The sequence below is a fragment of the Narcine bancroftii genome, chromosome 6 (assembly GCF_036971445.1).
Source record: "Narcine bancroftii isolate sNarBan1 chromosome 6, sNarBan1.hap1, whole genome shotgun sequence".
Classification (NCBI taxonomy): Eukaryota; Metazoa; Chordata; class Chondrichthyes; order Torpediniformes; family Narcinidae; genus Narcine; species Narcine bancroftii.
In genome coordinates this window covers 63,346,370-63,601,042 of record NC_091474.1, presented here as the reverse complement: position 1 = coordinate 63,601,042, position 254,673 = coordinate 63,346,370, and the positions used below count along the sequence as shown (strand labels likewise).

The 254,673-nt window shown below is 41.7% G+C and overlaps 4 protein-coding genes across 7 annotated transcripts; 2 read left to right on the top strand and 2 right to left on the bottom strand.

The window, feature by feature from the left end:
- Positions 1 to 10,081: 10,081 nt before the first annotated feature.
- LOC138737517 (thiosulfate:glutathione sulfurtransferase-like) lies at positions 10,082 to 14,792 on the top strand. The gene is made up of 4 exons (XM_069888202.1): positions 10,082 to 10,338; positions 12,980 to 13,102; positions 13,198 to 13,357; positions 13,902 to 14,792. Exons 1-4 carry the CDS (start codon positions 10,326 to 10,328, stop codon positions 13,948 to 13,950), a joined length of 345 nt encoding a protein of 114 aa, XP_069744303.1. The 5' UTR covers positions 10,082 to 10,325; the 3' UTR covers positions 13,951 to 14,792.
- Positions 14,793 to 76,392: 61,600 nt separating this feature from the next.
- gpatch11 (G patch domain containing 11) lies at positions 76,393 to 114,860 on the bottom strand. Its single transcript, XM_069885128.1, has 8 exons — positions 114,622 to 114,860; positions 112,896 to 113,104; positions 101,880 to 101,921; positions 100,317 to 100,437; positions 88,554 to 88,644; positions 84,140 to 84,235; positions 82,843 to 82,924; positions 76,393 to 80,415 (listed from the first exon to the last, which is right to left on the bottom strand). The coding sequence occupies exons 1-8, from the start codon at positions 114,843 to 114,845 to the stop codon at positions 80,360 to 80,362; spliced, it is 921 nt and encodes a 306-aa protein (XP_069741229.1). The 5' UTR covers positions 114,846 to 114,860; the 3' UTR covers positions 76,393 to 80,359.
- heatr5b (HEAT repeat containing 5B) lies at positions 114,705 to 254,213 on the top strand. Of its 4 annotated transcripts, XM_069885124.1 has the most exons (37): positions 114,706 to 114,897; positions 119,324 to 119,496; positions 122,307 to 122,514; positions 125,324 to 125,535; positions 126,299 to 126,407; positions 131,533 to 131,682; positions 132,429 to 132,600; positions 136,228 to 136,385; positions 138,205 to 138,454; positions 140,257 to 140,424; positions 145,381 to 145,631; positions 147,107 to 147,218; positions 148,533 to 148,685; positions 149,609 to 149,708; positions 152,114 to 152,223; positions 160,428 to 160,591; positions 162,617 to 162,792; positions 179,309 to 179,414; positions 179,932 to 180,122; positions 185,689 to 185,848; positions 185,932 to 186,121; positions 187,200 to 187,369; positions 192,778 to 192,922; positions 205,641 to 205,820; positions 208,489 to 208,737; positions 213,321 to 213,502; positions 218,052 to 218,120; positions 223,223 to 223,402; positions 234,887 to 235,121; positions 241,822 to 242,061; positions 242,883 to 243,010; positions 245,381 to 245,528; positions 246,745 to 247,017; positions 248,964 to 249,188; positions 250,771 to 250,922; positions 251,416 to 251,629; positions 253,740 to 254,213. In XM_069885124.1, exons 3-37 carry the CDS (start codon positions 122,389 to 122,391, stop codon positions 254,045 to 254,047), a joined length of 6,156 nt encoding a protein of 2,051 aa, XP_069741225.1. In that variant the 5' UTR covers positions 114,706 to 114,897; positions 119,324 to 119,496; positions 122,307 to 122,388; the 3' UTR covers positions 254,048 to 254,213. The 4 variants fall into 4 exon arrangements, with proteins under 4 accessions (XP_069741227.1, XP_069741225.1, XP_069741226.1 ...); XM_069885125.1 differs by lacking the exon at positions 119,324 to 119,496 and having other exon boundaries at positions 140,257 to 140,412; XM_069885123.1 differs by lacking the exon at positions 119,324 to 119,496.
- Positions 114,847 to 117,051, bottom strand: LOC138737304 (golgin subfamily A member 6-like protein 2). Its single transcript, XM_069888057.1, has one exon. It carries the CDS (start codon positions 117,049 to 117,051, stop codon positions 114,847 to 114,849), a length of 2,205 nt encoding a protein of 734 aa, XP_069744158.1.
- Positions 254,214 to 254,673: the final 460 nt, after the last annotated feature.

Genomic DNA, 254,673 nt, shown 5'->3' with positions numbered 1-254,673 from the left:
TCTCTCTCTCTCTATACCCCTCTCTCTACTTCCTCTCTACCTCTTTCTATTCTCTCTACCTCTTACTCTACCCCTCTCTCTACCTCACCTTTCTCTACACCTTTCTTTTTATCTCTGCCTCTCTCCCTATCTCTATCTCTGCCCCCTACCTCTATCTACTTCTATCTCTCTCCATTTCTCTTATATATTTACACACACACATTATTTATGTATATTAATCTCTTACTTTATTCTCCCTTTCTTCCCATTCCTCTGTCTCCCCAATCCATTCCCTCTGCTCCTTCCTATCTCTACCTCCTTCCTCGCTCCCTCTCTCTGTGTCCCTCCATCCCTCTATCTCTCTCTCCCCTGCCTCTCCATCTCACGCTTACCTTGGAGACTGCAGTCATACACACAGATGATGCCGTCCCATTGTCCTGAACCCAGCATTGTTCTGAATGCATCTGTGAATCAGCCAGAGGACCTGACCCTCAACTCTCCACTCCTCTCTCTCTCTCTCTCCCATCTAACTTTAATTTAGAGAGATAGCACAGTAACAGGGCCTTTCGGCCCACGAGTCTGCACCACCCAAATGTGCCAATTGACCCACTAACCCCGTTCATTTTGGAGTGTGGGAGGAAACCAGAAAACCAGGAGGAAACCCATGCAGACATGGGGAAAACATACAAACTCCTTACACACAGCACTGGATTCTAATCTGGGTTGTTAGTGCTGTAATAGCATTGTGCTAACCTCTACGCAAGCCTTGTCACCTTGTTCTATCTCAGTGCCTGTGCACTATCTTTGTGTCCAGAAGCCTATCAAGCCTCCACAGCTGCCTGGGCTGAGAATTCCCAAGATACTGCATCAATTGACTGAAGAAATCACTCTTTGTCCAACTCCTAAATTACCTGACCTTGACCCAATGGCCCCTGACAGCAGTGTGCAATGTGAGCGGTGGAGATTAGGAAGATATTCCAGGCCACAGCTACAGTGTGAGATATTGAGCAAACCTCGCACCAGTGAAACAATATCACCCTCAGTCAATTCAAACTGATTTCTGACTGTAACCCTGGATTCTGTACTGTTTTCATCTGGTATGCTTATGTATGGATAGACATGCAGATGGTGATGTTATTGAGGTACGGGAAAGTGGCTCGCAACTCGTACTGATCCACTATGTGGTCCTTCTCCCGCTGGAAGACCGAGATACCGTTTGTGACACCGAAGGGAACCCGCAGGAAGTGGCAGAGGCAGCCATCTGCCTTGAACATGTACTGGTGGTCCTCTGGGATGATAAGGAGCTGGTGGTATGCCGACTTCAGGTTAATGGTCAAAAAGACCCGATACTGGGCAATTTGGTTGACCATGTCAGTGATGCATGGGAGGGGACATAAGTCCAACTGCATGTACCTGTTGATGGTCTGACTGCAGTCAATGACCATCCTATTCTTTTCCCCATTCTGTACTACCACTACCTGCGCTCTCCAAGGGGTGGTTCTGGCTTCAATGACCCCTCCTTGAGTAAGTGCTGTACCTTTGTCTGGATGAAGACCCTGTCCCTAGCACTGTACTGCCTACTTTAGTGGTGACAGGTTTGACAGTCAGGAGTGAGGTTGGTGAATAATGATGGGGGGGGGGTGGAATTTTAAGTGTGGAGAGCCCATAGGTCATGTGTGGTGAACGGTTGGGTTGTTAGCTGTGTTCGATGGAGGGTTGCAGAGGGTAGGTGACTTGTAGTGGTTGGTTCGAAAATTGCCAGTGTGGCGGCTCACCACAAGGCAGGTGAACCGGCCCCGCTCATAAGCCACGCGGCGGGGCAGCCGGCCAAAATGGCGCCGTCGAGGGTTTCCCTTTCTTCCAGCTCGGGGCTCAGAAACCTGCGCTTGGGGACCACATGACGTCAGCGCCCTCCAGCGCGGTTCTCAGCCAGGTCCGGGCTGGGAGTATAAGTGCAGCCCAGCAGCCTGCAATAAACTAGTCTGCTCACTGAGCTCAACCTGTCTGGTTGCGTGTGTTATTGCAGGAGCAGTGTAGCTGCCAGTTACATACAGTGAGGGGTGGAGAGGGCCCATCGAAGTCCATCATCATACTTAAGGTGATACTGAAAGTCCAGTCCCAATAGTACACCAGCGCAGAGCTGAGGCATTACCATCAGTGTAAAGACCTTATATTCAGTACCCTGCACCATAAGAGTCACTACGCAGAAGCCCCAGACGACCACTGTCTGTGACTTGGATGCCAAGGAGACCTTCTGGTTCACCGGCAATAAAGTGAAAGGTGCTGCACTGTGTCCGGGTGTATAAAGCTCTCAGTGCTCCCGTTATCCAATAAGCAACTCGTCTCATGGCCGTTTACCAGAATATCCATCATCGACCTGGTGAGTTGATGTGGGCTGTCCTGGTCGAGTGTGATGCAGGCCAGTGTCAGGTTGCTGAACATCTCCCTATCTCTGTAACACTCCATTGTCCCCTACATCCCTCCCTTACTCTGTAACGCCCCTCCTCCTGACACCCATCTACCTCCATAAACCCCTTCAGTCCCAACACCATTCTCCATCACTGTAATTCTCTATAGTCCCCTATGTCCCTCCCTATCTCAATAACATCCAATCTCAGGACACCCCTCTGGCCCTTTCCCTCGCCCCCACTTTCTATAACCCACTCCCACCCGTTAATCCCTCCCTATCTCTGTAACCCCCTTCTGGTTTCTGATACGCCTCCCTGCACCCCACCTTATCTCTGGATCCCCCTCCAGTTGCTGCACCCCTCACTGTCTCTGTAAACCCTCCATGCCTGTACACTTCTCCTTATCTCTGTAACCCTCTTCTTGACAACGATAACTCTCCCTATCCCTGTAAACTCCTGTGGCCCCTGACATGACATTCCTCCCAATCTCTGTAACTTCCCCCACCTCTCCAATCTCTACACTGTCTGTAAAGCCCTCTAGTCCCTGAACCCCTCCCTATCTTTCTAACCCTCTCCAGCCCCTACACATCTCCCTAACTGTAACCGCCTCCAGTCCCTTCAACACTCCCAACGTCTGCCCTTATCTCTGTAACCCCCTCCAGTTCTCTACACCCCTCCCCATCTCTGTAAACCCCTCCAGTCCCCTACATCCCTCCATATCTCTGAAACACTTTAAACCCCTCCCTATCTCTGTAACCGCCTCCAGTCCCAAATGTGTCTGGTTGCAAAACCAACAGGAACCCACATTGTTCCCAATCTTGTTAAACCCCTCTGTACCCCTTCCTGTTTTTATGTACATCTCTATCTATGTAACCAACTCTAGTCCCTGTGCCCCAACCTATCTCTGAAGACACCTCCTGATTCCAGCACTGTTCCACCCATTTATCCCCTACACCCCAACCTCTCTCTAACCCCATCTGGTTCCTGCATCACATCCTATTTCTGTAATCCCATCAGGTCGCAACACCCCTCCCAATCTCTGTAATACCCTATTGTGCCAATATCCAACTTTCCTCTGTAAATCCCTCTGGACCACAAAACACCTTCCTATCTCTGTAAGATGTCTCCTACATCCCACCCTATCTCAATAACATCCAATCTCGGGACACCCGAGACACCCCACCCTCTCAGTGGAGCCTGTAGTTCCTGCACCCCTTCATAGCTCCATAAATTCCTCTAATCTCTCCCTATCTCTACAATCCCCTCCAGTTCACGACATCCCTCCTATCTAGGTAAACCCCTTCTGTCCCTACACTCCTCCTCACCTCTGTAACCCCCTCCGGTTCCTGACACCCTTCCCTATCTTTGTAACCTCATCCAGTCCTCACACCGCTTCCTATCTCTGTAAGTCCCTCTGGTCCCCAAACCACTCCCAATCTCTGTAACCCCCTCCGATTCTCAATACCCCACCCTTTCTCAGTAAGTTCTGGTCCCCACACCTTGACACATATTTGTAATCCCCTCCAGTCCCCAACCACTCCCGATATCTATAATCCTCACAGATTCCCTGCACCCCTCATCTCTTTAACCCCCTCCGGTCCTTACACCCCTTCCTATCTGTAATCCCTTCCAGTCCCCAATACCACTCCCTATCTCTGTAACCCTCACCTCACCAGCCCCTACCACTCCATCCATGCAACCCCCTCCACTCACCTGTACCCCATTAGTGTCTCTGTAACCCCCTCCTGACCTGTACACCCCTTATCTCTGTAACCCCTTCTTGTCCCCATCATCTCTCCTTATAACTCCCTGTAGTCCCTACACCCCTGTGAGAGATGGGAAAATTGATCTAAAATTATGAACATGGAAGAAACTAAAGTTCATCAGTAAAATGGCTGAAACCAGTTCAAACAGGATAAGTTTGGGGCTTAGGATGCAGGAAAGCAGAGTCAGCACGATTAACATAAGAATCTTCTAGTCTTTGTGACAAGACCATAGGACTAAGATAAGGAATGGTAAGGTACAATAGAATGTAGGAAGTTGAGGTAGTCTGGATCAGATAAGGGTCTCCTAGCCCTGGACAGAAGTACCAAGTCATACATTTCTAATTAGCTAACCATACACAGATTTATACATATGAAATTAGCCAACCCTAGATAGAATGAGTCAACTCTGCATATCAAGAGACTGTAGCCCCGAGAATCAGGAAGGTGTGAATAAGGACAATGACATGAAGGGACACCGACAGGATACCCCCCCCTGGTTCTCCAAGTATACTGAAATTGCACGTAGGCAGGCAGGATTGCCTAATGCCAAACCTCTCCAGTAGGAGGCAGAAGAATGTAAGGGGGAGGGTATTCCTACACTGAAATCAACTGTATAAAAGTTGGGTGAGCCCCAGTGTATGTGTGTATTCCCAGGGTAAGGGGAAGCACCCAACTTTGCATTGTTGTAGTAATAAATGTTCTTTGTTCTCAATTTTTGTCTCGAGCAATTTCTTTAAAGGTACTTTAATTCCTAACAAATGGGGGCTCGTCCGGGATCACACTCCCTCCACTGACAGAGTACCCCGACGACGAGAGTAGGTGCACCCCGGCTGATTCAGCTGGACTCACGGGCGACGGGTGGCTGGTCAGTGGAAGAAGCGAGTGATATCCGAGAAGAGGCATTGAGAACAAACGGCGGAAGGACGCGCGCTAGAGCAGTACTGCCAGAACTCGGTAAGAGTATTTTACTTGTTCCTAAGTATGGGAATAGCGGGCAGTAGAGATGAGAGTCCTGACACAGGACGTGACCACCAGATAGCTACGTACAGCCCGCTTGGGATGATGTTATCTGAGTGGGGCACAGGAAAGACCCGCGGTAAAGACAAACTGACGACGGTCAGGTATTGTTGTAATGAATGGGTGGGATACCCGGTTAAAGGGAGCTCCGTGTACTGGCCAAAATTCGGATCCGAGGATGAATGGATGTGTGAAGTTTGAACTTATGGCTCTATCAAAACCAGCCAGACAATGTTGAGAGCAGGGAATATGCAGCCTGCTGGCTCAAGGGATCCATTGAACAGCTGGTTTTGAATGAGAAAGAATCCAGGGATAAGAGAGAGGAGGAACCTCTTGTCCCTGAATCACAGGGTTGGGATGTGTTACATTCCCTCCCTCCACCCTATGTTCCTCCTATGCCAGCTCCTATCTTTCCTTCCCCTCCTATGACCTACCCTTCTGCACCTTCCCCACCTCCCCCACCACTAGAGAAGAGAGCAGGAGTGGTATGATAACTTGCTCACAAAGCACTCGATTACCACCTCTGTTGGCAGGAGAGAGAGGTAACTTTAATTCAGAACAGCGTGAGACTCTTCAGGAAGAAAGGGCAGAACCCTTTGATTCATTTCCCAGGGAGCAGGAACCCAGACCTAATAAGCCAGAAACCAATTGGATGAGACCACTGCGGGAAGTTCCCATGAGAGAGGGTCTCGGTTTCGTAAATGTGCCCCTGACCAGTACTGAAGTGTGTAACTTTAAGAAAGAACTGACCTCCCTGATAGAAGATCCCCAGGGATGTGCCGAACAGTTAGACCAATTTTTGGGACCAAATATATATACAATATGGGGGTCTCGACATAGAATCCCCAGCAGGGGAACAATTGGTACTAACAGGTTTTGTTACCAACTCAGCCCCAGACATTAAGAGAAAATTACAAAAGACAGAAAATTGGCATGAGCAGGGAATAACCCAGCTTCTACAGATCACACAAAAAGCATTTGTCCAGACATCTGAGGATAAGCAGAAAGCAAAGGCTAACATTTTGATGCAAGCAGTTAAAGGAATAGTAGATGAGTAACATGAAAAAAAAAGGCAGGGACTGTGTGCCAGCTCCTGAATGTTGGGAGAAGTGCAGGGAGTGGGAGAGTAGAGACCAGAGATAATTTCATAAATCACGACTTCCCACTTCAGTCACTGACCAATATTGATTAAAATTCATGCTAAAAATTAAATGTCATAAAGGATCATTTTTCAATACTGAAGAATTAGCGAATTTAACTACCAGTTAATTCCAATTTATGAAATAAATTGTATTCAAATGTGATTTTGCACAGGGAGTACCTGAGAGTTGAGTGATGTTATAACATTTGCAGGGAGAAATGTTTGCGCAAATAGGGTGAGTTCTATACATCTTAACTTTAAGTGTATGTGAGATAAAGAAAGGATCTGATGTGTAAAGTGGCTGGATCAGCCAGTTGAAGGGGGAGTGTGCATGTCCCTTTAAGTGCACTGTGGCACTTGAAATTGAGGCTTCAGGCTCTTGTCTTGCAGTTAGAGGTATGGAGCCCTATCAACACATTTAATACATTTCTTCTACACATTCAGCAGTCAAGGTCCGTGAGTTTAAAGATCACCCACCTCTGGAGAATAAAGATACCTCTGGGGATTCCTATGGGGATTCCTATAAGTTTAATCATTCATTTCTCTGGTGCATTTTCCTCTGGAGTGAAATTAATGCCTCAGCACAATTTCTCTGTATTGCCGCTGTTATTTAATTCATGATAACTTTCCCCCATTCATCAGGTTTATATTTAAATCCGGTAGTGCGGAAGTTACATTGTAAATAATCTCGGAGGTAAACCCTGCGAGAAATAAACCTGCGAACTGGTCTATGGTGCTGTGTGAGTACTACAATAGGTGGAATATGATTTAAATTGGTGGCATAGTTCAGAACAATTGGGTGCATAAGAATAATAATATCATTAAGAACTCACAGATCTTGTACCAGATGCTATTCAGTACATCTTGACTTAAGGACTGGAGAAATTGGCATGTTAGAATGAGATTGGCATGGTACCAATATTTCTTGATTCAATAATGACTCCACAAGCTCCAGGATTCATGCAGCAGAACTTTTAAGTGGAATATAATAGAAACTAGCCTGTACTCAAATTATTGTGTGTGCAATCCTCATAAGAACATCTTTTAACTTTTTTTGGTGCCTGTTTTACAGACTGTTTTAAATAAGGCCAGCTCCTGTGAGCTGTGGCACAAGGCATTTTACTTAAGGCAGAACTAAAGGTTGAATATGTTTCAAGTTCTCTTGCAGGGGCTCTTGTGCTGCAATGTCTGTTATGTACTCACTCTAACAAATTGGAGGGTTGTGCCCCATACAGACAAGCAGCTCCAACTGCATTTTAATAAGGTCTAACATATTCAAAACCCATGCAAATATGGTTTGTGTTTCATTTTACAATTTTTACACTAACACAAGGGAAAGTCAGATTGTTACAAAGTGCCGTAATTTAACATTTTTTTTCGTTTCTTTAATGGTTTATTCAGTTATTGTTGTATTTTACTTGTCTTTTAATTATTCAGTTATTGTTGTATTTTATTGCAGTTTTCAATGAGCTTTACATTTATTGTGTTTTATTCAGTTCTTATTGTATTTTATTGCAGTTTTCAATGAGCTTTACATTTATTGTGCTTTATTCAGTTCTTATTGTATTTTAATGCTGTTTTTAATGAGCTTTACATGTATTGTTCATTGTTGTTTACTAATTTCTTTGGAATATTGTTCGTTAATGTTTTAAGCCCCCCTGGAATAGGGGCAGCAGAGGTTACAATTCAGCTCCTTTAGAATGTAGACAGGGCATAGATTTAATGTATAATCATAATGGGATATAAGGGATCCCAATACGGACCAGGGGAATTAAACAGCTTTAGTGGAGTACATCTAATTTGTATCATAGCCTACACAGGTATTAAAGACAGGAGTTTTGAAGCGATAGCACAAAGGACATGGTGGGACAAAGACAGACAGAATGGTAGTCAGCATTGTACATGTAACAGAGAGAGAGAGAGTTAATACATATGCTAATGTACACAGACAGGCTGCAACTCACAAGTTCAATGATATATATGCTAATGTTAGCAGACAAGCTGCAACACACAGTTAAATCACAAGAAACAATCCCCCCCCTGCTTGGTCACTTTTCATCACCCCATGAAAGGGAGCACCAGTTTCCAACAACGTGAGCTGCTTGACACTTTAATATCAGGCTCCAAACAGCCTTCGGAGATCAGTGGCCCTAGGGTTCGGGGCTGAAGAGGACATCAGATACGAGCCACAATCAAACGGAACCGCCTGACTACTGCTACTCGTTCGCTGCTGAAGGCAGCGCTTCTCATAGACTGCTACTCGTTCGCTGCTGAAGGCAGCGCCTCTCACAGACTTCGTCGGGACAACACTTACAAAGGTCGTGTGCTTCAAAGACACTGCTTCAATATTTCAACGTATGGGATGGACTAGACTCTTTACTGAGAACTGGAGCCTGATACTCCAAACCCTAATAAGCAGCTGGACTCACTCCCCTGACCTTCATGGTGCTCCCCTACCTAAAGACTTTACACAGACATTACAATTCGGTTATTGACCAGCTGGGTAAAACTACACCTTACACTTGAAAGATCAGTGTTACTGATCTAAAAGAAAAGTGAGGAGAGGGGGGGGGGGGATCAGTCACACTGACACTAGTAACCAAAGATCAGTAACACTGATCATGGTGAAAGATCAGTATTACTGATCTAAAAGAAAAGTGAGGATTGTGAGAGATGGGAAAATTGATCTAAAATTATGAACATGGAAGAAACTAAAGTTCATCAGTAAAATGGCTGAAACCAGTTCAAACAGGATAAGTTTGGGGCTTAGGATGCAGGAAAGCAGAGTCAGCACGATTAACATAAGAATCTTCTAGTCTTTGTGACAAGACCATAGGACTAAGATAAGGAATGGTAAGGTACAATAGAATGTAGGAAGTTGAGGTAGTCTGGATCAGATAAGGGTCTCCTAGCCCTGGACAGAAGTACCAAGTCATACATTTCTAATTAGCTAACCATACACAGATTTATACATATGAAATTAGCCAACCCTAGATAGAATGAGTCAACTCTGCATATCAAGAGACTGTAGCCCCGAGAATCAGGAAGGTGTGAATAAGGACAATGACATGAAGGGACACCGACAGGATACCCCCCCCTGGTTCTCCAAGTATACTGAAATTGCACGTAGGCAGGCAGGATTGCCTAATGCCAAACCTCTCCAGCAGGAGGCAGAAGAATGTAAGGGGGAGGGTATTCCTACACTGAAATCAACTGTATAAAAGTTGGGTGAGCCCCAGTGTATGTGTGTATTCCCAGGGTAAGGGGAAGCACCCAACTTTGCATTGTTGTAGTAATAAATGTTCTTTGTTCTCAATTTTTGTCTCGAGCAATTTCTTTAAAGGTACTTTAATTCCTAACACCCCTCTCTATCTCTGTAACCCCCTCCAGGTCCCTAAATCCCTCCCATTCATCATTACCTTCTCCCATCCCTATATATCTCCCTATCTCTGTGGACTGCAGCAGAGTGTTTTGTTGGATTAAGCAGTTCGAAAAAAAGTTCTTCACATGTTAAAATCACGTGAGGTTGTTTTTCAAGGAACAAACATAACAATCCCCTCGGATGCCCAATCACTGTCCCCCACATCCCTCCCTGTCTATGTAACCCTCTCCTGTCCCCACACCCCTCCCTGTGTCTGTAACCCCCTCCTGTCCCCACACCCCTCCCTGTGTCTGTAACCCCCTCCTGTCCCCACACCCCTCCCGATCTCTTTAACCCTCACCTGTCCCCACACCCCTCCTGATCTCTGTAACCCCCTCTTGTCCACACATGCCTCCCTGTCTCTGTAACCCTCATCTGACCCCACACCCCTCCCTGTCTATGTAACCCCTTCCGGTCCCCACACCCCTCCCTGTCTATGTAACCCTCTCCTGTCACCACTGCCCTGCCTATCACGATAATTGAAGCTCTATTTTCTTGCGCAACCGGATTTACGGGCTTTACTGGGTGTGTGTTGCCGTCAGTGTTGCTGTGATACCTGCGAGCTTGCATTCCTCTTTGGAACAGTGTCGAGGATGAGTGGAACAGGTGAGAGTGCGGAGGGGAGAGTGGATAGAAGGGGAGGGTGTTGAGCAGGGAGAGAGTGTGGGGCAGGAGCGGGTGTGGAGCAGGGGATGCAAGGGAGAGTGGGGCAGAGGAAAGTGTGGGGGAGGAGAGGGTGTGGAGCAGGGGAGAGAGCAGGGGAGAGTGTAGGGGAGGTGAGGGTGTGGAGCAAGGGAGAGTGTGGGGGAGGAGAGAGTGTAGGGGAGGTGAGGGTGTGGAGCGGGGAGAGTGTAGGGGAGGTGAGGGTGTGGAGCAGGGGAGAGTGGGGAAGGGAAGAGTGTGGGGCAGGGGAGAGCGTGGCAGGGAAAAGTGGGGAGGGGAAGAGTGTGGAGCAGGGTGTGGGGGAGGGGGGAGTGTGGGGGAGGGGAAAAGTGGAGCGGGGAGAGTGGGGGAGGAGAGGGTGTGGGGAGAGGAAGAGTGGGGGGGGAGGGGAGGGGAGGGGAGGGTGTGGAGCAAGGGAGAGTGTAGGGTAGGAGAGAGTGTGGAGAGGGAACCTTTTTTCCTCCCATGCCCCTTCAGACCACTACCTCCTCTCCTCAAGCACTCTTCCCTTCCACCTATGCTCCCCTTCTCCCCTCCCTTTCCCCCTCCTCCATTTCTTCCCCTCTCCTCTCCCATCCCAACCCTTCCCCATCCCTTCTTCCTCCCCCTCCCTTCTTCCTCCCCCTCCCTTCTTCCTCCCCCTCCCTTCTTCCTCCCCCTCCCTTCTTCCTCCCCCTCCCTTCTTCCTCCTCCTCCCCCTCCCTTCTTCCTCCTCCTCCCCCTCCCTTCTTCCTCCTCCTCCCCTTCCCCCTCCTCCTCCCCTTCCCCCCACATGCCCCCTCCCATCCCCACTGATTCCCCCTCCCATCCCCACTGATTCCCCCTCCCTGTCCCCACTGATTCCCCCTCCCCTGTCCCCACTGATTTCCCCCTCCCCTGTCCCCACTGATTTCCCCTTCCCCTGTCCCCACTGGTATCCCCTCCCTGCTCCCTCTGATACCCCCATCTCCTCTGATATCCCCTGCCCCCAAATACTCCCTGATACCCCCTGCCCCCGCTGATACCCCTGCCCCCGCTGATACCCCCTGCCCCCGCTGATACCCCCTGCCCCCGCTGATACCCCCTGCCCCCGCTGATACCCCTGCCCCCGCTGATACCCCTGCCCCCGCTGATACCCCTGCCCCCGCTGATACCCCTGCCCCCGCTGATACCCCTGCCCCCGCTGATACCCCTGCCCCCGCTGATGCCCCCTGCCCCCGCTGATGCCCCCTGCCCCCGCTGATGCCCCCTGCCCCCGCTGATGCCCCCTGCCCCCGCTGATGCCCCCTGCCCCCGCTGATGCCCCCTGCCCCCGCTGATGCCCCCTGCCCCCGCTGATGCCCCCTGCCCCCGCTGATGCCCCCTGCCCCCGCTGATGCCCCCTGCCCCCGCTGATGCCCCCTGCCCCCGCTGATGCCCCCTGCCCCCGCTGATGCCCCCTGCCCCCGCTGATGCCCCCTGCCCCCGCTGATGCCCCCTGCCCCCGCTGATGCCCCCTGCCCCCGCTGATGCCCCCTGCCCCCGCTGATGCCCCCTGCCCCCGCTGATGCCCCCTGCCCCCGCTGATGCCCCCTGCCCCCGCTGATGCCCCCTGCCCCCGCTGATGCCCCCTGCCCCCGCTGATGCCCCCTGCCCCCGCTGATGCCCCCTGCCCCCGCTGATGCCCCCTGCCCCCGCTGATGCCCCCTGCCCCCGCTGATGCCCCCTGCCCCCGCTGATGCCCCCTGCCCCCGCTGATGCCCCCTGCCCCCGCTGATGCCCCCTGCCCCCGCTGATGCCCCCTGCCCCCGCTGATGCCCCCTGCCCCCGCTGATGCCCCCTGCCCCCGCTGATGCCCCCTGCCCCCGCTGATGCCCCCTGCCCCCGCTGATGCCCCCTGCCCCCGCTGATGCCCCCTGCCCCCGCTGATGCCCCCTGCCCCCGCTGATGCCCCCTGCCCCCGCTGATGCCCCCTGCCCCCGCTGATGCCCCCTGCCCCCGCTGATGCCCCCTGCCCCCGCTGATGCCCCCTGCCCCCGCTGATGCCCCCTGCCCCCGCTGATGCCCCCTGCCCCCGCTGATGCCCCCTGCCCCCGCTGATGCCCCCTGCCCCCGCTGATGCCCCCTGCCCCCGCTGATGCCCCCTGCCCCCGCTGATGCCCCCTGCCCCCGCTGATGCCCCCTGCCCCCGCTGATGCCCCCTGCCCCCGCTGATGCCCCCTGCCCCCGCTGATGCCCCCTGCCCCCGCTGATGCCCCCTGCCCCCGCTGATGCCCCCTGCCCCCGCTGATGCCCCCTGCCCCCGCTGATGCCCTGCCCCCTGCCCCCGCTGATGCCCCCTGCCCCCGCTGATGCCCCCTGCCCCCGCTGATGCCCCCTGCCCCCGCTGATGCCCCCTGCCCCCGCTGATGCCCCCTGCCCCCGCTGATGCCCCCTGCCCCCGCTGATGCCCCCTGCCCCCGCTGATGCCCCCTGCCCCCGCTGATGCCCCCTGCCCCCGCTGATGCCCCCTGCCCCCGCTGATACCCCCTGCCTCCAATAGCCCCACCCCAATAACCTCCACTCCTTCTAATACCACTGATTCTTGATACCCCATCCCCCTCTGATACCTGCTTTCTCTGCCCAGTGCCTGAGATCACATGTGAGGAGCTGAAGAAGATGATGATGGACAACAAGGTGCTGATCATTGACGTCCGTTCTCCTGGGGAGCTAGAGAAAGGGACGATTGTCGGATCCATCAATATTCCAGGTGCACGCTCGCTCTGTTCTGATTCCACCTGCCTGGTCCCTGCTGTTGGTTACAGGGTTCACCCCCACTCTCCCCTCTCTCTTTCTCTCCCACAGTGAACTCGGTGGAGGAGAAACTCACCCTTGACCCTGACAAGTTCCAGGAACAGTTTGGCATCGAGAAGCCAAAGGAGACCTCGTCCCTTGTGTTTCACTGTCAAAAAGGCCTCAGAGGAGCTTGTGCCGTCAAAATTGCCCAGACGTTGGGCTACACCAGGTGGGTGGACTGAGGGTTGGGAACTCCCAGGGCATGGGTCAGACCCAGGGGGATTCTCCCTCTATACCGTCCTGTCATACACTCATGGGGCATGGATAAGAGCAGGGAGAAGCTCCCTCTACACCATCCAGTCCCTCATTCCCAGGGCATGGGTCAGACCCAGGAGGAAGCTCCTAGCCATCCTGTAACATAATCCCAGGGTCAGGTTCACAGTCAAATCTACCAAGAAATAGTGAGAGAGGTTGTTTAACGAGCAGACCAGCATACATCTTTTACATTGTATCACAAGCAAGGACCTGTGCAGAAGTGCAGAGATACAGAGAGATTGGTTGGTGCAGACAGAAGGCGGCATCATTTCACCAGGGTGAGGTTCATTCAGGAGACTGATCAGAGGGGAAAGGAACTTGGGGTGTGGGAAATCTCCCCCCCCCCCCCCCATGTATCTCCTTCCTGAGTAGGGGGTATGGACAGTGGTTGGGTGGGTTGGGACTCTGAACTCACTGGTCCCAGGGCAATTCTGTTCTCTGTATTTTTCTGTGTTTAGCGTCCAGAATTTAGCTGGAGGTTTCCAGCAATGGACAGGCAAAGAATGAACATCAAGGTGGAGGTACAGTGCAACACTGGGCTGGGCTGTGTGAAGCGGCCCACACTGCACCAGGAAACCCACCCATCCCACCGCCCAAGATCCACCCAGCCTGTGGCTCTCAGACCAGATCATACCCTCAAATTGGATCAAGAACTGGGGCCTGACACCCCGACCAGATCAGACCCATGAAAGGATTGGAGGATCGACTGGATCTTGACACCTGGTTTGGACCCTGACATCTGGACTGCAATTGACTCGCGTATGGACTAGACCATGGACCTCAACCACATATCAGATGCTGTGCTCCAGACCAGACCACACCCATGGACGGACCAGATCATGGACTGGATCCTGACCTCCAGAGTGAATTCTGATATATGGACCAGATCCTAACACCCAGACCAGACTCTGACATCTAGACCAGATTCCAAGCCATGGACCAGACCCCCAAACCCCGGATAAGACCATGGACTAGACCAGACCATTGACCTGATCCTGTGTTCTGAACTGGACCCACAGACCGGATACATGTACCTGACCTGACCCACAGACCAAACTAGATCTAAATCCACATTCCAGCCCCTGACCCACTGATTGGACTGGACCGGGCCCCAACTCATGGACTAGATTCCGATTCCTAGACAAAGCCCTGGGCTCTGACCCATGGACTGGACCAAACCCTGGACTACAGATTGGTTCCTGACCCAGACATTAACTCCATCTCTATAACTCTGGTCTCTAAAGTTCCTCAGAGGTGATCTTTGCTGGCTAGCATGCATTTGGAGGGTCGAAGGGACATTTTTTGTATGTATTAAAAAGCCACCCAAATATATCTGTGTGACAAATTGACCTATTTACTTGTATGTTTTTGGAGGTTGGGTGGAAACCAGAGCACCCGGAGGAAACCCACATGGTCACGGGGAGAACATAAAAACTTCTTACACACAGTGGCGAGTTTGAACCCAGATCACTGGTGCTGGGAGAGCCAAGATAAGAGGACACTGTGCTGAACAAGGCACTTCATCCATGGGATGCTGCCAATGGCATCCCAAGGGATCCGAGGGTCTGTCCAATCAGACAGCTTAGTGAGGCACCGTCCAATCAGATGGAACAATAAGGTACCATCCAATCAAGTAATGATGAAGCACATCCAGTCAGATTGCATAGTGAGGCAGCATTCCAATCAGACGAACTACTGACCAATCAGATGGCACATAAGGCACTGTCCAATCATACAGAACAGTGAGGCACATCCAGTCAGATTGCACAGTAAAGCACCGTCCAAACAGTCAGAATGGTGAACTATCATCCAAACAGATGCCACATAAGGGACTGTCCAATCAGAATAGAATGGTGACGCGTAGTGCAGTTGGATTGTTCAGTGATGCTGTCCAATCTGACAGAACAGTGAGCCACTGTCCAATCAGATGGCATGGTGAAGCAGGGTCTGCAGTGGTGGAGGTGGGGATTGAACCTGAGTCCCACTGAGAGGGACAGGCTCTGCCCATGGTGGGGACCATGGTCCATGGATGGAGAAGCAGAGTCATGGTTTCAAAAATGAGACCCTTGAAACAAAGTTCTTCAGTGGGAGAGGAGGCAGGGGATCTTGGAGAAGGGGAGAACAGAGTGGGAGAGGGAGGTGAGGAGAGGGTCTCGGGGAGGTGAAATTAGGGATATAGAGGGAGAGAGGGCAGGGGATGAGGGGAGGACTTGGAGAGGGCCTCAGGGCTATGGTTGTTCATGGGAGAGATGTTCACTCCAAAATGTGATGTGTTGTCAATGGCTGATCAGGAGACTTGGATGGAGAAAGAGGGATTACACTGCCAACCCCTTTTCCAGCATCAATGAGATGAAGGAGATGATCACTGACTTCAGGAGATGGGGCAGAGTCCACTCCCTGTCCACATTAATGCTGGGCGAAAGAGTAAACAGCTTCAAGTTCTCAGGATCAAACATCTCCCGTGACCTGACCTGGGACAAGCTCCTCTGCAAGATGGTCAGGAGAAGGCACTACTTTCTCAGAAGACCAAGGAAATTCAGCATGTCCCCACTTTCCTCAACAACTTCCACAGGGGCACCATCAGGAGCAGACCTGCTGGGTTCTCCCCAGTGTGGACAGGAAGGAGCTGCTTCTGGTTGGATGAAGCTGCAAGAGTTGGTGAGTGCAACTCAGAACATCTTGCAAACTTGCCACTGCTCCATGGACTCCATCTACATCTCATGATACATCTCAGGCAGCCAGTGTGAAAGGGGCTAGTGTGTTGGCTGCCTGAGATGTATCATGAGATGTAGATGGAGTCCATGGAGGGGTGACAAGTTTGCGTGATGTTTTGAGTTGCACTAAATAGGTGAGTAAATAACCCGTGTTGCATTACTGGGTGAGCCGTTCACATTAGACCATGTGGATATCATGGATCTAAAGGGGGGGGCCCAATCTCCAGTGGTGATGTCCCAAGTGACATATTATGTACCCACAGGGCAGTGAAATCGTAGTGGGAATAAAGCACATACGTGCTCAATCTATAAAACTCCACGGGGGAAAAAAACATACAATTGAATAAGACGTGCACAATGTATAAAGACCGCGGGAAAATCTGCCACAGTGGGCTTCAAGTTCAGGGTCACATTGACCACCCACCGCCAGTGGGCTGATATCGCCTCAAACCGTGCATCTTGGCGCCTCACAGTTCGGCGGGCAGCAACCTCCTTGGAAGAAGACCGCAGAGCCCACCTCACTGACAAAAGACAAAGGAGGAAAAACCCAACACCCAACCCCAACCAACCAATTTTCCCTTGCAACCGCTGCAACCGTGTCTGCCTGTCCTGCATCAGACTTGTCAGCCACAAACAAGCCTGCAGCTGACGTGGACATTACCCCTCCATAAATCTTCGTCCGCAAAGCCAAGCCAAAGTCAGTCAAAAAGTCTTAACAACTATTTACATCGCATTACATTGTATTAGGTATTACTGCATAAATAATCTTGAGATTATCTAAAGCACAGGTACGCACTGATAGCCCCACCAGCCGCCCTGTGACAGCTCCACTGGCCACACTGATAACTCCACCAGCCGTGCACTGACAGCTTCACTGGCCATGTGCTGATAGCCTTGCCGGCCACGCACTGACAGTTCCGCTGGCCGCCTTGTGACAGCTCCTCCGCACCCCCCCTCCCCGTAACAGCTCCTCTGGCCCCGCCTGTGACAGCCCCTCCGGCTGGCCTGTGACAGCTCCACCAGCCGCTCTGTGAAATATAACTGCACTAAAACTAACAGACTGACTCATGTACGCAGGCGCTAACATGACTAATGATACCTGGTTGAGTAGGCTGGGGTCTAATACAACCCTCTATCAAGTATCAGAGCCCTGATAATTTTAAGCCCCCCCCCCCTCCCCCTGCCCTGCCCAGTTCGGAGCATTAACACTGCCAGGTGACCCACTAAATTGCCCAGTTCAACTCATGTTATTTGGCAGTGTGAAATTGAAGGAGGCATCCTTCCCAGCGCACTCTCTTCACCCTCCTCCCATTGGGGAGAAAGTGCAAGAGTGGGAAACTGTGCACCAACCGGTTTAAACACAGTTTTAGCCCTGCAGCCGTCAGGCTCCGGAATGAACCACACATTAGTGCTCTCATGCTTGGTGCTCGTTGATCTTCCTTTTCATTGTAATCCCACACTTTCTAAATAGGGCTCTTTACCTGCCTTTATGAATGTTGGTGATGACCCACTTGATCGCAGAAGAACCTTGCTCACTACATGTGAAAGGTTGCTGGGGGAAGTCAGTGGGTCGGACAGCAAAATGGTCAGTTAATATTTCTGGTTGGCACCCGTCATTATCACTGAAATAGAATTGGGGAAATTAGCAAAACAAAAAGTGGAAAGGGTCTGGGGCAGGGACCCCAGAGGTGATAGAGGGTGGGAGAGGTGGAGAGGGAGGCAGAGGGAAAGACCATTGGGAGGAGGGGGAAGTGTGATAGAGAAGGCCAGGTGTAAGGAAGGGAGAGATGGGAACAGTGCCCACAGATGGGGCAGGGGTTGGGTACAATTAGAGAACTCATTCATGCTGTTGGGTTCAAGTTGAGTGGCGAACCCTTTAGAATTCGGTACCACAGGCCTTGCGTGTATTTCAGGCAGAGATTGATAGGTATCTGAATAGTCGGGGCATCAAAGGTTACGGGGAGAAGGCAGGGTTGAGGGGCCGAGTGGAAGAATGGATCAGCTCATGATGGAATGGTGCAGAGGACTCAATAGGCTGAAAGCCTTCTGCTCCTCTATCTCATGGCCTTAATACATCCACAGAGGAGCTAATAGTCCCTTTGCCTGGAAAACATGTGGAAAACTCTGATTCAATGCATTACAAAGAGACTTGACTCTGTGAATCGAACCAGAAACTTTATTCACTGGTTCCAAACAGAGAGGGTGCTGGTCTCCACCAACACTACATATGCAAAGCGAAAGAAGCATTTATATCCCTTCCAGCCATCGCTAAAGTGTTTTTTTCTATGCATCCACCTTTTTGCAGTAGTTGTTTCTTCCTTGTTAGTTCACGAGTTTTGATCCACCTGCCGTGCTCTTCAAGCAACTGCATAAAAACATCCATTGGCCTTCTCCCACCCAGCCACCTAACTCTTCCATGTTTCCCTTTTTGTCGATCTTCTGGAATCTAGAAAATGTACTTGTACCCACATTGACTTGTTATGTGCATGGTTTCATAACTCCAAAGGAAATGGGCCAATGACAATTTCTCTCAAGCAGAATATTTCAGTAACAATTGGGTCTGGAGAAGTGGTTCTCAACCTTCCCTTCCCACTCACACGCCACCTTAAGCAATCCCTTACTAATCACAGAGCACCGACGGCATAGGGATTAATTAAGGTGGTATATGAGTTGGGAAAAATGGTTGAGAACCACTACTCTGATCCAGTTTTACTGAAAAGGAAAAAGTTTGAAAACCACTGTTCAAGATCGACATTTTTAATAATCATCTTCCATGAAGGGTGGATCATAACCCACCAGGAAGGGTCTCATTCTCCCTCATCATAACTATCCTCATCATTCTCAGGGGTCTCAGACCCTTACATTGACAACCAATGCTGGATGGAAACATTCTCACAGGCTGGGGTTTATAGAGACAGTTGGAAAGGTTAGGTCCAAAAATCTGGACCAGGTGGAAGATCATTGATGTTATCAGTTCCAAAATTAGTCCTACTCATAGTTTCCCAAAAGGCCACCAACAAACCCCTTCCCTGTTTTCTGAAGCTGATTCTTCTGCTGCTTGGATGAGGTCTGCTCAGTGGGTAATGTTATTCAGATTCATCAAATCCCAGCTGAAAACTGACCATAGTCACCAGCTGGTGCTGACTCAAAGAGATGGTGTAGGGGTAGGGAATGAGAGTCTTTGGGGTCGCAGGGAGGGGCTTTGAGTTAAGAGGGGATGGGGAGGGAGGGCGAGAGGCATGGGAATTCCGGGTGAGGGAGGGGTGTGGGGACTACAGAGGGATGCAGAGATGGGGATGCAGGGACCATAGGGGGTTACAGAGAGGGGGAGAGGTGTAGGGACTGGAGATGATGACAGAGACTGGAAGGATTGTCGTGGATCACAGGGGGTTTACAGACAAAAGAAAAGTGTAGAGGACTGGAGGGGTTACAAAAATAGGGAGGAGTCAAGGGTACTGGAGAGGGTTACAAAGATAGGGAGAGTAGTGGTCCTGGGGGGGGGGGGGGGCGGGTAGGGGACCAGCAAGAGTTATAAAGATGGGGAGGGGTGTAGGGACCAGATAAGTGGTAATCTCACGGTTGTATGCGATGTCATGTATGTACTCTAAATCTGAAATCTAATCCCACACTCTGAAAATAAAGCTCTTTACACGTCTGTACGAATGTTTGAGATGACCTGTTAGTCCGCTCGCAGTAGAATCCTCCCTGCAGACCAAGAATGGCTAGACAAACTCAGAGGGTCAGGTAGCATCCATGGGTAGAAATGGTCAGTCAATGTTTTGGTTCGGGACCTGGCAAGACTGATACCCGGCTGTAAGAATGATAGAGGCAGCCTATCAGACAGCTCGTAAGAGAACCCTTCTCACAGTACTCACCACTCTGTGACAAGTAAACTTTGCCGTCCTCTCTTTATGATTCCTGGGCTGACAGGAGGAGTAGTAGAAGAAGATAAAATCATAGAATCAAGGTTACTACTAGTACAAAAGTGCTGGAGAAACTCAGCAGGTCCCGCAGCTTCCAAAGGAGTCAAAGGTATATAACCAACGTTTTGGGCTTGATTCCTCCATCAAGGAATGAGCACAAAGTTGTCAGTAAACTGAATAAAAAGGGTGGTGGGAGGAGGAGGAAAGAAGGGGCAGGGGAGGAGCACAGGCCAACAGACAAGAGGCGATAATTGGACATGGACACCATAGGTGTTGGCAGAATCACAAACGGCAATGAGGAAGTGTACAGGAGGGAGATAGATCAGCTCATTGAATGGTGTCACGACCACAAACTTGCACTCAACATCAGCAAAACCAAGGAGATGATTGTGGACTTCAGGAGGAAGTCAAGGGAGACCAGTCCTCATCGAGGGCTCAGTAGTGGAAAGGGTCAAGAACTTCAAATTTCTGGGTGTCAACATCTCCGAGGATCAGTCCTGGAGCCTCCACATTGATGTAATCACAAAGAAGGCATGCCAGCGGCTATACTTTGTGAGATGTCTGAGGAGGTTCGGTATGTCACCAAAGACTCACGTAAACTTCTACAGGTGTCCCATGGAGAGCATTCTGGTTGGTTGCATCACTGACAGGACAAGAATAAACTCCAGAGTGTTGTTAACTTGGCCGGTGACATCATAGGCACCAGTCTTCACTATATCGAGGACATCTACATGAGGCGGTGTCTTAAAAAAAAGCAGCCTCTCTCCTCAAAGACCCCCACCCCCTAGGTCATACCCTCTTCACTCTGCTACCATCAGGAAAAAAGGTACAGGAGCCTAAAGACAAGGACAGCTCCTTCCCCACTGCCATCAGATTCCTGAATGATCAGTGAACCAAAGACACTGCCTTCCTTTTCACACACTATTATTTTTATATTAATGTGATAAGATGGTTATAATATGAACGTTTGCACTATGAAGCTGCCACAAAACACTTGTTTATGTCAATAAATCCTGACTTTCTGGATAGGGAGGGCAGGAGAGGAAAGCTGTGAATTGATTGGGGGAGGAGGGAGGTACCTCTGTGAATGCAGAGCTGGGGGAAAGGAGACCATAGGATTGGGAAAGAGATGGGGTGGGTAGTGGGGAGGGGATGGGCATGGATCTAACAGAAATCAAAGTCAATGTTAATGGAGGGTGTCTGGATGGAAGATGAGGTGTTGTTCCTCCAATTTGCAGGTGGTCTCAGTTGGGCATTGTCTCAGACCATGGTCAGACATGTCTTTGTGTGATTGGGGTATGGAATTTAAGTGGATGGTGTTACGAGCCCAGAGGACCCATAAACCCAGCAGCAATAGATATTCACCAAGACAAATGGTTACTTAAACAAAAGTTACTTTTAATTATCTTTAAACATGAAAACAGAATCACACATTAACCTATCGCTATTGACTCAACTAACCTAACTTAAACCCCTTCTAATTCTAAGTGCATGTGTACGTAATATGTGTGTAACTTCAGAAAGGTTTTTTGGTTCACAGTCCAATCTCACTTCTCAATCATCCAAGTTCATTGGCTGCAGGCAATTCTTATAATGTGCACAGAATTTAATATTTATAAAGTTCACCAGGCTTTGGTGCTAGAAAGGTAAATGGTTACCACTCAGGAAGGTTCTTAATGGTTTTCAGAGAGAGATTTGTTATTCCAGGACACTCAAAACTGATTTCCTTCCATCAGCCACTTCAGGGCTCTCCAGATGATGACCTCTTTCTTTCAGGTCACCATAGAGTTCCTTTTTGTTTATTGTATTCCAAGTGAAACATTAGGCAGCCAGTCCTCCCCTCTTGCATGAACCACAAGGGCTTTGACCAGGCTGAACAAAACACTTAAAACCCATCTTCTAAACAGGGTTTTCCACAAGCTTGCCAGCTTGTCCTGTTCCAGTCCCAGATGGTGTTGCTGGCTGTAACCCTAAAGAGATCTGTGTGTGTGTGTGTGTGTCTCTCTCTCTCTCTGAGAGAAAAAGCCTGTTTGACTCTCTCTGCTTGCAAAACCACATGACCCTCTTAGAACAGCTACAGTCAATCTGTTGCTCCGACAATATCTTTTATCTGTAGCCTTTTTGTAAACAACAATCCATTTAGTGAAGTCTCTTGGGCACTCTCCAAAGCTCTTTCAAAGGCAGGAAGCTCCAGTGTGATTTGGATAAATTGAGGTATCTCATGGCAAATGCACTACAATGTGGATAAATGTGAGGTTATCCACTTTGGTAATACAAACCAGAGGGCAGATTACTATTTGAATGGCAATAGATTAAGAGATGGGGAAGTGCAGAGAGACCTAGGGGTACTTGTACACCAGTCTCTGAAGGTGAGCATGCAGGTACAGCAGGCGGTTAAAAAGGCAAATGGTATGTTGGCCTTCATATCAAGAGGGTTTGAGTATAGGAGCAAGGATACCTTACTGCAGCTCTACAGGGCCTTGGTGAGACCCCACCTGGAGTATTGTGTGCACTTTTGGTCACCTTATCTAAGGAAGGATGTTCTTGCAATGGAGGGAGTGCAGAGGCGATTCACCAGGCTGATACCTGGAATGGCAGGAATGACTTATGAGGAAAGATTGCGCAAATTGGGATTGTACTCGCTGGAGTTTGGAAGATTGAGAGGGGATCTCATAGAGACATAAAATTCTGGCAGGACTGGACAGAATGGATGCAGATGGGATGTTTCCAATGATGGGAAAATCCAGAACCCGGGGCCATGGTTTGAGGATGATAGGCAAACCATTTAGGACCGAGATGAGGAGGAATTTCTATACCCAGAGGGTGGTGAATCTATGGAATTCATTGACACAGAGGGGAGTAGAGGCAGGTTCATTAAATATATTTAAGAGGGATTTAGATATATTTCTTCAGTATAAGGGTATTAAAGGTTACGGAGAGAAGGCGGGGACGGGGTACTGAACTTTAAGATCAGCCATGATCTCGTTGAATGGCGGAGCAGGCTCGAAGGGTCGAATGACCTACTCCTGCTCCTATCTTCTATGTTTCTATGTTTCTATATGTCTAGCATTAGCAGAGCTCCAGTATTTCAAATTAGATCTCTTTTAAAGTGTTTGTATATAACCTTCTCTAACAAAGCTTTTTCAATTTATCTCCTCAAAACATATCTATATGCTCTGTCATAATGGCCACTGAGATATCCCCACTGTTATAGTGTACAGAGCCAAGGTGATCAATGAAGTGATCTCCCAGCCTACATCCACTCTCTCTCTGATGTAGAGGAGGCAACAAAGGGAGCACCAGATGCAGGGGATGACCCCTGAAGTTTTGTTTTATTTGGAAGGACTGGTTGGGGCCCCAAACAGTGGTGAGGGAGGAGATGTAGGCACAAATGTAACAGGGGTAAGTACCAAGTCACAGCAGATGCAATCTTCACTGATTTTCCACTCAGCCCTGGATCACCTAGACAATAGCCACATGTACATCAGGCTGTTTTTCATTGATTACACCTCACCTTTCAACACCATCTTCCTCTCAGCAAGCTTCAAACCCTGGGCCTCTGCACCTCCCTCTGCAACTGGATAATTGACTTCCTCATCAGAAATGGAAACAGTGCCTCCTCCTTACTGACAATCAACATAGGTGCACCTCAAGGATGCGTGCTTAGCCCACTCCTCTACTCACTCTACACCCATGATTGTGCAGCCAGGCACAATTCAAATGCCATATAAAAATTTGCCGACAACACCATGGTCGTTGCCAGAACCATAGACAGTAATGTGGAAGCATACAGGAGTGAGATAAATCAGCTGGTTGAGTGGTTTCACAACGACCTTGCCCTCAACGTCAGCAAAGCTAAGGAACTTCAGGAGAACACAAACCATTCCTCATCGAGCAGATCTATATCGGGGAGGAGTCACGCGATGGAGTAGTGGCCGGACGGTGAACTCCAGCCCTCTCCAGAAAAGTCGGGAAAAACAAGAGAAAACACAAAGGCACAGAAATAAAAGTTACAAAAAAGTGAGTATAAAGGTGGAAAGAAGATGGCGACAAAAAAAGAAAAGTCGAAAGCAACGGTAAGAAGAGAGGAAGAGAAGACAAAGGAGGAAAAAGGTGAAGGCCTTACCTGTCCGAAGAGGCCCGCTGCGGAGAGAGAAACCCGCTCCCTCAGGTCGGTAAATAATGGACTACAAAAATGGCTCGCAGAGCCGAACAAAAGTGCGCAACCGCGCATGCGCGAAGTTTCGCGCATGCGCAATGCGAATGAAAAAAAACACACCGACGGGAGGGGGGACCAGCTGGGGAGTCGATCTCCACAGCCGGCAACGACAGCTGCAGAACACCTGCAGCAAGAAGAGACCACAGAAGACAATAGAAACAAGATAGAAGAGGAGGAAAGGGCAACAAAGAAACAACAGATGGTCAACCCAGAGGAAGAAGAAGAGGAAGAGTATGGTGAAATAGAAGAAGAAAAGAGAGGCAAGGTAAAGGATATACTTGCTCTTATTAGAGGATACATGGAATCATTTAAAGAATGGCAAACACAGGAATTTAAGGATTTAAGAAAAAGAATAAACAACACAGAGGAGAAAATAATTAAAATGGAGATGACCTTAACAGAAATGGGAAAAAAAATGGACAAGATGGAAGAGCGGGCAGTAGCAGCAGAAATGGAGGTAGAAGACTTAAAAAAGAAATTGGAGAAATCTAATAAAAAAACTAAAGAGACACAAGAACTACTAGCTCAAAAAATAGATACAATGGAAAACCATAACAGAAGAAATAACATAAAGATAGTGGGCCTTAAGGAAGATGAAGAAGGCAAGAATATGAGGGAGTTTATAAAAGAGTGGATCCCTAAGACCCTAGGATGTCCAGAACTACAGCATGAAATGGAAATAGAAAGGGCACATAGAGTATTGGCCTCTAAACCACAACCACAACAAAAACCAAGATCTATTGTAGTAAAATTCCTAAGATATACTACAAGAGAAAAGGTACTGGAGAAGACAATGGAAAAAGTAAGAGAGGGCAACAAACCACTGGAGTATAAAGGGCAAAAAATCTTCATTTATCCAGATATAAGTTTTGAACTCCTAAAGAAGAGAAAAGAGTTCAATACAGCAAAGGCGATTTTATGGAAGAAAGGGTATAAATTTATACTAAAGCATCCAGCGGTATTGAAAATATTTATTCCAGGACAGCAAAACAGACTATTCTCGGATCCAGAAGAAGCACGAAAATTTGCAGAACAATTACAAAAATAGACTGAGGGAGGAAGACGGGTAATGAGAGTTAAAATGATCACGACTGATATGTATGTGGGTAAAGACAAAAATAGACTGAGGGATGAAGACGGGTAATGAGAGTAAAAATGATCACGATTGATATGTATGCAGGTAAAGAGGTATAAGAGTGAATAGAGACAATGAGCATACATGAATGTATCTGTACTTAGAAGAAAATATAGATAGTATAGACAAGAATTAATAAGGGAAGGTAATGGAATAGAGAGAATAAGGAGGGAATTAAAAGAGGGACCTTTGTGACATATGAAAAGTGAAATCTTTTCTGGGGGAGGCGGGGTGGGGGGAAATAGCGGTCACTGCACAATCAGTTGACGCTTGCGAGTGGATTCGCAAATCCAAATGGAGAGGGGAGATGTGGTTGTCCGACAAGGGATAAAGGACAACTCAGGAGGTGAAGGGGAGATTGGGGATAAATAAGATAGAAATAGGAGAATAAGGAAAATGTTAGATGTTGTAGGAATGTTGTCTTATAAAGAGTTGAAAATAAGAAAACAGAAATGGAAAAGGAGGAAAGGTAATGATGGAAAAACGGAAAGAGAAGATAAACAAAATATAAAAGGGCTACGCTGAACTATATGTCTTTAAATATTAATGGAATACATAACCAAATTAAAAGGAAGAAACTACCAAATTTAAATGAATAAATGTATTCCATTAGAAAAAAATAACATATTGGTTAAGAAATAATATTGAAATATTCGAACAAGTATAGGAGCCTTACATTAAATACAATAGCGAAAACCTACCGGGGACAAACATTACCTAAGTTGATGGAAGGAGAAGGAAAGAAAAGAATGGACTCAGTAGAATTTCTGGTGTAATTTTGTTGAATGACAACATTGTCTGACTGGATTAATGCAACCTAGATTGTATACCTAAAATGGATGAGAGGGGGGGGTGGGGGGTGGTTTGGGAGGAAAGCGGGGGGGGAGAAAAAGTCACTGTATATGTGTGAAAAGAAATAGTGTATATCATGGCTAATGTGATTTATGGTGTGAAAAATAAAAAAATTAAAAAAAAAAAAAAGAGCAGATCTATATCGTAAGATCTAGATTAGTTCAGTATAATTTTTTACATCAGTTATATCTTATACCACAAAAGTTGAACAGATCAAAATCAGATTTATCAGATCAATGCTTTAGGTATGGTGAAGATGTAGGAATTTTCTTGCATTTAGCTTGGTCTAATGAGGGCCCTTTTGAGCAGATCTATGGAATTTTTTGGAACAGGAGATGCTTTCCTGCAAAATCCAGATTTATTTTTATTTGGAAATATTGAAGGAACGAGACTTCAATTAAAACTATCAATATACTAATTGGAATTTGTTAAATTAGAGTTAGTGGTGGTGAAGAAATGTATTGTAGTCATTTGGAAATCTGAAATATTTTTAGATACACCAAGGTGGCTTGAGAAATTCCAAGTTGTATTCCTTTGGAAGAACATTACATATCGCTTGAGAAATAAATATGCTCTGTTTTTGCAAGTTTGGTACCCATACACCCAAATATTAGGATTGAATTTGTAATAGTGTCTCTTCGATGCCTCCAGACCTGCATGAGTCTCCTCTGAATTGTAATGAAAAACATTGGGTGTTAGACTCTGTGCAATCCTAAAAATTTACTTTCTTTTATTTCTGTGTTTATACACATATATCTTATATATTAACTCGGTAACAGATTTGTGTTAATCTTTATTTAATATTAAACTATATTTTTTTTAATAAAAATGTCTTAGTAAATTATAGAGTTAAAATATTGTATCTGTAAGTTAGCTGTACAGGATTACACACAGGTCACAGCACATTTATAGAGAACCATTGTTTTCTGAGAAGAGTATTCATTCTTGAAGTCAATGTGCCTTGGACAGACAGAGCTAATGGATGGCAAGTGGGTCTTAATTATTCAAGAACTGCTGAGGAAGCCATCTGCTTTTAATCAAAGCCACTTAAGCCTCTTGAACAGAGACAAGCTCAGAGGTTGTTATGGATATGGAATTGTTTTGAAAAAGGTGCAGAATTTTGGTAGAAACAAAACTGAAGGTCATGTGGTTTCCAAGAACTGGGACTCACCTCAGTGATGATGTAACGGTTGCATGATTTGGAGAAATATATTATCAAATTCAGACATTTTGAGTTCAGTGTTTGGAAGAGTTCAGTTTGGAGGGTACAGAAGTCAAAACCCTGTGATACAGGGGTTGAAACCCTTGTGAAAGATAGGGTTGAGTTACAGTAACCAGAATTGGTGCCATTTTGTGTTGCTCCTGGGAAAAGGGGAACACAGAAACAGTAGCTTTTGAAATAAGTAAAACCATTTCATGAGCTAGATTTCTACTGGGTCTATTTTTGTGTTTGGCCATTTTGTTTAACCCTTGTCTGGTTTGGGACTTCATCATGGAAGAAGATAACAACAATTGTTTAATCCTCGTCTGGGTTTGTGAATTTATTGTGGAAGAAAATTGCCTCTTTGTGAGTAAATAGGCCTGAAGATATGATGTTTAAAAGCACTTTATAATTATTTCTGAACTGAGAATTTAAGGCCTTCAAGCAAAACTAAAATGATGCTGAATTTTTAAAGATTGACTTTTCAGAAGACAGACACACACATTTACATTTGCACATAGTGGGGTTAAATTTAGAGTTAAGTTTAGAAATAAATAAGAAATGTTATGTTATTAATAGTTTAATAAAAACTATTATTTTGAATTTACCATTGTCTCGTGAATTTTCCATTGCTGTTCCTGAGTTAATGCTAACGAAGTCCCTTTAGTCCAGTGGTTCTCAACCTTTTTCTTTCCACTCACGTACCACTTTAAGTATTCCCTCTGCCATAGGTGCTCTGTGATTAGTAAGGGATTGCTTAAGGTGGGATGTGGGTGGAAAGAAAAAATTTGAAAACCACTGTTTTAATTGTACCTCATTGACTCGTTATGTGCACAGTTTCAGAACTCCAAAGGAAATGGGCCAATGACAATTTTTCTCAAGCAAAATATTTCAGTAACAATTGGGTCTGGAGCAGTGATTCTCAACCTTCCCTTCCCACTCACATCCCACCTTAAACATATGACACAACTATTATTGGCCTCATCAGCAACAATAGATGTAAGGGATACTGGAATGTGAGGAGTCAAGCAAGTGCTAATTAAGAATGAAGTATTATGGCTTAACTTAAGGTGAAGGGATACTGGAATGTGAGGAGTCAAGCAAGTGCTCATTAGAAATGAAGTATTATGGGTTAAATCAGGGTGAAGGGATGCTGGAATGGGAGGAAGGGTTATAAAAGTATAATAAAATAAGGATCTTCAAAACAGGATAGAAAGTAAATAGCTTTAGCAAGTCTTGGGGATTGATTAATGAGTAAAGAACAAAGACATGATATTTCCTGGCTAACAAGTTTGCAGGAAGGCACATAAACTGATAAGAAGTTAGAATCCACGTAGGCAGAATTACCTAATGCTAAACCAATCCAGGAGGCAGAAGAATATTAGGGGGAAGGTATCTCTGTACTGAAATGAAATGTATAAAAGTTGGGTCAGCCTCAGTATCTGTGTGTATTCCCAGGGTAAGGGGAAGCACCCAACTTTGCATTGTTGTAATAGTATAATAAAAGTTCTTTGTTCTCAATTTTTGTCTCGAGCAAATTCTGTGAAGGTACTTCTGTTTCTCACAAATGGGGGCTCGTCCGGGATCCCACTCCCTCCACTGACAGAGTGCCCGACGACGAGGGTAGGTGCACCCCGGCTGATTCAGCTGGACTCATGGACGGCGGGTGACTTGTCAGTGGACGAAGCGAGTGATATCCAAGAGGCATTGAGAACAAACGACAGGAGGATGTTAAGGAAGCACGCTAGGAATAGCTACTGGATCCCGGTAAGAGGAATTTTACTTACCTGTTAGTATGGGAGGTGTGAGTAGCAAGGGAAATAGTCCTAAGGAAGGACGGGACAATCAGATAATTAAGCAAAGTCCGTTAGGATTAATGCTATCTGATTGGGGTGCAGGGAGAACCCGCGGGAAAGACAAACAGACCATGGTCAGGTATCCCAGTGTGGAATGGGTTAAAAGTCCGATTAAAGGGAGTTCAGTATATTAGCCAAAGCTCGGATCCGAGGATGACTGGATGTGTCAAGCATTGAACATCTGGCTCTATCAAAATCAAAGAGATAATATTGAGAGCAGAGAATATACAGCCTGCTGGCTCAGTGGATCGGTTGATCAACTGGTTTTGAATGAAAAGGAATGTAAGGACAAGAAGGATGAGGAACCTTTTGTCCCTGAAACACAAGGATGGGATGTGTTACATTCCCTTCCTCCACCTTATGCTCCTCCTATGCCGGCTCCTATCTTCCCCCCCCTCCTATGCTCTACCCTGCTGCACCTTCCCCTCCTCCCTCACAGCTAAAGAAAGGAGAAGAAAGTAGGGGTGGTATGATGACCCTTCACAAAGTACTCGATTACCACCTCTATTGACAAGAGAGAGAGGCGACTTTAATTCAGAGCAGTGTGAGACTCTCCGGGAAGGAAGGGCAGAACCCTTTGATTCATTTCCCAGGGAGCAGGAATCTAGACATTATAAAGGAGAGGATAAGCCAGAAATTAACTGGATGAGACCTTTACGGGAAGTTCCCATGGGAGGGGGTCTCAGTTTCGTAAATGTGCCCCTGACTAGTACGGAGGTGCGTAATTTTAAGAGAGAATGCCCAATAAACAGAAAGGAAAGGCTAAGATTTTGATGCAGGCAGTCAAGGAAGTCATTGAGGGACAGAATGGAAAGGGTAGGGGCTGTGTACCAGCTCCTGGACATTGGGAGGAGCTCCAGGAGTGGGAGAGTAGAGACCAGAGCGGGGCAAGGGTCGAGGGGAATTCTGGGGATGACGACCATTCCCGGGACCTCGTGGTAGTCCCGGTAGGAATTGGGAAACAGGAGCATTAGATTCCTACCATTGTAAAAAGGAGGGACATTTTAAGAGAGAATGCCCAATGCAAGCCAGGGAGACGTGATCTTACGCACTGATGTGTTGGAATATAGGGGTTAATTAATCCAACTGCGCTGGGTGGGTCACGTCTCCAGAACGGAGGACCATTGCCTTCCCAAGATCGTGTTATATGGTGAGCTCTCCACTGGCCACCATGACAGAGGTGCACCAAAGAAAAGGTACAAGGACTGCCTGAAGAAATCTCTTGGTGCCTGCCACATTGACCACCGCCAGTGGGCTGATATCGCCTCAAACCGTGCATCTTGGCGCCTCACAGTTTGGCGGGCAGCAACCTCTTTTGAAGAAGACCGCAGAGCCCACCTCACTGACAAAAGGCAAAGGAGGAAAAACCCAACACCCAACCCCAACCAACCAATTTTCCCCTGCAACCGCTGCAACCGTATCTGCCTGTCCCGCATCGGACTTGTCAGCCACAAACGAGCCTGAAGCTGACGTGGACATTTACCCCCTCCATAAATCTTCATCCGCGAAGCCAAGCCAAAGAATCATGGGGAGTGTGTGGAGTGTGTGCTTATGTACTGTTCAGTTTGTGTGCATGGATCCAGTACTATGTGGTAGTTTAATGTTTACCTCATGGTGAAGGGAAAGAGTAATGTAAGTAAGGGGCAGCCACAGTATGTAGCAAAGTTAGCTGATTACAGTAGGTTTAGAATTGCCTGCTCCCAAAATGCAAAAGAGAGGATATGTATGAAACAATTTAGTAGGAATAAGGCAAAAGGAGGTGTTGATTAGCACAAACAAAAAGAATCCTGACAGAGACTGTCAGAAACAAAGAGAATGGAATCAGTAAGAAGCTAAGACAGAAGGAGGTGTTGAGTAGAACAGAAGAATATGAGAACAAAGAAATAATTAGAAATATCTGGGGTATGAATTGATTTCTGATCAAAACAACAGGATATTCTGACCTTGAGGATTAAAAAAGATGGGAGCTCTATACTCCAGATAACTGCAGAGCAGGAAACTACTTGTGATAAATCTTATACAAGAAATCTAGCAAAGGAAGCCAACTTTTGTTCTGTATGATAAGGTTGAGCTATATAAACTGTAGAGACTGGACAGTAGAGGTCAGTCTTGGGGAATAGCTCACTGTGCAGGTGACCTATGAACTAATGACTGAACCAGAGCTCTGTTAAGCTTTATTCTTATGCTGTGTAATAAACTGATTCTCCTATCACTTCATTTAACGAACACGCTGGACTCAGACGACACATAGACTAAATTAAGGGTAGGGTAAAGCCAGGGTCAGACAGATGGAAGCAGATTATGAATAGGGGGGGGGGGGGGTGTCACGGTTCTCAGTCAATGCACACCATGGGGCTGCACGGAGAACCATTGGTAAATTTAAGCATAGGACCCCACATTGACAAGATGGTATTTTTAGTAGATTCTGGGGCAGCCCGGTCTAGTATTTTACAACCACCCGAGCGTGTTAAGATAGAGGGGACAGTGATGATTTCGGGAGTAGGAGGGAGAGACTTTACAGACCCTGTATTAAGAGATGTAAGAATACAAATGGGAGAAAAGATAATAACAGAGGATATTTTACTAGTTCCCCAAGCTGGAGTTTGTTAGGACGAGATTTACAGGACCAATTGGCTATCGGCACCAGACCACAGGAATCAAGTATCAGGGTTCAATTGTATGTATTAAGCTAATAAATCCTGGAGTATGGGCAGAAAGAGGCAATAGAGAAGTGTTAGATATTCCTCCCCTGCAAGTTACTTTAAAAGATTCTGAACAAGTAATTAGACGAAAACAGTATCCAATTCCTATGGCTGGCCAAAAGGGGCTGCAGCCAGTAATTGACCAGTTGGTGAAAGATGGTATACTCGAACCTTGTATGTCACCTTTTAATACCCCAATTTTACCTGTCCAAAAACCAGACGGTACCTATTGATTAGTGCAGGACTTGAAGGAGCTGAACAAAATTATTCTCACCCATCACCCGGTTGTACCTAACCCTTATACGTTGATGGGTAAGATTGATCCCCATAGTAAGTGGTTCAGTGTAATTGATCTCAAAGATGCCTTCTGGACCTGCCCTTTGGCAATTGACAGTAGGGACATGTTTGCATTTGAGTGGGAAAATCCTTTTACAGGACGAAAAACTCAATACCGGTGGACGGTTCTTCCCCAGGGTTTTACTGAATCACCAAATTTGTTTGGCCAAGTTTTGGAACAAGTATTAGATGAGACCCCTCGGAGATAAGGTTGTCAATTACTACAATATGTTGATGATTTATTAATCACGGGTGAAATGTATGATTCAGTTAAACAATACACGGTTGATTTGTTGAATTTTCTAGGGAAGAAAAGTCTTAGAATGAGTGAATCGAAGTTGCAATTTGTTCAATCTGAGGTTAAATATTTAGGTCATTTGGTTAGTCAAGGAATTAGGAAGATAAGTCCAGAGAGAATATGTGGTATTTTGCATGTCCCGCTTCCAAAGAATGCCCAAGAACTTAGGAAATTCCTTGGTCTACTGGGATACTGTAGAATTTGGATTGAGAATTATTCTAGCCTAGTAAAATTTCTTTATGATAAACTTGCGGCTCCAGGGGGCGAAGCTGTTGTCTGGACAGAGGAGGAGATTAAAGATTTTACCTTGGTGAAACAGCGCCTTGTTAGTGCCCCGGTTTTGGCCTTACCTGACTTAAACAAACCATTTGACCTATATACCAATGTGAAAGACGGTGTGGCCATGGGAGTATTAACACAAGAGCGGGCAGGCTTTAGACAACCAGTTGCCTTTCTATCAAAGGTTTTAGATCCTGTTTGTCGTGGTTGGCCAGAATGTATGCAAGCAATTGCAGCCACTGCTATTCTAGTAGAGGAAGGATGAAAAATTACGTTTGGGGCCTCGATGGTAGTTCACACCCCTCACACAGTCCGCACCATTCTCTTACAACGTGCCGGAAGGTGGCTTACTGATTCCAGGATTTTGAAGTATGAAGCAATCCTAATGGATAGGGATGATTTGACATTGGTTACAAATAAGGATCAGAATCCAGCCGCCTTCTTGGTTTCTCCAGATTCTGATACTGTCCCCAATGATTTAGAGCATGTATGCTTAGAAGTGATAGATTTACAGACTAAAACTAGAGACGATTTAAGTGATGAACCTTTACAAGAGGGTGAAAGATGGTTTATTGATGGATCTTCCCGCTGCCTTGACAGCATTCGTCATAGTGGGTATAGTATAGTGGACGGGAATGAAGGAGTTGTGATTGAGGCCGGTCACCTTCTCGGTCATTGGTCTGCACAATCTTGTGAATTGTATGCCCTCTGTAGAGCTCTCCAGGGTCTAGAGAACAAGGTGGGCATGATCTACACAGACTCAGAGTATGCTTTTGGTGTAGTGCACACCTTTGGGGAGATCTGGAAAGAGCGGGGAATGATAACTGGAAAAGAACAAAAGTTGATCCATGAAAACTTAATTGTCCAATTTCTAGATGCTCTTACATTACCTGAGGAAATAGCTGTAGTTCATGTACGGAGTCATCAAAGTGGTGACAGTCCTGAAGCACAGGGGAACAGACAGGCAGATCCAGCTGCCAAACAGGCTGCGCTCACGGAGAAAATAGACATGCAGCTGTTACTGCCCACCCCTGGAGTATCCTATTCATTCTATTAAACCTGGTGATTGGGTATATGTAAAAGAATGGCAAGATCACCAACTAAAACCTGTCTGGGATGGCCCCTATTGTGTACTTTTGATTACAGACACTGCAGTGCGAATGAAAGAAAAGGGGTGGACTCAAATACAACGAATTAAACAAGCTGCTGATCCACGGACTAAAGACATTGATAATCTACCCTCCACCGGGCGTGCTGTCCTTCATCCTTCTGATCTGAAAGTTACACTACGCTGGGAAAAAGTGCTATAATGTTGTTTTTACCATTTACTGTATTGTTTACTTGTTGGTTCCCCGTTTTTGGGACATCCCTAAATCACTCACGATGTATTAAGTCCTCCTGGAATAGGGGCAGCAAAGGTGACAATTATTTACCTTTAGAATGTAGATAGGGCATAGATATAAAGTATAGTCATAGTCTCTTTGGCTTGGCTTCGCGGACGAAGATTTATGGAGGGGGTAAAAAGTCCACGTCAGCTGCAGGCTCGTTTGTGGCTGACAAGTCCGATGCGGGACAGGCAGACACGATTGCAGCGGTTGCAGGGGAAAATTGGTTGGTTGGGGTTGGGTGTTGGGTTTTTCCTCCTTTGCCTTTTGTCAGTGAGGTGGGCTCTGCGGTCTTCTTCAAAGGAGGTTGCTGCCTGCCAAACTGTGAGGCGCCAAGATGCACGGTTTGAGGCGTTAACAGCCCACTGGCGGTGGTCAATGTGGCAGGCACCAAGAGATTTCTTTAGGCAGTGGGGTATGGGTTAATATAGGATCCCAACATGGACCAGGGGAACAGAATGGCTCTAGAGGAGTAGATTAGATTTGATTTGTATTTTGGCCTCTACAGGTATTAAAGAGAGGAGTTTTAAAGGGATAGCACAAAGGAGATGGTGGGACAAAGACAGACAGAATGGTAGTCAGGATTGTACATGTGGCAGAGATAGAGTTAATACATATGCTAATGTTCACAGACAGGCTGCAACTCACAGGCTCAGTGATACTTATGCTAATGTTCGCAGACAAGCTGCAACTCACAGGTTAAGTGACAAGAAACACCCCTCCCCAACTTGGTCTCCTGTAAAGCATCCTTTGGGTCACACAGACATTTGGAATGTTAAAAAAAACCACCACTGTAAGGGGAGTTCCAGCTGTAAACTAAGTAAGCTGCTCCAGAATACTAAAGCTGCTTGGCATTTAAATCGTTTAATCAGACTCCAGGCAGCCTTGGAGATCATCACCGAACAGATAGCAATGGCCCTGAATTTAGGGGCTGAAGAAAAACGACAGATACGAGCCACAGTTCAACAAAACAGCCTGGCTCTCGATTACTCGTTGGCTGCTGAAGGCAGCGTTTGTGAAAGACTGGTTAAGGACAATGCTCACAACGGTCAGGCGGATAAAGACACTTCTTCAGGAGTTCGAAAATCTTCCCATGCCCAGGTTCAGACGGGGCAACCTTGGTCCGGTGTGGGATGAACTAGACTTTTTATTGGTAACTGGAGTCTGATACCCATAGCCTTATAGCAGCTGGACTCGCTATTCTGGCCATTATGGTGCTCCCCTGCCTAAAGACTTGTGTGCAGTGTTTAATTCAATGGGCCCTTTGGCAGGTCACTACAACCCAAATGATGTATGCTTCCCAAACTCTGTCTGATGATGCTGAGGCCGCAGTTCGTTTACTCACTCGCTGGGAAAGCGACCAAGCTTAACGGAACACTACCGAATGGGGATTTACTAAGCGTAGCTAAAGAAAAAGGGTGGATTGTAAGGGATACTGGAATGTGAGGAGTCAAGCAAGTGCTCATTAGAAATGAAGTATTATGGGTTAAATCAGGGTGAAGGGATGCTGGAATGGGAGGAAGGGTTATAAAAGTATAATAAAATAAGGATCTTCAAAACAGGATAGCAAGTAGATAGCTTTAGCAAGTCTTGGGGATTGATTAATGAGTAAAGAACAAAGACATGATATTTCCCAGCTAACAAGTTTGCAGGAAGGCACATAAACTGATAAGAAGTTAGAATCCACGTGGGCAGAATTACCTAATGCTAAACCAATCCAGGAGGCAGAAGAATGTTAGGGGGAAGGTATCTCTGTACTGAAATGAAATGTATAAAAGTTGGGTCAGCCTCAGTATTTGTGTGTATTCCCAGGGTAAGGGGAAGCACCCAACTTTGCATTGTTGTAATAAAAGTTCATTGTTCTCAATTTTTGTCTCGAGCAAATTCTGTGAAGGTACTTCTGTTTCTCACACCTGCAATGAGCCGTCCACAAACAAAACCTTCTTGTCTTCATCATCCAGCGGTTCCGACTGTAAATCTGCTCTTAATTTACCAAATGCCATTGTCTTTCCTAAACAATCATGGAGTTCTCCCTCATAACCAAATGGGACCTAATCAGTTATGTTACTTGTGGAGCGCCTCTGTGTGGTTGTGACTGGAAACGTCAATAACATTTGAAAGGCGATAGGAGTCACGCGATGGAGTAGTGGCCGGACGGTGAACTCCAGCCCTCTCCAGAAAAGTCGGGAAAAACAAGAGAAAACACAAAGGCACAGAAATAAAAGTTACAGAAAAGTGAGTATAAAGGTGGAAAGAAGATGGCGACAAAAAAAGAAAAGTCGAAAGCAACGGTAAGAAGAGAGGAAGAGAAGACAAAGGAGGGAAAAGGTGAAGGCCTTACCTGTCCGAAGAGGCCCGCTGCGGAGAGAGAAACCCGCTCCCTCAGGTCGGTAAATAATGGACTACAAAAATGGCTCGCAGAGCCGAACAAAAGTGCGCAACCGCGCATGCGCGAAGTTTCGCGCATGCGCGATGCGAATGAAAAAAAACACACCGACGGGAGGGGGGACCAGCTGGGGAGTCGATCTCCACAGCCGGCAACGACAGCTGCAGAACACCTGCAGCAAGAAGAGACCACAGAAGACAATAGAAACAAGATAGAAGAGGAGGAAAGGGCACCAAAGAAACAACAGATGGTCAACCCAGAGGAAGAAGAAGAGGAAGAGTATGGTGAAATAGAAGAAGAAAAGAGAGGCAAGGTAAAGGATATACTTGCTCTTATTAGAGGATACATGGAATCATTTAAAGAATGGCAAACACAGGAATTTAAGGATTTAAGAAAAAGAATAAACAACACAGAGGAGAAAATAATTAAAATGGAGATGACCTTAACAGAAATGGGAAAAAAAATGGACAAGATGGAAGAGCGGGCAGTAGCAGCAGAAATGGAGGTAGAAGACTTAAAAAAGAAATTGGAGAAATCTAATAAAAAAACTAAAGAGACACAAGAACTACTAGCTCAAAAAATAGATACAATGGAAAACCATAACAGAAGAAATAACATAAAGATAGTGGGCCTTAAGGAAGATGAAGAAGGCAAGAATATGAGGGAGTTTATAAAAGAGTGGATCCCTAAGACCCTAGGATGTCCAGAACTACAGCATGAAATGGAAATAGAAAGGGCACATAGAGTATTGGCCTCTAAACCACAACCACAACAAAAACCAAGATCTATTGTAGTAAAATTCCTAAGATATACTACAAGAGAAAAGGTACTGGAGAAGACAATGGAAAAAGTAAGAGAGGGCAACAAACCACTGGAGTATAAAGGGCAAAAAATCTTCATTTATCCAGATATAAGTTTTGAACTCCTAAAGAAGAGAAAAGAGTTCAATACAGCAAAGGCGATTTTATGGAAGAAAGGGTATAAATTTATACTAAAGCATCCAGCGGTATTGAAAATATTTATTCCAGGACAACAAAACAGACTATTCGCGGATCCAGAAGAAGCACGAAAATTTGCAGAACAATTACAAAAATAGACTGAGGGAGGAAGACGGGTAATGAGAGTTAAAATGATCACGACTGATATGTATGTGGGTAAAGACAAAAATAGACTGAGGGATGAAGACGGGTAATGAGAGTAAAAATGATCACGATTGATATGTATGCAGGTAAAGAGGTATAAGAGTGAATAGAGACAATGAGCATACATGAATGTATCTGTACTTAGAGGAAAATATGGATAGTATAGACAAGAATTAATAAGGGAAGGTAATGGAATAGAGAGAATAAGGAGGGAATTAAAAGAGGGACCTTTGTGACATATGAAAAGTGAAATCTTTTCTGGGGGAGGCGGGGTGGGGGGAAATAGCGGTCACTGCAAAATCAGTTGACGCTTGCGAGTGGATTCGCAAATCCAAATGGAGAGGGGAGATGTGGTTGTCCGACAAGGGATAAAGGACAACTCAGGAGGTGAAGGGGAGATTGGGGATAAATAAGATAGAAATAGGAGAATAAGGAAAATGTTAGATGTTGTAGGAATGTTGTCTTATAAAGAGTTGAAAATAAGAAAACAGAAATGGAAAAGGAGGAAAGGTAATGATGGAAAAACGGAAAGAGAAGATAAACAAAATATAAAAGGGCTACGCTGAACTATATGTCTTTAAATATTAATGGAATACATAACCAAATTAAAAGGAAGAAACTACCAAATTTAAATGAATAAATGTATTCCATTAGAAAAAATAACATATTGGTTAAGAAATAACATTGAAATATTCGAACAAGTATAGGAGCCTTACATTAAATACAATAGCGAAAACCTACCGGGGACAAACATTACCTAAGTTGATGGAAGGAGAAGGAAAGAAAAGAATGGACTCAGTAGAATTTCTGGTGTAATTTTGTTGAATGACAACATTGTCTGACTGGCTTAATGCAACCTAGATTGTATACCTAAAATGGATGAGAGGGGGGGGTGGGGGGGTGGTTTGGGAGGAAAGGGGGGGGGGGGAGAAAAAGTCACTGTATATGTGTGAAAAGAAATAGTGTATATCATGACTAATGTGATTTATGGTGTGGAAAAAAAAAAAAAAAAAAAAAAAAAACATTTGAAAGGCTGCAATCCTGGCTGGTGTCAGCACAAACTTTCCTTTTTCCAACAGCTCTGCTACCTTATGGTGTGTGTACAGGATCACAGGATGGCCCAAGGTCACAGACGATGCCTTCTCGTTTGGATAGTGTAATGCAGCCAGAGGCAGGGTGGGGATCCCTGAGCCACATCACCCAATCTTGTGCTGTAATATGCTGTTATGCTTTCCCTAGGCCCGTTTTGCGGCAGCATAGCTGTGGTGCACTGCGCTACAGAAAACAAACACAAGACTTAAAGACTGATCAACAGACTTTATTCCACCTAAAGTTTCTGCTGTACTTCGCTGCAACTCCATGTGACTGACCTCAAGGGGCCGGATGTGGCTTATATCCTGCCGGATGATTGGCAGCCGATCGGGTGGGGCTTGGTCCATCCAGGTTGGCTGATTGACAGCCGGCCAGGTGTGGTCTGTCCTCGGTGATCTTCCTGCAGGTACACAGGTCGCCCCCTGCAGTAGGCTAGTGGGGTATCACCACATTCACCCCCTTCTTTAAAATTGTCCCGGTGGGGGGAGGTTACATTCCATGTTCTACAAAGCCCCAAACATCTATACATTATTTACAAGTTTAGACACTCCGGTGGCAGTTGGAGTCTCTGCAACTGTTGCAGGGTTGGCTCCTGGTCAAAGGTCAGCGAGGGTAAGCGGGGCTCGCCGGGGGGCTGGGGCGGGCAAGCGTGGTGCAGCGCAGTGGGGTGGCCGGAGCTGGAGTATGTGTGAGGCGTTGGATGGGTGGGGGGACGGGGTTGTCCCCCACAGTTTGAGTGTGTCCAGGATGGGGAAGACACGGCAGGCTGACATGGTCCTGGGTGCCCCCAGCTGTCCGGGCCAGCGTGGTCCTGGGGTGATGGAGGCTGTTGTGCTGCAGTGGGTGCTCCTGCTGCTGCCAGGTCCCTGGTTGAGACGATGTCCTCCCTGCCGCTGGGGTACCTAATGTAGGCGTAGTTGGGGTTAGCGTGTAGGAGGAACACCTGGTCGACCAGGGGGTCGGCCTTGTGGGCTCACATGTGTCTATGGAGGAACATCGGACCCAGGGACGTGAGTCATGCTGGAGGTGAGATTCCAGTCCCCGATTTCCTGGGGAACGAAAACAGGTGTTCGTGCGGGGTCTAGTTGGTAGCTGTGCACAGGAGTGACTGAATGGCATGGAGTGCCTCAGGGAAGGCGTCCTGCCAGTATTCTAAGGACCAGCCATTGGACTTAAGAGCCAGGAGGACTGCTTCCAGATTACCCCGTTTTCACGCTCTACCTACCCATTACCTCTTGGGTTGTAACTAGTCATGCAACTAGTTGTGATGCCCCTTGGTGTCAAGTACTGACACAGTTCTTCACTCATCCTGGTCACTGTGGATGAACGCGGGGTAGCCGAACATGGTGAAGATCTGCATCAGTGCCCTGATGACGGTGGCCGTGGAGGTGTCTGGGCATAGCGGAAGCAGGAGTACTCGTTTATGACCGCGAGGAAATAGACATTCCGATTCGTGGAAGGCAGGGGGCCCTTGAAGACTATGCTGAGGCGTTTGAAGGGCCTGGGGCAGGCGGAAGAAGCGGGGCTTGCATTCCGTGCAGACCTGGCATGCCTCAGTCGTGCACCTGACGTCCATGCCTGATGCATGTGAAGGCTGCCTGCTCCTCGGGTGGGAGCGGGAAAGTTGTGGCTTGTGCCAGTGAGTGGACCTTGTCCGAGAAGCGAAGAACCCGGGGGCGTGGCAAGATGGCGTAGGGAACAGACGTGCCTTCCAGACCTCTCCTGACTCTGATTTATTGTTTTGTCTTTAAGTGCCCGTTAAAGTTCTTTTAAAAGTTTATAAATAATAAGAGGTGTTGGATTAGTGCCTAATGGTTTATATGCAAAAAATGAGGTAAAAGAAAATATCAACAGACTGTTAAAAAACTACATTTTCCGAAATTGTCTGAGCCTACTTGCTTACAAGAAGCCAGGACTCAACGTAGAATGGATCCAGAGGAGGACGTGCAGAGTTCGGCATTGAAGCTTCGTTTTAAGCCGGTGAGGCTCTCTGAAGGTGGCACTCAACAGCTTTCAGAACAAGGGGCTGGACGGGTGCCAGTGTTTCGCACGGTGGCCACTGCACGTGTTGTTGCTGAGGCTTTGACAGTTGAATCAGCTGGGGCGCCACCAGCTGGAGAGTTAAAGAGTTGTCATTCAACTGCTATAGTGGTGGCGCTGCAAAATGCATCTTCAATTACAACCGTTTTTCCAGACATCGATTCAGTGAAGATGATTAAAGAGATTTGGCTTAAAGATAACCCTGATCTTCAGTCTCCTGGCATTGCTGGGGGGACTTTGAGAGGGATTTTTATACGAAGTCAAACTGCTAGAAAAGATACTAAATTAAGGGAAGGGACAGAAGATTCCGTGGTCTCTAAGGAACAGCAAGACCCCATTATGCCTGAATCTACTTCTGTTGAAATGTCTGTTAAGGATCTTGAAGATAAGATGTATTCTGTATTGAGTCACTTAGCTAATTTTGTGAACCTGTTTATTTCCAAGATTAATGCGATGGCGGAAGTCATTAATGGAGCTTTTAAGCTTGAAACCATTGAAAGATTTGAAATGTGTGATCAAGGTTTAGTCGATGCACAGGATCAACTGCAAGATGAAAATAGAATAATTGAAACATTGCAGATCCAAAATAACAATTTAGCAAAAAAGGTTGATTATTTGGAGAATCAATCTAGACGGAACAACGTGAAAATTGTTGGTTTACTAGAAGGCATAGAAGGACCAGATCCAAGAAAATTTTTTACTGAATGGATTCCACGAGTGTTAGGACAGGATAAATTCCAGGAAGGTTTAATACTGGAACGTGCTTATAGAGTTTTAAGAAGAAAATCTTTTTCAGGACAGAATCCAAGATCTGTTTTGATCCATTGTTTAAACTATTGTGACAGAGAGACAATTTTACGTACGGCTATTAGAAATGCCCAGCAAAATAGATCTCTTTTGATGGTTCAGAATAATCCTGTTTTCTTCTATTAAGATTTGAGTCAAGAAATTATGTTTCAACGACGCGAATTTAATTCTGTGAAAGAACGGTTGTGGAAAAAAAGACATAAGGGAACATTCAGGTATTCTGCAGTACTGAAGATTTTTTAGGATGGAAATTAGCCAAAGTTCTTTGACAATCCTAAAGAGGTTATGGACTTTGCTCAGTCTCTACCAATCATGCAGTTTCAGGAACGATGTAGTCCTTCAAAGTCTCCAAAGAGAGTAGAGATGTAAGGTGGGATCCAGTTTTTTAAAAGAAATGGAAGCAATGGTGACCGAAGTGGTAACGTTGATTTAAAAAAATAAATCTTTTATCTTTTTTTTTGAGAAGAGTTTAAATAGTTTAAATAATGATGATAGTTTAATGAAATGGGAGTTGGGAGAGGGAACTGGGTGGGCACTAGTTTCCAGAAGTCATCAGCTACCTGTGAGTTATCTCACACCCAATATTTTGGGGGAATTACCGCTTTGGGCGGTTTAAACAGGAGGAGGTAGTTGTGACCTCCGACCTGTTTTTTTTCTTTTTTAATTTTTGGGTTAAGAAGTGAAGGTTTTTTTTTATTATTATTTTTAAAATAAATAATTTTTTTAAAAACTCTTTTTGTTTTCTGATTGTAATTGAGAGGGAATTAGGAGGTTTTTTTTCTATTTTTTTTGGGGGGGGGTTTTCTCTTTTTTCTTTCTTTTTTAAGAGGATGATGTCACAGAAGATAATAAGTCAAAAATTGAGGATGTTGAATTAGATGAAGAGGGGAAAGGTGATAAGAAGAAAAAAGAAAATTAAGTACAAATACATTGAGGGAGAAGAATTTAATAAAATTAAGTTAATTTCGATAGAGAATTTTGAAGATGTTATAAATGAAGAATATGGAGAATTTTATAAGAGTTTGAACTTTTTTCTTCTTTTTTCTTTTTTTATATAAGGGGAGGGGAAGGGAATAAAAAGTTTATCTGATTGTTTTTCTAAGGGATGTTTTTGTTCTCTTGATGAATTATAAAGGAAACTTGGTATTAATGGAAATTCTGTATTTATGTATTAATTATGATTTTTTTGAATAACAGATATGTGGTTGATATATGATTTTAATATTTGAACTTAGTTTTAAAGTGGATTTCATTTGTTAAATACATGTATTATGTTTGATTTAAATATATGTTTAAGGGTATTATTTTAGTATTGATTTTGTTTTGTTGTTAGTAATTTTTTTTGTTGTTAAGTTTTATCCTTTTTTTGTAAGTGGGGTTTTTTCTATTTTATTTACAATATTGTTAATTAATTCTTCACTCTTTATTTTGGGGGGAGGGTTGGACTAATTTTAAATTAGATGATTAATGTTGTGTTATAATTATTGGGGGGTTAATTTGTGTAGTTTAATGATGTAGTATTCTAATTTTTATTATCTTATTTTTTTATTATTTCTTTAAATGTAATTTTTATTTTATTCATGTTATAAAATTTTAAATAAAGTTTAAAAAAAAAGAAGCGAAGAACCCACTGTGAGTAGTAAGAGAATAAGCCAAGGCACCTGCGGAGGGGTTTGAGTGTGTTTGGGGGGAGGGGCAGCTCCATTAATGGATGCAGCCATTCTGGATCTGGGCCGATGACACCATGTGCCACTACGTACCCCAGGATGGCGAGGCGGGTGGTGTTGAACACACACTTCTCTTTATTGTAAGTGAGGTTCAGCTCCTCGTCCGTCTGGAGAAATCTCTCCAGGTTGGCATTGTGCTCCTGCTGGTTGTGGCCGCAGATGGTGACATTATCCAGGTACGGGAAGGTCGCTTTTAATTTGTGCCGGTCTAACATGCGATCCATCTCCCGCTGGAAGACGGAGACCCCATTTGTGACCCCAAACGGAACTCGGCTAAACTAGCAGAGGTTCCAGTCCACCTTGGAGGCAGTATAGCACTTGTCCCGCGGGTGGATGGGGAGTTAGTGATAGGCTGACTTCAGGTCAATCATGGAGAAGACCCGGTAGCAAGCTATCTCATTGACCACGTTGGCTATCCTCGGTAAAGGATAGGCATCCAGCTGGGTATACCGGTTGATGCTCTGGCTGAAATCCATGACCATCCTCAGCTTGCTGCCCCCTTGACCACAGGACTTGGGCTCTCCATGGGTTGTTGCAGGGCTCTATGACACCTTCCGCCAGAAGCCTCTACACCTCTGCCCTGATGAAGTCTCCATCTGCAGCGCAATAGCACTACTTAGCACGGTTATCGGCTTGCAGTCTGGTGTGAGGTGTGAGAAGAGGGCAGGAGGGGCGATGCGCAGTGTGGAGAAGCCGCAGGTTGGCCGGGGCTGGTTGGACGGTACGCTGTGGAGCGTGCGTGGGGGTAGGGGCCTCCCAAAAGCAAGGGTGACGCTCTGCAGGTGGCATTGAAAGTCTAAGCCCAGGAGGACTGGGGCCCAGAGTTTGGGCATGACCAGGAGCCTGAACTCCTCGGTGTATGTCTCTCCACCCCCACCCCCCCCCCCACAGCCAGATCAGCAGAGCAGCACCCAAGGGCGTTAATGGTTCGGTCCTGAGCGGCAAAGGTGATAGAGAAGGTGGTGGGGTGGTGTAATGGAGGATTAAAACCATGTGCCCAGATGCTTTTTGCTTATGTAGAACTGACGACACTGGGTCCACACGCAGGTCACCTTACTTTCAGAACTAGCAGATGTAATTAAACTCAGCTATGGGGATTTATCTGAAGATACACTTTGAAATGGAATTCCACTGTGAGGCCCAGGGAAAGCAGTTGTCAAATGCAACACTCTGAAATTGACGAATTGGTCACAACCTCTGCAGTTTTGGCCAGGGAATAAATATTGTCCTCCTGCAGCTTCTGCCTGACGGCTCTCGTGTGTAGACCTTGGACGCAGGTGTCTCTGATCAACCTTTCGGCTTCCTTTTTGGTCACCATGGGTTCGGCCATGCACAGTCGGGCCAATTTACGCAAGGCTCCAGGTAGGACTCAGCTGTCTCTCCGGGCTGCTTGGCACGAATGCTTAGGAGGTACCTGGCCAAGACCATGCTCGTTGGGGGTTTATACATGGTTTCCAGGGTGTTCATCACCCAGGGTACTCGGTGCAGTCCTTGAGGGCCTGGAAGGCTCGGGGACCCAGCTTCGAGCGGAGCAGGATAAGCTTTCTCCTGTCAGAGTCTCGGACGTTGGCGTGTGCCTGATGATTGCTTCGACTGTGTGCCTCCAGATTTCAAAGCGTGCTTGTGCTTCCGGGTGACGTGGGTCGACTTCAAGGCTTCCAACACTTAGGTGCTTCTCCATAGCAGCTTCAAATTTTAAGTGGAATAAATTGTGGTGCGCTGTCATAGAGAAAACAGACACAAGACTTAAAGACTGATCAACAGGCGTTATTCCACTTAAAGTCCCTGCTGCAGTTAGCTGTAGCTCCGTGTGACTGACCTCAAGGGGCCGGATGTGACTTATATCACGACGGATGATTGGCAGCTGACCGGGTGGGGTTTGGTCCATTCAGGTCAGCTGATTGACAGCCGGCCAGGTGCGGTCTTGTCCTCCGGTGATCTTCCTGCAGGTACGCAGGTTGCCCCCTACAGTAGGCTAGTGGTGTATCACCACAATACCTTCCCTGTCTGTTGGACACATGTTCGTAATTGGGCAATTGTTCGGCTGGAGCCGACTGTAATTCCTGTTTAATTGTGTTAAAAGCTTGTTCCTGCCTCCTCATTCCACTGCAAAAATTTCTCAGGCTGGTGTGTCCTGCTTCCTTCATTATTTTCATTAGTGGCATCACGATTTCAGTATATTCTCCAGTCCAGTCTGAACTCTATCCTGCCATCCCCAACAATGTCATTATCTGTCCTACTGTCTGAGGTTTAGGAGCTTTAGTTATTGTCTCCATTTGATCTGACACTATTGCGTTTGTCTCTTTCTATATTAGTCTGCCCAGGTACTCGTTGTGAACAGAATTGCAGCTTCTCTTTGGATAATTGGTGAGCTCCATAAGCCAGCTTTTCCAAAAGGGTCACGGGATCCTGTTCACACTGCTCCCTGCCTTAACTCTCTACCGGACTTGTTGGTTTCACTCTCCCCGCATCTGTGTCATGTTGTGGCCACAGGATGGATGGCAGCTCATCCAGCCTGTTGCCTTATTGCTGTTCCCCCCTATTCTTAATACTGGCATGTTTTGCTGGGGAGTTAATCTCAACAATTTTCAATCCCTCTATCATGTCCATGTTTACTATTACTCTAATGTAGTTGTTGTTCCCAGATTTCCAGACCTTGGGTGTAATCTGTTTCACCAGGGGCCCCAAATCTTTGGGCTGGTTTCCCTCATTTACAAGCAGCGTCACATGGGGTGCAGCTCCTGGTACCCTGAACCAACTTCCCAGAAAAGCATTCCACTTAATTTGTCAGGCTGCCCTGTTTCCCAATGATTATAGCTGCTCCTTTCAGGTAGTGCCAGCCTCATGCTCCTATATGCCACTTCCCCTCTATCAGCTTACTCCCAGTTTCACAAGGAACAGAAGCAGGCCATTTGGCCCATCGAGTCTGCTCCATGAAACCTCCCTAAGCTAAACTGTTCTCGCATCTAGTTCCAAGTTCCAGCCTTGTCCCCATATTCCTTGATAGCCTCAATTTCCCCTTTAAATCGCCCCCCCCCCAAAGATCCTGCCTCCACAACTTTATGTGGCAATGAATTCCACAAATCCACGATCCTCTGGCGAAAGAAATTTCTCCTCCTCTCTGTTGTAAATTGGAACTTTTTAATTCTAAGACTGTGCCCTCATGTCCTGGAATCACCCAACAGGGGAAACATCTTATTTACATTCACTCTGTCCAATCCATTCATTATTCAAAATGTTTCTATGAGATCCACTCTCATTCTTCTATATTCTAATGAATAGAGTCCAAGAGCTGCTAAGCGTTCCTCATACGTTATCATTCTGATTCCTGGAATCACTCTGGTATACCTCCTCTGTACCCTCTCCAACCTTGCTATATCCTAAGATTATGGGGCCCAAAACTGCACAGAGTATCCAAATGAGGTCTCACTCATAGAGTCTCATCAACATCTTTTTATTCTTGTACACAATCCCCTTTCAAAGGTCACTATGCAATGTAACTCGGACTTTGGCGGCGTGGCTCTGGGTAGTCTGGCCAACACACCCTCTATATCCCCTATCCAAAATACCTTGGCTTTTCTGACTTCCTCCATCATTAGCTGAGCACGCACTCTTTCTACGCTCAAACCATTTCTGGTACATTCTAATTTTAATTCTAGCTTTAACAGGGCATCCCTGCCCAGTAGATTGATTGGAGTCCCCTTTGACACTAATATCGGCAGCGCTATTTCATTATTACTTACCTCTAAACGTACTGGAGCTGTGCATTGTGTTAACTGTTCTTCCCTGAGAACCCTACAGTTTTGATCAATTTTCCTGATGGGGGGAGGTGGGAGACAGACTGTATGTGGCTCCAGTATCTATCAGCATTGGTGTTAATGGCCCTGCTAAGATTACCTGAACCGCCTGCCATGTTACCATTAGATATTCCGTATTTATCTTTTAAATGTTCAAATGTCAATAAATTATTTCCCAAAAAGCAATCTTTTATTCTTTTAATTCCTTTTCTAGCCCATTTGTTAAAAAATAAATTGTCTATCATAAAAGGAATTAATGGGTTTTGCATAATAGCATTTTGGTATTTGATAATTTATCATCTTTCACTCCAGATGTATTCTCTTCCATGTTTTTTGTATATGATATAGTATTGGTCATGTAGCTGACTGCTACAAAGAAACACACACACTCACAGGGTAGGAGGTTAAGCTCTGAGATTTATTGAATCTGGAAAGGCTCCTTTTATACAGTTCCTGCCGTTTGTTTGATTGGCTGACATCAGCCCATTGAATAACACTAACGGGCGGGAACTTTCTTGCATGTGAATATCCTTCTTCCCCAGCTTGTTATTAATCTGTTAATTTAAGGCTTCTGGTCTTGTACTTTTCCAGCTTTTATAGCCACCGGTTCGTTGTCCTGGGAGTCGCTTTAGCGATCTCTGTCCGTGTCTGCTGCCACACGATGTGCCAGCCCAATCTCCACAATTGCAGGCCACCACAGTTGATTATTATGTTGCACCAGTTTCTCATCCCATTTATAGAGTAAATATTCCAGGACCTTTCGTCCTAATTTATATAATTCTATTGAGTCAATCCGTTTTTTCTCCCGTCTGATAAAAATCTGATAGCTATCTTAACTGTGCTGCCCAGTAATAGTTTTTAAAATTTGGAAGCTACTATCCTTGTTTATACTCCCATGTTAATTTTTCCAAAGCCACTCTTGATTTTTTACCCTTCCATAAAATCTTTCCTATTAATTTGTTTAATTTCATAAAAAATTCCCATCAAGGGAATCGGTAGCATTTGGAACAAATATTGTAGCTGTGGAAATACATTAATCTTGGTGCAGTTTACTCTCCCTATTAAATCCATTTCTCTAAGTCTTCCTGCATTTTTTATTAACAGTTAGTCATTTAATTCATACAAATTATCTATCCTGATACCTAGGTAGCGTATGGCCAGTGATTGCCATTTAAAAGGGGATTCCTTTTTACATTTTGTATAATCAACTTTGTCCATTGACATAATTTCACTTTTATCAATATTAACCTTGTATATTTTTTTTTGTTTGTTTTTTTTGAGTTTTTTTAAATTTTTTTATTTTTCACACCATAAATCACATTAACCATGATACACACTTTTTCCTTTTCACACATATACAGTGCCATTTTCTCCACCCCCCCCTCCTCCCATCCCACCCTCCCTACCTCCCCCCTCCCGTCCATTTAAGGTATAAAATCTAGGATACATTAAACCAGTCAGACAATGTTGTCATTCAATAAAAATACACCAGAAATTCCACTGAGTCCATTTTTTTCATTTCCTTTTCCTTCCGTTAACTTAGGTAATGATTGTCCCCGGTAGGTTTTCGCTATTATGTTTAATATAAGGCTCCCATATTTGTTCAAATATTTCAATATTATTTCTTAAACTATATGTTATTTTTTCTAATGGAATAGATTTATTCATTTCTATATACCATTGTTGTATTTTCAAATTATCTTAATATTAACCTTGTATCTTGATATCACCCCATATTCTTTCAATTTTGTATATAACCATTTTATTGATTTATCTGGGTCCATTAAATATCATCCTCAAAGATGCTAATTTTAAATTCTTTCTTTTGTTTCCTTTATCCTAGGTTCCCTTCTTATCAGCTCTGCCGATGTTTCTATAGCCAAAGCAAAGTAAAATGTGTCCATGTGTATGCTATTTAAAAAAAAGTCTTGCATAAATTCCTTGTCATCTTAATTAGGTGCATAAATATTCAAGAAGTTCCAAGATTCTGAATAAATCTGGCAATCACGATTACGTATCCACCCGTTGGGTCTGTTATTACTTTATTTATCTTAATTGGCAGATTCTTATTAACTAATATAGCAACTCCCCTGGCTTTTGAATTGTACGATGATGCCACCACGTGACCTACCCAGTCTCTCTTCAGTTTGCGGTGTTCTAACTCAGTAAAATGTGTTTCTTGTATAAATGCTGTCTATTTCTTTCCTTTTTAAGTAGAGTAACTTTTTTCTCTTAATTTGATTGAACTATGACTATTTATATTAATGGAATTCACAATGTACTCATCTTACCCATCTATTTTCACCTCAATCCCACCTCTTCAACCCCTCCATCTCCCTTCTTCCAAAATCACTCTTTAGATTGTTCTTTATACACGACAATACAACTAGTAGGAAAATAACAAAAACCATAAGAAAACCACATTAAATCCCCCTTTACGGAGTTGTCCTTGCCACCTCGCAAGCAACCAAAACTCCCTTTTCTACGTGGGTTGCGGTATATACTACAAATGTCAACAGATATCACAGTGGGGAGATTTCCCCCCCAACCTTCCCAGCCCTCCCCCAGAGAAATCACTATATATTATTCTTTAAAATATAACAGCCTTTTTTTAAATAAAAACCACCTTTTTTCTTAAACGTTTGTACTCAAAATAGCGGTCACTGCAAAATCAGTTGACGCTTGCGAGTGGATTCGCAAATCCAAATGGAGAGGGGAGATGTGGTTGTCCGACAAGGGATAAAGGACAACTCAGGAGGGGAAGGGGAGATTGGGGATAAAGAAGATAGAAATAGGAGAATAAGGAAAATGTTGGATGTTGTACGAATGTTGTCTTGTAAAGAGTTGAAAATAAGAAAACAGAAATGGAAAAGGAGGAAAGGTAATGATGGAAAAACGGAAAGAGAAGATAAACAAAATATAAAATGGCTACGCTGAACTATATGACTTTAAATATTAATGGAATACATAACCAAATTAAAAGGAAGAAACTACTAAATTTACTGAAAAAGGAAAAAATAGATATAGCATTTGTCCAAGAAACACACTTAACTGAATTGGAGCACAAGAAATTAAAGAGAGATTGGGTAGGACATGTAACAGCAGCATTGTATAATTCAAAAGCAAGAGGAGTGGCTATATTAATTAGCAAAAATGTGCCATTTAAAATAGAAGAGGAAATAATAGATCCAGCAGGGAGATATGTTATAATAAAATGTCAGATATATTCGGAGCTTTGAAATCTACTTAATATATATTCACCTAACGAAGAAGATCAAAAGTTTATGCAAGATATCTTTTTGAAGGTAGCTAATACGCAAGGGAACATACTAATAGGAGGGGATTTCAATCTGAATTTGGATCCAAATATGGATAAAACGGGGAAAAAAATTAACAGGAAGAACAAAGTAACCAAATTTATAATTAAATCAATGCAAGAAATGAAACTTGTGGACATATGGAGGAAACAAAACCCAAAATAAAAGGAATACTCATACTACTCGACTAGACATAAAACATACTCAAGAATAGACCTATTTTTGTTATCAGCTAGTATGCAGGATAGAGTAAGAAAAACAGAATATAAAGCGAGAATGCTATCGGACCATTCACCCTTAATACTGACAGTAAAGCTAGAGGACATCCCTCCAAGAATGTATAGATGGAGATTAAACCCCATGCTACTTAAAAGACAGGATTTTAGAGAATTTATTGAAAAACAATTAAAAATGTATTTTGAAGTAAATACGGAATCAGTGGAAGATAAGTTTATACTATGGGACGCAATGAAAGCATTCATTAGAGGGCAAATAATAAGTTATGTAACCAAGATGAAGAAGGACTATAATCAGGAAACAGAGCAGTTGGAAAGGGAAATAGTAAACATAGAAAAAAAATTAGCAATGAAGGAAGATACAACCAAAAGAAGAGAATTGGCAGATAAAAAAATAAAATATGAAACATTACAAACATATAAGGTGGAGAAGAATATAATGAAGACAAAACATAAATATTATGAACTAGGTGAAAAAACACACAAAATCTTAGCATGGCAGCTTAAGACAGAGCAAACTAAGAAAATGGTATTGGCAACAAGGAAAAAAGACAAACAAATTACATATAATCCAAAAGAAATTAAGGAAAACTTCAGAGAATTCTATGAACAATTATACCGAACTGAAAACGAAGGGAAAGAAGGGAAAATAGATGAATTTTTGACTAAAATTGAACTACCAAAACTACAAATAGAGGAACAAAATAAATTAACAGAACCATTTGGAACAGTAGAAATACAAGAGATAATAAAAAAATTACCAAATAATAAGACACCAGGAGAGGATGGACTCCCAATAGAATTCTACAAAACATTTAAAGACCTATTAATACCGCCCCTCCTGGATGTAATCAACCAGATTGATGAGACACAAAACTTACCAGATTCATGTAAAACAGCAATAATTACAGTGATACTAAAACAAGGGAAAGATCCACTCTCACCAGTGTCATATAGACCAATATCTTTGCTAAACACAGATTATAAGATAATAGCTAAACTATTAGCAAAACAGGTACCGAAAATGGTAAATTTAGACCAAACTGGATTTATCAAAAAAAGACGTACAACAGACAATATTTGTAAATTTATTAACTTAATTCATGCAGTAGAAGGAAATAAAGCACCTGCAGTAGCAGTTGCTTTAGACGCAGAGAAGGCCTTCGACAGAGTAGAATGGAATTATTTGTTCAAAGTATTGCAAAAATTCAGTTTACCGGAGAAGTATATTAATTGGATTAAAGCATTATATAAGGGACCGTTAGCGAAAGTGACAGTAAATGGACATGTATCAAAGCAATTTAACTTAAGCAGGTCAACGCGGCAGGGATGCCCACTATCACCATTATTGTTTGCGCTAGCTATAGAACCACTAGCAGAATTGATAAGAATAGATAATAATATAAAAGGAATAAAAATAAAAGACAGGGAATATAAAATCAGTCTATTTGTGGATGATGTGATAGTGTACTTAACAGAACCAGAACTATCAATAAAAGAACTATATAAGAAATTGAAGGAATATGGAGAAGTGTCGGGATACAAGATAAACGTAAATAAAAGTGAAGCAATGCCTATGAATAACGCGGATTTCTCAAAATTTAAGAAGGAATCCCCATTCAGATGGCAAATGCAGGCAATAAGATACCTAGGTGTACAAATAAACAAAAATCTAGGCCAATTAAATAAACTCAATTACAATCCACTAATGAAAAAATTACAGGACAATTTAGAGCATTGGAAAGAGCTACCACTAACACTGATAGGAAGGATAAACTGTATTAAAATGAACATTTTTCCAAGGATACTATACTTATTTCAGGCATTGCCAATACAACTGACAGAAAAATTCTTCAAAGAGTTAAAGAAAATAATAAGGAAATTTTTATGGAGAGGGGGGAAACCGAGGATAGCACTAGATAAATTAACAGAATGGTATAAACAAGGAGGCTTACAATTGCCAAACTTCAAAAATTATTATAGAGCCGCACAATTAAGGTACCTATCAGATTTTTATCAAACAAGGGAAAAACCAGACTGGACGAGATTAGAATTAGATAAAATAGGGGAAAAGATACCTGAACACATATTATATAAATGGGACGAAAAATTGGTACAACATAGAACTTCTCCAGTATTACACCATCTCCTCAATATATGGAAGAAGATTCATGTAGAAAGAAATAAAACAAATTATCAATTACCAAAACTAATATTGACGCAAAATAAGCTACTTCCTTTTACAATAGACAACCTTTCCTTTAGAAAATGGGGAAAAAAAGGGATTAAAAGAATAGAAAATTGTTTTTCAGGAAGTAGATTCTTATCCTTTGAACAAATGAGAGATAAGTACAATATAACTGGAGATACAGCGCTGGCATATTACCAACTGAGATCCTACTTGAAAGATAAATTAGGAAGCAATTTGAGTTTACCAGAGGGAAGTAACCTTGAATATGTGATTACAGATACAATGTTAATCAAAAGATTTATAACAAATATGTATATTAAACTGCAAGAAAAGGAGAATGAGGAAACAAATGGTAAAACTAAACAAAAATGGGAACAAGATTTAAATATAAAGATAAAAAAGGAAACATGGGAGAAATTATGTTCTGGAACGATGAGAAATACAATAAATACGAGGCTGCGTATGATACAATATAATTGGTTACACAGACTATACATTACACCGCAAAAGTTAAATAAATGGGACCCAACAGTATCTGATAGATGTTTTCGATGTAAAAAAGAAAGGGGAACAACAATTCATGCAATCTGGACATGTGAGAGAGTAGAAAAATTTTGGGATGATCTCAATCAGATATTAAATAAAATAACAGAAAACAATATACCAAAGAATCCAGACATCTTTCTCCTAAGTAACATAAAAAATAAAGAATTTGGAATTGACTTGGAGGATGCACAAAAAAGATTTGTTAAGATAGCCCTAGCCGTAGCAAAAAAATGTATTATGTCAACCTGGAAATTGGAAGATAATTTGAAAATACAACAATGGTATATAGAAATGAATAAATGTATCCCATTAGAAAAAATAACATATAGTTTAAGAAATAATATTGAAATATTCGAACAAGTATGGGAGCCTTACATTAAATACAATAGCGAAAACCTACCGAGAACAAACATTACCTAAGTTGATGGAAGGAGAAGAAAAGAAAAGAATGGACTCAGTAGAATTTCTGGTGTATTTTTGTTGAATGACAACATTGTCTGACTGGCTTAATGCAAACTAGATTGTATACCTAAAATGGATGAGGGGGGGGGCGGGGGGGTGGCTTGGGAGGAGGGAGGGGTGGGGAGAAAAAGTCACTGTATATGTGTGAAAAAGAAAAAGTGTATATCATGGCTAACGTGATTTATGGTGTGAAAAATAAAAAAATTAAAAAAAAAACGTTTGTACTCAAACTATTAACATTCCAACTTATTTAAATACATTATCTAAACAGTACTTTTAGTATTTTCTTTATTCCTCTTCTTGTTCTTGTTTGGTAATCAGTCTCCAAAGCGACGAGCTTCTTCTGGATCTGAAAACAGTCTATTTTGCCCACCAGGGATGATTATCTTTAATACTGCTGGATGCCACAACACAGAGTCATAACCTTTTGTCCATAGTCCAGTTTTTGATAAATTAAACTCATTTTGCTTCTTTGAAGGTTCAAAGCTAATATCTGGATAAAAAACATTTTTTCCCCATTGTACTCGAATGGTTCCTTGTTTTCTTTCACTCTTTTCATTGCCAGTTTCTCTCGTGTATCGCAGTAGTTTTATTAGTTTGGATCGCGGTTTCTGCTGTGGCTGTGGCGCCAATGCCCTGTGGGCTCTCAATTTTCTTTAGAATATTTATTTGACTATCAAAATATTCCTTATCTACCATCTGCTTCTGTTATTTTTACCTTGTATTTTTTCTTGTATTTCTTTATCTTCCTCTATCTTCTTTCTCCATTTCTTGGCTTCGTGTTGATCATGCTTCTCTCGTCGCCTTCTCCAAGGCATCTCCAATTAGAAAGTCAGCGTCTTGCTGTCAGCGTCCGTTCCCTTCGGCATCTCACTGCGTGCTGGTATTTCTTTCTCTGGCTCCGCAAGCCAGCGTTCCAGACCACCGCTGAGCAGCCCACTCACCAGCTTTGCCGCTCGGGCCATCCTCTTGGGGGCGAGCTCCCTGTTCACGGACTCCGGTAAGGCCTTCCTCTTTTTATGTGCTGATGTGTCACTCATCTCATTTGTCACAGCCAAGCCTGTTGCTCCCAGCAGCATGTTCTTGCTCCCACGCTTTTTAAAAAATCTCTGAGCTGCATCTGTACCAGGTTCCTCTGCACCTCTTCCTGCTGCTCTGTCAGTTTCCTTTTATCTTTTTAATGTTCTTCAACTGCGTGTCGCAGATAATCTCTAAACTGTGGATGAGATGCAGGTGTTGGTTCCACCACCTCCTCCAGTCTGGACTTCACTTGAGGGAGCATTACATCCACAATAGCAAGTCAAAACATGGTGATCATTAACTGGTTACCCTCCACTTACTGCCCCATTTCAAGCCTTCACTTTTTTCAGCTGGTTTTCCAGATAGGCTGCAGGATTTTCAGTATCCCCCCAGTGTATCCCCTTTCAAAACACTGGGGTCTACTTCAGGTGGGTAGTGGTCTCTGAGGGCTCCCCATACCCTCTGTCTCACTGGGTCAAATGGAGCTCCATCATTCAGTGGATCCATCATGTTATTTATTCTGGTCAGCCCCATGAGTTCCACCAGCTTTGCAGGTCCTATCACCTTTACATCTCCCACAGCCAACAATCATCCCATGGTTTCGTCTTCAAATGCTCTGATCCATTTTCCTGCCCCTTCGTAAATGCTGGGCAATGTATTTTCCAGTCCTTCGAAATCTTGGGTTCCCTGGGGGTGGTCATGTGATGGAATAGTGGCTGCTTATAGAAAACCAGCCCTCCACTGAGAAAGTTGGTAAAAAAAGGTAGAAAAACAGTCATGTTAATCAGTATAAGAACTTGAGGATGGCTCCAAAGAAAAGACTACAATGGCAAGTAAAGAAGAGATAAAGAAATTGCCGAAGAAAAAAAAGGAAGGCCTTACAGGTGTCCATGAGCAGGGAGCTCTCCCCAAGAGGATGGACCTATCGGTGAAGCCGGTGAGTGGGCAGCTGGGCAGCAATGTCCCCCGGGGGCGGTCTGGAGTATTGGCTTGTGGAGCCTGAAAAAAATGCCAGCGCACATGAACGGTACGAATTGTAGAGAGGACGTCGGTGGAAGCGGACACTGACAGCAAGACGCTGTGAGAGATGGGAAAATTGATCTAAAATTATGAACATGGAAGAAACTAAAGTTCATCAGTAAAATGGCTGTAACCAGTTCAAACAGGATAAGCTTGGGGCTTAGGATGCAGGAAAGCAGAGTCAGCACGATTAACATAAGAATCTTCTAGTCTTTGTGACAAGACCATAGGACTAAGATAAGGAATGGTAAGGTACAATAGAATGTAGGAAGTTGAGGTAGTCTGGATCAGATAAGGGTCTCCTAGCCCTGGACAGAAGTACCAAGTCATACATTTCTGATTAGCTAACCATACACAGATTTATACATATGAAATTAGCCAACCCTAGATAGAATGAGTCAACTCTGCATATCAAGAGACTGTAGCCCCGAGAATCAGGAAGGTGTGAATAAGGACAATGACATGAAGGGACACCGACAGGATACCCCCCCTGGTTCTCCAAGTATACTGAAATTGCACGTAGGCAGGCAGGATTGCCTAATGCCAAACCTCTCCAGCAGGAGGCAGAAGAATGTAAGGGGGAGGGTATTCCTACACTGAAATCAACTGTATAAAAGTTGGGTGAGCCCCAGTGTGTGTGTGTATTCCCAGGGTAAGGGGAAGCACCCAACTTTGCATTGTTGTAGTAATAAATGTTCTTTGTTCTCAATTTTTGACTCGAGCAATTTCTTTAAAGGTACTTTAATTCCTAACAAATGGGGGCTCGTCCGGGATCACACTCCCTCCACTGACAGAGTACCCCGACGACGAGAGTAGGTGCACCCCGGCTGATTCAGCTGGACTCACGGGCGACGGGTGGCTGGTCAGTGGAAGAAGCGAGTGATATCCGAGAAGAGGCATTGAGAACAAACGGCGGAAGGACGCGCGCTAGAGCAGTACTGCCAGAACTCGGTAAGAGTATTTTACTTGTTCCTAAGCATGGGAATAGCGGGCAGTAGAGATGAGAGTCCTGACACAGGACGTGACCACCAGATAGCTACGTACAGCCCGCTTGGGTTGATGTTATCTGAGTGGGGCACAGGAAAGACCCGCGGTAAAGACAAACTGACGATGGTCAGGTATTGTTGTAATGAATGGGTTAAATACCCGGTTAAAGGGAGCTCCGTGTACTGGCCAAAATTCGGATCCGAGGATGAATGGATGTGTAAAGCTTTGAACCTTTGGCTCTATCAAAACCAGAAAGACAATGTTGAGAGCAGGGAATATGCAGCCTGCTGGCTCAAGGGATCCATTGAACAGCTGGTTTTGAATGAGAAAGAATCCAGGGATAAGAGAGAGGAGGAACCTCTTGTCCCTGAATCACAGGGTTGGGATGTGTTACATTCCCTCCCTCCACCCTATGTTCCTCCTATGCCAGCTCCTATCTTTCCTTCCCCTCCTATGACCTACCCTTCTGCACCTTCCCCACCTCCCCCACCACTAGAGAAGAGAGAAGAGAGCAGGAGTGGTATGATAACTTGCTCACAAAGCACTCGATTACCACCTCTGTTGGCAGGAGAGAGAGGTAACTTTAATTCAGAACAGCGTGAGACTCTTCAGGAAGAAAGGGCAGAACCCTTTGATTCATTTCCCAGGGAGCAGGAACCCAGACCTAATAAGCCAGAAACCAATTGGATGAGACCACTGCGGGAAGTTCCCATGGGAGAGGGTCTCGGTTTCGTAAATGTGCCCCTGACTAGTACTGAAGTGTGTAACCTTAAGAAAGAACTGACCTCCCTGATAGAAGATCCCCAGGGATGTGCTGAACAGTTAGACCAATTTTTGGGACCATATATATATACAATATGGGGGTCTCGACATAGAATCCCCAGCAGGGGAACAATTGGTACTAACAGGTTTTGTTACCAACTCAGCCCCAGACATTAAGAGAAAATTACAAAAGACAGAAAATTGGCATGAGCAGGGAATAACCCAGCTTCTACAGATCACACAAAAAGCATTTGTCCAGACATCTGAGGATAAGCAGAAAGCAAAGGCTAACATTTTGATGCAAGCAGTTAAAGGAATAGTAGATGAGTAACATGAAAAAAAGGCAGGGACTGTGTGCCAGCTCCTGAATGTTGGGAGAAGTGCAGGGAGTGGGAGAGTAGAGACCAGAGATAATTTCATAAATCACGACTTCCCACTTCAGTCACTGACCAATATTGATTAAAATTCATGCTAAAAATTAAATGTCATAAATGATCGTTTTTCAATACTGTAGAATTAGCGAATTTAACTACCAGTTAATTCCAATTTATGAAATAAATTGTATTTAAATGTGATTTTGCACAGGGAGTACCTGAGAGTTGAGTGATGTTATAACATTTGCAGGGAGAAATGTTTGCGCAAATAGGGTGAGTTCTATACATCTTAACTTTAAGTGTATGTGAGATAAAGAAAGGATCTGATGTGTAAAGTGGCTGGATCAGCCAGTTGAAGGGGGAGTGTGCATGTCCCTTTAAGTGCACTGTGGCACTTGAAATTGAGGCTTCAGGCTCTTGTCTTGCAGTTAGAGGTATGGAGCCCTATCAACACATTTAATACATTTCTTCTACACATTCAGCAGTCAAGGTCCGTGAGTTTAAAGATCACCCACCTCTGGAGAATAAAGATACCTCTGGGGATTCCTATGGGGATTCCTATAAGTTTAATCATTCATTTCTCTGGTGCATTTTCCTCTGGAGTGAAATTAATGCCTCAGCACAATTTCTCTGTATTGCCGCTGTTATTTAATTCATGATAACTTTCCCCATTCATCAGGTTTATATTTAAATCCGGTAGTGCAGAAGTTACATTGTAAATAATCACGGAGGTAAACCCTGCGCGACTGGATTCAGCTTAATGGAGAAATAAACCTGCGAACTGGTCTATGGTGCTGTGTGAGTATTGCAATAGGTGGAATATGATTTAAATTGGTGGCATAGTTCAGAACAATTGGGTGCATAAGAATAATAATATCATTAAGAACTCACAGATCTTGTACCGGATGCTATTCAGTACATCTTGACTTAAGGACTGGAGAAATTGGCATGTTAGAATGAGATTGGCATGGCACCAATATTTCTTGATTCAATAATGACTCCACAAGCTCCAGGATTCATGCAGCAGAACTTTTAAGTGGAATATAATAGAAACTAGCCTGTACTTAAATTATTGTGTGTGCAATCTTCATAAGAACATCTTTTAACTTTTTTTTGGTGCCTGTTTTACAGACTGTTTTAAATAAGGCCAGCTCCTGTGAGCTGTGGCACAAGGCATTTTACTTAAGGCAGAACTAAAGGTTGAATATGTTTCAAGTTCTCTTGCAGGGGCTCTTGTGCTGCAATGTCTGTTATGTACTCACTCTAACAAATTGGAGGGTTGTGCCCCATACAGACAAGCAGCTCCAACTGCATTTTAATAAGGTCTAACATATTCAAAACCCATGCAAATATGGTTTGTGTTTCATTTTACAATTTTTACACTAACACAAAGGAAAGTCAGATTGTTACAAAGTGCCGTAATTTAACATTTTTTTTCGTTTCTTTAATGGTTTATTCAGTTATTGTTGTATTTTATTGCTGTTTTCAATGAGCTTTACATTTATTGTGGTTTATTCAGTTATTGTTGTATTTTATTGCTGTTTTCAATGAACTTTACATTTATTGTGGTTTATTCAGTTATTGTTGTATTTTATTGCTGTTTTCAATGAGCTTTACATTTTTTGTGGTTTATTCAGTTATTGTTGTATTTTATTGCTGTTTTCAATGAGCTTTACATTTTTTGTGGTTTATTCAGTTATTGTTGTATTTTATTGCTGTTTTCAATGAGCTTTACATTTATTGTTGTTTATTCAGTTATTGTTATATTTTATTGCTGCTTTCAATGGGTTTTACTTTCATTGTTGTTTTACTCATTTTTTGGAATATTGTTCGTTAATGTTTTAAGTCCCCCTGGAATAGGGGCAGCAGAGGTTACAATTGTGCTCCTTTAGAATGTAGACAGGGCATAGATTTAATGTATAGTCATAGTGGGATATGGGTTAACAAGGGATTCCAATACGGACCAGGGGAACTGAACAGCTTTAGTGGAGTACATCTAATTTGTATCTTAGCCTACACAGGTATTAAAGACAGGAGTTTTGAAGCGATAGCACAAAGGACATGGTGGGACAAAGACAGACAGAATGGTAGTCAGGATTGTACATGTAACAGAGAGAGAGGGAGTTAATACATATGCTAATGTACACAGACAGGCTGCAACTCACAAGTTCAATGATACATATGCTAATGTTAGCAGACAAGCTGCAACACACAGTTAAATCACAAGAAACAATCCCCCCCCAGCTTGGTCTCTTTTCATCACCCCGTGAAGGGGAGCACCAGTTTCCAACAACGTGAGCTGCTTGACACTTTAATATCAGGCTCCAAACAGCCTTCGGAGATCGGTGGCCCTAGGGTTCGGGGCTGAAGAGGACATCAGATACTAGCCACAATTCAACGGAACCGCCTGACTACTCGTTCGCTGCTGAAGGCAGCGCTTCTCACAGACTTCGTCAGGACAATGCTTACAAAAGTCGGGTGGTTAAAAGACACTGCTTCAATGTTTCAACGTGAATCTGCCCATGCCCATGTTCAGACGTGGCAACTTCGGACTGATGTGGGATGGACTAGACTCTTTACTGAGAACTGGAGCCTGATACTCACAACCCTAATAAGCAGCTGGACTCGCTACTCTGACCTTCATGGTGCTCCCCTACCTAAAGACTTTACACAGGTGTTACAATTCGGTTATTGACCAGCTGGGTAAAACTACACCTTACAATTGAAAGATCAGTATTACTGATCTAAAAGAAAAGTGAGGATTGTGAGAGATGGGAAAATTGATCTAAAATTATGAACATGGAAGAAACTAAAGTTCATCAGTAAAATGGCTGTAACCAGTTCAAACAGGATAAGCTTGGGGCTTAGGATGCAGGAAAGCAGAGTCAGCACGATTAACATAAGAATCTTCTAGTCTTTGTGACAAGACCATAGGACTAAGATAAGGAATGGTAAGGTACAATAGAATGTAGGAAGTTGAGGTAGTCTGGATCAGATAAGGGTCTCCTAGCCCTGGACAGAAGTACCAAGTCATACATTTCTAATTAGCTAACCATACACAGATTTATACATATGAAATTAGCCAACCCTAGATAGAATGAGTCAACTCTGCATATCAAGAGACTGTAGCCCCGAGAATCAGGAAGGTGTGAATAAGGACAATGACATGAAGGGACACCGACAGGATACCCCCCCTGGTTCTCCAAGTATACTGAAATTGCACGTAGGCAGGCAGGATTGCCTAATGCCAAACCTCTCCAGCAGGAGGCAGAAGAATGTAAGGGGGAGGGTATTCCTACACTGAAATCAACTGTATAAAAGTTGGGTGAGCCCCAGTGTGTGTGTGTATTCCCAGGGTAAGGGGAAGCACCCAACTTTGCATTGTTGTAGTAATAAATGTTCTTTGTTCTCAATTTTTGTCTCGAGCAATTTCTTTAAAGGTACTTTAATTCCTAACAACGCTGACTCGGTAATGGGAGAGGCCACAGAGAAGGCACCGATAGAAGCAGGATCAACATGGAGCCAAGAAATGGAGCAAGAGAAAGAAGAACAAGAAGGTAAAGACATACAAGAAAAAATACAAGGTAAAAAACAAAAGCAGATGGTAGATAAGGAATATTTTGATAGTCAAATAAAGATTCTAATGGAAACAATAATGGCTGAGTTAAGAACTATTTAAAAAAAAACACCATGCAAGAGACAGATGTAAAAATACAAAGAATGGAGAATGCTATGGCAGACATGAGAAAACAAAGTGAAGTGGCAGAGGAAATGGATGTGAATGAGTTAAGATAAAAATTGGATGATAACGATAAAGAGATTAAGAAGACACGTGATTTATTGGCCCAAAAAATGGACATTTTATAGACTTTCAGCAGACGTAATAAATATAAAAATAGCAGGCCTGAAAGAAGGTGAAGAAAGGGCAGATATAAAAGGATTTATAAAAAGATGGATCCCACAGATCTTGGGAGTAGAAGAACTCCAAGAAGAAATAGAAATTGAGAGAGCCCACAGGCCATTGGCACCAAAGCCACAGCCACAGCAGAAACCGCGATCCATACTAATAAAACTACTATGATACACAAGGAGAGAAAATATTGGAACTGGCAATGAAAAGAGTGAAAGAAAACAAGGAACTATTGGAGTACAATATTATCCAGATATTAGCTTCAAACTTTTAAAGAGGCAAAAGGAGTTTAATTTAGCAGAAACTGGACTATAAATAAGTTGGAATGTTAATAGTTTGAGTACAGACGTTTAAGAAAAAAAGGTTTAAAAAAAGGCTTTGTTAAATTTTTAAGAATAATGCAGTGATTTCTCTGGGAGAGGGGTGGGTGGGGGAGATCTGCCCACTGCAAAATCTGTTGACATTTGCAGTATATACCACAACCCATGTAGAAAAGGGAGTTTTGGTTGTCTTGCGAGGTGGGAAGGGCATCTCAGTAAAGGGGGATTTAAAATGTGGTTTTCTTGAAAATTGTTCTTTGGTTTTCTTATGGTTTTTGTTATTTTCCTACTAGTTGTATTGTCGTGTATAAAGAACAATCTAAAGAGTGATCTTAGAAGAAGGGAGATGGAGGAGTTGAAGAGGTGGGATAGAGGTGATATATAGAGAAAACAGCACCCAAAAGAAAGATTATTCATATTATTTAAACAGACATAAAACCTGTTCTAGGATTGATATGGTCTTGTTGTTGGCTCAGATTCAGGGGAGAGTTCGAAAGACCGAATATAAGCCAAGACTTTTATCAGACCACTCACCCTTGTTATTGACAATTGCTTTAGAGGATATTCCGCTGAAAACATATAGATGGAGGCTAAACCCCATAATGTTATATGGTTATATGGTTTATATGTTAGAGGCAAGACTTTCAGGAATACATAGAACAACAAATCAAAATATATTTAGAGACAAATACAAATTTGGTAACAGACAAATTTATATTATTGGATCCAATGAAAGGCCTTTATTAGGGGACAAATAATTAGTGACACAACCAAGATTTAAAAAATGATTGGAAAATAGAACAGCTGGGAAAAGAGATAGTAACTATAGAGAAAGGTTTAATGAGAAGGGAAGATATGCAGAAAAAGAGAGAATTGATAGAGAAAAAATTAAAATATGAAACATTACAAACATACAAAGTGGAGAAAAACATTATGAAAACAAAACAGATATTATGAATTACAAGAAAAAACCCACAAAATTTTGGCTTGGCAACATTCCTTGTTGCTAGGATAAACAGATCTCATAAACCCATGAGAGATTAATGGAAATTTTTTAAAAAATCATAAGCTATTGTATCAAATCAAAACTCCAGGAAAGATGACAAAAATAGATGAATTTTTATCAAACATTGAATTACCCCAATTATAAATGGAAGATCAAAATAAATTACTAAAATCCCTGACAATTGCAGAAATACATGATACATTAATGACTATCAAATAATAAAGCACCAGGCGAAGATGGATTCCCTACAGAGTTTTATAAAGTATTCAATAATCTATTAATTCTGTCCCTCTTGGAGGTAATGAAACAGGTGGAAGACACCCAGAATTCATCTGACTCATGTAAAATGTCAATAATTACAGAAATTCAAAAAACAGGAAGAGCGGTAGATAATATCTGTAAATTTATTAATTTAATTCATACAGCACAAATAAACAAAACACCAACTGTAGCAGTAGCTCTTTTTTTTTTTTTTTTTTTTAATTTTTTTATTTTTCACACACTGTAGCAGTAGCTCTTGATGCAGAGAAAGCTTTTGATAGGGTGGAATGGAATTATCTGTTTAAAGTATGACAGAAATTCAAATTACTGGAAAAATTTATTAATTGGATTAGAACACTGTATAATGGTCCTTTGGCAAAAGTGGTAACAAATGGATAGGTTTCAGACCATTTTAAATTGAGTAGGTCAACAAGGCAAGGGTGCCCATTATCACCATCCCTGTTTGGTTTGGCTATAGAATTATTGGCAGACTGATAAGAAGGGAACCTATGATAAAGGGAATAAAAGTAAAAGAGGAAATTTAAAATTAGCTTATTTGCGGATGATATTATAGTATATTTAACAGACCCAGATAAATCAATAAAAAGTTTAAACACAAAATTGAAAGAATATGGGGCGATATCAGGATACAAGGTTAATATTGATAAAAAGTGATGCCAATGAACAAAGTTGATTATATAAAATGTCAAAAGGAATTCCCTTTTAAATGGCAATCACAGGCCATATGCTACCTTGATATCAGGATACATAATAATTTAAATCATTTGTATAAATTAAATTACCGACCGTTAATAAAAAAAAATGCAGGAAGACTTAGAGAAATGGAAAGATTTAATAGGGAGAGTAAACTGCACCAAGATGAATGCATTTCCACAGCTACAATATTTGTTCCAAAGGCTACCGATTCCCTTGACGGGAATTTTTAATGAAATTAAATAAATTAATAAGAAAGTTTTTATGGAAGGGTAAAAAAAAAAATCAAGAGTGGCTTTTGAAAAATTAACACAAGTGTATAAACAAGGAGAATTGCAGCTACCAAATTTTTAAAAAATTATTACCGGACAGCACAGCTATCAGATTTTTATCAGACGGGACAAAAACTGGATTGGCTTGATAGAATTATATAAATTAGGAGGAAAGGTCCCGGAATATTTACTCTATAAATGGGTGAGAAACTGGTGCAACATAATAATCTAGCAATATTACATCATACACTAAAAATATGGAAGACAATACATCTGGAGCAAAAGATGATAAATTATCAAATACTAAAAATGTTACTAATGCAAAACTCATTAATTCCTTTTACAATAGACAATTATTTTTTAAGGAATGTGGAAGGAATTAAAAGAATAAAAGATTGATTTTGGGAAATAATTTATTGACATTTGAACAGTTAAAAAATAAATAGAATATCACATGGTACAATATTTTCATACTATCAGTTGAAAACTTATTTAAAAGAAAAGTTGGGAACTAGCCCAAGATGACCTGAGAGTAGCTGCTATGAATACTTAATTACAGACACTGTGACAGTAAAAAAAATTATTACAAACATGTACAGAAAAATGCAATACCAGGAAAATATATAAACCCAAACAAGAATGGGAAAAAAATTTAAATGTATGAATAAAGAATGAAACATGGAAGGAACTATGTGCAGGGACCACAATTAATACAATAAATACTCATTTTTGTATGATACAATACAATTGGTTCCATAGATTATATGTTACACCTCAAAAGTTAAAAGAATGGAATCCAACAATATCGGACAAATGATTCCATTGTAAACAAGAAATTGGAACAACAAATCACATAATTTGGATGTGTACAAAAGTGAAAAACTTTTGGGAGGATTTAAAACTAATATTAAATAGAATTACAAAAAATAAGATACCAAAAGACCCAAAAATCTTCCTGTTAAGCAACATAATAGATAGAATTAGGTCTAAAATTAGACCGGGCTCAGAAACAATTTATTATGATGGCGCTTGCAGCAGCAAAAAAGTGCATAATGATAACTTGGAAAACGGAAGCAACCTTAAAAATTCAACAATGGTTCATAGAAACGAACAAGTGTTTCCATTAGAAAAAATTACCTACAATCTAAAAGACAAATATGCTTTATTTGAACTAATTTAGGAACCATACATAGAGTTTATTAGAAACCGTCAATTTCAGACCTCCATCTCTTAAAGTGACAAGATACAAGTACGAAAATAATTAAATATGAAATTTTGGATGACACTATTTCTTTTTCTTTTCTATTGTTTATTTTTTCTTCCTTCTGTCTTTCATTTCTTGCTTTAATTTATAGGGGATGGGGAGGGTGGGGGGAAGGAGTTAAAATGAAAATGTCACTGTATTATTTTAATGCTGAATATTTGTATATATTGTTACTAACATGGATCACGGTGAAGTAGTAAATAAAAAATTATTTTAAAAAACAATATTAACGTTATTTACATTTCATACCTGTTAATTCCATACAATCTTCTCATAGAGTTTAAGTTCTCCTTTTTATCCTCTTCTCCCTGCCAACACTGAAAATTTAACACCAGACTCATTACACTCACAATAACCAAAACCCTCACAACCAAGGTATGAAATTTACATTTGGAGGTTATGGATTTGTTGCGACGTAGTGGTTGCCTTCATTTTCCGTGGCTTTTCCTGGTTAGAATGATATGGACCCCCTCCGCTCCCCCACCAATGGAGGGGTGGATTAGGAGGGCAGGGCAGGGTGGTGCGGCACAGTGGTTCACACTACAACTGCGCCCTATGTAGTTTAAGAAAGTACCATATTATTTCCTTAGGTTGTAGGTAATTTTCTACAGGGGAACACAGCTCTGTATTTGTGTTCCAACATTCAATGGTCAGGTAAGAGTTGGACTTCCAGGTAACTGCTATGCACTTCCTAGCCACTGCCAATGCAATCATAACAAATTGAATTTGGAATTTGGATAGTTTTGTTGTAAGTCATACATCCATTCTGTTTTCCAACAGGAAGAGCTCTGGGTCATGTGGGAATTCTTTGCCTATGATTTTTTTTTCCAGGGCTTGGCCCGATTCCACCCAAAAGGGTCTCACCTTGGCACATGTCCGGGTTGCATGCACAAAAGTCCCTCTTGCAATGCCACATCTAAAACATTGGTCAGATAGTTTGGGTTTAGATTGGTTCAATTTTTGTGGTGGCAGGTATAGCTAGTGCAGAAAATTGTATTGCACCACCCTAATCTGACACAAATTGGACCAGCACCGCTCATTCTTCATTATTCCTAGGTCCAATTCCCTCCTCGACTTGTGAAGGCCTGGCTTCGGGCCTTCCATTTGGAGTAAGAAATACATTACCAAAATGAACTTCTGCATGCTCCTCCTTTGAATCACGGTCTCCATAACTGCAACTGGGCCATCGTTGCACCTAATTTGTCCTGTAGAAAAGATTTATCCGAAAGTACCAGTGAAACCTCTTATTTGATAAATTATACTTATTCCTAAATTGCTCAGATGACATTAGCCACCCTTGCTCGTAACAGTCCTCTACGCACCTGACGCTATTACGACGCTAGGTGTCCAGGATCTTGTTACCTACCGTCAATAGTATTAAAATAGTTGGAGTCAGGGTGTTTTTGGAGACAGCCCCACTTTGGTTCCTATATATTGGTTAATTTTGTTCCAATTGAGGATTATTTGTTTCAAGGTGCCTTTCCTGATAGCAATTTAGCATCCCATTTATAAATAAAGTTCTCTGCTACCTGCTTGCCTATCAGGCCAATTTGTGCCCAGGATGGTACACCTTCCCCCTTGAAGAGGGTTGCAATGCATCTTGACTGGGCTGCCCAATAGTATTTTTTAAGGTCAGACATTTGCAATCCACCCAGACTATAATGTCAGGTCAATTTTTCCATAGAGACCCTAGCTACCTTTCCATTCCATAGGAATCTCCTCATTCCCGTAAGCAAATTCTTGAAGAATCCCCAGGGCAATGGCACAGGCAGTGTCTGAAAGAGGTACTGGAGACTGGGAAACACATTCATCTTAATATAGTTAACCCTGCCCACTAATGTAAGGGGCTGGGACATCCATCTATTTAAATCCTATCAAATAAACACTTCATTTTACCCTGAGCCATTTCTAAATTCTCTTGTTCAGTTACTGCTTTGTCTGCTAATTCAGCAAGACTTGCATCTGCTTTCTGCTGTCAAATTAACTCTTTCCTTAAAGAAAAAGCCTTACTCCCACAATTACCCTTCTCTTTCAAAACCATTTCAGAATCACCTGGCAAATCTGTCAACTGGATCTTCATCTCTCAATAATTTCTTAGACATGGACCTTGTTACTGCACACGCAGGATATATCTCACAATTCTCTTCCACCTCATCTTTCCTAGGCCTGTTTGTTAATCTCAAAACTGACCCAATTTTATCTTCTGCCAAATCATTCCCTAATAGAATTGAGGCCCCCTGCATGGATAACTTTGAAATTACTCCTACCACAACAGTACCTTTAACTCTGAATTTAGCACTATTTAATCAACCTTTAATCAACGTTGTCTCCCCTGTGTCAGTTGTTTGATCGAGATAAAACTCCTTGTACTAACAATGATTGTGCTGAACCAGTATCCCTAAGAATTTTAACTGGAACCGGTGATTCTCCCTCCTTTACGGAAACAAAAGGTTTGAAAACATCCATGACACCCTTATTAGATTTAGAATCCTTGCTCTGCCTAAATTCAACTGTTTGAGAATACATGCTTCTGGTAAAACCTTCTTTTCCTTTTTGTTTTTCAATACTAGACAATTTGCAATAACATGACCAGTTTTTTTTTACAAAAATGACATACAAATCCAGAAGTTCTGTCCTTTCTAACCTTCTCTCCAGACTTAATTTCAGGCTTACTATCCTACTCCACATTAAACCCCTGAACAAGCTTATTACTTTGCTCTACATTAACTTTTTGAAAATGTCTACCATTTTGTGATGTATTTTTATGAATTAATGCAAATTGATCTGCAATTCTAGCTGCATCCTGCCATGTAGCCAATTCTTTCTCATCCAGGTATAATTTAATCTCCTTCAGAACACACCACCTTTTAATTTCTTCAAAATCAATTCTCTCAATCTTTTAAAATCATTATTTATTCCTTTGGAGGTGCACCAATGGTCAAATCATACCGATTTCTTCAAAGTAAAATCCATATAACATTGATTCCATGTTTTTAATCAAACTCCCAAATTTTTGACTATATGCTTCAGGAACCAACTCAAAAGTATGCTTCGGGAACCAAGTCAAAAGTTTTCAAAACAGCTTTTTTAACAGTATCGTAATTTGCCACTTGTTGGGCAATCAAGCGAGAGGATGCAATTTGTGCTTTTCCCTTCAATACACTTTGGAGCATCAAAGTCCATTTTTCTTTTGGCCATTTTGAGTTCTCAGCAACCTTTTCAATCAGCTGAAAATAGGTATCTATATCTCCCTCATCAATAGGAGGCTCTAGATTTACCTCTACTAGGCAAAAGCCTCTCCCCAGGAGTTACAGCCTCAGCTCTTTCTTTCCTCCCTATCAATTTTCATTCTTTCTAATGGATACCGTCTTTCAGCTCATAAATCCTGTGTTTTTCAGCTTCTTCCCTTTGCCTTTTAGCTGCCTCATACTGTCTGTTTCTCAGCCTCTTTTATCCTCAATTTCTCCAAATCCAATTGGAACTCACCAGATCTATCCTCTGGAAAATCTTCAGAGTCCTTCTGAATAAATTTACCCTTATCTATACATTTCACAATAATCCTCTGAATTTGTACTTTCCTCATCCAATATTCAACTTCAGACAGTTTTAATACCTTAGAAATAACCATCAGTTCCTCTTTTCTCTTGCTTTTCAGCTCTGCAAGTGACAATTCTAACAAAAACTTATCCACTGTAGTGGCAGCTACACTGCTACTGAAATAACACACAACCAGACGGGTTGAGCTCAGTGAGCAGAACTGACTTATTGCAGGCTGCTGGGCTAGACTTATACTCCCAGCCCGGACCTGGCTGAGAAATGCGCTGGGGGGGGGGGGGGGGGTGCTGACGTCACCCGGGTGTCACGTGGTTCCCCAGCACGGGCTTCTGAGCCCTGTGCTGAGAAGGGGAAAACCCTGACGGCGCCATTTTGGCCGGCTGCCCCGCCGCGTGGATTACAAGTGGGGCTGGTTCGCCTGTCTAGTGGTGTGCCACCACACAACATCCATTACTTCTGTTTTTCAGAAGGTTTAAATTAGCTTGAAAAAAACAACCAATTGAGTAATAACCCACAAAACCCATGTTCAATCGACTGGACGAGTCCCCATAAAATGTTACGAGTCCAAAGGACACCAAAACCCAGAAGCAATAGACATTCACCAAGACAAGTGGCTTTCAAAACAAAAGTTATTTTTAATCAACATCAAACATGAAAATAGAATCAAACTTTAACTTAACTCTATAATTATACTATACTCTTATACTAACCCAAATTACCCCCTTCTAATTCTAAGTGCACGTGTATGTAATGTGTGTGTGTGGATTTAAGAAAAGTTCTTTGGTTCACAGTTCAATCTCACTTCTTCCAAGTTCCCTGGTTACAGACAATTACCATTCTGTGCACAGAATTTAACATATATAACCAGCCTTGGTGCTTGAAAGATAAATGGTTACCGTTCAGTAAGGTTCTTTATCGATTTTCAGACACCCACAACTGATTCCTTTTAATCAGCTACTTCAGTGTCTTGCCAAAGAAACTTGCCCCATCAGAGTTTTCCAGATGATAGCCTCTTTCTTTCAGGTCACCATAGAGTTCCTTTTGTTTCCCTTATTTTAAGTGAAACATTAGGCATCCAGTTCTCTCCTCTTGAATGAACCACAAGGGCTTTGACCAGGCTGAACTAAGCACTGACGACCTGCCTTCCAAATGGGGTTTTTCCACAAGCTTTCCAGCTTGTCCTGTTCCAGTCCCAGCTGCTGCTGCTGACTGTAAAACTGTAGAACTGATCTCTCTCTCATTCTGAGAAAAGCTTGTTTGACTCCCTTTCTGCTTGCAAAAATCACATGACCCTCTTAGAACAGCAAGCAGCACTCCCAGACAGCCCGCAGCTCCGAACCTACTCCTCCCAGTTCTTTCATCTGTTGCTTTTCAAAACAACAATCCATTAGTGAAGTCTCTTGGGCACTCTCCAAACCTTTTGCAAAGGTACTCGCAGCCTGCCTGTCTATCTTGAGCAGAGCTCCAGTATTTTAAATCATCAAATCTGTTTTTGAAGTGTTGTATGTGACCTACACTAAAAAACCTGCCCCAATTTATCTCCTTCAAAACATACCTATAATCTGTCACACTTTCCCCTTACAAAGGAATTTTAACTCGAGTTAAATTCAGTTATAACTGACTTTAAAATCACTAAAGAGATAATACACAATATAACATGTTATAACAATGTAACCCAAGGTGAAAGTATACATTTCCATACATGATCAATTTTAACATTTTGACAAACTGCTATCACATTATTTGTACCTATGATATTATTAATTTGCAATATTCTTGCAATATTAAACTCCAGTTTAACAATCTTCTGTTTTCATTCTTAATTTTACTTCAAAACACCAGAGGATTGTGGTCAGTAAATATCACAATTGGTTCATGAGAGGTACCGAGATATACATAAAAATTCCGCAGAGCAAATATTATAGACATTCATTCTCAATAGTGGAATAGTTCCTTTGATGAACATTGAAATTTTTTTGAAAAGTAGGTAACTGGATGGTCAATTTCATTATGTTTTTACAATAAAACTGGACCTGTTGCCCCTCAATGGCATCCACTGCTAAAGAAAATGGTCTGTCAAAAATCAGGAGATTATAAACAGGGTAATGGCATAGCTCATTGCTGTATCTGACCCGACCTTGTTGGTTTTCGTGCAGTTGGATAATCATGTTGAGGAACTTTGGGGGACATCCGATGCGCTCTAGTATTTGCCAAAGCCCTTTCCTGCTCACGGTGTCGAAGGCTTTGGTGAGGTCAACAAAGGTGATGTAGAGTCCTTTGTTTTGTTCTCTGCACTTTTCTTGGAGCTGTCTGAGGGCAAAGACCATGTCAGTGGTTCCTCTGTTTGCGTGAAAGCCGCACTGTGATTCTGGGAGAATATTCTCGGCGACACTAGGTATTATTCTATTTAGTAGAATCCTAGCGAAGATTTTGCCTGCAATGGAGAGCAACCCTTCTCCATTAACAATGGCGTGAAGCAAGGCTGTGTTCTCGCACCAACCCTCTTTTCAATCTTCTTCAGCATGATGCTGAACCAAGCCATGAAAGACCCCAACAATGAAGACGCTGTTTACATCCGGTACCGCACGGATGGCAGTCTCTTCAATCTGAGGCGCCTGCAAGCTCACACCAAGACAAAAGAGAAACTTGTCCGTGAACTACTCTTTGCAGATGATGCCGCTTTAGTTGCCCATTCAGAGCCAGCTCTTCAGCGCTTGACGTCCTGCTTTGCGGAAACTGCCAAAATGTTTGGCCTGGAAGTCAGCCTGAAGAAAACTGAGGTCCTCCATCAGCCAGCTCCCCACCATGACTACCAGCCCCCCCACATCTCCATCGGGCACACAAAACTCAAAACGGTCAACCAGTTTACCTATCTCGGCTGCACCATTTCATCAGATGCAAGGATCGACAATGAGATAGACAACAGACTCGCCAAGGCAAATAGCGCCTTTGGAAGACTACACAAAAGAGTCTGGAAAAACAACCAACTGAAAAACCTCACAAAGATAAGCGTATACAGAGCCGTTGTCATACCCACACTCCTGTTCGGCTCCGAATCATGGGTCCTCTACCAGCACCACCTACGGCTCCTAGAACGCTTCCACCAGCGTTGTCTCCGCTCCATCCTCAACATCCATTGGAGCGCTTACACCCCTAACGTCGAAGTACTCGAGATGGCAGAGGTCGACAGCATCGAGTCCACGCTGCTGAAGATCCAGCTGCGCTGGATGGGTCACGTCTCCAGAATGGAGGACCATCGCCTTCCCAAGATCATATTATATGGCGAGCTCTCCACTGGCCACCGTGACAGAGGTGCACCAAAGAAAAGGTACAAGGACTGCCTAAAGAAATCTCTTGGTGCCTGCCACATTGACCACCGCCAGTGGGCTGATAACGCCTCAAACCGTGCATCTTGGCGCCTCACAGTTTGGCGGGCAGCAACCTCCTTTGAAGACCGCAGAGCCCACCTCACTGACAAAAGGCAAAGGAGGAAAAACCCAACACCCAACCCCAACCAACCAATTTTCCCTTGCAACCGCTGCAATCGTGTCTGCCTGTCCCGCATCGGACTTGTGAGCCACAAACGAGCCTGCAGCTGACATGGACTTTTTACCCCCTCCATAAATCTTCGTCCGCGAAGCCAAGCCAAAGAAAAAAATGGCATAGCATCTCCTTTAAATTTTCCAAAGCTGTTTGACAAACTTTGGTCCACACAAATTTCTTCCCTCTATTCAAAAGATTGGTTAAAGAGCAACCTCAGCAGAATTTCTACAAAATTTCCTATAATATGCTGCTATACCTAAAAACCTTCACTGCTTTCTTGTCATTGGATTTAGGAAATTCAGAAATTGCTTTCACCTTAGCTTGTATAGGTGCAACTTTGCCATGACCAACTATATTAACCCAAGTATATTACAGTAGCATTTGCAAATTCACTTTTTGCTAAATTAACAGTTACATTAGCTTTGGACAATCTTGCAAACAATTGTCCAATTCCCTCAGATGTTCTTCCCACTTTTTGTGACCAAGTCATCAATATAAACATATGTTTGTGTCAACCCTTGGATTACCAAATTAATCATCCTTTGGAATATTGCATGGGCATTTTTCATGCCAAAATGTTACACATTATACTCATACAAACCGGATGAAGTAACATAAGCTGAAATATTCCTTCCTCTCTCAGTTAGAGGCACACACCAGTAACCCTTTAACAAATCCAACTTAGTAAGAAATTTAGCTTTCCCAATTTTATCAAAACAGTCATCTATTCTCGGAATAGGATAAGCATCTGTTTTAGTTACTGAATTAACCTTCCTGTAATCTGTACAAAATCTAACAGTTCCATCTGGTTTCGGTACCAGAATACAAGAACTCCAATCGGAGTTCGAAGGTCTAATGATTTTTTTCAACATATATTCCACCTCCTGAACCAAGATTTTACTCTTCTGAATGTTTATTCTGTATAGATGCTATTTTATGGGACTTGCTTCTCCCACATTCACATCATGATAAATCACTGATGTCCTTTTTGGCATATCAGGAAACAAATTTGTATATTTCAAAATTAATTCTTTCAACTGCATCTTTTCTTGTGACTTAAGATGCCCTAACCTTTCCTCCAAATTTTCCAAAATTGCTGCATTAGACAGGTGCACAAGAACCATGGTTTCTTTAAGGTTATCCTTACAAGATTCTGTTTCCATAATCTTATGATCCATAACTTCCTCAACCCTATCAACAACTAACACCTCTGATACAGATTGTTCCCCACTACCCTTATCCTCATAATAAGGTTTCATTAACAATTCACCCTTCAAGTAATATCCACAAGCCATTTCTTTAATCTCCTGTTCACTTACTGCTTTGTCCTTAAGTCACTAAGATCTGTATCTGTCCTCTTTTGCTGAATTAACTCTTTCCTTGACAAAGAGAAATCCTCACTCTCACAATTAACCTGCTCTTTCAAGACTATTTCAGAAGCACTGAGCAAGTCTCTACCAACTGGATCTTCCTCTGCTCTCATCATTTTCTTAGCCAAAGACCTGGTTACAGCACATGCAGGATATATCTCACAATTCTCCTCAACATCATCCTTACAAGGCTGATTTGTTCACCTCAAAACTGACCCAACTTTATCCTCTGCCAAATCATTCCCTAATAAAAATGAGACTCCCTGCATGGGTAACTTTGAAATTACTCCACTATAACAGGCCCTTTAACTAATTCTGAATTCAGCACGATGTTGTGAAGAGATATTGACTCTACCTCACCTCCAACACCTTTAATCAAAGTTGTCTCCCCTGTGTCAGTCTTTTGATCAAGAGTTAAAACACTTTCCAACAACAGTGACTGAGCAGCCCCAGTATTTCTAAGAATTTTAACTGGAACCTGTGATTCTCCCTCCTTAACTGAAACCAGGCCCAATGACACAAAAGGTTTAAAAACATCCATAACACCCTTACCAGGTTTGGAACATCTGCTCTCCTTAAATTCAACTGTCTGAATACATGGTTCTGGTAAAACTCCTTTTCTCAACTCTTTTTTAACACTAGACAATTCGCAATAACATGACCAGGATCTAACAAAATTGACTTACAAATCCAGAAGTTCTGTCCTTTCCCATCTTTTCTCTTAACATTCTCACCAGGCTTAATTTCAGACTTACTAGTCTGCTCCACATTAACCCTCTGAACAGGCTTTCTATTCTGAAATGTATTTTTGTGGATTAGGGCAAATTCATCTGCTAATCTAGCTGTTTGCTACCATGTCCCCATATCTCTCTCATCCAGGTAAAATTTCATTTCATTTGGAACACACCTTATCATTTCCTGAATTAATGTCAATTCTCTCAATCTGTCAAAATCATTATTTATTCCTTTTGAGGTGCACCAATGGTCAAAACACAAATTTTCCCACAGCAAAATCCATACAAGATTGGTTCCATGTTTTCACCAAACTCCTAAATTTTTGTCCATATGCCTCTGGAACCAATTCATAAGCTTTCAATATTGTTTAACAGTATCATAATTTGCCACTTGCTCTGTAGTCAAGCTAGAGTATGCAATTTGTGCTTTTCCTTTCAATACACTTTAGAGCATTACAGACCATCAGCCACCTTTTCAAAAAGTTGAAAATATGTATCGATATCTCCCTCATCAAAAGGAGGAACTAGATTTACCTCTCTACTAGCCAAAAACAACTTCCCAGAGTTACAGCCTCAATTCTCTTATCTCCCTCCATCTCAATTTTTAACTTCTCTAATCAAAACCACCTTTCCCAAGTCATATTTTCTTTGTCTTTTATCATCCTCCCTCTGTTTTTCAGCTCCCTCTAACTCATATTTTCTCAAATTTTCACTTTCCTCAGACTCGTATCTTGTTTTTCAGCCTCCACTCCCTCCATTTCTCTCTTTCCTCTTCCACCCTCAGTTTCTCTAACTCCAATTGCAATTCAAAAGATCTATCCTCTGGAAAATTTTCTGTCTTTATCAACAAATTTTCCCTCACCTATATATTTCACTATAATCCTCTGTATTTGTATTTTCCTCGTCCAATGCTTGACTTCAGTCAACTTTAATGCCTTAGAAACAACTATCAATTCATCTTTTCTCCTGCTCTGCAGGTGATGCTTGTGACAAAAATGTATCAACGTCCATTGCAGCTGTTTTTCCACACACAAGCTTTAAATTAGCTTGGGGAAAAAAAAACTAATAAATTACAATAAAGTTTAAAATCCCAAAACTCCAATTTTCAATCTGAAAGGACGAGGACACAAACATATTACGAGCCCAAAGGACCCCAAAACCCAGAAGCAATAGACATTCACCAAGACAAGTGGCTTTCAAAACAAAAGTTATTTTTAATCAACTTTAAACATGAAAATAGAATCAAACTTTAACTTAACTCTATAATTATACTATACTCTATACTAACCCAAATTACCCCCTTCTAATTCTAAGTGCACGTGTATGTAATGTGTGTGTGTGGATTTAAGAAAAGTTCTTCGGTTCACAGTTCAATCTCACTTCTTCCAAATTCCCTGGTTACAGACAATCACCATTCTGTGCACAGAATTTAACATAAATAAAGTTCACCAGGCTTGGTGCTTGAAAGATAAATGGTTACCATTCAGTAAGGTTCTTTATCGGTTTTCAGACACCCACAACTGATTCCTTTTAATCAGCTACTTCAGTGTCTTGCCAAAGAAATTTGCCCCATCAGGGTTTTCCAGATGATAGCCTCTTTCTTTCAGGTCACCACAGAGTTCCTTTTGTTTCCCTTATTTCAAGTGAAACATTAGACATCCAGTTCTCTCCTCTTGTATGAACCACAAGGGCTTTGACCAGGCTCAACTAAGCACTCACAACCAGTCTTCCAAATGGGGTTTTTCTACAGGCTTTCCAGCTTGTCCTGTTCCAGTCCCAGCTGCTGCTGACTGTAAAACTGCAGAACTGATCTCTCTCCCTCACTCTGAGAAAAGCATTTGACTCCGTCTCTGCTTGCAAAACCACATGACCCTCTTAGAACAGCAAGCAGCACTTCCAGACAGCCTGCGGCTCCAAACCTACTCCTCAGAGTTCTTTCATCTGTTGCTTTTCAAAACAACAATCCATTAGTGAAGTCTCTTGGACGCTCTCCAAACCTTTTGCAAAGGTACTCGCAGCCTGCCTGTCTATCTTGAGCAGAGCTCCAGTATTTTAAATGAGTTCTCTTTTGAAATGTTTGTATGCAACCTGCATTAAAAAGCCTACCCCAATTTATCTATCACAGTATTATCTCCATTTCTCTTTGCTTAGATTTAGACCATAAGATATAGGAGCAGAAGTGGGCCATTCAGCCCATTGAATTTGCTCTACCATTCCATCATGAGCTGATCCATTCTTCCACTCATCCCCACTCCCCTGACTTCTCCCTATAACCTTTAATACCATGACAATTCAGATACTTATCAATCTCTGCCTTAAATACACCCGCACATGGTAGCAAATTACCACTCTCTGGCTAAAGAAATTAATCCACATCTCCGTTTAAAATTGACACCCTTCGATCCTGAAGGCATGTTCTCTTGACCTGGACTCCCTTACCATGGGAAACAACTTTGTCACAACTACTCTGTACAGACCTTTCAACATTCAGTGCTTCTATTAGGCCCCCCTTCATTCTTCTGAACTCCAAGGAATACAGTCCAAGAGCTGTCAAATGTTCCTCATATGCTAATCCTTTCATTCCAGGAATCATTCTGTAAATCTTCTCTGAACCCTCTCCAATGCCAGCATAGCTTTTCTTAAATAAAGACCCCAAAACTGTATCCCATTCTCCGAATGGTTAGTTCCTCCATTTAATGAGGCTGACATTGTTAAATATTTCCAGCATTTTGAGAAAGTTGCTGAGTTAAAATGGCCAAGAAACCATTGGTCCCTCATGTTCCATAATGTTAAAAAAAAGGGAAGGTTCAGCAGACCTGCTCTGCCCTTACCATCCAACAAGCCGCTAATTATGATACTGTAAAGGAAGCTGTGCTTAAGGCTTATGAATTGGTTCAGAGAAGCTTATAAACAAAAGTTCAAGAATTTTAGAAAATTGGTGACGCATTCTTATACAGATTTTGCATATGACAAAGCTGTGCACTTTGACCAATGCTACACATCAAAAGAAATAAATGGTGACCATAACAGACAAAAAGAGTCAATGTTAGTTGAGGAAATTAAAAGATGTGTTACTAATGACATTAAAACATATTTAGATGAAAAGGGAGTGGAGACTTGGTAGGATTCTGCTAAATTAACAGATGAGTATGCTTTAATTCACAAGGTTAGATTTGTACCCAATAGACCTTTCCAAAATAGTAATCTGGATTATCCAAATAAGTTAGAAAATAAATGGGGAAATATTGCCAGGAGTAAAGAAGGGAAGCAAGAAAAGGAAAACCTTTGGATCCATTATGTCACTACTATAAGAAACCTGGTCACGTGATAGCAAGTTGTTCTGCATTGAAGGAAAAGGAAAAAGAGGCAGCACCAGATGCCTGTATTCACAGAGATAAACCAGAAATAAAAAAGGATCCAGGGCTGCTGGTACAATTGGAAGGAATTTGAATATTTTATGTCAGAAGGTAAGGTGTTGCATTTTGGAAGGACCAACCAAGGTAGGACATACACAGTAAATGGTAGGGCACTGAGGAGTGCAAAGGAACAAAAGGGATCTGGGAATGCAGATATACAATTCCCTGAAAGTGGCATCACAGGTTGTTAGGGTTGTAAAGAAAGCTTTTGGCATCTTGGCCTTCATAAATCAAAGTATTGAGTATAGGAGCTGGGACATTATGGTGAGGTTGTATAAGACATTGGTGAGGTCAAATTTGGTGTATTTTGTGTAGTTCTGGTCACCAAACTACAGGAAGGATATCAATAAGATTGAAAGAGGGCAGAGAAGATTTACTAGGATATTGTCAGGTCTTTAGTTGAGTTACAGGGAAAGATTAAACAGGTTAGGACTTCATTCCTTGCAGCGTAAAAGAATGATAAAGGTTTATAAAATTATGAGGGGTATAGACAGAGTCAATGCGAGTAGGCTCTTTCCACTTAGATTAGGAGAGATAAATACAACATGGCTTTAGAGTGAGTGGTGAAAGGTTTAGGAAGAATATTAGGGGGAACATCTCCACTCAGAGTGGTAGGAGTATGGAATGAGCTGCCATCTAATCTGGTAAATGCAGGCTCACTCTTAAGAATAAATTGGATAGATACATGGATGGGAGAGTTCTAGAGGGTTATGGAATTGGTGAAGGTCAGTGGGACGTGGAATGATGTTTCAGCATAGACTAGAAGGGATGAACGGCCTGTTTTGTGTGTAGTGTTCTATTAGCCCATCAGACTCTCATGATTGATCTGACTTTAACCTCCACTTCACATTCTCATTCATCCACAGTGACCTTTCACCCTCGTTTATTGCAAAAGTTTTTGTTTAGTTCAGTATCGGTTGCAGAATGTGGTAATTACTCTTGGCAAGTTAATAAAGACAGTGGAATAATACCTTCTGCAACTTCAGGATATCTAAAAGTAGTTTACAGCCAGTTTTGTAATTTTGAGTAATTTATTGGAAAATAGGAAATTGAAATCAGCATTGTGGTCATATTACATGATTATCATTGTTATTATTCAACTTCAGTATCAGGATGCAAAAGGTGTAAGGACAAAAAGTTTTTCTTTATAATACAAATTAAATGGCTGTACAACAGTGGAAAATGTCCAGCCTAAAACCGCTGTGGAGTCGGGAAAAAAAAGAACATTATAATATTAATCTTGTGTCAAGATCATGTTTCACACTCACTTGAATGTTACATTTTAATAATGAAGATGAAAGAACGATTGTTGGGCAAGAATCTGAAATAAAATACTTACAATGAGTTTCTGAATGACCTTAATACAGGTCAACTTTGATGAAGGTTAATAATTACATTATTTCCAAACCTCTCACTATATCATAGTTCACAAGCAAATAAAGATCTTGCATGGATCAGTAAATACTATGAAATACTTAATCAGAGAAGCAAAATATTCTATGGGTACAGTTAGAAACTTGGGAAAAATTAGAGATAGCTGGATTGACACAGCTCATCTTTCTGCAACTGGTTTAAAAATGGAAGCTATAATAGACTCTGCTCCCACCAATCCTCAAAGTTGAGATGAACTGCATGCTTTGTAAGTGGGTTTATGCTGAATGCATCAGTTCATTCCAGCTTCACCAAGCTTGTTTTGGAGAGTATAGGAGGGCTGCCATTACTGTTCTCCGCTGCAGTCAGGTCAGTCAGCAGTGGTCAGCAGCACAATCTCCAGGACAGTTATTGGATAGGTCCATCTCATCTAAAATTCAAAAATCAAGAAAGATTTGCATTTTTGCAGGAACCTTCACAACCATGAAGATGTCTGAAATAACTTTGCAGTTAATAAAGTCCTTTTGAAGCATTGGTTTGCAGGAAACGTGCTATTTTTAATGTTGGTTTATCTATCAGAACATAGAGAAAATCACCCTTTTTGTCTGAAAATACAATCCCTTACGACCACAATCTAGGATTCTGCCACTAGACACTGAGGAGTTAAGACTGGTGGGGAAACTCCTCAAACAGTGGAAGGATGAATCACACCACATTTGAGTGAGAATGCTTCTGCATATGAACGTGAAATGCTAACCCTACTATGTACAGAACCTGAATGTATAAACCAAATGACAAACGGAATGTACAGGATAAACTCGAAGGCTGCAGTTGGGTAATCTGCTATGCACTGAGTACAACTGTTCAGGGCTGAATTTGGAGTCAAGTGGGTCCCAATGAACATGGTAAATTACTGCAACATTCAGAAGTTTGGAGATTCAGGTAGTGTTAGGCCAAGTGTTGCACTGTGTTAGCTGAGCAATGGCAGCTGAAAGCCATGTAGAAATGTCAAGTACACAAGCCAATTAGTACATTGTATATGCTCCACAAGTGTTTCCTTGTGTCCCTTTTTATATTTTTTAAATTTAGACATACAGTAGTCATAGGACCTTTTGGCCCACAGCCCGTGCTGCCCAATTACATCTAATGACCTAAAACCCTGGTACATTTTTTGAAGGGTGGGCAGAATCTGGAGCACCTTGGGGAAACCTGTATAGACATGGGGAGAATGTACAAACTCCTTACTGACAGCATGGGGTTTAAACCCTGATCCCAATAGCTGGCGCTGAAACAACGTTGAACTAACCGCGATGCTAACCTTGCCACCCCCATCATTATCTATCCTTAACCTTGTGCATTTAATAACCTTAGTGTTTATATCCTGTCCCTCCTTAAATAGATCCACGCTGTTCATCTTACTATTCTTCAAACATTCTACATTTCTCAGTAACTAACTTTCTTTTGACTTGTTCAATATGTTTATTAAAGAATACTTATCGACTTTAATCTGGAACCCCCCCCACAAACAAAAGTTCCTCCATCGCATCACCCAAGTTTTTAACCACAAAACAGTGATGCAGTCAGTTCCATCAGTATAACCACTTGCTGCCAATATCAATATTGGTATCATTTGGCACCTTTTGCAGTGCCTGTATATTTTTTATAATTCACCAACCTAACCGTGCATGACTACTCAATCCTTGATTGGCAAACCTTTCTGAATTTCAGTTCTCTCTCCTTAGAAATGAACTGCAGTGGTTTCTTGTTAAAAGTAATGGTGGATGCCAAAGGTGCAGCGATACCCTTGCAAAGGAGAGAATGCCATACATTAAGGATTATAAAATGAGTGAGTGACAAGATGAGTAGGGTGGAAGCTGAGGATCAGGATGGCCTGTAATGGCTGAGGGTGGGGTGAGGGCCATATAATAGAAAACACTTCAACTCACAAGTGGCACATATGGTGAGCTGGAAAGTCAGATCAAGTTCCAACTGAGATCAGATGTACCAAATCCACCTACCCCCTTTCTGTGAAGCTTCCAACCTTCTGTTAACAAATCCTGATCAACAAGGCTCTGCTGACAACTTCTGTCTCACAAAAATGTTGTGGGCTTCTTCACATCGAGAGACTGGACAGACTGGGAGGTTATTTCATTGAGCACTTTCGCTCTCTCCACAGCAATGGCAAGGATCTCCCAGTGGCCAACCATTTCAATTCCACACCAACAGGTCTGTCCATGGCCTCATCTACTGCCAAATGGAGGCCACCAGCAAATTGGAGCGCCTAATGTTCCAACTGGGCACTCTCCAACCAGATAGCAGATATCAACTTCTCTGGTTTCTGTTGGGCCACTCCCTGGTCTCCTTCACTTCCCCAGCCCTTCCTCTGGCTCTCTGCCCCCTTCCCTCTTCATTTGTGGAGCTGTCCCCTCTCCCTATCACCTCAGCTTTTTTCTCTTCTGCCTCTCACACATATCCATCTGTGACCTCCTGCCTGTGGGCCTGTGCTCTTTCCCCACCTTTTTATTCAAGCCCCTGCCTGCTTTTTGCTCAAACCTTGACAAAGGGCTCAAGGTGGAAACATTGGTAATGGATCTTTATCTTTGCTACATAAAGAACGCTGATTTTCTCCAGCATTTTTTGTGTCAAATGCTTTGGGGTATTTGTAAAATTATCTCGGGCACATTTTCGTTAATGTCTGAGATGGTACCAGGCCTTCAGTGGATGCAAGGCACTTCCTGTAACTAGATTTTATTATTGTTAAAGCATAAAAAAACAGACAAAGTGCTACTTCAGCACAGGAACAAAACAGACACTTATCTATAACCTTCTCAACAACAGCAAAGTATTTTTTTTTTACCTTCATAGGAAATTGCACACCAAATACAGTAGAAATAGTTCTTCCTGAGATAGTCAGTCACTGACTGCAGCTCTTCCTCCATCTGAAAACAAAAGAGCCTGGTTTTTAAATTCACCTGCTACATTCACTCATCAACAACTGGATAATCTGAATGAACCTGATGATGCATGTTCGTTAGTGAGGAGAGTAATTCCAGGCCCTATGATTAGATCACCTGGACCACAAGAACACCTACATCAAGCTGTTGTTCAACATTTAATGCTACCACACCAGCAAAACTTAGGTAACTGGGACTCTAACTTGATTTCCACATTGGCTGATCCCAGTCAGTCAGTGCGGATTGGCCACATCACGCCTTCGTCGCCGATCATCTGTACTGGGAGCACCTCAAGGCTGTGTGCTCTACTCTAACTGTCGTTGCACATAATTGCTTCGCCACATTGGGCTCCAACACCACCTACACATTTCTGATGACAACACAGCTGTTGGCCAGGTCGTGAGAAGTCACAATATAGGAGGGACACTGAAAATCTGGTTGGGTGGTGCCAGAACTACAATCTTCCTCTCAATATTAGCAAGACTAAGGAGCTTATTGTGAACTTTAAGGAGGGATGCCAAGGGACCATGCATTTGTCTTCATTGGTGGGACAGCAGTGAAGGTGTTTAGAAGATTAATATTCTGGGCATCCACATATCTGTGGAAAGTCTACTGACTGGTTGCATCATGGCCTGGTTTGGAAACTTGAATGCCCTTCAACGTAGAAGGCTACAATACCATCACAGGTATTGACTTCCCATCCAATGAAGACATCTACCTGAGCTGTTGCCTCTTGAAAGCAGCAAGCATCATAAAGGATCGCTCTAACCCTGGTCATAATCTTTTCTTGCTGCTAGCTTCATGCAGAAGGTACAAAAAGCTGAAGTTGGGTGTCTCTTGGTTCAAGAACAGCCATGAGGCCTTGAGACTCTTCATACTGTCCTAACCCTAATATTACACCAAAGATCTGTCTGAACTATTGTAATATTTCATTTTGTACTGACTACAACTTAATATTTATCTATCCATTTATATTTATCATCTTTTTTCTCTTGAGATCATTCAATACTTATTAGTTGTTAGAGTATTTTAAGCACCTGTGTGGCTGCAGCAGGCAAGAATGTCAGTACATCTGCACATCGCACTTGTGTGTAGGACAATAAACTCTCATTATCATCATCTTGTTGTCAAGAGTAAACATATTCTCCCAATAGTTTAGTACAAAGATGAAGAAAGAGATGGTAAAAAAAATTGCCATACTGTTTCAAGCTTCATAATATTCAGTTCATCCTGGTCGTCATGTTCCTCATGATCAGTGGGCAACCAGTACCAACTTTTCTCTGGGATATTTATACCCTGTACAAAACAGTGAGGGATAGCATTCAGAAAGGCCTCAAAGCTAAACAAAGGCATGTCCCTGTACAGATGTACATTTACCAAGTCATTTTACTCTTTGATTGTACATTGTCTAGCAATGTGTTTATGTATCTAGGATCTCAAATTGGATTCAATGGAAGAAAATTAAAGATTAAAATGATGAAAGAATTTGTTTCTTTTGGATCTGCAGAAACCTTTTGGATCTGGAAGTCAGGGTAGAATAGATGGGTATACTGGCAGAAGGTGCTGGGAAATCATTTGCAGCAAATGAAAAGGCAGATACAGGCACTTATCCCTTTATCCGCAATTCCAAAAACCAAACATGTCCCAACACGACCTAACCTTAACTCACGCTCAAAAATCCTGTGTCAGTAGTTAGTAAAACATTGGGGACTTTGGCCTGCCAGTAGCAGTGGAGACACCGTACAGGTATGGATACTGTTGCAACACCCCCTCACCCCTATCCAGAGCCTCCAATTTGGAAAACATGCACAGATGGCCGTTGCTGGGGAAAGAGAGAGAGCAACGGCAATCTGCGCGTGCATTCGTATCAGAAACACCTAGTGGCCTGACATCAGCTTCCTGCCAGATCAGAGGTTTAGGTGAATTTGGTGTAACTGGGTAGCACAGACTTGTGGACTAGAAGGGCCTGTTACCGTGCTGTATACCCAAATACTTTCTCCACTATTCAATGTTTGTGTTTGATCTTTTACCTCAGCCCTACTTTGCTAACTAACCACATTGATTCCCTTAGTATCCAAAAATCTAATGTTCTAGGTTGATATCATAGAACACTACAGCACAGTACAGGCCCTTCAGCCCTCGATGTTGTGCCAACCCATATATTCCAAAAGAAAAACTAAACCTTTCTTATTCTGTAACCCTCCACTTTACCTCCATCCATTTGCCTGTCTAAGAGTCTCTCTGTTTCAGCCTCCACCACCATCCCATGCAAGGCATTCCAGATCCCCACAACCCTATGTAAAAAACTTACTCCTGATGTCTCCCCTAAACTTCCCTCCTTTCAGTTTGTACAAATGTCCTCTGGTGTTTGGTATTCCTGCCCTGGAAGACAGGTGCTGGCTGCCCACCCTACCTATGCCTCTCATAATCTTGTCGACCTCCATCAAGTCTCCTCACATCCTTCTACACTCCAAAGTCCCCACTCTGCCAATCCAGGCAACATCCTGGTAAATCTCCTCTGCACCCTTTCCATAGCTTCATCATCCTTCCTATAATGAGGTGAATAGAACTGAACACAATACTCTAAGTGTGGTCATACCAGAGATTTGTAGAGTTGCAAAATTACCTCTATTTTTGAACTCAATCCTCTTTATTAATGAAGCCCAGCATCCCATAGGCCTTCTTAACTATCCTATCAACCTGCACGGCGACCTTAAGGGATGTATGGATTTGAACCCCAAGGTCCCTCTGTTCATTCACACTCTTAAGTAACCCACCATTAACCCTGCACTCAGCCTTCTGGTTTGTCCTTCCAAAATGCACCACCTCACACTTATCCGGATTGAACTCCATCTGCCACGTTTCCACCCATCTCTCATCCTCTCTATATCCTTCTGTAACCTTCAACTTCATCCACAGCTTCTCCAACCTTCATGTCATCTGCAAACTTACTGACCCATCCATCCACCTCTTTATCCAGGACAGTTATAAAATTCACAAAAAGCAAGGGTCCCAGAACAGATCCCTGCGGCACTCCACTACTCACCGACCTCGTTCTGTTCACGACTAGTCGGATTTCTTCCTGCAAGCCAATTTTTAAAAAAATCAACACAGCCAAGGTTCCACTGAACCCTTGTCTCATGACTTTCTGAACAATTCTCTCATGGGGGACCTTGTTAAATGCCTTAGTAAAATCCATGTAGACCACATCTACCAACCCTACCTTCATCAATTTCTTTTGTTACCTCTTCAAAAAACTTAAATTAGACTCTTGACATATGACCTTCCCTTCAAAATCCATGCTGACTATTCTGGAGTAGACGGGACTTCTCCAAATACTCATAAGATCCCATACTTAAGAATCCTCTTCATTAGTTTGCACACCACTAACGTTAAACTCACCGGATTATAAATTCCCAGGATTCTTCCTACTACCGTTCTCCAATCCTCCAGCACCTCCCTTGCAGCCAAAGAGGATTCGAAGATCATAGCTACTGCCCCAGCTCTCTTACACTTTCTACAGCATCCTGCGGGTATATTGCGTCTGGCCATGGGGATTTAGCAATCTTCTACTTTAATTTTCAATCAAAATGAAGTTACAAAACAAACTAAATCAAATAAACATTACAGATATATACAATAAAATACCAAACCAAACTACATATTGATATACAAAGAAATGAGAATCAACATTATTACAATTATCAAATTCTGAACTATTGTTTATAAATATAAAATTACACACCATCCCAATCCTTCATAGAAAAGTAGGAAACAGAAAAAAGAGAACCCCCCCCCCCCCACCCATTCCCTCACAGGAAGAGAAAAGAGGCAATTCTTTAATATAATGTACAAAAAAAATCATGTTTTCCAAAAGCATTAATTACATACAGTTGAAACATTACGTGATTCATCCAGAGCTTCCTTCCTCCCTTAAGGAATAAATGTCTTAACATAGGCATCGCCTGGAATACTGGAGATAGTGGTATTGGAGTCAAGAGAGGCGAATCATCCAAGGTTAACCCCCAAATATCTTAAATATGGGTTCCATATTTTTAAAAACATGTTTTTTATTGGGGGAATTAGCAGATACGAGACTGAAAATAAGGGTGGCAAAATATAAATCGAAATTTGTTAAACTTGCTTTAGCAGTGGCCAGGAAATACATAGCCATTACTTGGAAACTAATTCCCAACAGAGTCTGACCCTCTGAAAGTCAGAAATGCATAGCTGTGTTCCCTGGAGATTACTTAAAACCTAAAAAATTGTTACAACGTGCTTTTAAGAATATTGGACTTATCAATTTTAATGTTTTTAAGGAGATTCAACACTTCCTCTTCCTTAATCTTCACACTGTGCAACACACAAGCCTGTTCTATTCTGACCTCGCCCTGATCAAAATCCTTTTATCTTGTGAATACTGAAGCAAAGAATTCATTTGGAACCTCCTTCACCTCCAGGAACATGTTGACTTCTTTATCTTTTAGCAGCCCCACCTTTATTCTCGTTATCCCTCTGTTCTTCTCAAATGCACAGAATGCCTTGGGGTTCTCCTTAATCCTACATGCCAAGGCCTCCTCTTATCCCCTTCGAGCTTCTCAAGCTCTTTCCTGGCTACCATATACTTTTCATGAGCCCTTCCAGTTTCCTTCTTCCTCTTGTCTAGTTGATTCACCTGTTTCGTCAGTGACGGTTCCCTTTTCCAACCATCTTTTCCCTGTCCCAGTAGGACAAACTCATCCTGAACCCAGCACAGGTGGTCCCTAAATTTCCTCTACATTACTTTTGTGTTTTCACTCTTGAACATCTGCTTCCAATTTACTCCTAGTAGCTCCTGTCTTATCCATTCATAATTAGCCCTTCCCCAGTTTGTCTGTTTTTATCCTTTTCCATAGCTATGCTGAAGCTTAGGGAGTTGTGATCACTCTCACCAAAATGCTCCCCTACCAAGGGACCCACCACTTGACCAGGTTCATTCCCCAGAACCAGATCTATTATGGCCTTTTCTCTCATCAGCTGGTTCACATACTGTGTCAGGAATTTTTCTTGTAATGACCTGACAAATTCAGCCCCATCCATCCCTCTTGCAGTCAGGTGCCAGCCAATACTAGGGAAATAGAAATCACACATAACTACAACCCTGTATTTCTGCATCATTCCAAAATCTGCCTGCTTATCTGCTCCTTGGTGTCCCGAGGGCTACTTGGGGGCCTATAGACTACTCCCAGTACATCAGTAGCTCCCTTCCTATATCTGACTTCCATCCACACTGACTCAGTGGACACTCCCCTCTGCAACACCCTCCCTTTCTATAGCTATGATACTATCCCTGACCAGTAATGAATGAATGAGAGCACTAAACCGAAAATCAGAGCTGATAAGCACAAGGAAATTAAGAACCTGCAGGAAGCTGCAGAAGTCTAGAATTCCTTCCCAAAAACACTAGCAGTCAAAAGAATTAATCAACAATAGAAAGATTTTCATCATCTCAGGCCATCAATAGGTTTGGAGCCAAGACAAGGATTATATGTCAGCTATGAATAGAGGTGTGAACCTGGAGAATTGGGTAGGTTCCTCCATATCCAACATTCAATCATGCAGAAAATCTAGTTACCTTCTTTTCATCCAGTTGTTGACAGGCTAACCGACTCTTCCGTAAATCATCTTCCATCTGACTTTGGTCTTTTTTGAATCTGAAACGTACCCTGGAAGATCAGAATGGCAAAAATAACCAAATGAAATTAGATTTTTTCCCCTCTATATTTGCACCACTATCAGTGAAAAAGCGATTAATAACAACTGACATACAAAGCACCTTTAACTTGGTACGACAGCTACAGTACTTTTAAAAAAAATTACAAGAGCTTCAGCAAAAAAAATTGTGACTATTAAGGAGATATTAGGGCACATGACGAAATAGTCTTCAAGTAGCAGAGAGAAGAGAATCCAATATAATTATGGAGAGAATTCCACTGCTGAATGCATGACTACATGGATTTTAGTAAGGTCTTTGACAAGGTCCCACATGGAGGTTAGACAGGAAGATTTACAGGCTTGGTATTCACGGTGAGGTAATAAACTGGATTCAACAATGGCTGGATGGGATAAGCCAGAGAGTGATGGAGGATTGCTTCTCAGACTGGAGGCCTGTGACTAGTGGTGTGCCTCAGGGATTGGTACTCGGGACCATTGTTGTCTGTCACCTACATCAATGATCTGGATGATAACGTGGCAAATTGGATAAGCAAGTTTGCAGGTGACACTAAGGTTGGAGGTGTTGTGGACAATGAAGAAGGTTTTCAAAGCTTGCAGAGGGATCTGGACCAGCTGCAAAATGGGTTGAAAAATGGCAGGTGGAATTTAATGTAGACAAGTGAGAAGTGTTGCATTTTGGAAGGACAAACCAAGAAAGGACATGCATGGTGAATGGTAGGGCACTGAGGAGTGCAATAGAACAGAGGGATCTGGAAATAAGGAGACATAATTCCCTGAAAGTGGCATTACAAGTGGATAGGGTTGTAAAGAGAGCTTTTGGCATATTGGCCTTCATAAATCAAAGTATTGAGTATAGGAGCTGGGATGTTATGGTGAAGTTGTATAAGACATTGGTGAGGCCAAATTTGGAGTATTGGGTGTAATTTTGGTCACCTAACTACAGGAAAGATATTAATAAGAAAGAAAGAGTCCAGAAGGTTTACTGGGATGTTGCCTGGACTTCAGGAACAGAGTTAAAGGGAAAGGTTAAACAGGTTAGGATTTTATTCCCTGGAGCACAGAAGAATGAGGGGAGATTTGATAGAGGTATTTAAAATGATGAGTGGATAGACTGTAAATGTAGATAGGCTTTTTCCACTGAGGGTAGGTGAGGCAGAAACCAGAGGACATTGGTTAAGGGTGAAAGGGGAAAAGTTTAGGGGGAACTTCTTCACACAGAAAGTGGTGGGAGTGTGGAACGAGCTGCCAGCTGAGGGGCTCAATTTTAATATTTAAGAAAAATTTGGACAGGTACATGGATGGGAGAGGCATGGAGGGCTATGGACTGAGTGCAGATCAGTGGGACTAAGGCAAAAAAAGGTTTGGCATGGACTGGAAGGGAAGAAGAGGGTTGTTTCTGTGCTGTAAAGTTTACTGATTCTATGACTGTCAGTGGTGTACTGATTAAAATCATATTCTAGAATTGTAAGGCTAAAGATACAGAGTCATACATTGTGGGAACAGGTTCTTCAGCCCAACTTGCCCACACCATCCAATATGTCCCACCCCAACTTCCTCCCTTTGCCCCATATCTTTCTAAACCCATCTTATCCACATCTGTCCAAATGTTTCTTCTTGAATATTTTGATTTTTTCCCCCAAAAATTATATAGTGACTTTTTCTCACAATGAACAAAAACAGTCCCTCCCTCGCTCCTCCCCTTCCATACATACAGATCTGTTCACTGTCAGAGTTTACATATATTTTAAGTGTACAGAGTACAGTTGGGGAAACTACATTTTTATACATTAAATGGACAGTGTCCAACACCTGGTGGCGCTGCTGCGCTCCTGTTTGAAGGTCACACTACCTGCCAATCAAGGTCAGACTCACCCCAAGCCATCAAGGTGACCCTTGCGATTGGCCCACCTAAATCAACAGGTGCTGCAGTCCAGGGAGACTGCCTTGACCTTCACCCAATTGGCCCAGGTGGATCACCTCGGCTGACCCCTGCTGAGTCCCTGTAGTTGGCTTCGAGCCATTGGCCACAGTAGCCAACAGGGCCCAGACTGCCGTGAGTTATTGCCCCCCCCCAATACTACCTGTAGAACTATAAAGGACCATGTGCCCCTTTGTTCTGCCACTTTGGACTCCTTGTGGCATGCCAAGTAGCACCTTTCACACTGAGTTTGGGTGAGTCCTGAGGTTAGGTTGCAAGAGCCATGTCAGTACCGGTCAAGGGGTGGGGGCATGTCGTATTACCTTGATCCTGACTGTTGAATGTGTATGTTAATGTAATTTCCCCGTCTTCTGTCGGTTCCTCCCTCATTATCCAAAGTATGCCCATTGTGTATTGTGTGTGTATGGGTTTGCCCAACACATTGACCCTGCTGTCCCGTTTGAATCCCTGAAATAATCATATGCTTTGTACCTCAACTTTGGTCTAGTTCTTAAGCTGTGGGACCCACACGAACCCGAGCAACAATAGTTACTTTCATACCCTTCTTTTGTTTCTTTTTATAACTATAATCTGCATCTCTGCGTAGTCCAGGTATGGCTGCCAGAATTTACAAAAGGATCATATTTATTCTTCAAGTTATATGTGATTTTTTTTCCCCACAGCTGTTCATATTCACAGTCCATCGTGCTAGAAGTAGAGGGGAGTTGGACTTTCAAGTGATCGCGATACATTTTTTCCACTATCACCAGTGCTATATTTATAAATGAGATTTGATATTTGGTCAATTTGCCGTTTATTTCCATAAAATTACCTAATAGATATAGCTCCTGATCGCTTGTGAAGGCCACTCCTGTTATCCTGGTTAATTTTTCTGTGATTTCTTGCCAAAATGGCTTTACTTTTACGCACGACCACGTGGTATGTAGAAAAGTTCCTGTCTCAGTCCCACATCTGAAACATCTGAAATTTCGGCTTTTGATCTGTGTAACCCTTGTGGGGTAAGATATATTTGGTGTAAAACAAATTATTCCAAACCAGTCCATATCTTGCATGTATAATTGATGACACATTGTCCTTACACCAATCTGACCAGCTTCTTTCTGAAATCACCACACCCAAGTTCGACTCCCATCTTTCCCTTGACCTCTGCAACCCTGGTTTTGCACTTTTGCTCTGGAGAGCATAGTACATTTTTGTTATAAATTTGGATGTATTTCCTATCCAAACTATTCGTTCACTTTCACTAATTTCAAGAGGGGTCAACATTGGTTCCCATCTGTGTTTGGGCTTTAATTGATCAAAGGACATAAAAGTTCCTTCTTAATATATCTTATACCTTTGTCATACCACAAATTTAATATTCTATTGCCCATGTTCATAGGCAATAACACTGGTACTTTTATTGATACCCCTACTTTTTTTTCCCCATATACATTCATTAATTTCTTGCCACATTCTAATCATATATTAGAATGGGGTTATCCATCTTTTTCTTTCGTCATTTGAAACTCCATTTATAGATAAAGTCCTCTGCTTCCCCCTCTCCCATTCAGTACATTCCCATTTGAACCCAAGATGAGGGGTTGTCTTCAGTGAAGCTGTCCATGTTTCTTAAAAGTGGCAATACCTGCCTCAACCATTCCTCTGTCAGCCAGTTCCATCTACCCACCACCCTCTGTATAAAAAAAAAAGTTACCCCTCAAGTTCCTGTTAAATCCTTACCTCTTATCTATGACCACTTCCTCTCGATTCTCCGACTCTGGGCAAAAGACTGTGCATTCACCCAATCTATTCCTGTTATGATTTTGTTCACCTCAATATGATCACCCCCTCATCCTCCTGCGCTCCAGGGAATAAAGCCCCAGTCTGCTCATCCTCTTCATATAGCTCAGACTTCAAGTTCTGGCAACACCCTCATAAATCTCTGCACCTGCTCCAGCTTGACATCTCTCCTATTGCACGGTGACCAAAACTGAACACAATACTCCATACTTGGCCATACCAACTTGACCTCCCAACTTCTATGTCTGCAGACACTGTGATTGTAGTAAAAACACGCTCACCCAGTCTTTCAGTGTCCATAGGAGACAAAGATATATTGCCAATGTTTCGTGCCTGAACCCTTCTTCAAGGAAGAAGCAGAAAGAGCAAAAAGGAAATCTCAGAATACAAATAATCCTGCCCGGGGGAGGGGTCCAGACCAACAAAGGTGTTGATTGGATAAGGGGAGAGGTGAGAATTTATTATGTCTGTGTGAAAGGAGACAGGGAAAAGGGAGAGAGACAAAGTTGAGAGAAGGTGATGGGAAGAAGTTGGGGGCAGGTTTAATGAAAGCCAAAGAAGTCAATATTAATGCCACCTGGTTGGAGAATGCCCAGTCAGAAGATGAGGTGTTATTCTCCAATTTGCAGGTGGTCTCAGTTTGGCAGTGCATAAGTCCATGCATGGATAGACATGTCAGCAAGGGAATGGGATGAAGAATTGAAATGGGTGGCCACTTCTATAGTCTAGCCTTTAACTGATAAAGGCCAAAAGTCCTTTTATGGTACAACTATACTAATCATTAGTTAAGCCATACCTGGTACACTGCCTGAATTTCTCATCACCATACTACAGTAAGGATGTGATTGCACTGGATAGGGTGTAGAGGAGATTCACCAGGATGTTGCTGTCATTGAATGTTTCAATTATGAGGAAAGACAGAATAGGTTTATTTTATTTGGAGCAGAGGAGGCTGAGAAGGGATTGGTATGTGGGATACAAAATGGAAATAGAGCAAGATATTATTCCTCTTGGGAGCAATGGCTATAATCAAAGCGCAAAGGTTTAAGGCGAGGGTTAAGAGATTAGAAGGAGATACAAAGGTTAATTGAAATATGCAACGCACTGCGTCTTGACATTTAAGAAGTATTTTGATGAGTTCTTAAAATCTAACAGGTGAGTGCAGGGAAATGGGATTAATGATGTGTGATGCGAGTTTATTGTCATTTACAGAACATAAATACAATGCACAGATGCAGTGAAATTCTTACTTGCTATAGCCAAACACCAACTATGAAAGAATAATGGAAATTACCACAATGTGCAAGTTAGAAAATGAAATATATCCACCCATGGCCCATCCCTTCGCAAGCGAAGATGAACACGGTGCCTTGTAGCTTTTCAGCTTTAGGCGCCATGTGCCAGGGCAAGGACTTGGAGTCGAGTGCTCGAGTCCATGCATGGACAGACACATCAGCAAGGGAATATAAAAGGAAACATAAATAAATATTCACCGTTTCAGCAAGTGCAAGTACAACAGGTAGATCTTTTAGTGGTCCTGAACTAGTTTATGGTATGGGGAGCCTATAGCTGTTGGGAATAACTGCTTTGAATCCAGAGTTCTGTACCTTTTACCTGAAAGTAGTAGTGAAAAGAGATTGTGACCAGGGTGATAGGGGTCTTTTATGAAGCTGGCTGCCTTCTTAATGCAATATCTCAAACAGATGCTTTTAATGGACAGGATGTCAGAGTCCATGGACTTGGCTAGATTTGCCATTTTCTGGAGCCTTCTGCATGTCTGGGCACTTGAGTTTCCAAACCAGGCCACAATGTAGCTAGTATACAGATATGAGCCGCTTAACATCTGTTCGGGCAACGTTCGACTGCATATGCATCCATGGTCTCATAATTATTCAGTTATCGTGAGCAAGTCCGCAGCAATTTAGAAAAAGCAATCACTAGCTGTAGGAAATTGCGTACTGTGTACTCACATTGATCCCAATCCCCACTCTCTTCCCTCAGCCCCGTCAGTTCCCACACTGATCCCACTGCCCTGTCAGTCCTTATATTGATTCCACTGCCCCACTCTCTCCCCATAGCCATCAGTCCCTGCACTGATCGCATTGCACTGCTCTCCCCAAAGCCCCATGTCGGTCCCCACACTGATCCTTCCTTACAATAAAGTTTACAGGTGCACTACAGTATCCCATATAGCTTTGTTAAGTATATAATTATGGTGTTCGCATAACATCCACAACGCACATGGCCCAATTTCACAGAATGTATCGTGGATGTTAAGTGACACATACCGGTACTTTCCACACCATCCCTATAAAAGTTTAATAGAGTATATATACAATGACATTCCAAATCTTCTCAAGGTGGAGACATCGATGTGCTTTCTTCACAGTGGCTTTGATGTGCTAGTTCCCACCGCCATTCTGTTAAAGAAGATAGTCATGTGGTTCTCTCTGTCCCGACCTTCAAGTCCACAATGGTCTTGCGGATACTGAGAATAACATTTTGCCATCACACAACCAGATTCTTGATCTCCAACCTGTATCTGCTTCATCGTTTCCCATTATTCAGCCAGTAACAATGGCATTGTAATTGAATTCTTAGATTCCATGCGAGTCAAACTCGTGAGCCTGTTTCCATGCTAGTTGACCTAATGGCAAACCAAGCATTGAACACTACACGAGAATTGTTTAGCCAGATGAGACCATTGGGGTGGGATATAAATATCTCCAAGGTTAGGGATCCATGATGATTCAATGATCAGATTTAGACTTTGGATACACTAAAAGGTGGTTAGAGTGATCTTGCCTGATGGGAGTGGTGATGGTCAGCAATTACAGGAGTAAAACAAAGTTGCTGAATTAACTCTCAAGATCATAATGAATGAAATGGATTTTAAGAACTGGTAATATATGCAAAAGATTTAATGTTATAATTGTTGAACTAGATACAATGAATTTGCAAGTGTACTCTTGCAAATTTCTACAGGTATACTCTGGAGAGCATTCTGAATGGTTGCATCACTGTCTGGTATGGAGGTGCCAATACACAGGACAGGAAACGGCTGCAGAGGGTTGTGAACTCAGCCAGTGCCATCATGGGGATCAGTCTTCACTCCATTAAGAGGTGGTGACTCAAGAAGGCAGCATCATCAAGGACCTTCATTACCCAGGCCATGCCCTTTTCTCAATGCTGCCATCAGGAAGGAGGTATAGGAGAGAGAAGACGCACACCCGTTACCTCTTTGTTTGCACTAATGATTGTTTTTAAATATTGCATTGACGGAATTGTAATTTATTGCAATGTTGTACCTGTTGTGCACAACACTGGGACAGCAAAACAAAAATTTCATGAAGCACGTTCATGACAATAAACCTGATTCTGGACTGCAATCACTTAAACTGATTGGAATTGGTACAATAGATCCAATAGGTTATAATAGACAGAATAAGTACAGGCTAAGGCTAAGAATAAGGCTAGAGTCAAAGGACCAGGTTCTGGAATCTATAACATATAGACACACAAAAGACCGCAGATGCCAGAATCTGCAGAAAAATGCAGTCTGCTGGAAGAATTCAGTGGAGTGGGTCAAACTGCTTCTGTGGTGGAACCCCGAGAGTGCAGAAGGGAAATGTAAACAATGTAGGAGGGGTTGTACAGGGGCCAGTTGGGGATGACAGACAGAGGCTGTTGATTGGCAGGTGCCAGACAAAAGTAGAGAGGCAAAAGAAACAAAGGGCTCAGGTGGAAGAAGTCAGGCTATACATGGTGGAGGATGCGCCATTCATGGTGGAGTGAGGTGATCAATGTAGACAAAGGCTGCTAGTGCTTGAAGCTGGAAAGAGAAGGTGGAATAGTGGTATAATGAGAGACCAGATGGAACCAAATAGGGTGGGGTGGGGGAAGAAACTCACTGGGGAAAATGTGGGTGGAAGAAGATGGAATCAAAGATAGAGGGGGATCAGAATATGTGAGGGTCTGGGTGGGGATGGATGGGAAAGGCAAGAGCAAAAGTAGCAGGGAATTAAAGAGAGAATACTTATTACCTGGAATTGGAAAATCTTCATACCTTTGGGCTGTAGACTGTCTCGGTAAATATGAAATGTGGGTCTTCTAGTTTACATTGCAGCTCACTCTGGCATTAGAGAAAGCCAAGGATGGACCAATTGCTGTAGGAATGGGAAGGGGAGTTGAAATGGTAAACATCCGGGATGGCTATTACAGACAGAGTGCAGACACTCTACAAAAGTCCCCAAGTTTGTGCATGGTCTCTCCAATTTAGAGGAGGTCACACTGGGAACATTGAATGCAGTAGATGAGGATGGAGGTGGTGTAAGTGAATCCTTTGCCTCACAGGGAAGGATGGCGTAGGTTCCCAGATGGTGGTGGTTCCCAGATGGTGGTGAGGTAGGAGGTGTAACAGCAACTTTTGTACCTCCTGCATTTGCAGGCAAAAATATCAGGTCACAGAGGTGAGTAGGGAGGCATGAGTGGGAAGAGCATCAAAAAAAGAGCAAGCCCTATCAAAGGTGAAAAAGAGTGGGGAGGGATTGATGTAGCTGGCAGTGGGGTCTAGTGCAGCTGAATTGAATCTTTGAATTAGATTTTGTCGTGAACGTGTCATGAAATTTGTTGTTTTGCGGCAGTATTACAGGTGCAAACTTTGATATTAATTACACTTTTAAAATAAATAAATTAGTGCCAAAGAAGAGAATGTGAGGTAATGTCTGTGGTTCATTGTCTATTCAGAAATCTGATGGCAGAGGGGAGAAGCTGTTTTTGTACCGTTGGGTATTCATCTTCAGGCTCCTCTACCTCCTGGTAGCAGTAAAAAGAGAGCATGCCCAGGATGGCGAGGGTCCTCAGGTTAGAGGCTGCTTTCTTGAGACACCACTTCTTGTGGACGTTCTCAATGGCCAAGATCACAACCTTTTGTAATGCAAACTGTCAGAATGCTCTCCACTGTACACCTATAGCTGCTGGTGAGCTTTCTTTGTGATTGCATCAACATGGAGGCCCCAGGACAGATCATCAGAGATGTTGACACCCAAGAATTTTAAGTTCTTAGACACCCAAGAATTTTTAAGTTCTTAGACACCCAAGAATTTTAAGTTCTTAGACACCCAAGAATTTTAAGTTCTTAGACACCCAAGAATTTTAAGTTCTTAGACACCCAAGAATTTTAAGTTCTTAAGCCTTTCCACTTCTGACCCCTCAATGAAGACTGGTTTGTGTTCTCCTGATTTTCCCCTCCTGAAGTCCGCAATCAGTTCCTTAGATTTGCTAACGTTTGATTGCAAGGTTGTTGATGTGCATTTCCTCATTGACGTCTGTGTCTGAAGGCTAATCTACAGACCATCGGTGAGTCTGGTGGGTGGTGGTCTCTGACTGAATGTGTCTGGCTATGAGACTCTTAAGAGACTTAGGCAATTCCTGCTGATGGTGAATCTATCTGCCTTGCAGCAGGCAGAAAGAAATTTCATGTAATACTTGAATTTTGATTCTGCCATCGACCATGGTGTCATTGGCAAATTTGTAGATGGCTTTTGAATTGTGGCCAGCCATGCAGTCATGGTGTAGAGTGAGTAGAGCAGTGGGTTAAATACACATCCTTGAAGTGTGCCTGTGCTGATTGTTAGTGAGGGAGAGACAACGTTTCTGATTCACACTGACTATGGTCTTTCGACGAGGAAGTCAAGGATCTAGTTGCAGAGGCTCAGGTTTTGAAACTTCCTGACCAGTACCGAGATTTGATGGTGCTGAACGCTGGGCTGTAGTCAATGAAAAATAGCCTGATGTATGTGCTGTTCTCAAGGTGATCCAGGACTGAGTGGAGAGACAGGCAGAAATTACCAAGGATGATGAGCTGAATGTGGAGATTGGTGGACTGAAAGTTAGGACATGAGACACCCTGTGATCCCTCATTATGCCACTATGATCACCTTCTCATTAGATTCTAACACTAGCAGTGAAATGGCCAATGGCAGACTTAGAGAAGCAACACCTCACATGCTGTCTGGTCACCCACCAACCACATGTCATAAACATCTCAGCTGCAAATTGGAGGAACAACACCTCACATTCCATCTGGGCAACCTCCAACTGAATGGCATTAACATCGACTTCTCCTGTTTCCATTAGACTCTTCCCCCACCCCTACCTTTCCCTATGTCTCCTTTCCTCTTGCTCTGTCTCTCCCCCTTCCCGCTTTCTCCTTTACACAGAGCCACAAGCAACACCCCCTCACCCCCCCCCATCTATTCTCATCTTTCCTACCTTGTCCTCTTATTGTATTCAAGTAACACCTTTTGTCTGTTGGTCTGTACTCCTCCCCCTCCCATCCTTCCCTTTCCCTTTAACAAAGATATTTGTCTTTTTTTTAAATTCACACATTGAGGAAGGGCTCAGGCCTGAAATGTCAGCAATATATCCTTACCTCCTATGGATGCTGAATGACTGGCTGAGTTCCTCCAGCATTTCTATGTTTTTACAATCACAGCGTCTGCAGACTTACATATTTCACTTCAGGTACAAAATCAAAACCTGACCTTAACTCAATCAGATCATCCCCAGTGTAAGACATAATAGTCTTAATAATCTGGAACATTTTAATTCAATAGAAAGATGGGAACGAGATTTGGACACGATAATAGATCAACGTTTGGCAGAATTTGTGTAAAGATATGACAAATACTATTAATGTTCGATATAGATTACTTCATTATAATTTTTACATTATATATTTACTCCTCAGAAGTTGAATAGATGAAGATTGGATTTATCGGATGATTGTTTTAGATGTGGAACAGAAATTGGAACTTTTCACATTTTACGTGGTCTTGTCCAAAGGTTGACCCTTTTTAGGTTTCTATCAGTAAATTTCTACAACGGATAACGGGAGTGAATTTTCCTTTAAATCCTGATTTACTTCTGTTAGGAAATTTTGAAAGTGTTACTCCTAAACTATTGTTGTCAGATTCCCAATTAAAGTTTGTTAAGCTGGTCTTAGTATGAGCAAGGAAAAGGGTCACTTAACATGGAAATCTGATGTTTCATTAACAATAGGCAGATAGATGGCATGCTGATATTCAAAGCTGTATTCCATTAGAAAAAATTACATATCATTTAAGGGATAAATATTTTTTATTTTTGCAAATTTGAGGTCTGTATGGAAAAAAATATGAAATTAAAATTATGAATTTAATCGATTCCCCCCCCCCCCCTTGATCAGTGAAGTTTTCCCTAAAAATAGAATTACTTTGTTGTTTTTGAGACCTTTGAGTGACAACTGATGCAATCCAACTTAATTATTATTAACCATTTTGTAATGAAATATCTTATAGATTAGTTTTGGGATCAGATTAGCTGGGGGGGGGTTAACAGGGTTTTTTGTAGTTTGTTGCTTTTTTTAGTTATTAGATTTTAGTTTTTATAAGTAGATTTTCAACATAAATTTGTCAATATTCTATTATGTAACTATGTTATAATGTTTTTATTTTTGACACATGTTGAATAAATAAAATATTAAAGAAATGTAAACAAACTGCAATACAGAAATAAATATCCAATAATACATAATGTGCAAAGTAAAAGTCCTTAAAAAAATCTGGAACATGCCATTGATTATGGGCATTGTTAATTCTTTCCTTCCCTTTGAACAGCTATTAAAGTATTATAGAAGGGAAGGGTATGGAGTATTTTTTCTATTGTAGTTTCTTTCTATAGTACAATACAGAGCCCAGATACATTGTGCAGTCCTGAAATGAACAAAATAATTTGATCCAATCAGATTTGGTTGGGGTGGCCAGGGTCTTGTTCCCATAGGAATTTGTTGTAGTACAAGCTGACAATCTTGTTTATCCATCTAAAAACATTAGCGGTTACCTTGGATCAATATAATGCTTTGTATTAAATAAATATGAATCTTGTGGTCCTGTACTTTACCTATATTCACCAAAGGCAAGCTTCTCTGCTTGTCTTTTCACTTGTAACATTTGTTTTCGATGTTCCATTCTCTCCTCAGCTTTCCGTTTCTTGGCTTTCTCATGACCAATTCCACCACGTCCTTAAATGGTTTAAAAAAATTGTATTCCAGTCAGACATAAGCTCTGAAATGAAGGTTGCCAGCAACATTGCTGCTTTTGTGAACTAGCATGAAAGTAAATATTTCAAAGAACACTAAAACACAGTACAGACCCGTCGGCCCTCGATGTTGTGCCAATCCATATATTCCTTTAAAAAATACTAAACTCTCCCTTACAGGTAACCCTCTATTTCTTCCATCCACTCACCTGTCTAAGTCTCTCTTAAATACCTCTAATGCTTCAGCCTCCATTATGATCCCCTACAAGGCATCCACAACTCTCTCTGTAAAAAAAAACTCACTCCTGATGTCGCCCCTAAACTTCCCTCCCTTCACCTTGTACATATGTCCTCTGGTGTTTGGTATGATAATAAATTGAATCTTTAATTTTGATGCTGCTGACGACAGTGGGATAAAGGTGCTGGCTGTCCAACTTATCTATGCCTCTCTTAATCTTGTAGACCTCTCATCCTGCTTCACTCCAAAGTCTGAGCTCTGCTAATTCAACAAAAGTAAAAGGAAATGCAAGGCAATTGTGCAAAGCATAGATATATTTTTTGTGAGTCTATGCAGACTATTTACAGCAATGAACTGGTTGTTTTACAGACAAACAAGTTGAGTTTGTTTTTGTCAGATAATACATAAAAATTACTCAATTATGGTAACCACATCAATACAGTTTTGCAATAATTGCATCAAAAGCACAAAAGACTGACCAATTACTAAAATTGGATAGAATAAATTCATTTTGCCAGTCATAGGAGTGTACATCAAGACTTTTGAATTCAATATTATGGAAGTTTGTTTGTATGTAAGGGTGGGGGGGGGGGGGGGGGCGTCTATCAATCAGGTGTTTATAACCTGGGGATGGCCAGCAGTGATTATTCTTCCTGATCTTCAGTATCGGGAAAAATACTGAAAAATTGTATCGTTACCTTAAGCTTTAGTGTGGGTGGCAAATCTTTGACTACCTTGGACTTGATTTCTGTATGCCCACTACAGGTTTCCCTCCACTTTTAAATAACTGCTGAAAATCAGTCTTGATGACCATGTTTTTAATTGGGTTTCTTCTGCTTTCCTGGATCTGTATCTAGTTTCCTGCACATGACAAAGTACTTTTGGACACTTGCTTTAGTCAAATTCTGACATCACCTCACAAACCTGTTGTTCTCCAAGCCACAAGTTATTTTTGCTTAGAATTGTATCCTTTATCTTCAGTCTAAATCCTGGAACCTTTTACTCAACAAGACCACGAGAGAGGACAAGAATTGCAGCAGTTCAAGGTGGCTCACTGTCACCTTCTCAAGACCAATAAAAGTTGGGTAATAAATCAGACCCACTAACATTCCTCACATCCTTTTAAAAAAAATAAACAAAAATGGCAATCCATCCAAAACATTTACAAAAAACCGTTTTTAACTCACCTTTTTTGATGTGTAGTGGAATGGGTTCAATAATTCCTGTTCCTACAGAGACAAAGATAACAGACACTTTTGACTTTCTTTGTAAAATATTCTTTGAACTCTCTGCAACTGAGCTATTTTTTTCTTCCTAATTTTAAACCTAAACATGGATTGCATAATATGCAGAGTTCAAAATGTGCAGCCAAATAAATCGGGAACTTTATTCAGAGTGCCCAGAATATTGCATAAATACAAGCTAGGATTTAACATTAAGCTGCTGTCATAAATATTAACATAGTATACATTTGTGCATGTACTATTAGGTCTGTTTGTTTGTCTGTTCTCCATGCAAATCAATATGGAGCACTCTAGAAATGTCCAAAGAGGTTCAGTAGAGGTAACAATTGATGCTGAATGTCATGACCACATTGAATTTAACCTTTAATGTCATTTGAAGTTCAAGTGTTTTTTGACCAACTTGCACTGACTTACATGACTGTTTATTATAATTGTGGTAACATTTTATGCTGAATTTCATGACCACGTTGAATTTAACCTTTAACGTCATATGAAGTTCAAAAACAAATTAAATTTGCACCATGGACACCTCAATTAGTTACAGTAATGTGCATTAATATACATTCAGGAACCAAATCCAGTTCAATATGGGTCCAAAAAAGTGAAGGAACATTGGCAGAAGTTCTTCACAAGCCTGTAGATTTGGACAAAGGAGAAAGCAAGAGACAGAATCGGGATTTATTGTCAGGAACAAGCCATGAAATTCGGGTGATTTGCAGCAGCATCATTGTGCAAACATACATATTCTAACCACCTTACAACATTGTTATGTCAAATAAAATAATAATAATAATAGTGCATGAAAAGTAAGGCAGGGCCTTTGGTTCATTGATTATTGAGGAATCTGATGGCAGCGGGGAAGAAGCTGTCCTTGTGCCGCTGAGTGCTCGTCTTTCAGCTCCTGTACCTTTTCCCCAATGGTAGCAGAGTGAAGAGGGCATGGCCTGGGTGGTGGGGGTCTTTGAGGAGAGAGGCTGCTTTTTTACAATATCGTCTCATGTCGATGTCCTTCATGGAGTGAAGTCTGGTGCCTGTGATGTCACAGGCTGTTAACAACCCTCGAGTTTATTCTTGTCCTGAGAGTTGCTGTCTCCATATCAGACAGTGATGCAATCAGCCAGAATGCTCTCCACGGTAGACCTGTAAAAGTTTACTAGAGTCTTATGTGACATATTGGACTTCCCCAGACACCTCACAAAGTATAACCACTGGCGAGCTGCCTTGTGATTGCATCAATGTGGAGGCTCCAGGACAGATCCTTGGAGATGCTGACACCCAGGAATTTGAAGTTTTTGATTCCTGCCATGACTGAGCCCTTGATGAGGACTGGATCATGTTCTCCTGACTTCCTCCTGAAGTCCACAATCATCTCCTTGGTTTTGCTGACATTGAGTGCAAGGTTGTTGTCGTTACACCATTCAACGAGCTGATCTCTTCCTCCTGTACACTTCCTCATTGCCATTTGTGATCCTGCCGACAATTGTGGTGTCATCAGCAAACTTGTAGATGGCATTGGAATTGTGCCTGGCCGCACAGTCGTGGGTGTATAACAAGTAGAGCAGTGGGCAAAGCACGCATCCTTGGGGTGCACCCATGTTGATGATCAGTGAGGAGATGTTTCCAATTCATACTGATTGTATCTTCCAATGAGAAACTCAAGGGTTCAGTTGCAGAGTGGGGTACAGTAGCCTAGAGTTTGTAGCTTCTTGACCAGTAAATAATGGTATTGAAGGCCGAGCTGTAGTCGATGAAGAGCAGTCGCATGTATGAATTGCTGTTTGAGGTGATCCAGAGCTGAGTGGAGAACCAGCGATATTGCATTTGCTGTGGAGCAATTGTGACAATAGGTGAATTGCAGCAGGTCCATTATGTTTACTTAAGTACGTGTTGATTCTCCCTCTCGAAGCATTTCATCATAGTAGAAGTTAGTGCAACTGGGCGGTAGTCGTTGAGACAGCCCATGCTACTCTTCTTGGGAAGAGATGATTGATGCTCTTTTAAAGCTGGTGGGAACCTCTGACTGCCACAATGAGAAGTTGAAAATGACAACAGAGGAACATCAGTCTCGCCTCACTGTTGATGCTTCTAGACAGGCAAGGAGCAGGAAACAGAACAGCAGCAATACGTCCGTCTCAGTGATCAGGCCTCCAGACAGGCAAGGAGCAGGCAGCAGGAAACAGAACAGCAGCAATACGTCCGTCTCAGTGCTCAGGCCTCCAGACAGGCAAGGAGCAGGCAGCAGGAAACAGAACAGCAGCAATACGTCCGTCTTAGCGCTCAGTCCTCCAGACAGGCAAGGAGCAGGCAGCAGGAAACAGAACAGCAGCAATACGTCCGTCTCGGTGCTCAGGCCTCCAGACAGGCAAGCAGTGGCAAACCGAACAGCAACAGCAGGCCTGCTCAGCCTCCACATATGTACAAATAAAAATTAAATTACCATGAATTTTTTTGGGCATTTTGTTTCAGCCACGTAGTCAACAATTGAGTGTTATTTCCCAGGCAACGCTGGATATCCTGCTAGTAAACAATATGGAGCATAAATCCAAGCACGTATAATCTGATAATGAAAGGACTGATTGAGTCCTACAAAATTTTTTATATAGTGCCATGATTCAAGATTTCAAGGAATGAGATTCTGATAGGCATAGAAGCAGAAAATACTGAAGTATTGAAAGGACAGGACAGCACCCATTGAAAAAACAGATGTTAATGTTGTGGTGTGGAGTTTATGTTAAATTCATTCATGGAATTCTGCTGGTGAAGTCTGCTTTGATTCCCATCTCTTCATGCCCCCTGAACCAAGTAGCTTGTTAAATCATTCAGTGAAGGCAAACATTAATGACAAAATTCACTATTGTCTTTAATCAATTAACAAAAAATGAAGATCAAGATCTCAGAAGTGACATAAAACTCAGTCCACTGAAATGCTCCTACATGCTTCTAAGGCTTGGACTACTTGCACCAGACATCTCAAGACTATGGAAACATTCACTGTTACAATCTTGTCAAAATGCTGCAGACTCTTTGGAAATACAAGTTTAATAATATCAGTATCCTCTCCAAGGATCCAAGCATCGCTGTCCTCATTACTCTGAATCGCCCGGTTCAGTTGATTGTACGCTCAGAGATGGGGTCTAGTATTAAGTGCTTCAGTCTCAGTTTCATAATGACAAGATTACCAGGCAGAAAAGATTTAAGGTTGTGTTCAAAACTTTCTCAAACTGCAATATCCTTGCTGCCTCCGAGAACCTCTGACCCACAACAGCCAAAGAGGAGAAGGGGGGGTTTCAGGATGGTACCAAGAACCTCCAGTCCATGCATCAGGAGCACGCAGGAGCCCAGTGTGAATTGTGAAAGGAATCCACCACCTCAAAAGCTACCCACTTTCCCCCTTAGCCACTTTGCACCCCATCTGAGATTCCCACATTGGCTCGGCAGTCGCTTGACATCCCAGTAAACCACCGTGGAAGCAGGTCATCCTCAATTTTGAGGATCTGGCTCAGGCAAAAATAATCACTGCAGAGAGCAGTTCAGAATTATTTCTGAGGGTCTTATGGACAAAATATTAGGGTTAGGAAACTAGTGAAGCAGATGCATCTTTTTTTAAAAACTTTATTTATTCGTTCAAAAAACAAATAATATGACATATACAGCAATTAAACATGAACTTTTTTTTAATATATATAAAAAATCCCCCCCTTCAGCTGACTCTCCTAAGGAGAGCCATAAAAAAAAATTAAAAAAGTTAAATATACATATTAAAATCTAAGCAATATAAATTGAAATGTAAATTTCTGAGTACAACAGCCACTTATTATTTAAAAAATTATAATTATCATGCAAAATATGTAATTTTTCCATTATTAAACAATATTTCATCTCATTATGCTAACTATTAATATCAATCATATTTGTATCTTTCCATGTACTAGCAATACATTTTTTTCGCTATGGATAAAGCTAAATATACAAAAGCAACCTGAAACTTATCTAATCCCAAGCCTTTCAGAGGTTGCAAACTACCCAATAAAAATACTGTTGGATCTAAAACTATTTAAATCTTATACAGATATTCTAAAAACGATTGAATTTTCTTCCAAAAAGATTGTATATGTATACATGACCAAACAGCATGAAAAAAAGTTCCAACCATATCACCACATCTAAAACACAGATCTGATTCATTAAAATCATATTTTAAAAAAAAATTCAGGTGTCAAATATAATTGATGTAAAAAATTGTAATGAATCATTGCATAACGTGCATTTATCAATCTAGTTACACTATCATAACAAATATCTAACCAATCCTCTTCTGAAAAAGTAAAACCAATATCCGCTTCCCATTTAATTTTAGATCTATCCCAACCCTTTTTATACATACCACCCTGTCATATTTGATACATAAATGAAATATAACCCTTCTCTGGTACCTTCATAAGAGGAGTCTCACATTTAGTCATTTTAGGTAAAAATCATATCTCTACCAAACATACATTTTACCAAAGATCGAATTTGACAATAAAGAAATAGAATTCTTATCAATACCAAAATCTTCCCTCATCTGATTAAAAGATAAAAACTTACCCTCTTTAAAACAGTCTCCCAAATTTTTCACACCTTTAAATCTCCAATGCAATACTCTTTGATTATGTATTGAATAATAAATAAGTTGATTATTATTTAACGGAATCAAAGTCAATAATTTACCCCTAGAACCTATCATTTTATTCTTCTTTATCCATAACTTCATTAAATGTTTTAGTATAGGTACATTATATTGTTGTAACAAATTCATATTCTACCTAAACAAAAATTGATGCATTTCAAATTCAGAAATACTTGCCATCTCAATTTTAGTCCAACTAGGAGGCTGTACCAAATCCATCAATGAACTAATAAATTTAAGTTGGGCTGCCTCATAATAATTTTGAAAATGTGGTAAACTTAATCCCCCCAACTCATATTTCCAAGTTAATTTATTCAAAGCTACTCTCGAAAATTTACCCCTCCATAAAAACTCCCTAACCATTTTATTTAAATCTCGAAAAAAAATTATCAAGTAAATACGGAATAGATTGAAACAAATATTGTATACGCAGAAAGATATTCATCTTAATTGTATTTATCCTTCCCATTAAATTAATAGGTAAATCTTTCCATTTAATCAAATAAGTTTTAATTTTTTTCATTAATAGAGCATAATTTAATTTATATGAAGATTGATAATTAACATTCAAAATTATACCCAGATATTTAATTTGACCAGACCACTTCAAATTAATAATATTCTTATAAACTGAATAATCTCCTTCACTTACCGGTAATATTTCACTTTTTCCCCCAATTAATTTTATATCCAGAAAGACATCCATATTGTATTGTTCATTCCTTCAAATGCAAAAGTGACTGAGCTGGATTTGTTAAATACACCAATACGTCATCAGCAAATAAATTAATTTTATACTCCTCATCTAAAACTTTCATACCTTGTATCTGTGTATTTTGTCTTATCAACTATGCTAAAGGTTCAATCACTAACGCAAACAAAGCTGGTGATTAAAGGACAACCTTGACGAGTTGATCGAGTTAACTTAAAAGATTCCAAAATCAAACCATTTGTCAATACTCTAGCTACCGGTTTACTATATAGAGCCCTAATCCAACCAATAAAAGGACCAAACTTAAATTTCTCCAAAACTTTAAACAAAAAATTCCATTCAACTCTATCAAATGCTTTTTCTGCATCTAAGGATATCACCATCGGATGATCTAAAGATTGTTGAAATCTATTAATCAAACTAATCACTCACAAAATATTATCTGAAGCATATCTATTCTTTATAAAACCTGTTTGATCAATATGAATCAACTGGGGTAAAAATTTAGCCTATCTATTTGCTAATACTTTAGCTATTATTTTATAATCTACATTTAACAACGAAATTGGTCTATATGAAGATACCTTCAAAGGATCTCTATCTTTTTTAGGAATTACTGTAATTAAAGCACTAGACTCAGGTAAATCATAGTGTTCTCCAACTTGACGTAATACATCCCCAAACACTGTAACTAAATCATCATAAAAATGTTTTATAAAATTCAACCGAAAATCCAGAGATTTCTTCAGATTTATCTAATAAAGGTTCCAAAACAATTAAAATCACCACCAACTAAAATATTATCATTAGCTTGACCCAAACATAAAAATGCATCTGAAATAAATACTTCATCTGCATTTGGAGCATAAATATTAAGTCCAAAATTCACTAAAAATCTTACAATTCAATTTAAGAATACATCCTGCCTTTTCCTCCATTGATTGTAATTCAAAAGATACATTTTTATGTATCAAAATAGCTACACCTTTTTAGCTCTAGAATTAAATGAAGAAAAATATACATGTTCAACACAATCACTTTTTAATTTCACTTTCCTTCACATTCAAATGTGTTTCTTGTAAAAAGGCAATATCAATTTTCATTTCTTAATATACGCCAAGACTCATTTACGTTTAATCGTACTATTTAATCCTCGAACATTAAAAGTAGCAAACCTCAACTTCGACATATCTACTAGTATTACTAAATACCAATAATATATATAAAAACTCAAATCAACGCATCTAGGCCCTCCAATAAAAAAAAATCACAAATTAAAAACTAAGAAAAAAGTTAAAATAAAAAATAACAATTAAAAAAATCCCCCCCCATTAAAAAAATTACCAAAAGGTAGTAATCCCCTAAACAAAAATTGGGTGTGCATCACCCACCAGTGGCTGATGACTAGTAAAGAACTTGGTGCAAATCTCCCCCTCCCCAGCCAAACAATCAGGAACATCCAAGTATCATAATAACAAAAGAAAAAATAAAATTAGAAAATTCTTCTTTTCATCCAAAAGAGTCCAATCTTGAAGATCCCATTTCGGAAGGAGGTGGACTCTTTCCATTCCCATTTTTCCTATTTCTGCCAATTCTTCCGTTTCTAGAACTACTAAATTTTTCTTTAGGAGATAATGGTGGGCTACGTCTTTGTCCTCATATCTGGCAGCAAAAATCATTGCTTCACAATCAGTTTCAAAAAACCTTCAACACTGCAGGGTAACGAAAAGTAGACTTATAACCTTTGCGCCACAAAACTTCTTTAACTGGATTAAATAGACGTCGACGTTGAATAACAACTGGACTCAGAACAGGATAAAAAAAACTCTACTATTCTGAATCAATAATGGGGTTTGTCGTTGTCTTGCATTTTGTACTGCAAGTCGAAGTATTGCTTCTCTATCCAAATAACTCAAACATCGAATTATTACCGGTCTCGGGGGTTGACCAACTAAGGGTATTCTTCTTAAAGCTCTATGGGCTCTTTCCAGTGCCAATCCCCCAGAGAAAAATTCTGGCCCTAATATTTGCAGAATCCAGTCTTTAAAGAAACAAAGAGGATCTCGTCCTTCTATACCTTCTGGCAAACCAACAATTTTCACATTATTCCTTCTGCTTTGATTTTCCAAATAATCTATTTTTCTTTCTAGCTCCTTCTCACGATCTCCTAATTTTATGACTGATTTTTTCCACCTTTAACACTTTTTCTGTGTTAGAAGTCACTTGTTTACAGTCCAAAAAAGTCTGAATTTTTAAAAAATTCTTCATAAGATGGATCCATATTTAATTCTGAACTTATACCAGCATTCATTTGAACCATCTCATTCATTAGAGATGTCAACATAGGTTGAATAACTGCATTCAATTGCATACATTGTGAATCAGTAAATCTCAGCTCTGCTCTCTCTGACATGGTGGCAGAACAAGGCAACTGCAGCTCCTGCTGCAATTCAACAGAAGGCATTTTAAAAGTTTTATTGCGGTCTGGACTCCCAGCGACGGCATCCCGACTTCTTCAGGGAGTCACCGCTGGTCTCTCCCCGCATCTTGTTGTTTTCACATCCATTCGCGAAAACGATTTCTTCAGATTGTAATGCTGCCTGATGCATTTCCTTTTCAGTCTCCACAGGCAATCTTTGGGATTTAGGCAATGAAGAAATTGAGCCTGGGGCTGTTTCAAGTCATCAAGGCCCCAGATCTTCAGCACTTTGTAAATGTATCTTCTTTTGAACTTGAGATTTGGTCTTTTTACCATTAGTGGCCATAATAATTCCTTAATACGTTAAATTAAAAAAGTTTAAACTTGGAAACAAAGGGTTAAAAAGCGGGTATTTAAAAGTCTGGCCAGAGAGGTCGAGATTGCACGTCTAGACTCTACGCCATCTTGCCACGCCCCCCCAAGCAGATGCATCTTCAATGATGATTCATTGCCTCATCCACCATTTTTATTGTGTATTTCTTCAAGTACTTGAACTTAAATTTTCCTTGTTACAGTGGGATTTGAATACACATTCTGGATGATCAGAACAAGCCTCTGGATATCTGAACCAGTAATATTATCATTATCAGCTGTAATATGTCTGACCTAAGTGTCTCCATAGTTTCTCTCCCAGATTTCCAACATTTCCAGTATTTTTACCTTCATCTTCTGAAGCTGTTAACATCCTTTTGTTGGAATATAGATTTAGCTACCATCACAATTCCAGACAGAGAGATTCTCCCAATAAAACACCACCTTGCTCTGAGAGCTCTGGAAGGCAGCTGCACTTCCAAGAGGGCATTCTGAAAAAACAAATGGCAGCAAGGGCAATGGGGTGCATAAGGCTGCAGGCCTTGGGTCATGCAACTACTGGGATTATGGACAGAGGTATGCCAAAGGGGTAGCTTGTGAATGTGTGCTCAAGAGAACAAATGAAGATAGAGTGAGAGAGATCTGGGGGAATGATGGGGGTAAGTAAAAGGAGAATATAGGATGAAGGGATTGGAGAGGGGAATACAGGAAGGAGGTTGAAGGGGTTGTATAGGGAAATGTGGTAGAAGTTGAGGGACAGATTGAAGAGGGTTGCATGAGGGGAGATGTGGGAGAAGGGGTGATGAGTGTTAAGTAAGATGGTTGGAGGGGGAAATTGTGTTTTGGTGGGGTTTGAAGGACTGTGGGATGGCAATGGTTGACTGTAGTGGTATGCTAAGCAGGATATGGGATGAGGACAATCTGCAGAGGTTGCTGTCTGAATGTCAGTCCCCCCCAACAGATACTGCATGGTAACTGGCCCATGAGCCTGTCCCATGCAAATACTCCTATTGACTTACAAACCCCTGTGTGTTTTGGAGGGTGAGAGGAAACCAGAACATCCAAAGGAATCCTATGCACTGGAGGCAAGTAAAAACTCCTTACAGACAGTGGCATGTTCAAATGAGAGTGGCTGGTGCTATAAAAGCATTGCACTAAAAGCTATGCTAACACAATAAAAAAACAAATTAGTTGTAAATTTCTTACTCACTGCTGCACATATGATATGGAACTCTGTCAATAGTACCAATCCTCTAGACTGCTGAGTTAAAGTGAATTAAAACCACCCTGGGTCAGAAGTTCCCTGGATTACTTGATCTCTATTGCCCAATCAGCTTCCTTCTGATCTGAGCTTTTTAAAATCCACCTGACTCCAATCACCAGGTGCAGTTTTCAGATAAAATCCCTGTTGAAGTCTGCTACACTAATTATGCTGCACTCAATTTGAGTGACTTTGCATGTAGAAATGCCAACAATGTTGACCCTTTATCAGAGTTTGTTTGGTCTAAAACAGTAGTTCTCAACCTTTCTTTTCACTTGCATAGGGTTAGGGTTATCAGTGCTCTGTGATAAGTCAGGGATTGTTTAAAGTGGGATGTGGGTGGAAAGGTTGAAAACCTCTGCTCTAGATCCAATTGTTACTGAAATAGTTTGTTTGAGAAAAATTATCATTGGCCTATTTCCTTTGGAGTTATTAAGCTGTGCACACAAGTCAATTAAGTACAATTAAAACAGTGGTTTTCAAACTTTTTCTTTCCACCCACATCCCACCTTAAGCAATCCCTTACTAATTAGAGCACCGATGGCATAGGGAGTACTTAAAATGGAATGTGCGTGGAAAGAAAAAGGTTGAGAACCACTGATATAGAGGTACTCCATTGCATATAGAAAATTAAGAAGTAAACTATAAGGAATACAAGAGAATTAAAAGGGATTCAGTTAATAGCCCTAGTTTTACAGGACAGAGATGCCCTTCAGCCATGACAACCAGTTGTCTCTCCAAGCTTCTCCATTTGCCTGCATTTGGCTGATATCCCTTTAAATCTTTCTCTTCTATGCAACTGTCCAAATGTTTTTTTTCCCCAAAACGTGACAATTATCCCCACCTCTACCCCTTCTTCTGGCAGCTCATTTCACTATCCACCATCCTCTGGCCCCCTTTAAGTTCTTATCCTCTCATCTCAAATCCATGCCCCCGAGTTTTAGATTTCCCTATCCTTAAGGAAAAATATGATGATGTACCTTTGACCTATAGTAGTTTACATTTTCTATGGGAGGCAGAGACCATTTCTTCCATTGTAGGATACAGAACATGAGAATATAACCTCCAAATCACGATTAAGCTATGCAAGTGAATCCCATATGCCTGATTCTGTGTTCTTAAACAACTACACGTGCAGTAAGGCAAAAAGATGTGTGAGTTGAGGTTCATTTCTCTCCTTTGTGTTAGATTAGGGATAGAAGTATTATGGCCTTTGCATAGTCTAGATTAAAAGAGCTTTTATTTTGATTTTAACACTCATTGTATATTTCACCGAGTATCTTAATATCCAATCTTTGGAGATTCCAAAGATTAATTTTGGCCGATTATGCTGTTGTGATATTTGGGATGCTTTACCATTTATAAGAGACATTTCAAATATTACTGTTTACATTTACTATTACATTATTTTAAATTGTATTTTAAATTTCAATTGAGAAATATTATCAGTAGGTACTTAACTGCTGCACCTACAACTCCTCAAAGATAAATTCTAAGATAATAATGGAAAATTACTGAATACACACCGTTTCTGCCAAGTCCACAGCCTTCTTTGTACCCCATCTTCTGAAGCAACGAAAAGCCTCTATTTTCACTTCCCAATGAGCACTGTAGCATGGAATCACGCCTTTCCTCTTCACGATTCGTTTTTGTCAAGGGCTTTTCCTGCTCACGTTTTTTCTCGTGGTTTCTTTTTACTTTTTCCACTTTAACCAATCCTGGCTTGACATCTTGCCTAGGGGCATATTAAAGAGAGTTTGCTTTTATCACCTTCTCACAAATTTTCCCCATCCCAACTTCCTCAAAAACATAACCTCAGAAGGTCATGGATTATAAAACCTTGCCAAGAAGAAACTCATCTCCCCTACATTATCTTAAATTTATTCCTCTAATTATCAACATCTCCCTTTCCCTACCCCACCAAAGGAAATGGCTTCTCTTTACTTCACTTATCAAAGTTGTGTGCATATTTGAACAGATCTATTAAGTTTTGGCCTTACAAATATTGAGAAAACCTTGAGTACTTTACACCCCCCCCCCCCGGAGTCAAAAACAGTCAATCTCAGTGTTCTTCAAAGCCACATTATCCTGCTTTAGACCATTAATGGACATACATCTCCAGGCAAGACCTTGGCAGTTATAATACATCTTTCAGATAATTTCCTGGATTTTCAGGCTGAATATTCATGACACCATCAACAACCTTAATTTCAAGTCACAATGGGCAATAAATTACAGGCCTGGCAGTACCAACAGCAACCATGGTACAAAACCATACTATTGTACATAAAAAACTGATTACATTAATTCAAAATAAGAACACCTCCTGGTAAAAGTCAGCAATGAACTCTGAATCAACACTGTTTAAAAGGCTTGGATTAATACATCTTGTTGCTCTTTGTTGAAATTGGCAAACAGTTGACTATCTTAAATGTATTTTGTAATATAGTTTGAAAAACTTAATTATATAAACACATGATTACATGAACACATTAATTATACAAACACACAACTATCATTGCAGCTTTATCAGAACAATGACAAAACAGCGCTGCTTCCTCACAGATCGAGTGGCTGGAGTTTGAACTTGATCTAAATGCTGTCTGTGGAGGTTTTTGGGAGGTTACACGTTCACCCAGTCACTGTGCGAGTTTCCACACACACTCGGAGGTTAATTGGCCACTGTAAACCGCCCAAAGTGGTTAGAAAATCAGGTTTAGGTAAAACTGGGGTTGAAATTACTCCGAGAGCTAGGAGACTCGAAGAGCTTCATCTAGTCGTGGAATATGCAAGCGCAATCTTTGTCTAACTCCCGCTATTATTGCCCTCAGCAACGAACAGTATTCGCAGACCGTGGAGCCACAGGTACCCGATGAATTGAACCCCAAGAGAAAATGATTCACACTGCCTAGGCTGAGAAATGGAAGAGGCAAAATCAGTCAAAGGTGAAGATTACACAGGAACTGGCCAGCCTCTGAATACTGACAAAAGGACGGGCCTGCTCTTACAGTTGGGAATGAACAAACTGCAATAACCCAGTGGTGGCCAACCTTTTAATTTCAGTCGTGCAGCACGGGAACAGGTCATTTGGGCCCACGAGTCCGTGCCACCCAATTAACCTCCACCCCCAGTATGGACTCGTGGGCCCAAATGGCCTGTTCCCGTGCTGCACGACTGAAATTAAAAGGTTGGCCACCCCTGCAATAACCGCTCTGGTGAGGGCCAATTCCCGGATCCCGAAGGCTCTCTTACGCGAGGTTGATAAAGGCATCTGACATATAATCGTCCTCAGCCGCCATCTTCCTCCGACAGGGGAAACAACCGGTCAGCACTGCGCATGCGGGGCCATAGAGGGCGACGCGCGCGACGAGCCCATTGCACGTACCGGTCGTGGGGCTACGGCGAGGGTCGTTGGCTGGCGACGGGCAGCGGATTGACCGGCCCTCTTCCCCGTACACCCCGGGGCCTTCTTTCATTCTATCTCGCCTCGGCCTTGGAGGCAGGGTTGCCCCCCTCCCCGGGAGAATGGTGAGTAAGTTGGGCGGCACGAGAAGGAGGAGGAGAGGCGGCGTTGCGGCCCGGTCCGGCCCCCGACCTCTCCCGCTCGGCCCCCGACCTCTCCCGCTCGGCCCCCGACCTCTCCCGCTCGGCCCCCGACCTCTCCCGCTCGGCCCCCGACCTCTCCCGCTCGGCCCCCGACCTCTCCCGCTCGGCCCCCGACCTCTCCCGCTCGGCCCCCGACCTCTCCCGCTCGGCCCCCGACCTCTCCCGCTCGGCCCCCGACCTCTCCCGCTCGGCCCCCGACCTCTCCCGCTCGGCCCCCGACCTCTCCCGCTCGGCCCCCGACCTCTCCCGCTCGGCCCCCGACCTCTCCCGCTCGGCCCCCGACCTCTCCCGCTCGGCCCCCGACCTCTCCCGCTCGGCCCCCGACCTCTCCCGCTCGGCCCCCGACCTCTCCCGCTCGGCCCCCGACCTCTCCCGCTCGGCCCCCGACCTCTCCCGCTCGGCCCCCGACCTCTCCCGCTCGGCCCCCGACCTCTCCCGCTCGGCCCCCGACCTCTCCCGCTCGGCCCCCGACCTCTCCCGCTCGGCCCCCGACCTCTCCCGCTCGGCCCCCGACCTCTCCCGCTCGGCCCCCGACCTCTCCCGCTCGGCCCCCGACCTCTCCCGCTCGGCCCCCGACCTCTCCCGCTCGGCCCCCGACCTCTCCCGCTCGGCCCCCGACCTCTCCCGCTCGGCCCCCGACCTCTCCCGCTCGGCCCCCGACCTCTCCCGCTCGGCCCCCGACCTCTCCCGCTCGGCCCCCGACCTCTCCCGCTCGGCCCCCGACCTCTCCCGCTCGGCCCCCGACCTCTCCCGCTCGGCCCCCGACCTCTCCCGCTCGGCCCCCGACCTCTCCCGCTCGGCCCCCGACCTCTCCCGCTCGGCCCCCGACCTCTCCCGCTCGGCCCCCGACCTCTCCCGCTCGGCCCCCGACCTCTCCCGCTCGGCCCCCGACCTCTCCCGCTCGGCCCCCGACCTCTCCCGCTCGGCCCCCGACCTCTCCCGCTCGGCCCCCGACCTCTCCCGCTCGGCCCCCGACCTCTCCCGCTCGGCCCCCGACCTCTCCCGCTCGGCCCCCGACCTCTCCCGCTCGGCCCCCGACCTCTCCCGCTCGGCCCCCGACCTCTCCCGCTCGGCCCCCGACCTCTCCCGCTCGGCCCCCGACCTCTCCCGCTCGGCCCCCGACCTCTCCCGCTCGGCCCCCGACCTCTCCCGCTCGGCCCCCGACCTCTCCCGCTCGGCCCCCGACCTCTCCCGCTCGGCCCCCGACCTCTCCCGCTCGGCCCCCGACCTCTCCCGCTCGGCCCCCGACCTCTCCCGCTCGGCCCCCGACCTCTCCCGCTCGGCCCCCGACCTCTCCCGCTCGGCCCCCGACCTCTCCCGCTCGGCCCCCGACCTCTCCCGCTCGGCCCCCGACCTCTCCCGCTCGGCCCCCGACCTCTCCCGCTCGGCCCCCGACCTCTCCCGCTCGGCCCCCGACCTCTCCCGCTCGGCCCCCGACCTCTCCCGCTCGGCCCCCGACCTCTCCCGCTCGGCCCCCGACCTCTCCCGCTCGGCCCCCGACCTCTCCCGCTCGGCCCCCGACCTCTCCCGCTCGGCCCCCGACCTCTCCCGCTCGGCCCCCGACCTCTCCCGCTCGGCCCCCGACCTCTCCCGCTCGGCCCCCGACCTCTCCCGCTCGGCCCCCGACCTCTCCCGCTCGGCCCCCGACCTCTCCCGCTCGGCCCCCGACCTCTCCCGCTCGGCCCCCGACCTCTCCCGCTCGGCCCCCGACCTCTCCCGCTCGGCCCCCGACCTCTCCCGCTCGGCCCCCGACCTCTCCCGCTCGGCCCCCGACCTCTCCCGCTCGGCCCCCGACCTCTCCCGCTCGGCCCCCGACCTCTCCCGCTCGGCCCCCGACCTCTCCCGCTCGGCCCCCGACCTCTCCCGCTCGGCCCCCGACCTCTCCCGCTCGGCCCCCGACCTCTCCCGCTCGGCCCCCGACCTCTCCCGCTCGGCCCCCGACCTCTCCCGCTCGGCCCCCGACCTCTCCCGCTCGGCCCCCGACCTCTCCCGCTCGGCCCCCCCCCCCCCCCCCGCTCGACACAGCGTACCCTTCTTTGACACAAAACCCGGGCCCTTCCCAGCACCCCTGGCCATGGATTGGAGGACCTGTCCCTTCACAGCCTACCTCCTCCTCCATACCGACACCTTGCTCCTACTCCATAGCAACCACGAGCCTTGTCTTCCCTGGTAGGACACTAAACCTGCTTCCTTCTCACCCCTACTGACACAGCCATTCTTTGCCCAATCACTTAATCACAACCCTTTCTCGTTGTAAAACTCCTTTCGTCGTCCTCGCTCACCTCTGCCCTTCGCTGGCCACTTCTCCCCATGGATGCTGTATGACCGACTGATTTCCTTCAGCAATTCTTTGTCTGCTTTCACTTGTGTTTCACATCTCCACGTATAAGAATATCGGTTCTGTATTTTTACTTTTGCTGCATCAAGGACCTGCAGAGTATCTCTAACATTGTGTTTTCAACTTCAACCACAGTGTCTGCAGACTTTCGTGTTTTTCTTTATACTCCTCAAAACGACAGCTAACCCATAGCCTTTAACGTCTATCATGTTTTGAGCTGTTGAAATGAATGTTATTCATCTATGAACTCCTTTGTGTGGTGCAAGGCCAACTTGTAATTCACATGCACATGCATCATGCTGGTAACTTGAATATGCTTTTGACAGTATAGGCTTTACACTGACTCCTGCCTAACATACAATAATTTACTGGAATCTTGCAGAAATGTACAGTCCTCTTTCATCAATGTCACAAGGTTTCACTGTACCACTTTTTTGGGCTTCAATTAGAGTGCTGCCCTTATTAACAGATTACTAAAATCTTTTGGAACTCCTCATTCCAGCATACATTTAATATGACCAACCGAGTGTCGCTGAAGTTTGCTATTTTTAGTTACAAGTAAGATCAATGTTTGGAACTCAGATCTGTAATTGAATATAGATAAACATTAAAAGTTTAAAACCTTTTATATTAAAAAAAATAAAATTCACCCCTGTCCCAACCAACCCCATTCTGGTCCATGCCAACTGTCGCTGGTTCCCAAGCCAACCTCTGCCCCCGTGGGGCTGGTCCCCTGGGCACCTGCTGCTAGATCCCACTGCCTCATTTCTCCCCCCTTTGCCCTTTTCTGTTCTCATCCCCCTCAGTCTCTCACTCTCCCTTCCCACCCCTCAGACTCGCTCCTCCCCATCTCCTCTCTGACATCCCCAACCCTCCACTTCTCCTCTCTGTTTCCCACCCTGATCCCCCCACCTTCTCCAGATAAAGAGCTATCCCCTCCTTGTCACTTCTCATCTTTTTTTCTTGTGCCCTCCCACCCTATCTACTTGCTCAAAATATTACATTCAATTTTTCTATGCAGTATTTTCTAAACAGTCTCCATCAATATACAGATATTTGAGTATTTTTGCTAAAAGGAATAATCAAAACCTTTGGGTTTTTGCCTTCATCTTTGTCAGCTGCAGTACTAAATTTACAGTCCAGAATTTTGCCCCATGGAAATTAAACAGTAATGTGTTTTCGCATGATTAACTGCAAAATTAAGTATTGGACTGTGTTCAAGTTGCCTTGTGATATACCTCTGTTTCAAATGGGCCTTTCATAATGAAATACTACTCTGTAGGTATATAATACTTTGGTTGATTCTTGCCTTGTATGGTCCAAGTGATGCTGAAAGAGTAAAGAAACCATAACAAGATAGTAAAGGAGAAGTTTTGAGCATCACAATTTGTAATTAAATCTATCAACCACCCTTGATCCCTCCAATTCAGATAATACAAAAACAAGTTGACAGCAGATGTCATCTCCCTGGACATACATTCAGCCCAGGAACACCTGGTTAACACTTCCATCAGACTACTGTTTATCAGCTACAGCTCCACTTTCATTACATTTACACCAAACTAATCCCCAAGCTACATGAGCTTGATCTCAGTATCTTTCTCTGCAACTGGCTTTTCTTTCTTTCTCTCTCTCTTTCTGCTCTCGTCTTCTCCCTGACTACCCTCTGGGCTCCCCCTTTTTTCCTGTCCCCTGGCCTTTTGACCTCTGAACTCTCCACACCCCCCCCCCCCCCCCCCCAAACTCCTCTCTGACTTTCCCAATCCTCTATTTCCCATCCTGGCTTCCCCCCACCCCCCACAACCTTTTCCATTCAGAGAGCCATCCCCTCCCCCATCACTTCTCAGCTTTTTCTCATGTGATCCAAGTTCATCCTCAATACCAGGGCACCACAAGGCTGTATACTACCCCACTATGTTCCCTGTATACTCAAGATACATGGCAAACACTGCTCCAGTTTGATCTATGCATTTGTGGACGACACCACTGTCATAGCATCTTTAACAACAGTGAGATGGAATATAGAAGGAAGATAAAGGGACTTGTGGCATGATGCAAGGACAACTTTTATCTCAATGTCAGCAAGACTCAAGAACTGGTTATAGACTTCCTGAAGAGGAGTAGAGCTCAGTCTGCATCAATAGTGATGAGATGAAGACAGTAAAGAGCTTTACATTTCTTGGGTAAGCATCTCCAGTGACTTATTCTGGTCAACCCATGCCATTGCAAGGCCAAGAAAGTGCACCAGTGCCTCTACTCAGAAGCCTGAAGAAATTTAACATGTCACCTGCTTCCCTTAACAAGTTTTAGTGGTGCACTATTAAAAATGTCCTGCCAGAGTGCAACCCTGCATGGGATGGAACCTGCTCTCCCTAAGACTGCAAGAAACTGTAGAGGGTTGAAAATATGGCTCAAGCCATCACACATACCCCTCCATCACCTCTATAAACACCCACTGCCTTGGAAAAGCAGCTAACATATGAAAGGACTCATCCCACTCTGGCCACACACTCTTCATCCCTTCCTGTCAGGAAGAAGATTCTCAAGTATGAGTTCACATACCACTAAATTTGAGGACTGTCCCTTTCCTGCCATTATCAGACTCCTGAATGACCCCCAAAATAGTAAAATTGCATTGTCTTTGCTCCATAACAACTGATCTCTGTGTAACCCTGCACTATATCTTGTACTATATATGAGATGTCTGCCAGTCTGCTCACAAAACAATCTTTATCTTCATGCTACTTGTGACAATAAAGCTGAACTTTGAAGGTTTTTTCTTTCATTGGCTAAATGTATGCTTCATTTATGTGATCTGCCACAGATACTCTTCAGCATGTTCAAAGTTCAGCTTTATTGTCAGAGTACATGCAAGATATCGCAAACAACCCTGTGATTCTTTTTCCACCCTGTGATTCTTTTTCCTGTGGGCCAGGCAGAATTTCTACTTATCTGTAGTGCAGAGAAAATGTGCCCAAGAAAAGATACACATGCAAGAGAGAGAAAAGTTTATGGTGACATTGAGTGTTGATATTCAGCCATGTTTTCAATCACCCTACTGTATACTAGGAGTTGACGGTAATGCCCCAGCTGCACAAGAAACCAGGTACTAAATTTGGGCAGCCTTACTTTCAACAAAATAAGAGCATTGAAGGTAATGGTGAGATGGTAGATTGAGAGGGACTGTATTTCCAAGACTGAGGAGTCCATGAGTAGATGGCATAATGCAGAACACTTTCCTGGATGTGGAAGTTGAGGTTAAATCAATCATTCATTTTAAATTAGAGACTGACCATTTTTCTTAACCATGAAAATTGAAGCAAATTGCGGGTAGTAGAAATCTATGCCAAAAACAGAAAATACTCAGCAAGCCAGGTTGTATCTGTGGAGAGAGAAATAATCAACTGGGAAAAGTAATACTTGTTTCTATAAGTGGAGAAGGCATGACTGTCTTCCTTTCCCTTGAGTGATGCAGAGCTTTTTCAAGCCTTGTCTGTTTTCAACTCCTCCAGAGTCTCTATTTAAAAGCAAATGACTATGGCTGTTTCTAATGAGCCACAGACATTTGCTAAGAGCCTGGCTGGAGAGATCAGGTACATTAGTTAACCCAGCCTTAGTTTATGTTACTTTCTGCTCCTTCTGACGAAGAACAAATGGACAGTCTCGTTAGGTGGCATTTCTATTGGAATGGTGTAATGGAGGTCACTTCCACCCCGAAGACAAAATACTCTGAATGTGGGATATCTGAAATGAACAACAGTGTTTTGAAGTGTTTAACAGAAGCTGTGGGTAGAGGCAGAGTTAAATGGCTTCATCTTTGAATATCAAATTTTTAAAAATATCAAGCAGATTTTGTGTTCACTTGATTAACTTTTCTCTCAGTGGTAAGTTGTTTCTTGTTGGTCCACATTGCTGGCAGGAGAGCGAATCATAAGTATTGAAGAATAAGGTGAGAATTTAGGTTAAATTTCACTGCACAGAGGCCAATTCATTCTTGTGTACTTGCAGAAGTCACTGGATATTGTATAATCAGGAATCCTCAAAGGAATGATTTACTTTGGCAACCCAGCATATCAACTCATTATTAATCAGTGTTTATTAAGCGATACAGCATTGTGAGGAAAAGATAGTGAAAGCCACATTTTCAGCTATAGGAGTATAGGGACGAGAGGCAGTCTCCTGAACTTCTTTCATCCTCTGTTTGATCACACCCTTTTAATCTTCTTGCCTTGATCACACAACTCCTAATACTTTTTCTGCACAAGAAAAAAAATCCAGTTTTGAAATGTTTTCACAGCTTTGGGGGTGGGTGTGCAGTGGGGTGGAGAGAATGTCAAATGTGCACCAACCTGTGTGAGTTAACCCGACAAGTACTTCAGAATGTTTATTTGCATCTTTGATGCCTTCACATTCTTTTCATGATTTGGAAATTAGAGCAATGTACCAAGAATTTAACCAGGGTAAAGTAAGTTCAGGATAACTTTTCTGATTTTCAAACCCCAGTCTTTGTTTCCAAGAGCACAGTGGTGCCAAACATTAGGTGGCACAGTTAGTGTAGTGGTTAGCGCAACACTATTACAGCACCAGCGACCCGGGTTCAAATCTGGTGGTGTCTGTTTGTATGTTTTCCCATTGTCTGCATGGGTTTCCTCCAGGGACTCTGGTTTCTCCCACCGTTCAAAATGTATTGATTGGTTGGCATGGGCTCGTGAGTCTGAAGGGCTTGTTAATATGCTGTATGCCTAATTTAAAAAGAAATTAGTTTTGATTTTACTAACCTGAAACCACAGCCAGATAAGTAAAGCTCAGATGAAAGGATTTTTATACTAATAGGTGTATCTGTGTGGCTGCGGCAAGTATGAATTTCAGTGCATCTATACTTGTGTAAATGACAATGAACTCTTATCTCGTATCATTTTAATTTTCAACTTGTTTTTTCTTAATAGGCACTGTATAATTTGTATAGCGATAATCTAAATTTTATTTTGAACAGGATTGAAACATTCCTGGAGACCGAACACTCAGCCAGACAGTCTCTGGGAATTGTAGGCTGCTGGTAAAAATTCTTCAGGGAGATGGAGCTGGCCCACAGTTTATGGTTGAACGAGGAAGCCCTAGCACAAATAACTGAGGCAAAGCGGCCTGTGTTTATCTTTGAATGGCTACGTTTCTTGAACAAAGTACTGGTTGCTGCCAATAAGGTATGTGAAAACATGGGCCATTCCAGATTTGTGAGATTAGACTCAGAAATAGTGATGCAAAGTACCATTTGAAATTAGAAAGGCAGCAACTGAATAAATATGCAGCCCAACTAACTTTCATTGAGCAGCAGGTTTTTAAGCTCAACAGTAGTTTGCACCTTTTAATATGTTCATGTTTCCCTTCAACATAGAAAGTGATTATTCAACTGTGAAAGATTACATTGTGTTTATATTGTATATAGATATGATTTTGAGAGATAAAGTGTGGCAGGTTTTTGTGCAGGTCACATACATACCAGAACATATAGCATTTAAAATACTGGAACTCTGCTCAAGCCAGACAGGGCAGCTCTAGGGGCCTTTGCAAAAACTTTTGGCAGTGCCCAAGAGACTTCACGAATGGATTGTTGTTGTTTTTTGAAAAGGAACAGATGAAAGAGATTGGAGGAGTAATTCGGAGCTGCAGGCTGTCTGGAGTGCAGCTTGCTGTTCTAAGAGAGTCATGTGGTTTTGCAAGCAGAGAGAGTAAAACAGGCTTTTTCTCTGAGTGAGAGAATTCAGTTCTGCAGTTCCCAGCTGGGACAGAAACAGAACAAGCTGGCAAGCTTGTGGAAAAACCTATTTTGAAGATGGGTTGTGAGTGCTTTGTTTGTCCTGGTCAAAGCCAGTGTGATCCATACAAGAGGAGAGGACTGGCTGTCTAATGTTTCACTTGAAATAAGGGAAACAAAAAGGAACTCTGTGGTGACCTGAAAGAAAGAGGTTATCATCTGGAAAAGCCTGATGGGGCAGGTTTCTTCAGCAAGACACTGAAGTGGCTGATTAAAAGGAATCAGTTATGAGTGTCCAGCGAACAACAAATCTCTCTGAAAACCGACAAGAATCTTCCTGAGCGGTAACTTTCTGGTGAACTTCATAAATGTTAAATTCTGAGCACTGTATAAGAATTGCCTGCAACCAGTAAACTTGGAGGAATGAGAAGTGAGATTGGACTGTGAATCAAAGAACCTTTCTGAACTTACACACACGTTACATACACGTGCGCTTAGAATTAGAAGAGGGTTAAGTTAGGTTAGTTAATTGTGAGAAGTTAAAAATGTGATCTTGTTTTCATGTTTAAAGATGATTAAAAGCAACTTTTGTTTAAGTAACCATTTGTCCTGGTGAATATCTGTGGCTGTTGGATTTTGTGGTCCTCTTGGCTCATAACACAATCCATCAAGTCTATGCTAGGTCTCTTGAGAATCTGATTTAATCCATTTTCTCCCCCCCCCCTCCACTTTCCCATGCTCTCTCGCACCCATTAAACCCCTTCTAATTTCCCCACCACCCACCTGCATGAAGGTTACTGATACTAACTAATTAATTTACCACCCAGTACAACTTTGGAATGTTGAGGAAAACCTGTTAATCAGGAGAAAACCCACTTGGTCATAGGGCGACTCTACACTGACAACACTGGAGATCAAGATTAAATGTTTCTTTATTGTCACATGATGTAAACAAAATTGTAATGTGCATGATAAATGTCGACTTTTGCCTGCCCTAAAGGCAAACAAAGAGTCACTCATTGCCCGGCGCCCATAATAGGAGAAAGAGAAGCAAAAGAGAGTCCCCTGAATCGATGACTCCTCCTTGCACCTAACTCTGGCTCTGCACGAAAGTAAAATCCACTGTTTTTTTTTAAATCACCTTCCCTGAAAATATAGCACGAATCCCTCCATAAGCCTAACAGTTTGTTGAGTACTCTTCCAGAAATTAATATTCTTCTAATTCATTTCAGATATCAAGACATCAAATCGAGTCTTGATGTCTGGAATCTTCACTGTTTATTAGAAGGTAGGGAAGGGAGAGCAAAGGGTGAGGATTTGGTGGAAGGTGAGGATTTTCTACATTGGAGTTTGCAGAGCAATGTTGGTTCAAGGGCAATGATGGGTAACTCAGACCAGGCACAGATTTTTGAGCTTTAGGGTATTTCAGGTTGATGGAGGCTCTAACGATAGGATGCTATCCAGCTCTGGAGATGACACAGGTAGTGATTGCTGTTTGAACCACGAAGGAATGGGAATGGGCAGTGTTGCCCAGATGGATTAAAGCACTCACAAGCTGACAGAGGTGTTTGAAATTCTTCATCAAATAAGATGCTCTGGTTTTGTATGATAATCATTGTGTGGGTAGAGGAAGGGGAAACGGACACAAAATTGTTGGAGAAACTCAGCAGCTCTCATACCATTCATAGAATGCAAAAATATATAACCAACATTTTGGGCCAAAGCCCAAAAGATTGTTAATATATCTTTACATCCTATAGATGCTGAGAGACTTGTGGAGTTTCTCCTGCAATTTTGTTTATTTATTACAACCACACCATCTGCAGGCTTTCTTGTTTCACTCCAGCTGATTAACTGATCAGAGCAGTAAAAGAGGACGACCGTGTCCCCAATGATGGCCTTTTTGTCTGTGGCATCTGCCGACCATTAAGCACTCATTTGTACTGATCCCGTTTATTTTCTCAACATTCCTATCAATACTTTCTTCGTTCTAGCATTCACCTGCACATGAAGGGCAATTTCCAGTGGCCAATTGACCTAGTGACCTGAGAGTTTGCTGCCCCAGGCAGTCTGAGATAGTGCAGAGGTCTGAGGATGTGGAGTTGGCTTTGAGATGGATATACAATGGTCTTGGCTGATGCTATCATCTTGGAAAGAGAGGTGTTAAGAATTGTGAATGATGGGACTTGTATTAAGGAGGGTTATTGAAGTTTATTTTTAATTTTTACTTTTTTTAATATTATTGTCTGGAACTTAAGGTGGACGTGAAAGAAAAGCAAAAGAAGTTGGTAGAACAACTAACTGACCTGATAAGCAGCTCACCAGGCCCTCCCACACGCAAGCTGCTGGCTAAGAATCTTGCTACTCTCTACAGCATTGGTGACACCTTCACTGTCTTCCAGACATTGGATAAATGTAATGAGATTGTCAAGAGCAAGGATGACACATCAGCCTACCTGCCCACCAAACTGTAAGTACAAGTTCTGGAAGCTTTTAAGGAATCGATTAGCTTGGCTAATTAATTTAAATGATGCAGGTTGCAGTTAGCCATTCAGCACCATCCATCGTCACAGGCCCTTGCTATTTACCTGCAGTCCTGCAAATGTTTTCTTTCAAGGATGTTGCCAGTTGCTTTTTAAATGCCACATCCTGATACAGGATAAAAGAAAGGTTTCCTCCACCAGTGTCATGTGGTTAACTATTAGCAACTGTGCAAGTTGTGGAATTCATTGCTTAAACTTGTATTTACTTTGTAATCGAGAAATTTGTGGATTTTAAAAAAAAAAATAAAATGTGCAAACCTTGAACTAATGCTCCATAGACCATATATTATCCCGAGACTTGTGTGCTCTTTATACAACTACCTACACTTTCTGTTCATGTTGGTTCTCTGTCCAACACAAGGCCTCCTATGTTCCAGTGAGAATAAATCTAGTTTAACTAATCTCACCTCATTGTGACAACCCTCTATTCCAGGCCACGACCTTGGGTGAATCTCTCCTCTGTGACCAAAAGCATATCCTTAAAATTAATGCCAGGCTTCTCAGGGGTAGCACTTCTTCACACTCTTCTTCCCAATGTACTTTTTACTTGCAAATTTCCAAACTGTCCTTGGTGAATGTTTCCTGGGAATTGAATAGTGGATGTGCTGAATGGCTGGCCCTTGTTTATTTGTGTTTCACATTAGCTTGAGAAGAGAATATAACATCAATGTGCATTCTTGTTCTTGATAGGGCCGCTGTGGCTTGCATTGGTGCCTTTTATGAGAAGATGGGTAGAATGTTGGGCAGCTCCTTTCCTGAAACTGTTAGCAATCTTCTAAAGGCCCTGAAGAGTGCGGAGGTAAACATGTTGTTTAAAACAAAAGTACAGATTGAAGCTGTGCTAATTAAGTAAATTACTTCTGTTGTCCAGAAGTTGCATGCTAATGCAAAATCTGTCTCCCTGTGTTGCTCTGGGTATTGCAAAACAGTTATTACTATTGATGACCTGTCAGGTTCTAGGAAACTATTACAAGGTTAGGTAGCCTACAACTATTCTGAATTTGAGCATGTGTATGGTCTTGGGAAATATCAGGAAAGGTTGCACAGAACAGATTGTCAACTGCAGCAAGTTAGCTTTGCCCTTGTTTACTCGATCAGTAATCTCAGCTGACAGCTGCTGACCTGCTGCAGCAACTTAAACAAGACTACAACTTGTAGTCATGAAGTTATAGTGTGGAAATGGGTCCTTCAATCCAACTTGCCCACGCCGTCCAAAATGTCCCACTCACACTGGTCTCGCATCCCTGTGATTGACCCATATTCCCTTCAACCCATCCAATCTTTCTGTCCATTTTTTTTCTTGAAACATCGCATTACCTCCCACAACCAACAGCCCTTTCCAAACAACCACCATCCTTGGTGTTTAAAAAAAAAAGTTACCCTCAGATTTCTGTAAAATCTCTTCCCCCTTGACCTTAAACTTCTAGTTACTGTTTTTCTTCTATTGTGGGCAAAAGACGGTGCAGTCACCCAGTCATGATTTTGTGCACCTCTGAGATCACCTCTCATCCTCCTGCACTTTTTTGAAGGAATAAAGCCTGAGCCTGCTCAACCTCTCCCTATAATTCAGCCCCTGAGTTCTGACATTTATTATCATATACAACTCATTGAAACAGCACTTGTTCCAGACCACAGTGCACACACATACAGACACAATACACAGTACAACATAATCACCCATATACACAAGTTATAATTTAAAATAAATATTTATAAATATTTTGGGATGATTTGCTCAGCTCTGGGAAGAAGTTATTTCCCATCCTTACAGTTTTGATTTTGATGCTCCTGAACCGCCTTCTTGATAGTAGCGGATCTTGATGGCAGCAAGGTTGGTGTAGCAGTTAGTGCAAAGCTATTATGGCGCCAGCAGTTGGGACTGGAGTTTGAATCCCGCGCTGTCTGTACATTCTCCCCATGTCTGTGTGGGTGTACCCCGGGGGCCCTAGTTTCCTCCCATTGTTCGAAATGGACTGGGGTTTGTAGGTTAATTGGGTGGCATGGGCTCATGTGCCAAAATGGCCTGTTACCATTGCTGTATGCATGTCTTGACAAAAAAGATGCTGTGTCCTGCGTCTTTTATCATTCTGAGTGCTACTTAAGCAAAACTCTTGGTAAAATGTCATCAGTTTCTCAGCTGATTTGATAATTGCATTGACTTCTGGTATGATGCTTTGCAGTGACCATACCACACAATGATCAAGCAAGACAGGACACTCTCAATTGTGCTTCTGTGAAATGTCAAGATGGGGGCCGGTAGCCTTGCCCACCTCAACCTCCTGAGAAGGTGTTGTGGGTCCAGGATAGCTCATCCTTTGTATACACACCAAGAAATTTTGTTCTCTCCACAACTGAACCATTGATGCATAATAGAGAATAGTCGTCCTTCATCCTCCTGAAGTCTAAAATGATCTCCTTTGTCTTGTCCATATAAATGTCATTGTAAATTTTCTGTGTACTCTCTTCTATACAAGAGGATATTTTATGAAGCATGTCTTTCTCTACTACTGGCTGCTCTTTTCTACTGCTGCCAACATTTTGCACTAGTAGTCAGGCAGCTGAATCCCTGCCGAATGGTAGCAGAGGGTTTTAGTCTAAAGCAAATTGCTGGACTCAACAGGTCAGGTAACAATAAGAGATTGGCCATTCAGGACGGAGGTATTTCTTCATGTTGAGGGTGCTCTCCTCGAGAACTAAAGAGGCTGAGTGGAAGAGTATATTCAAGACAGGGATCGATATTTGGTTATTAACAAAATCAAAGGATTTATAGTTTCAGCCAGGAAATTAGCCTGGAGGTAAAGTTCATCCTTGCCATCTTTGAATTGCCATCCTTGTGCTTTTTCTTGTGTTCCTAATGTTTTTGTGGGATAGTTTTATTTTTCTACCCGAGTCATTTGCCTTCTCAACGAGGTAATGGTACCTGCGTGAATAGAGCATACCCTCAGTTTATGACGTGACCAAAAGAAGAAAAGGTTTTAATTCTGAAATAGTTTTCATGTGGAGTTTGCCCATGCTCCTGTGACTTTGTGGCTTCCTTCTACATTTCAAAGATGTGTGGGTTGGTGGTTTAATTGGCTGCTGTAAATTGCCCCTGATGTGGGTGAGTGGTAGAATCTGTGGGTGTTATCTAATGTGGTGAGAATAAAAATGGAAATAGTGGAAGTTCAATATAAACGGAGTTGATGATTTGTGGAGACTTGATGGCTCAAGGTTCTGTTTCTGTGCTATATCTTTCTACTTCTGTGACATTACACCCACTGGAAATGTAGTTGCATTTGTAAAGTAGGAAGTGTGAAGATGACTTACACAAGCAGGAATGATATGATCAGGGTAAACTCTTTAAATGTAATATTCGATTGAGGGATGAATTTTTCCCCAGGACTGTAGAGAGACCTTGCCTGACATTTAAATTTAGCACTGTAACAGGCCATTTTGATCCACGGGTCTGTGCTGCCTAATAACACCCAATTAACCTACACCCCAGTACGTTTTTATGAATGGTGGGAGGAAACAGGAGCCTCTAGGGAAAATCCATGCAGACACGGGGAGAACATGCAAACTCCTTGCAAACAGCATGGGATTCAAACCCCGCTCCCAATCGCTGGCACTGTATAGGGGTTGCACTAACCATGCTGCCCCAATGAAATATCAACTAAGATTACTTGTTTAAGTAGAATGGAGTTTAAATTCCTGTCTGTTGACAAAGGTATTTTTGCTATCAACTGAACCGTATAATTCTGACAGAAAAAGTCAGGAATATAGAAAAGGAAATGTTAACATTGTAAAAATGTAACCATTAAATACAAATGTGAAAATACTGCTTTTTGTTAGCTTGACTGTAGTGACAAGAAAACTGTTTTCACTATCCCTTGTCAAGATTAGCCTTTCATCCACAGAAGTGCTTAAATTAAAAATAAATATACACGACACATGGAAGCTGATTGACGTAATTGTCTGCCGAATTACACCCAATTAACCTTCCAACCCCATACGTTTTTGGAGGGTGAGAGGAAACTAGAGCACCCTGGAAAAACCTATGTGGGTCACAAGGAGAACGTACAAACTCTGCCGAAAGCGGCAGATTTGAACCTGGGTTGCTGGTGCTGTGATACTATTGCTCCATCCCGTGATTAAATAAAAATTGAAATGAATCTTCCCTGTCTTTCTTCCTTTTGGTTTCTGAAAACTCTGAACCACATTATGCCAATATTTCAACTGTCCAAGATCACAGCACCGATGTATTTCATGCTGAACATTCTTCTCACCATCTGAGCAGTTGAGAAGTTAGCTACCTAAGAGTAGCTGCTTTCTCTAATGTGCCTATCAAAATTCTAGCAAAGTCGAGATCATTGGCTGCTTGTTGTTCCACTTGAGGATCTGAAGTAAATGGGAATTTGGAGTGATGATGGTTTCAGTGTGGATTGTGAATTCTAGTGATGGTTGGACCAGTGGTTCATCTGGGAGTACATCATTTTATTTAGAAAAAAAAGACATTATTATGCAAATTGGAAAGCTCCTGTTAAAAGAATCAGTATTTTAAAACTGTGCTTTGCAAAGGGTTAATTATTGATGAATTCTTTTATAATTTGTGAAAGTGCCAAAACCCTCCTTAACAACTTGGAGGAAATGGCACCATTCCTGGAACAGGCTTCTTGAGTGAACCCCCAGAGGGCGCACCTGAGAGCTTGGTCTCTGCTGATGTTATACACTGCCTAATATAGATTCAGATCACCCAAGGCATTCTACAATTGATGAAGTGTCTTTAAAATTACTAATGTGGGAAATGTGCAGGTAATTGACAATGTGCAAAAAAAACTAACATAATAAATCCCAGAAGGGTAATGTGATGAGAATCAGATTATTTTATGTTTCTATATGTTTAAGTAATTCTTGGTTGAGAGATAAAGTTTGTCCTCGGCACCTAGGGAAGGGTTCTCCACACCTTTGAAGCAGTGCTGTGGGATCTTTTATATTTTTCTTACAAGGAAGATAGGGATCTTGGTTAAATTTAAACTGGACATCAGTGTGGCACACCCTCTGAGTGTTCAAATCGCTAGAGTGGGACTTGAAACCCACAGCCTTCCGACTTGGCAATGAGAGTGTTGGCTGCTACGCACAGGAGCCATAAATTCCTCAGAAAAGCAAGGCTTCAGTGTGTGAGTCACCGACTAGCTTGTGCTGGATGAGCTGGGAGTTGCGTGGTGCAGCTGATAGCACTGCTGTGCCAAAGTAAGCCAGGTTCAATCCTAACCTTGAGTGCTGTCCAGGTAGAGTTGGCTCATTCTCACTGACTCTGGGTTTTATCCTGGTGCACCGTTTCCTCCCACATTCCAAAGAGATGGTAGCTTAGCTGGACCTTGTGGCTAGATATTTAGTAGAACATAGAGAGGATAAAATGGAATAAGTGCACACTTGGCAGGCCAGAGGGCCTGTCTCCATGCTGTGTCATGGTCAAGGCTTATTTAGGCATACAGTACGGTAACGGGTCCTTCTGGCCCTGTCCATGCCCCCCACCTCCAAATACACCAATTAAACTACAATCCCCTTATGTTTTTGAAAGGTGGGAGGAAACTTGAGCACCCAGAGTCAGAGGGAGAATGTAGAAACTCTTTACAGAGAGCGGCCGGATATGAACCCAGGTTGCTGGTACTGGCAAGAATGTCACGCTTATCGCTATGGTAACATTGCTGTCACTTGTGTTTTGTCTTTCATGTATATTTTTAGTGAAAGTCTCTGTTGCAAATGAATGAATAGGGATTGATGTGGCCTCTGATAAATTAATTGGATAGAATCCGTGACTTTTTTAATGTAAGGTTGACTTATTTCTGAGTTCAGCCCTAATTCTCTGAAAGCTGCATGTGGTGTGGCACTCACAGGTCAAAAAAGGTCTGTGCTGCTTTCTGAAGTATCTGTCTTTTGAACAGTCTCAGGGCCGCAGCGAGGTTCTGCTGAGCCTTCAGAAGGTGTTAAATGGCTTGGGAGGTGCGGCCGCTTCCTGCCATCGAGACATCTACAAAAACACACGTTCTGGTCTGACTGACAGATCCATGGCTGTACGGTGTGCTGTAGCCAAGGTAAGGAGTCCATTTCTTTTGCACCTTCAGGCCATCTAATATTCTGACTATGCAGTGTTCTTGACATGAAGAATTGTGAGCAAGTTTACACCCTGGAGAGTCTTAAACTTTGAGACAAATAGCCAATTAATGGAGATGAATATTGGCCAGGTCACTAGAAGAATCTGATCTTTATTTGAATTGATTTATTAGGATCTATAATACTCATCTGAGCAGATCAACACAGGTTTGGTTTAGGGCCTCCATTAAAAATGAGCTGTTCTTATTCCTTGAGGAAGGGCTCAGGCCCAAAGCATCGTTAATGTATCTTTACCTCCTATGGATTCTGCGAGACCCACTGAGTTCCTCCAGCGTCAGAGAAAAGCAGTCAAAGTTGCAGCATTCTATCTGGGGGGAGGGAGGGAGGGAGGGGGAAGTTGGTCTTTTTTTTTTCTCCTCGGGGTCCCATTTTGGCAGACTTTGAAGCATTTGAATATAAGTAAACCTTGACAGTAAAGGTTTCTGTTCTGGTCTAAAGTTGTGAAAACAGCATTGAGGGAGGATACAGTAAGAGGATCAAGACTCTTGGTCTCTGAAATTGGATTTTAATCGACGACCCACCAACATGAGGCAAGACATTTCACTGAATTGAAGCTGATACCTATTCTCTCCACTTGTGGAAATATGGCTGTGGGACAATGAGATCTTTGCTGTAGTGGTCCTCACAACAATGTCCATTCATAAAAGTGCATCTGTTTGTGTCCCAGTGTCTCTTGGAATTGCAGAAGGAATCTGTCTTCATGTGGACCACAGAACTGGAAAACTTGGCCACTCTCTGCTTCAAAGGCCTAGAGGGATCTAATTATGCAGTCCGTGTTGCAGTAGCCAAGTTACTTGGAACTGTCATGGCAACGTCCTTGACACCTAAACAGGCTGCAGGTGCGTATCTCAGAAAATGTGCTGATGAATACCAAAAATAAAAAGATTTTATAGACTTGCAAAATTATGCAGTGTTTGAAGGGATGGAGGAGGTGTATTCAGAAGGAATGGAGGCAGGAAAATGTTGGAAGGGAAGAAAGTGCATGACTATGGAGAAAGAACAAGGAGCAGTGGGATTAATTGGGTAACTCATCAGCTAGCATTAGCATGGTGGGCTGCTTCCTGTACAGCAAGACTTAGTAATTGGAGAGGATTATTATAATAACTTTGCTTATTGGGTTTTGGGCAGGATTTTTAAACTGTATCTGTCATTGAAGGGGGACAAGAAGTCATTTTGAAAATCTGATAATCTTGGTGGCTTGTATTTTCAAATGAATGTTTCTGTCTGGATGTTGCAGGTTTCAGAAAAATAAAAGGAAGCAAACAGAAACATTTATTTAGAGAGAGATCATATGTTCAGTAAAACCAGAATTTTCTGCCCATCCTTCATTGCACTTGTGAGGGTGAGCTTCCACCTTGAATCACTGCAGTCCTTCTTGTGAAGATAATCTCACTGCTGTTGCAGGGTTTAGATCCCACAGCATGAAAGGATGTCCATGCTTTTTCTAAGCTAGATAGTGTGCAATCTGCAGGTGATGTGGTCCTTCTAATGGAAGTGGTAATGGTCATGAATTTAGAAGATTCTGTTGGATTAACCTGGATGCTGCTGGATTAAAATGCACTGCATTTTGTAACTGGTGCAATGTGCAACCACAGTGCTCTGAGGGAGGGAGCAAATATTTAGGGTGCTGATTGTAGTGCCAGTCATAAAATGCTTTGTCTGGATTGAGTGGGGCTTTCTGTGTCTGGTTAGAGCTGCAATTATCCAAAGCAAATGGAGAATATTCTCTTGTATTATTGCTTTGGTGCCAAGGCTTTGGCATGATAGGGTAAGTCACTATCAATAAGATGCCAACCTTGTTCATTAATGGTTGATGTTGTAGCTCTTTTCTGCATTCTTGTACTAGTTCTCTCCCACTACTTTCCCTTCCAAGTGGCTGGTTAGTCAGGCCTTCTCTGATACTGTGGCTCAGTCCCCATTCAGGCCCAACTGGTAAATGGAGAAAAGAACAGATGATGAAATGTGAGAATGTACAGTGCCCTTTATAATGTTTGGGACAAAGACTTTTTTTAAACTTTATTTACCCCTGAGCTCAGCAGTTTTAAATTTGTAATCTAACAATTCAAATGTGATTAAAGTTTACATTCCAGATTTTATTCAAAGTTATTTGTAATATTTTGGTTTGACCACGTAGAAATGACAGCACTTTTTCTACATAGTCTCCCATTTCAGGGCACAATAATTAAAAAAAAAAGTAAACATACAGCATGGTTCCAGGCCATTTCGGCCCACAAGTCTATGTCGCCCAATTTTACTCCCAATTAACCTACACCCCCAGTATGTTTTGAACGGTGGAAGAAACAGGAGCTCCCAGGCAAAACCCATGCAGACATAGAGAGAACGTACAAACTCCTTACAGATAGCGCGAGATTTGAACCCCGGTCCTGATTACTGGTGCTGTAAAGGCATTGCGCTAACCGCTATGCCAAATGTGCCACCTCATTTGGCTTCACAGGTGTTTTGAGTTCTCAGGTATGTTTAATTGCTTCATTGGTGCAGGTATAAGAGAGCTAGGCTTGCTTCTAAGCTTTTGATCACCTTTGGAGTCTCTAGTTGCCGTTTTTCAACATGATAATTGGAGCTGTGCCATTAAAAATCAAATAAGTTGTTCTGAGGCTGAAAAATAAGAATAAAAGAGACATCGCCCAAACCTTAGGATGACCAAAATCAACAATTTGGAATATCATTAAGAAGAAAGAGTGTACTGGTGAGCTCAGTAATTGCAAAGGGACTGGTATTCTAAGGAAGACCTCCACTGCCTACGGCAGAAGAATTCTCATCATAGTGAAGAAAAATCCCCAAACGTATGTCTTGACAGATCAGGAACACTCTTCAGGAGGCAGGTGTGGATGTGTCAGTGACTACTGTCTGCAGAAGACTTCATGAACAGAAATGCAGACGCGACACTGCAAGGTGCAAACCATGGTAGAGGTGATATTTTTTGGATCTTGGGCAGTTCCTTTACACCTCCACACTTGTGCCACCACTCTGATACAGGTAAATCTTGGTCTCTTATGTCCATACAACCTTTTCCAGAATTCTGCAGGCTCTTTTAATTACTTCTTGGCAAACTAATCTGGCCATCCACTTTCTGTGGCCAACTAGTGGTTTGCATCGTGTAGTGTTGCTTCTGTATTTCTGTTCATGAAGTCTTCTGCGGACAGTAGTCATTGGCGCAGCCACTCCTACCTCCTGAATAATGTTTCTGATCTGTCAGGCAGGCGTTTGGGGATTTTTCTTCATTATGATGAGAATTATTCTCTCATCAGCAGTGGAGGTTTTCCTTGGCCAACCAGTCCCTTTGCGATTACTGATCTTACCAGTACACTCTTTCTTCTTAATGATGTTCCAAACAGTTGATTTTGGTCATCCCAACGTTTGGTTGATGTCACTTTATTATTTTGTTTGCCAGCCTCATAATGGCTTCTTTTATTGGCACAACTCTGATCTTCATGTTGAAAAATGGCAACTGCAGACTCCAAAAGTGATCAAAAACCTAGCTCTCTTATACCTTCATCAATGAAGCAATTAAACATTCCTGAGTACTCACAAACACCTGTGAAGCCAAATGACCCAGACATTATGGTGCCCTGAAATGAGGCGACTGTATAAAAAGTTTTGTAACTTCCACTTGGTCAAACCAAAATATATACAAATAACCATGAATAAAATCTGGAATGTACATTTTAATTTTGTGAATTGCTTTATGCCAAATGTAAAACTGTGGAGCATAGAGGCAAATAAATGAAAAAATGTCTTTGTCCCAAACGTTATGGAGGGCATTGTATATGATGTTACTTCTGAAGTTGAATAAAATGGCATGTTCTGCACTTTTGAGTGAATGACTGCTTCTCAGCAATCTTGAATGCTCTTGAGCAACCTGCAATGCAGAGATCCCTGCAGTCTGTATTTCCTGTGATACAGCTGTTTTTATGCTATCTTAGTTAGACTGAACTGATTATTGATGTAGCATGTAATATTTCCATTGCATCTGTATGTCGGACTTGTGTGTATGACAAAAAATAACTTAAATCTCAAAAGTATGGTGGTGGTTTGTAAAGTTGCTGTGTACTCTATACAGATAGGGCATTTTTACATTGGGTTACAACATTTGGCACCAGCATTCAAAATTTGTGCAATCCACCTACCTTCATCCACTTCTTTCAAAAACAGCATTCTTAACTCTTTGATTGGCACAATTTCCCTTTTGCATTATTTTCATGTTCTGCTGCTCAGTATTGTATGTTCATGGATGTCTCTTGAATAAATCTGTACCGTTTACCTTGGATATTCCACATTCACAAAGTAACTTCTTGTTCTCTCGGTGATCAGCTCTGTTCTGGACTTGCCACATAGAAACATGATCTCAACTTCTACCCGATCAAATCCTTTCCTATTTTTGCAGATTTCTGTCAGATCACTCTTCAATCCCCCTGATAGCTTATCTTTATTTGAAATTGATTCAGTGATGCGGCAGAATGTGAAACGTGCCACGCTGGAAGAGGTGCTGGAGCTGATGGCGACGGGGTTCCTGCGTGGTGGTTCTGGATTCCTGCGGAGTGGCGGAGAGATGCTGAAAGGTGGGGGATCTGTCAGCCGAGAAGTTCGAGTTGGAGTCACACAGGTAAGTACCTGGTGTTCATCTTTGTGTCAAGGAAAGTTGGGAGCTATTGGAAGAGCATTCTAGAACTTAATCTTTTGACTCTTGTAGCTAGATTCAAATTCTGCAATAGTGATTTTATTTTGGTGTTCAATTAATTGCCTCTTCTATTCCAGAACTTCTCCACTTTAATGTTTCACTCCTTGGTCGCCTTATTGGGAACTGCTTTAATGGCCTTGCCATCATTACCTCTTTCCATTCAGGCAACATTACCCTGAGATGCTAGCTCTGTTTCCCACTCCACAGAACCAGGGTGGAAGGTGAAGGTGCCTGACTGAAGAAGGGCATTGAACTTGGGGCAACTGCTGACTGGTTCAGTCAGTTTGTGTTTCTATTTCAGAATGACTCCATCAAGATTTTACTGCTCCATCTCCCTTCTCAGCAAATCAGTTCCATGTTCTTGTTGGAATGCAGATACTTTTTCTTTTGTAGCCTGTAGCCTCTAATCATGTTTGAGATCATGTTTCAATAGAACAATGTTCTATTGTTCCACTTGTGCCCTCTGTTTATTGCACTGCCAACTCCTTCCCAGTCCCTCTCCTCAAAGCTCCTGGGTTTAGAAAATTATCGTCCAATATATTCCTGATCATTTCAACTCCTGAACAACCTCTGCCCAATTGACTGATATAATGTCAGTAGAAAGTGCTCCCCACCTGATGTCTTCTTTACTATCTCTGACCCCTAGTGGTTTTGGTCCTTTAAGATTAACCCCCTCCCTTTATCAGTGGGTTTCTCTTTCACCTGTCTTCTTGTGAGCACTGTTAGGACTGAAAGATGGGGCTGTCCTTGCTGCACATAAATCTAATTAAATTACTTTGTCCAACCTATGCAGGAAGAGTAATTTGAAGGTAGTTTGTTATAACCTCTGGGCTTTATTATTGCTGCCTTTTTTTAAACAGATATCTCATCTCTAATAGTGGGTGTCATGTTTTTCTCAGTAAATGGTAAATTAACTGTAAATGTTCATTCAGGAGCCAACCAATGCAATATTAAAAGTTTAGTTGTCACCTGATCCCTCGTATAGTGAGATGAGTTCTTCTGCAGACGGACTAACGGATTTTCTCTAACATTTAGATAGCCATGTAAAGAGTACAATTTATAGAGCATAGGATTAAAATGAAAGGAAAATCTATTTAGTACCAAGCAAGGACAGCATAATAGTGCTGTGTGGGTTCATTCAGGAGCCTGATGGCTGCAGGGAAGGAAGTCTTTAAAACCGTGGGTGTATGCCTATAAACTCAATGGCTGCCTTACCTAGACACCAGAAGATATAAATGGAGTCCATGGAAGGGCATGATGTTCCTTTTGATCTTGTTCTGAGCAGAGGTGCTCAGTGGCACATAGGTTACTGTTGGAAATTCCTTTTATTTTTCTTTCCATAACATCAGAATCATTTTACTAAAGCAAGTTAACTTTATTCTGTGTTATATAATTTTTTTAGTTTTATGATCGCCCATCTATGTCGAAACCGTATTGGTACAAATCTGATGTTTATAATATCTGCTCATGTTTCAATAGCTCCAACGAAGAATGTGAAAGAGAAGGGGACATAGAGGAAAATTAATGAGCTTTCATATCTTGTTTCTGGCAGCAAGGCCAAATAATTCTGATGGGGATAACTACCATTGGATGTGCTGCTGTACCTCACCTGTTGTGAGCAGTGCCTTTCCTTGGTAAAACCAGATGGTTAGTTCCAGTTCTTTCACGTTAGTGGAGGGAGTGTAGCCGAGGCAGTAAAGGTAAAATATTTTGAGTGTTCAATTTTGGCATTCTCTCTCTGCAGGCGTATGTGGTTTTTGTCACCACTCTCAGAGGGCAGTGGCTGGAACGTAATTTTGCTATCTTCCTTACCCACGTACTGGAGCTTGTCTCCCATCCCCGAGCCACCCAAAGCCACGTGGATGCGGTGTATTCTCGGCGTTGCGTCTCGTTCATCCTTCGGGCGACTGTGGGTAGCCTGCTGGGTGAGAAAGCACAGATTGCAGCTGCAAAGGAAATCTGCCAGGCCATTGCCAAACAGATGAAGACAGTGGGTAAGAGAAGTTGCTTTTACCGCCATCAATTATGTTCATCCTATTCATGCAATCTTGTGACATGGAAAACAACGAGATGACATTGTGATTCTGGCAGCTCTTGGCGTACATGTCCAATTAGTTCCACACCTCTGCTCTTTTCTTTTTACAATTTCACTGCTTTGTTTCTGAAGTACGGTAATGCTGAGGCTTATTTTAACATTTTGATGATCTTAAAGTGGTTTCTAGACTTTAAATAAAGTTAATGACTCCTGAAATCCAGCAATGCGGTTCCAAGCAGCAGTCTTTCAGTTGGCAGCAGCACTTGCTTTATTTCCTACTTCTGGCATTATCAACAAGTTTAACGTCAAGCTCAACACACTTTGATCCTAGGTGTTTATCTCCCTGGTATTTCCCAGATGTTTATGCCACTCTCGCTCTGTCTCCTGGTTAATTGTTGTGCCAGATCTTCATATTTGTCAGGGGTGGGGTTGGGGGGGGGGAGGGGCAGATCTGGTGATTCAGTTTTGGAAATCTTTTGGGGAGCAAATGCTTCTTCAAGCTGCAGTTGTCAGTGTGGTGACCCAATCAATTACCAGCCCTCGATGTTGTGTCTCCAGCGAGTTTAAAAATATCGAAGTAAGGCAAGTAAATAGAGTTAAAGTACAGATCAACCATGCTTGGCAGGCAGGCTGGAAGGACTCAATGGCCTCTTCTAGTCTGACGTTCCAAGTTATAGGATCCATCAGTAATGTTCAAAGTCTTGTAACACTTAGCACAGCTCTAAAAGAAGTATAAAGTGAGGGTTGAGGAAGAAATGTCCTCACACAGAATTTACATATCAGTGAAATAGACTTCTTGGATGAATAGACGAGCCAGAAGCTTGTGCGGGTGATTCCATGTTTGCTTCTCAAGCACACCCTGTGCCGAATGTATCATTTAATTGTCATGTCATTTCTTTGGCAGAATAGAGCTGTGGAGTAGTTTGTTTCAGTTCCAAGCTCCTGATCTGAATTGGATAAACCATCAAACTAGCCAGGGTGCCATAGTTTAGGAATCAGTTTGTTAAAAATCCCATCTAGTCCAATTGAGCCCTGATGTCCAGAAAACATAAAACCTATATTCTAGTCCTCATGTTTACTCATCTGTGTAGATGAATTTTCCCACTCAAGTGAACATCAAGTTTCAAGCATCAAATGCAGTTGCATCTCAACTTTGCTGTGGTGATTTTTTTTTCCCCCCACTGCAAAAACAAACCTTCAAACCATTAGTTCACTAGTTAGTTCATTAGTTCAAGCTTATTGTCACATGTACCAAGCTGCAGTGATAGTTTGTTTGGCCAGCAGTCCAGCCTGCAAAATAAAACATAGTACATATTGCTGACTTGCAGAGAGAAATCAGTTAGTACAGAGCAAAGGCAATGTTATATTACTGGTGTGAGGCTCATTTAGGAGTCTGATGATAATGAGAACTAAACAGTCCATTAATCTGGTGGCAAGTGAATGGTCTTCCATTGAGAGGAGTGAAGAAGGTGTAATCTTTTTAAAAAAAAAACCACATTTTTAATTTCGACATACAACGCGACAACAGGCCCCACTGGTTCATGTGCCCATGGTGGACAAAACTGATAAAACTCGGTACATTTATGCAGACATGGGGAGAACATATAAACCCTTTACAGACAGTGGTAGATTCAAACCTGGGTTGCTGGCACTGTATTAGCATTGGGTCTTTTAATATAATGGTTTCATTTCCATTTTGTTGTGAAGAGCAGTTCTTTGGAATATGCACTGGTGCTAACTATCCTGAGTCTGTCCCAACAGAGACTGTGATGAATGATGCCGGTAACGACAGTAAGTCGGGTGCAGCCGATGTGTCTGCGAGCCAGCATGTGATGGTGTGCGCCCTGCAGGAACTTGGCAGCTTGGTGCAGAGTCTGAGTGCAACTGCCTTTCCTCTTCTTCAGGAGTCTTCCATTGGTGTGTGGTCAGGTGCTTTGAACGGAAATGGGGATGGGGAGGAACAAGTTTATATTAATATGTATAGTATTTCTAATAGAACATTACAGGCTCTTCGGCCCACGATGTACCAACCAATATAAACCTACCCCCCCAAAAAAACCCTCCCCACCTCATAATGCTTTCTTTCATCCATGTGCCAGTTCAAGAGTCTCTTAAATTTCCCTACTTCAATCTCCACCACCACCCCTGGCTAGGCATTCCAGGGACCCACAACTCTGTTTATAAAAAACAAATTGCCCCTGATGACCCCCTAAACCTTCGTCCTTTCACTTTATTCAGATGCTCTCTGGTGTTCTGGGGAAAGCTGCTGGCTGTCTACTTATCTGTGCCTCTCAATCCTGTAGTTCTCTATTAAGTCATCCTAGCTCTGCTAACCTTTCAAGGCCTATTTTCTATTTCCAGCAGCATCCTGGTAAATCTCCTCTGCACCCTCTCCATAGCTTCAACATCCTTCCTGTAATGAGGTAACTAGAACAGAACACAATATTCTGTGGTCTCACCAGAGATTTATAGAGCTGCCACATTACCTCACAGCTCCTGAACGCAATGCGTCGACTAATGAGGCCCAGCATGCCATAGACCTTCTCAACTGTCCTGTCAACCTGCGCGGCAACCTCGAGAGATGTATGAACTTGGACCTCAAGATCCCTCTTCTTCCACACTGTTAAATATCCTACCATTAACCCTGTACTCAGCCTTCAGGTTTGACCTTCCAAAATGCATCACCCCACACTTATCCAGATTGAATTTCATCTACCACTTTTCTGCCCAACTCTGCATCCTGTCTGTATCGTGTTGTAACCTCAACAACTTTCAGCACCATCCACAACACCTCCAACCTTCGTATCATCCACAAACTTACTGACCCATCCCTTGCTTCTTCATCCAGGTCATTCATAAAAGAGTTGCAGAGCAGATCCCTGCAGAGCTCCACTTGTCATTGACTTCAAGGCAGAATACTTGCCATCCACCACTACTCTCCTATCTACAGACAAGCCAATTTTGAATCCACATAGCCAAGGCTCCATGGATCCTATGCCTCATGTCTTTCTACAAGTCTCCCATGCGAGACCTTGTCAAATGCCTTACTAAAATCCATATGCATCATATCTACTGCCCTACCTTCATCAGTTTCTTTTGTTATCCCCTGAAAAACTCATTTAGGCACATCTTTCCCCTCATAAAGCCATGCTGACTATCCTCGAAATGCTCGTAGATCCTGTCCTTAAGAATCCCCACCAGTAGTTTGCCGACTATTGATGTAAGACTCACTGGCCTATGATTCCCAGGATTCTCCCTATTATCTTTTTTTAAATAGGGGAACCCTATTTGCCAATCTCCAACCCTGGGGCACATCCCCTGTGGCCAAAGATCATTGTCCTGGCAATCTCTTCCCTCCCCACAGCAACCAGAGAAAAATCTCATCTGTATCTGGGGACTTGTAAGAAGATCCCACCCTTCTTTCTTAATCTCAACATTGACCAGCACATAAGCTTCTATTTTGACCTCACCTTGACCAAAGTCTATTTCTTTGGTGAATACTGAAGCAAAGTATTAATTTAGGATCTCCTCCACCTCCAGGTACATGTTGTCTCCTTTATGCTTAAGCTGCCCTTCCTTCACTTATCCTTCTGTTCTTCATATATACATAGAACACCTTGGGCTTTTCCTTAATCCTTTTTTACCAAGGCCTTCTCATGTCCCCTTCTAACTCTCTGGTCCTTCTTAAGTTCCTGGCTACCATATAATTCCCATGAGCCCCTCCTGTTTTTTCTTTTGCTTTCTTCTTCTTCCTCTTAGCTAACTGCCTCACTAGGTTCCCTTTTCTTCCCATTTTTCCTCCTGTCTCAGTGGGACAAACCTCTCCGGAACCCTGTGTGAGTGGTCCCTAAACATCCTCCACATTACTTCTGTACTTTCTCCTAAGAACATGTTCCCAATTTATTCTCCCTAGCTCCTGTCTTATCCTATCATAATTAGCCATTCCCCAATTAAACACTTTACCATTTTAACTGCTTTTATCCTTCTCCATAGCTATTGCTGAAGCTCAGGGAGTTGAGGTCATTATATTCGAAATATTCCCCTACCGAGAGGTCTGTCACTTGATCAGATTCATAATCCAGTACTAGATCCAGCAAGGCCTCTCCTCTTGTCTGTCTGGTCAGCATACTGTGTCAGGAATCCTTCTTGGACACACCTGATGTATTCTGCTCATCTTTTCCTCTTGCAGTCAGGAGGTGCCATCAATATTTAGGAAGTTGAAGACTCCCATCGCAACATCCCTGTAATTTCTGCATAATTCCCAAATCTGCTCCTTGGTGTCATGAGGGCTATTTGGGGGCCTCTAGACTACTCCCAATTGCAGTAATTGCTCCCTTCCTATTTTTGATTTCCACCCATACCAATTCAATAGACACTTACTTCACAGCATCCTCCCTTTCTGCAGCTGTGATACTATCCCTGACCAGTAATGTTATTCCCCTCCCCTGCCCCATTTTACCTCCCACCTAATCCCTTTTAAAATATTTAAACTCCGGTACCTGCATTAGCCAATCCTGTCCTTGTGTCAGCCAAGCCTCTGTAATGGCCACAATGTTGTAATTCCACGTACTGATCTATGCTCTAAGTTCATCTCCTTTATTCTTAATACTCCTTGCATTGAGATAGATTTATTTCAAACCCTCTAACTGACTACATTTATACTTCTTCCCCTGCCTGTCATTCCTCACAAACTCACAACACATTTCATTATCCTTTCTATTTTCTGCCTTATTCTCTGCACTCTCAGTCTGGCTCCCACCGCACCACCCCCCCCCCCCCACAAAAAAAAATTGTTTAAACCCTCCCCAGTTCAGATATAGCCCATCCTTTTAATACAGGTTAGACCTTTCCCCAGAAGAGATCTCAATCATCTACAAATCTGAACCCTGCCCTCTGCACCAGCCATACATTCATCTGCCGCAGCTTCCTATTCCTACCCTCACTGGCATGTGACACAGGCAGCAATCCCGATTACCAGCCTTGAGGTCCTGCTTTTCAGCTTCCTTCCTAACTCCCCATATTCCCTCTTCAGGACCTCATCCCTACTCCAATTTATGTCATTGGTACCAATGTGGACATGACATCCAGCTGCTCACCCTCCTGCTTCAGAATGCTGTGGACTCGATCTGAGACATTCCTGGCCCTGGCACTTGGGAAGCAGCATACCATCCAGGTGTCTTGTTCACAGAACCTCCTATCTATTCACTTAACTATCAAATCCCCATTTACTTTAGCGCTCCTCTTTTCCCTTCTTAGCTGAAGTGCCGGATTCTGTGCCAGAGAACTTTTCTCTGGTAGATTGTTTCTCTCTTCCACCCTCACCCACCTTGAAGAGTATCCAAAACATTACACTTATTGTAAAGGAGAACAGTCACAGGGTGCTCTGCACTATCTGCCTATTCCCCTTCCCTCTCCTAACATTCACCTGCCTCTTGCTTTTTGGGTGGGACTGTCTCCTAATAACTTCTATCACCCCCTCTGCCTCCTGAATGATCCAGAGTTTATCTTGCTCCGGTTCCCTAACACGGTCTGTAAGGAGCTGCACCTGGATGCACCTCTTGGTGGTGTTGTCATCAGGGACAATTGTGCCCTCCCAGGTTTCTGGCATCCACAGTCGGAGCATTCCACTACCCTAGTTGCCATCTCCACAATGAATTCTAAAACTTTTTGAGATTTCCTGCTTCTGGCTCATTCTGCTTGATCCTTGAAGAAGGGCGCAGGCCTAAAACATTGGCAATGTATCTTTGCTTTTTATGGATACTGAAAAGACCGGCGAAGTTCCTCCAGCATTCGGTGTGCTTTTACCACAATCACAGTGTCTGCAGACTTTCGTGTTTCACTCATCTCCAACACCAACTCTTTATTATGCAAAGATCTCACCTGGATTATTGTTTTACATCTTAGGCTCTTTGCTTGAGCCTCTAATCCCCACTCCCCCACTAGGCCACACACACACAGACACACACCTCGATCTGTAGCCCACACACCAACCAATTGTTGCTCCTGAGACAAAGCCCAGCTGCCGAGTCCTGGCTCTGCATACCTTTAAACACTTCTGAAACAATGCCCAGTTCCTGACATTTTAATGGTAAAGTCTGTAACTAAGCTTCACAGACATGTGTGTTTGCATTTGTGTAGTGCCTTTCACAGTCTTGGAAAGTCCACAATTGCTTCACTGTCAATGAAGTATTTTGAAACCTAGTTAAGATTGTAATATTAAAAAAAACAAGCCAACCAATATGTGGGCTGACTTCAGCTGCTCGAGAGACTTGGGAAGTTAAGACCACTCCTTTCCCCCTCCATAATTAAGATGGACAGAGGAAGTGATATAGTCCTGACAGTTTCAGTAACTTTGACAACAGATCCTAGGAAGTGTATGTGGGTCGTCTTTGGGTAGGTGGGAAGCGGGTGGTGTTGGTCATGGTGATTGTACAGAGGAAAACAGCTAATGCAAGCTATTGGAGGGGGATGTTAAAGGCTAGTCATTTTACTGATTAAAGAATTAACCTGATTCTGAAGGGATTTGTGTTTTAAATTTACATTAATTTAAAGTTACTATCCTAAAGGATAGCAAAGGCTGAAGTTCTAGAGCTTAAAGCTCTTTGGATTCTGCCAAAAGAGAGCTCTTGGTCCACAGACTGGAGTGTTTAAAAATGAACTCTTGCGTGCTTCAGCTGAAGTTGCAATTTCCAGCTGTAGTAGTTAAGCAGAAGTGTTTTATATTACCAAATAAACTGCAGATAGACTGTGAGCAAGGGATTTGTTCCAAACATTGTAACAGTCCAAATGACAATGTTACTGAAAAGGCTCAATGCTCTATTATTTTAAACCAATCCAGAGAACTTTTAAATGAATTCGTAATTGGAAACTTTTCTTTCTTGAAAGGTCTTCTGGAGACGGTGACTTCTGTTCTGCTTCATCCCAGTATGGCGGCCAGGCTGGGTGCAGCCTGGTGCCTGCGCTGTGTAGCTGTTGCATTGCCCTACCAGCTGACTCCGCTGTTGGATAGGTGCGCAGAATGCATAAATAATCTGAAGACATCACCAGAGGCTGTCACGGGATACAGCTTTGCAATGGCAGCATTGCTGGGCAGCGTGCATCAATGCCCTCTTGGAATTCCGCATTCCAAAGGAAAGGTAAAGGGGGAAACTGTCATGTTCTTCCTTTCAGCTTCTGAGCATGCTGGAGGTTTCTTTTTGAATGTAATGGCATTGTTGTAATATCAGAAAGTGACACTAATAAACAATATTTAACACAAGCGTGACACTCACCATAATCTGCTTGTAATGACTGTGGAATAAATTTTGGCTCAAACCCCTTGTTGGAACACTGCATGGTCCTTCACATCCAGCCATAGTTTTTATTTTGTGCTCCTTCTGGCAGATGGCACTTCCATCTCTGAGTCACAGCCACTGCTTCCTTGTTGCTTTCTCTGCAGTGCATTTGAAAAACATCATATTTAAGACAATCAGAATTTATTCCAATTGTGCTGACATTTTCCTTGTTTACTGCTTTCATGTTAAAAGGTTCAGAGTGGGATATGTTGATTAAAACATCAGATCAAGTATTTCATTGATATTGTCCATAAAATTGAAATGACTTCCACTAATCCCATCAGAAAACTGGCTTGCAAAACATGGGTATGACTGTTCAGTGTCATTGCTGCAGCACTTCCTGAGGCAACGGTAAACCTGGCAGTTCTGCATTTGGCTCATATGGGCCTTTATCGAAGCCTGAGGTGGCAAAGGTGACTGGAATTGTACCTTGCACTCTCGGAGATGTCCTGGCTGGTTAGTTAAAGACAGACTGAGTGTAATGTGTACATTTCCAAATAAATCTCATCCTGCCTTGGTGTCTGATTTTGGTTTTTTTGTTAGTATTGAAGATCATCCCAAAGTAGCATTTGGCATCACATGAGTTTCTTGAATTGTTTATAATAACTGGTTCTATTTGATTTAATGTCCTTTCCATTTTGAATTTTTGATTGCAGCAATATGCAATTACCCTCATCACCTCCTGAGAATACTCATCAAGGCTGTGCTGCTATCAACAGTTTTCCATGTTCGGAATTTTTTTGGTTTGCTTGCCCTATGTGTCATTTTGGTTCTTTGAATCTTCTGAGCGATGAGGGAGCTGCTTTAAGTGAGACCTTTTGTGAGAATACTGAGGAACGCAGTTTGAAAGAGATTAAGTAAAGGGAAGAAGGATTAATCCACCTGAAGCATCAGAATGACTTGCAAAGGTCTGGCCAAACTTCCTGTTTGCCACGGTTCCGGTACACCCATGATCAGTCTTGGCTTCATTCAAGTTTTTGCTGTTGTATCCTGTCTTGGTTAAAATACAACTCGGTACAGAGGAGTAGGGAGGATTGCCCTTTTTTTTTCAGTGATCAAATTGTTACGAGGATGCTGCTCGTTCCCCTGGAGTCTGTGTACCCTCTGTTTAGCCTCATTCCCTCTGCTCCGTCCCCATTCTCTGAAAATGATTGCCATTTCAAATATTTTTATAATGCATTTGCTTCCAATTCCATTTCATGCACTACATTCCAGATTATTTTTGGTGTGGTGGGTGTGTGAAGAAAGTTGATTCACTCTATTCTCTTCCTCTGCAGATGGTGGTGAGCATTGCAGAGGACCTCTTGCGCACGGCATCACAGAATAGTCGCCTGTCCCTGCAACGCACACAGGCTGGGTGGCTTCTCCTGGGAGCACTGATGAGCCTAGGTTTGTACATAGGGTGAACAGACTCTTGGCCCTTTTCTCAGATCTCTATGCTCTTCTCTTTAAAAAGATTTTTACGAGGAAGAACCAATTACCCAGCCTTTGTTTTCTGCTTGATATTGGCTTCAGTGCTAGCAACCTTGAGTCAAATGTAAAGACTGAGGCTTAGAATTCCAACATCCCTGTCCTTGGGATGCTTTCCCTTCTCCAGACCTGCACATAATGAGCACTGTACAACTGCCAACCTGTGAAAATTGAGCCTTATCAACATCCTCCCTGCAGCCAGGCAACCAGAACTGCATTTCATAAAGAACCCTTGTATCCAGCATATTGGGTCTAGAGATGATGTTTCATCAGTTCAAATTTATTGTCAGACTACGTACATGACATCACAGACAACCCCAAGATTCTTTTTCTGCGGGCTAGGCTCAGAATTTCTATACCACTAACTGTAAACTGTACTTGCCAGGAATTGTAAGCAAACTGATTGCAAATGCAGATGTATAAATATACAGTAATAAATAATGAGTATATGTGTCTCTAAATGAGTGTATTGTTCAAGAGCCTGATATTTGAGCAACTATTCCTGATCCTGGTGGTACAAGTCCTATGGTGGTACAATACCTCCTTCCTGATGGCAGCAGCGAGAACAGAGCATGTCCTGGATGGTGTGGATCCTTGATAATTGATGCTGCTCTCTTAAGGCAGATCTATTTAGATGATCTTAATGGTGGGGAGAGCTTTGCCTGTGATGTTCTGGGCTGAATCCACTACCTTTTTCAGAATTTTTTGCTCACGGGTACTGGTGTCCTCATACCAAGCCGTGATGCAGTAGGTCAGTACACTTTCCACCACACATCTGCAGAAGTTTGCCAAGGTTTCCAATGACATACCAAACTTCAGAAACTTCTGAGGAACTAGATGTGCTTTCTTTGCAATAACATTTATATAATGGGTCCAGGACATTCATTGCTTCTCTCCCCAGCTTCCCCATAAGAGGCATGTTGAATCCCAACTAATAATTGCAAGGGGATTGTGGTGGTAATTTAGACAATGTTTAACATTCCAAGTACAGGTTCATCCAGAGTAGTGGATTAATACACAAGTACCTTGAGATTGTTCTGGAGAACTTAGTTAATGCAATACTTCTCTTTCAGGCTGATTTATTATCTGGGAATTTTGCACAAAATGATTGGAAATCAGGTGCAACTTGACAGTATGAATCATTTGGGTTGTAGGCCTGAAGTTGTTAAGGCCTCCTCCAGGCACCTGAGTGGTTTCTATGTCGAACTGAATTGACACGTTTAACTTTTCCAGGTCCTTCTGTGGTTCGGTATCATCTCCCCAAGATGTTGCTGCTGTGGCGCAATGTGTTTCCACGTTCCCTGAAGGAACTCGAGGCAGAAAAAGCTCGTGGCGATTCCTTTACGTGGCAGGTGACCCTGGAGGGTCGAGCTGGAGCTTTGTGTGGTAAGGGCTGCCTTTAAATACCTGGCTCAACTTCAGTGCTTTGTGTGGTAAGGGCAACGGTTCAATGCCTGGCTCCACATTGGTTCTTTGTGTGGTAAGGATGACCATTTAAATACATTGGTCCACTCCAGTGCTTTGTGCAGTAAAGACTGCCTTTAAAAGCTAGAGTCAGCTTCCAAAAAGATGATTTTAATGGAAGAAAGCAGCATGACTTCCAATTAGTTTGCTATAAATTCCTTTAATGATTGTGTAAAGTATTATTAACGTTTACTTCACTTTATGTTCAACTAAGTACTTGATTTGATATATGCAACATAGAAAACTTGCCAAACTGAATGCAAATAGCAAAGTCCTGCAAAGAGTCGTGAGCTGAAAGGGCTTTTATTTTTGTGCTGTTTGCCAATATGAGTTGCTTAAACTTGTCATGTAGTATTATGTAGATCTAAGTCCTAAAACATGAAAGCAGGACACTTGGCCCAGTTGCCTTAACCCATAGTTTTTATTCTTACAAACCTCTTTGATTTAGCCCTCTATTCCCTTTCATGCTTGAATCAAACCCTCCCTTAAATGGATCTGTGCTTTCTGCTTCACCTTTCTTGTGGCAGTGGTTTCAGATTCTCACCATTCTCTGAGGGGAAAGATGACGGACAAGGTGATGACTTAAAAAGTCGGGTTTGAATTTGGTTTTTCATTTGTGGAATGGCTCTTTTCCAAGGCAGTTTCCCTGGGTCGTTTTACCTTCCCGAGTTCCTCCAGGTGAGGAATGACCACGAGAACACAATATCTGAAAGATAATTTCCAGTTGTTTAATAGAACTGAGTGGGAAGGTGTTGAATTTGGTGGGGGAGATGGGTAGGGATGTGTATGGGGGGGGTGGTAGTGAATACATCTTTTAAAACTTAAGCCTTGCTCTTTCCGTGCAGCCATGAGGAGTTTTGTTGCCCATTGTCCTGAGCTTCTCACCGATGATGTGATTCGTAGAATAATGACCCCGATTGAATGTGCCATGTTGATGTTGTCTCAGTGAGTACACCCTAACCTTTTCCAGCACCTCCGACAAATCTGAGCACAACTCTGCATTTAAATTAAACTGCAAATGACGTTTGTGTGATTTCCTTATTGTAGAAGATTTTTAGCAGCTACAGCTAATTCATGCAGTTAAAATTATTGGAGTAATTGGGATGTCAAGTTACAACTGTACAAGACATTGGTAAGACCACATTTGAGATATTGAATGCAGTTCTGGTTGCCTGGCTGCAGGGAGGATGTTGATAAACTGAAAAGGGTGCATAAAAGATTCACAGGAGTGTTACCAGGACCAGAGGGCTTGTTATCAGGAGATGCTTTCTCTTTCTCTGGAGTGGAGTGGATTCAAGGGTATACTAAGTCCAAGGTGGGGAGGGCATAGATTAAATGGATGGTCACAGTGTTTTCCCTATGGTAGGAGAGTAAAAGTTGAGGGTATAGATTTTAAGTGAGTGGAAAGATTTAAAAGGGGCCAGAGAGGCATCTTTATTGACAGAGGATGGTGTGCATATGGAACAAGGTGCAGTATAAAAGTGATAGATGGGGTACAATCACAATATTTAAAATATAATTTAGATGGCTACAAGGATAGGAAAGGTTTAGAGGGATACTGGCAAGTAGGACTAGCTCAGATAATCAATGGTTGGCATGGTCAAGCAAGGCTGCAGGCAGAGCTGTATAACTTCACAACTCCAAAGAAGCCAACCTAATCAAAAGAAATGGCTTTGAAGATGTTTGGAGAGGAAGAGTTTAGTGAGGGAATTCTACTGCTTGCAACAAATGTTACTAGATTTCGTATTAAGATGGGTAATGCAGCAGAAAAGAAACATTTATCCAACACAGATCAAATGATGGCTCAATTGATAGGAGAAGCTTAACACAGACCAACATCTTTTAGAGAATGCTAATTGGAATAGAATGAGGCAGACACTCCCTATTACTTTATTGAAGGCATATTGATTTCTTGGGGTAAATTTTGCATTAATAGGATCAAGTTTTGAGTTTCTGTAAAAAGCTTTTTATAAAATGATCACAACCTTCATTAGGAGTGAAGCATAAAAGTCTATAGATTCTGTGATTGTAGTAGGAACACAAAATTGCTGGAGGAAGTTGGCAGGTTTTGCAGTGTCCAGAGAAGGTAAAGATGCATTTCAGTCCTGAGCCCTTCGTCAAGGTATGAGTCTTCTTCCCCAGCCCTTTTATACAGACACCTGCCTCCTTTTGATCATACGTTGAAGAAGGACTCAAGCCGAAATGCTGGTCATATAATTTTACCTCCTCCTGCTGAGTTCCTCCAGCATTTTTCTGTTTTTACTACAATCTTCATTAGATCTCTTTGTAAGAAAAGTAAGGCTTCACCATTTGAAGGCATCGACCTGTAGCTTAGTATGAGAACTGGAGTGCTCCAGCTGACTTGTTCAATCTTGATCATCGGCTATGGATAATGCTAGAAGTTTTAAAATTTTTAAAATGTAAACATACAGCACAGTAACAGGCCGTTTTGGCCCACGAGTCCATGCCGCCCAATTTACACCACATTAATCTACACCCCCGGTACATTTCTTTTAATTTTTTATTTTTCACACCATAAACCACATTAACCATGATACATACTTTTTCCTTTTCAAATATATACAGTGCCATTTTCTACCCCCCCCCCCCCCCCCATCCCACCCTCCCTACCTCCCCCCTCCCGTCCATTTAAAGTACAAAATCTAGGATACATTAAACCAGTCAAACAATGTTGTCATTCAATAAAAATATACAAGAAATTCCACTGAGTCAATTCTTTTCATTTCCTTCTCCTTTCGTTAATTTAGGTAGTGAATGTCCCCGGTAGGTTTTCGCTATTGTGTTTCATGTAAGGCTCCCATATTTGTTCAAATATTTCAGTATTATTTCTTAAACTATATGTTATTTTTTCTAATGGAATACATTTATTCATTTCTATATACCATTGTTGTATTTTCAAATTATCTTCCGATTTCCAGGTTGAGGAAACCGGAGCCCCCGGGGAAAACCCATATAGACATGGGGAGAATGTACAAACTCCTTACCGACAGTGCAGGATTCGAACTCCATTGCTGGTGCTGTAAAGGCGTTGAGCTAACCACTACACCAACTGTGCCACCCTATTTATTATTCATCCCTAAATGCCCCTAGACTGAGGTGCAGCTAATGTAAATAAGAAAATATGTAATTTAGTGGAATATCATCCTGATGTTTCCTGATGTCCATAATTTTTGAAGTTGCCATAAAACATAAGGTTAAAGATTGAAAATGATTGGATGTCATTACTCATGGGTTTTTAAAAATAAGTACAAGTAAACATGAATGTGGAATATGGTAACATTCAGTGGAACCAAACTGCTTTTGGTAACCATGAGCTCTTTGTTCTGCAGCATCCCATCAGTCATAAAGGCTTGTGGAGGTCAACTCAAGGCAAGTGCAGCAATGGTGCGATTACGATTGTATGATATTCTGGCCCTACTGCCTCCAAAGACCTATGAAGGTAAATAAATTGCGACGCTTGCTTTTTTTTGAATACATGTGTTATTTTAGATATTTTCTGTAGGAATATCTCTTTTGGAATTGAAAGTAATTAATTGAAGAGCATTTTTGGAATGACCCATTTGAACTAACTGGTGTTCCATACAACACTTCTCCCATCTTTTCTCGTCTGGTACCCTTTCAGCAAACTGTTCCTTTTTCATTCGTATTAATCTGGATTTGCCTTCAATGTACCTATTCTATTCTCCTTAACCAATCTGATGACAAGTTCCACATTCTCGTCCTGGAATATTTTTACACTCAGATGGAACTGCCTAAGCAGATCTCGCATCCCAGCTTTCAGTGCATATATCAGGTTCATCAAGGACCTACTCAAATCCTTTTAAAATATGATGAGGTTTTTGCCTCCACAAACCTTTTCTAGATGTGAGTTCCAGATACAAGGCACTCTTCAGATGAAAAGTTAATGTCCCCTCTTTTTCCACGAATGCTTCTTACTACCTTAGATCTAATACTCCTATCAAAGCCTTTGTCAGACAGCCCTTCCTGCTCACCCTGACTGGACCTTTTGTGATGTTATATACATCGATTTAAATATCCTCTCAGTCACAACTTTTTCAAAGAAAGCTATAAACTTCCATAGTCCTGCAAATCCTCGTAAACTTATCCTTCACCCATGCCAATTGCAGTCACATCCATCCTGTAATGGAGATCAAGATTACAGATGGGTATCCAGCTGTTGATTGGTGAGTATTTTCTTAATTTCTAGCGCAACATTCTGTGCCTTGGCCATTAAAGGCAAGTGCCTTAATTATAATTGTCACCTTATAAACTTCTAACCTGTGGATATGTACTACATTGCCCTGTTTGTTTACACTACTCGCTATACTGTGAGTCACTGAACCTTTTTGGCCTTCCACAAATGCATTCCTGATTCAGATAATTTCAGCTGGAGTGCTTATTAAAAAGTAAAACTGTCATAAAAGCTGTGGAGGCTAGAAATCTAAATTGAAGCACCACACTTGGAAAAAGCAGACCATGCCGTATCTGGAAAGAGAATCTGTTAACAAATCCAAAACCCTTTGTCACAGTTGGAAATGAGAGATAAAAATAATAAATTTGGATGAATTTAAATTGCAGTGAAGGTGGTGGGAGGCCTGTGAAATCAGTTGACGCTTGCGAGCGGGTTCGCAGTCCAAATGGAGAGGGGAGTTGTGGTTGCCTGGCAAAGGACAAGGAGCAACTCAGAGAGGGGAGGGGGGTTATTTGGGGTTAAGGGAATTTTAGATGTGGGAATAGTGGAAATATTGTGAATAGAAGTGTTGTCATACAGTGTGTTCAAAAAAGAAAACTGAGAAATGGAAATGGGGGAAAGGTGGTGGTGAGGAAGGTAGAAATGAGAGGTAAACAAAGTATGAGATGGCCATGTTGAACTATATGACTATAAATATTAACGGAATACATAACCAAATCAAAAAGAAGAGGCTATTAAATTTACTGAAAAAAGAAAAAATTGATATAGCATTCGGGCAGGAAACACATCTAACTGAAGTGGAACACAAGAAATTAAGGAGAGACTGGGTAGGGCACGTAACGGCAGCATCATATAATTCAAAAGCCAGAGGAGTAGCTATATAAATCAATAAAAATGTACCAATCAAAACAGAGGAGGAATTAATAGATCCAGCAGGGAGGTATGTAATGATAAAGTGTCAGATATATTCAGAATTTTGGAATTTGCTCAATGTATATGCACCTAATGAAGAGGATCAAAAGTTTATGCAAGATATCTTTTTGAAGATTGTAGATATGCAGGGAAATATACTGATAGGCGGGGACTTTAACCTTAATTTGGACTCAAAGATGGATAAAACTGGACAAAAGACGAGCAGAAAGAACAAAGTAGCCAAATTTATGGTTAAATCAATGCAAGAAATGCAACTTATGGATATATGGAAGAGACAACACCCAAAGGAGAAGGAATACTCATAATATTCGAGTAGACATAAAACATACTCAAGGATTGACCTGTTCCTGTTGTCAGCCCACATCCAAGGGAGAGTGTTATCGGATCACTCACCCCTGTTAGCAATAGAGCTGGAGGACATCCCACCAAGAACGTATAGATGGAGATCAAACTCCATGCTACTTAAAAGACAGGATTTTAGAGAATTAATTGAGCGCCAAATTAAAATGTACTTTGAAATAAATATGGAATCAGTGAAAGATAAATTTATATTATGGGATGCAATGAAAGCGTTCATCGGAGTTATGTAACTAAAGTAAAGAAGGACTACAATCGGGAAATAGAACAGCTGGAAAGGGAAATAGTAACTACAGAAAAAGAATTAGCAACAAGGGAAGATACAACAAAAAGAAGAGAATTGGCGGACAAAAAAATAAAATATGAAACACTACAAACGTACAAGGTGGAGAAGAACATAATGAAGACAAAGCAGAAGTATTATGAGCTAGGAGAAAAAACGCACAAAATACTAGCTTGGCAGCTTAAAACAGAACAAACTAAAAGAACAGTATTGGCATCAAGGAAAAAGGACAAACAAATTACATATAACCCAACAGAGATCAATGAAAACTTCAAGGAATTCTACGAGCAATTATATCGAACTGAGAACGAAGGGAAAGAAGACAAAATAGATGAGTTTGTAGCTAAAATTGAACTACCAAAATTGCAAGAAGAGGAGCAAAACAAATTGATAAAACCATTTGAAATAGAGGAAATACAGGATATATTAAAAAAGCACCCGAACAATAAAACACTGGGAGAGGACGGACTCCCAATAGAATTCTATAAAACATTTAAAGAGTTATTAATTCCTCCTCTCCTGGAAGTAATGAACCAGAATGAAGAAACACAAAACATTCCAAATTCATGTAAAACAGCAATAATTGCAGTTATATCAAAGACAGGGAAAGATCCACAAGCACCAGCATCGTATAGACCAATATCTCTACTCAACTCAGATTATAAGATGATAGCTAAACTATTAGCAAACAGATTGGCCAACTGTGTACCAAAAATAGTAAAACTAGATCAAACTGGATTTATTAAGAAAAAGCGAACAACGGACAATATCTGTAAGTTCATTAACTTAATCCATGCAGTACAAGGAAATAGGACGCCAACAGTGGAGGTTGCTTTAGATGCAGAGAAAGCCTTTGACAGAGTAGAATGGAATTATTTATTCAAAGTACTACAGAGGTTCAACCTACCAGAGAAATATATTGGATTAAAGCATTATATAAGGGATCATTGGCGAAGGTGACAGTAAATGGATGTACATCAAACAATTTAAATTCAGCAGGTCAACTAGGCAGGGATGTGCACTATCTCCCTCACTGTTCGTGTTAACTATAGAACCCTTGACAGAACTGATAAGAACAGAAAATAAAATAAAAGGGATAAAAATAAAAGAGATGGAATATAAAATCAGTCTATTTGCAGATGACGTCATGGTATACTTAACAGAACCAGAATTATCAATAAATGAATTACATAAGAAATTGAAAGAATATGGAGAAATATTGGGGCACAAGATCAACGCAAATAAAAGTGAAGCGATGCCAATGAATAATGCAGATTTCACAAAGTTGAAGAAAGAATCACCATTTAAATGGCAAACACAAGCAATCGGATACCTAGGTATTCAACTAGATAATAATCTAGGCCATCTATACAAATAAAATTATCAGCCATTAATGAAGAAATTACAAGATGACTTCGAACATTGGAAAGATTTACCACCAACACTGATAGGAAGGGTAAATTACATTAAAATGAATGTCTTCCCAAGGATACAATACCTATTTCAATCATTACCAATTTACTTAACAGATAAATTCTTCAATGAGCTAAAGAAAATAATAAGGAAATTCTTATGGAAAGGGGGGGAAACCGAGGATAACGCTAGATAAATTAACAGAATGGTACAAACAAGGGGCTTACAGCTACCAATTATAGAGCAGCACAATTAAGATATCTATCAGATTTTTATCAAACAAGGGAAAAACCAGATTGGACCAGATTAGAGTTATATAAAATAGGGGAGAAGGTACCAGAACATATACTATATAAGTGGGATGTAAAGCTGGTGCAACATAGGAGTTCACCAGGACTGCACCATCTGCTCAACATTAGGAAGAAGATTCACGTAGAAAGGCAAAAACAAATTACCAACTACCAAAATTATTATTGACGTAAAATCAACGAATCTCTTTCACAATAGATAACCTTTCCTTTAGAGAATGGGAAAGAAAAGGGATCAAAAGAATAGAAAATTGTTTTTTGGGAAATAATTTATTATCTTTTGAACAAATGAAGTACAAATATGGTATAACTCACGGTACAATGTTTGCATAGCACCAAATGAAAACCTACTTGAAGGACAAATTGGGAAGCAGGCTGAGGTTACCAGAAGAAAGCAGCTTTGAATATGTGATTACAGACACAATGATAATTAAAAAATTTATAACAAACATGTACATTAAACTGCAAGAGAAAGAGAATGATGAAATAAGCTGTAAACCCAAACAAAAGTGGGAACAAGATCTAAACATAAAGATAAAAAATGAAAAATGGGTAAAGCTATATTCCGGAACTATGAGAAATACAATAAACGCGAGGTTACGCATGATACAATATAATTGGTTACACAGGCTATACACCACGCCCCAGAAGTTAAATAAATGGGATCGAATATTATCAGATAGATGTTTTCACTGTAAGAAGGAACCGGGAACAACAGTACATGCAATTTGGGCATGTGAGAAAGTGGAAAAGTTTTGGGAAGATATAAATCAGGTATTAAATAAAATCACAAAAAGCAACATACCAAAAAATCCAGAGATCTTTCTTCTAAGTAAATATAAGAAGTAAAGAATTAGGCCTCAAACTGGTTGAAGCGCAAAAAAGGTTTATGATAGCCTTAGCTGTAGCAAAAAAAATGTATAATGTCAACTTGGAAATCAGAAGAGAGCCTGAGAGTATAGCAATGGTACATAGAAATGAATAAATATATTCCATTGGAAAAACAACATATCATTTAAGAAATAACATTACAATATTCTAACAAATTTGGGAACCGAACATGGAACACAACAGAGAGGGCCTACCACAGATCTCCACCTCCTAAAATGACAGAATGAGAAGAAGACTAAATGAACTGACCCAGTGTGTAAAAGTAGATGACACAATTTTCTTGTTTATTTTCATTGTGGATGACATTGTTTAATGGGTTTAATGTATTGTATCTGTTGAACATTTAGTGGGTGGGATGGAGGGAGGGATGGGATGGGGGAAAAAAGGGGAGTAAATGACACTGTGTATATTCAAGAGGGAAATGTTTGTGTGTATTTTGGTACATATGGTTCATAGTGTGAAAAATAAAAAAAAAAGGTGATGGGAGGCATGGTTAGGAGAAAGAATGCATCTGTGGTAGGTCAGAGTGGGAGTAGATGAGGAGTTCAGGTGGCAGGCAACTGGAAGTTCAGTGACACTTCTTTGAACTGAACGCAGATGCCTTGCAAATCTAACACCCAATCTGCATCTGGTTTCACAAATGTAGCAAAGTTGGTGAATTCCAAATGCACTTCATGCAAATGGAAGCGCCAGTAAGTTGCTGTTTCACCTGTTTAGATCCTCAGATGGGGAGAAGAGGAGGTGAAGGGAGACAGCATTTATGATTCAGATTTGTTATCAGAGTACATATTGTACATAACATCGCATACAACCCTCAGATCATTTTGTCTGTGGGCGAGGCTGAATTACCACTTTTTGGTTGTGCAAAAAAACACACAAATTTTTTTAAAAAAAAGTAAACTGTGCAATACAGGGGGGGGGGAATCAAATTCCAAAGTTGAGAGTCCTTGAATGAGTCCCTGATTGAGTTTGTTGTTGAGGAGTCTGATGGTGGAGGGGTAGCAGCTGTTCCTGAACCTGGTGGTGCGAGTCTTGTGGCAACTGTACAACTTTCCTGATGGTAGCAGCGAGAACAGTGTATGCGCTGGGTTGTGTGGATGCTTCATAACTGCTGCTCCTCTCTGATGGCAGTGCTCCTTGTCGATGTGCTCATGTTGGGGGGAGGGTTTTGCCTGTGATGTCTTGGGCTGTATCCTCTACCTTTTTCACTCAGGTATTGGTGACCCCATACCAGACTGTGATGCAGCCAGTTAGCACACTTTCCACCACATATCTAGAAATTTGCCAGGGTTTGCCAGGTTTCTTCTTGATGCCATTGGTGTGTTAGGCCCAGGAAAGGTCCTCCAAAATGGTGACTCCCAAGAACATAAATTTGCTCACCCTCTCCACCTCTGATTTCCCCCAATGATCACTGGATTGTACACTTCTCCTATTCCCTTCCTGAAGTCATCAATCGGCTCCTTGGTTTTAGTGATACTGGCTGCGAGGTGGTTGTTGTTGGTGCACCATTCAGCCAAGTTTTCAATCTCTTTCCTCACCACCCCTTCTTATACAACCCAGGACCATGAATTTATCAGTGAATTTGTAGATGGTTGTGGTGTTGTACTGGGCTATGCAGTCATAGGTGTATATCGAGTAGAGCAGGGGGCTAAGAACGTAGGAGTTGGGAGTTGCACCTGCATGTTAATTCTCCATCTCACTCCCAATATCTATGGCCTTCCACACTGTTACACAGCTGGGCATAGTGCAGCCTTCTATCAAATTCTTCAATTTTAGCTAACTCTGTATTAGAACTCTCCATTTCTTCCAGTTGACTATCAGTAACCTTTTCCCCCGTTTTTCTCTCTATTAGTACACTTTGACATGCCAGGCACGTCCCACATCCTTGCTATTAGCAGCATGTTGCATAGACAAAGGATCGTCATCTGTTTCTCACTGATGCATTAACCCATTTTAATCCAAATCCATCCCTTCTACCATCTTCTCTGCAATTTAAAATGATTTTTTTTAAAAATCTCTTTCCCAGGTCTGACAGTTGGCCTTGTACCTGATAGGTTGGCTCTGGTTTCTCTTCGCAGATGCTGCCTGACCTGCTCAGTGTTTTCAACATTTTCTTTCCTAATGAGATTTTGGTGACTCGTTCATCTAGGGCATTTGGTTTTTAATGAACCCCCTCCCCAAAACAGAAACTTTATTAATACCTGGGTGAGGTCTGCCTTCTCTCTCTATTTTTAGGCCACCTATTAGCACCCCACCCCAGATATCCCAGGTTTTTCAATCCTTTTGGCAGTTCTGATACCATCTTTGAACCTATTTGCATTTGCTTCTTTTATCTCTTTCATACCACAAGACCAGAATGGTGGGCTCCACTGAATTTGATTGACCACAGAGCCTTTACAACACCAAAGGCCGTTTGACACATTAAACCTGTTAGTTCCATGTAAAGTGACCAGTTTGGTCCAATTGCCCCATTGTTTTTCCAAACTCCTGCAGATTTATATTTTAAACCTTCAGATATTTATCTGATTTGCGTTTGAAAGGCACAATCAAATTTACATCGATCACAACACTTTAAGATCATGCCCAAGCAAAGTCACGAGTTTGTGTTAAAATCAATGTTCCACAAGTTAATGGTTCTCTTGTCGGGTTTGGTGCTGGATTTATTTTCTGAAAACTAGCTCTCTATATTTGCATAGCTGCTCTTACTGCAGTACCAGGTCTTTTCAGTGGTTTAGAATCTTAAATTTAGTACAAGAGCAGCAGACACCAAGTATTTAAATCCTGCTGAATAAGGTGACTTTGACATGGCTTCATGCACAATAACATAAATAGATATAACTAACTGCATAGAATCGTTGTAAGTTTTATCTATAGTTTAATTGAATAAAAGTCAGTATCTGTAGAAAGTCCAAGATTAATAGAGGTCTACAAGATTATAGGAATAGCAAACACCAATGGACATCTGTACAAAGTGAAGGGAGCGAAGTTTAGGGGAGACATCAGGGGTAAGTTTTTTTTTACAGAGTTGTGGGTGCCTGGAATTTCTTGCCAGGAATGGTGGTGCAGGCTGGAACAATAGAGGCAATTAAGAGGCTCTTAGACAGGCACGTGGATGGAAGAAAAATGGAGGGTTACAGGGTAGGGAGGATTTGGTCCTTTAAAAAAAAAAGGAATATATGGGTCAGCACAACATTGAGGGCCAAAGGCACTGTACTTTGCCGTGGTGTTCTATGTCTTTACCACTTCACTGTATTATTCCTCTTTAGGAAGCTACAATGCTTTGCTGAGAGAGCTGGTTGCAGAATTTACATTGACAGACAATTCTGCCAACACTACCACTTCACTTCTGCGATCACTCTGTCACTACGATGATAGTGTACTCCTCGGCTCCTGGCTTCAAGAGACTGACCACAAATCCATCGAGGATCAGGTGAGCTGTGAAATAACTGTTACCCAAAACAAGCTCTTTCATGTTTGCTTTTGCTGACGAAGCTTCTATAGGAGCTCTGTCAAAAGACGTCCAGGCCGGCTGCAACACAGTGTGGTAGGGTTGCTGCAGGTAAATAGATCAGAGGTCAATCCACAGTGCCATAAGAGTGGCAGAGAGAATTGCTGGAGTCTCGCCACCCCCGAATTGAGGTGATCTACCAGGATTGCTGGTAGATTGCACCCAAATCATTGAGGGCCTCTTCCACCCTGCACACTGCATCTTTCAGCTGCTCCCGTCGGGGAAGAGATACCACCAGGCTGAGGAACAGCTTCTTCCCACAGGCAGTGAAAATGCTGAACGACCAAAGGAACTGCTCTCACCAACCAACTGTGAATCTCATATGTACAATATTTATTTATATAGATGTGTTGTGTGTCTGCATGTGTTGCACTGAGGACCGGAGAAAGCGTTTCATTCGGTTGTACTTGTACAGTCAGATGGCAATAAACTTGAGCTTGCTGGAACACTATTAAATTAACAATTACAATTGTGGGCATTTGGGCAGATAAAACTGCTTATGGGATGCTAATATTTTTGAAGCATCCTTTGCTGCTTCGGGGCATCTAAAATGAGGCAGGGAAGGATATTTTAAAGTATAGTCACAGTTGCATGGAATGAAATGATGAGAGTTTATTGTCACGTGCACAAGTATAATGGACAGATGCACTGAAATTCTTGCCTGCTATAGCCACACAAGTATGCAAGATACACTAACTGCAATAGTACAAGTTAAATTGCCACAATATGCCAAGACAGAAAGAGAGATGATAAATATTCACAGTTGCGATAGTGTAAGCGTATCTTTTGGTCATCCTGGAGTAGTTCATTGGTGGTATCATTATTTAGGGGGAGATAAGGTCAGTGCAAGAAGGGTGATGCTCATTCTCTGAGGTAAGGGTTATTTTACAGCACCACCCACGTCACCATATTTGATGACAATGTTGGGATTAGTCGTTATTGAGCAGAGTGCTGTAATTTCACGAGAAAGGATTGAGTGAGGACGATGGGGAAAAATTAAAACACTGACAGTGAATAGATGAGGAAAGGAAGAGTCCAGGTAGATCGTGCATTCAGAAGAATGCGCTAACAGTGTGGGGTGAATACTCTGGCCAAAGGAATGGGCACAGAGGTGAAAATGGCCCACAAATCTCAATATTGGGCTGGACTCGGAGTTTATTGAGAAGGGGACATCAGGGGCTGAAGCTGAGGGCTCAGTGAAGTACAAGGTAGTCAGGATCAGGGAGGCAGAATTCAGGAGGGAGAGTGCAAACTGGGGAAAGGAAGCGAAGAGTGTTAAAGATATTGAGGGGATCAGAGTTCAAGTGCCCTTGAAGTTTGCAATCTTTGATATCTGAAGATCAAGAAAAAAACTTGTTGAAACACCAAGGAGGATGTTGGGCGCGCACCAGGACTTGTTTGACCTCCTGTTTTTGGTGCATCCAGAATGCTGACACTAATGGTTTACTGCTTTGTTAGGCTTTTTTTCTCTTGAATGAGACAAATATGGAGATCCCATCGGCTCTCTTGTTTGGAGGTTAAAAAAAATCCCATGACATGCTTGGGAAAAACTGGAGTGTTCTCTCTCTGTATCCTCGCCATTAACAGTCCTTTAAATGGCATCAATGATTCTGCTTCAGAAGTGCAATAATGCACATGTTAGAAATCTGAAGTGAAGCAGTACTGGAAAAAGCAGATCAGGAGGAAATTTAGTGCTTGAGGAGATGAACTTTCAAAATGGAGCTTTTCAAATTCGAAACAGCTGTCTTAGATGATGGAAAGTAACCATTTCTTTTAGATGATGGAAAGTAACCATTTCTTTTAGATGATGGAAAGTAACCATTTCTTTTAGATGATGGAAAGTAACCATTTCTTTTAGATGATGGAAAGTAACCATTTCTTTTAGATGATGGAAAGTAACCATTTCTTTTAGATGATGGAAAGTAACCATTTCTTTTCTTTTTGCAGCTCCAGCCAAACAGTGCATCTGGAAGTGGAGCCTTGGAGCATGACCCATCCTCAATCTACCTGCGCATCCCTCTGGGCGATGCTGTGCCTGGCCCTCTTCCCCTTGGTGTGTCAGTCATCGATGCCTCAGTTGCCCTCTTTGGGGTGGTGTTCCCTCATGTCTCTTTCAAACATAGGCAAGTGCTAGATTTCATACTTTGTGGAACTGGGAGCATGGTGCTTTAAGTTAGAGCAACATTTTTATTTTCCTGTCCATTAATTTTGCATGTTTAGAAATTGTAAGCTGCAACTGATCCCCAGCCCGAATCTTCCTGCTAATCCTTAATAAAACAATTGCCACCAAGCATGCTGCTTATCTTTAACCCAGGCAGCCTCTCGTATCAGTCGATTGCTACTCGCAAGTTGCAGTACCATAGGCATCCATTACAATCATCAGTAAGAACGTTGTTGCCTTCCCTGTAATCAGCCATGCTGTAACAAGCTTTTCTGTTTTACATTTTCAAAAAGCTTGTTTCTTCACATTCATTTTCAGTAATCCTGAGCCAGTTTTAGGAGAGCCATTGTTCCAAGTACCCAAACATAGACCTCCTTTAGTTTGTCAGTGTGCAAGAAATGGATGACAGACTATCTATCACCTGTGTACAAAGTCCAAACAATTGTCCTCAGTCCAAACCTCTGGAGTGTACCTGAGGTCACAATTTAATCCTGTGTTTTTTTTAATTTTTTTAAATTTTTTATTTTTCACACCATAAATCACGTTAGCCATGATATACACTTTTTCTTTTTCACACATATACAGTGACTTTTTCTCCCCCCCCTCCTCCCAAGCCACCCCCCCACCCCCCCCCCCCCCCATCCATTTTAGGTATACAATCTAGGTTGCATTAATTCAGTCAGACAATGTTGTCATTCAACAAAAATACACCAGAAATTCTACTGAGTCCATTCTTTTCTTCTCCTTCCATCAACTTAGGTAATGTTTATTCCCGGTAGGTTTTCGCTATTGTATTTAATGTAAGGCTCCCATACTTGTTCGAATATTTCAATATTATTTCTTAAACTATGTTATTTTTTCTAATGGAATACATTTATTCATTTCTATATACCATTGTTGTATTTTCAAATTATCTTCCAATTTCCAGGTTGACATAATACATTTTTTTGCTACGGCTAGGGCTATCTTAACAAATCTTTTTTGTGCATCTTCCAAGTCAATTCCAAATTCTTTATTTTTTATGTTACTTAGGAGAAAGATCTCTGGATTCTTTGGTATATTGTTTTCTGTTATTTTATTTAATATCTGATTGAGATCATCCCAAAATTTTTCTACTCTCTCACATGTCCAGATTGCATGAATTGTTGTTCCCCTTTCTTTTTTACATGGAAAACATCTATCAGATACTGTTGGGTCCCATTTATTTAACTTTTGCGGTGTAATGTATAGTCTGTGTAACCAATTATATTGTATCATACGCAGTCTCGTATTTATTGTATTTCTCATCGTTCCAGAACATAATTTCTCCCATGTTTCCTTTTTTATCTTTATATTTAAATCTTGTTCCCATTTTTGTTTAGTTTTACCATTTGTTTCCTCATTCTCCTTTTCTTGCAGTTTAATATACATATTTGTTATAAATCTTTTGATTAACATTGTATCTGTAATCACATATTCAAGGTTACTTCCCTCTGGTAAACTCAACTTGCTTCCTAATTTATCTTTCAAGTAGGATCTCAGTTGGTAATATGCCAGCACTGTATCTCCAGTTATATTGTACTTATCTCTCATTTGTTCAAAGGATAAGAATCTACTTCCTGAAAAACAATTTTCTATTCTTTTAATCCCTTTTTTTTCCCATTTTCTAAAGGAAAGGTTGTCTATTGTAAAAGGGAGTAGCTTATTTTGCGTCAATATTAGTTTTGGTATTTGATAATTTGTTTTATTTCTTTCTACATGAATCTTCTTCCATATATTGAGGAGATGGTGTAATACTGGAGAAGTTCTATGTTGTACCAATTTTTCGTCCCATTTATATAATATGTGTTCAGGTATCTTTTCCCCTATTTTATCTAATTCTAATCTCGTCCAGTCTGGTTTTTCCCTTGTTTGATAAAAATCTGATAGGTACCTTAATTGTGCGGCTCTATAATAATTTTTGAAGTTTGGCAATTGTAAGCCTCCTTGTTTATACCATTCTGTTAATTTATCTAGTGCTATCCTCGGTTTCCCCCCCTCCATAAAAATCTCCTTATTATTTTCTTTAACTCTTTGAAGAATTTTTCTGTCAGTTGTATTGGCAATGCCTGAAATAAGTATAGTATCCTTGGAAAAATGTTCATTTTAATACAGTTTATCCTTCCTATCAGTGTTAGTGGTAGCTCTTTCCAATGCTCTAAATCGTCCTGTAATTTTTTCATTAGTGGATTGTAATTGAGTTTATATAATTGGCCTAGATTTTTATTTATTTGTACACCTAGGTATCTTATTGCCTGCATTTGCCATCTGAATGGGGATTCCTTCTTAAATTTTGAGAAATCCGCATTATTCATAGGCATTGCTTCACTTTTATTTACGTTTATCTTGTATCCCGACACTTCTCCATATTCCTTCAATTTCTTATATAGTTCTTTTATTGATAGTTCTGGTTCTGTTAAGTACACTATCACATCATCCGCAAATAGACTGATTTTATATTCCCTGTCTTTTATTTTTATTCCTTTTATATTATTATCTATTCTTATCTATTCTGCTAGTGGTTCTATAGCTAGCGCAAACAATAATGGTGATAGTGGGCATCCCTGCCGCGTTGACCTGCTTAAGTTAAATTGCTTTGATACATGTCCATTTACTGTCACTTTCGCTAACGGTCCCTTATATAATGCTTTAATCCAATTAATATACTTCTCCGGTAAACTGAATTTTTGCTATACTTTGAACAAGTAATTCCATTCTACTCTGTCGAAGGCCTTCTCTGCGTCTAAAGCAACTGCTACTGTCGGTGCTTTATTTCCTTCTACTGCATGAATTAAGTTAATAAATTTACAAATATTGTCTGTTGTGCGTCTTTTTTTGATAAATCCAGTTTGGTCTAAATTTACCATTTTCGGTACCTGTTCTGCTAATCTGTTTGCTAGTAGTTTAGCTATTATCTTATAATCTGTGTTTAGCAGAGATATTGGTCTATATGACGCTGGTGAGAGTGGATCTTTCCCTTGTTTTAGTATCACTGTAATTATTGCTGTTTTACATGAATCTGGTAAGTTTTGTGTCTCATCAATCTGGTTGATTACATCCAGGAGGGGCGGTATTATTAGATCTTTAAATGTTTTGTAGAATTCTATTGGGAGTCCATCCTCTCCTGGTGTCTTATTATTTGGTAATTTTTTTATTATCTCTTGTATTTCTACTGTTCCAAATGGTTCTGTTAATTTATTTTGTTCCTCTATTTGTAGTTTTGGTAGTTCAATTTTAGTCAAAAATTCATCTATTTTCCCTTCTTTCCCTTCATTTTCAGTTCGGTATAATTGTTCATAGAATTCTCTGAAGTTTTCCTTAATTTCTTTTGGATTATATGTAATTTGTTTGTCTTTTTTCCTTGTTGCCAATACCATTTTCTTAGTTTGCTCTGTCTTAAGCTGCCATGCTAAGATTTTGTGTGTTTTTTCACCTAGTTCATAATATTTCTGTTTTGTCTTCATTATATTCTTCTCCACCTTATATGTTTGTAATGTTTCATATTTTATTTTTTTATCCGCCAATTCTCTTCTTTTGGTTGTATCTTCCTTTATTGCTAATTTTTTTTCTATGTTTATTATTTCCCTTTCCAACTGCTCTGTTTCCTGATTATAGTCCTTCTTCATCTTGGTTGCATAACTTATTATTTGTCCTCTAATGAATGCTTTCATTGCGTCCCATAGTATAAACTTATCTTCCACTGATTCCGTATTTACTTCAAAGTACATTTTTAATTGTTTTTCAATAAATTCTCTAAAATCCTGTCTTTTAAGTAGCATGGGGTTTAATCTCCATCTATACATTCTTGGAGGGATGTCCTCTAGCTTTACTGTCAGTATTAAGGGTGAATGGTCCGATAGCATTCTCGCTTTATATTCTGTTTTTCTTACTCTATCCTGCATACTAGCTGATAACAAAAATAGGTCTATTCTTGAGTATGTTTTATGTCTAGTCGAGTAGTATGAGTATTCCTTTTCTTTTGGGTTTTGTTTCCTCCATATGTCCACAAGTTTCATTTCTTGCATTGATTTAATTATAAATTTGGTTACTTTGTTCTTCCTGTTAATTTTTTTCCCTGTTTTATCCATATTTGGATCCAAATTCAGATTGAAATCCCCTCCTATTAGTATGTTCCCTTGCGTATTAGCTACCTTCAAAAAGATATCTTGCATAAACTTTTGATCTTCTTCGTTAGGTGAATATGTATTAAGTAGATTCCAAAGCTCCGAATATATCTGACATTTTATCATAACATATCTCCCTGCTGGATCTATTATTTCCTCTTCTATTTTAAATGGCACATTTTTGCTAATTAATATAGCCACTCCTCTTGCTTTTGAATTATACGATGCTGCTGTTACATGTCCTACCCAATCTCTCTTTAATTTCTTGTGCTCCAATTCAGTTAAGTGTGTTTCTTGGACAAATGCTAAATCTATTTTTTCCTTTTTCAGTAAATTTAGTAGTTTCTTCCTTTTAATTTGGTTATGTATTCCATTAATATTTAAAGTCATATAGTTCAGCGTAGCCATTTTATATTTTGTTTATCTTCTCTTTCTGTTTTTCCATCATTACCTTTCCTCCTTTTCCATTTCTGTTTTCTTATTTTCAACTCTTTACCAGAGAACATTCCTACAACATCCAACATTTTCCTTATTCTCCTATTTCTATCTTCTTTATCCCCAATCTCCCCTTCCCCTCCTGAGTTGTCTTTTATCCCTTGTCGGACAACCACATCTTCCCTCTCCATTTGGATTTGTGAATCCACTCGCAAGCGTCAACTGATTTTGCAGTGACCGCTCTTTTCCCCCACCCAGCCCCCCCAGAAAAGATTTCACTTTTCATATGTCACAAAGGTCACTCTTTTAATTCCCTCCTTATTCTCTCTATTCCATTACCTTCCCTTATTAATTCTTGTCTATACTATCTATGTTTTCCTCTAATTACAGATACTTTCACGTATGCCCATTGTCTCTATTCACTCTTATACCTCTTTACCCGCATACATATCAATCGTGGTAATTTTTACCCTCATTACCCGTCTTCATCCCTCAGTCTATTTTTGTCTTTACCCACATACATATCAATCGTGATCATTTTTACTCTCATTACCCGTCTTCATCCCTCAGTCTATTTTTGTAATTGTTCTGCAAATTTTTGTGCTTCTTCTGGATCCGAGAACAGTCTGTATTGTTGTCCTGGAATAAATATTTTCAATACCGCAGGATGCTTCAGTGTAAATTTATATCCTTTCTTCCATAAAATCGCTTTTGCTGTATTGAACTCTTTTCTCTTCTTTAGGAGTTCAAAGCTTATATCTGGATAAATGAAGATTTTTTGCCCTTTATACTCCAGTGGTTTGTTGCCCTCTCTTACTTTTTCCATTGTCTTCTCCAGTACCTTTTCTCTTGTAGTATATCTTAGGAATTTTACTACAATAGATCTTGGTTTTTGTTGTGGTTGTGGTTTAGGGGCCAATGCTCTATGTGCCCTTTCTATTTCCATTTCTTGCTGTAGTTCTGGACATCCTAGGGCCTTAGGGATCCATTCTTTTATAAACTCCCTCATATTCTTGCCTTCTTCATCTTCCTTAAGGCCCACTATCTTTATGTTATTTCTTCTGTTATAATTTTCCATTATATCTATTTTTTGGGCTAGTAATTCTTGTGTCTCTTTAGTTTTTTTATTAGATTCCTCCAATTTCTTTTTTAAGTCTTCTACCTCCATTTCTGCTGCTATTGCCCGTTCTTCCATCTTGTCCATTTTTTTCCCCATTTCTGTTAAGGTCATATCCATTTTATTTATTTTCTTTTCTGTGTTGTTTATTCTTCTTAAATCATTGAATTCCTTTGTTTGCCATTCTTTAAATGACTCCATGTATCCTCTCACAAGAGCAAGTATATCCTTTACCTTGCCTTTCCCTTTATCTATTTCACTGTATTCTTCCTCTTCTTCTTCCTCTGGGTTGGCCATCTGTTGTTTCTTTGATGCCCTTTCCTCCTCTTCTTTCTTGTTTCCATTGTCTTCTGTGGTCTCTTCTTGCTGCAGGTGTTCTGCAGCTGTCGTTGCCGGCTGTGGAGATCGACTCCCCAGCTGGTCCCCCCTCCCGTCGGTGTGTTTTTTTTCATGCGCGGTTGCGCACTTTTACTCGGCTCTGCGAGCCATTTTTGTAGTCCATTATTTACCGACCTGAGGGAGCGGGTTTCTCTCTCCGCAGCGGGCCTCTTCGGACAGGTAAGGACTTCACCTTTTTCCTCTTTTGTCTTCTCTTCCTCTCTTCTTACCGTTGCTTTCGATTTTTTTTTGTCGCCATCTTCTTTCCACCTTTATACTCACTTTTCTGTAACTTTTATTTCTGTGCCTTTGTGTTTTCCTTTGTTTTTCCCGACTTTTCTGGAGAGGGCTGGAGTTCACCGTCCGGCCACTACTCCATCACGTGACTCCTCTCAATTTAATCCTGTGTTAATGTTACCTTGCTCCATGTATAGGGAGCTGTACTGACATGGTTTGATTGCCTAATAGAAGCAGAAATCAATGCTGTTCTATAAATTATTAATGCTAAATAAAGGTTTAAAAAAAATTTAAAGAAGAGAAGCATAAGTTAGAAAATGAAGATCCAGCAATTGCATCTTGTTTCCAGGACATTTGAAAATGGTGCATGGACATTGAATGACATTTCCAGTGCACTCACAGTTAGCAATCTATCTGTCTGTTTTGAGTATGAGGAAAATTGGCAGCCGGGAAGGTTGTTTAGTGTGGTGAGGGTGTGAAACACTTCTAATGCATTGTAATTAGATCAAGAAAGAAAGTAAAATGGAACCTTTGGCCTGAGGCTAGCAGGTTACCAGAACTGATTACCAAAAATCTTGAAGCTGACAAACCCAACAGTGATTTCTAAAGAGAGGTGTTGAGAAGTTTGTAGGATGGGGTTGGCTGTAAAGTGAACTCTTTGGATCTGCTGTTTTATCCTTTGTCAAAAGGCTGTGATGGGGATCTGATGTGCAGTGAAGAACACTGTTCTCGAAAGAATAGAGAACATTACAGCACAGTACAGGCCCTTTGGCCCATGATGTTGTGCCAACCTATATATTCTCACAAAGCAAGAAAAAATATGAAACCCTTCCTACCTTGTGACCCTCTTTTTCTTTTTTTTAATTTTTTTTGTTGTTCTGGCTTTTGAGAGACAGGACTGCGGGAACTTCAAGATGCTTGCAAGGAGGTGGTGAAGGAATAAAGGATCAAAGGGGATTGTTCGTGTTTTAGACTTCACTTGCACATCAGATGTGTTATCCCCAGCTGGTTGGTTCAAGGCATCATTACCCTGACATTTCTTTGGCTTAGCTTCGCAGACCAAGATTTATGGAGGGGTAAATGTCCACGTCAGCTGCAGGCTCGTTTGTGGCTGACAAGTCCGATGCGGGACAGGCAGACACGGTTGCAGGGGAAAATTGGTTGGTTGGGGTTGGGTGTTGTGTTTTTCCTCCTTTGTCTTTTGTCAGTGAGGTGAACTCTGCAGTCTTCTTCAAAGGAGGTTGCTGCCCGCCGAACTGTGAGGCGCCAAGATGCATGGTTTGAGGCGATATCAGCCCACTGGCGGTGGTCAATGTGGCAGGCACCAAGAGATTTCTTTAGGCAGTCCTTGTACCTTTTCTTTGGTGCACCTCTGTCACGGTGGCCAGTGGAGAGCTTGCCATATAACATGATCTTGGGAAGGCAATGGTCCTCCATTCTGGAGACGTGACCTACCCAGTGCAGTTGGATCTTCAGCAGCGTGGATTCGATGCTGTCGACCTCTGCCATCTCGAGTACTTCGATGTTAGGGATGAAGTCGCTCCAATGAATGTTGAGGATGGAGTGGAGACAACACTGGTGGAAGCGTTCTAGGAGCTGTAGGTGATGCCGGTAGAGGACCCATGATTCGGAGCCGAACAGGAGTGTGGGTATGACAACGGCTCTGTATACGCTAATCTTTGTGAGGTTTTTCAGTTGGTTGTTTTTCCAGACTCTTTTGTGTAGTCTTCCAAAGGCGCTATTTGCCTTGGCGAGTCTGTTGTCTATCTTGTTGTCAATCCTTGCATCCAATGAAATGGTGCAGCCGAGATGGGTATACTGGTTGACCGTTTTGAGTTTTGTGTGCCTGATGGAGATGTGGGGGGGCTGGTAGTCATGGTGGGGAGCTGGCTGATGGAGGATCTCAGTTTTCTTCAGGCTGACTTCCAGGCCAAACATTTTGGATATAGCATGTCCAAAACTGGCCTGAAGAAAGGTAAGAACTGAGGGAGTCACGTGATGGAGTAGTGGCCGGTCGGGAAAACCAGCCCTTTCCAGGAAAATAGGAAAAAAGTTAGGAAAAAGCAAAGCATAACAAAAATAAAATATAAGAAATAGAAGATAAAGATACAGAGAAGAGAAAGAAGATGGCTTCCAAGAAGGAGAAAGTAAAAACAACTGGATAAAAAGTAGAAAAGTTGCCGGAGAAGAAAGATGGCCTTACCTGCACAAAGGAACAGGACACTGTGGTGGCGAGGAGTACCCCACCAGCTGGTGCATTACAAAAATGGCTCTTGGAGCCAAACTAAAGTGCACAATCAAAGGAGAAAGAGGACACCGGTGGGAGGGGGGCTCAGCAGAGGAGTGGGTTGTCACAGAGCGAACAGCTGAGGGATGCCCAACATCAGGGGTCTCAGCTGGAGAACAAGGAAGACAGCAGAAGAGGGAGCAATGAAACAGACATGGGAGATAGACGAAGGGATGACCGACAAGAAGACCAATGTCAGGAAGCACAACAGATGAGCAGCCCAGGAGGGGAAGACTAGCAACAAGAGGCCCAGCAAGAAGAGGCCCGACAAAGGGATACAAGCAACTTATCAGGAAAATCAGAAGAGACACAGACACAAAGAAGAGAAGACACAAACACAGAAGAAGAGGACCAAGATCTTCACAGAGAAATAGAAGGTAAAACTGATGGACAAAGAGAAATAGAAGGTAAAACTGATGGACAAAGAGAAATAGAAGGTAAAACTGATGGACAAAGAGAAATAGAAGGTAAAACTGATGGACAAAGAGAAATAGAAGGTAAAACTGATGGACAAAGAGAAATAGAAGGTAAAACTGATGGACAAAGAGAAATAGAAGGTAAAACTGATGGACAAAGAGAAATAGAAGGTAAAACTGATGGACAAAGAGAAATAGAAGGTAAAACTGATGGACAAAGAGAAATAGAAGGTAAAACTGATGGACAAAGAGAAATAGAAGGTAAAACTGATGGACAAAGAGAAATAGAAGGTAAAACTGATGGACAAAGAGAAATAGAAGGTAAAACTGATGGACAAAGAGAAATAGAAGGTAAAACTGATGGACAAAGAGAAATAGAAGGTAAAACTGATGGACAAAGAGAAATAGAAGGTAAAACTGATGGACAAAGAGAAATAGAAGGTAAAACTGATGGACAAAGAGAAATAGAAGGTAAAACTGATGGACAAAGAGAAATAGAAGGTAAAACTGATGGACAAAGAGAAATAGAAGGTAAAACTGATGGACAAAGAGAAATAGAAGGTAAAACTGATGGACAAAGAGAAATAGAAGGTAAAACTGATGGACAAAGAGAAATAGAAGGTAAAACTGATGGACAAAGAGAAATAGAAGGTAAAACTGATGGACAAAGGGAAATAGAAGGTAAAACTGATGGACAAAGGGAAATAGAAGGTAAATCTGATGGACAAAGGGAAATTGAAGGTAAATCTGATGGACAAAGGGAAATAGAAGGTAAAACTGATTAACAGAATATAGATAAAGTCTTTTTTGAAGAACAAATGAGATCATTAAAAGAATGGTTATCATTAGAATTCAGTGCAATTAAAAGGAAAATGAAAAGAACAGAAGATAAAATGCAAAGGTTAGAATTGGTAATGATAGAAATAGGGAAAAGAGTAGAGAATGTGGAAGAGCGGGAAACGGCTGTCGAAATGTAAGTAAATTACTTGAGAGAAAAATTGGAAGGAAGTGACAAAAAAATTAGAGACACAAGAGTTGTTATCTCAGAAAATTGATATGTTGAAAAATTATAGTAGGTGAAACAACATAAAAATAGTGGGCCTGAAGGAGGGTGAAGAAGGCCCAGACATGAAGGAATTTATAAAAGGATGGATTACGAAGGTCCTAGGAACATCAGAAATCCAGGAAAAAATGGAAATAGAAAGGGCACACAGAGCATTAGCTCCGAAACCACAGACACATCAAAAACCAAGATCCATCTTAGTAAAACTTTTGAGATACACGACAAGAGAAAATATACTGGAACAGGCAAGGAATAAAATTAGAGAAGATAATAAACCATTGGAATACAAGGATCAAAAAATATTTTTTTACCCAGACATAAGTTTTGAACTCTTAAAGAGGAGGAAGGAGTTTAATACAGCAAAATCGATTTTATGGAAAAAAGTTACAAATTCATGTTAAGACGTCTAGCCATGCTTAAAATATTTATACCCGGGGAGCAAAATAGACTGTTCTCAGATCCAGAGAAAGCGCAATAATTTGCAGAACGTTTGCAGGACAGGAGAAGAGATTAAACAAGAATGAAGAATGGCGATAAAGTATATATATAAATATGTAAAAACAATGTATATGTAAAGAACTGAAGAGGAAAAAGAAAAGGAAAGGAAGAGAGTAAGGGGGAAAATAGAAGAGAGAGAGAGCTTTGTTGTGTGTTTTTAAAAAAAAAAAAAATATATTTTCTGGAGAGGGCTGGATGTAGGGGGGAATAACTGTCACTGCAAAATCAGTTGATGTTGTGAACAAGATCGCAACCCAAATGAAAAGGGGAGTTGTGCTTGCCCTGCAAGGGGTATGGGGAAACTCAGAGAGGGGGGAACTTATGGGGTTAAGGTATTAGTGGATATGGGAACTGTGGGGGTACTTTATGTCTTAAATGTGTTCTCGTACATTAAGTGTAATAAGAGAAAACTAAGAGATGAAAGGGGGGATGGAGGTGGCAAAGAGGTGGAAAAGAGGCATATGCAAGATATAAGATGGCCATGTTGAACTCTATGATTATAAACATTAATGGAATACATATCCAAATTAAAAGGAAGAGGCTACTAAACTTATTGAAGAAGTTAAAAATAGATAGAGCATTTGTGCAGGAAACACATGTGATTGAAACGGAACATAACAAACTAAAGAGAGACTGGGTAGGACACGTAATGGCTGCATCCTATAATTCAAAAGCTAGAGGTTTAGCCATACTAGTTAACAAAAATGTACCAATCAAAATAGAGGAGGAAATAATAGATCCGGCAGGGAGGTATGCAATGATAAAGTGTCAGATAGACTCAGAATTTTGGAATTTGCTCAATATATACACACCTAACAAGGAGGATCAAAAGTTTATGCAGGATATTTTTTTGAAGATTGCAGACACACAAGGAAATTTATTAATAGGAGGGGATTTTAACCTTAATTTGGACCCAATGTTGGATAAAACTGGACAAAAGACAAGTAAAAAGAATAAAGTAGCCAAATTTATGGTTAAATCAATGCAGGAAATGAAACTTATGGATATATGGTGGAGGCAACACCCAAGAGAGAAGGAATTTTCATATTATTCGAGTAGGCATAAAACTTACTCAAGGATTGTTATGTTTTTGTTGTCAGCCCATATTCAAGGGAGAGTTAGGAAAACTGAGTATAAAGCTAGACTACTATCAGATTATTCACCCCTATTATTAGCAATAGAACTGGAGGACAACACACCAAGAACATATAGATGGAGGTTAAACTCCATGCTACTTAAAAGACAGGAATTTAGGGAGTTTATTGAACGCCAAATTAATACATATTTTTGAAATAAACACAGGATCAGTGAAAGACAAATTTATATTATGGGACGCAATGAAAGCCTTCATTAGAGGGCAGATAATAAGTTATGCGACTAAGATGAAAAAGGATTACAATCGGGAAATAGAACAGTTGGAAAGGGAGATAGCAAGAACAGAAAAGGAATTAGTAAAAAGGGATGATATAACGAAAAGGAGAGAATTGGTGGACAAAAAAATTAAATATGAAACATTACAAACATACAAGGTGGAAAAGAATATAATGAAAACAAAGCAAAAATATTACGAACTGGGAGAAAAAAAACACATAAAATATTAGCCTGGCAACTTAAAACAGAGCAAGCTAAAAGAACAATACTGGCATTAAGGAAAAAGGACAAACAAATTACATATAATCCAACAGAGATTAATGAAAATTTTAAGGAATTTTATGAACAATTGTATCAAACTGAGAACGAGGGGAAAGATGATTAAAATAGAGAAATTTTTAGCTAAAATTGAACTGCCGAAATTGCAAGAAAAGGAACAAAACAAACTAATAAAACCATTTGAAATGGAGGAAGTACAGGATATTTTAAAAAAACTGCTCAACAATAAAACACCAAGAGAGGATAGATTTCCAATAGAATTTTATAAAACATTTAAAGAGTTAAAGATTTAATTCCTCCTCTCTTGGAAGTAATGAACCAGATAGAAACACAAACCTTGCTAGACTCATGTTTTTTCTTTGGCTTGGCTTTGCGGACGAAGATTTATGGAGGGGGTAAATGACCACGTCAGCTGCAGGCTCGATTGTGGCTGACAAGTCCGATGCGGGACAGGCAGGTTGCAGTGGTTGCAGGGGAAAATTGGTTGATTGGGGTTGGGTGTTGTGTTTTTCCTCCTTTGTCTTTTGTCAGTGAGGTGGGCTCTGCGGTCTTCTTCAAAAGAGGTTGCTGCCCGCCAAACTGTGAGGCGCCAAGATGCACGGTTTGAGGCGTTATCAGCCCACTGGCGGTGGTCAATGTGGCAGGCACCAAGAGATTTCTTTAGGCAGTCCTTGTACCTTTTCTTTGGTGCACCTCTGTCACGGTGGCCAGTGGAGAGCTCGCCATATAACACGATCTTGGGAAGGCGATGGTCCTCCATTCTGGAGACGTGACCCACCCAGCGCAGCTGGATCTTCAGCAGCGTGGACTCGATGCTGTCGACCTCTGCCATCTCGAGTACTTCGATGTAAGGGATGAAGTCGCTCCAATGAATGTTGAGGATGGAGTGGAGACAACGCTGGTGGAAGCGTTCTAGGAGCCGTAGGTGATGCCGGTAGAGGACCCATGATTCTGAGCCGAACAGGAGTATGGGTATGACAACGGCTCTGTATACGCTTATCTTTGTGAGGTTTTTCAGTTGGTTGTTTTTCCAGACTCTTTTGTGTAGTCTTCCAAAGGCGCTATTTGCCTTGGCGAGTCTGTTGTCTATCTCGTTGTCGATCCTTGCATCTGATGAAATGGTGCAGCCGAGATAAGTAAACTGGTTGACCGTTTTGAGTTTTGTGTGCCCGATGGAGATGTGGGGCGGCTGGTAGTAATGGTGGGGAGCTGGCTGATGGAGGACCTCCGTCAGAAAACGGAGGCCAGACTCATGTAAGACAGCAATAATTACAGTAATACCAAAGACGAGGAAGGATTCATTAACACCAGCATCGTATAGACCAATATCTCTACTTAACTCAGACTATAAGATAATAGCAAAATTATTAGCAAACAAATTGGCCGATTGTGTACCTAAAATAGTAAAACAAGATCAAACTGGATTTATTAAGAAAAGACGAACAGTGGACAATGTCTGCAAACTTATTAATCTAATTCACGCAATTCAAGGAAATAAGAAACCAACAGTGGCTGTTGCTTGAGACGCAGAAAAAGCCTTTGACAGAGTAGAGTGGAATTACTTATTTAAAATATTACAGAAATTCAATATACCAGAAAAATGTATTAAAGCATTGTACAATGGACTGTTGGCAAAGGTAACGGTAAATGGATATGTATCAAGGCACTTTAAATTAAGTAGGTCAACTAGACAGGGATGTCCACTATCCATTGTTCGCCTTAGCAATAGAACCTTTGGGAGAACTGATAAGAATAGAAAATAAAATAAAAGGGATAAAAATAAAGGAGAAGGAGTATAAAATCAGCTTATTTGCAGATGACATCATAGTATACCTAACAGAACCACAGGTTAGGGTTAGGGAATATGAGAAATATCAGGGTACAAGATCAACGCAATTAAAAGTGAAGTGATGCCAATGAGTAACGCAGACTATACAGAATTTAAAAAAAGAATCACCATTTAAATGGCAAGCACAAGCAATTCGATACGTAGGGATCAGGTTAGATAATAACTTAAGCCACTTGTACAAACTAAATTATCAGCCACTAATAAAGGAAATTGCAGGAAGACGTAAAACAATGGAAATAATTACCTCTAATGTTGATAGGGAGGGTAAACTGCATTAAAATGAACATGTTCCCAAGGATACAATACTTATTTCAAACATTACCAATTCCCTTAACAGAAAAATTCTTTAAGGAACTAAAGAGAATAATAAGGAAATTCTTGTGGAAGGGGAGGAATCCAAGGGTAGCGTTAGATAAATTAACAGAGGTATAATCAAGGTGGTTTACAGTTACCAAATTTTAGAATGCCACAATTGAGGTATTTATCAGATTTTTACCAGACAAGGGAAAAGCCAGACTGGACTAAGATAGAGCTAGATAAAAGAGGGGAGAAGGTACCGGAACATATACTTTATAAGTGGGATGAAAAGCTGGTACAATATAAAAACTCACCAGTACTGTATCATTTACTTAATACATGGAAGAAGATCCAATTAAAAAGGAAAAAAATGAATGATCAAATACCAAAATTACTATTGACGCAAAATCCGCTAATCTCTTTTACAATAGACAACTTTCTCTTTCGAGAATGGGAGAGAAAAGGAATCAAAATAATAGAAAAATGTTTTTTGGGAAATAATTTATTAACATTTGAACAGTTGAAGTACAAATATGGAATAACTCATGGTACAATGTTTGCATATCATCAATTGAAAGCATATTTGAAGGATAAATTGAGAAACAGCTTGAGATTACCTGAAGGAAGCAGCTTTGAATACATGATTACAGACACAATGATAATCAAAAGATTTATAACCAACATGTGCATTAAGCTGCAAGATAAGGAAAATGAAATAAACTATAAACCTAAGCAGAAATGGGAAAAGGATCTAAACATAAAGATAAAAAATGAAGTATGGGAAAAATTATGTTCTGGAACTATGAAGAATACAATAAACACAAGGTTATGTATGATACAGTATAATTGGTTACACAGGGTATATATTACTCCTCCAGAATTAAAAAAAATTGGATTCAACATTATCAGATTTTTTCACTGTAAGAAGGAAATGGGAACAGCATTACATGCAACTTGGGCATGTACGAAAGTAAATACATTTTGGGAAGAATTAAAGCAGATACTAAATAGAATTACAAAAAATAACAGACCAAATAAACCAGAGATGTTTCTTTTAAGTAACATAAGAAGTAGAGAATTAGGCCTCAAACTGGATAAAGTGCAAAAAAAAATTCATTATGATAGCCTTAGCGATAGAAAAAAAAAATGTATAATGTCAACTTGGAAAATGGAAGAGAGCATGAGTATACAGCAACGGTACATGGAAATGAATAAATATATTACATTGGAAAAAATAACATATAATTTAAAAAATAAAGTCACAATGTTTGAACACATTTGGGAACCATACATGGAACATATCAGAGAGAGCTTGCCTACAACTTCCATCACCTAAAATGAGAATGAAAATGATAAAAGATAAAACGACTAGATTCAATGTGTAATAAATAGATTATGCATTTTTCTTGTTTATTTTCCTTTGTGTGATTTATGGTTTTATTGTATATAACCATTTATGGAGCGGAAACAGGCCATGTTGGCCTTTCGAGTCTGCACCGGTTCACTGATTTTGTGCGCCCTCTTCAGGCATTGGTCCCGGTAGATCTTCATTCAATAACGATGGACGAATTCACTGCAGGTGGAATCAGTCGTAGAAATGTTTGTGAAATGTGCAGTTCAATACTTCATAGCTACTCTTCGAAAATTGAATATTTTGATGGGTTTTGGAGGGGGGTGGGTGGAGGGGAGGGAGGGAAAGGGGAAAAAAAAGAGAGAAAAGACCACTGTAAATTTAATGAGAAATGTTTGTACATATTTTGGTTGATATGGTTCATAGTGTGAAAAATAAAATAATTATTAAAAAAAAAAGCTAAGAACTGAAGTGATGCTTTTTGTAAGACCCCTGAGGATTATTTATTAGAGTGCAAACTTACTGAATACAATCCTGGCCGTTGTGGACTCAGGTCATCATCCATTTGCAAATATTGTGTTGTGTTCTCACAGAGATCCCACTCAACTTTCTATTGGCTAAATAAGACTTTTAGAGCAACAAAGCTACTGTTCTGTGATGAGCACCTTTGTTATTTGTTTTAAATTTGTTCAGCATTGGAGAAATACTTGGCTAACAATTCGACCCAACGATGCCTATTACTGTGGTTGTTTCCTCAGGCTCCAAATGTTGGATCATTTTGCTGAATGCATCAAACAGGCAAAGGGAGTTCGTCAGCAGGCAGTACAGATTAATATCTTCACTGCTGTGCTTAGTGCACTGAAGGTAGGTTCTTTCATTGATGTCTCTGTATGATGTACTGGAAGAATTTCATCCTGCCCTATCAATTTATTATCTGCAAAACTAAAACTGCAGAGGGCATCAATAATGACTTTATTGATAATGAATTTATAATACACATTTCAATGTAATTCTTCCTTGTTGCCGCCAAACAGGTATTTGTAAAAAAAACCCAACTCTTATACAGGTAGTACACATTAAATTACCCCTGTATGTAAGAGATTATAAAGAATAGATAGTAAATATTCACAATTCCAGCCAGTGCAAGAAAAAATGTGGCAATCTAATAGTGTAGACGGGTCTTTTTGTGGTTCCATAGTAATTTATGAATAGGATATTATGGGGTGATTCTGGACACATAGCTGTTTTGAGAGGGGGGTGGGGGGAACTTGCTGAGCCTAGAGGTGTCCATCTTCCTTCTTCCCAAAAGGAGCAGCAAGTCAAGGTTGTGACTGGGTGACGGGGCCCTTCATGATGTCGTCTCTATTTCTCTCCGTTTTAGGGTTTAGCAGAAAACAAGAGTACCCTGGGCCCTGATGAAGTGCGGAAGTCTGCCCTGGCATTGGTCCTGGGGGCTCTTGACAACCCCAATCCGATCTTGCGATGTGCTGCTGGTGAAGCTTTGGGAAGGATGGCCCAAGTGGTTGGAGAGGCCACCTTCATAGCCAGGATGGCACAGCACAGTTTTGACAAGTACGACCGGATATGACAGAAACTTTAGTTGTTGACATTCCCAATTCATGGATGCTGCCTGATCTGCTGAGTTCCTCCACCAATTCTGTGTATTATACTAGTTCCCCAGCATCTTTAGGCTTCTTGTTTATTCCCAATGCCTTGCCCATTTTGCTCCTCTCCTACCTAAACCTGTTCCTTTCAGCCATCATATTTTTCATTGCTATTGTTTTCCCAGGATTTGTTGCAAGAGCCAGGTGTTTGGTGGTCTGAGATGATGTTTAAGTTATACTGCGCCTCCTCACACTCCAGCATTTGTCTCATTTCAAACAAAATCACCGCCTACTTTTTCCCCTGTGCACTTGCTTCCTTTCTCTTTCAATGGCCTCCAGTAGATGCTCACTATTCTCCTGAATTCCTTATTGGATATATCATTAAGTATCTTTTACTAATGGCAGAGCTAATTTTGTACTCTACCCCCCTCTGGCTATTTCATCTTGCCTTGCTTCCCCAACCCAGACAAAATTAGCAGCAACAATTCAATGCAATTTCTCTCAATTGAATTTAATTATGCTGTATGTAATATTAGAAATCGAAGCGGTATGAGCCTGTTTCACCTTGGATTTACGCCTCACAGATCAAAACTCCTCCCTCCCCATGGCAAGCATAATCTCTGTATTGAACGTGTCTAGCCTCCTCAGAATCTTTTTAGAATTCAATGAGAATTTCCAAACTCCACAATGTAGAGATCCACACCTAATTTTCCAAAATAGGACAATGCCCTTACCCTGAGAATTCCTTTAGTGAATATACCACCATAAATAAGGAGACAAGAACTTGGCACAGTATTTTACATGTGGCCACTGAAGATCTGTAAACTGGAGGCAAATATTTTCCCTCTCATATTCCATCATCCTGCAAAAAAAAGGTCAAACAATATATTTGCCTCCTTTGTCACTTGCTGTACCTCTGCTTCTTGCACGAAGGCACCCAGTTAAAGTAGAACAACTTTTATATGAATCCCACCAAAGTAATAACCTCAGTTTGCCCTCGTACTCCATCTGCCATTTTTCAGTTCACTCACTTGATCTGTTCATGTCCTGTTGCAGATGCTTTGACCTTCTTACAGCTTACCTGCCTATCCATCTGTCTCATCAATAAACTTGAATGCACAACTATTAATCTTCTATTTCCATTTACGTTGGTTGTAATTAGTTCATGATTGTTGAAGTGCACCATTAGTCTCTGCTATCCTTTCCCTTTCTGTTAACCAATCTTCTTTCTACAGTATTCCATTGCCCTCAATCAAATCAATGTTGCATTAACCTTTATTGAATGCCTTTTGAAAATTCAAGTACACAAAACGCACTCTTTTTCATAGACCATGCTAGTTACTTCTTCAAAGATGACTAGTAAGCTTATTAAACACAATTTTCCTTTCATAAAATTAAATCGACCACAATAATTTGTTGATTTCTAATGGCCCTGCTGCATGAACATAATAGTGATTCAGTATTTTTCTAACAAGTGAAGTTAAATTCACTGGCCTGTGGTATCAATAGTTTCTTTCCTTTCTTGACTATTTTTGCAGTGTTATGTTTGCAGTTTTCAGTGCATGGGGACCTTTCCAGAATCTAGGGGTGTTTGGAAGATCATAATACATGTATCTACTTTCAGAAACCATATATGTAAGATTGATTTGTCCGGAGAATTGATCAGTCCTTGGTACCATTACTTTTCAGAGCACGTTTAGTGATATATGTTTGTCATTCTTCTTGCCTATTTCCAGACCTTTTTGGTAATCTTCATTGAAGACATTTACAAAATAGTTAACATTCGTGGTTTTCTGAAATTCCTCTGTGGTCATGGGGAGAGTAGCAAACATCCATACAGACAATGCGGGATTTGAACTCAAGTCCCAATCATTGGCATTACTCTAACTGCTATTCCAACTGTGCTGCTCTTTTTCAGTGAAAGAAGTGCCTTTACAGTGCCAGAGATAGGGCCTAGGGTTCGAATCCCATGCTGTCTGTAAGGAGTTTGTACGTTCTCCTGATGTCTGTGTGGGTTTTTTCCCAGGGGTTCCAGTTTCCTTCCACTGTTCAAAACATACCGGGGGTGAAGGCTAATTGGGTGTAAATTGGGCAGCATGGACTCATGGGCCGAAATGGCCTGTTACCGTTCTGTCTGTTTAAATTTAATTGATAGTAGAAACCCAAGGATGTGGAGAATTACAAAAATTGAAAGATTAAAGAGAAATCAAAACTTTGGATTTAGCTGGGATACAATTCAAAAAGATTACAAAACCTTTTACGTCTAGGTGGAACAAAAGAGAAGCAAATGTAAATATTGGTTCCCTGGAAAGTTAGGCAGGGAGATTAACGATGGGGAATTTGAGAAAGGCACGAGTGTTAAATATTTTGTATAATATATCCTCTGCAGCTTTATTTTTACTTTTATCTATTATTGTCCCTGATGTGTTTAGTTGCCATATTAGATGGATGAATGTTTTTTTCATGAATGGAATGCTCATTTGCTAAGAATTAAGAAATACATTTTCAATATTGAGCCTGTTGAGTCTTGCTATTAAAAGGGAACTGGGAGTAAATCACTCAAGAACATCACTGAATTGAACAAAAATACTGGAATGTGTTTATACCCAGAACCATTTTTGATGATGCACCATGTTTTTAAACAATATTTTAAGATCCTGTGTCATGAGATCAGTGGAACCTTGGCTGTGTGGATAAAAAATTGGCTAGTAGGAATAAAGCAGAGATAGTAGTGGACGGAAAGTATTCTGCTTGGAGGTTGGTGTCTAGTGGAGGGCCGCAAGGATCTGTTCTGGGACCCCTGCTCTTTGTGATTTTTATAAATGACTTGGATGAAGAGGGGGATGGATGGGTCAGTAAGTTTGTGGATGACACGAGGGTTGGAGAAGTTGTGGATGGAGCTGAAAGTTCTAGAAGGTTACAAGAGAATATTTCACAGTCTGGTTTCACAAGGCATAACCATATAACCCTATAACCATTTACGGAGCGGAAACAGGCCATGTTGGCCTTTCAAGTCCTAGACAGGGTGCAGAATTGAGCAGAAAAGTGGCAGATGGAGTTCTATCCAGATAAGTGTGAGGTGATGCATTTTGGAAGGACAAACCAGAGGCTGAGTACAGAGTTAACTTAAGAGTGTGAATGAATAGAGTGATGTTGAGGTTCAAATCCATACATCCCTCAAGGTTGCCACACACGTTGATAGGATAGTTAAGAAGGCCTTTGGGATGGAGTTCAAGATTCAATTTATTGTCTTGGTAATAAAGTGGTGCCATGTTTCTTTTTGCCTGCTGCAAAACAGACCGATTTGCCACCAGAAGGAATTGTCTAAGCGCCGCTTACAGTCTGGCTTCGAAGCAAAAGAGAATCCCCCCAGAGTCACCGAGTGATCTTGGAATCGCCTCCAGCGCTTCTGCAGCCACCCAGTCCAGTCCTAATCTTGGCAACCCAAGCTTCAGATCCAAAACTCCAACAGAGTCTGGGTCCTCCTTGCATCCAGCTTCTGATACCTCATACCCCTCAAGCCAGTTTGAGCTAGTCTCCGGCAGTTGCAGCCCAGCGTGAATCTCCGTACTGTGTTCAGGAATAGAGAAGTTGTGTTGCAACTCTACAAATCTCTGGTGAAACCACACTTAAAGTATTGTGTTCAGTTCTGGTCACCTCATTGTGGGAAGGATGTGGAAGTTATGGAGAGGGTGCAGAGGAGATTTACCAGGACGTTGCTTGGATTGGAAAATAACTCCTATGAGGCAAGGTTAGCAGAGGTGGGACTTTTCTCTTTGGAGCGTAGAAGGATGAGAGGAGACTTGATAGAGGTTTACAAGGTTATGAGAGGCATAGATAGGGTGGACAACCAGCACCCTTTTCTCAGGGCAGGAACAGCAAACACCAGAGAACTGTATAAACTGAAAAGAGGAATGTTTAGGGGAGACATCAGGAGTAAGTTTTCTTTACACAGAATGCCTCGCCAGGATGGTGGTGGAGGCTGAAACATTGGGGGCATTTAAGAGACACTTACACACATGGATGAAAGAAAAATAGAGGGTTACGGGCTAGGGAGGATTTAGTACTTTTTAAAGGGTTGGCACAACATCGAGGGCCGTAGGGCCTGTACTGTGGTGTATTGTTCTATATTCTATTTCTTTATTGTCACGTAATGGTACAGAACATGTAATATAAAAAAATGCACTTCTGACTGCCATTAGGGAAAGTTTCCATTAGTGTTGGCCATTACAGTACCCTCAGACTCTGCAACTGTGCACACATCTGTTCTATCTGTTGCCAACCTGAGCTCAAGTCCAAAGCTCCGAGGCCCTTCGGGAGACCTTGCCATCAGCACCCTCTCAAATCCCAACTCTGATACCTGGTTTGCATGAGCCAGTCTCCTGCAGCCTCTGCGAGTCCCCGACCACAAGTCACCCCTAGCCTCTGAGTGTTCCTCAGCCTCTGAGCCCCTCGTTGGTTCACTGCCACGGTTACCATCCTGTTTGGTCATCTTTGCTAATTCTCCTTCTCAATGGAGATGTTTTTCCTGTTTCTGGTGTCCTGCACCAGTAGTCAGCTGCTCCCCTGAGTCTGCATCCTCTCGTGGCCGCTGTTGTGTACAGGGGCGCTGCCATCTAGGGCATAGATCCCGTGGTTGCAGGATTTTACTTATAAACACCGTTGGCTCCTTTAACAGGATGCTTAAAGCCTGTGCAGAGCCGCCCGCTTTGGGACTGGGCGGTTGAACCCTTTGGAGCTATGTTGTGTCTCCACTCTCCTGGGTCTGCACCAGTGCCCATGCTGCTGCCATTTTTTTTATACAGACATTTCACAGGAACATTTCCAAATAAAGTTTAATACATAATCGGAGAAGTTTTCTGGGTTGTCTTAGTGAAGAAAGAGGTGGAATGACTTGGGGAAAGAGTTCATCAAGTTATAGCTCAGGCTGCCAGCACTGAACTGATGAAATGCAAGAAGTTAGTTAAGGTAGGGTCAAATGAAAACGTCAGACCTGATATTGGTAGTTATTGGGGAAGAAAGTTCAGGGTTGGAAAAGCATGGGGGTAGATTAACTTGAAATGATGATGATCCACTTAATGAAAAATCATGCCATTTCAGACATTTCTACAATTGGGAAAGGATAATTTATCAAAGGGATTGGCCCCTCAGCCACCTGTCCCCATAGTTCCCTTAAAACAGGGGTTCCCAACCTTTTATTACACAGTAGTGGTTATTCTCTCAGACCCAATGTACCCCCTGTAATGTGCATTTGTACCACTGGGGGTACATGTACCCCAGGTTGGGAACCCCTGCCTTAAAATAATGTTCTATTTTGATTATTTCATAAAGGTTTAAACCCAACTTATTTCTCCCACATATATATATATATATACATATATGTATGTATAGAATCTTAGTGAGTGCAGTTAGCAAGCTGCACAATGTAGGTGTGACCAGAATAAACCATGTTAATTTAAGAAATATTCATTTCCAGCATTATCTTTTATTAGATCTGTGGACATGTTCAACCAAAATCCTTTCTATTTTACTAGGTTGAAATCAGCTCGAGATGTGGTGTCTAGAACCGGTCATTCGCTTGCTCTTGGTTGTCTTCATCGTTACGTTGGTGGCATTGGTTCAGGGCAGCACCTGAAGACAAGTGTCAGCATTCTTCTGGCTCTTGCACAGGATGGCACTTCCCTTGAAGTGCAGGTAAATTCATTCAAAATCTGAGTCCGGACTCTGGGTTTGCTTTAAGTGGCGGGTTTTTTTTTTAATGTGTTCACATCTTGCAGACTTGGGCTCTTCACTCGCTAGCACTGATTGTGGATTCGAGTGGTCCCATGTACCGTGGATATGTGGAACCTACCCTGTCGCTTGTCCTGACACTGCTGCTCACTGTTCCACCATCACATACAGAAGTGCACCAGTGTTTGGGTCGTTGTTTGGGAGCATTAATCACTACTGTGGGACCAGAGCTTCAAGGTAGGCAGCCAGGGTGGAAGCCACCACGGTCTGTTACTGGATACCGAGTTGTCATGAATGTTTTCCAGGAGCAGGGAAATGTTTTGAATGCTGATAGCTTGAATTGCCTTTGCCCCAGATGGGAGATTGACCACACTAAGTCAGAGCTCTGAAATTCATTACAAATGTAAAAGTGCTGCCTTGTCAAGAAATTACAAAGGGTTGTGAATGCAGTTCAGACTCTCACAAACTCCACCTCCATTGACTCCAGCTGCACTTTCCGCTGCCTTGGAAAAGCAGCTAACCCCAGCCACACTCTTCCTTCTCCTGTCAGGAAGAAGATTTACAAGAGAGAGATTACACACCACTACTATCACACTACTAAATGAACCTCGCACTTTGTTCTGCATTAACTCATTTCTTTCTGTAACACTGTACTTTCATCCTGTGATTTGCTTGCTGTTCTATATATGGGATATCTAACAGGAGTGCTCGCAAAACTATCTTCCTTACTGCACTTGGTACGTGTGATAATAAGCTTGAACTTAAGTCTTTAGGATAAAACATTAGGTTGGGTCTATCCTTTTGGGTAGATGTAAATGGTGCCCAGAAAAAGAGTGGGCAATTAAAGTGTTTCAGCCAGTCCTTCTTGAACACTGTTGAAAACAGATCATTCACTCATTGAACGAACCACATATTGCCACAGGCCCTGTGAGAGGAGAAGCATTTTGCGCACAGGTCCCATCTTCACAACTTTTTTCTTTCAGCATCTGCAGATTTTTTATTCCTTGCTTGGTCATCCATCTCATTCACTGTGGAGGGACCTCACTCATGAATTGGCTGTCATGCAGTATCAGCACCTCGGAATAGACCAATGCTTATTGAATTCTTGATAACAGAGTACTAAATGGCATTATTTGTTGCACCAACTTTTCATTTTATTAAAACTTAAAATTCTATTGGTGCATTGATTGACCTTTTGTGAAAGTTAATCCTTGCTTTATTTTGGAAATAATTGTACTATGTAGACACTGCTACAGTTGCTGTTGTGCTGTTGGAATTTCCATCCTGGCCACTAAATGTCATTAACTCCTTTCAGGTAATGGAGCTTCCACATCTACAATTCGCTCTTCATGCCTTGTGGGCTGTGCCATCATGCAAGATCACTCCGACTCCATTGCACAGGCTGCAGCCATATCATGCCTTCAGCAGCTTCATATGTTTGCACCACGCCATGTCAATCTGTCCAGCCTGGTTCCCAGTCTATGTGTAAGTAGCATGGGGCAAATAGAGTATGATCCATTGGAGTTGTGGCTCAGGTGTGAAACACTTGCCTTCTGCTCAGATGGGTGTGGATTCAGTGTCCACTTTGGAGACTTGAGGAAATCACTCAGGCCAGCATTACCAGTGGATTCATGAGGCTTCACTTTCACAAGTGCTGTGGCCTTAAATCGTGGAGTGTGTATAAAAGATTTCATGGCTCTATTCACAGGGAATTCCCCAAGCAGACTTTAACGAGCATCATTAAACATAAGCAACAGTGACCATTGTACTATTATTTATGGAACTTGCTGTCTATATTTCTGGCTGCCACATGCCCTTCATCATAAAGGAGGCTTCACCCTTAACCACTATAATGCTCTTTTAAGGCACAAATGCACAAAATATTTGATCATCTTGATGCTCTGTCGGCAGGATGGTGAAAGGTGAGCTTGTAGAGGTATAATAAGGTCACAGTCCTTTTCTGAGTAAGATGTTGAGAACTAGAATGGGTTAAGGTGAGAGAGGAGAGATTTAAGGGGAATTTGAGTCACTTTTTCACTCAGATTAGCAATTACAACATTCAAAAGACATTGCTACAGATACATTGATATGGGCCAAGTGCAGTCAAATGAGACAATCTTTTGAACATTATAATTGTACCTGCTTCTGTAGCTTCCTTTGACAGTGCGTTCCATATAGTCTCCCATTCGGAGTAAAAAAAAAAGTGACTTAAGTTCCTGTTAAATCTCTCCTCTATCACTTTAAACCTATTCCAGTACCGTAATTATTGAGACCCAGAATGTCTGCATGGGCAATTTGGCTGAAGGCCTCTGACTCTGAGAGGTTGACTCTTTATCTGCTTTATGTTCAATATTTGTTGGTGAATTCTAACGAGAATTCTGCTTATTGTGCCTTTAGCATCTGCTGGAGTGATCTATTTATTTGCTTTTTATATATTTGTTTCCAAGGAGAGAAAAGATGGATAACCGACTATGATCAAAAGCTTCCATCAAGTAGATACTCCCTACAAAACTTAAGACTATAGTTATAAGGTGGCTACTAGAAAGTCCAACAGGGAACTTGGAGGGGAAGGGAACTTTATTAGGCACTGTTGAGAATGTGCCATACAAAGTGTTATAGATACATTTAGAGGAAACATAAATGTGAGAGAAAAAGGAAAATGCAATGATAAAATTAGTTGAAGTGTGTCAGTAGGAGGCTTATTGAACAGTTGTGCCAATTGATTTTTTTTTCCTCAGTCAAAATTTGACAAAGGTGAGTAGTTAGCATAACAACAATTACAGCACGGAAACAGGCCATTAGGCCCTTCTAGTCCGCACCGAACCAAACACCCCTTTCTAGTCCCACCTCCCTGCACAATGCCCATAACCCTCCATCTTCTTCTCATCCATATACCTGTCCAACCTTTTCTTAAATAATACAATTGACTCCACCGCCACTATTTCTCCCGGAAGATCATTCCACACGGCTACCACTCTCTGAGTAAAGAAGTTCCCCCTCATGTTACCTCTAAACCTCTGCCCCTTAATTCTTAACTCATGTCCTCTTGTTTTAATCTTTCCTCCTCTTAACAAAAATAGTCTATCCACATCCACTCTGTCTATCCCTTTCATAATCTTAAATACTTCTATCAAATCCCCTCTCAACCTTCTACGCTCCAAAGAATAAAGACCTAATCTGTCCAATCTCTCCCTATACTCTAGATGCTTAAACCCAGGTAATATTCTGGTAAACCTTCTCTGCACTCTCTCCACTCTGTTTATATCCTTCCTATAATTAGGCGACCAGAACTGCACACAGAACTCCAAATTAGGCTGCACCAATGTCTTATACAATCTCAACATCACCTCCCAACTCCTATATTCCATGCAATGATTGATTAAGGCCAGCATACTAAAAGCCTTCTTCACCACCCTATTCACGTGAGTTTCTACCTTCAGGGAACGATGTACCGTTACTCCTAAATCTTTCTGCTCTTCTGTATTCCTCAATGCTCTCCCATTTACCACGTATGTCCTATTCTGATTCTTCTTACCAAAATGAAGCACCTCACACTTATCAGCATTAAATTCCTTCTGCCATTTTTCAGCCCACTTTTCTAAGCAGCCCAAATCCCTGTGCAATCCTCGAAAACCTTCTTCATTATCCACTATTCCACCTATCTTAGTATCGTCTGCATATTTACTAATCCAATTCACCACCCCATCATCTAGATCATTAATGTATATAACGAACAACAATGGGCCCAATACAGATCCTTGAGGCACACCACTGGTCACCGGCCTCCAACCTGACAGACAATTATCCACTACCACTCTCTGGCCTCTCAATCCATTTGACTATCTTAAAATTTATACCTAAAGACTGCACCTTCCTAACTAACCTTCCATGTGGTACCTTATCGAAGGTCTTACTGAAGTCCATATAGACAACATCCACTGCGCTACCCTCATCCACATTCCTAGTCACCTCTTCAAAAAATTCAATCAGATTGGTCAAACATGACCTTCCTCCCACAAATCCATGTTGAGTGCTCCTGATCAGACACTGTCTATCCAGATGTTTATAAGTACTATCTCTAAGAATTTTCTCCATTAATTTACCTACCACAGACGTCAAACTTACAGGCCGATAGTTGCCAGGCTTCCTCCTTGAACCCTTTTTAAATAACGGAACCACATGCGCAATGCGCCAATCCTCCGGCACTATCCCCATATCTAATGACATTTGGAAAATTACTGCCAGAGCCTCTGCTATTTACTCCTTCACTTCTCTCAATGTCCTGGGGAAGATCCCGTCTGGTCCCGGAGACTTATCCACCTTTATATTCTTCAAAAGTCTTAAAACTACACCTTTTGTAATCTCTATATTCCCCATATTTACCCAATTTGCTTTTTTTATCTCACATCTCCCAATATCCTTCTCCTTAGTGAATACCGAAGAAAAGAAACTGTTCAATATCTCCCCCATTTCTCTAGGCTCCACACACAGTTTTCCGCTCTGATTTTCTAAGGGACCAATTTTGTCTCTAGCTTTCCTCTTACCATTAACATATTTGTAGAACTCTTTTGGATTAGTTTTCACCCTGCTAGCCATAGTTTTCTCGTACCTTCTTTTAGCTTTCCTAATTCCTCTCTTAAGATTCCTCTTACATTCAATGTATCTTTCAAACATCTCCTTAACTCCATGCTTCTTATATCTAATGTACGCCTCCCTTTTTCTTCGAACCAAGTTTCCAATATTCCTTGAAAACCACGGCTCTCTCAAACCTTTTGCCCCTCCTTTTAACCTAACAGGAACATAAAGCTTTTGTACTCTCAAAATCTGATCTTTAAAAGACTTCCATCTCTCTACTACATCCTGCCCATAAAACAAATTGTCCCAATGCACACCCTGCAAGTCCTTTCGCATCTCCTCAAATCTAGCTTTTCCCCAATCAAAAACCTCAATCCTTGGCCCTGATTTCTCTCCTTCCATAATGACATTGAAGCTGATGGCATTATGATCACTGGACCCGAAGTGCTCGCCAACACTAACCTCCGTCACTTGACCCATCCCATTTGCCAACAGTAGATCTAACACTGCTCCTTCTCTGGTCGGCACCTCTACATATTGTTGTAAAAAACTATCTTGCACACATTTCACAAACTCTAACCCATCCAGTCCTTTCACAGAATGTGTTTCCCAATCTATATGTGGAAAATTAAAATCTCCCATAATTACAACCCTGTGCTTATCACAAATATCTACTATCTCCCTACAGATTTGCTCCTCTAGGTCTCGGTCCCCTCTGGGTGGTCTATAATACACCCCTACAAGTGTAACCTCTCCTTTCCTACTCCTCAGTTCCACCCAAATAGCCTCCATGGATGTGCCCTCTAATCTATCCTTCCTAGGCACCGCTGTAATATTTTCCCTGACAAGCAATGCAACCCCACCTCCTCTTGCCCCTCCGACTCTATCACACCTAAAACAACGAAACCCAGGGATATTCAGTTGCCAATCACATCCCTCCTGCAACCATGTCTCACTAATCGCTACCACATCATACTTCCAAGTATCAATCCACACCTTCAGCTCATCCACCTTTTTTACAATACTCCTGGCATTAAAATATATGAATTTCAGAGATTTCCCAATTTTTAATCCCTGTTTTCCCTCATCTTTAAGAACAACATTATTTACTTTTCCTGCCAATTGCCCTTCATCTTCTTCCAGAGCATTTCCCTTCTCTATCTCTATCAAGGTTCCTTTTATTGTCAAGTAATAATACAAAAAATGTAATATACATAAAATGCTTCAGCTTTTGCCTGCTGTAAAGGCAAGCAAAGAGTCACCATTAGCTGCCCCTAATAAGAGAAAGAGAAGCATAAGAGAGTCCCTTCAGAGGTGCTGAGTGTCTGTATATTTACTTCAGCACTCCCACAGCCTCTGCAGCCTGTTCAATCTATTATCAACTCAAGCTCCAAATTCAGACCTCTGATATAATCAGGAAGCTTTCAGCACCCAAGGCCTTTCTGGAATCCTTGCCCTTAGCACCCACTTGAATCCTGGTTCCGATACCTGATTTCCATGAGCTAGCCCACAGCCTTTGTGAGTCCTTTGACAACAAGTTGCCCGCAGCCTGTGTGGGCCCATCAGCTGCTGTTCCCCTGCTGTGGTCACCCTCCTGTAGGGGCATCTCCCAGGCTTTAAAATTAAATGCCCTAAATGCGCATGTAATAGTCGATACCATTTAAAAGTTGGCCCCTCTATTTTTGGCCCAAAAATCTGGTATTTTCCCTACATCACCAGTAAAAGTAGGCCTTCTCTATCTTTGGCCCTGGCCGCCCAGCCTCCAGAGAACCTGATTCCTCGACCGCAGACTCTTGCCTAAGCCTTGGCTGCCCACCCATCCGAGCGGCCGACACCCTAAGTGTGGACTTACCACTCTGTCCCACCCACTCACCCTTCCAAGCTGACAACTTCCTGACCGTGGACTGTTGCCGAGGTACTGGCCACCAACCCATCTGAGCTCCCGATGCCCTAAGTGTGGACTTGCCACCCTGTCCTGGCCAGCTGGCCACCCATCCGAGCTCCCGACACCTTGAATGACACAAGTACTTACCACAGTCAAAAGTAGTATGTGTGTAATAGATGACCCCCTAAAATTTACCCTAAAAATTGGTTCCCCAAAATTCAACTTTGGCTTTGGCTTGGCTTCGCGGACGAAGATTTATGGAGGGGGTAAAAATTCAACTAATACACACTTATACACGGTGTTCATACCTATACGAGCTGGAGTGCAGATAACAGATGTCAGCAGTCTCTTCACCTTCTTAACTTTAGTCATCAGCACAGCTGGATGACACCAGAAGCTTCAGTTGATTTATAATGGCAGGTCTCTTCTACAGGTCCACTTGTGCAGTTCTCACTTGCTGCTTCGAAGAGCAGCCGTTGCATGCCTCCGTCAGCTCGCCCAGAGAGAAGCAGCTGAGGTCTGTGCCTATGCAATGACTCTCGCGCAGACATCCGGAAAAAAGGAAAGCAACGGCATTGGTGAGTACCTCCCAACTGGCCTGGAAATTATCTCCAAATGTGTCCCAGTGTATATATTTAAAACCACCAGATTTTTGGCACCAATGTCTTCATGTTTGCCAATAAAATGGAGGCAGAATGGGGGCTTTTTGCAGCATTGCCCAGAGTACTAGTGCAGAATTGCTGCCAACTGAACCAACAGTATCCATGACCAGAATTGTAACATTATCTCCAAATGAAGGCAAAATTCCTTGTGTAATGTGTTTTCTTTGGCTTGGCTTCGCGGACGAAGATTTATGGAGGGGGTAAAAAGTCCACGTCAGCTGCAGGCTCGTTTGTGGCTGACAAGTCCGATGCGGGACAGGCAGACACGGTTGCAGGGGAAATTTGGTTGGTTGGGGTTGGGTGTTGGGTTTTTCCTCCTTTGCCTTTTGTCAGTGAGGTGGGCTCTGCAGTCTTCTTCAAAGGAGGTTGCTGCCCGCCAAACTGTGAGGCGCCAAGATGCACGGTTTGAGGCGTTATCAGCCCACTGGCGGTGGTCAATGTGGCAGGCACCAAGAGATTTCTTTAGGCAGTCCTTGTACCTTTTCTTTGGTGCACCTCTGTCACGGTGGCCAGTGGAGAGCTCGCCATATAACACGATCTTGGGAAGGCGATGGTCCTCCATTCTGGAGACGTGACCCATCCAGCGCAGCTGGATCTTCAGCAGCGTGGACTCGATGCTGTCGACCTCTGCCATCTCGAGTACTTCGACGTTAGGGATGAAAGTGCTCCAATGGATGTTGAGGATGGAGCGAAGACAACGCTGGTGGAAGCGTTCTAGGAGCCGTAGGTGGTGCCGGTAGAGGACCCATGATTCTGAGCCGAACAGGAGTGTGGGTATGACAACGGCTCTGTATACGCTTATCTTTGTGAGGTTTTTCAGTTGGTTGTTTTTCCAGACTCTTTTGTGTAGTCTTCCAAAGGCGCTATTTGCCTTGGCGAGTCTGTTGTCTATCTCATTGTAATGTGTATTACATAGAAAACTCTCCACTGTATTATGCTGGAGAAATACTTCATGAATTATTTGCCTAGAACTTGCCACTTAAACATAGTCATTCAGCACTGAAGAAGCCCTAACTTGTCCATGCTGACCAGGTTGGCATTCTGAGCTGGTCCATGTCCTTTGAAAGCCTTCCCAACCACATACTTGTTCAAACGTTTTCTGAATGTCGCAATGGTGCCCATTTGCACAGTTTCCTATAGCAGCTCAGTACAGATCACATTCTGAGTGAAAAAGCTGCCCCTCGGATTCCTCTGAAATATCACCTCTCTCGCCTCAAACTTGTACCTAGCAGCATTAATATTTGTTCCGATATAATGGTTGGTTAACTTCAGAGATTGATGGAGAGAGAAGTGTAATACAGCTACCATTGTCGACAATGCTCACTGGCCTTTGAATTAAGGTGCAACATATCAGTCGTGTTTTCGGAGAGAGCGATTAAACAACATCTTTCACACTGGATCGTGCGACTGTAGTGCAGTTTTGAGTCAATTACCGACTTGCCACCTGAAGTCAGTAGGTGTGTTTTAATCATTGTGAAGAGTAATGCCAATGGTTTAATTTTGTCCCCTGATTACAGTGAGTTTCAAATCTATTTACGCTGGCTGTGAGAGGCTCCCTGTGCCTTATTATTCCATGTCCACCACCTCTTCTGTGACTGCAGTGAATGCTGCATTCTTGCATTTATGCCTGAAATTACATTAAGAAAGTAATACTGTGGTGTTTTTAACTATATTCTCTCTGTTAATTAAATGAATGGAATTCACAGAGGTGTAAACCCAACACCCAACCCCAACCAACCAATTTTCCCTTGCAACCGCTGCAATCGTGTCTGCCTGTCCCGCATCGGACTGATCAGCCACAAACGAGCCTGCAGCTGACGTGGACTTTTTACCCCCTCCATAAATCTTCGTCCGCGAAGCCAAGCCAAAGAAGAAAGAAAAGAAGATGGAGCACTTTGTATGTGGGTAGCATACATTATGCTGTGTGAAAACTCCAGGATGCTTCCCACATCTCTGCATCTACAAATGCAGAAAGTGTCAATAGCAGCACAAATTTGAGTACTGCTTAGGATTTAGAACTTGGGCAACGATTGGCGTCTGTGACCCATCCACACAGTTCAGTATTTTGTGGTTAGTTTGCTCCAGGTGACGTTACCCCACAGCTTGAGGGTGCAGGCAGCTCAACTAAGGGGTGATTTGTTAGAGGTATTCAAAATTATAAGGGGGACAGATAGTCAATGTGGATAGGCTTTTTCCACTGAGAGTGGGGGAGATTCAAACAAGAGGGCATGGATTGAGAATAAAAAGGGAAAGTTTAAGGGAAACATAAGGGGGAATTTCTTTAATGCAGAAGGTGGTGGGGGTGTGGAATGAACTTGTGGTAGTGGTGGTAGAAGCGAGATCAATGTTAGTATGGGAGGCAGCTCGAGACAAGTGGGTCTTGGATGGCTAGGAGGGGTTGCACTTGAAAATGCTGGGGCATCAGCCACCCTCGGGAATTTTGTTAGAGAAGGAGATTTTAACCACTTTAGCAGGGGCATGAGAACAGAAAGGCATTGAAAAGGAACAAAGAAGGGAAATGCATTGATGTGGTAGGTATGGACAAAGATAAGGTTATTGATAAGGTCTCACACAATGAGCACACTTAAGATTGCACCTCATGGAATGAAATGACCCTGCAGTAACCTGGTCAGAAAATTGACTAAATAACAGGAAAGATGACTCTGGTCATCTTACTTATAAAAGACAAGATATTAATTGTGTTTATGAAATTTTATAAGAAATTATACAAATTAGAATCTTTGAAAGATGGGGATAAAATAAATGAATATTTGTCCAAAATTACTTTAGCACAGTTAAACATAGAAGACAGATTTAACAAATCCATTTACAGTTACAAAATTATAGGATGTATTGATGTCTTTCCCAAACAATAAGGGGAGGATTGTTTCTCTCCAGAATTTTATAAAGAATTTAAAGAGTCATTAATTCTGATATTTATGGGATTTTTTAGATCAAATGGAAGATCTTTGTGATTTATTTAAGTTATTTAAAACTGCATTAATAAGTTATTCCAAAAAACGGGAAGGACCCTTTGCTTCCATCTTCATATAGGCCAATTTCATTATTGAATACAGATTATAAAATTTTGTCTCAACTAATGGATTAGCTAAATGTTTACCTAAATTGATTAATATAGACCAAACAGGTTTTATTAAAAATAGATCAGCGGGTAATATTGTTAGATTTTTAAGCTTAATACATATGGCTCAGTTGTCGCGGCCTCAACAGTAGATGCTACTAAATAAAAGCACACACACACAAAGGAAGTCAACTCAAGACTGGTTTATTATTGCGGACATACACAGACCTTTTATTTCCTGCCTGTTATTGAGCTCGTTAGTGAACAGCTGCTGGTCCTGTGGACCAGCAGGTTAAAGCTATGAGCCATTAGCGCCTCACCCCTTTAGGCAGGGGCTTCATCTGATCCACTCGCTGTACTTTGACGCCCAGCACTGCTAGCCCGCGATGTGTCAGGTAAGTCTGTGAACTGATGGTGGTGGTTCGCAATATCGCACTGTGCACCCGCTACATCACCGCACCCCCCCCCCCCCCCCACCAAGAATCGTCACTGTAACTTAAGATGCCAGATACGCTTGACTTAGGCAAACGTCCACATCGCTTGGGTTGAGGTCACTGAACTGGTGAAGTAGGGTCCATATGGGCGGGTTTAAGTCTGTCCACGCTGAATAGCTGCAGATGCCCTCCGATGTCTAATGTATATACCACTCCATCTCTCTTAATCACACAAAATGGTCCTTCATATGGTTTAAGTAACAGTGCCCCTGGAACCTGTCTTCGTATGGATACAAATTCAGTGTTTAATAGTGATTGGGGCACTTGTTGCCTAGAATTGCCATGCCATTTGGTAGAGGATGGTTTGCTGTTAGCAATACCCTTGCGGAGTTGTTGCAGGACGTCCATGTCTGAATTGCTTGTGAAGTGAATATCTCAGGAACCATAAGGGTCGTACCATACATCAATTCTGCAGACGATGCAGACAGATCTTTTGGAGCTGTTCGTACTCCTAGTAGATCCCAAGGTTGTTCATCGACCCAGTTGGGGCCGGTGAGTCAGGCCTTCAGTGAAGATTTAAGTTGTCGATGGAAAAGTTCCACCAGGCCATTGGACTGCGGGTGGTACATAGTAGTGTGGTGCAACTGTGTACCACAAAAACAAGCCAAGGAAGCCCATAATGCCAAAGTGAACTGTGGTCCACGGTCCTAAGTTATGTGTGTAGGCATTCCAAATCTAGCAATCCAATTTAAGATGAACGCCCTAGCACATGCCTCAGTATCACTGACTAGTAATGGAATGGCCTCTGGCCAGCATGTGAAGCGGTCTACTACCGTGAGAATATACCTCATGTCCTGTGATACTGGTAATGGTCCAACCAGATCCATGTGCACATGCTCAAATCTGCGAATTGTCGGGAAAGGCTGCAGGGGTTCCTTGGTGTGGTGTTGAATTTTCTCAGATTGGCAAGATATACACGTTCGTGCCCATTGCGCGACGTCTTTTTTCAGCCCATGCCACATGTACTTGTTTGACATTATTTTGACTAAAGTCCTGATGGATGGGTGTGATAGATTGTGAATGTCATCAAAAAGATACCGACTCCAAGATAATGGGACCAATGGTCGAGGATAGCCCAACAATACATCACAAAGGAGTTCTGGACTAACTTGTTGTGGTGCCACCTGTTGAATGTCGAGTCCAGTAATAGCTGTACTGTATGTCTGTATATCCGGATCCGCGGATTGTGCCACAGCTAGTTCAGCAATGTTAACTCCATCTTGAATATGGCACACACTTGATCTAGAGAGCACATCTGCGACCAGATTGTCCTTTCCCGAAATATGACGCATGTCCGTAGTACACTCCGAAATGTAGGACGAATGTCATTGTTGTCTTGCCGACCAAGGATCTGTGACTTTGCTAAAGGCAAAAATGAGCGGTTTATGGTCTGTGAATATGGTGAAATGTCAACCTTCCAAGATGTAACAAAAGTGCCTTATAGCCAGATAAGTGCTAATAGTTCTCAATCAAAGGTGCTGTACTTCATTTCTGCTGGTCTTGGATGACAACTAAAGAAGGCAAGGGGCTGATAATGGCCATTGATGTATTGTTCCAGAACTGCACCCATAGCTGTTTCCGAGGCATCTGTGCTGAGCGTCAAAGCAGCTTCAGGATTTGGAGGTGCAAGCATTGCTGCTTTGGCTAATGCCTCTTTGTTAGACATAAATGCAGCCTCTGCCTCTGCGGTCCAAGTAATGTTTTTGTTTGGAGCAGAGATGATGTCAAACAGGGATCGCAGGATGTTAGCAATCCCGGGAATAAATCTGTGATAAAAAATTTATCATTCCCAAAAACTTCTGTAGCCCTTTAACAGTTTCGGGTCTGGAGAATGTACGGATGTCGTTTATCTTGCCTGATAATGGAGATATGTCGTCTGCTGTAATTTTATGCCCTAAGAATTCTATGGATGACTTGCCAAATTGACATTTGTCAAGGTTAATTGTCAGACCAAAGTTTTGGAGCCGTTGGAAAAAGCGGCGCAAATGTAGGTGGTGATCTTGCTCATTTTGACTTGCTACAAGGATGTCGTCCAAGTAAATATACACCAAGTGTAAATCTCTGCCTAGAGCGTCCATAGGCCGATGAAAAGTTTGCGTGGCATTCTTTAAGCCAAATGGCATTCTTTTTGTAGTAGGTACATGACTGGACACACTTATGGGCATTTTTTCCCCCAGCGGCGATGGTAAAAATACCACTCTTGATGTACATCAGCATGTTCCTCTTTCTTGGATTGGACTGCAGATACAGGAGGCTGGTAGGATGCGAGAGATGCTTCTGCTGCAAAAACTGGATGTATTTGGGCAGACTCTTGTGTAGGATACGATAGAGCCTGTCAGCCTCTCGAGCCACATCATGAGGACGGCAACATGAGCTGGAAGTTTTGACAGAAATATTGTTTCGAAAAGCAGACAATAGGAATGACCATCTGACAATGCCAGAATCTCATTCATCAGGTCTGATGGATTCTTGTCACCTAGGCCTTCCATGTTCAAAAGACTCATGTCACGCTCATGCCTAATAAGTTCCAATGTGTCAAGAAGAAACTGGCGGAACCTGGTGTACTGTGTTCTGTCGGAGGATGAGCAATAAATTCGCTTACTTGCGATGCAGTGGCCACATCCAATGTACTCATGACATGCCAAAATTTTGTCTTCCGCCGTTATACCCTGAAGACGAAACTGGGTTTCAGCTTGAAGAAACCAAATTTGAGGTTGATGTGTCCAGAAAGGAGCCAAATGAAGCCCAACTGCATTAACTGTTGTGGCGGCGACAGTTGTTGTTGCTGTTGAAATGTCCTCCTTTTCCATAATTATTCAAATTCGTTGAATCTTAACTTCGGGGTCACCAATTTGTAGTGGCTACTACGGTAGATGCTACTTTTTTCTTCTTTGGCTTGGCTTCGTGGACGAAGATTTATGGAGGGGGTAAAAGTCCACGTCAGCTGCAGGCTCGTTTGTGGCTGACAAGTCCGATGCGGGACAGGCAGACACGGTTGCAGCGGTTGCAGGGGAAAATTGGTTGGTTGGGGTTGAGTGTTGGGTTTTTCCTCCTTTGCCTTTTGTCAGTGAGGTGGGCTCTGCGGTCTTCTTCAAAGGAGGTTGCTGCCCGCCAAACTGTGAGGCGCCAAGATGCACGGTTTGAGGCGTTATCAGCCCACTGGCGGTGGTCAATGTGGCAGTCACCAAGAGATACTAAATAAAGGCAAACACACACACAAAGGTAGTCAACTCAAGACCAGTTTATTGCAGACAAACACAGACCCTTTATTTCCCTGCCTGTTAATGAGCTCATTAGTGAACAGCTGCTGGTTCACAGGACCAGCAGGTTAAAGCTATGAGCCATTAGCGTCCGGCGCCTTGAGGCAGGGGCTTCATCTGATCCACTCGCTGTACTTTGGTGCCCAGCACTGCTAGCCCGTGATATGTCAGGTAAGTCTGTGAACTGACGGTGGCGGTTCACCATACTGCGTTGTGCACCCGCTACACAGTAAAGAAAAATACCATCAGCTTTAGATGCAGAAAAGGTGTTTGATAGATTAGAATGGGATTATTTATTTAAAGTACTGAAGGTTTTTGGAATTCTGACAAATTTTATAAATTGGATAAGAGCATTATATAATTCTCCAAAGGCTAAAGTGATTACAAATTGACAAATATCAAAATTTTGTTGGAAAGATCATCTAGACAAGGATGTCCACTATTTCCCTTTTTATTTGCATTGGCTATAGTACCTTTAGCTGAGATGATTAGAACTGATAATGAGATTAAGGGCTTTAGGATAAATGATAACATAAAATTAGTCTTTTTGCAGATGATGTAATATTGTATCTTACAAACCCTGAAAGCTAATTTTTAAAAAAAGTAAATGATTGGCAGAGTATGAGTTAATATCAGGTTGAGAAGTAAATATTGATAAAAGTGAAGGGATGCCAATGATGGAGACAGACTGTGTTCAAGTCAAAAAAATGTCAAAATTTAAATGGCAGAATAGCGCGATTAAATATTTAGGAATTAATGTTGATAAGTATTTAAATAATTTATTTACATTAAATTACATACCTTTATTGAGGAAAATTAAAGAAGATTTAATAAGATGGAAAGATTTGCCAATTTCTTTAATAGGAAGGATTAATTGTGTGAAGATGAACATCTTTCCTAGAATTCAATACCTTTTTCAATCTTTACCAATTTTTATACCAAAAATGATGTTTTTTTCAAGATTCAAATAAAACTGTAAGATTGTGTTTTTGGAGGGATAAAATGCCTCAGGCGGCATTGGAAAATTAACATGGAAATTTGATCAAGGGGGACTTCGAATGCCTAATTTTCAAAATGATTATAAAGCACCTTAATTTAGATCTTTGTCGTCTTGTTATCAGACCAATGAAAAGACAGCTTGGGTACAGATTGAAATGAGTAAAATAGGAGAGAGTAATTCTGAACATATTTTACAAATGGCATGAAGGATTATTAAAAGGACAATTAGATACACCAGTTCTGAGGCATATGCTTAAAATATGGAATAGAGTGCATGTAGAGAGAGGAATGAAGAATTATCAGTTGGCTAAAATGATATTAAATCAAAATCTTTTAATTCCTTTTACAGCTATTAATCATTATTTTGATGTTCAGTGTAATTGTGGAATTAAAAAACATAAGGGATTGTTTTTTGAATTTTTACCAATTGAAAGACAAGTATAATATACCACATAATACTATTTTTTGTTATTATCTTAAATCATATTTAAAAAGAAAGTTAGGGAGGAATTTTAAATTACTAGAACAAAGTCTATTTGAATATCTAATAATGGAAATGTTTATTGAAAGATTTATTACTAATATGTATATCAAATTACAAGAGACTATTCAGAAAAAGGATTTATTTAAATCTAAATCCAGATGGGAAAAATATTTAATATACAGATTCAAGAAGTATGGTTACAATTATGCTATGAAAGGGTAACAAATACAATTAATGTTAGATATCAAATGGTACAATTTAAATTTTTTACATCAACTATATTATACGCCATACAAATTACATATACTTCATTTGAATTGTTCTGATCAAAGTTTTAGATTAATAAAGAATTAGGATCTTTCCTGCATGCAGTCTGGCAATGTGAAAAGGTAGATTTGTTTTGGAAGCATTTAAGTATTTTATTGGGACGAGTTTTGAAGACTCAAATTTTGAAGGATCCCAGAATATTTTTATTGGGAGATATTTCCCAATTGAATTAGATATTTTGAAAAGAAGTTTTTAAGTATAGCAATAACAAAGAATCTATAGCTGTAACATGGAAATTTGGTGATATTGTGGGATTGAATAGAGGGCGAATGGAATTATTAAATTGTATACCATTAGAGAGAATAATGTATAATATATGAAGTCAACCAGAAAAATTTGATAAGATTTGGAAACCCTACTGGATTTTATTGCTACAACTTGCTGCATATACCACGCCCCCATCCTAATTAGTTATGGTTTAAGATTATTATGTAAACTGCAATTAATTAAAAGATATGTTTATTAGACAGGCTTTTCTTTTTTCCTACTTTTTTGGGGAGGGAGGGGTGGGTAGGGGAAGAAAATATATAAAAGCTGTATTTGTGTCATAGTTTTAATTATTGTGTTATGGATAAATACTGTATATGTTTTGACACAAATTAAAAATAAAATTTTTTACAAAGCAGGAAAGTAGTATCTTCAGGTCAAAAGGAGTGAATGGTAGAGTTCACTGTGAATACTGGGACCATCATGTTGTGTAATGTATTTCAAGCACTAGGACTCAGATGTACAAAGCATAATTTCCAACAGAAACCTGCCGGTGGAGTAAACTTTGAGGATAGTGGTGAACTTCAGGAAGCCAAGAACTGGCTGCCAGAATGGGCAGAGAGGTGGCAGATGAGGTTTCAAGTGGAGAAGGGTGAAAGGTTCAACTTTGGTGTGATGAATAAGAGGTGGCAATATAAATTAAATGCTTGTGGCGGATGTTGTTTGTGCTCATACGCCAGCATGTTGAAATAATGAGACCACACCTAAGTTGTCAGCCAACGAAGAGAAGAGCGTTTATTACAGTGTTATCAGGCTTAATATAGACACCCAACATGTGACCTGGCGTCATGACATTTGAAGTGCTAACGACCTTCTGACATATTGAGTAGGCCAGGGCTTCTCAGAAGACCTACGGGTGCTGCTGAGTCACTATGCCTCGTGGCTGTAGTGGCTAGTTGCCAGTAGATAGGAGGTTGTTGTGTCTAGCTGTCACAAGACAGGAGCTGTTAGCGCTGGTTCTGCTCACTCCCTCCAACCGTAGCACTACATGCTCCTTTTTTTGGAAAAGTGGCAAGATATTGTAGAATGTGTACATGGTGTATTGAAGGCGTCTGGGAAGAAGAGAAGGGTTAAAAAGGAATATGGGAAGAGAAGGGTTAAAAAGGAATATGGAACGATTGGCTTTGTAAATAAAGGCATAGAGTACAAGAGCAGAGATGTCACAATAAGTTTCATTAAACCCTAGTTCAATTAATGGACTATCATGTCCAATTCTGTGTTCTACAGTTCAGGAAGAGTCTTAGAGAAGATGCAGAATAAATTTATTGAAGGGTTCAGGCAATGGGGGACTATGGTTATGTGGACAGGTGGGAGGAAAAAGTTGTTCTTGAAACAGAGGAGATTGCTAAGGGGATTTTATAAAGGTATTTAAAGGATGTAGAAAAGTCAAGATCCAGGAATATAGAAACCAAAAATGATATGAGGAGAAACATTTTTTGTAAAGGGGAAGTTACGCTGTGAAATGTACAGAAATCCGTTTTACAACTGAAAGGAAAGAATTTGCAATGGGGGAGTAAATTAATTGGATTGTTCTGGCATAGAGCTGATATAAACTTGATGGGCTGAACAGACTGCTTCCATGCTGCAACTATTCTACATCATTTTACAACATTTCCAAAATCTTACAAGTGGTTTTCAAAAAGCTTCATTGGTGATGTTTAATATAAACAGTAAAGGGGTGTTGTAAAGAATAGTTAATCAACACACAACGCTTACCTCTTTTGCGCTGAGACCATTATTATTATAATTTTTTATTTTTCACACCATAAATCACATTAACCATGATACACATTTTTTCCTTTTCACACATATACAATGTCATTTTCTCCCCCCCCCCCCCCTCCCCTCCCACCCTCCCCACCTCCCCCCTCCCGTCCATTGAAGGTATAAAATCTAGGATACATTAAACCAGTCAGACAATTTTGTCATTCAATAAAAATACACCAGAAATTCCACTGAGTCCATTCTTTTCATTTCCTTTTCCTTCCGTTAACTTAGGTAGTGATTGTCCTTGGTAGGTTTTCGCTATTGCGTTTAATATAAGGCTCCCATATTTGTTCGAATATTTCAATATTATTTCTTAAACTATATGTTATTTTTTCTAATGGAATACATTTATTCATTTCTATATACCATTGTTGTATTTTCAAATTATCTTCCAATTTCCAGGTTGACATAATACATTTTTTTTGCTATGGCTAGAGCTATCTTAACAAATCTTTTTTGTGCATCCTCCAAATCAATTCCAAATTCTTTGTTTTTTATGTTACTTAGGAGAAAGATCTCTGGATTCTTTGGTATATTGTTTTCTGTTATTTTATTTAATATCTGATTGAGATCTTCCCAAAATTTTTCTACTTTTTCACATGTCCAGATTGCATGAATTGTTGTTCCCATTTCTTTTTTACATCGAAAACATCTATCAGATACTGTTGGGTCCCATTTATTTAACTTTTGAGGTGTAATGTATAGCCTGTGTATCCAGTTATATTGTATCATACGTAACCTCGTATTTATTGTATTTCTCATCGTTCCAGAGCATAACTTCTCCCATGTTTCCTTTTTTATCTTTATATTTAAATCCTGTTCCCATTTTTGTTTAGTTTTACCATTTGTTTCCTCATTCTCCTTTTCCTCATTCTCCTTTTCTTGCAGTTTAATATACATATTTGTTATAAATCTTTTGATTATCATTGTATCTGTAATCACATATTCAAAGTTACTTCCCTCTGGCAAACTCAAACTGCTTCCTAATTTATCCTTCAAGTAGGATCTCAATTGGTAATATGCCAGTGCTGTATCTTGAGTTATATTGTATTTATCTTTCATTTGTTCAAAGGATAATAATCTATTTCCTGAAAAACAATTTTCTATTCTTTTAATCCCTTTTTTTCTCCCATTCTCTAAAGGAAAGGTTATCTATTGTAAAAGGGAGTAACTTGTTTTGCGTCAATATTAGTTTTGGTAATTGATAATTTGTTTTATTTCTTTCTACGTGAATCTTCTTCCAAATATTGAGTAGATGATGTAATACTGGAGAACTTCTATGTTATACCAATTTTTCATCCCATTTATATAATATGTGTTCAGGTGTCTTTTCCCCTATTTTATCTAATTCTAATCTAGTCCAATCTGGCTTTTCCCTTGTTTGATAAAAATCTGATAGGTATCTTAATTGTGCGGCTCTAATAATTTTTAAAGTTTGGCAGTTGTAAGCCTCCTTGTTTATACCATTCTGTTAATTTATCTAGTGCTATCCTCGGTTTCCCCCCTTCCATAAAAATTTCCTTATTATTTTCTTTAACTCCTTGAAGAGCGCTGAGACCATTGAGTCCACCTTGCACTTTGAAAGAATGAACCCCTTGGCTTATTTTCCACTGAAAGCTGTAAATGTTTCCTTTTCCAACCATTTTTTGGACAGAGGAATGCAGATTTCAGCTTCAATAACTGTTCTGACTCTCTTTTGTGGTTTTTGTGTTATATCAGATCTATTCCTTTTGGATGGTCCCCATTGCCCCAGCAGTTGGAAGTGATTTCTCTTTGGTTACGCATTTAAAGCCGCAGTGTTCAATAGGTGTAATTCATTGCATGCACTGCAGGAGGCTATAAAGGTATTCCCTGTAGGGAAGACTATCTGTGTTTTAAAGGCTTGTCACAGAAGCTCTGAGAAAGCAGTCCAACAGAGCAGTGAAAGGACTAACACTTGTATCTTCTACCTCAGATGTAAATATCACGGAGACTGGCTTGGAAGGGGTATTGTTTGGAATGTTGGACCGTGAGACTGACCGCAAACTGTGTGCTGACATTCACGACACTTTGGGTCACATGCTATCGTCCTTGGCTGTTAAAAAGCTTTCCCATTGGCTGAAACTGTGTAAAGATGTTCTGGCTGCCTCCACAGGTGGGTAACAGTGATGGTTCTTAGGAAAAAGATTGGATGTTTGTACTTGTGTGTCCTCCTTGACCTTGTTTCTCCAACCCCCACCACTACTGCCTGTCATGCAGAAGGGGCACGTATGACATGCTCTGAGCAAGTTGGAATATTGGGGACATGGGCATAGGGAAGGTTATTGAGCCTATTAAGTCTGTTCTGACATTCATTTACCTGTATTGTATCTGCACTCCTTGGCTCATGCATCTACTTAACAAAAACTTGTAAAAGTTGACATTGGGGCTCGTTTCTATTGTAGAAGTTAGTATTTTCTTGGGTGGTGAAGGACCCAAAGTGTGTTTGCAGGTCATTGCTTTTACTTCCAAGGTTTCTTCTGTGTCCCACACATCAAGTCTAATTGCTGGTAATTGAATTTTGGAGTCCTGATTTTTTTGCTCTTCTTTGCTGTGTATTACTATAGATCTCCAGTAGCATTGGCACTGGAAGCAGGAAGATGCCACTGAGACTTTTGAAACACTTCTGCTCTCCAATTGAGTAATGACTAGTCTTTCCCTTAATTTATTTAGAGGCCCTTCCGTCCCATGAAACCCATGCCACCAACCCTATACATTTTGGACAATGGGAGGGAAAAAAACAGAAGCACCCAGAGGAAGCCTACATAGACACGGGGGAAAAGTACAAACTCCTTCGAGATAGCATCAGGTTCAAACCCAGGTTGCTGGCACTCTATTAGCATGGCAGTAACCATGCAGACTACTTTCATCTACTTGTTTCCATAGCTTTGAATGCTGTTATGAGCCCAAAGGACTTGAAAACCAGCAGCAACAGTAACTGGTTTTATTTTCTTAATACATTATAATATCAATACTTAACTTTACTATTAACTTAACCCCCTTTTAATTCTAAGTGCACATGTACATAATGTTTATGTTTTCAGGAAAGTTCTTTTTCACTATCCATTCACTTTTCATTTCTCCAAGTTCACTGGTGTTGGGCAGTATTCCATACTGTGCACAGAATTGAACAGATTATTGTATTCACCAGGCTCTGGTGGTTTAACTTGAGTTATCGCTCAGGAAGGTCTTTGTTGGTTTCCGAGAGAGATTCGTTGTTCGTTGGACACACAAACTGATCTCCTTAAATCAGCAACTGAACTCTCTCTCCCCCGGGGTTTTTCCAAAAGATAAACTCTTCCAGGTTACCACAAAGAGTTCTTCTTTTTCCCCTATTCCAGGAAAAACACAATAACAAGCCACAGCCTCTGCAGTTGACTACCGAGATTTCGAATAAGCTGAACTCAGAACTCAAAACCCGTCGTAAAATGGGGTCTTGCAGCAGGTCTGCCAACTTACAGCCTTCACCACAAACTGTTGCAGAATACTGTGACAAACAATGGATGTTTTCTCTCTGCAAAACCACGTGGCCCCTCTTAGGTCAACATACTTCAACCAGACATTTAAAATGTTGCCACCAGTTTAAAAGCAAAAGAATTCTCAGTTCTTGAGGCTGGACACTGTTCAAACCTGCTGGACCATTAACTCCTACATGTGAAACTCCCACAAGCACTTTCCATTGTCTCTGCAAAGCCAACTATAGACACAGTCTCCCCTTGCATAGCACTTATGTGGCAAATGCGATGTTTGTGAAATGTGACCCGATAACTAAACTTCATAATCTTAACCTTTTAAGATATGTTTTATCATAATTTTATTATTCTGTAACAATACCCTTTCCCAATAAAAATGTGTTCATCGATTCTGAAATTTTCAATTGAGCCCCCCCATCCTGAGCAGACTTTTGTGGGGGAGCCTTTCAGCTTTCTAGTTTTTTTTGTGTAACGAAATGTTACCTTCTATCATTCCACAACAGTTCAGCTGTATCTGTTCTTTTGTTCAAGAAGACTCACCCATTAGAGGCAGGAACTTTTTATTCTGTCACATCAACATCTTGAATCATTGTTAATGTTTCAGTTTGTCAATGCTCAGTAAAACACAAATCTAACACATGACCTCCTAATTCAACCCTTTTTCGACTTGACTTTTATGAAGTTGATTAGTAGCCCCTTCACTTGCTGAGGGTTTCAAAGGACAGCTATTGAGTCTATGCCCTACAAACAGTTTATGTACTGTAACCTCAAAAAGCACGATGATCGTGACCATGTCTATTTTAATGATGTTCATGAAGTGATGCACATTGACCAAGCCTTTGGGAAGCTTTCCTTTGCTCCTCTTTAAATAGGTCATGGATTATTTGGGCCCACCTGATTGGCAGTTGGGGTATCACTTCAATGTTTTGTGTAAAGCGGTTAGTGCGATGTTTGTGTGATTTTCCCACCCGAGTGGTCCTGGTTTCTCCCACCTTTCAAAAACATATGGGGTTGGTAGATTAATTGGGTGGCCCAGGACTCAATAGCCAGAATTGGCTTCTACTGTGCTAAAAATAAAATTTGATTTTAAATGATTGTGAAATGGTTTACAGAGCTCACAGTAATTTTATCCTGGATTCTACTCTCAGGAATCAGGTGGGTTTTGGGAGGTGGGGGGGGCGAAAGAGGAACAATTTGAGGCAATGCTTTTTCTCTAGCATCTGTTCTAATAGAACCATAGACTGCAGCACAGAAATATGCCCTTCTAGTCTGCGCCATACTAATCCAGGGATTGTTTTCACAACCATACAGATGCAGGTGCAACGGGTCAGTTGGAGGCAAGGGATGAAGATGGAGAGAAAAAAGATGAAATGGATGATGAGGTTATGTTCACTGGCATGGGTGACGATGAAAAGTCAAAGCCTTGCGTTGCGCCAAGGTGGGCCACACGTGTGTTTGCCTCCGAGTGTCTGTGTCGGATCATCCTTCTGTGTGAGAACACAGATGAGGCACACTTTGATCTCGCCAAGGCCAGGGCTGTGAAACAGAAGAATCCCAAAAGTAAGTCCCATTTCTCGAGAAGAAGCAGGCTTTGTATGGTGTGGCCTCTCAGACTGGTAACTGGCTCAAGCAATCCGCAGGGGCATTGCATCAACTTCGTTCATGTTGGCCATCATTTGCTAATGGCATGAGAGTTATGTATTCTTTTCTACATTTTGACAAATTGTTTGTATTTGCCAACAATAATAATTCTATGTTCTCTGGCCGACCTCTCTCCTTGTATAAACCTGAACTTGTGTCTCAATGTTCAAGTAGTACCATTCACCCTTTCGTTCACTGACCAGTATTCAATTGAATCTGTTAATGCTGCAATTTTAAAAACCAAGCTCGTTTTCAAGTCCCTCTGTGGCCATGAAGCTCTGAAACCTCCCTTGCCTAATCGTCTTCCAACCTCTCCTTACTTATCCATTTAAGATTTCCTGATTTTCATCACTCCACCGTTGCTCGTTACCTCTTTGACTGTCCAGGACCTAAACTCTGCACCTTCCATTCAAAGGTTTCTATTTAAAAAAATTTTTTTTGGCTCATTTCAATCATGACTTTCAACTTCTGTTGTATGGCATCAACATTTAATATTCCAGTGAAACATCTTGGAATATTCTACCAAAATCATGTTGTAACAATCAGAATAGGGTATGAGGAGGCCATCTGGCCCCTTTTGTTTTGAATATTTTATTTATATAGTCACACAAGCTTGTACAGCCATATACAGTGTCATGCCAACAATGGCAGCTCACATTCAAATATACATATATTCATTTTCTTTATGACTATATATACAAGTCAGTGTCTCTACCAACCCCCCTCCCCCACATAAAACAAGACAACTCACTCAAACTTCAACCAACATCAACAAAACTTTAACACCAGGAAAATAAATAACAAGGGACAGGGATTGTCGCAGCTCAGAGGGCGGCCTCTGGGCCGATACTCATTCCTGTATTTCCTTGATCGGGATCAGTGCGAGGGAGAGGAAGCTACAGCAAGGAACGGGGAAACCAATCACTGCCAAGCACCTATGTAGTGCATATATGGCTGCCAGATCTTACGAAAGGTGCTGGATTTGTTTCTCAGGTTATGTTATTTTCTCCAGGGGGTTGCAGCTCTGCATTTCCTTGTTCCATCGTTCGATACCAAGACTAGAGTTGGACTTCCAAGTCACCGCAATGCATTTCCTGGCCACTGCAATGCGATTAACATAAATTGGATTTGAAATTTCGACAGCTTCAATGTAAGCCTTATGTCCAGTATATTTCTCAGCAGGAACAATTCTGGGCCTTGTGGGAATTGCTTGCCTATAATTTTTTTCCAGCACTTGGCCTAGATCTACCCAAAAGGGCCTCATCTTGGCACATGACCAGGTTGAGTGCATGAATGTCACGGTCGCAACGCCACATCTGAAGCATTGGTTTGAGAGTTCAGGTTTTGACCTGTTTATTTTCTACAGCGTTAGATACAACTGGTGCAAAAAGTTAGACTGGACCAGTCTGTACCTTGCATTGATGACCATGGTAATGCTTTCTCAGCACGGGTCAGACCAGCATCTCATCAATTGTAATCCCCAAGTCAGACTCCCATTTTCTCTCAACTTGTGAAGGTCCAGTTTGAGTCCCTCTGACTGGAACAGGCAGCACATGGCTGAAACAAATTTCTTACCGCTCCCTCTTCAAATCAAGGTCTCTATGTCACTTTATCAAGGTAGGACCATACTTGGATCCAGTATGTTCCGTAGAAAAGACCTTATTTGAAGATAGCAGTGGAATGTCTGATTTGGCAAACCACATTTATTTTTTAGCTGCTCAAATGACATTAATTGCCCCTGCTTGTCAAAGTCCTCTATGCACCTGATTCCATTACAGCATCAGATGTCCAGGATCTTGTTACCTACTGTTCATGGCATTAATTTCATTAGGAGTCAGCGACGTTTTTGGTGACAGCTCCACTTTAGCGTTCAGATATTGGTTAATTTTGGTCCAGATGTTTTAGTATGGGCCTGCTCTTCTTCCCTGACAACAATTTGGCATCCCATTTGTAAATGAAATCCTCTGCTATCATCTTGCCCACCAAGTGCAATCATTTTGGCGATGTATCTGGATGGAGGTACCAAATAATATTTTTTGAAGTCTGGCATTCTCAATCCACATAGACTGTAGTCCCATGTTAATTTTTCCATAGAGTCCCTTGGCATCTTACCCCTCCAGAGCAACCTTCTAACCGTGTGTAGCAGCTCTTTAAAGAAACCCCAGGGCAACGGCACAGACAATGTTTGAAAAAGATACTGGAATCTTGGCAACACATTTATTTTGATGCAGCTAACTCTGCCCACCAATATTATGGGCAGGGACATCCACCTCTTTAGGACCTCCTCGACTTTCTCCAGCAAGGGGGTGTAGTTTAACTTGTATAGATTATTCAAGTTACCATCAATTTTAACTCCTCCAGCAGCTGCTTTAAATTACTATTTTCTTTTATTTGACTATAATTATCCTCAGTGAGTGGCATCACCTTGCTCTTTTCCCAATTGATCTGTACCCAGAAAATTTCCCATAGTCCTCCAGTACAATGTGCAGTCGAGGCAGAGAAATCGCAAGGTATATCAGATATATCAGTACGTCATCAGCGAATAAGTTAATTTTGTGCTCTTCCTGGCCCACTCTATAATCTTTAATGTCTGGATCCTGATGAATGTCTTCCGCCAGAGGTTTCATTGCCAGCACAAAGAGAGCCGATGACAGCGGGCACCCTTGTCAACTAGATATGCTAAGTGGAAGGCTGAAGAGACCTGCCCATTGGTTACAACTTTTGCCTTGGGTGCATGGTAAGGTGTCTTGATCCAATTTTGAAAAGTTGGTCCCAACCCTGCTTTTCCAGCACCTTAAATAAAAATTCCCACTCCAGTCTGTCAAAAGCCTTCTCTGCATCCAAGGAAATGGCCAATCTCCTCTTGTTTCTAGATGTGCCAGATGCATTACACTCTGCCAATATTGTCCGCTGCTTGTTTCTCCTGCACAAAGCCTGCCTGGTCTTTGTTTATCAATTTTGGCAAATGCAACGCCAATCTTTTTTCTAGGCTTTGGCTAGGATCTTGTAATCGGTTTTCAGCAGGGAAATTGGCCTATAAGAAGAGGTCATGAGTGGATCTTTACCCTTCTTCAAAATCGTCATAACAATTGCCATTGTGAAATATTCTGGGAGGGTCCGTGTTTCCTTTCCCTGGTCTATCACCTCCATATTACAGAGGAATTAATAAGACCTTAAATTCTTGATAGAACTCGGGTGGGAATCCATCCTCCCCCGGAGACTTTCCTGCTTGTAGCACACTCAATCCTTCATAGAATTCCCCAAAGGTCTCATTAATTTCCTTTGGTTTATACAAGACTCTGTAATCATTTGTATTGCATTAATTCTTCTCGAGGCTTGTTTCTGCTCTCAACTACCAAGTGAGGACCTTGTGAGCTCTCTCCCTCAACTCATAATACTTTTGCCTCGACTTCATAATTTGGCCTTCTCCATATTCTACGTTTGAAGTGTATTGTATTCTAATTTCTTCTTTGTGAGAGTTCTATAATGGTTCTCCAAGTCTGATTCCTGAAAATCCTTCTCTAATTGGGTAATGTCCTTTTCCAATTCCTCCACTTCCCTCATATAATTTTTCTTGACTGTCTTTGTATACCCAATTATCTGGCCCCACAAGTACACCTTAAGGGTGTTCCACAGAAGAAATTTATCTGGAGTAGGACAGTTAGGCCATCTGGCCCCTTGAGAGGACTCTGTCGTTCTGCCCAGTCCACGTGACTCTATCTGACGATCTATTGATCTGTTTTCAGTACAATCCACTGCTCTCTGGGATAAAAATTCCCCAAAATTCACCATATTCTGTGGTACTTCCCCCCCCCCTCCTCTCATTTCACTGAAATGTCATGCTCCTTATTCTGAGTCTCTAACCCTGAATTCTCAACTCCTTATTGTGGAGGGGAGGTGGTGGGAGGAGGAAAGTCCTCTCTCTTGTGTACCTTGAGTCCTCAGAAAATTATATTTTTCAAAAAGGTCACTTCTCTGTTTTACAAATTCTAGAGCTCTTATCTACTTAATCTGTCCCCATATGATCAGACTGCCTTTGCACTGTGTTTTCACTGGATAATCTCTGCAGCAGATATCTGGTTTTTTAAGGGAGAGAGATCAAAATAGTACACAACACTCCAAATGTTGTTTTGCTAAAGCCCTCTGTTCTCATAAAAAAGACATCTTTACCCTTGCACTTGATTTTGAGCAATAGAGGTCAGTGTTTGATTTGCCTTCCAAATTACAGCAGCAGCTGAATGTTAAGTTGCAGTGACTGTTGTAAGGAATTTTTGAAAAAGAATATTTCCCAATCTCTCTCATCATTTAATTATGCACTTGGCATCTTTTTTTAACCATAAGTAGATGATAGTAAGAAAGGAATGCAGATTGTTGAAAATGCAGAGCAATAATTCAGTGTTTTCATCAGTTGGGAGGAATGTTGGAAGATGGGGGAATTGGATGGTGTGATGTGAGGATGATTTTGGTGTCATGTGATGGCCAGGATTTTGGTCTTTATGCAGGTGACCTGTTGGTGCTGCACCTTTCTGACCTTATTCGCATGGCCTTCATGGCTGCCACTGACCACAGCAACCAGTTGCGAATGGCTGGACTTCAGGCACTTGAGGATATTATCAAGGAGTTCGCTTCTGTCCCAGAGCCTGAATTTCCAGGCCATGTGATCTTGGAACAGTATCAGGCAAATGTAAGTTTACACCACCTGAAAGCACATTTGTGTCCTGCTCCATAAATTAATCAGGTTAGTGAAGCCCTTAAAGGTGAAGATGTTTATTTTAATTTCCTCTGAGCTCTTGCACTTTAAGTTCTGGTGTCCAGATTTATAATGGAAGTTGCAAATATATCAATTGTTATTCCAATTTACAAGTAGAGCTGCTGTACCTTTATGGCAGGGGCATGTACAGGATCTCCCCAAGTTATAAATGACCTGACTTGTGAAAATCTGACTTTGCACAAATTCACCCATACATTTTTAAAACCTCTTACAAGCTAGTAATAAACTGTACCATGATATTCATTAAAGACTGGGCACAGTATATAGTTTAATTATAGCTAGTGTTGGAGTGATTATTATGAAAGAATTATACTTGTGTGATAAGATCCGACTTTCAATGTGGATATATTCCATCCTTTCACCAAAAATATATTTGATTTTTGATTATTTTGATAAACAAGCAATCAATTATTCTTCATTTTGACTCACAATGCTCATCTATGCTTATTAATTTGCCATTGAATGCTAACATAATTAAAATATTTAGTTAAAATTTATTAATCAGGTGTAGTTGGTATTAATATAATTTGCAACAACAGCTATGGCAAAATTAGTTGGTGGAGCCTGGAACTTTGGACATGGTGAGTTGTGAAGCTGCAAGGTGATCTGTCCTATTTATAAAATGCGTACAGTTTTCCACAGGGATTATTAATGGAAGTATGTCGCAGTTCACTGCTCATGGACAATGCGAAGTCTGCTTGCATTATGCAAATTTCCGCTTGTGCACTTTTCAATATCATTTTAAATCCTCAAAAGATGTGTTTTTGGTGGGGGGGTGGGGGGGTTGGGGGGAAGGGTCTTCAGAGATCACTTACTTGGGGTTATTTCAGAGCAGATGTCAACAGACAATAAAATGATCTGCCCACACTGATTAGCGCCTTTGCTGGAACCCTCTTTCCACTCAAACTAATTATTTGATGCCATGCCCAAGCTGCTCTCTGAATTACCTTTGTCCATCACATCACACACACACACACATTACTCCAATCAGTCAGACATTCTCTTGGCTAAATGGACAATTTGAAGTATCTGGATTGGCTCATTGTAGCTCACAATGTACCTGGGAAGCCATTTGAAAGAGAGCCATGTATTTTGAAGTGCTGCTCTTTAGATATGTAAGATCGTGTTTGGGACACTTGCCTCATTAGCTAGAGCATAGAAAATAAAATAAAAAAAGATTATGTAGTACAATTTTATAAATTAATTAGGCCAGGATTGCAGTCCTGCATGCAGTTCCAGTTGCTACGCTGAGGGAAGGATGTGATTGTACTAGCGAGAGTGCATGGAGATTCACCAGGATGCAGCCTGGGTTGGAGCATTTCGTTGATGAGGGAAGACTTAGCAGGCTGGGTTTTCTTTCCATAGTTGAGGCAGGATGTTATAGAGGTATACACAATTACAAGGGAGCCATTAAGGTGGATAGTTGGACACCTTCCCCCACTGATCTCTAAAGCTAGAGAGCATATTTTGAGATTGAGGAATAAAAGTTGAGAGAAAGGATATTTTGTTTTAATGCCATGGGGGTTGAAATCTGGAACCACCAGGATGGCTTGAGAGAGTGGTGGAGTTGTAACAGTTAAGAGGTATCTAAACAAGCACAAGAATCACCAGGCATAAACGGCTACACACCCATGTGCAATATGATTTATACAAGTTAAGTTGTCATCTGATTGTACAACCTGATGAAAGTGTCTCTCCGGACTATGGTGCACACAATGCACAACACATAATTATATCATAATCAGAATAGGTGTTTATAAATATTAGGGACAATTTACAAGATACTGTTCAGCCATCTCACAGCCTGCAGGAAGAAGCTTTTACCCAGCCTGACAGTTCCTGTGCCACCACCTTGATGGTAGTGGATTAAAGATGCTGTGCGCTGGATGGAAAAGATTTCTGTAATTTCTTGAGCCTGTTTTTTTAAAATTTAGACATACAGCATGGTAACAGGCCATTTTGGCCCACAAGTCCATGCTGCCCAATTTACTCCCAGTTGACCTACACCCCTTGTATGCTTCGAATGGTGGAAGGAAACCGGAGCCCCAGGGGAAAACCCATGAAGACACAGGAAGAACGTGCAAACTCCTTGCAGACAGTACAGGATTTGAACCCCAGTCCCAATCACTGATGCTATAAAGATGTTGCACCAACCATGTCAACCCTCTGTTGCTTTGCAGCTACCATACCACACAATGATGCTGCCAGGCAGAACACTTAATTGTGCTCCTGGAAAGGATGTCAAGATGGGGGTTGGTATCCTTGCACTCCTCAGCCTTCTTAGGAAATGTAGGTGCTGCTGCGCCTTCCTGACTATGAGAAGGTGTTGTGAGTCTAAGATGGGTCGTCATTTATATGCAGGCCAAAGAACTTTGTGCTCTCCACAATATGGAGATTAGTTGCCCTTCCTAGGCCTTTGTCTTATCCACATCGAGACTTGTGTTGTTCTTGCAGCATTTTACGCGCCTTTTAATCTCTCTGTCATGTAACTCATCATTGTTGTTGATATGGCCAACTATTGTATCATTGTATCAGTTTGATTCTCTTTAAACTGAATCTGGCAGTGCAATGGTGAGTCAGCAGCGTGAACATTAGCAGGCTGAGAACACAGCCCTGGAGTGCACTAGTGCTCAGTGAAGTGGGGCTTGAGACAGACTGTGGCCTTTCTGTCAAGAAGTCCAGAATCCAGATGCATTGTTGAGCCCTAGCAATGACAGTTTATCCACCAGCCTTTGAGGTGATGAACATGAAACTGAAGTCAACGAACAACAGGCTGGCATATGAGGCATTGTTCTATGGGTGGGTCAGAATGGAGTGGAGGGTCAGAATGGAGTGGAGGATCAAGCATCATCTGTGGACTAGTTTGGGCAGTAAGCAACTAGAATAGGTCCAATGTCACTGGAAGGTATGCTTTGATGCATTCCATTACCAGTCACTCAAAACACTTCGTGATTGTAAGTTACTGCTACTGGGCGGTAGTCATTTAGTCTACCATTTCTCTTTGGGGCACCAACATGATAGTGGTTGCCTAGAATCCTGCAGGTTCAGTGGACTGCTGCAGCAAGATGCTGCAGATGTCCGTTACGATCTCTGTCAGCTGGGCTGCACAGACCTTCAGCACCCGACCAGGTATGTTATGTAGACCTGCACCATTGTGTGGTTTCATCCTGGATAGGATCTTCCTCACCTCAGCTGCATCTATGCAGGGTGCCTGTTCTTCGGGTGAGACCATGCTTTCTTTGATAAATCGGTCCAATGGTCCACATGGATAATGGGCCAAAGGGTCTGCTTCTGTACCGTATGATTGTGGACTCAGCAACAATGCAATGTAAATTTTGCTGTCTACAATTTGGGCACTGTGTGCAGAATTATAAATTATGAGCCAAGCCTGGCTAAGTGTAAGTAGGGCAGCTAAAAAGAGAGAGTTGTAAAGGGCACTGACTGCAGATTTACATTAATAGTTATGAAGTGACAACATACCAAGGGATGTGATGTCTTCTGAGCTATTCCATGGTTCTTGAATTCCAAAACAAGCTAAAGTCTATAAACAATAAGTAGCTAATTGTACGACTGGAATTTAGAATGAAAATGCCATGCAGCGTTCAAATAGTATACAGCTTTAGTGAGGTGACTGTTGCAATAATGTGTAGTGTATTAATCTTCACTTGAAGACTCTGGAGATGTTATTGCATATGTTCACTCTGGAGTTGCTATATCTGAAGGAATGGGGTAGAATAATTAGAAATAGGAACTATGACTCATTTGTCTAACACAAAAATACAGAAGAAAGTAAAAGAAAGGGGTGATAAGCAGAGTAAGCTTTTTTGCATGTAGTTAGAAGGGAATGAATTACAAATGATCATAATTGGAGCAGAAGTGCCAAATACTTTGTACTTTAGAATCTCATTGTTCTGTGTTTCATTATAAATGTTATGAACAAGACTTCACTTGTGATAAATATAAACTGTTATCACTCCAGTATATCAATGACCAGTAAAGTGCTGCTCAAACCACAAGCCATCGCAAAGTTACAGCTCCAATCATTCTGGGTAGCTCGACTTGAGCCTCTTGTTTCAAACTTGGGGTTGGTGCTTGCAAAGGACACCATAACAAGATGATAAGAACATCATGAAATCTTTTCACAAAATGAAAATATTGTATTATAGGCTTGCTCCATGGTCATTTATTCCATCTCTTATTTAATTGGATGCAGAGTTCAACTACCTGAGGCAGAAATGTAGGATTACCAAAAGAATGGTCCAATAGCAGAGGAACTTCAGTCACTCCATGATGAAGCAAACCAGCTCTTTCCTGTACTATATTAGAGGTTACAGAGCTGATAATGTCTAGCCTTTTTGTTACCAGAAATTGAATGCCTGCTCTATGTTCCTCTGTTGGTGAGAGCGTTGGGGATTGTCAGTGGCTATGTTTAGCACCAATGACTTGTTTTGTTCTAATGTAGGTTGGTGCAGCCTTAAGGCCGGCTTTTTCCAAAGATACACCTTCTGATATCACTGCCAAAGCCTGCCAGGTGAGTACTTACCTGCCTTGAAACCTACTGCAAAAATGACAGATCATTAGCACTGCCAACGTCTCTGAAATCTAGTAGTTCCTTCCTGAGTTTCAGGCACAAGTTTAATGCATTTCTCTCCATAAAAAGTGTTATTCGTTTATGGGTCTGAGAGACAACTTAGCTGGTTAGCCACCTGCATGTTTGTGCAATGGTGTCACTATATAATGAATTCTACTACCCCAGCATCCGATGGACAACAATCTGCCCAATTGAATCTTGGGGCCACTGGGATATTTGTGTCATTATAGATCACTTGTGTACCTATCTCATTCTTAGTGAAAGCATTTCTTTTCCTTTGAAACAAATCGAGGTCATTCAGCCTTTCAGGTCTGCTTGGTTATTCTGCAAGAGCATAACTGATCGTATTTTGCCATTTATTATCCTTTTCTTCACTTCTGAAATCTTGAGCCTGTAGTTGGTTGTGAATTTCCTACTCACTGGAACTCTGGTCCATCTCCAGACTGCTGGGTTGAAGTGAATTTAATACCACCCTGTGTCACACAAGTTTATGGGGGGGGGGGGGGGGGGAAATACAAGTCCTCTGGATCAATTGATCTCTATTGCCTAATCAGCTTCCTGCTGATCTGTGCTTTACAAATCCAACTGCTTGAGTCACCTGACTCCAATTGCCAGGTGTAGCTTTCAGATAAAATCCCTACTATAATAGCTCCCTCCAAGATCACAAGAGCACTAAGTGAGGGTGCAAGCGATCGATAACAGATGTAGAATATCAAGAGACCCTTCAGGTGTTGAAATATTGTGCATAACAAGCTGGCCAGTGAACTTTTCTCCTAGATCTTGTTGTTTTTACAGGATCTGTTATCCCCGTCAGAAGTAATACTATTGTTTCTGCTTACTGGCAAAGCCAGTTTGTTCCTGGTCGTTGATGTAGCTTAAAAACTCATCATCCAAGTGAGTGATTTTAAGATAACGGTACCTGTTCAACAGAAGGAGAGGATCTACCAAATTGATGTATTTATGTTGAAATCTGGGGTCGCATATGTGTCAAGCGCGCGCGGGGGGGGGGGGGATGGGGGGGGGATGGGTGGGAGGGAGAGGAAGAGAAAGAGGGGGAGACACCAGTGATCTTCTCTGCCACTCTTGAGGTCCTGTGGATTGACTTCCGATCAATTTCTCTGTAGCAACCATACCACACTGATGCAGCCGGCCAGGACAATCTCAGCAGAGTTCCTGTAGAAGGCTGACATAATAATTGTCTTGCCTATTTCAGTCTTCTCAGGAAGTGGTCACCTTTGAGCATTCCTGATGTGACTAGATGTGTGTCTATGATAGGTCACTAGTTTAAAGGTAGAGGTTCCATTATTGTCATGTAATACTACATTTAGGATGTAACATGCATGAAATTCTTTAACTTTGTCTACAATAAGGAAGACAGAGTTGCACTTTGTCCAGCACCCCTTACTTAAGTGAACTCCAAGGGACTTGGTGCTCTCTACTACAGAGCTGTTGATGTGTAGTGGAGGGTGGTCATTCCTGGTCCTCCTGAAGTCCATGATCATCTCCTTCATCTCGTCCATGTTGACACTGTTATTCTCGCACCATATATCACGAGATTTTCACCTCTTCTCTGAAGTGCAGCTCATTGTTGCTGATGAGTCCAACTACTGTTGTCATCTGCAAACTTGATGACAATGTTGGAGTTGGATCTGGCAATGGGGGTCAGAAGCATGAACAGGAGCGAGCTGAGCATTCCACCATGGGGTCTAACAGTGCTCAGTGATCTGCTACTAACCCAGACAGACTGTGGTCTTTCCGTTAGGAAGTCAAATTCAGTTACATACAGGGGTTTTGAGTTACAGCAAGGACAACTTCTCCATCAGCTTCTGTGGAATAATTGTATTAAACGCCGGGCAGAAGTCAATGAAAAGCAGCTTGGTGTATGTGACATCGTTCTCCAGGTGGTTTAGAAGGGAGTGAAGGGAGAAGGCTATAGCATAGTCTGTGGAACGGTTTCTTCTATAGGTGAATTTAAATGGGTCCAGCATCTCTGGGAGATGTTTTGATGTGTTCCATCACCAGACGCTCGAAGCATTACATAATAGTGGAGGTCAGTGTCACAGGGCAGTAGTCATTGAGGCCTTTTATTGTCACTCTTTTGGATACCGGGATGACAGTGGCTATTCTGAACCCTGTGGAATCAATGAACTGCTACAGTGAAGTTGAAGATTCTCCATCAATTGGTCTGTATAGTCCTTCAGTACCTGACCAGGTATGTATTCTAGACCCACCACCTCATATGGGTACACCTTGGATAGTGTTCTCCTCGCGTCACCTCAGCTGCAGCTATTCAGGGGGCCCATTCATCAGGGGGACGTGGAGCTTTCTGCAGCGTCATCCTGTACTCTCATTGAACAGTACATAGAAGGTACTCAGTCTGTCTGGAAGGGAGGTGTCGTCGTCTTTAATTTGAAAGGTAGACTCCAATCCCACTGCCACCATCTCTTCAATATTTCATTATGGGCTCGCAGTTCATTTTCATTTGAGTGGAACTGTCACTTGAAGAGAACAAATCAAGCTGCCAACCCTGCAAGCTTTGGAGACTGACTGTGGGCTGACAGGCTGGGAATGGCGTATACTCAAATTTGCTACTCCTGAAGAGAGGAAGGCCCTGGAATACAGGTGTAGAGACCATGTGACCAACATATTAAAATAAGTAGTACACTGTTTGATCAGGGGCAAATTTTTAAGGAGGCAGAACAGGTGCTCTTAAAGTAATACTAGGCTGAAGTGGCCTCGAGTGGTAATGGGCAATTTGTCTGATTTTCTCCTGTAAGGGGGATGAGTATGCCCCACTGTGGCCAAAGGAAAGGTCACTTTTGAAGGGGATTTAGTGTACCACACTATGATCAGAAAGGGAAAGTCACTATTTCAGGCACCCATGAAAGGGTCTGGAAGCTTTGTGAAAGCCACTCGCTTTGTTTCCCCTAGAAAAGGAAAAGGAAAGTTTTGACGACCACTCGTCCAAAAGGACATTTCTCAAGAAGCAACTCAACAAGGATTTAGTGAGTTTACAACAGTCTGTCACCCCGATCTCTCCCACCTCATTCTTAAACACTTTTTTGCATCAATTTAAGAGTCTTCGTGTCAACACTGGATTTCTGAGACTAGATTTCAAAATGACATTCCAGAATGGTTTGGGATATTTTCAGCACGAGTGCACATGCACCCCTGCACATGTGCGTAGAGGAAACAAGTGGTGAGGTGCTGAATCCTGTTACAGCTGCCAGGGAGGAGATTTAAATTAAATAGTAAATTTTTAAATTTAAATTTTAACATACAGCATGGTAACAGGCCATTTCGGCACATGAGTCCATGCTGCCAAATTTACACCCAATTAACCCATACCCCAGTATGTTTTGAATGGTGGGAGGAAATTAGAGCCCCCAGGAAAAATCCCATGCAGATATGGGGAGAACGTACAAGCTCCTTACAGACAGTGGGGGATCCGAACCCTGGTCCAGATCACTGGCGCTATAAAGGTGTTGTACTAACCACTACACCAACTGTGTTGCCCCTCAGCAGCCTTGGAGTGTATTAATATGGACAAATCCCCAGAACCTGAAGAAGTGCATCTTTACATACTGTTGGAAGCCAAAGAAGAAATTGAGGAGATCATCGCTGAGACCTTTTCATCCTTTTTGGCCTCTGGTGAAGTGCCAGAGGACTACAGGCCAGTGAACTTGATGTCAGTAGTTGTTGGAAAATTGCTGGAGCAGAGTCTGAGACAAGTTCTACCAGCATTTGGATATTCAGGGCATGATTGGAGATTTTCAAGATGAGTCGTGCATGGCAGATTGTGACTCACAATCTGATGAATTTTTTTTGAAGAAGTGACGAAGAAGGTTGCTGAAGACTGGGCAATAGATGTTGCACTGTATATATAGACTGTAGCAAGACCTTAGACAAGATCCTGCAGAACAGGTTAGCGAAGCGGTTAACACAATGTATTAGAGCGCTGGCGACCTGGGTTTGAATCCAGCACTGTCTGTAGGGAGTTTGTACGTTCTCCCAGTGTCTGTGTGGGTTGCCTCCAGGTGTTCTGGTTTCCTCCCACTTTTCAAAACGTATGGGGGTTGTAGGTTGATTGGGGAGATTGGGGCGGAAGGGCTCGTGGGCCGGAAGGGCCTGTTCGCATGCTGTAGGCCTCAATTAAAAATTAAATGGAAGATTAAATCACATGGGATCCAAGATGGTCCTTTGGATTCCAAGCTGGCGTAGTGGAAGGAGGTCGAGAGGGCAGTAGTGGAAGAATGTTTTTTTCATTGGAAGCTTGTGTTTACATCTGGATCTAGATCAATTGGGTGGGTTGGCCAAGGAGCCCTTCATCAAGGTGTAAAGGCTCAAGCCCCAAAATGATGGTTATGTCTCTTTAGTTTCTCCAGCAGTGTTTTTACTTCATCCACGGAGTCTGCAAACTTTTGTGTTTTACTTATGGATAAAGTGAATACTCATCGTCTTTTACCCAGGATAAATGCAACTAGAGGGTGTGGGTTTAAGGTGAGAGGGAACAGATCTAAGAGGAACTTGAACTAGAAGCAGGGGCAATAACCACATTCAAAAGACATTTGGAATGATTTGTGGAGGAGAGGGGAGATGCAAACCAAATAGGCCAAGCCCAGGCCAAGTCTAGGCAGCATGGACTAGTCGGGCTGAAGACTCCATGACTCCTCCAGTTTTGACCTATAGAGGCAGGTCCATAATGACTCTGTGCAAGACCAAACCAACCTTTCACTCTCACCATAGAGATGTGTAGTCCATTTAAGTTACTTCACTCTTGTGGTTGTCTCTAGAGTTCCCACACCACTGAGCTCTGGAATTCCTACATTCAATCTCTTTAACTCTATCTCATTTCTCTCCTTCATGGGCATTGTTAGAACTGACCAATTTTAGCTATCATTCCCTGATAGCGTTTGGTGGCAGATTTAGTTCTATTGAGCTGAAGATAATTTAGTCTAAATCCACTTTGTAACAAGTTGTTGGATGTTTTTAAATATGTGAGTAGCTTTGCAATAAAAATTACTGGAATTGTTCTTTTGCAGGTATGCAGTACCTGGATTGGAAGTGGGGTGGTCAGCGACTTGAATGATTTGCGCCGAGTTCACAATCTGTTGGTCTCATCTTTAGACAAGATGCAATCTGGAAAAGGCTCCTTGAGCCAATTGTACAGTGAGAGTGCCACCACAATGGAGAAACTGGCTGTACTGAAAGCTTGGGCGGAGGTAAGCTTGTAACGAAAGTGGGATTATGTTAAAATGCTGCTCATTACTGGCCCCTTTCTTTCCCAAGTGGCAGACACTAGATTTAGCTTAGCTCTTTTGCTATAAATGCCACAAGCTTTTTGCTATTCGTCATTGAAACAAATTTTTAGGTAAGTGAGAATTGTCCAGGGATGCTGAATAATTTTGTACATGTCATACTTCAAGTGGACTTAATGTCCTCAGCGTGAAACTTCACTGGACCTTTCTAGTGTATGCTCATGGCATACTGGAATGTTCACTTTATTGACATTGCAGTATTGGCTTTATTCTTTGGCAATAATCCCTGCAACCATCGGTTTCTTTGACCATCGGTTGATGGAAGGTAGCAATGATGCCACTCCCATATTTATAGCAGAATCTGCCACAGCTGCACATTACTGTTCTCTCCTTCTTGCTAATTCACCCTATTCCTCAGCATTCTCTCTCCTCCATCCATTTCCCATCTGCTCTCTGTCACCCCTCACTTCCTGCCCATACCAAACCACTGACTCTTGGTTTTTTTAAAAATCTTAACGAACCACACCAACCCTATACATAATCTTTCTTGACCCTGTCAAAATCTGCAAGTCTGTAAACCAAAAGGATTATTGAGAATCCTTTTCAAATATTGTTGTCCTTGGAAATTTGTTACTCTTCTACTTCAGCTACATGATATCATGCATGGTGATTCAAACCCACAGGCTGGGTAGTGAACAATATTATTACCATCTCTCAGTCTGCCTGGAGTAGAGTTGATCTACAGAGTGAATAGGAATTGCTTCGATCACTTCAGAATTAAGAACACTCCAGCTTTGGGTCTTTAATTTACTGGATGCTGATGACACTTGCCTGTTCATACATTCAGGCTGATCTCTCAGACATTATAACCATATAACCATTTACGGCGCGGAAACAGGCCATGTCGGCCTTTCGAGTCCGTACCAGTTGACCATGTAGAATGTAAAAAAAAAACCTACTTCCTTATGAAACCTAAAACACCAGAACAGGAAAGAAAGTTTTTGTAGACAAGACCTAATTAAGATTAGAAGATCTAAGATGGATTTATCATGTGTAAGTACATGAAATGTATTAGCAAGGTTGATGTGCTCCAGGTGCGTATAATTAGCAGGAATACATCATCAAGGCAATAAAGGAACCGAAACCACAGAAATACGCTCCAGGTAGTTCTGGATAAAAGATGTTCAGCAAAGGAGGGAAGGAAAGAGAGGGGAGAGAGCAAAGGTATTGATTAAAGAGATTAAGCTTACTAGAGAGAAGATATCCTGGAATGATGAAGAATAAAAGCTATCCAATTACCATATACCTTTGTGTAATAGTCAAATTTTGTGGACCAATGTTATTCTCAAACCTTTCACTGAAATGGTTAGCAAAAAATCCATTCTTTTTTAAATATTTTATTTTTCATTTTTTCTAAATCTACACAATATCACAATATGTTAAACATTTTCATACAAAAAAAGAAAAACCCCTCCCCACATTTCCTACAAAATATAAATCGACACACCATCAGAGCTCACATATATACTATCCTGTGGCGACCAATGCGGTTGATGTACAGACAAACAGGCTCCGATTGTAATGCACGCAGGAGCAACCCACACCAAAAATGACACCGGGCATCTTCCCCTTTCCCCAAAGGAAAGAGCCCGCACACGCAAAATCTGAAAAGCTGCCAGTCAGCGACGCAACTTCCGATTCCCAATGGTGGAACAGGTTGTGTCTTATAAAAACCTCAGCGAACTAAATAATAAATTAGCAAGCTTTGGAACGAACCTGTCGACTGCCAGACTCGTTATTCGCTCTGTGAGCACGAACGCTACAATCCATAAAAGATCTATGGGAAAGTCACATTTGTTTATAATGTAGTAGCATCTGTTATTTATAATTGGGCCCCTATATTTCCAAATCTGGCTGCCATATCTTGACAAATGTGTCATAGTTGTTTTTAAAGATTGTATGTGATTTTCTCCAAAGGTCTACAACTATTCTTCTCTGCAGTCCATTGTACTATGAGTAAGGGAGAGTCGGACTTCCAAGTAATTGCAGTACACATCTTAGCCACTGTTAAAGGTGCTTTGACAAAAGAATTCTGAAATTCAGTTAACTTGTTACTTATTTCAATAAAATTACCCAAAAGATAAACCTCTTGGTTGTCTGCAAAGCCCCTCCTGTTATCCTTGTTAATATTTCTCCAATATCCTGCCAAAAAAGCCTCACCTTAGTACAAAGCCTTGTAGCATGTAAAAAAAATTCCTGTTTCAATTCCACATCATATTTTGACCCATGTAGCTCCTGTGGTGTAAGATGTAATTGATGAAGGAAGTTATACTGAACTAATCTATGTCTTGCCTTTATAATTGATGTCATACTATCAAAACACTAATCAAACCAGTATCGGTCTGATATTACAACTCCTAAGTCTGACTCCCATCTCTCTCGATCTTTGTAAACCTGGTTTAGCACTTTTACTCTGGAAAGCATAGTAATACATTTTTGTTATAAATGTGGATGTATTCCCCAGCCATATCTTTCACTCCATTTTACTAATTTCAGGTGGACCAACATTGGCCCTCATCTTTCTTTCAAGAATGATCTTAGCTGGAGAAAACAGAAGGAAGTTACAAGTTTGGTTTAGTTGATCAAAAGGCACAAGAATCCCCTCTGCATAGCAGTCTTCAATGTATCTTATTCCCTTGTCATACCAGGAGTTTAATATTCTGTTACCTATATTCATAGGCAACTCATTCTTACATAATGGTGCTTTTAAAGATATCCCTGCTTTTCCCCCTCCCCCCCCCCCCTGCCATACTCTAATCACGTATTAATATAGGGTTATCCATTTTTTTTTGTTAGTGACTTGTATGCAAAATCCTTCACTGCCCCCCCCCCCCCCCCACCTTCATTGAGTATAATCCCATTTAAATCCAAGAGGGAGACTGCCTTCCTCAAAGAAAGATGAAAGAAATCTGGCTTGTGCTAACAAATAACACTCTCTAAAATCTGGCATGTTAAATCCTGTTTTATAATCCCATGTTAATTTTTCCAGCAAAATTTTCAGCACCTTATTATTTCATAGGAATTGCCTAATTCAATTATTTAATAATTGAAAGAAATTTTTCAGCAAAGAAATGAGCAGTGATAGAAAAATCTACTTTCCATTTAAACTGACTTCCTTTTTGATATCTTTCATAATCAAAATTCATCAAAGCAATCATCTTACTTTATCACATTAATTTTGTAACCTGAAACTCTTCCATATTTTTTCGTGTTGGGTTGGATAAATATAATAGCGCATCATCAGCAAATAGACTGATTTTATGTTCTTCTCGTCCATCTTTGAAGCCTTTAACATCCAGATTTTTCCTTTTAATCTCCATCAGCGGTTCGATTGTAAGAATGAAAAACGCTGGAGACAGAAGACACCCTTGTCTACTCTATCTACTCAGAGGGAAAACCGTTGATCTTTGACTATTAATTATAATTTGGCTTGTGGTTTATAATAAAGAGTTTTTATCCAATTTATAAATATTCTACCTATTCCAAATTTCTCCCAACGTTTTCAATAAGAATGGCTATTCTAAGCTGTTGAATGCCTTTTCTCCTTTGAGGGAGATACTGGAATTCAATTTTGATTAGCCATATATATTGTATTAAATATCTTACCCAGACTATTTGAAGAGTGTCTTCCTTTAACAAATCCCACCTGATCTGTATGTATCAATTTAGGTAAATATTGTCCCAGTCTATTAAGTAACACCTTCACCAATATCTTATAATCAACATTATAAAGTGAGATAAGTCTGTATGATGAGGTTTTTAGGCATCAACAGATCTGTAAATTGTCTATAGAACTTGGCAGGAACCCATCCTCCCCTGGAGACTTGTTACCTGCAGAGTGTATTATCTTTGATGATGCCTCTGACTTAATTTGCCAAGACAAGACCTTATGTGCTCGTTCTCCTAATTCATAATATTTTTGCTTAGTTTTTAATTTTTTTTATTTTATACATTCATAATGTGTTAATATCTCCATTTTTTTTCTTTGTCTATATTTTTATTATGAACCCATCCACTGATATTCTTTCTTCAGTTCTGTTATCTTTCTCCAAACCATCCAATACTCCATCATGTCCTCTTTTTTTGTATATGAAATAATTTTCCCTCTCAGACAAGATTTAAACATATCCCATATAAAAAAGCTGTTATCAGTGGAAGAAAGATTTGTCTCACAAAATAGTTCTATGTCTCCTCATAAACTCACAGAAGCCTGTCCTTTTCAACAATGTATCATTAAGATGCCATCTGCACACACTTTCTTGTTTTTCCACTATCGCAATAGTTAAGGTTAATGGTGAGTGGTCTGACAGTAGCCTCGCCAAGTATTCTGTTTGTAAAAAAAATCAATCCTTGTATGTGCGTCGAGGAGCCTTGAGTAGAACGAGTAGTCTCTCTCTGTGGGGTTGAGCTGCCTCCAGATATCAATCAGATTTAAAATCTTTCATAAATGGTAGCATCACTTTTGCAGCCTTTGCCCTTGTAACCATTCACGCTGATTTATCCAATATAAGATCCAAACAAATTAAAATCACCTGCTGCTTTTAAAAAACTGTCCTTCAAAAAGGCTTCATTGTCATAATTTGGGTGTAAATATTCATAAATGCCTAGGATTCAGCTTAAATTTTACTATGTACCATAACAATCGATACATCTACTGTTACATTTTTATTAATTAAAATTGCTTCTCCCCTCACCTTTGAACTGAAAGAAGATGATATTATTTGCCCCGCCCATCCTCTTTTTAATCTATCATGTTCCAATTTAGTAAGATGTGTTTCCTGCAGGAAAACTACAACTGTTTTTTTAAGTGTGCCAAGACCCTTTTTCATTGGCCTGTTTAGTCCATTAACATTCAGACTAATTAAGTTTAATGTTCGATCCATACCAGTTTTTAAACAAATATTGTTCAGCAAGAAAACACTTTTAATTATTCAAATAATAGTGATATTTCCCCTTTTTAAAAAAAAAAATAGTGTCCCAGCTCTGACGGTGACATAAATAAGAAATCCCGGAAGCCCACGAGAAAAGCCCATGGAATCTTCCGAGAAAGAAAAACCTCTCCCTTTAGCACCATCTTGAAAAACTGCTTCTTTCCAGCACCATTATCCCCCCTCAGACTGGAGTCTCTATTTTTTTTGGAAAAATGTTACATAGTGACATTTTAAATATACAATATATTAAACATTTTCTCACAAAACAAACAAAAACAAAAGAGTCCCTCCCTCCCTCCTCCCCTTCCATACATACAGATCTATTCACTGTCAGAGCGTACATATATTTTAAGTGTATAGAGTACAGTTGGGGAAACTACAGTTTATATATATATAAAATTGTTACTTTTATGCCCTTTTTGTTCCTTTTTATTACTGGATCTGGGCCTCTATGTGGTCCAGGTATGGGTGCCAGACCTTTAGAAAAGGGTCATGTTTATTCTTTAAGTTGTATGTGATTTTTTTTCCTATAGCTGTTTATTTCCGCAGTCCATTGTGCTCTAAGTCGAGGGGAGTCGGACTTTCAAGTGATCACGATACTTTCTTTTGCTACCGCCAATGTTATTTTTGTAAATGAGATTTGATATTGGGTCCAGGTCACCCATGAAGGCCACTCCTGTTACCCTGGTTAATTTTTATGAGATTTCTTGCCAAAATGGCCTTACTTTCACGCACAACCATGTGGCATGTAGAAAAGTTCCTGTCTCAGTCCCACATCTGAAACACATCTCTGAAATTTTGGCTTTTCATCTACTCCAGATACAACTGGAGTAAAAAAAAAAATTATACTTAACCAGTCGATTATCTTGCATTTATAACTGATATCATGCTGTCCTTACACCAATCTTACCAGCTTCTTTCTGAAATTACCACCCCAAGTCCGACTCCCTCCTTTCCCTTGACTTCTGTTACCTTGGTTTTGCACTTTTGCTCTGAAAAGCATAGTACATAAACTTGGATGTATTCCCCATCCAGACCATTTTTTCACTTTCACTAATTTCTGGTGGGGTCAACAGTGATCCCCATCTTTCTCTAAAGAAAGATCTAAGCTGGAGAAAACAGAAGGTCCCATTGGGCACTCTGTATTTGCGCTGTTCAAAGGACACAAGAGTTCCTTCTTTGTAACAGTTCTTAATATAACTTATACCTTTGACATAACACAAATTTAATATTCTATTGCCCATGTTCATAGGCAATAACATGGTCCTTTTATTGATAACCCTACTTTATTTTCAATTCATTAGTTTCTTGCCACGTTCTAATCATATATATTATAATGGGGTTATCCATCTTTTTCTTGTGATTTGAAACTCCATTTAGAGATAAAGTCATTTGCTTCCCCTCCTCCATTGAGTGCATTCCCATTTGAACAGGGGTGTGGGTGGGGGGTGGGGGGAGAGGAGTGGGTTGTCTTCAGTGAAGAAGGCTGCGAGAAACTAGCCTGTGCATTTAGGTAATATATTTTGAAATCTGGAAGTCCTTGTAGTCCCATGCCAGTTTTTCCAATGCAATTCTTGGTACCTTTTTATTCCTTTGGAACTGTCTAATATGGTTGATTAGTAGCTTTAAAAAGTTTTTAGACAACACAATAGGCAGCTATTGGAAAAGATACTGCAACTTGAGGAAGGACATACTAGCATAGAGGGTGTGCAGCGCAGATTTACAAGGTTAGTTCCAGGGATGGCAGGGTTGTCATATGCAGCAAGGCTAGAAAAACTGGACTTGTATCCATTGGAGTTTAGAAGGATGAGGGGGGACATGATTGAGGTATACAAAATCATCAGGGGGATTACTTGTTCCCAATGATGGGGGAGACGAGGACTAGAGGGCATAGTTTAAGAATACAGGGTAGGCCCTTTAGGACGGAGATGAGAAAGCATTTTTTTACCCAGAGAAGTGTGAATCTGTGGAATGCTCTGCCACAGAGGGTGGTAGAGGCGGATTAGCTGACTATGTTCAAAAGAGAGTTAGATAAGACTCTTGTGGGTAACGGAGTTAAGGGTTATGGGGATAAGGCTGGAAAGGGGTACTGATGGTAATGATCAGCCATGATCTAAAATGGCGGTGCTGGCCTGACGAGCCAAATGGCCTACTCCAGCTCCTATTGTCTATTGTCTTGGTATCAATTTCATTTTGATACAATTAACTCTTTCCACCAAAGTAATTCACTCCATTTCTGTAGGTCTCTTCCTATATTCCCAAGTTTGTGCAGATTCTGCAAGTTATTGTCAGTTGCTATTCCAAGATATTTTATTTTATTCTATCCATCTTCCATTTAAATTTATTTCCTTTTTGGTATCTTTCATATTCAAAATTTGTTGATGGTATTATCTCACTTTTATCAATGTTTATTTTGTAGCTGATATTTTTCCAGTGTTCCTTGTAATTTTTCCAAAGATTTATCTGGTTCTGATAAGTTCAATAGCACATCATCGGCAAATAGTCTAATTTAGTGTTCTTCTTGCCCACCTTTGAAGCCCTTTATATCCGGATACCATCTTATTATCTTTGGCAGTGATTCAATCGCTAAAATAAAAAGATGCTGGGGACAGTGGACATCCCTGTCTACTTGATCTCCTCAAGGGGAACATTGCCGACGTCCGATTATTGGTTATTATTTTAGCTTGTGGTTTATGGTATAAAGTTTTTATCCAATTTATAAATCTTCTGCCTCTACCAAATTTTTCCATTGTTTTAAATAAAAAGTCTCATTCCAAACAGTCAAATGCTTTTTCAGCGTCTAGGAAGACTGAAATAATATTTGGTTTTCATTCAGATTTAGCCATTGTGTATTATATTAAATAATCTTCTTAGATTATTTGAGGAATGCCTTCCTTTAAAAAATCCTGCTTCGTCTGTTTGTATCAGTTTTGGAAAGTATTGTCCTAACCTATTCGCCAATGCTTTTGCTAGTATCTTATCTTTGGCTTGGCTTCGCGGACGAAGATTTATGGAGGGAGTAAATGTCCACGTCAGCTGCAGGCTCGTTTGTGGCTGACAAGTCCGATGCAGCGGTTGCAGGGGAAAATTGGTTGGTTGGGGTTGGGTGTTGGGTTTTTCTTCCTTTGCCTTTTGTCAGTGAGGTGGACTCTGCGGTCTTCTTCAAAGGAGGTTGCTGCCCGCCAAACTGTGAGGCGCCAAGATGCACGGTTTGAGGCGATATCAGCCCACTGGCGGTGTATAATCTACATTTAACAGGGATATTGGTCTGTATGATGAAGGTTTTTGTGGGTCCCTTTTTTTGGTAACAATGTAATAGTCATTGTTAAGAATGACTCCAGGAGGGTCTGTGTTTCCACAGCTTGGTCCAGGACATCCATTAAAAGGGCCGTTAATAATTCTTTGAATTGTCTATAAAGCTCGGGTGGAAATCCATCCTCTCATGGTGATATATTAGCCTGTAGGGTGCCCAGGGCCTTTTTGATTTCTTCCCTTGTGAAGGGAGTATCTAAATTCTATCTTTTCTCTCTCTTCCAGCCTTAGAAGTTCGACTTTCAGCAAAAATTCTTCCATTTCTTTCTCATCTCCTAGTAATTCTGATTTGTATAGTTTTGTATTATATTGTCTAAATATGTCATCAATTTCTTTTTGCTGATGTACTGTTTCTGTTTCTATTTTTATAGCATTTATCATTCTTGATGATTTCTTTTAATCTGCCAAGCTAAAAACTTTGTGCGCCTGTTCACCCAATTTATAGTATTGTTTAGTTTTTAATATACCTTTTTCTGTCCTATATGTTTGTATTCTATTATATCTTAGCTTTTTATTCTCCAGTAATCTGTATTCTTCTTGTATTCCTGTTCTATGATTTTTTTTCTAATTCTTTAATATCTTACTCCAGTCTGTTTACTTCTGCCATATGTTCCCTCTTAAGATTCTTCATATAGGATATAATTTGTCCCCTTTAATATGCTTTAGGGGTGTCCCATATCAGAAAACTATTATTAGTAGACAGCAGATTTGTTTTGTGAAATATTTCTGTCACTTTATAAATTTGCAGAAGTCTGTTCTTTTAAGCAGTGTAGTATTGAGGTGCCATCTGTATACATTCCCTTGCTTTTCCATTGTTGCTATAGTTAATATTAATGGAGGATGGTCTGATAGAAGCCTCGTTAGATATTCTGTATTTATCACTACTTTTTAACTGGGCAGATATTTAAAAATAAGTCTATCTTTGTATGAGAGTCATGCACCCTTAAGTAAAAAGAGTAAACTTGTACCTCTCACTTTGTTCGTTTTAGATTGGTCACAGTGTTCGAACTACCGAAAGAAAATAGACACACACACCGAGAGCAGTTCAGTTTATACAAGTCTTTATTACTAAATCTAAAACTGAATTCACACTACAATATGCAAGCCCTTACCAATTATACTTATCAATGCCTGGACTGGTCCCAACTGCCGAAGCGAGGCACACTTGTAGTAGGTTGTCGGGGCGCCGGTAGCAGCTTCTCTACCTCCCTCGACCGGGGCGTTAGCTGGATTCTTGAAGTTCTTCTTCTTGCTGAGAGATGTAGCCACCTCTTCCAGAGTCTCTCTCTTCAGCAGTGGGACCAAGGCTTATATTACCCAAAAGTTGTTTACTTCAGATCTTATCTTTTTGAACAAATGGTTTATTATCTTCCTCTTGCTGAGAGATGTTGCCACCTCTTGGAGAGTCTCTCACTTCAGCAGTGGGACCATGGCTTATCAAAAGTTGTTTACTTCAGATCTTATCTCTTTGAACAAATGGTTTATTATCTTCCTCTTGCTGAGAGATGTTGCCACCTCTTGGAGAGTCTCTCACTTCAGCAGTGGGACCATGGCTTATCAAAAGTTGTTTACCTCAAATCCTATCTCTTTGAACAAATGGTTTAATTATCTTCAAGGTCTCCTGACAGTCTGCGACCAACAAATGTAAACTGCTCTGGGCCTCATAAGCGTAAATTAGATAATGTCTTCCTATTCAACTGCATCCTGGGCCCCATGGTGGGTGTTTACTAAATATGCATCCTGGGCTCATGGTGGAATTTAGATTATGTCTGCTGATTCCAAACAGGTTCTCAGCCTTGCAGCTGCAGAAGTAAAAAACACAATTTAATTCTTTCATTACAAGTAGTCTCACTCTGTGGGATTTATTTGCCTCCATACGTCGATAAGATTTAGATCTTTCATATATGAAATTGTGGTTTTTGCTGCTTTCACCCTCATTATTGTTCTTGACGATTTATCTAGTATTGGGTCCAAGCAGAAATTAGAGTCTCCTCTACCAATATACATTTTTCTTCCCTCTGCTGTTTTTAAGAAGTCCTTCTTAAAGACTTCATTGTCATGATTTGGCGCATAAATATTCATAAATGTCCATGCTTCTCCACAAATTTTACAGTGTGCCATTGAATACCTTCTGGTGTGATCAATCAAGGTATCTTCTATTAACATTGGTGTATTTTTATTAGTTAGAATAGGCACCCTTCTTGCCTTTGAACCAAAAGAAGATGATATTACTTGTCCCACTAATCCTTTTTTTTTAATTTATCATTTTCCAAATTGGTAAGATATGTTTTATATCCACTTTTAATTTCTTTAAGTGTGTCAAGTCCCTCTTCCTCTTCACCAACCCATTTAACCCATTAATATTAAGACTAATAAACTTTGGTGTTTTATCCATACAATTTTTCACACAAATATTGTATAACAATAATATCTTCCCAATTTTTTAAATACTGTTATAATGTTTTCCTATTAAAGGGCATTTCCAACACATACATTTCCTCTTTAAGAAACACATACCCATCCCTAGCTCTGACAGTGACATTGACAATAGTACCTGAAAGCCCATGGATTCTTCTGAAGAAGAAACTCTCCCTTTGGTGCCATCTTCCCTGCTATTTTTTTTACCGTTCTCGCTCTTTCTTGAGCTCTCCGTGCAAATTTCAATAAGATTTATCAATCAATACAAAATGGTTCAAAAAATACACTTTTTACTTGGTCCCATTGTAAACATTCTTCTTAATCATCTTGATATCTTTAATCTTTTCATAATATTCGTAGAAATTCTTCCACTTCCTCCTTAGTTGTGATAAAACATCAGTTGCCTTCTGTTTATTTGACCCTCAAGAGTCGCAGGATATATCAGAGTATTTTATGTTCTTTGACTGCAATTGCCTTTTTACATCAAACTCCTTCCTTTGCTTAATCAAAGTTGGGCTAAAGTCTTGAAAGAATAAACCTTTCTGTCATCAATCTCAAGCGGGGCCATTGTTTTGCTTAAAGTATTCAAATGCTGCTCCCAAAACTTGGAAAACTCAGGAAAAACTTTGTCAATTCTGTTCACTTAATTCAAGTATAATTGAACAAAGTAGCCTGGGGAACCCCCTTTCATATGTTCCTTATTCTAACATATCTTTCTTTTGTCCAGGTCTACATAGTTGCAATGAAAACAAAAAAGGAAGCAGAGACAAAGCCAGTGAAACCTGTGAAGAATAAGGAAGATAATGATGATTTTGGTGGGATTGATGAGCTCCCTCCAGATAGCTTGATCACATTAGTTCAGCCGGAGCTGCCTATTCTTAGCCGGCTCTGGCTTGCTGCTTTGAAGGACTACGCCTTGCTAACTCTGCCTCCTGAATTTGCGAGCCAGTTGCCATCTGAGGGTAAGGTATTTTTCTGAGCTCAGGTTTGGATCTGAAGAACCTCTAATTTACTTTGTTGATGCCTCCTTCAAATCCCGTGGCTGGTTGACTGAGGCTTTGGCCTTAGCCCTAATGTAGTCCTAAATCTCTGCCAAGGACTTTTGATGTGCCACCAGTTGATTCTGAATGTGGGTCTGCTGTAACTTTCACCCATCCTGCAAGCCTTTGTGCTCAGAGTTTTTTCAGTGCAAACTTCTTGCACATTCCCAGATACTGTCACCTAATCACTGGTCACTATGCCTTCAGCTGCCAAGCTCTTTAGTTCTGTAATTCCATCCATAAATCTCTCTGCCTCTTTCATCTCTGCAAATGCATTGCTTAAAGCATAGTCCTTTGTCCCAAGGTTTCAATCCGCCTTCTTCACAACTTTGTGGCAGAATGTCGTGCATTGTCCAATTCTCCTGGGAAATGTATTGCCAAGTTTATTTATATATGCCAACCTTTAATCACCATCTGTTTCAATGCAAATAATTTTTGGTATCTCTCAATTTGATTAACATAATAAGAGTGTGAGTGTAATGGCCCCTTTTGTACCTGGCTTTGTTTTATTGTATGATATAGTAAGCAGAGTTACTATTTTCATTATATTTAATTGAACCTGATAATTTAGATCTGTAGCAATGCAAATCAAGATTGCTCTTGGTTTTTGTCTTCAATCTGTGTTCCAATCATTTACTTAGCAACCAGGAATTTCCCAAATTTGTTTAGGCATGGTATCAACAGAAAACCAGTGTTGTCTTCCCATTTCAGAAACTTTTGTGGACAACTGGAATTTCTGGAATGTGGGTGGACATAATGTAACAGTGAAAAGTCAATGTCAGCTGCCATTCTGAATGATGTGTGTTGCACCTCACCAGCAGCAACTGAGAGATGCATAAACAGATGGGTTAAGTTTACCACAAAATTTGTTAACAAATTAACAATAGAATTACCTCAATAAATTTAACCTCAAACATAAGCCTTTATGGCAACTCTAGATTAATACATGGTGTATGTGGGGGGGAGGAGAGAAACACCCAGACCATTACAGTCGAAGCTCAAAATGCCCCAAAAGAAAACTCCCAAAACAAAACCTCAAGTCAATCATATCAAATCCATTAGTCAGAAAGGAACAGCTCACAGAGTCTGGTCTCCAGGGTGGGATTCTTAGTTTGGTTGCACGCTGGTCTTTTAGTTGGGCATGGAGACAGATGGTCGTGATCACCGTAGGCTTACGACTTTCCTGAATTTTGAATGTGGCAACAACCTCCTTTGATTTCTTCACATGGGTATTTTCACCCAGTGACCTCCTAGTCACTACACAAGGTTGATACCTCCGAAGCACACTTTAAGGTTAACAAGTGACCATTTATCATGTCTGCCCCTCTAAACACCCTGTCTTGGTGCATTAAATGACTCCTGTCACATGAAAGTCCTCCTTTTGTAAGGTGACTGGGGAAGCCACACACACACACACACACACACACACACACACACACACACACACACACACACACACACACACACACTCACTCTTGTGCTTCTCGATCACTTCAGACTTTCAAAAATGTTCAAATATTCTGCTTCCACTGCTGTTTAAGGAAATGGCCTCTTGATCCCTCATCAACCACCAGGCATATATAAATAAATAAATATTTAGGTTCCTGGGCAGTTTCCAAATGCATTAATAAGGGAAATTGCATATCAAGCTCCTCCTATACCCACACCCCCATCCCAGTGAATAACCCTCATGAAAAATAGGGTCACAAAAGAAAAACTGTTTACTGTCTTTGTGGAAATCATGTGAAATGTACAAAATACTGAATATAATGTTGGAATTCAACACAAGTGTTCAAACTTACCGAAATAAGTGGAAATACACCATGATCAACAATATGTCGCATGAAATATAGGGAAATACACAAAGAGGAGAATCTGTTTGCTGCCATCTGATGCAGATGTCATAACTATGATATCATTCAACTCCCTCTTACCAAATGTTCTCCAACACTCCTAGCAAATGATAAGAGAGAGGAAAGTCTATTCGCTGTCATTTGGCATAGGTATAATAATTGATCTATGTTCCAATTTTGGTAACAATTGGTCCCATGGTGTTGGAAGAGTTTTGTGACAGAGAGATGACGACAGACAGACCCGGATCCCTATACTACACGCGCGCGCTACACGATGAGTATGCACTTGCTGTCTCTGGACTAGTTGGTTCAACCCTTCACTCCACAACCATCCCTGGCCACTGCCACGCCATGCACTTCGTCTTCCCTGTCTTCACCACTGTAAAACCCTAAAATAGTCATATCCAACGTTGTATTGGATATATTGAGATATTGCAAAATAATCTACACCTTAAAACACAATAGTTTCAATTTAAAGAAAGAATCCTCTGCCTACATCAAAGGCCAACATTCGCTGAATGAAAGCAGCGAGCAGCATTCCCTGGGCCGGAGCAGAGCAGCCAAAGGTAAAGATGTTGAGTTGCTGTCCCATCTCTGCGGACACCCCATCTTACCTTCAGTGAAAGGTGACTCTCTGTGCTGAGCACCTAGTGAGAGAGAAGCAGAAAGATGCCGAAGGCCCCGCTCAAACTCATCCTACAGTGCACAGCCTCCTCGGCCCTCTCTCCAATAGGGAAGGGTTCAGAATCAGGTGTCAGAAGCTCTGGTGACCAGAGCTCCCAATGCCTGACTCTGAACCCTCCCCATGGCGGTTATAGTAAAAGTACTAACGCCAATTTTTCTCTCGCTGGTCTAAAAAGTATTCTGTTTAAAATAAGTGAGACAAGAGGTGTTAGTGCTGGGTTGGGAGTGAATAATTTCTAGGCACTGTTGATGTGTGTGTGCCACAAATTGCCCACTTTCAGCGCACACTGTGTAGAACTGATTTTTTTACATCCTCGTTAAAGGAGGATTGGTGCTGGAGCCCTTGTTCCTTGGAGAATGTTGGGTTTAATAGGAGGCCCACAGCAGAATGTGTGTGGGTTTCAGTGGGTGACCAAGGACACCGGCAGTGAAGGGGATGCTAAACTGGCACTTCTGAGGCACAGATGGGTGTAGAGGGTAGAGGATGTCAACAATGCCTACAGTGCACTCAACTCACACACCTGTTCCTAAATAACACATACAAACTTGTTTTTAAACTCTTATGAGGATTGGTGGGCAAGGATAGTGGCGCCCAGGGCACATGTCCTGGCTGCCATATCCTAGATTCACCTATGCTCAGCCTAGCATTACCACAAGCAAGATTTTCATTGTGTGCTTGAAAATAAAGCTAAGGCTAAGCTAAAATATTTTAAAATGTTACAAGACTACAATGCTAAAGATGAATAATATAGTTAATGTGTTTATCGAGTATTTAAAAAATAGAGCATATGTGTAAAGAAAATCCAGTCAATTCATCCATTATTCCAGCTAATAATAAATTATTATAACTATATTATTGCCATTTTATATTTCAGTAAACAGAATACAAAATAAATAGACAATAAAAACTAATTATGTAGAAATCAGAAATGTGTATCAGCAAGTTGTATTTTTATTTCTTGCATGAATGTCGGCTTTCAACCCCAAAAGTTCAATCGACCTCCCCCACCCCCTGGTGTTTATTGACCCCTTTTTGGCCCCCTGAAATTTATCAACCCCTTGGATAATCCCATTGACCCCCAGGAGTTGATATCAACCACTTTGGAGACCCCCTGTCTTAAACAGTCTACCCCTTTTAAACAGTGACCCTAGTTCAAAGGTTTCCCACAAGAGGAACCAATTCACATTCACCTTGTCAAGACCTCTCAAGTCACTCCTTGATATTCAGAAACCCAGCCATTCCGAGCATTCTTTGAGGCAGCCCACTCATTCTGGTACACCACCTCCAAACTAAAACTAAATTTAAATCCTTTGATAAGGAGACAAATACCATAACCCCCAGTGCTCCAAATATGGCCTCAACAATGCTCCATATTACTGAAGCATAGCCTCGCCTTCTGTGGATAGCATGCCAAGACGTCCAGATCCCTCTGCATCACAGAACTCTAATGACTTGACAACTTAATTTCCTTTTTGCCTTTGCTGCATCAGGAAATTTAGCAACCATCACCGTTGCTGTTTGTGGACGTCTTTAATACAAATTACAAATAGTTGGTGCTTCAGCGTTGATCTCTGTGGCTTGCTGTTCATTCCATCTTGTCAATCAGAAAAGAAACCTTTGTCTCCAGGCACTTCTGTCCATTGTTATTTCCTACACTTTAAGCTTGTATTCTCAGCAATAATCTTTGAGGTGGTATCTAATCGAATGCCTTTGAAAATCTGAGTACAGAACCTCCACTAGCTTCCTTTATTCAGAGCATGTTAGTTCATAGGACTCCTAATACACTTCCCTCTCATAAAGCCATGAACTGACATGGTTTTTTTTAAAACTTGTACCTCATTTGTTACCCCTTGGTTAAGAAGGTGCAATTGACTGTAGGTATTACTGAAATTGGTGTTACAATTGTACAAGTCACTCAGCAACTTAGCAAAAGAAAGAAATGTCACCATTTAACATTCTAAATACTTGCCTCAGAAAATTGTTGGCCAGTGATTTTCATGGAATTGTAGAATTTGAACATTTCTTGCCCAGTGATACTGGCACAAAGTTACAAGAGAGATTTCCATTGAACCGGGCCATGTCGAATTCTTTATCTCAGCATTTGTGATGATACACAAGGTCATTTAACACCATGTCTAAACAAGTTTGGGAAAACTTCTGGTTGCTAAGCAAGTAATTAGGACACAGATTAAACACCTAAACCAAGCGTCCAGACTCTACGATACCATCCAGGTGACTATTCTAGTCATTAATCACTTTTGCTAACTTCCCAGATTTTCTGTCACATTCTTGCAGTGTATTGGAGGAACTCGGTGGGTCATGCAGCATCCGTGGAGCCAAAGGGATAGTTGATGTTTTAGGTTGAGACCCAATGCAATAAGAACATCAACCTGAAATGTGAACTATCCCTCTGTCTCCACAGATGCTGCCTGACCCACTGAGTCCTTCCCACAGTTTTTGCTCCAGATTCTAGCAACTGCATTTTCCTGTGTATGTTGTATACATTAAAAGCTTATTTACCTGGAAACGAGTGAAGAATTCATAATTGAAGAATCCATATCTCTTTTCTACGCTAGTGACAGCACCATTGCATAAATATAAGCCCTGAAATGACTCCATTCTGTGACAAAGTATGCATCTATTGGTGGATTGGACCATATTTGACTTGTATTTTTGGATTTAAAGTTGGCCCAGAAATGAGGGCAAGTGTTTGCCACTTCTATTGCTTCAGTTTTGATGTAACTGAATTAAGGAAATCATTGCATTTGCATTGTGCAAAGCAGTCAATTAAGTTGTTTTCTAAATATACCTATGTGTATAGAACATGACATTACAGTACAGGTCCTTCAACCCACAATGTTGTGCTGACCTATTTGCATAATATACATGTGCACACATATGTACACCTTTATACAAGGGATAAAAATTAGCTAGGATATTGGGCCTTTTGTTTTAAATATTTCAGTTTTTCCTTAGGTGACAGGCTCTGCTCCTCGAAGCCAACATTTTAGGTTTGCATTCCATTAAAGTTTATAAACACAGGCTGCTTGTCCAGAGCAATGATGAGCAGGTGCTGCACTGTTGGAAAGGATATTGTATACGTGAGGCCCAGTCTGCCCTCTCCTTTTGATGTTGTGCAGTTTTGTCAAAGAGACAGTGAGTTTCCACTGAATGCTTTTTCCTCAACCAACGTCTCTGAAAACCTATTAATTGGTTGTCAACACCATGATGTTTCGGGGAGTTTGCTTTGTGCAGATTGGAGTCCACAGTTAGAAAGGTTTTGCTTATGAAGAACTTTGTGATGCCCTGTGTACTTTGTAAGTGTGGTGCAGTGATCTTGTGTGTGCACTTCATTGCAGAGTTGACGCTGTCGTAAGTTTCTCCTGAAAGCCTGGACCTCCAACTATGCAGTGCACACCTTAGAGCTGCACTGAATTAGTCTCGAAGATTTCCTGCCAATCTCTCTGTTTCTAGTAGATCTGGGATCCAGCCAGATTTCAAAGTGACTTTTGATCACTGAACAATCGAGCATTAAAAATGAGGCTGCTTCCCTTAAACAAAAAGATTGCCAAGGTTTGCAACTGACTTGATCTTCCAGTAAATAGAAATTTGATATGAGGAACTAGTTTTGATCCCCTGGAGGTGGATTGAAGCCTCACTGGACTGGTTTTGAGAGGAAGCTCTGAATTGGAAGAACCAGTGTTGGATCAAAATTATTTGCAAAAGTTCAGAAACTATTCTCAAAGTTAGAGTAAATATTGCACACTACTCATCAGTGGTAGATAATTGTAGTTCCTTTTTTAAATCATTTCATAATTGGAGGCTGTGCCTTCAGCTTCCGAAGCGTTAAACACTCAAAATCACTTGCTTAATATTACTGCCTAACAACCCTGTCTCCTTCAGGACTCCTTGTAATGTCTACTTCATTTTAACCAGTATTTTTGTTATCTATCCTAACGGCTCCTGAAATGTCTTGATGTCAAACAATGTTTAATGCCTTTTAAACCAAGTTGAAAGCAATAGAAAAAATGCAGGTTGTTTTGATATTTTTGCATAGTTTGATTTACAGTGCCCTTTATTACAGGAGGCGCCTTCTATACGCCAGAAACAATCGACAGTGCCAGGCTACATTACCGCACCTCCTGGGCTCCGGTCTTGCATGCAGTAGCCCTTTGGTTGACCAACACTGGGTTTACTATTGCATATGAGCCTGCAGTTCACAATGGGCAGAAAAACCAAACTGGCACCTTTCCCAATCAGACATCAGGAACTTCAACCAAAACATTGCAAGAAATTAATACAGACCGCCTCCATCTTATTTTTGGTAAGCTATTGTGTGCAGGATGATGCAAGTTATAACTAACTCAGATCTCATTGCATCTTTGAAACAGGTAGCATAGTAGGAAGTCATTTAGATGCAAAGGCCATCTCTTTGATGGAGCTTTCTAATTAGCTGCTTCTTCTCTGCATATCAATAAATATTTTCCCTGTGAGCATGTATCCAATTTCTCTTGAATCCATTTAATTTATCCTTTCAGTAAGTATATTCTAAATTGTGACAAATTGATCTGTAAATTAATTCATCTCTTCCCCAGTTCTTTTGCTTTGAATCAGTCAACTTTCTGTTTATTTAATCAAATGCTATAATTTCAGACATCCCAACAAATCTCTCTTTTATCTTCCAATCTAACAAAGGGTCTTCAACCAAAACCATTAACTGTTTCTCCCTCCACAGATGCTGCCTGACCTCTTGAGTGTGGCAGACAGTATCACTCAATGTTGTTTTTTGTTCTTGTCTCATTTTCAGTATCTAGAATCTTTTTGATTCCTGACTGAGGGTGAGCAGGTCGCTAATGCTCTGTGCGCCGCTACAGCGTTAAGAAGTTTTGGAAAAGGTTAATTATCCATCTTGAGAACTGGCTGTGAGGGGGCAAAGAATGCAGAAAGTACACCTTTTGCAGCACAGGTTGTCAAGCCTCTAACTGGAATCCATTGGAAACAAGCTCAAGGATAAATTCTCCCCTGTAAAACTTTTAAAGTAACGGTTAAGAAAAGAAATATCTCCTCTGATAGATGTATGTAGGTGTGTAAGTCAATGTGGTGATGTTTTTAATTTAATGAAAATAAATGGGTTTGTGATTTCAGGTATTAGTATCGAATTCCTGTGCTCTCCACGGCCTGAAAACCCCCTGCAGCATGTTACATCTTGCTTGAAGGCTCTTTGCACTTTGCTGGACTCCCCTTGTGCCATAGCGTACATTGGAGAAGATCAGGTATGATACACCATGTTAATTCCCGAAATGTGCTATTTACACTTCGGTGGCCACCATTGTGAGCTGGTTGGAGAACAGTTTAATGCTGTTATCCTGTACTCACTGGGATCTGGGTGGCGACAAACGAGTTGATTGTGATTTGAAGGTGATGGAGAAAAAATTTGATCTTGGCAGTCTGATCTACATTTCACCACTAAGTAAACAAACACAGATGCCTTCCAACCAGCATGTTTTTAATCAACAACATGAGGCTATCACTAATGTTTTGAAACCTTTTTCACCCTTTGCAACCCACTCTCAGTATGTTGGGAGTGAGCTCTCACTAATGTTTTTTTAATTTCAACTATTGTGGAACATGCAAGAATGAAAGAGACTTGGTTGGGGGTGAACAAGAAGTTTGCAGGTCCTGAAAAACTGGAGTAATACATAGTGCTGGAGGAACTCAGCAGTTCAAGCAACATCCGTGGAAACCAATAGACAGCTAATGATTCGGAATGGACGATAGTGAAGAGGAACTTCCAGTTTGTGTACTCTCAAGGGAAGAGGGTTGGGAAGTGGGCGATCCAGAAGAGAGCAGGAATTCTCAAATTGTGAGGCTAAATGCTGCAAAAACCAGCAGAAAGTTAATGGTGCTGGAATATAATTCGTGCTGCTGATCTGTTCCTGATCATGTACAAATAAATGCAAAGGTAGAAATAGGCCATGCATCAGGATATATTTGACAGTGCAGTCCTAATTCCTCAAGGCATCTGAACTGTTTCAAAATTGCCTTCTACTTCTCTAGCATAAATAATGAAGAGTTTCAGGTGAGAGGCAAAGACATGTCAGTGCTACTCAGAGAGAGGAATGTCTGTAATGATTCCAAACCCAGTTCAATATCCTGTAATACTGAGAGACAAAAATAAACTGTTTGCTGGGGGAATTCAGCAGGTCAAACAGCATCAATGGGAGATAAAGAATGGTCAATCTTTTGGATCAGAACCTTTTTATCAAGACTTAATGGAGGGTTCCAAACCAAAACAAACGTTTCTTTTTCTCCAACTTGTGCTGCTCAACACTGAGTTCCTCCAACAGGTTTGTTTTTTGCTTTGGATTCTACAACTCATTTAATACCTTGATCAGCTGATAAGTTGGTGGAGCAATGGTAAATGAAATTTAATCATGATAAGTGCAAGATGATTTATTTTGGGAAGTCTAATGAGAATAGGACATGTTAGGAGGGGAATGAGCAACAGGGGATCTTGTACACTAAGTCCATAGATCCCTAAAGGAGACAGTGCCCAGGGAAAATGATGAAAAAGACTGGGCTTCAATATCTGGAATATGGAATATGAGCAAGCAAGTGATTTTATAACATTGGTCAGAACATAGTTGAACTAATCACAATATTATAAAAAAGCTTTGTGATTTCAATGGAGAGAATGCAGAGAAAGATTATGGCTCAGACTTTGAACCCATAGTTCTCACCCCCCCCCCCCCCATCGTGTGCATCCCCCCTCCCTCGCGTGCAGCCCCCCCCCCCCGGATGCACACTCACACACACACCCCCACCCCCCTCGGGTGCACACACCCTCCCCCCACCCCCCTCGGGTGCACCCCTCCTCCCCCCACCCCCCTCGGGTGCACCCCCCCACCCCCCTCGGGTGCATCCCCCCACCCCCCTCGGGTGCATCCCCCCACCCCCCTCGGGTGCACCTCCCCCCACCCCCCTCGGGTGCACCCCCCCACCCCCCTCGGGTGCACCACCCCACCCCCCTCGGGTGCACCCCCCACCCCCCTCGGGTGCACCCCCACCCCCCTCGGGTGCACCCCCCACCCCCCTCGGGTGCACCCCCCACCCCCCTCGGGTGCACCCCCCACCCCCCTCGGGTGCACCCCCACCCCCCTCGGGTGCACCCCCACCCCCCTCGGGTGCACCTCCCCCCACCCCCCTCGGGTGCACCCCCCCACCCCCCTCGGGTGCACCCCCCCACCCCCCTCGGGTGCACCACCCCACCCCCCTCGGGTGCACCCCCCACCCCCCCTCGGGTGCACCCCCACCCCCCTCGGGTGCACCCCCCACCCCCCTCGGGTGCACCCCCCACCCCCCTCGGGTGCACCCCCCACCCCCCTCGGGTGCACCCCCACCCCCCTCGGGTGCACCCCCACCCCCCTCGGGTGCACCCCCACCCCCCTCGGGTGCACCCCCCACCCCTTGCGCGTGCACCCCCCCTGCGCGTGCACCCCCCCTGCGCGTGCACCCCCCCTGCGCGTGCACCCCCCCTGCGCGTGCACCCCCCCCCCCTGCGCGTGCACCCCCCCCCCCCTGCGCGTGCACTCCCCCCCCCCTTCTCTCTGTGCTTCATTGAAAATAGTTTCCTTTTGTTTCAGCTGCTCATGGTTGAGCTTTTTAATGTATTGCACCGCCTTTTGCTAACTTGCGGGCCTCCCTCTGTCCAACAACAAGTGACTATGGTTGTTCAGCAGACAATTCGAGCTGCTCAGGGTCACCTCCAAGGACTGGTGAAAAAGGCTCACGGTGAGTCAGACAGGAAACTACTTTAGGACGTATTATAACATCGAATGTGATTCAATGTGTTTGGCTGCTGCAAGGTGTGGAACTCCAGCTGGACCACCTAATTTTGTGATGTGCAGTACCCGATATATGTGACTTACAGCCATCTCTGGGGAGTTGGGGGAGGGGGGATTTTTTAATGTACATAAATTTAAAAATTGCACTTTTGTGGTGAAAGTTGGGGCCTATCTATAGAAAATAGCACCTCTGGCAGGGGTGGCCAACCTCTCACGAGACCAACCCTTGGTGGCTGCCGTGTTCTATTTGACAAATAATAAAACAGATGCAGTGAGTTTCCGACAGGTCCATTTTGAGATAACATCATATTCCTTTAAGGAATGGGAGTAGACTAGCAGTTCTCAATCTTTTAATATTGCCTTTCCAATTTAGAAACCATAGAAAACTATAGCACAGTAAACAGGTCATTTGGCCCTTCTAGTCTGTGCCGAAACATCATTCCTCTAGTCCCAATGGCCGCTCCCATTCCATAACCCTACAGATCACTCTATCCATGTATCTATCCAATTTATTCTTAAAACCTAAGAGTGAGCTTGCATTTACCACATCAGTTGACAGCTCGTTCCACAATCCTACTCTGAGTGAAGATGTTCCCCCTAATGTTCTCCCTAAGCCTTTCCCCACTCACCGAAAGCCATGTCTTCTCATTTTTATCTCTCTCAATCTAAGTCGAAAAAGTCCACTTGCATTTATTCTGTCTATTCCCTCTATAATTTTGTATCAAATTTCCCCTCATTCTTCTACATTCTAAGAAATAAAGTCCCAACCTGTTTAATCTTTCCCTCTAACTCAACTCCTGAAGGCCCATCAACATCCTAGTAAATCTTCTCTGCACTCTTTCGATCTTACTGATATCCTTCCTGTAGTTTGGTGACCAGAACTGCACACAATTTCCTCCCTTTTGAGTCTTAAAAAAACTCAAGCATGGTCTTGAATTAATTCAGCAATGTCAGGTGGGAAATTCCAAATTCCATGGCCTTCTCAGTGCAGAAATATATCTGTTTCAGCCCCAGTAAGCTACCCTTCATCTTGAGTCTGTGATCCTCTGGATCTCTCTGTCTAATCAAGGTGAATGTACTCTCAGCTTCCACTCTGTAGAGCTGTCATTAGTTATATTTTTGGTGTTGCTGCTTTATTTAAAATGACTTTGGTCCTCTTGTAGAGGAGGATCATATTCCTGAGGAGGACTCGCTGATGACTCTGGGGGAGGGAGGAAAGACTGGAGGTCTGATTCCTGGTAAATCCATTGTATTTGCCGCTTTGGAACTGCTCATGTTCATCCTGGTGCGACACCTCCCACAACTAAATCCGAAAGCGACTGACTCCCCCAGTCATGTTCTCCAGAAGGCACCTCCGCTGACTGAGGAGAGCGCCCAACTCATTGGCGTCACTGTTTCTATCTTGGCTGATCTGCCATCGATGTGTTCTCCTACAGGTAAAAACCACCACTGTGCCAAACGCCAGGATTCACAGATGTGTAGTTGCTGAGGCCAATTTAGTTAATGTGCAGTTAAGCATATTGTCGGAAGATTTTGGTGGTTTCTGTTTCAGGGTTTGCAGAATATTGGTGGTCATTGGTACTGCAATAAATGGTAATTCTGCCTGGCCTGCAGCAAAATGGAATCTCGGGGTTGTATGTGATGTCATGTATGTACTCTAACAATAAATCCGAAATCTGTGATTCAATTCTTGAATACTTTAGCGGCAGCCTTGGTGATTCTTAAAGCAACTTCTTTCTTAGTAACTATCTTTTATGTACTCCTGAAAGAAATGACACCTCTAATTGCATGGCACTACCTTAGTCATTTATTACTGTCATCCTGAATTATAGGCTTGAGTCTCTGGAGCAGAACTCAACTTACTTTGTGGCCTATTGATTTTCTGCATCTGGTGCTCCCTTTGTGGCCTACTTATGCCCATACCTCCTCCTTCACCATAGTCCAGGGCTCCAAACAGGCCTTTCAAGTGAAGCAACACTTCACATGTGCATCTGCAGGATTGATTTACCGCATCTGGTGTTCCCGTTGTGGCCTTCTCTACATCAGAGAGACTGGACACAGACTGAGTGATTGCTTCGCTGAGCACCTTCACTCAGTCTGCACCAGTGACAGGGACCTCCCAATGGCCAACCATTTCAGTTCTGCACCACTCCCACACTAACATGTCTGTCCATGGCTTTATGTACTATCCCACCAAGACTATCTAAGTGGGAGGAACAACACCTGATTTTTTTCATCTGGGCACTCTCCACCCGGATGGCATTAACATTGACTTTCCCGGTTTCTGCTAAACTACTCTCCTTTTCCCCCTTCCTTCCCTTCCCCCTCTCAGCTCTCCAACCTCTCCCCTCTCTATTCACCCAGCCATCCCTTCTCCCTCTGCTGCTGTGCTCTCCCTTCCCCCCACCCCGCTGCTGTGCCCACCTATAACCCTCCTGCCTTTGGGGCCGTGCTCACCACCCTTTTTATTCGGTTGCCTGCTGACATTTGTCCATATCTTGATGAAGGGCTCAAGCCCGAAACATTGGTGAAGTATCTTTATCTTTGCTACATAAAGGCACTGTTTGACCAGCTGAGTTTCTCCAGCATTTTTTGTTTTTACCCCAGCTTACCTCCTATAAGCAAGCCTACAATCATGGAACCACACCTTTTCCTTTAACAGTGAAGAGTGCTAATAAATTCTCATGAAGATGTACACCTTCTGTATAATTTGTTAGTCCTGTACAAAATTAAGATTCTTGGGGAATTGCAAGAAATTTGTGGGATTGCTGTCCATTCATGTAATTGATTTCACCAATAGCTTTTCAAATTGAAGGGTTTGGTAGCTGAAACCAGTTGATTCAAGCTGTTCAATTATGAATCCATAGTAGATGTATTTGGAGGGAAATTTTATATATAAATTTTGCTGTCTTAACCTAATTTTACTCAGCAAAATAAGGCATTTAAAATGTTTTCATCTCCCCAGCATGCAGGTCTGTTGGGTGCTATCTCTCCAACTGGAGAGACAGCAATTCACTAATTTCTGCCATTTTGTGTGTATTTTTTTCAAATAATTATCTCATTCTTAGGAAAAATACTACAGTCTCTGCTTTTGGGAAAAACGCTCACATCCTTTTAGGGAGGCACAGTTAGCACAATGTTCCAGCACCAGCAATCGGGACCAGGGTTCAAATCCCACACCATATGTAAGGAGTTTGTACATTCTCCCCATGTCTGCATGGGTTTACCCCAGAGGCTCCGGTTTCCTCCCACCATTCAAAATGTAGCTCAGTTTGGTGTAAATTGTGCAGCACAGGCTCATGGGCTGAAATGGCCTGTTACCATGCTGTATCCCAATTTAAAAATCCTCATAAAATGGCTTGTGTTGGTTTAATTTTCCCAGGAAGTATGACGGTGCTGCCCACAATCCTTTTCCTGATTACTGGTGTGCTGAGACAGACAGCTGTGAAGTCTGCTGATAACCACATGTCACTACCGGCCAGTGCTGCCCTGCAGGGCATCAAAACTATCATCACTTCTCCGCTCGCCAAATCCGACCAAATCAAGAAGCAGTGGAAAGATCTAATTTGCAGCTCGCTTGCTTCCATCTTGGAGTATTCCAAACCAGGTAGGATACCCAAGTGCCGGTTGTTTGAATGACGACCCTTTCTGCCTGCCGGCAGAGCCAGTGGAGAGCTGTGAACCTGTCCATCAGGAGACCTCCCTAGGAAAGTCTTGCGATGGTTCAGGTGCTGAGTCCAGAGGGAAGGAGGTATGGATAAAAATGTTAGCCCAATCAAATGGGTGGGAAAATGCGTCACGTTTAATTTTAAACCCAGGTTTAATTTTTACCCAATAAGTACTTGAAGATTGGTGCTTCAAGACAAGCCAAGTATATCCACTATGGATCATTGCTTGGACACAGCTCTCCCAAGTCTCGCGGTTTCTCTGGGACCCTTTTTCTCGACTCTTTTTTAATCCCCATTCACATACCACCTTAGGATGCCGTAGGTGCCCTGTACTTAGTAAGGGATTACTTAAGGCACTATGTGAATGGGGGGGGGGGGGGGGGGAACATTGAGAGCCACTGGTCTAGGATAACAAGCTGAATGGCCAGTGACCACCCTACTACCAGTGAACATTCTCCAGGCTGGAAAAATGGCAGCTATGTCGCATCCAACAGGAGGTGAAGAGAGACTGTAGGATCTGGGTACTATGTCAACACTCGTGCTGTAGGTCTGCATGTAACCCCAAGGCCATTATCTCAGCACTGACCATCCGCCCCAGTCCTGAGCCTGAGGTATTTCAATTATAGGGTGGGCACCTACCTGGGAGTGTTCCAACTCCAGGACGCGCAATGCAAAAGCAAATCTGCACTAAACAGGTTCAGGGTGTTGGAGTTTTACAGTAGGGAAACGGGCCCTTCGGCCCATCTGTGCTGACCAAGTTGTCTACCTGAGCTGGTCCTGCATTTGTCCCTCCCAACCTTTCTATCCATGTTCCTGTCTAAATACCTTTCACACTCTTTAATTTTACCCATCTTACCATGTCCTTGGGCAGCTCATTCCATTTACCCACCAACCTCGATGTGAAAAAGTTGCTTTTCGGGTTTCTTTTAAATCTTTCTTCTCTCACCTCAAATCTATGCCCTCTACTTTTAGACTCCTCTATCCTGGGAAAAAGACTTCACTTTATCTCTGGTGCTCAAGATTTTACAAACCTTTACAAGGTCCTCTCAAGGCCTCCTACACCCTTAAGTTTTGGTAATGTCCTCGTAAATCTTTTCTACACCTTTTCCAGCGTAATGACAGCTTTCCTTCTGCTGGGTGATTAGAACTCCCACACAATGCTCCAAGTGCAGTCTTGCCGACGTCTTGTTACATGTCGTCCCCGCTGCTGTACTCGGTGCCCTGACAGATGAAGGCAAACATGCCATATGCCATCTTTCCATTCTGTCTACACATTTGTATCCACTGCGATTATTGCAATAACAAAAAAAGCGATCGTTGTGCTCAGTGAAGCAAGCTCTTGCCCTAATAACTGGTTTGAATGTGAGAGCCTGTGCAATTCATTCCATGCAAGTTCCACAACATTACCGTTCAAAACATACCGGGGCTGTAGGTCAATGGGGTATAAATTGGGTGATACAGACTCATGGGCTGAAATGGCCTGTTATATTTTTAAAATGACGCTCAATTCCTGTCTTTCAGATGAATCAAAGCTGAGCATAGATGAGGTGAGCATGCTCACAGCAATTGCACTCTTCCTCCTGTCTGCTGGCAATGAGGTGGTTGGAATTTCTTCTCTGCAAAGTGGTTGCGTTGAGAGATTCAGAAGTGCGTTAAATTCCAATAACCCCTGGGTAAGCTGAACCACAAGCCAATCTCGCATTGTGCCTTTCTCTGTCCTGGTTGCCCTCACTAATTCAAGATTCTCAATCAAAACCACCTTTCCCTCTCTGACTCACTCTCTTTCCACGGTCTCTTCTATCGCTCATGCCACTCCTCATAAACCCTGCTCTCAGCTCCATTTCTCATCTTTCCTCCATCTGTCACCACCTCTCTCTTGGCCTTCATTTCCTTCTGTCTCATCTCTCATTGTCTTCCTTCTCACTTTCCCCAAATCAAGTTAGGATTATAAAACACTCAGGGAAGCAGAATCAGCTTCCTATACGAACATCCATCCACTGCTGATAGCTAAGCATTTCATGTTGATAACCTATGTCTCACTACACATGCTGCATGACTAACTGTGTATTTCTTGCATTTTCTGTATTTAAGTGGGTATGGATATGTTGAAAACCCAACATGCCAGAATAAAGGAATAAAAACCATTGGTTCTTCTGTCCTCTGCAGATTCAACAAAAATGTTACCAGCTTCTGCTCTCAGTGTTCCAGCAGCCAAACCGTGCACTTTCCACACCATACATCCATGCCTTGGCTCCACTGGTGGTTGAGAAACTTAAAGCTGTGGAAAATCAGAAACCTGTCAACAATGCTGAGCTTCAGGCAGTACGAGAAGGAATCAAAGTCCTGGAGACCCTCGTCAACCTCGGAGAGGAGCAAAACCGTAAGTAGATGCCTCCTGTACAATGACCTCCACACCTGTGGTGAGTCAAACTCTAGCAGCAAGTCAGGCACCGAAAATAATTTGGTGTCACAGCACAGTTAACTCGACAGGATTACAGCACCAGCAACCTCCATTCGAATCTGCCGCTGTTTGTCCCCCCCTGACGGTGTGGGCTTCCTCTGGGTGCTCCAGTTTCTGCCCATGCTTGAAAGACATGTGGGTTTGCAGGCTGATTGGTCACATGGATGTAATTTGGAAACTCTGGCACAATGGCCTGTTACTGTGCTGTATCTCTGGACTTGAATTTAAACTTGTCCCACCATTTCCATGCTGACCAACAGATACTGTATCTCTCTGCATTTCCCACAATGTCTGGGCATCCAAAAGCAATTCAGGAACAGTGAAGGACATGGGAATTGCAGTGATTGTTAAAAAAACGGTGGAGCTGATCTGACTGACACAATCAATTTTGGCGGTGTTGCTTAAGGAATAATCCTTGAGTCTTCCCCACAAGGAGCTTATGGGTCCCTTTAGCTATAGCTGAGACCAACAGGTCCTCAGTTTAAAGTCTCACCCAAAGGCTGGTACTTCTACATCAGGTGCATCATCCGAGATTAGGGATTTCAGGCTCAAACTAATGAACCCTTAGTCAGATGACCCACGGATGACACCAATTCAACTTTCACCAATCTTGGGTGCTTTGCATTTTGGCCTGATCCGAATGTGTTTTATTTGGGCTGAGAAATGCTCATTGCATCTTTTATATGTTTTCCTTCCTCATTCACATTTTAATCTCTTAAAGATATCTTTGCTGTTTGTTACACCTGCTGTTTTACAAACGCTTTGAGTTCCACGCGGCCCAGATCCTTGTTCTCAGATTTACATCAAGCTTAATGAAGAACTTTCACCATGCTTTATACAAGTATGGTAACTAATGCCTACAGGATGGTTGCAATTAAATATAATTGCTGTCAGTAATGCAACGCTCCTACCTTTGATTAAAAGAGATTGGACTTCTTTGTCTGGGCTCAGTGTGGGCACCATTACCTTTCATCACGACAGTATTTGAGTAAGAGGCAAATTTGGAGTTTTCATAGCCTTTGCCTTGACACTTCATTCTATTGCCTACGGTTTTATGGGCAAGAAGAATATTTTGTATTGCTGATGTTTCTGGTTGATTGGCAACCAGGTAATGAAGAGAAATATAGTAATAAACAGGGCAAGTTAATGAATGGGGGAACACTGGTGCAGGGTTGAAGAGGTGGGGAAGGTGTTGCCAAGGAAATTGGGGAGCATCAATTTGTTCCTTATTGGATTGGTGTGTGATTTCACGTGGACTTTTACCCTCGCTGATGAAGACAGCAAAAGACATGGTGCTGACAAGTCAAAGCCAGAAATGTGCTTTAGGTGTGTACAAGGGAGAGATCCTTCTGGGAAGACCTGGGGGACCCTCAGAAAAAGATTACAAAAATGGATTTTCCACAAGATCTGGAGTTGTGCCTTCTAGGGGACATTGGGGTAGTACAGTTTAGACTGCCTAAACACCCAATTCAGTTTGTGAAGGTTGCCTTGTCAGTAGCCAGGAAGTGTATAGTGGTTACCTGGAAGTCTGACTCCCAGCTAAATATCAAATGGTGGAATATGGAAATACAGGGTTGCATTCCCCTGGAAAAAATAATCTACAATTTACGGAAGAGATGTGGCTGCTGTATCTGAGGCACAAAGGTGCACAGGTATAATTCTCACCTTCCCCTTCCTGAATAAGTGAATAAGAGAAAAACAATCCATCCCGGTAAGTAGATGGGTGAGAATGTGAATTTTGGTGTCCTGATTTTCCTTAAATTATGGTCTCCTTCCTTCTTTCTTAGTGGGGAGGAGGGTGGGTGTTAGTGGGGAGGTTGGGGTTTTTAAATTTAATTGTATACTCTCTGTATGAATATATTATAATTGATGTTATACAATTTAAAAATTATAAATATTCAAAAACAAAAAGAGCAAGTTAGGTCAGGTGTCCTGTGTCTATGCACTATGTAATTCCATGTCTACACCACCTCTTGGGAGTAAGGGTTAGTCTAGGAATATTGCTCTAATGAAAGCCTTCTCTTCTTAGGACCCCAGCTGCTTGCTCTTTTGGTTCCCACTCTTATCTCATACTTGCTGGGCGAGAAGACCTTTAGCTCGGCCCCCAGAGCCTCCAGAACTCTTCATGAACTCGTGCTGCAGGATCTTATGCGCATCGGTCCCCTCTATCCTAGTGCTTTCAAGGCAGTGATGGGGGCAGCGCCTGAACTCAAATCAAAACTGGAGGCAGCAATCCGTGCCAGCCAAGCCAGCTCCCAGGCCAAGGCCGCAGCACAACAAGTGAAGCCGGCTGTACAAGCTGCACCAACCATCAAACTGAAGACCAGCTTTTTCTAAAAGATGCCGACATCTGGAGTGACTTGAACTGTTCCACCGTTCCTTTCCTAACTGCGAGAGTGAGACTTGGCTCCCTCAGTGTCTTATGTACAGGATTATGGTTTCTGTTCGGAATGTAAATTGTTAAAATATAATAAAAAGAAATAATGGATTTATTGGTCAAAAACTGTATAGGAATTGCTCAATTTTTTTCCCCAAGGTATATCAGAATTTGTAAGGGAATCATTGTAATTTTATAGTGATAAGTCTTCCTCTCTACGTGTTGATCTTCATTATGGTAAATTACCTGGGTCAGTGAAAACTCACCTTGTAAAAATAATAATTCAAAGGTTTGCCATTAATCCCTTGTGTACTGGTGTATGGTTCTATTTTGTTTCTGCCTGACACTTTTTTTCCAATTTCTAAAACAGTTTTAAACAATTTTTTAAAGAAATTCAACAATGCCACATTCCACTGCAAAAATTTCACTTTTCCATTAAATTGTCATTTTTATCTATTAAATGCCTCAATGGAAGATGTTTCTTAACATCAGCTGCTTCCTAAAGATCCAGAACAATAAATGCAGTCAATGTATCAGTAACTTAGTGAATTCAAAAGCAGAATCACACACGAAAGTATCATTCCAA

Coding starts and splice junctions, on each gene's coding strand:
- LOC138737517 (XM_069888202.1), top strand. Junction 13,103..13,197: donor CGGATCCATCAATATTCCAG/GTGCACGCTCGC, acceptor TCTCTCCCACAG/TGAACTCGGTGGAGGAGAAA. Junction 13,358..13,901: donor CAGACGTTGGGCTACACCAG/GTGGGTGGACTG, acceptor TTCTGTGTTTAG/CGTCCAGAATTTAGCTGGAG.
- gpatch11 (XM_069885128.1), bottom strand. CDS start 114,845: ATGAAAGAAGGCCCCGGGGTGTACGGGGAAGAGGGCCGGTCAATCCGC. Junction 100,438..101,879: donor TCCACTACACATCAAAAAAG/GTGAGTTAAAAA, acceptor AAACCATTTAAG/GACGTGGTGGAATTGGTCAT. Junction 80,416..82,842: donor GTGTGCAATTTCCTATGAAG/GTAAAAAAAAAA, acceptor TTTGAATTTTAG/ATGAGATGGACCTATCCAAT.
- LOC138737304 (XM_069888057.1), bottom strand. CDS start 117,051: ATGGCCAGGGGTGCTGGGAAGGGCCCGGGTTTTGTGTCAAAGAAGGGT.
- heatr5b (XM_069885123.1), top strand. CDS start 122,389: ATGGAGCTGGCCCACAGTTTATGGTTGAACGAGGAAGCCCTAGCACAA. Junction 125,536..126,298: donor GCCTACCTGCCCACCAAACT/GTAAGTACAAGT, acceptor TGTTCTTGATAG/GGCCGCTGTGGCTTGCATTG. Junction 186,122..187,199: donor TGTGGGACCAGAGCTTCAAG/GTAGGCAGCCAG, acceptor AACTCCTTTCAG/GTAATGGAGCTTCCACATCT.